Genomic DNA, 283,435 nt, shown 5'->3' on the forward strand with positions numbered 1-283,435 from the left:
AGTCGCTCAGTTGTGTCCCACTCTTTGTGACCCCATGGACTGCAGCACACCAGGCTTCCCTGTAAGTTCTAGTAATTAAAATAAAAGCCCAAATACTCTGGAGAGATAAAGCCTTCTTATATGAGGAAGACATTTTTATTATTTGCACAATACAGTATTGCCAGGCTCCCCTGTCCATCACCAACTCCCAGAGCTTGCTTAAACTCACGTCCATCGACTCAGTGATGCCATCCAAACATGTCATCATCTGTCGTCCCCTTCTCCTCCTGCCCTCAATCTTTCCCAGCCTTACGGTCTTTTCAAATGAGTCAGCTCTTCGCATCAGGTGGCCAAAGTACTGGAGTTTCAGCTTCAGCATCAGTCCTTCCAGTGAATATTCAGGACTGATTTCCTTTAGGATTGACTGGCTGGATCTCCTTGCAATCCAAGGGACTCTTCAAGAGTCTTCTCCAACACCAGAGTTGGATTCTTCAGCCCTCAGCTTTCTTTATGGTCCACCTCTCACTTCCATACTTGACTACTGGAAAAACCATGGCTTTGACTAGATGGACCTTTGTCAACAAAATAATGTCTCTGCTTTTTAATATGCTGTGTAGGTTGGTCATAACTTTTCTCCCAAGGAGCAAGCGTCTTTTGATTTTATGGCTGCAGTCACCATCTGCAGTGATTTTGGAGCCCAATATCACCTACCATTCTTTTGTTCAAAATTACACACGTTCAGTTCAGTTCAGTTCAGTCGCTTAGTCATGTCCGACTCTTTGTGACCCCATGAACCGCAGCACGCCAGGCCTCCCTGTCCATCACCAATGCCCAGAGTTCACTCAGACTCAGTCCTTCGAGTCAGTGATGCCATCCAGCCATCTCATCCTCTGTCGTCCCCGCCATCTCTTCCTCTGTCGTCCCCTTTTCCTCCTGCCCCCAATCCCTCCCAGCATCAGAGTCTTTTCCAATGAGTCAACTCTTCGCATGAGGTGGCCAAAGTACTGGAGTTTCAGCTTTAGCATCATTCCTTCCAAAGAAATCCCAGGGCTGATCTCCTTCAGAATGGACTGGTTGGATCTCCTTGCAGTCCAAGGGACTCTCAAGAGTCTTCTCCAACACCACAGTTCAAAAGCATCAATTCTTTGGTGCTCAGCCTTCTTCACAGTCCAACTTTCACATCCATACATGACCACAGGAAAAACCATAGCCTGGACTAGACGGACCTTTGTTGGCAAAGTAATATCTCGGCTTTTGAACATGCTATCTAGGTTGGTCACAACTTTCCTTCCAAGGAGTAAGCGTCTTTTAATTTCATGGCTGCAGTCACCATCTGCAGTGATTTTGGAGCCCAGAAAAATAAAGTCAGACACTGTTTCCACTGTTTACCCATCTATTTCCCATGAAGTGAGGGGACCGGATGCCATGATCTTCGTTTTCTGAATGTCGAGCTTTAAGCCAACTTTTTCACTCTCCACTTTCACCTTCATCAAGAGGCTTTTTAGTTCCTCTTCACTTTCTGCCATAAGGGTGGTGTCATCTGCATATCTGAGGTTATTGTTATTTCTCCCAGCAATCTTGATTCCAGCTTGTGTTTCTTCCAGCCCAGCGTTTCTCATGATGTACTCTCCATATAAGTTAAATAAACAGGGTGACAATATACAGCCTTGATGTACTCCTTTTCCTATTTGGAACCAGTCTGTTGTTCCATGTTCAGTTCTAACTGTTGCTTCCTGACCTGCATACAAATTTCTCAAGAGGCAGATCAGGTGGTCTGGTGTTCCCATAAGCCCCTAGCAAATGCACTAGAGTTAAAGAAATGAAAAAAATGTGTTAAGATACAGAAAAATAAAAAGGATAAGTACATTCTAAAGCCACATAATTGTAGCTGCACAGCTATATTTACCAAAAAGCATTCAAATATATGCTTCAAAGGGGGTAGATTTTATGATATGTAGATCATGCCATCGGAGAAGGCAATGGCACCCCACTCCAGTACTCTTGGCTGGAAAATCCCGTGGATGGAGGAGCCTGGTGGGCTACACAATCCATGGGGTTGCTAAGAGTCGGACACGACTGAGCAACTTCACTTTCATTTTTTACTCTCATGCATTGGAGAAGGAAATGGCAACCCACTCCAGTGTTCTTGCCTGGAGAATCCCAGAGACGGGGGAGCCTGGTGGGCTGCCATCTCTGGGGTCGCACAGAGTCGGACACGACTGAAGTGACTTAGCAGTGACTTAGCAGATCATGCCATAATAAACATTTTTAAAAGAAAAATAAAACTTAGATTATGGTGTCTGGATAAAACACCTGAAAGCATCAACAAATCATTAGATGTAATAAGAATTTAGTTAGGTTGCTAGACACAAAATCAATATACAAAAATCCTATTTCTATCAGCTTAAAATGTTTAAAATTCAATTAAATGCAATAATTATTATAATAGCTTTTAGTTGATTACATATTATAAGTTAAACACATTAGTCTATATTAATTGCATATTAATAATTTTAATAATTACAATAACTTTAAAAATATTGAGTAATTGGGAATAATCTAACACATGTTAGACATACTCTGGAGAAAATCGTAAACTTTTTTGGAGGACATTAAAGAAAAATGAATGAGGACTGCTGCTGCTGCTGCTTCTGCTGCTAAGTCGCTTCAGTCGTGTCCGACTGTGTGACCCCAGAGACGGCAGCCCACCAGGCTCCCCCGTCCCTGGGATTCCCCAGGCAAGAACACTGGAGTGGGTTGCCATTTCCTTCTCCAATGCAGGAAAGTGAAAAGTGAAAGTGAAGTCGCTCAGTCATGTCTGACTCTTAGTGACCCCGTGGACTGCAGCCTACCAAGCTCCTCTGTCCATGGGATTTTCCAGGCAAGAGTACTGGAGTGGGTTGCCATTGCCTTCTCCAGAATGAGGACTACACCATGTTAATAGATAAGAAGTCTCATTTTTAATATAGTCTTACCAAATAGGCCTATAGGGTTAAATGATTACAAAAAAGATCCCAACAGTATTTTTTTATTTTTTTTTATTTTGGGCAAGGTGTTCCTATAATGTGTACAGGGGAACACAGGGCCAAGAATAGCCAGGGCAATTGAAGGTGAAAAAGATGCAGAGACATGCCATAGCAGGTAGAAGAATTCCAAACAGGCAGTCCCAGGACTGAAAAGGCCCAGGCCTTCAGATTCCAGAGTCTAGAAGCCGTTCATGACCCCAGCTCTGGCCCCTGCCAACGGCTGCTTCAGTATTTTGTACTCATCTGCTGAGAACCATATAATTACTGCTTGAAACCACAAAGGAATACATTTGTAATCATAGCGGGACTTCCCTGGTGGTCCAGTGGTTAAGACTCTGACTTCCAATCATAGGGCGTGGATTTGATCCCTGGTTGGGGAATTAAGATCCCACAAGTCACACAGTGCAGCCAAAACATAAATAATAAAAATTAAACTTTCATGGTAAAAAAAATAACATACTTGGTGACAAACTGGGGGAGACATTATAATAAATCATATGACATATAATGTAAAAATATATTTAATAATCAGATGATGAGGCACCCTTTATCAAAGGGTACAGGAGGTGAAGAGACTATCTTAAGGGATTATTGTCCGTAATAATCACAGATTCAAATAATCAAGTGGTTATATCAAATATCAGTTCAGTTCACTCGCTCAGTCATGTCCGACTCTTTGTGACCCCATGGACTGTAGCACGCCAGGCTTCCCTGTCCATCACCAACTCCCAGAGCTTGCTCAAACTCATGTCCATCGACTCAGTGATGCCATCCAAACATCTCACCCTCTGTCGTCCCCTTCTCCTGGCTTCAATCTTTCCCAGCATTAGGGTCTTTTCTAGTGAGTCAGTTCTTCACATCAGGTGGCCAAAGTATTGGAGTTTCAGCTTCAGCATCAGTCCTTCCAGTGAATATTCAGGACTGATTTCCTTTAGGATATACTGGTTGGATCTGCTTGCAGTCCAAGGGACTCTCAAGAGTCTTCTCCAACACCATAGTTCTTCAGCGCTCAGCTTTCTTTATGGTCCAACTCTCACATCCATACTTGACTACTGGAAAAACCATAGCTTTGACTAGACGGACTTTTGTCAGCAAAGTAATGCTTTGCTTTTTAATATGCTGTGTAGGTTGGTCATAGCTTTCCTCTCAAGGAGCAAGCGCCTTTTAATTTTATGGCTGCAATCACCATCTGCAGTCATTTTGGAGCCCCCCAAAATAAAGTCTCATGGTTTCTATTGTTTCCTCATCTTTTGCCATCAAGTGATTGGGCTGGATGTCATGATCTTAGTTTTCTGAATGTTGAGTTTTAAGTCAACTTTTTCACTCTCCTTTCACTTTCATCAGAGCCTGTTTAGTTCTTCTTCTCTTTCTGCCATAAGGGTGGTGACATCTGCATATCTGAGGTTATTGATATTTCTCTCAGCAGTCTTGATTCCAGCTTGTGATTCATGCAGCCCAGCATTTCGCATGATGTACTCTGTATATAAGTTAAATAAGAAGGGTGACAATATGCAGCCTTGATGGATTGCTTTCCCGATTTGGAACCAGTCTGTTGTTCCATGTCCAGTTCTAACTGTTGCTTCCTGACCTGCATACAGATTTCTCAGGAGGCAGGTCAGGTGGTCTGGTATTCCCATCTCTTGCAGAATTTTCCATAGTTCGTTGTGATCCACACAGTTAAAGGCTTTGGTTTAGTCAATAAAGCAAAAGTAGATGTTTTTTTTGGAACTCTCTTCCTTTTTTGATGATCCAACGGATGTTGGCAATTTGATCTCTAGTTCCTCTGCCTTTTCTAAATCCAGCTTGAACATCTGGAAGTTCACGGTTCACGGACTGTTGAAGCCTGGCTTGAAGAATTTTGAGCATTACTTTCCTAGCGTGTGCTATGCTAAGTCACTTCAGTCGTGTCCGACTCTGTGCGACCCCATAGACGGCAGCCCACCAGGCTTCCCCATCCCTGGGATTCTGCAGGCAAGAACACTGGAGTGGGTTGCCATTTCCTTCTCCAATGCATGAAAGTGAAAAGTGAAAGTGAAGTCGCTCAGTCATTTGCGACCCTCAGCAACCCCATGGACTGCAGCCTTCCAGGCTCCTCCATCCATGGGATTTTCCAGGCAGGAGTACTGGAGTGGGGTGCCATTGCCTTCTCCGTTCCTAGCATGTGAGATGAGTGCAATTGTGTGGTAGTTTGAACATTCTTTGGAATTGCCTTTCCTTGGGATTGGAATGAAAACCAACCTTTGCCAGTCCTGTAGCCACTGCTGAGTTTTCCAGATTTGCTGGCATATTGAGTGCAGCACTTTCACAGCATCATCTTTTAGGATTTGAAATAGCTCAACTGGAATTCCATTACCTCTACTAGCTTTGTTTGTAGTGATGTTTCCTAAGGCCCACTTGACTTCACATTCCAGAATGTCTGACTCTAGGTTAGTGACCACACCATTGTGGTTATATGGGTCATGAAGATCTTTTTTGTAGTTCTGTGTGTTCTTGCCACCTTTTCTTAATATCTTCTGCTTCTGTTAGGTCCATACCATTTCTGTCCTTTATTGAGCCCATCTTTGCATGAAATGTTCCTTTGGTATCTAATTTTCTTGAAGAGATCTCTAGTCTTTCCCATTCTATTGTTTTCCTCTATTTCTTTGCATTGATCACTGAGGAAGGCTTTCTGATCTCTCCTTGCTATTCTTTGGAACTCTGCATTCAAATGGATATATCTTTCCTTTTCTCCTTTGCCTTTCACTTCTCTTCTTTTCTCAGCTATTTGTAAGGCCTCCTCAAACAACCATTTTGCCCTTTTGCATTTCTTTTTCTTGGGGATGGTCTTGATCACTGCCTCCTGTACAATGTCATGAACCTCCATCCATAGTTCTTCAGGCAGTCTGTCTATCAAATCTAATCCCTTGAATCTATTTGTCACTTCCACTGTATAATCGTAAGGGATTTGATTTAGGTCATACCTGAATGGTCTAGTGGTTTTCCCTACTTTCTTTAAGTTTGAATTTGGCAATAAGGAGTGTATGATCTGAGCCACAGTCAGCTCCCAGTCTTGTTTTTGCTGACTCTATAGAGCTTCACCATCTTTGGCTGCAAAGACCATCTGGTGATGTCCATGTGTAGAGTCTTCTCTTGTGTGTTGGAAGAGGGTGTTTGCTATGACCAGTGCGTTCTCTTGGCAAAACTCTATTAGCCTTTGCCCTGCTTCATTTTGTACTCCAAGGCTAAATTTACCTGTTACTCCAGGTATCTCTTGACTTCCTACTTTTGCATTCCAATCCCCTATAATGAAAAGGACATCTCTTTTTGGTTATTAGTTCTAGAAGGTCTTGTAGATCTTCATAGAACCATTGAATTTCAGCTTCTTAGCATTACCGGTCGGGCATAGACTTGGATTACTGTGATATTGAATGGTTTGCCTTGGGAACGAAAGAGATCATTCTGTCATTTTTGAGATTACATCCAAGTACTGAATTTTGGACTCTTTTGTTGACTGTGATGGCTACTCCATTTCTTCTAAGGGATTCTTGCCCACAGTAGTAGACATAATGGTCATCTGAGTTAAATTCACCCATTCCAGTCCATTTTAGTTTGCTGATTCCTAAAACGTCAATGTTCACTCTTGCCATCTCCTGTTTGACCACTTCCAATTTGCCTTGATTAATGGACCTAACATTCCAGGTTCCTATGCAATATTGCTCTTTACAGCATTGAACTTTACTTCCATCACCCATCACATCCACAACTGGGTGTTGTTTTTGCTTTGGCTCCATCCCTTCATTCTTTCTGGAGTTATTTCTCCACTCTTCTCCAGTAGCATATCGGGCTCCTACTGACCTGGGGAGTTCATCTTTCAATGTCCTATGATTTTGCCTTTTCATACTGTTCATGGGGTTCTCAAGGCAAGAATACTGAAGTGGTTTGCCATTCTCTTCTCCAGTGGACCACGTTTTGTCGGAACTTTGCACCATGACCTGTCCTTCTTGGGTGGCCCTACATGGCATGGCTCATAGTTTCATTGAGTTAGACAAGGCTATGGTCCATGTCATCAGTTTGGTCATACATATCAAATATATATACATTTAAATAATGGAATACCATTTTATATTATAAAGTGGGTACAAATATTTATTTGAACAGGTTGCTCAATATTTGTTTGAAGAGATTATTGCCCCAAATAATCACTTATAGATTTAATCAAATAATCTAATAGTAAAAAATACATGTAAACAATTAAATGCTAGAAAGGCAATGCCAAAGAATGCTCAAACTACCGCACAGTTGCACTCATCTCACACGCTAGTAAAGTAATGCTCAAAATTCTCCAAGCCAGGCTTCAGGAATATGTGAACCATGAACTTCCAGATGTTCAAGCTGGTTTTAGAAAAGGCAGAGGAACCAGAGATCAAATTGCCAACATCCGCTGGGTCATTGAAAAAGCAAGAGAGTTCAGAAAAACATCTATTTTTGCTTTATTGACTATGCCAAAGCCTTTGACTGTGTGGATCACAGTAAACTGTGGAAAATTCTGAAAGAGATGGGAATACCAGACCACCTGACCTGCCTCTTGAGAAACCTGTATACAGGTCAGGAAGCAACAGTTAGAACTGGACATGGAACAATAGACTGGTTCCAAATCAGGAAAGCAATCCATCAAGGCTGCATATTGTCACCCTTCTTATTTAACTTCTATGCAGAGCACATCATGAGAAACGCTGGGCTGGAGGAAGCACAAGCTGGAATCAAGATTGCCAGGAGAAATATCAATAACCTCAGATATGCCAATGACACCACCCTTATGGCAGAAAGTGAAGAAGAACTAAAGAGCCTCTTGATGAAAGTGAAAGAAGAGAGTGAAAAAGTTGGCTTAAAGCTCAACATTCAGAAAACTAAGATCATGGCATCCAGTCCCATCACTTCATGGCAAATGGGGAAACAGTGGCTGACTTTATTTTTCTGGGCTCCAAAATCACTGCAGATGTTGATTGCAGCCATGAAATTAAAAGACCCTTGCTCCTTGGGAGAAAAGCTATGACCAACCTAGACAGCATATTAAAAAGCAGAGACATTGCTTTGCCAACAAAGATCCATCTAGTTAAGTCTATGGTTTTTCCAGTGGTCACGTATGGATGTGAGAGTTGGACTATAAAGAAAGCTGAGCACCAAAGAATTGATGCTTTTGAACTGTGGTGTTGGAGAAGACACTTGATAGTCCCTTGGACTGTAAGGAGATCCAACCAGTCCATCCTAAAGGAGATCAGTCCTGGGTGTTCATTGTAAGGACTGATGTTGAGGCTGAAACGCCAATACTTTGGCCACCTGATGTGGAGAGTTGACTCATTTGAAAAGACCCTAATTCTGAGAAAGACTGAGGGCTGGAGGAGAAGGGGACAACAGAGGATGAGATGGTTGGATAGCAGCACCAACACAATGGACATGGGTTTGGGTGGACTCTGGGAGTTGATGATGGACAGGGAGGCCTGGTGTGCTGTGGTTCATGGGGTTGCAAAGAGTCGGGCACAACTGAATGAACTGAACTGAACTGAAAATTAGAAGGTGCTATAAATATGTGAATTATAATACCCCTTCGTGACAAAGGTTTGGATAAATAAGACACTTTAAATTTTTACTGCTTGGAAAAGGATATGGCAGCCTACTCCAGTATTCTTGTCTGGAAAAGTCCATGGACAGAGGAGCCTGGTGGGCTGCAGTCCATGGGGTTACATGACTGTGCCACACATAATAAGGAGGGTAGAGGGAGATGGGTTGGTAGCAATAAACTGGTAGAAGTAAAAAAAATTTTTTTTACTGCTAATTTTATGCACAAAATTGATTCAAATGTTCTAAAGTAAGTGTATGTGTATATGTGGAAGTCGCTCAGTTATGTTTGACTCTTTGCAACCCCATGGACTGTAGTCCTTCAGGCTCCTCTGTCCTGAGACTTCCCAGATAAGAATACTGGGGTGGGTTGCCGTGCCCTTCTCTTAGCAGTCTTCCCAACCCAGGGATTGAACTGGAGTCTTTTACATCTGTGTGGGCAGGTGAGTTCTTTACCACTGTGCCACCTAAGGAGCCTCACCCTATTCCTTCCCAGCCAGAGGAAAATATATATAACATAAAGTTCACCATCTTAACCAATTTGGGGTGCACAAGCTCAGTAGCATCAAGTGCATTCTTATTGTTGCGCAGCCTCACTACCATCTACCCCAGAAGTCTTTTCACCTTTCTAAACTGAAACTGTGTCTCCATGAAATACTAACTCCTCATTTCCCCTCCCCCAACCCCTGCAAATCCCCCTCTGCTTTCTGTCTCTATGAATTTGGCTACTCTAAGGCTACTCTAAGGACCTCCTGGAAGTGGAGTCGCACAGTATTTGTCCTTTTGTGACTGGCTTATTTCACTTAATAGAATGTTGTCAAGGTTCATTTGTATCATAACATTCCATTCCCTTCCTTTTAAGCCTGAATAATTTTCTATTGTATGTGTATACCACATTTTGTTTATCCATTCATCCATTGATGGGTATTTGGGTTGTTTCCACCTTTTGACTATTATGAATAGTGCTGCTATGAATATATACCCATATTCATATATATCATACTCATATATGTATATCGGAGACCCTGCTTTCAATTCTTCTGGGTGGAGTTTCTGGATTGTATGGTAATTCTATTTTAACTTTTTGGAGAAAACACCAAAACTGTAACTCTTGATTTGCAATCTTTTTTTTTAATTGGAGTATAATTGCTTTGCAACATCATGTTTCTGCTGTACACCAATGTGAATCAGCTATGTGTATACATGTATCCCTTCCCTCTTGAGCCTCCTTCCCACCCCCACCCCCCCATCCCACCCCTCTAGGTCATCACGGAGCATTGATTTGCAGTTCTCAACAAGAGTCTTGGGGTTCATGGCCCCTTGGAGATGTCTGTGGGCATTGTTCTGGGGAGAAGTTGCATAGTTTCAGCAGATTCTCAAAGATATCAGTGATTCTTGAAGGACTAACGTCACTGAACTAGAGAGTCATGTCTACAAGTTCTTTTAAAGCCAATATTTTTTAATCTCTGAAACTGTGAATGCAGGTTTTGGAGAGGTTACTAAGGAGCTTGAATGTATTCTGCAGGCAAGTCCAGGCAAGGAAAGGCATGGGCTGGCCAGGGCCCTCTGCACAAGGAGGGCATCTCTGGGTGTGCGAGAGTCGAGTGCAGGAGCATTTACACACCCAGAAGGGGCTGAGACCATTGGAAGAATCTTGGAGACAGCAGGCCTGGCTGTGAGTTTTTGTGCCATGGTAACCATGTGATCTTGAACAACTCTCTCTCTCTCTTTTTTCTTAAGGATTTTATTTTAAACATTTTAAAATTTGTTTATTCTATTTATTTTGACTGTGCTGAGTTTCTCTAGTAGCAGAGAACAGGGGCTACTCTCTAGCTGTGGTATGTGGTCTTCTCATGGCTTCTCTCATTGTGGAGCACAGACTAACTGCAGTACATGGTCTCAGTAGTTGTGGCTCAGGAGTTTAGTTGCTCTGACACGTGACAATCCCTTCCCAGACCAGGGATTAAACTCATGTCCCCTGTATTGGCAGGTTGGTTCTTACTGTGCCACCAGTAAAGTGAAAGTCACTCAGTAGTGTCCGACTCTTTGCGACCCCATGGACTGTACAGTATATGGAGTTCTCTAGGCCAGAATACTGAGTAGGTAACCTTTCCCTTCTCCAGGGGATCTTCCCAACCCAGGAATCGAACCCAGGTCTCCTGCTTTACAGGTGGATTCTTTACCAGCTGAGCCACAAGGGAAGCCCATGCCACCAGGAAGTCCTTGGGTAATTCTCTTAACTGCCCTGAGCCTGTTTCTTCATCTCTAAAATGGTAGTAATCCCCACTGCAATCATGGGAGGATTAGATGAGATTCTGTAGGTAGAAATGCTTTGTAAGAGGTAATGGTGTCTTGGACCCACTCATTAACTAGATGGCTGAGTTTGGGTTTAGAACAAACCAGAAAGCATTTTGAAAACTCTAGTTTAAGACAGTCTGCCCTGTCGTAGCTTAATCATTATTCTGCTGCTAAATGATTTACCATTTGGCTGGTCCCGGCTTGTTGACACCTGGCCCTGTCTGGCTTTGTCTGTGTGAAGGTGGGAAGGGCCCAGGCCTTCCAGACACACACAGATACTGCCTCCTGTTTTAATGCCCTTTAGAGTTCCCTTCCCGGGACTCCCAGATGCCCCTTAGATGGGCCTTCGAGGCATGTGTAAGTCCTGAGCCCATCCAGAACTTTCTAAGATGGGACATGGAGTGAACCAGGATCTCTGGGGTGGAAAAGATCCAGGTGGGCAGAGCAGTGGGTCCATTTGCTCGGCTCTGACATCTCAGCAAACGTGGAGAGAACCAGCTCAGAGCAGAGCAGCAGAGGAGGTCTGGGGAAGGGTGAGGTGCTTTGAAGAAGGCAACTCAGAAGAAGGGATGGTAAAAGATACCCTCTTAAAACATTTTTTAGACTTTAAAATTTTATCCAAAGGAGTGCATAAACCCTATTTTTATAGTTGAAGAGGAAGAAAGGAACACCAGTATTCCCCACTACTGAACATAAGAAATAGAATATTAGCAGGGAGACTTCCCTAGTGGTTCAGTGATTAAGACTCCACGCTTTCAACGCAGGGGGTGTGGGTTCAATCCCTGGTCAGGGAATTAAGATCCCTCCCACATGCTGCGTGGCATGGCTGGAGAAAAAAAAAAAAAGAATATTACCAGGGCTTTAAAAATTCTCTTTCTCCCCCATTCTCCTCCAATCACATGCCTTTTCCTTCCACACCCCACAGAGTAACCACTATCCTGAATTTCCTATTAGTCACTCACTGCTTTTCTTTATAGTAAGAATGTGTGGGGTGTGTGTGTGTGTGCATGTGCGTGCATGCATGCATGTGTAAAATCTGCTATTGGTAGACATTTTGGTTATCTTCCAAATTTTGGCTATTAAAGATACTTTTGTGTTTCTCATAATATGAGAGACATCTGTTTGCTGCTTCTTAACCCCAGTTATAGGTTGAAATGAGAAGCTTTTTAAAATGCTAATGCCCATGTCCCAACCTGAGATTACAGTTTAGCCGGTCTGGGTACCACCTAGGCGTCTGGGCTTTTTAAAGATCCCCAGGGGCCTCCAGTGGGCATCTCAAGGCAGATCTTGACTCCATAGGTCCATAATGGGGACCTGAATTCTGCATTTCCAGGAGGCTTCCAGGCGATGCTGATCACAGGGCTCCATTTTGAGTACTGAGGAGTTGTACGGTATCTGTCTGTTCAGCTTCACTAAGTAATGTCAAGTCATTTCCAGGGGAAGAGCGCCGATTTCCCTCCCATCAGCTGGATAGAAGTTCCTGTCATTCACACAGTTTTTTTGGTCATGCCACTGGGCATGTGGGATCTTAGTTCCCCCACCAGGGATCAAATCCATACTCTCTGCACTGGAAGGACAAAGTCTTAATCACTGGACTGCCAGGGAAGTTCCAAGTCATTCACACTTGACATCCTCTGACTGTGAATTTTTGCTTTAAACAGTGGATGTGAAATATTACTTCCCTGATTATGTGTGAGAATAAGCAACCTTTTAAAAACACATGGGCCTTTTGTAAGTTCTTTCATGTAAAATGTCTGGGCATGACTCTGGTCCACTTTTCTGAGAGAGTTCTCTCTTTTCTAGGTGATTATATATTCCTGTACTAATCCTTTACTTTCACATGCTGCAAATATATCCTCCCAGTTTGTTCCTCACCTTTTTATTGTCTGGGCTTTCTAGGTGGCGCAGTTGGTAAACAGTCCGCCTGCTCAGTGTGGATACACAAGAGACATGGCTTCAACTCCTGGGTGGGAAAGATCCCTGGAAGAAGAAATGGCAACCCACTCCAGTATTCCTGCCTAGAGAACCTCATGGACAGAGGAGCCTGGCGGGCTACAATCCATGGGGTCACAAAGAGTCAGACATGACTGAGCATGCAGGCATACTTCTTTATTGTCTTCATGACATATTTTGCTAAACAGATATTCTCACTTTTACTTGGAGAAACCGTAATGGGCTTTTGCTTCATTATTACTTTAATAAGTAGACTCAAAATACATTAAACTTTTTTTTTCAAAACCACAAGAAGAAATCAATAAATATAATCAATGCCAATAACCCCAAATATTTAGGTGGCCTAAATATCAAGCTCCTTATAAATAAATCATGCTTCCTACATCCCTAATGTAGTAAAACTTACATTCTGGTAACAGTGGGAAAAGAGGCAATAATCAGATAAATATATTATAGGCTAAGTATTACCGGGTGCTTGAAGGAAAAGTCAAGTACTGTGGTCAATCAGCTTACTTGTGCCTGACCCTCAGCTTACTTAAGTCTTTTCAGATATACAGACAGATATTTGTATTCCTAGAAATGCTAAGAAAGGTTTTTTTTTCGGCTGAGAGTCACAAACAGTCAGACACGACTGAGCAACTAGCACACGCTACCTTCCTAGTAGGAAGAAAGAATCCAGTTCTGTTAACTCGTTTCTCTGTGTCTCGTTTCTATGGGGCGGGGTTGGGGGGGCAGTTGGGGGGGACTATAAGGAATTTAAAAGAAACTATTTTAGATCAAGGGTCAGAAAATGTTTCCTATAGAATGTTGGAGAGTAAATCTTTTTGGTTTCGAGGGCCATAGGGTCTCCACCCTTGAACCCTACCATAGTTGCACTAAAGCAACCATAGCCAGTATGTAAATGAAGGGGTAGGCCTGTATTCCAAGAAAACCTGATTTACAAAGCAGGTGGTGGGCCAGATTTGGCTCATGGGCTGTAGTTTGCCAATTCCTGACTTACAAATTCTTCTTTTGATATTGTTTATTGCTTGTGTTTCAGTCTAGAAATAACAGATACTCATGGGCGGGGGTGGGATTCGAGCAATACAGGCGTATTTAAAGTAGAAAAATGAGAGGCTCTTGTCTCCTCTCTCCTGCTTTACTAATCCCACTCATCAGAGATGACCCACCTGACATACTGGAAGGAAGCCTGGGACAGCCCCCCAACACACACACACAGCCACGTGAGCATGGCTCACGTGGGTCTCAGGGTGACCTAAGGGAAGTTGCACACAAAGGGCCGGTGGATGTAGCCGGGTGGTGCTGCACCCTCTGGACTGCCTGCTGTCACCTTAAAGGTGAGCTCTGTTCTTTTCAGTGCAAGAAACTGATGGGGCTTTTTCTTTAAAAACAAGACCAGGACTTCCTGGGCGGTTCAGTGGTTGAGACTTCACCTCCCAATGTGTTGGTTCGATCCTGGTTGGGGAACTAAGATCCCATACACCTCGTGTTTAAAAAGCCAGAAACATAAAACAGAAGCTATATTGTAACAAATTCAATAAAGACTTTAGAAATGGTCCACATCTTTAATAAAAATTAAAAAACAAGATCATTCTGGACAACTAGCCGTCAATAGAAGAAAACAGAATATAACAGGCATTCTTTTGTCAAGTCTCATTTACCAAGCAGACTCATACACAGAATTCATTCTGTCCCTCCTCCCATCCCTCCCTGCCCTTCTCCCTCCCTCCCTTCCTCCTTTCCTCCTTTCCTTCCTTTCACAAATGTTTTTGGTTCTAAGGATGCAGCAGTGAGCAGACAAAGCCCTTGTCCTCTTGCAGCTTCTCTGCTAGGAGGGGAAACAGACAGTAGTAGGTGAGCACATGAAAAAGTCAGATCACAATGCGTTCTAAAGAAAACGAGACAACCGAGAAGGTAATTAAAGGGATGGAGTCTCTAGGCCTTTGAGATGTTGATGACCTCGGGGTTCAGCTTGCACGTGTGGAGTCCCTCTGCCTGAGCCTGCATCTCGCTGTGTGTCACAGGGACGCCGTGTGCCCTCTCTGTGCCTCAGTTTCCTTGCTTGTAAAATGAGAGTGACTCAGGATTTACATCATAACACTGAGGTGAGGACTGTATAAAGAACGTACTGAGCTCTCAATAAAATTACCAGCTCTTATCAGCTGTAGAAATAGAACACTGTGGTCTCTCCTCAAAGAATTTCGCACGTGAACACATTAGTAAAATCCTCCCGGGAAGATGTGGGTACAGGGCAGCGTTATTCAGTATGTGCCGAGTCTCTATTCACTCTCCATATCACACAGAGCACTGGCTTTTGTGTAGAATAGAATCCCTGGGGGCTTTTTTTTCCTTAATAAGAATTTTCTTGGTAAAAATATTCCTCTCCAGAAACACAAAGTGTTTTGAATTCTCTCTTGTACACTTACATTGAACAACCACCCCCGCCCCCACCAACCCCCACCAGAAGGTAAAAGTGTAAACTCAGGAGAGTGCCAGGCTCTCCTTCTGAGGACAGTGTGTGTCCTGCCGGCAGCATGGTTTATCTTCAAAGACACAGAACAACCTGATATCACCCGGCACTTACACTGAAACAAACGGGCCATTCTCCTTGAGGACATGAAAGAGTTTCGAAAGTCAGCCAGCCTCCCCCCACTGTCTTGTAAGCTTCCTTGCCCCCTGTATTTTTGATGTACATCAGTTTACTAATATGGCATGGTAACCCACCCCAGTATTCTTGCCTGAAGAATCCCTTGGACAACATTCTATAAGAAACAGAGCCTGGTAGGCTACGATCCAGAGGGTCACAAAGAGTCAGAGTGACTGTAGCAACTTAGCAGCACTAATGTGACTCATACCTTGACCAGAAGTTCATGTGTTAAACTGCCATCTGCTGCCTGGAGCTCCCCTGGGAAGTTATCAGGTCTAGGATCCCCCAGGACAGGATGGACCACACCTTTAGAGTGGGGAAGAGAGGGAAGGGAGAGGAGGGAAAGGATGAGACAGAGTTTCTACAATATGTCCTGGAATTCATATTTTCTAGTCATTAATTTTAGCAGGAGTAAGTATTATCTTTCTCCTATATATTTACCATTAGTTTTCAAAGGTATGTAGATATGGCTGTGATTAAAAACCATTTTACAAAATCATTTACAGAATTCTTAGACTCACTAGTATCATATTGTGTTAAGTATATATATATTGTTACTGTTGTTGTTGATTAGTTGCTAAGTCATGTCCAACTCTTTGCAACCTTTATATATATTTTTTTTTTTTCAGTTAAAAAATTTTTTGAAAAAAAAAAAAAAAAAAAAAATTTTTTTGGCCATGCCATGCAGCTTGTGGGAACTTAGTTTCTTAACCAGAGATTGAACCATGGCGCCCAGCAATGGAAGCATGGAGCCCTAACCACTGGACCACCAGGGTAGTCTCCAAATATTCTGTCGTTTAGTCGCTAAGTCATGTCTGACTCTTTGAGACCTCATGGAAGGTAGCCCTCCAGGCTCCTCTGTCCATGGGATTTTCCAGGCAAGAATACTGGAGTGGGCTGCTATTTTCTTCTCCAGGGGATCTTCCTGATCAGGGATCGAAGCTGAGGCTCCTGCATTGGCAGGTGGGTTATTTACCACTGAGCTGCGGAGGAAACCCTCTAAACACTTTCTTTGATTACCTTCAAATCCAACACTGCTGGACCAATAGTTCTCAAGGTGTGGTCCCTGGACCAGCAGTGTCACCATCACCTGCGAACTCATCAGAAGTGTGGATTCTTAACACCATCCCATACCCGCAGAATCAAAAACTCTGCAGGGGAGGGACCCAACAGCCTGTTTAACAAGTCCTCCAGGGGATCTGATTTGCTTCATTTCAGTTTGAAAGGCTTCCCAGGTGGCTCAGTGGTAAAGAAACTGCCTGCCAATGTAGGAAACGCAGGTTCCGTCCACGGGTCAGGAAGATCCCCTGGAGGAGGAAATGGCAACCCACTCCAGTATTCTTGCCTGCAGAATTCCACGGACAGACGAGCCTGGAGGGCTACAGTCCATGGGGTTGCAAAGACTCAGACACGACTGAGCGACTAAGCACGCACACACAAATTTTGCAAATCTCTGAGCTGGATTATTTGATGTTTAAATCCAAAAAGGGTCCTACTGAGAGGAGTTCAGGAAAAGACTCCTTGTTCTTTGGCCCCTGGAACAAGTACCAGGGGAACAGGTTTTAAAGCTGTCCCAATTCATCACTGACAGCCTCCTCCGGTCAGTACACATGCTTCTGAGTGCCAGCCAATCAGCAAGAGCCTTGTTGCAGTGACCTGGCTTCTTTGCTAAAGGTCACTTAGTGCCTGAATACTCCCACTGTTAAGAGTCCACTAATCCCCAGCCACACGCTTCCCAAACGCTCACTAAGAAATCCATAGTTTACTGTGTTTTGTCGTTGTTCAGTTGCTCAGTCATGTCTGACTCTTTGAGACTACATGAACTACAGCACACCAGGATTCCCTGTCCTTCATCATCTCCCAGAGTTTGCTCAGACTCACGTCCATTGAGTCAGTGATGCCATCCAACTATCTAATTATCTGTCCTCCTGCCCTCACAAACAACAAATCCAGCTTTTTGCCTCAGATATAGCATAGACACCTCTTTCTTCAGCATCCCATGGAAAACATTGTGTTTAGTCCAGAGATGACAGTTGCTGACACTTACAGGGGCAGAGAGCATCGTGAATGCATACAGTGGGCCAGGTGTGAGGCAGTACTGAGTAGAGAAGTGGGGATGTGAAGAGACAGTTGTTATTATGACAAATATACACTTGCAGGGCCAAATGAGGCACCCCTGCAGCCCTGGGCTCTGCAGGGTGTCAGTCTGTAACGTCCAGATTAGCCTGCTTACCTGCATTTTTATTGGGTTTTCCAGGTGGCTCAGTGGTAAAGAACCTGCCTGCCAATGCAGGAGATGCAAGAGATGTGGGTTCAATCCCTGGGTTGGGAAGAGGCCCTGGAGGAGAGCATGGCAACCCACTCCAGTATTCTTGCCTGGAGAATTCCACAGACGGAGGAGCCTGGTGGGCAACAGTCCATGGGGTTGCTAAGAATCAGATACAACTGAGCGAATGAGCACACACACACATTGCATTTTTATATAAGAGGTGATCTAGGTAGAGAATTGCCCGAGAACAGCTGATTTAGTGGCAGTTTACCTGTAGTCCATTTCCACACCACTGTCCTTTCTTTTTTTTCCTGCACAAAGTGTAAAGGTGTGTAACATAAACAAAATCATCAATAACTTTTTAAGGACTTTCATGTCCCAGTTCTTTCCACTGTCAGTCACCTTAGTTCCACCAAAGTCATAATCATCGAGCTAAGCTGCCCTCTCAAAAAGAAGCTTGGCCCAGTCCACGGCTGTCATGTCGGTCAGGTCACAGTTCTTTTGGTTCAGCGTCTTTGATCTCCAGTGGAATACGGACACACTTCAAAATTCCAAATTCAAATTTGTAATCTCCGGGATCCAGTTTTCTCAAGCAATTTACTTTAGGACCCTAGAAGTTAAATATAGCAAGTACATTGCTATTTATTCCTTCGTCTTTTCTAATATTGAAGAGGCTTGTGATACGTTAACAGGTCTCATTATCACCACTGCAATAAAATTACAGTAAAAGAAGCAGAACCTGTATGCTCAATATAGCTACATTAACAGTTTATGGACACCATGAACAACAGTGTCCATTTTCAGTAGAATGAGGCTTTGCTGTACTTTCTATACTTTTGGAAAGAAGGCAAAAGATTGCATGGCATCATACAAAAACATACCAAATGTGTTTATTATGTTGCCATTGAAACCATGAGGTATACATGTTGTAGCTAAGGGTATTAGCAGTAAAAGCAAAACCAAACCCTTTGTCTTGGCTGTCTAGGAATTTCATGGAGTATTCAAATACCATTTTATCTATACATATTTGTTTCCCAGGCCAGGAGTTTATCTTTGGGAGTATTCTGTGAATCTCATTGGAGAAATGCTATTTATTTATTACTGAATCTGCTGAGCATCTACTCAGTCTGTCACTGTGTTAGTCTGGGGACGGAGGGAAGAGTAAGATGCATGTCTGGTCCTCAGAGCTCACAGCTGAGGAAGGAAGGAAGAGGAAGGGGAGGAAAAGGACGAGAGGGAAGCAAACACGCATGGTACTGTGATTCCACAACAGAATTCTCTACAAGCTTCCAGGAGAACCCAGGATCGGGGAGAGCTGACAGGGTACCCAATGGCAGCACCATTTGAGTCATGAGGAGTGGCTTCACGTCTGCCCTGCAGAAAAGAGATGAAGAGATCTCTTTGAGCAGTGTCCTATTGATCCTGAAATGTAAACATGGAGCTGTCAACTAAACACACTCTGCTCCCAATGGCATTACGAGAATTAAAAATGAATTCATTGATCATTGGAGAAAGGTCCCAAACATCTCAAGATCCATGACAAATCAATCATGTTTGCCGTCCCTATGCTTTGTGCTCAGTCATTCAGTCGTGTCCTACTCTGTGTGACCCAATGGACTGTGGCTCGCCAGGCTCCTCTGTCCATGGGATTCTCTAGGCAAGAATACTAGAGTGGGGTGCCATTTCCTTCTCCAGGGGATCTTCCTGACCAGGGATTGAACCTGTGTCTCCCGCATTGGCAGGTGGATTCTTTACTGCAAGTGCCACCTGGGAAGCCCAACTGATGTTATAGTGAAGTAATTAATATGTATTCAGGCAGTGATGGAGAAGGAAATGGCAACCCACTCCAGTATTCTTACCTGGAGAATCCCATGGACAGAAGAGCCTGGAGAGCTACAGTCCATGGGGTCACAAAGAGTCGGACATGACTGAGTAACTGAGCACAGGAAGAAAACAAATGTTTGTGAAGTGCCTCTTAGTTTATGGAGGAACTGCTCTGGTCACCGGGAATACAGCAGATAATAAAATGACTATCTCTCTTTTTTGGCTACATCTTAGTTCCCCCACCAGACATTGATCTCCTGCCCCTGCAGTGGAAGTACAGGATCCCAACCACTGGACCACCAGGGAAGTCCCTGGTAGTTCTAGTTTTAGTTTTTTTGAAAAAGCCATGTTATTTTCCATAGTGTCTGCCTCATTTTACATTCTCACCAATAGTGTACAATCTCTCCACATCCTTGCCAACACTTGTGATCGTCTATATTTTGTTTTTGTTTATAGTGGCTAATGTAATGGGTGTGAAGGAGTATTTCACTGAGGTTTTGATTTCCCTAATGATTAGTGATGTTGGGTATCTGCATGTGCTTGTTGGCTATCTGTATACCGCTGGAGAAATATGGAAGCACGGAGCGGTGCTTCCGTGACCTGCCAAGAAACTGTCTAATGTCAAAACGGTTTAGAGTCCTCACTGCAGCAATTCTTCCATAGCATCTACTAAGCTCACAAAGGTTTGGTGTGATTGGTCCGTGACATGTTCTCTTCCGGAGCAGGCAACTTCCAAAGGAAGAACTACAAATGCTCAGACATCAAAGTGTTCCACTAGAAACAATGAAAACTAATACTACAATGAAATATATTTTTATACTATGTTGGCAATGGGTTAAAAAACAAGAATACCAGGTATTAAAGTGAATTCAGGGAAAGAGGCCCACTGGCATAGACTGTTAGAATGGAGACTGATCCAACTTTTCTAAAGGGTAAGCTGGGTTTAAGTTGATGCAACCTGACATTGATCCCAAGGAAATAATGATAGAGAGGTGCAAAGGTGTTTGAAATCATAGTCTTATTTAGAATACTGAAACCAATATTAGGGGATTGATAGTATAAATTATATCCTTATTAGGGAACAGTATACCATTCAAACATACTGTTGATGGAGACTTAAGATTTAGGAAGGGACTTCCCTTGTGGTACAGTGCATAGGAGTCCACCTCCCAAAGCAGGGGACCTAGTAGGTTTGATCCTCGATCTGGGAGGATTCCACAGGCCACAGAGAAACTAAGCCCACGAGCCACAGCTGCTAAGCCTACATGCTGCAACCACTGAAGCCCATGCACCTAGAGCTTGTGCTCCACAAGAGAAGTCCTCACAAGAAGGCCATGCACCATAATGAAGAGTAGCTCCTGATCGCTGCAACTAGAGAAAGCCCACTCACAGCAGTGAAGACCTAGCACAACCAAAAACAAAAAAAGACTTGGGGAAATGTGTATACAGTATACTATTAAATAACAAAGGCTTATTATTACATATGAACATAATCTTTTGCCATTTAAAAATTATTCACTTTTTCCTCAGGTAGTTCATTTACTTGGTTCAAAAATGAAAAAGCATAAAACCCTACACAACAAAAATGTCTATTTTTTTATTTGTATCTTTCATCATCCTTTCGCCCCACCAAAACCATCACCAGTAAGATAGGAAACCATGTTACTGGTGTCTTATATAGCATCCTAGATGATTTCTTATGCATCTGTAAGTAAATGCAAATAACCCTTTTTCCTTTCCCCTTTTGGACAAATAGTAGCTTGTTATATACATTGATTTACACTTTGATTTTTCATTTTAATACATAAAACTGATCCTTATTCTTTTTTAAAAAAATAGCTGCATAGTATTCTTTTATATGGACTTTCCTGGTGGCTCATTGGTAAAGAATCCACCTGTCAATGCAGGAGACACAGGTTTGATCCCTGGGTTGGGAAAATCCCCTGGAGTAGGGAATGGCAACCCACTCCAGTATTCCTGCTTGAGAAATCCCATGGACAGAGGAGCTTGGTAGGTTGTAGTCCATGGGGACAGTTGGACACAGTTGGACACAACTCAGTGACTACACAACTTTCTATTATATGAATGTAACATGTTAGGTAGCCCTACCACTAAGCGATGAGGCTGTTTCTAATTTTTTGTGATTACAAATAGGGCTGCAATGTATAACTCTGGACATGTCATTTCACACATGGTGCAACTCTAGCTATAGGATAAATTCCTGTAAGTGGAACTGCTGAGTCAAATATTATGTACATTCTCAAAAATCTTGGCCAACTGCCCTCAGAGGTTGTACTAAATGGAGCTTTCATCAGCCAGGTATGAGGCAAGGCTCTGTTTCCCAACCTCACCCCAACCCCAGCAAAAGTGGTATCATCAAACACTTGAATTTTTGCCAATCTGATAGGGATTTCAACATAGCATTACTTTGCATTTCTTTGTTTATGGGCAAACATGAGTCTCTTTGCAAATGTTTGTTTTTTTTTTTCTTTGCAAATGTTTACAAACTATTTGGGTCTCTTTTTCTATCAACTGCGTGTATACCATTTTAATTAAAAATGTTCATCTGGAGAAATCCCTGGTGGTCCAGTGGTTAGAACTCGGGGCTTTGACTGCAGGGTTCAATCCTTGGTTGGGGTACTAAGACCCTGCAAGCTGCATGGCACAGCCAACAAAACAATACAAATAAAAAAGTTCCATCTGTGTATTCATTCATTTACAGTGTAAACACTTCTTACATACCAACTCTCTGTTGGACATTATAGGAGCAAGTAAAGGGCTTCCCAGGTGGCAGTACTGGTAAAGAATCCGCCTGCCAGTGCAGGAGACACAGAGATATGGGTTCAGTCCCTGGGTCAGAAAGATCCCCTGAAGTAGGAAATGGCAACCCACTCCAGTATTCTTGCCTGGGAAAATTCCATGGACAGAGAAGCCTTGTGGACTACAGTCCATGGGGCTGAAAAAGTAGTACATGGTTGAGCAATTAAATGCCCACACACACTGTAGGTCCATGAATGAATGAAGCAGGACAAAGGCTAATAGAGTTTTGCCAAGAAAATGCACTGGTCATAACAAACACCCTCTTCCAAAAACACAAGAGAAGACTCTATACATGGACATCACCAGATGGTCAACACCAAAATCAGATTGATTATATTCTTTGCAGCCAAAGATGGAGAAGCTCTATACGGTCAGCAAAAACAAGACCAGGAGCTGACTGTGGCTCAGACCATGAACTCCTTATTGCCAAATTCAGACTTAAATTGAAGAAAGTAGGGGAAACCAATAGACCATTCAAGTATGACCTAAATCAAATCCCTTATTATTATACAGTGGAAGTGAGAAATAGATTTAAGGGCCTAGATCTGATAGAGTGCCTGATGAGCTATGGAATGAGGTTCGTGACATTGTACAAGAGACAGGGATCAAGACCATCCCCATGGAAAAGAAATGCAAAAAAGCAAAATGGCTGTCTGGGGAGGCCTTACAAATAGCTGTGAAAAGAAGAGAAGCGAAAAGCAAAGAAGAAAAGGAAAGATATACACATCTGAATGCAGAGTTCCAAAGAATAGCAAGAAGAGATAAGAAAGCCTTCTTCAGCGATCAATGCAAAGAAACAGAGGAAAACAACAGAATGGGAAAGACTAGAGATCTCTTCAAGAAAATTAGAGATACCAAAGGAACATTTCATGCAAAGATGGGCTCGATAAAGGACAGAAATGGTATGGACCTAACAGAAGCAGAAGATATTAAGAAGAGATGGCAAGAATACACAGAAGAACTGTACAAAAAAGATCTTCACGACCCAGATAATCACGATGGTGTGATCACTGACCTAGAGCCAGACATCCTGGAATGTGAAGTCAAGTGGGCCTTAGAAAGCATCACTACGAACAAAGCTAGTGGAGGTGATAGAATTCCAGTTGAGCTATTCCAAATCCTGAAAGATGATGCTGTGAAAGTGCTGCATTCAATATGCCAGCAAGTTTGGAAAACTCAGTAGCGGCCACAGGACTGGAAAAGGTCAGTTTTCATTCCAATCCCAAAGAAAGGCAATGCCAAAGAATGCTCAAACTACCACACAATTGCACTCATCTCACACACTAGTAAAGTAATGCTCAAAATTCTCCAAGCCAGGCTTCAGCAATATGTGAACCGTGATCTTCCAGATGTGCAAGCTGGTTTTAGAAAAGGCAGAGGAACCAGAGATCAAATTGCCAACATCCGCTGAATCATCGAAAAAGCAAGAGAGTTCCAGAAAAACATCTATTTCTGCTTTATGGACTACGCCAAAGCCTTTGTGTGGATCACAATAAACTGTGGAAAATTCTTAAAGAGATGGGAATACCAGACCACCTGATCTGCCTCTTGAGAAATTTGTATGCAGGTCAGGAAGCAACAGTTAGAACTGGCCATGAAACAACAGACTGGTTCCAAATAGGAAAAGGAGTACGTCAAGGCTGTATATTGTCACCCTGTTTATTTAACTTATATGCAGAGTACATCATGAGAAACGCTGGGCTGGAAGAAACACAAGCTGGAATCAAGATTGCCGGGAGAAATATCAATAACCTCAGATATGCAGATGACACCACCCTTATGGCAGAAATTGAAGAGGAACTAAAAAGCCTCTTGATGAAGATGAAAGTGAAGAGTGAAAAAGTTGGCTTAAAGCTCAACATTCAGAAAACGAAGATCATGGCATCCGGTCCCATCACTTCATGGGAAATAGATGGGTAAACAGTGGAAACAGTGTCAGACTTTATTTTTCTGGGCTCCAAAATCACTGCAGATGTTGATTGCAGCCATGAAATTAAAAGACGCTTACTCCTTGGAGGGAAAGTTATGACCAACCTAGATAGCATATTCAAAAGCAGAGACATTACTTTGCCAACAAAGGTCCGTCTAGTCCAGGCTATGGTTTTTCCTGTGGTCATGTATGGATATGAGAGTTGGACTGTGAAGAAGGCTGAGTGCCAAAGAATTGATGCTTTTGAACTGTGGTGTTGGAGAAGACTCTTGAGAGTCCCTTGGACTGCAAGGAGATCCAACCAATCCATTCTAAAGGAGATCAGCCCTGGGATTTCTTTGGAAGGAATGATGCTAAAGCTGAAACGCCAGTACTTTGGCCACCTCATGTGAAGAGTTGACTCATTGGAAAAGACTCTGATGCTGGGAGGGATTGGGGGCAAGAGGAGAAGGGGACGACAGAGGGGCTATTCCAGTGATGCTGGATGGCATCACTGACTCGATGGATGTGAGTCTGGGTGAACTCCAGGTGTTGGTGATGGACAGGGAGGCCTGGCGTGCTGCGATTCATGGGGTCGCAAAGAGTCAGACGCGACTGATCTGATCTGATCTGCTCCTTGTCTCCCGGGATATGTGACCTGGTGGAGAAAGATTTTGAGTTTAACATTGAACTACTTACTGAATATTTATTGGGTTGGCCAGAATGGGTTCCCAAACAAGCTTTATGGCCAACAGAGTACCACATGTACATATTTGCACATCTGTATATGTAACTTATCTATGGAAGAATACTTGGTTATATACTATGAGTTAACAGAGAAGATCTTTGAATAGAAGTGATAGTTTTTCTTTGGGCTTTTCTGTATTTTCTAAGATTTTTGTAATGTCTCAATTACACACATAATATTTACAGTTAGGTGATTTCTCCTTTGTTCAGTTTCTGAATTTTCAAAGTCTTTTTGTTTGCTATTTTACAAAGAATATATATGGTTTTTGCATCTAGGAAAAAGAACTAAGTGATACGAAAACATCATGTATACACATACAAGTTTATATGTATTTTTTAGACAGAGAAAAACACAGGAAAGCATGTTCTTTCTGTATGATAATGATGACATCGAAGAGGAAGACGTAGAAATCTATTTTCAGAGCTCCTAAGTGGTTGGCCAGTGTTCTAGAACTTCCCATCTCAAATTCCAGTGTGGACCTCCACTCACCAGAAAAACTGAGCACTTGTCCCTTCTCAGCTGGGCAACCTCATCCGCATCCAACAAAACAGGAACTGAGCAGTTAGAGTCCTGGAAATCTGGCCGCAGGGCCCAGGGCTGGGAATTTCCCCTTTTCCATAACAGCTTATGGAGAAGGAAATGACAACCCACTCCAGTATTCTTGCCTGGAGAATCCCAGGGACAGAGGAGCCTGGTGGGCTGCCGTCTATGGGGTCACACAGAGTCGGACACGACTGAAGCGAGTTATCAGTAGCAGCATCGTGCCAGCTTCAGGCTCAGTGTCCAAGGGCGACCCCTGTTGGTGGAATTTAAAAATTCCCATTATTTGTGATAGCTGTTAGAGGAAATTCTAAAGTTAGGAAATCAACCCTGAATATTCGTTGGAAGGACTGTTGCTGAAGCTGAAGCTCCAATACTTTGGCCACCTGATGTGAAGAGCCAACTTACTGGAAAAGACCCTGATGCCGGGAAAGATTGAAGGCAATAGGAGAAGGGTGCAGCAGAGAACAAGATGATTGGATGGCATCACTGACTCAATGGATGTTAAGTCTGAGCAAATTCCAGGAGCTAGTGGAGGACAGGGGAGCCTGGCATGTTGCAGTCTGTGGGGTTGCAAAGAGTCAGACAAGACTGAGCGACTGAACAACAACAACAACAATTAGGACTGGTATCCCTGAGTGGGATTTTCTTGTGGGGTTTGCTGGAAGCCTTGAACGGACAGTACTCACTCCTTACCCCAGCTTCTTCCCAACTCTCCATGCCCCCCTGTTGCCCCAGATTTGTCCACTGTTTGCCTGGGAAAACCAGCAGTGGTGCTTGAAGGATGAAGCCACAGCTGTGGCCGGCTTTTAAATGTCACACAGGGAGGCTGCTTTTGCAGCAAGGACTACCTTTGCTGGCCAGAGAGTAGAGTGTGGTTACTCCTGCTCTAAGTGACAGAGTTAGATCCAGCCAGCTGACTGAAAATACCAGACTTGGGCAGCTTATGGGAGCAGCAAGCAGGCAGACCATTCTGCTCTAAGGATGTGGTGGAGGGGGCTTCACCTCCTCTGAGAAAGGTAAGCTGGAGGCAGATGCACATGGAGGCACAGCAGGCTTTCTGGATGGAGTCATACCATTTAAGATTACTTCCTGGGGTTTCCCTGGTGGTCCAGTGGTTAAGACTACATGCTTCCAATGCAGGGGGTATGGGTTCAATCCCTGATCAGGGAACTAAGATCCCACACGCATCAAGGCCAAAAAAAAAATTTTTTTCTTTTTAATAAATAAAAAAGATTATTTTCTTCCCTATCTGGAGATTTTGCTGGGGGATTCTGACACGAACCAGAAAACACAGCATGGCCTTTCTTGACCAGCTCCTGTGCCTGCATTTATAAGAACAAGACCTTGGATTGAGGAAAGTATGGGTAGTAATTATGTCAGAGTCATGCTGCCAACATTCATCCAAAAAAAGAACTGCCCACATACCCCGTCCATCACTGAGTGCTGAGTGGAAGTGCTGAATGGAGCTCTGGCTGGAGAATCTGGTTTAAGACACGCAGAGCCTGTTTGTAATTCATCAGCATCATTCTTTCCCCAGGGGCATCAGTCTGTGATAAAGAAAGCTGGACACCGAGGAATGTGCTGGGCATTTCTGGGCTTTGAGAAAACATGACTAAGCACTTCTCAGATCCCATCAGCAGACAGGAATCCTCCTTTACTGGCTTCATCTCTCAGAGGCCTGTGATACAGGCGTCTCACCAGAGACCTCGTGTCATGCAGGTCTCCAATCTACTCTCTCCTGATAGGGCGGGGTGGGGGAGGGGGCGGGCGGCTGGGAGCCTGCTTATCACTCTCACTGCTTTAAGCAAGGCTGATTCAAGGTTGGTCCAAGGTCTCCATTTGGACTAAATGCTCAGCATTCTCCAAATGCCTGGTGTCTAGGGGATTTTATTAAGAAAGAAAAGAAATCAGGAATTAAGGAAGGGATGCGGGGGCCCTTGGGTACATTCTATCTAAATTTGCTAGAAAGGAAAGGCTGGGTGGGGGAGAGGTGGGGAGGGGAGAACCTGCCATAGCACCCAGCCTGCTACCTGTCAAGAAAGGCTGAGAATCCTGGTAAGGGACCTAGGGGTGGTCAAGATCAGTTTTCGGAGAAAGGTCTGGAGAGGCAAGGCATTGCTTCCCTAGTTTAGTCAGGTAATTAAGGCTTCTGTCCCAGTGCAGAAAACACAGACACAGAGTCCAGCAGCTTCTGTCTGACTTCAAAGTCTAGACATGGATTCACAGTGCGATGTGTGCTGCCTAGAATGAGAACCGTACCTGCAGAGTCAGTTTTCACTTGCGCTGGAAGGGAAGGGAGAAAGGACTAGCTCTTCTAGGAGGATTCCAGTCCACCAGGTGAGTGACTGAGCTGTAAGCTCTAGGAAAGTGGAAGAGGTACAGCAAACAGAGAAGGAGAATGGATGACTCCAAACCACAAAGCAAGTTAGTGGCTGAGTTGGGAGAAGATGCCAGGTGCCCTAGGGCCCTGTTATGGGCTCTTTCCACTAGGACTGTTTCTTCCAGCAGGGAAATATCTAGACCAGTTGTGCCTTTTGATCTGACCCTGGAGGGCCTCAGTGTGTCCAGTCAAAGGTAGAGAGCTCTCCCCCACATACAGGGAGGAGTCTAACTTACTGAAGACCTGCTGTGAACTAGGTACCTGCACTACTGTGCCCTCACATCCTACAAGTTGGTAAGGAAGCAACACCTTTTCCTGATAAGGAAACTGAGGCCCTGGAAGGTTAAGATCCCTGTGAACGTGAAAGTGTTATTCTCTCAGTCGTGTCTGACTCTTTGCAACCTCATGGGCTGTAGCCCACCAGGCTCCTCTTTCCATGGGATTCTTTTGGCAAGAGAACTAGAGTGGGTTGCCATTCCCTTCACCAAGGGATCTTCCTGACCCAGGGATGGAACCCAGGTCTCCCGCATTGCAGGCAGATTCTTTACCGTCTGAGCCACCAGGGAGTGATAAGATCCCCATCCGCAGTCACATACCTAGCGTGTCTGACTCTGGTTTCAAACCAAGATCTCTTTGACAGAAAAGCCCACGGGTCTTCCACTCGGAGCAACTGCTTAATCTTATGCTAGGATCTCTTTCTAAAGCCACCCTCTCCTTACCAAAGGCAAGCTTGTGTGCCCAACACACAGTGAGGCCAAGCAAACCGAAATGTCGGAATTTGGTGCAAAAAAAGTCTATTGCAGGACCTCAAAACCTGGAACTCCGGGAAGAGTTTCAGCAAAGCATTTTTAAAGGCAAGGTGAGGGACAGGACAAGGTTGGTGGTTGCAAATGTCTTGGTGCAGTAATCTTTGTCCACTGAAATCGGGTCACAGTGTTCCTATAAACCTCCAACAAGACAAATGTTACTCTCTGTTCTGAAACTTTTTCTCTCTCTATGCAAGAACAAGTGTTATCCTCAAAGGTCAGAGCCTTGAGAATGGGCTATCCTTTATATTCCAGGCTACAGGCAACACTGTTAAAGTAATAGAATACAAAGGTTAAAGCAAAAGATACACATCTAATACTGATTCAGATTTGTTCTTCCCTATTACACCCTGATAAGATTAGGAAAAAAAAAATATTCTGAGACTTAATAACCCTGAACCTCATCTCTCCGCGATTCTGTGCTAGGTGCTAGGCTTTCTCCGAGAGAGCCTCTCCCCTCGCTGGTTTGGAGCGGGGATTCAGGCTTACGCACCACGACCCCAAGCCCTCCGAGCGCAAAGAGGCTCTCCGCTGCTAGCCGCGGCTGCTCCTCTCGTGTCCTGGGCTCCAGCGCCCTCACCTGGCTGCTTCCGCCGCCGCCGGCGGACTCCGCGCGCCCGGGTTCCCCCAGGCTCCGCGGGCTCGGGTCTGCGTCTCCCAGAGCGGCCGCCAGAGCCCGCCCGGGTCCGGCCGGGGCCCGGGGCCCCCGCCCGACTTGGGCAAGGGGGAGGCGAGCTTCAACGGGGGGCGGGTCGGTGGCGCGCGGGCGTCAGGGGCCCCGGGGAGGAGCCAGCCTGGCGCAGCCGGCTGAAGAGCAGGCAGCACTCTATAAAAGCCGCCGCTCTGGCGGGCGGCCGGGGAGCGCGGGCGAGCGCAGCGCGGTGCACCCCGGCTGATCCTGGAGAGGGCCAGCGGCGCGCGGAGCCGGCGGAGCTGAGCGCGGTCAGGGGCTGAACCCCGCTTTCCCGGACGAACTACCACTCGGCTTGCCCGAGTCCCGGGACATAACCGGGCCGGTCAGTGTGCCACCCGACCGCTCTGACCGCAGCGCTTCTGGCCCGCGAGGCGTGAGAGTGTCTCGGCTACCGACCCAGAGGTAAGCGGGCCGGTTCGGCGCGCCGGGGCTGTGTGGACTGCTCAGCCTCAGAGGGGAGGGGAGATGGGGGGTTCGGCGCCTCCACCGGTGTTAGGGAAAACGCACCGCGTCATGGGCTTGTCTGTCCAGTCTGTGCTGTGCTGTCTGTCTGTCTGTCCACGTGTCTGTTGATGGGCACACGTCTGCTGTGGGATTTCTCTGAGGTCGTGTGAGACTTTGCAAGGGGCAGGTGCCGGGGGGGCGCCAGTGTCCTCCGAGCGCATCCGGCGGGGAGCAGGTCCCCGTTTTCTGTAGAATTCCCCCGTTCTGAATGTCTCCGGGGAGATACTTGCGCCCCGAAGTGTCTCGTCGAGGAGTGACTGCTCCGAGGGTCAGATCGCGGAGTCCAGCTCACAGGGAGCCGGCTCACACCGTGCACTAGCGAGCTCGCACCTGGCAACAGGTCTGCGCCCTGCTGCTCGGCTTTGAGCACCATCTTCCTTCTCGTTTCCCCTCCGCCTCCTGCTGCCTCCCCGCGCGCGCTCTCCCCGACGGCGTGAGGCACCCAGCATCGCTCTGGCACACGACGGGTGGAGGTTAATTGAATGTTAGATGACAGGAGAACCCCTACTGGTGTCTAGACTACGACGCCCAACCTGGCATCGCTACAAGAGGGTTCGGCAGTCCCTGGCGAGGAATGTCAGCTCCAAGAAAGGTCAAATAAGGTTGGGAATAAAGACAGGGACCTGGCGGAGCCCAGGCCAGGGCCGTGGCCAGGTCTCCAGCTCGCCGCTCTGGGAACCAGGGCCAGAGACACTCTGGAGTGAAGCCGGCGGGACGCATGTGCTCTTGAGAAAGGAGCTCAGTGCGCCGAGGTCCTCCGCCGCAGACTCGCTGTCCGCGCTCTCAAGACCGCCGCGGTTCCCCAAGGGTCCAACACTACGGCCGTCCCAGGCGCGCCGCCAGGAGCCGGGTTTGAGGTCCTGAGTCCTGCTTCGTGCAGCCAAGGCTGCCCACAGGTGAGAAAACCCTTTTAAAACTGAACTTTTGATGTGTGAGCCAGTGCCTGGCTGCAGGCTGGGAGCGAGTCTGTCTCTCCATTCCGGCGGTCTGGAGCGTGATCCCGGGCGCGCCCGGGGGCGGGAGCCGGCGGCTCTGCGTGCCCAGGCGCGGCGCCACCATGGACAGCTCCCAGCCGCTTCCTCCACTCCCGATCGGTGGCCCTGGGTCTCCGGGGAAGTGGCGCGGCTTTCCTTCCAGACTCGGAGAGTAGGGGTACAGGGCAGGTGGAGAAGGGCCGATGGTCTGCGGGAGCCCTCGGGATCCCGTCCCGAGGCGACGTGAGCCACTCAGGAGGATAAAGGAAGCCTGGGTGGTTTGTGACCCGCTCCGAGATCGCCCTGAAGCTGAGCTCTTACCCGACTTTCAGTGTGGTGTCGTGGGGGGCTTCTCTGCAGCACCACGGGGCCCTCCGAGGTGTTGTAATTGTGCAACGCACGCTGAGACAGTGAGATGGTGCCAGACCTAATTAGAGACCACCACCCCCCCAAACTGTTTTAGGCGTTTGACATAGGATCATATTCCGCATTATTAAATTCTTTAGTAAATACGGTACCGGAAGGCGATACTAGTTTCACAGTTACAGGGACAGAATGGAGAAAAAGCAGATAGATCACGTTTACAGAGAATGAGTTTGGATGCTTTTGCAAAAGCAGCTGTGCTGTTTTCCGAGCCCAATCTCTTCCTCCCAGGCGCATAACACTCTTAAAGAGACTTCCATTGGCTCCTCTTTAGCCCAGTAGAGCATTTTGCAAGTTGGCTGCCTGGAAACAGGCTGCAGAGAACCTGTAGGAGTTAATCTGGGCAAATTAAACATCTCCGTTCTCTGATAAGAAATGACATTGGCTGAGGCTCTTCTTTTTGTAATTTTTCAGCTATGTAGAAGATGTAGCTTCCTTCATCTTAACATCGCCAGAAACTCAGAAGATCTGCTTCTGTTTGTGTCTGGTAGAAGGCCTATAGAGAGTAAAAACACTCAAGCATCTTTATTCATTTTTGAAGACAGCTTGTGTGACTTTTCAAAAGTTGCTTAAACTCTGTCTATTTCCCCAATATGGAAACCGGGGACAACACAACCAACCTTGCAGAGTTGCCAGTGAGAATTAAGTAGTAAAATGTAAAGCACTTATATCCATGCTAAACACAAAGAAAGCTCTTAAAATGGTAGTGATTATAAGTATATTTTACTTTTTTTTTTTTTGCCATGCCACTCAGCATGCAGGATCCTAGCTCCCTAACCAGGGATCAAACCCATGCCCCTGCATGGGATGCTCAAAGTCTCAACCCCTGGATCACCAGGGAAGTTCCCAGAGGTATATTTTAAAGTCGGTTGTGCACTGCTTTTGGATTACATTCACCAGCCCTCTGCTGTCTCTCCTAACCTAGTGATTGTTTGATAGGGACTCCAGCTCCACTTTATATTCATGTTCGAGAACTTGTCGATAGAAATGATGAAAGTGCTGAAGTTGATTACAGTGTTGGAAAAAAAAACAAAAGCAACAACAACAACAACAACAACCCTAACGTGTTCACCAAAGATCAGTGGAAGAATGTTTGCATGAAACAAATCAGTTGCCTGTTTTCCCCACCTGTGCCACTTGGAGAAAGTAAGTCATTTTCAAAATGTTATCACAGCCCTCTGGTTGAGATGATCTATTCTTCCTGATCCTTCTCTCAGAGGAATTCAGGATCTTCTGAGGGAACTCCTTGTCCTCTTGGAGGTGAGGTTCCCTTGGGTATTGATGGGAAGTGCCCACTGCAGCCCCATTTCTTGATTCCTGGAGGATGAAGTGTGGGGTCGATGTACTAGGGCAGCATATGGTCTAGGAAACCCCTGAATGGTTGCTCCTAGTCAGGAGGCACGTGCCCTTGTGTTTGAACCTTGCTTGACTGTGAGACCTGGACCAAAACACTACCATACTCTGCCTGGAGCATTGCCACTTTGGTGGTCACAGATAGATCTGAAGATTTCCTCCAGCTCTGTCTTTGAGGTTCTGTCTGGTGTGCTCAATCATGTCTAATTCTTTGCAACCCTGTGGACTATAGCCCTCCAGGCTCCTCTGTCCATAGGATTCTTCAGGCAAGAATACTGGAGTGGGTTGCCCTGCCCTCCTCCAGGGGATCTTCCTGACCCAGAGCTCAAACCCTCATCTCCTGCATTGGCAGACGGATTATTTACCACTGAGTCAAGTTGAATATGTGACATCATGCAGAAGTTTGGATAATGGAGTTGTACTGAGTCCAATCTCACAGTTAGATTTTTTTTTCCTACAAAAAGTATGGGTGTACATGTGGGTGTCTGTGTGTGTTTCCACCAGTTTTACATTCTGATGCTCTTAGATTTTCCATATATATATTTTTTTTCCTTAGTAGATCAAAGTCATCTTAGCTCCCTCCATCTGGAAGGAGTGGAACTGATGGATGCAGTCCACGGATTCTGGGCATCTTTCGTCTATCTGGTGATGTGAATGATGACGTGGGCCCTGGCTGAACTTGAAATCATGATTCTCTTCTCTGGACTCCTGTATTGTTCCAGTTTCCAGCACACAAGACTTACTGGTAGGAAAACTATCTAACTACAGAATCCTTTTGGAGTAGAGGGCCAAAGAAGGGGAGGGACTGGTGTGAGAGACAGAAAGAGGCTTTTCCTGGATCCTGTAGTATTCTGTCTGCTGCAGCAGCTTCTGAGTGGCTGGGACAGACAGATGAAATAGCAAGTGTGGCATTAAGTGGGGATGGCTGGCGGGCTGATGGGGGTGACTCTCAGCATCTTTTGAGGCCTGCTGCTTAAGTGACCCCCTTTTAATACCTCATGTGGTATTGATGGAGCAGCACAGTTTGATAAACACATTTTGCATTTATAGTTATAACTCAAAAGATAAATATAAGCATGTTGATTTCTAAAAGAAACAAAGTTATGTTTATGGGTCAAATCCACAAGACCTCATATCCATGATCAGTCTAGGTAACATCTCTCTGTTTTTTAAAGTTTTTAATTAAATAATTTGGCCATACTGGGTCCTATTGAATGGGCGTGAGTTTGAGCAAACTCCAGGAGATAGTAAAGGGCAGGAAAGCCTGGTATGCTTTAGTCCATGGAGTCGCAAAGAATTGGACACGACTGAGCCAGTGAACAACAACAAGCCTGTGTCCTAGTCGAAGCGTGCAAGATCTTTAGTTGTAGCATTTAAACTCTTAGTTTCAGTGTGTGGGATTTAGTTCCCTGGCTAGGGATTGAACCTGGGCTTCCTGCTTTGGAAACTTGGAGTCTTAGCCACTGGACCACCAGAAATCCCTACATCTCTCTTTCCACATGATGGCAAATACCAAAATGGTTCATCTCCTCCAGATATTGCATCAGTTGTCTCCTTTTGCTGCATTTTTGATCATTATATGGAAGCAACTCAGTTCTTTTCAACAGGGAACAGGAAGTGATTACATTCTTACTCTCCTGTGTCTGGTTAGGTTAGTGGGAGATTAGGATGGTAATGGGTCTAGGCAGAGACTGAGTTCCTTTTTACTGTTTTGCCGGCTGATCAGCTGGGCCCAGAGCCTCCTTTCCCAAGAGCATGGCAAATGGACATTTTGGTAAATTGGACAGAATTGTGGTGCCTGTTGGGCTTCTCTGGTGGCTCAGCTGGTAAGAACCCGCCTGCCAATGCAGGAGACCCAAGAGACTGGGGTTCAATCCCTGGGTGGGGAAGATCACCTGGAGAAGGAAATGGCAACACACTCCAGTTTTGTTTATTATTCTTAATTTACTTATTTTTATTTGGAGAATAATTGATTTACAATATTGTGTTGTTGTTTTTTTGCCATACATCAACATAGATCAGCCATAGATATGTATATGTCCCCTCCCTCTTGAACCTCTTTCCCACTTCCCACTCAAGTATTTTTGCCTGGGAAATTGCATGGACAGAGGAGCGTGTTGAGCTAGTGCGTGGGGTCGCAAGTTCAGATACCACTGAGCACGCACGCGCACACCTGGTACATTATCACAGTGAGTCTTATTAACATCTGCACTTCCAGGGGCTCTCCTAGCCTCTCTGGGAGGTTCCCTATCCTCTTTCCGCTCTCTGCTTTGGTACCAGGCTTCATTCAGACTTGGCTCTTTGGAAGAGAGGCTGCCTGCAGAGAAATGTCATCAAATATACATTTGCTTTCTGCTTTGTACCCTCGGTGCCAGGAAACTCACTTCCCCACCCCAAGGGAGAGAAGCTGTGACTCTCCCCTCCTATGTTACCTTCCAGGGCCCCTCTCTAGGCTCAGTTTGGCTCCAAGCGTCTGAGTCCACCTCTCCCTTCCCATCCCTTGCAGGTGAGGGAGCGCGGTTTGTGTGTGGCGGAGCCCAGGCAGCCACCTCCCCCACCGACACTCACTCAGAACAGGTTTCCGCTCTCCAGCTCCGGACAGTCTGGCTCCTCATGTGGGGAAATTGCTGAGGCATTATCTGAATCTTTCACAAGGACAGCCACATGATAGATATAACTTGGGTTTAAAGTGCTTTGACCAGACAACAGCTTTTGCAAACCCTAAGCATTTCTTTCCTTCAGCTGTCTATAGAAGAGCTTAGCCATTAGGCATTTTCTGTCACAGGAAAGGCCCATCTAGAAAAGGGTCCTTCTGGCATGCAAAGTATTTGTGCTAGACTATTGCCTCTCTTGTCTCTATTCATCATGGGGGGGAGGGCGCGGTGTGGGGCAGGGGGCTGCTGACTTCTCCAGGAGCCTACTATAATATGTGGCCTTTTCTGGGATCAGGAGTTCATGCTGGTGGCCTGAGACTTTATGGCTATGAGGACAGACCCAGCCCGTGGGGCTTCCTAGGTAGCACTAGTGGTAAAGAACCTGCCTGCCAGTGCAGGATACTTAAGAGACCTGGGTTCAATCCCTATGTTGGGAAGGTCCCCTGGAGGAGGAAACGACAACCCACTCCAGTATTCTTGCCTGGAGAATCCTCACGGACAGAGGAGCCTGGTGGGCTACAGTCCATAGGATTGTGAAGAATTGGACACGACTGAAGCAACTTAGCTCAACATGTGGGACCAAGGAAGGTACCATGGCAGAGTTTTTTAGACTCGAACGTGCAAGCAAGTCACTGGGGCGCTAGTAAAAATGCAAGTTCTGATCAGACAGATCTGGGGGGTGGGGCCAGCATCTGCATTTCTGACAAGCTCCCAGGTGATGCTGCTGGTCCGCAGAGCTTTCTTTGGGTCACCAGGGCCTACATCATTGCTGGCATTTTGTGACACTAATATGACTTTTTTTTTTTTTTAAGGTCTTCATACTTTAAAAAAAAAGTATTTATTTATTCATTGGCTGTGTTGGGTCTTTGTTGCTGCTCAGGCTTTTCTGTAGTTGTGGTGTATGGCCGTCTCATTGCAGTGGTTTCTCTTGCTGCAGCTCATAGGCTCTAGAGCGCAGGCTCAGTAGTTACGGTACATGGGCTCCAGGCATGTGGGATCTTCCTGGATCAGGGATCGAATGTGCATCTCCTGCAATGACAGGCAGATTCATTACCACTGAGCCACCAGGGAAGCCCTAACTCAACTCGTTTTGGTGTAGTTAGAGTCCATTTCTGATGTCCAAGTAGATGGGGCCCAGCTGGCTGGTGTCCTTCTAATGACCTGCTAACGACCCTTCAAATTCTTGGAGATAATTATTGTCACTCCTAAGCTGTCTTATCAGTAGACTAAATATCTTGAACCCCTTTGAGTTTCCCCTTTTCCCGGTCATAATAAATTTTCCAAAGCTCCCTGGGCCAAGTTACTTTTAAGTGCAAGACCATTGTGAAAATGGCAATTTATCTTTGCCTGGCAGAGGCATTTGAGTGTAATTTTGGTGGTATTAAGAGATCACTTCGGGAATTTCATCTCAGTCCTCTTCCACACACTGAGAATGCGTGTTTACATTTCAACAACTTTATTTGACTCTGAAGATCACAACTGTTTTTTTTTTTTTTGAACCTGAAAATGAAATTTAGGCTCAATGATCTTCCTCAACTGCCCTCCCTATGGCATTACTGTGGGGATGAACTGGCCATTGGAGATGCCCCCTGCAGCCCAAGATGCAGGTATGCAACTGCATTTAGTCGCCACTGATGCATCCGGGAGCAGGGAAGAAATTAACTACTGGTTTGAGCATCTTCTAAGGGGAGACCCTGTGTTAGCCATGAAGGAGGCATAGTTGAATAAGTGATCTCTGTCCTCCAGAGCTAACAGTCCCATGAAGGGGTTGTTGTTGTTTAGTCACTCAATCGTGTCCAGCTCTTTGTGGGCCCATGGACTGTAGCCTGCCAGGCTCCTCTGTCCATGGGATTCTCCAGGCAAGAATACTGGAGTGTGTTGCCATTTCCTTCTCCAGGGGATCTTCCTGGACCAGAAATCAAACTCGTATCTCCTGCATTGGCAGGCAGATTCTTCACCACTGAGCCACCAGGGAAGCCCCCACATGGAGAAGCAAACATCCAAATCAGCGGTTGCCATGCAGTGTGACCAGGGCTAGGACAGATGGGTCAGGAGGTGTGGTGGGCAGAGGGCCTGCTTGGGGGCAGGCAAAGCCAGGGGTCATCCCTTGAGAAGCTCCCCTGAGAAGTGGCATGAGAAGAGGTGCATCTAGAAGGATTAGCAGGAGTTTACAGGGCTTTTCTGGGGCTTCTCAGATGGCTCCGTGGTAAAGAATCCACCTGCCAATGCAGGAGATGCAGGTTTGATCTCTAGGTTGGGAAGATCCCCTGGAGAAGGAAATGGCAACCTGCTCCAGTATTCTTGCCTGGCAAATCCCACAGATAGAGGAGCCTGGTGAGCTACAGTCCATGGGGCCACGAAAGAGTTGGACACAGCTGAGCAACTGAGCACACACAGAGGAATTTTCTGGTAAGGCAAATGTGGAGAGTAGAGTTCAGAAGGCATTCTATGCAGAGAGGAGGCCATGCAGAAAAATCCAGAAGCACAGTCAGTTCAGTTCAGTCACTCAGTTGTGTCTGACTCTTTGCGACTCCATGGACTGCAGCATGCCATGCGGGAAAATGCGGAGGCCATGCAGAAAAATCCAGAAGCACAGACAGGCCTAAACATTTCATTTCTTGCAACCCTTCAGTTGCATGAAGCTCTGTAGCTGCCTCAGGTGCATGAACTCTCTAAAGCTGAAGAGAGAGAACATCCCTCTGGGCAACTGTAGGTCTCTGGAGCCTTTGTCTCTCAGGCCAGTGGTTTAAAACTACTTTAACCATAAATTTTTTTTTTCTACAAAATCTTACTAAATCCAGTTTACAAACCAGAGAAAACGTGGCTGTGGCTGTGAGGGTTTGGGTTTTGTCTTGTGGCCTCTAAAGAATTCCACAGAACTGTAGGGGTTCCATGGAGCATGGTTTGGAAACCTCTGTCCTGGAGAATTTTTTATTGCTTTTGGCAGCCCTATGAAGAGTGTTATCTTAGTTTTATTGTGATTGGTCTTGCTGTGCTTCTTGACATTCTGGATGCCTTGCTGGTTGTTGTGTCAATAGTTGTCAGTGGAAGGAAACCAGAATTGTCCTGTGTGACACTCTGACAAATGTGGGGCACACGGGCTCCCCGTGAGGAAGGGAGTGTGGCAGGTGCTGGCTCAGAAGTCTCCAGCAGTAGCTGTCCACCGGGGGAAGCAAAGAGAGCAGTGAGCTTCTTGCAGAAATGGGCTTTTTTACTTGCAACCTTGTCTAACTGTCCAAGACTTTTCAGATTCTAAAAAAGTTGGCAAGGGAAAAAAATAAAAGCATATTTCTGGGTATAAGACTCAACAAATTCTACCGAGGCTCTCGCATCTCTTTTCATCGGTGTAAACTAGCCAAATGTAAAATTTAAAGGCAGGATGTTTTTGAGAGTGAATTTTGAAAAGGGACTGTTAAGCTAGAAGCTTAAGAATGGAAAAGTTCCACTGGCCCAGGGTGAGGCGGAAGGTTCCAGTTCAAGCTGGAGCTCCTGTGTGTGTCTTACAAAGCTCTCTCAAAGGAGAAAATTGATGCTCTAAATGGAACAATGCCGGAAGGGAGCCCCACCCCTCACTGATGGAAGGTTCTTGTCCTTAGAAAGGGATCTGAAGAACTCCCTGTATGCACTGTGTGGGCGTGCATGCTAAGTCACTTCAGTCGTGTCCGATTCTTTGTGACCCTGTGGACTGTAGCCCACCAGGCTCCTCTGTCCATGGGATTCTCCAAGCAAGAATACTGGAGTGGGTTGCCATTTCCTTCTCCAGGGGCTCTTCCTGACTTGGGGATCGAACCCCTGTCTCATGTCTCCTGTGTTGGCAGGTGGGTTCTATATTAGTAGCACCACCTAGACACAGAGCAAGCTCTAAAAGCATCATCATGTGACTGATTTAAGGTGACGAATGTGAGGTATGCTCAGTCTAGAGAGCACTACTGGGTACTTGAGAAACCCTGAGGGAGGGAAGGGACAGCGAGGGTTCCTTTCAGGATATACACGTGCTGTTGCCTGGGGCTGGGTCTGCTGCCAGACCAACAACCCACTGAACTAGGCAGTGTCAAGAAAGAGCTGGTGATCAGCAGCCTCTCTATCCAGATGGCCTTGTGTCCAAGGGTCTTGACATCAGTGCCCATTGCTTTGGAAACTGGTCCACCAGGAACTATAGGATTGACTCCCAAACTGTGAGGATTCAGCTTCCTCTTGCTTCCTAGGGCTGGCCTTACACTGGCTCTTAGGTTGCCCTGAGTTGTCAGGCCAGGTGACCAATGACACTGGCTTCCTAGATCCCACAGGACTGTCTGATGGATGGCCACTGATGAGCCTGAGCTGTCTACTTGGTTGCAGTGGCTACTGCCCGGCTCTCACCCCGCTGCGTGCCCTCCTTCTCTCTGCTCCCCGGAGGGGGCAATGGTGCCTGCATGTGAATGATGAGGACACTGATGCCCAAGGGTTTGGAGCTGGTACAGAATGATCTATTTTTTTTTTTTTCCTGCATGGTACGTAGAACTTCCCAGACCAGGGATTGAACCTGTGCCCTTGCAGTAGAAACTAGCAGAGTCTCAACCCCTGGACCATGAGGGAAGTTACAGGAGGACATCTTGGATGTCTGTCTAGCTCTTAGTCCAGTGCATCAGTAACCCGCCTTCTTTCCAGGGCTCTTGTCCTTGCTGTGTAGTAGGGGCCATTATTCCCAGCTTGGTCTCCTTGAACTCCCCTAATTCTTGGGGCTTAGAACCCAGAGCTTCTCAGGCAGACAGTGGCCATGCAGAGCAGTTCCCCATCCTGTAAAGAACAACAAGAATGAACCTCGAAAGGACTGAGCCAAGGGAGCAGATTTAGGCAAACCGTTAACATTTTTTGTTTGAAAAACAAACTGGTGGTTTATGACGAGCCTGTTTCAAAGCCGGCTGTGTTATAACCACTGAGTAATTCACTCGTGTGTCAATTTTCCAAAGGATTGGGTTCAGGAAAACCTCAAACATAGTGGCTAAGTACTTTTCCTTTCCTTTAAAAATTGTGTTTATTTTGGGAGGAATTTAATCCATATGTTTCAGATCTATTTCCATGTTACTCAGCAAAAGGTTGTTTTTTCTGCCCAGCATCGCTAAGCCATGAGTCCACTTGGTTCCTTTCTCTTCCCTTCCCACAGCCATCCCCAAGCTTCACCCAACGGGTACTCACAGCTGAGCCCCAGGCTTGTGGCTGGTCAATTCTATAGCCTTTTGTGTGTACGAAGTGCTGAGTCAGTTCAGTCATGTCCAACTCTGACTCCCATGGACTGTAGCCTGCCAGACTCCTCTGACCATGGGATTCTCCAGGCAAGGATACTGGAGTGGGTTGCCATGCCCTCCTTCAGGGGATCTTCCTGACCCAGGGATCAAACCCATGTCTCTTGTATTTCCTGCATTGGCAGGAGGGTTTTTTGTTTTTGTTTTTGTTTTACCACTAGCGCCACCTGGGAAGCCCATTTTATGAGACACAAGCAACTGTAGGTCCTGGAGGCAAAAAGAAAAACCAGTGATACTATTTCTGTCTTTCTTGAAAATTTTGACATTTGATTCACTACAGATTTCTGGCATTTATTTAGATTTGTTAAATGTTGTGATACAATATTAGTTACATTGATTGACTGAGTTTTTGGTCCTATCTTAAATTTTGCATCTTTGCCTCAACTTTCTTCTGACTAACCTCCTTCAGGGCTCTTTCCTGTTGGGAAGTCAAAGTCCTTATCATCAGTGCTGGTTCTGTTCTGGTATTTTCTGGTGCAGAGCTCTCTGTGAGGACCTAGAGTGGTGGGACTGGGGGTGGGTGCAAAGCTCAGGACGGAGGGGATATAGGTATACATATAGCTGATTCGCTTTGTTGTACAGCAGAAACTAATACAACATTGTGAAGCAATTATACTCTAATAAACCATATATATAAATACATATAAATAGATCATATGGTTGTCTTGTAAGAATGAAAACAGATCAATAGGAGGATAAATACCCTACAGATATTTTGCAATATGTATGAACATTTTATGTATGACATGTGCTGTGCTAAGTCACTTCAGTCGTGTCCAAATCTTTGCAAGCCTGTGGACCATAGCCCTCTAAGCTTCTCTGTCCATGGGATTCTCCAGGCAAGAATACTGGGGTGGGTTGCCATTTCCTCCTTCAGGGGATCTTCCTGAACTAGGGTTTGAACCTGCATCTCCTGCATTGCAAGCAGATTCTCTGAGCCACTCTGAGCCATTCTCTGAGCAATTCTCATTGCTGAGCCACCAGGGAAGCTCCAATGTAAGACATGAAAGTGAAAGTGAAGTCGCTCAGTCGTGTCTGACTCTTTGCGACCCCATGGACTGTTGCCTATCAGGCTCTTCCGTCCATGGGATTTTCCAGGCTAGAGTGCTGGAGTGGATTGCCATTTCCTTCTCCAGGGGACCTTCCCGACCCAGGAATCGAACCCGGGTCTCCCGCATTGCAGGCAGACGCTTTACCATCTGAGCCACCAAGGAAGCCTGAGTCGCTCAGTCGTGTCCGACTCTTTGCGACCCCATGGACTGTGTAGCCTATCAGGCTGCTCTGTCCATGGGATTTTCCAGGCAATAGTACTGGAGTGGATTGCCATTTTCTTCTCCAGAGGATCTTCCCGACCCAGGGATGGAACCCAGGTCTCCCGCATTGTAGACTGACGCTTTACCGTCTGAGCCACCAGGGAAGTCCATAATGTAAGACATGCTGCTGCTGCTGCTGCTGCTGCTGCTAAGTCGCTTCAGTCGTGTCCAACTCTGTGCGACCCCATAGATGGCAGCCCACCAGGCCCCGCCATCCCTGAGATTCTCCAGGCAAGAACACTGGAGTGGGTTGCCATTTCCTCCTCCAATGCATGAAAGTGAAAAGTGAAAGTGAAGGCAGTATCAATTCAGTGAGGGAGAATGTGGTTTGTTCAGTAAACATATCTGGGTATTACTATTTTTTACAGAAAGAGATCAGTATCAGAGACAGGGGAGCAAGCTTTGGGGATGCTAAATGTGCCTCTGGCTCTTAACCTACCTGTTGATTTGAACTGGGGGTGTAGGAGTCTTAGGGAAAGTGGAGGAGAGGCGTGTGGGTCCTCTCTAGACATCCATGTGATCTGAAGCTGATATTTTCCCTTCTCCGTTGCTTGTCTTCCGTTCTGGGGAGAGAGGAATTGTGGTGTTCCATGGTAAGTATTTTGCCAATTATGCTGGACTGATGTTTCACTGTGGCTGTGAGTTCTTAAGAAGGCATTGCGTTCACCAGATTTCTCAATTCAGTTCCTGGGAACAAAAGAGAAAGCAGTTATAGGAGCTGGGCTTCAGAGCTTTCATAGCAAGGATTTCTTCACAGTGAAGTGATTTTGTGGAAATAAAAAGTACGGCCATCTCGGAGGCACCGACTTGGTTCCCAGCATTGAGGAACCTCAGAGTTTCCTTTGATGACCTAACTGTGGGCTGTGTATATACTTGAACTTACTTGGTGGCAGAGCTGAAATCTGTTTTTAATTTTAAAATCATTGGGCAATGTTGTTACAAATGGTAATAGATAAACATGTTCCGGGATTTTCTGAGAAGGACCGGTGCCAGTGAAGTTCATTTTTACTTTAAACATGCCCCACATACAGTTACTTTAAATAAGAAACTATTTTTAACACGGAGAAGAAATGATGTTTCTATTGAATCTTGCCTATTAAGTGTGAGCTTGAGCTTCTGCTCTGCTGGCGTTGTTTGAGGACATCACCTTTCCAAGGTCTGGAGATCAGAGAGGTGTAGAGTCACATTTTGGTTTTATTTTTCTTTTTTGGATGAGCCTCCCAGCTAGGGGTTGCATTCCGCCACCTCACCCCTTCCCCTCTTTTTTTGGCCAGGGCACACGGCAGGTGGGATCTTAGTTCCCCGACCAGGGGTTGAACCCTGGGCCCTCAGAAGTGAGAGCTTGAATCCTGACCACTGATCCACCTGAGGTCACTCGCCTGGGTGTGATGGAGTTGGCAGAGGGACCCAGGTCTGTGTGAATCTGAAAGCCTGTGCTCCAAATAATGACTGAAGTTGCTTGATTCTTAAATTTTGAGGAAGCACGCTTAGGGGACTTCTGTAATTCATAGTAAAGCATTTCGAGAATAACAGGAGTTTTGAGAATAACAGGTAACCCAAACACAGTTGTTGATTCACCAGTTCTTTCGGGACACCTAGGATTCAGAAATGACTTCATGACATTTCCGTGCCATGGAGAAGCTCTCAGTTGAGAAGATGGGTAGGCCTTCAGGTGCCTACAATCTGTGCTGTAAATGGGTGGACAGTATGGAAGCACTGCAGATTGATGAGAAGTAACTTTACTGGGGAAAGAGACAAGGTGTCATGGAGGCAGTGTTTTTTTTGAGTATACAATGTTGTGCTAGTTTCTGCACAATATACTAATGTATAGTGACTCAGCTATACATTTACATATACCCACTCTTTTTCGGATTTCCTTTGCATTTAAGTCATTACAGAGCACTGAGGAGAGTTCCCTGTGCTCTACAGTAGGTTCTTATAAGGCCTCTATTTTATATACAGTAGTGTGTGTATGTCAATCCCAATCTCCCACTTTGTCCTACCCCCCTTCCCCTCGTAGTGTCTGTATGCTTGTTCTCTATGTCTGTGTCTCTATTTCTCCTTTGCAAAAATGGTTAGTCTATACCATTTTTCTAGATTCCACATATATGCATTAATATATGATATTTGTTTTTCTCTTTCTGACTTTACTCTGTATAACAGTTTCTAGGTCCATCCACATCTCTGCAAATGGCACAATTTCATTCCTTTTTATGGCTGGGTAATACTCCATTGTATATATGTACCACATCTTCTTTATCCTTTCCTCTGGTGTTGGACATTTAGGTTGCTTTCATGTCCTGGCTATTGTAAATAGTGCTGCTATGAGCATTTTTGTGCATGTATCTTTTGTAATTATGATTTTCTCAGGGTATATGCCCAGCAATGGGATAGCTGGATCATACAGTAGTTCTGGTTTTTTTTTTTTTTAAGGAATTTCCATGCTGTTCTCCACAGTGGCTATACCAATTTACATTCCCACCAACAGTATAGGAGGGTTCCCTTTTCTTCACACCCTGTCCAGCATTTATTGTTTGTAGATTTTTGATAATATTGTTTGATTGGGCCTTGAAGGAGGATCTGGTTTGCCGGCTGGAGGAGAGAAGGTTAGGAGGGAAGGACTAGCCTGAATTTAGTTTCAAGAATCCAGAAATCAGATATTTGGGGGAAGGTCTAGGAGTTCCCTGGAAATGAGACCATAAAAGTGAGGACAGGTGATGGTGGTCCTTAAAAGCTGAGTCAGGGCATTTTTGCATGTGACTTTGATGAGGGGCAGGGTGTAATCAGTAGGTGGACACTAGACCATTGCTCCTGGTGGCAGGTGGCTTGGGTGTCCCTCACTTCTGAGGGTAGTGTTCTTGGCAGGAAGTCCATTCGAGAATACCAGTTCTCACCTGAGAATGTACTTCCTAGGGTCTGGTGAAGGCATTAAGAACTGCACTGCCTATAACGAAATCCTGGTGCTGGGGCCAGAGGGAGAACATTAAGTTGGAAGTGTTTCAGGGGCCTCATGGCCTCATGTGAGGCCCAGTCCCTCTGCAGCTTGAGCTCTGAGCCTTTGAGGAGAATGTTCTGAGACTCGTGTGTCTTTGGAATTATCCTTCCAGGCCAATGCTTTCTGTATCCACTCTTAGTGTGGGAGCAGAGTGTTTGTGACTTTTGTGCTGATTACTTTTATACTTAAATTTTTTTTAAGTGTATTTATTTATTTATGGCTGTGCTGGGTCTTTGTTGCAGCTCGGGCTCTTCTCGAGTTGTGGTGAGCGGGGAGGCTACTCTCTAGTGGTGCACAGGCTTCTCATTGCAGTGGCTTCTCTTGTGGAGCGTGGGCTTTAGGGCAGGAGAGCTTCAGTAGTTGTGGCGCATGGGCTTAGTTGCCCGGTGGCACATGGGATCTTCCTGATCAGGGATAGAACCCATATCCCTTGAACTGGCAGGCAGACCCCCAACCACTGGACCACCAGTAAAGTCCGATGCTGAATTTTTATAAACACCTTCCTAATTCTTCACAAATTCTTGGGTAGATTCCTGACTGCTTTGTTTGACTGACCTGCAGCAGAGGTGGTGGAAGGAATGTGGTTAAATGGGACAGAGTTTTCATGTACAGCTCACCTTTAGGGAGAACAGAGTCATCACTGTGAAGGGTGCTAGTTCAGTTCAAATAGTCCAGCTCAACTGGATGAGATGGGTACCCTGAGCACTCTCTGCAGAGGTGCCAAGGTGACCTTCCAGCCCTTAGCTCTTCTCTGCCCTGGAGTTGCAATTAGACATTTGGTGGTTTCAGTGAATTGAGCCCATGCAGGGTACCCTGAATATCTGACAGTCCTTTGGACAGCAAGGAGATCAAACCAGTCAGTCCTAAAGGAACTCAACCCTCTTGATGTTGTTCAGTCACTAAGTCTTGTTTGATTCTTTGCAGCCCCATGGGCTGCAGCAGGCCAGGCTTCCCTGTCCTTCACTATCTTCCAGAGTTTGCTCAACTCATGTCCATTGAGCCAATGATGCCATCCAACCATCTCATCCTCTGTCACCCCCTTCTCCTCTTGCCCTCAATCTTTCCCAGCATCGGGGTCTTTTCCAGTGAGTCAGCTCTTCCCATCAGGTGGCCAAAGTATTGGAACTTCAGCTTCAGCATGAGTTTGTACCAGAAAGCATTTCCTTAAAGAGATGCTTTTTTCCCCCTCACAACACTTTAGAAACACCTTTAAACAGACCTTAGCAAAGATTTAAAACAGAGATCTGGGTTAGTTTCTCTTTGCTGATTACACTCAGACCACAGAGTGTTTTGTAAATGGATAGGACTGCAGCAAAATTCAGAGTCAGTAATGTGTACCCTCAGCGGGTCCATTTTTCATCGTGGATGCTCTGCTTGAGAACTTGAAACCCAAGATGTACGCAAGAGGAGACTGCTGGAAAATGAATGAGCAGGCTAAAGGTACTCTGGATGAAATGCTCTTATCACAGGACTTCTGGTGCATGCCCTGTGTCCCACTTACATGGGTGATAAGTCAGCAATGCATTTATTAGTTTGACTTTTATCTCGAAAGATACCAGGGACTTGAAGCTTTGAGTCAGTGCCAGGTGAATCAATAAAACCAGGACATATTGCATTTGCTTAGCCAGTTTATTCAGCAAACACTTATTAATCCACCACTCTACACCAGACATGGAATGTACTAAAACCAATAACTCATGCTCCTACCTTGCAATTCAAGTTGTGGTGGGGTCATGTGAATAAAAGAGAATAGTAAAACATTCTACATCCATTCAAGGCACAGAGTGGGCAGAAAAGTGAGAGGATTCCTTTATTCCTGGAGGATTATTGCTTGATTTGAACATGACAACATAGTGAGAATCTGTCGATCAGAGATAGGACCTTTGGATACTGGGAGGTCAGACGATGTGGTTCATGAAAGGAGCTACTAGCAATTTAACAAGGTAATAATATATGGACAAAGCCAAGTGGGGTGAGAGATGAAGCTGTGGAGTGAGAGATGCCAGGAGATGGATCTCTCTCCCTGTCTTCCTTTTTGGTTATTTTGTAAAATACATGATATATTTTCATGTAGTCCAATCTGTTGACCATTTCCTTCAGATTTCTTCTTCTTGTTATTCTTTAGTCACTCAGTTGTGTCTGACTCTTTGCGACCCCATGGACTGCTGCATGCCAGATTTCCCTGTCCTTCACTATCTCCCGGAGTTTGTTCAAACTCATGTCCATTGAGTCAGTGATGCCATCCAACCATCTCATCCTCTGTCACCCCCTTCTCCTGCCTTCAATCTTCCTCTGTCAGTATATAATTCTAAAGTCTTAGACCACCACTGGTAGTCCCATGGATTGATTTTTAAGCTCCTAGACCTGTGTGGAATTTATTTCAGTTCATGGTACAAAGAGAGACTCTCACTTCATTTTCCCCTGAATCGACCAACCCATTATCCAAGCACAGTTTTCTTGAACAAGCTCTGCTTTATCCATTGGCTCCTGCTGCCAGTGAAAACTTAGCTGATCTGGTTACCAGTGGAGAAGATAGCAGGGATGTGATAAGGCTAGCATGGCAGGAATTCAGCCAGACATTTGATCTGACCATCTGGGCGGGGCTTTAGAGATTCCATCTCAGCAGACTAGACCTGGCTATGTCTGGAAAGCTCTGCAGAGACGCGGCTAGCACTGCTGGCTGTTCTACTCTGAAAATTTAGCCAAATGAGGGTCGGTCCGGTGGCACACTGGGTTGCTAGCCTCCCTGGGAAGTGCTCCCTGGGGGAAGGAGCCCGATCATTCCTCCCTGGGGAGGGTGATCATCTGTGTGTCCCAGTGAGTCAAAGAGTGAGAGAGACCACCCATGGGAACTCCCAGGCATGCCCAGACTATGGTCCAGAGGGATGCCAGCATTCTGAGTGCAGTCTCTTCCACGGAACAGGAGCTTGTATATACACAGTGTAAGGAAATTTGTTCCTGACGTATGTTGAAGAGGCAGCTGAAATAACCTTCCCATCCTCTGGGTTCCCAGATGCCATGATTTATAACACTAGATGTTCAGTCCTGTCTTCTGTCTAGGGGCTCATGTCCTATTTATTTATAGAAACTCAGAGTTTATTGTAGAATGTGATGGAGTCACTGCCTGCTGCCTCTATGGAATGAATGGATGAATAACTAATGATTGACTGTGACTGTTTTTTCCATGTCTTCCCACAGCTGTACTACTTAACATTGGGGGTGGCAACTCATTTTAAACTGCTGCTCCTTCTCTTTAATAAGATCCTTGTAAAACCTTGACTTTAATGTCATGTTACTTCAGGACTTCTTCCTCATTCCAGGCTTTTCTTTTTCATTGAATACATGCGATAGTCACACTCTCCAGGAGTCAACAAACCATGGTTTCAAAAACCTTCCTTTATATCAGAGTTAGAGAAGAAATTCACATTCTAGAAAGACTTGCAAGATAATGGAGGTTCCTACTGTTTCGGATCCTATTTGGAAGATATGTTGGGGCAAAAACGTTGAGTTTACCTATTCTTTTAACTTCTCAGAAGCCTGTTAGAAAGTGGAGCTGTTGACCTGCAGGTGTAGGGATCTATGGGGCACACAGCTCAGCCTGGTGCACCGTTCTGTGGCTGGACTGCACCTGCCAGCCAGCTGGCTCATCTGCATCTCAGTTCAGCTGGCAGAACAGCTGGAGGCTGGCTGGTCTAGGTCGTCCTGACCCATGTGCTTGGTGTTAGCGGGCTGTCTTCCGCGGGGCTGAGGGGACCATGTATACCATGTCCAGTATTCTGGGCCGTGTATCTGGACCTTGTATCTCTCATCATCTAGCAGACTAGCCTGGGTGTGTTCTAAGGTGGCTGATCCGGTTCTGTGAGACAGAGGAAAAGCATGCATTGATCTCAAAGCTCAGTGGCATACCATCACTTCTACTCCCTTTTAAAAAATGTCTTAGTTTGTGTATTTCTTTTTAAAAATATTTTATTAATTTATTTGGCTGCACCGGGTCTTTTTTAAAAAAATAAAGTTTCTCTTTTTTTGGCCCCAAACTTTCTTTTGTTTACTTCTGGCTGTGCTGGGTCTTTGTTGCTATGCTGGGCTTTCTCTTGTAGCAAGCAGGGCTGCACTTTAATTGTGGTGTGTGGGCTTCTCATTGCAGTGGCTTCTCTTGTTGAGGAGCACCGGCTCTAGGGTATGAGGGCTTCAGTAGTTGTAGCTCCCGGGCTCTAGAGCACAGGCTCAGTAGTTGTGGCACACGGGCTGAGTTGCCCTGTGGCATGTGGGATCTCTCTGGACCAGGGATCGAACCTGTGTCCCCTGAGTTAGCAGGTGGATTCTTTCCCACGGAGCCACCAGGGAAGCCCTGTACCAGGTCTTAGTTGTGGCTTGTGGCATCTAGTTCTCTGACCAGGGATCAAACACCAGTCTCCTGCACTGGGCGCTAGGAGTCTTAGCCACTGGATCACTAGGGAAGGCCCACTTCTGCTTCCTTCTTTTGGCTGAAGCAAGGCTGGTTCATGTTCAAGGGGAGGAGATTCTGATTCTTCCTGGTGATGGGAGAAGCTGCAATGCTGTATTGCAAAGGACATGGATCCAAGGAGAAGAGAAATGGGAGTGTGTGTGTGCTCAGTCTTGTCTGACCCTGTGACTCCATCAACTGTAGCCCACCAGCTCCTCTGTCCATGGGATTCTCCAGGCAAGAATACTGGAGTGGGTTGCCATGCCCTCCTCCAGGGAGTCTTCCCAACCCAGGGATCGAACCCACGTCTCTTGTGTCTCCTGTGTTGTCAGGCAGATTCTTTACTGCTAGTGCTACCTGGGAAGCCCACAAAAGGTGGGGGAGTCAGGCCCTGTTTGCGATCAATCCACCACACCTACATTTGATAGAATTCCTTCCTCCATAGTAATCTTGCACTTGGATGTACTTACATGGTGACACCTTGCATGATTTCTCTGAGTCTCAATTGTGCATACATGTCCTGGCATTTGCATTCATCTTATCAGGCAGCTGGGTCATCAGTTCTTCTCTTGGAGACATGTTGGCCAGCCATCCTCCAAGTACAGTCACAAGGACAAGCCAACATCTGAGAGTGGTCGTGTCCAGGAGGGAGGGGACTGTGAGGTGGGAAGGGGACATACCCCACAGGATCTTGGCTGCGTGCCCTGAAGGCTGGCTGAGGCTGTCAGCTGCTGCAGGGCAGGTCTTAGAGCCCCAAGGAAGCCCTGTTCACCCCTCCTGGTTCCCTTGCCTTTAGCTGGGTGTGGGTGGGCAGGTCTTGCCAGCTGAGGTTCCTGCCCTGACCCACCATGTCAGCAATGGAGCTCCCAGGGGACCAGCCAGGTCCTGCCCACACACCCGGATGTTGACAGGGGCACGGTTCCAGCACCAGCCTTCATGGATGGTCTCATGGCTTTTAAGATAATGACCATGGGGTGTGGGCTGGCGGGAGCGGTGACATCACTTTCTTGCAATTCTGGGTCAATTCCTGCTGCTTTTCTCTGCATCTCTGAATGACTGAAATAAATCTATGGGTTGGGTACGTGTCCTGGAAGGTTTCAAGCCTGCCAACACGCCTGTCTTGTGACATGGCCAGGAGAGTGATGACTTTGAGGTCAGAAGTCTTGGGTTCAAGATTCTGTCATTGGCTTGTCGTGTGAACTTGAACCGCAGGTTTCACTTTTCTAGGCCCGAGTTTTCTTATTTGTACCATGATGGATCCCTCCCTGATTTTGTGAAGTAATACTGAGGTTGATCAAACCAATCAATCCTCAAGGAAATCAACCCTGAATATACGTTCGATGAACTGATACTGAAGTTGAAGCTCCAATACTTTGGCTACTTGATGCTAAGAGCTGACTCATTCATTGGAAAAGACCCTGATCTGGAAAAGATTGAGGGCAGGAGAAGGGGGCGACAGAGAATGAGATGTTTGGATGGCATCACCAACTCAATGGACAAATGTACATATGTTTCTTTCCTCTTGAACCTCCCTCCCACTCTTTCCCACCTTAATAGTTTGTTACAGAGCCCTGGTTTGATTTCCCTGAGTCATACAGTAAATTTCCATTGGCTATCTATTTTACATATGATAGTGTATATGCTTCCATACTACTTTCTTCATTCATCTCACCCTCTCCTTCTTCCCCACTGCCCATATCCATAAGTCTGTTCTCTGTGTCTGCATTGCCATTGCTGCCCTGCAATGGTTCATCAGTACTATCTTTCTAGATTCCATATATATGTGTTAATATATGATACCTGTTTTTCTCTTTCTGACTTACTTCACTCTGGACTCATCCACCTCATTAGAACCGACTCAAATGCATTCCTTTTTTATGGCTGAGTAGTATTCCATCACATATATATGTACCACGGCTTCTTTATTCATTCCTCTGTTGATGGGCACCTGGGTTGCTTCCATGTCCTAGCTATTGTAAATAGTGTGATGCAGACCATTTTTAAAGTTTTTATTGAATTTGTTCAATATTACTTCTGTTTTACGTTTTGGTTTTTTGGCCACAAGGCATGTGGGATCTTAGCTCCCTGACAAGGGATAGAACCCACACGCCCTGCGTTGGAAGGTGAAATTTCAACCACTGGACTACCAGGGGAGTCCTCAGTTGGTTACTATCGTAACAGACCTATATATCCTAAATCTATCTGTAGGAAGAAAGGGTCATTCCAGGCTTGCAGATTAGAATCATGGAGATAAGAGTCAGGTATTTCCTTCCTTCCCACCTTGATTTTATCTGGAAGGATCCCTTGTGGGTAAGGAGACATACCTTCACAATGATGAAACTCAATAGAGTTTCTCATGTTTCCACGCATGAGAGCCAGTATTCCAGTTGCCTCTGAGTCCCACGTGGTCTTGGCCGGAAGGACAAAAATTACCCAGGGCTTGCACTGGGCACAGACCTTCTAGGGCAGGATGGCTTCTCCACACCACTGTTCTTCACTGATGTTTCCCAGAGCCCAGAGGAGGTGGGGGGATTGCTGACCCCATTGCAAACCGCCCTGCCTCCAGAGGCCATTCTGTATGTCCTCACATAAGAAGACCAACAGTTACTGCCTCATCCTTCTTGCCCAGCACAGAAGTGGGGTGATCCCAGGAGATGATGGATGAAAGCCAGACTTTGCTCCTTCATGGGTGAATAGTACCCAGTGTGGACTGCCCCTCCCTTAGGGCTGTGGGATGGCTGGACTCCATCCACCCATACAGTGGGCAGGCAGCATTTCTCCCAGGAATGAATGTGTAGTCTTCCAAAGGCTATGGATGACTTCACATGGCTATACGTGACCAGGCAGGAGTGCCATCCTCCCAATAGATGTATGAACAGTATTCAGTTCAGTTTTGATCCATATTTTTAGGTCAACTTGGATTAAGAAATGTCCAACCAAGACGGTTTAGTTTTAGGGTTCTAATTTTTATTAGAGTATAATTGCTTTACAATGTTGTGTTAGTTTCTGCTGTACAATGAGTGAGTCAGCTATACATATACATATGTCCCCTTTCCTCTTGGGCCTCCCTCCCACCCCCCATCCCACCCCTCTAGGTCCTCACAGAGCACTGAGCTGAGCTCCCTGTGCTATATAGCAGCTTCCCACTAGCTATCTACTTTACACATGGTAGTGTATTTATGTCAAATCTAATCTCCCAATTCATCTCACCCCTCCCCATGGCCACATGTCCAATCTCTGTGTCTGCATCTCTATTCTTGCCCTGCAAATAGGTTCATCTGTACCATTTTTCTAGATTCCACATATATGTGTTAATATACAATACTTGATTTTCTCTTTCTGACTTACTTCACTCTGTATGTATGACAGACTGTAGGTCCATCCACATCAAAGCAAAACCGAAAAGAATCTTGCAAGAAGCAAGAGAGTCATGGAAAATTCCCTGGGCTGGAGGTAAGGCATGAAGGTGGTGATAATGATGGTTATAGTTTTTTTAATACCTACTATCCTTCAGGCATTATGATCAGTATTTGCATCTCTTGCCTCTTTGAGCTCTCCCTGCTGTTCCACAAGCTTGGGTCTGTGCTATCCAGACAACCTAGATGAGATGAAAAGAGGCCCAGAGAAGTTAAGCAACTGGCCCAAAGATACACAGTAAATCTGGCTGTGTGTGTGGTGGTGGGATGGGGGGAGATCTGCTGTTTGAGCTCAGGTCTCTCTTCTTGGCTTCTCTCTCATCCTCTGTTATGGGAGCTACCAAGATCCTATCTGGAAAGTTAATCTGCTGGACTCTAGGATCCCTTTCCAGCGCTGAATGGCCCTGATCTCTGACTTAATGTCTTGCTGAAGAAAATGGTGCCTTCCGCTTGGCCTGTTTGTAAGTGATGTTGCTGCACCCCCAGAGAGTATATGGGACCAAGTTGAGAGTTGTCAGTAGATGGTAAGAGTTCTGGGAGAAGGAACAGGCACCCTAGGTTTTTTTTTTTTTTTTTTTCGGCAGCACTGCTCAACATGTGGGATCCTAGTTCCCTGACCAGGGATTGAACCCTCGTCCTTCTGCAGTGAAAGTACAGAGTCCTAACCACTGGACCACCAGGAAAGTCCAGGAACCCTGATTTTTATTTTTGGCTTCCACACCAAGTGGCTGTGTGGCCTGAGACAGGTTGACCATTCTGAGCCTGTGTCCCTACCTGGAGCCAAGAAGCTTGGGTGCAGTTGTCCCTAGGACCCTTTGAGCCTTGGAGGAGAATGCCATCTCCTTTCCCCAGCTGCTCCAGACATGCGAGGGCAGATTTTTAGGCAGAATCAGACTTTTGCCTGCACCGTGCTGCATTCAGGATCTTAGTTCCCTGGCCAGAGATGGAACCCTGGCCCCCTTCCTTGGGAGCTCGGAGTCTTAATCATAGGATCACCAGGGAAGTCCCAGGATCAGGCTTTCTTGAAGCATTTTTTTTTTTTCTAATGGATGACTGGAATTTCTTCACATCAGGTGAACATTTCAAAACTTCTGAAAATGACTCTGACATGAGAGCAAATGGATCTTCCTTCTGTAATAAATCTCTTCCCTCCGGTTAGGACAAGCCTTTACAGAGTTCTTATCACAGTGCCTAAACCATGTGGCGAGCAAAAGGTAGAGAGACTTTCGCTGTTGCCTTTGTCATTGTTGTTGTTGTTTAGTTGCTAAGTAATGTCTGACTCTTTGTGACCCCATGGACTGCAGCACGCCAGGCTTCCCTGTCCTTCACTATCTCCCAGAGTTTGCTCAAACTCATGTCCGTTGAGTCAGTGATGCTATCTAACCATCTCTTCCTTTGATACCTTCTTTTCCTTTTGCCTTCAATCTTGCCCAGCATCGCAGTCTTTTCCAATGAGTCGGCTCTTGGCATTAGGTGGCCAAACTATTGGAGCTTTAGCTTCAGCAACAGCTGAATGAATATTAAGGGTTGATTTCAACAATGAATATTCAGGGTTGATTTCCTTTAGGATTGACTCATTTGATCTCCTTATAGGTGTTCAGTTGCTAAATAGTGTCAGACTCTTTGCAACCCCATGGAGTACAGCATGCCAGGCTCCTCTGTCCTTCACCATCTTCCGGAGTCTGCTCAGACTCTTGTCTACTGAGTCAGTTTAGTTCCTCTGTAATGTGGGAGATAGCCCAGGCCTGAGTTTCTCAGGGAACCAGTGCTGGGAGCGGGTCACGTGGCTGAACCGTCATTGCTGCCCTGAGAGTGTACATTTGCCCCTGTGTGCCTTCAGCTAGCATGAAATCCCAGTTTCTGTGTTAATACCTACCCCCATCCCAGCTCCCACAACCACATGAAAGCAAGAGAGAGAGGCAGACTGATACCTCAACAGCCCAAAGAAGAAGCTTGGTGCGCTGATAAAATCAGCTGAGAGATCCTATCACCCTGGGGAGAAACCAGTCGGCTTCAGCCTGACAAAGCTGCTGGAGGCGGTTTGTGTTCTGTGAGTCCAGTCCAGGGCAAAAGGAACACACGGAAGATGATGATTATGGGTGTTTTAAAAAATCTGCTTCTTCCTGCCCAGCCCAGGACAATATTTACAAAGCAGACACGCAAACAAGAAGACCTTCTTTTCAGGTTTAAATGGCCCCGTGAGCCAGGCTCTCCCCATGCTGGAGTCCTTGTCTGGCAATCCCTGAGGTAGGTGTTTAAAGAGAGGCTTTGCCAGCCAGTTGAGCCCGCCTGCGCTGTGGTGGTTACGGTGTGGTTAGTAAGTCTAGGGCGGTGTTGCTCCTACTTGAATAAGACACAGACCCCTTTAAAGGAAGAGCATTCTCAAGGATGTCCCAGTGTTGACTTAAATTACCCTTATTATTATGTTATTTAAATATGTACAAATATCACACCAAGGATACATTCCTTCAGCTTAGAGTTTTTTTTTAATTATTTATTTTATTTATATCTGGGCTTCCTAGGTGGCACTAGTGGCAAAGAGTCCACCTGCCAATTCAGGAGACGTAAGAGACTCAGGTTCGATCCCTGGGTTGGGAAGATCCCCTGGAGCAGGAAATGGCAATTTCACTTTCTTTCATCTGTATTTATTTTATTTTTGGTTGCTTTGGGTCTTCGTTGCTGCCAGCAGACCTTTCTCAAGTTGTGGCGAGTGGGGGCTCCTCTCTAGTTGCAGTGTTCGGGCTTCTCATTGTGGTGGTTTCTCTTGTCACAGAGCACCAGCTCTAGACACTTGAGTTTTGGTAGTTGCAGCAAGTGGGCTCTAGAGAGCAAGCTCAATAGTTGTGTTGCACAAGCTCAGTAGTTGTGTTGCACAAGCTCAGTTGCACGGCAGCATAAGAAATCCTCCCAGACGAGGGAGGATTGGCAGACAGTTTCTTATCCACTGTACCGCCAAGGGAGTTCCAGCTTATAGTTCTTATACAATTAAAAATTTAAAGCAATTTTACAAATGATATGCCAACAGAACTGTAACATGAATGAAATTCAGAGCATCCACATTAGCTCAGTACACTACCTTGCCAATCTCTGATGTTGGGCTTCAAGGAAGAAAGCTTTATTGCTGACATCTCATATTTCACTTGTTAGGGTCTTGATTGATTTGATTTTGTGCATAAAGGACCATTGTTTGAGTTATCCTGTATCATCCCCCTGCTCCACGTGATAACACTGAATTCATTTGGAGTCACAAAGCCATTATTTTATTAAGCCAGTCTCTAAAAGGAAATCAATGTCTAATAGCAAAAAAAAAAAAAAAAAAAAGGAGTCAAATGCTGGTTCATGGGGTGTTCTTCATGGCATGTTTACTGACTGCTAATGAACAGTTGAAAGTTAGTGCAGGTGAAGTCAAGATTTGTCTAGTGCATCTGCTAGCAACCTTCAGAATCTCCTACCATTTGGGGAGATTGGTATGCCTGTACCAACATGCAGTCTGGTGACTCACTTAGGCCATTTACTCTAATTACAGTGAAAACTTTTTTGAGGGCATTTAGATATCGTTCAGTCAGGACTGGATCCCAGATGATGCAAATGTGGGCGCTGAAACTGTACCCAGCACTTCATTAGAAGGTACTCATCTGGATGATCCTGAATATACTTACATTGCAGAGCCCCTGAGACTATGTCCACAGGGGTCTCTGATCTCCCCAGTGGTGGGGCATGGCCCAGGAGAACAGTTTTCTGCCAGAAGCCAGGAAGGAGCACATGACAGTGCATCTACAATGATCATCTTTCACTGTATACTTTACAGAACTCCATCTTTTTTAAAAGATCTTTTCAATGTGGGCCATTTTTTAAAGTCTTCATTGAATTGGTTATGATATTGCTTCTGTTTTATGTTTGGGTTTATTGGCCACGAGGCATGTGGGATCTTAGCTCTCCAACCAGGGATTGAACTCGTGTTTTCTGCATTGGAAGGTGAAGTCTTAACTACTGGATTGCCAGGGAAGTCCCTGGAGCTTCCTCTTTTTCATATACCTGGCATAAGGGATGGGAAAAGAGCAGTGGTAGAATTAAGTATAACGTCTCCCTTAGACGGTAGCTTAGGAGAGTTTGAAAAGCTCTTTGGAACTGCTCTCTAAACTAGACTGTCAGCCCTGGAAGAGAATTAATATCTGAGATTTAGAGTTTGGCACTCACTTTGCACAACAGTATACTGGGTTTTTTAATTTTTTCTTTTATTGATTTATTTGGCTGCACTGGCTCTTAGTTGCAGCATGTGGGATCTAGTTCCCTGACCAGGGCTTGAACCCACACTGTATTGGGAGCATGGAGTCTTAGCTACTGGGCCACAAGGGAAATCCCTAGTGTACTGTATGATCATTTTTACTTTCCAGTTCTTTTTTCAAATGATGTCTGACTATCTCCAGGAATTGAATCCTAAGAATGGTAAAAATTTGCCACCTTTAAGTAATGTCAAGAATTGCTGCAGCCTTTCGGAGGCCACTCCCTGTAGAGAGATGTTAGAATAAGTTCCCGGTCTGGTCAGAGGGTGTGTGGGATAAGATAAGAACCATCTGGATGTCTAAGTTCTGGTGCATTTGTTTAAAATACGAGAGCCTCAGTTTATGACACAGGAAATAGCCTGTGGAAGTGATTTGATGGTCGATGCTAAGTGAGCATCAGAAACACAAATTACCGTGAGTTTTTGTGAGAGGTTTGGATTGTGGGGTGAACTTGCTCAGGGCAGATTTAAAGAAGTGAGCAACTGTTTTGGGGTCTAAACCACATCTGCAAAATCCTTTCCCAGTAGCACCTATGTTAGTGTTTGACCAAATGACTGAGCAGGTGCTGGGAATCTTAGTGAGGGAATCCTGAAACCCTGAAGTTGATACACTGAATTCTTTCTTAATAGTAATATGGATGTACAACATGGTGATGTGGTTGGGACCACCCTGTGTCTTATAATGCAAAATAAGGCTTACAAATATAGCTTGAAGCTATTTTACCTTTTGATTTGGGTAAGATTCATTTTGAATTCTCCTGCAAAATGGTTTACCAATTTTTTGAATCTTGAACTTGTGTGAACTCTGCCCTTTGAACTTGTTCTTAAAATGGTTCAGTGACTTGGCTTCTTGGGAACTTGTCTGTTCCTTGTTGATCCACCTACCTTCCCTACCCATTCATCTACCCGTCTAGTCTCTCCATCTAACAAATTACCCACCAGTCTGTCTTTCCATCCATCCATTCTTCCATTCATCTGGCCATTCACCCATCCATCCAGCCATTCCTTCATCCATCTGTCCTTCCATCTGTCCAACCAACAACCCATACACATACCCATCCATCTAGCGTTCTATCCATCTGGTCACCTGTCGAACAGTACATTCAATTCTGAAGTATCCATCTGCCTACTCAACCTTCCAGCCACTCATTTACCTATCTATCCATCAGCCTACCCATCACCTAGACATCATCTTTGTTATTGATTTGTTAGAACTGTTTGAACACTAATTGCATGCTAGGTCCTGCAGTGGGCACCAGGATGCTAGGATCAAAACATTTACCTTTAATCTGCTTATACCCTACTGGAGAAGGGGACAGAAAAGTAAACAGATCATTACAATTCAACATGAAAAGTCCTTTAATAACAGAATATGTCAGGTAGCTTATAAGCCCAAAGCAGGTGGGAACTAATCAGGTCTGGGGAAATTCAGGCATAGAAGAGACTTATGAATTGGCCTTTGGAGGATGAGTCATCTGGCCCCAGTGAAAGCCTGTTGCTGCTCCCCCAGGGCATGGAGAATGCAACTGCTCTAATTCCTTCTGAATGCGTTGTTTCGCCTGGTGCAACTGATATACTGCAGGAATCCCAGCACACAGCCCTGGAGGGCTAGATCAGTGGCATCAGTTTTAGTCTCTCCTGGACATGGTCAAGGGTAACTGTCATGAACACTTGAGACATGCCAGAGGCAGCCCTGATCAACAGACAGTGATGACTGTCATCTTCCATCACATTTTCTGTGAGCCTCATTTAAACACAGCCCACAGATACCTTGATTTCTCTGGCGTAATTTGTCTAGCTGCTTTGAGTGCCAGAGAATTCATGTCACTGTGCCTGAGGGCTCACTGTCCGCATGGCTTTATTTTGACTCCACATCCTCTGATTCAATGCAGGTTGCCTGTGACCAACTTTGGCAAACCCCTCATGATAGTATGTTGTTCAGCTGTATGTTGTTCAGAGTATGGTCACCTTAGTGGCCAGCTCCAGGAACCACTTCAGTGCTTTTCTCTTCACGTCCATTGGAAGCTTTTTTTTTTTTTTTTTTTTAAAAACAAAGGTACAGAGTCAATTTAATGGATAAAGGATACTCTTTTTAGCAAATAGTAGGGGAAAACAATTGTATATGCAAATGCAAAAAAAAAATCCTTTATCTTAACCTCAACCCCCCCAAACTATAAAACATTTAGAAGAAAACATAGAAGGAAATTTCTGTGACTTTGAGTTAGGCAAATTATTTTTAATTATGATCCCAAAAGTATAATCCATAAAAGAAAAAAATTATAAATAGAACTTCATCAAAACTTCAAAATATTTTTTTTCTGCAAAAGACATTGTTAGGAGAATAAAGCTGCAAATTGTAGAGACTGTTTAGACAATATTTTAAAATCTCCTGACAAAGGACTTGTATGCAGAATTTATAAAGATCTCTCAAAATTTAACAGTAAGAAAAAGCCCAATTTAAAAAATAGGCAAATGATTTGAAAGGACACTTTATCAGAGAAAATATAAAGATGACAAGTAAGCACAGGAATAGATGGTCAACGTCATTAGCTATTAGGGAAATGCAAATAAAAATCATAATAAGGTATCATTTACATACCTAATACAATGGATAAACAAACAATTGACAATAAGTACTGAAAGGATATGAAGCAAGAAAGTATCACTCATTGGTGGGATTATAATATCATGTAGCTACTCTGGAAAACAGTTTTGCAGTTTCTTATAAAGTTAAATAAACACTTATATGACTCAGCAGTCTTGTTCCTAGGTATTTACTCAAGAGAATGGAAAATTTATTCACACTTATTTCACACAAAAAACTGAAAACTTATTTAACACAAAATCCTATATATGAATGGCTATAGCAACATTGGGCTTCCCTAGTAGCTCAAATGATAAAGAATCTGCCTGTAATGCGGGTGACCTGGGTTTGACCCCTGGGTTGGAAAGATCCCCTGGAGGAGGGCATGGCAATCCACTCCAGTATTCTTGCCTGGAGAGTCCCATTGACAGAGGTGCCTGGAGGGCTACTGTCCGTGGGGTCGCAAAGAGTCAGACATGACTGAGCGACTAAACATTGCACATAGCAATGTGCACATAGCAATGTGCACATAGCAACATTATTCATAATTGCCCAAACCTGCAAATGCCCCAAATGTTTTTGAATGGGTACATTGATGCAATGCATGATTCTCGTATATTGCATCCCCAAATATGAATATATCCATATAGTGGGATTATAGGGACCAAGTAGGAGGCATTAGTCATCATCAGGGATTAGAAGGAGAAATTTTGCCTACAAAGAAACAGCATAAGGAAATTTGGGGGGTGATGGAGCTGTTGTGTATTCTGACTATAGTGGTGGTCGTGTAAATTTACGCACGCATGTGTTAAATCTAATAGAATCAGAGACACCTTTTAAAAATAAGTAAATTGTAGTCTGTCTCTCTTATATTATAAATTCAACTTTGTCTTGGAAGTAGATTGTTTTGATGGTATTTTCAGCAAATTGGCATTTGACAAAAATAAAGTACTATGCTACCATTTTTTTTTATTAGGAAAGTACCAGGTATTTGGGAAATAGGCATGTTAACAAGGTTAACATTTCTCCCTCTCAAGTCCTGTGCTAGGAAGGTCACTCACCCAATTAAACAGCCACTCCAGATCTCGATGTTTCTGTTGTCATTTTTCTAGCTCCTCACTACTCCTTTTAAAACATTATTCCCTCACTGACAAAGAAAAAAAAAATCTTCGTGGAGGCTAATTTTTAAAACGTCACTCATTTGCTTTTGTTTGTGCTGGTCCTCATCACTGTGCGTGGGCTTTCTCCGGTTGCAGTGTTTGTGTTTGCATTGCTGCGGCTTCTCTTGTTGTGACACTCAGGTCCAGTTGCTCTGCGGCACGTGGAATCTTCCTGAACCAGTGATCGAATCCATGTCCCCTTCATTGGCAGGACGATTCTTCCCCACTGGACCATGAGGGAAGTCCCATGGAGGCTAATTTTGATCAATATTTCGAGATTATTTTTCCTCTTACTACCCCTGCACGAGAATCCCAAACTGATACAAAAGGTGTGTTCCTCTGGTGGGGGTATTTTTAATGGAGGAGGCTGTGCATATGTGGGGCAGGGAATATATGAGAAATCTCTGTACCTCTGCTCAAGTTTTCTGAGACCCTAAAATGGCTCTAAATAATTAAAGTTTATTATTAGTTGTTTTTTTTTTTTAAAAAAAAACAAGATTAATTTTGAAGACTGGTTCAAATCCTAGCTCTGGCACTAACCAAGTGTATGGGCCTGTGTGAGTTACCTGTTTTCTCACCTGTGTAATGAAGCTAGTGGCATCTGCTTGAGGGCTTGTTCTGAGGATTATTTGGGCTAAGGCAGATGAAGTGAGAAGCCCAGGGCACAGGAAAATACTCAGAGAAGGGGACTTGCTTTTGTCCTCAGCTATTGTGGTTATTTCTAGGGGCATTTGATCTTTTCAAGTTGTAGTGTGAGCATGCTCTTATTTTTCCACAGGCAAACTTGGCTGTCTGATCAGACTAATCAGCTTTATGGTTAACCACGCTCATAAAAAACGTTTGGTCAAGTCTTGCTTAATGCAGTAGAATAGCAAAGTGCTCGGTCTAATTTATTAGGCTAAGAAAACACTGAAATGAATCGTGCAGTTAACAAACACTCAGCTTAGGCCAGGGGATCATCACACACACTTTATCTTGAAAGGTTAACATGCCCTGTCATGGAGAAGGATGGGGCCGAGGCCAGTTATACTCATTCAAGACAGAGCTTGACCAGAAAGCCCTGTACTTTGGAAGTTATTGAGCCTCCATGAATAAACCTAACATTTGGATTCACTTTTTTTTTTAATTTATTTATTTTTAATAGGAGGATTATTTCTTTACAATGTTGTGTTGGTTTCTGCCATACATTAACATGAATCAGGCGTAGGTATACATATCTGCCCTCCCTCTTGAACTTACCTCCCACCTCCTACCCCTGGTGGCTCAGACGGTAAAGAATCTGCCTGCAATGCAGGAGACCTAAGTTTGCTCCGTGGGTCAGGAAGATCCCCTGTAGAAGGGAATGGCTACCCACTCCAGTACTTTTGTCTGGAAAACTCCATGGACAGAGGAGCATGGTGGGCTACAGTCCATTGGGTCACAATGAGTCAGAAACGATTGAGTGACTAACACTTTCACTTTTACCTGGTTAGAACCTCGGAAGAAGGATGACTGAATGATCAAGAAAGAAAATCACCTCACTGCCTACACATTCGAATTGTCCTGTAACTATTATTTTTGGTACTTGCTGGTCTTGAGCATCATTTTGATTAATATTTGCTTGCATAATAAAGTACCTCTTAATGTTAGGATTTTAAAAAGACAGTTGAGCATAGAGAAGCTTACAGCAGTCATGCTGAAATACTAGAGGACAGGCTTCAAAAGAAATTCATTCTTTTACATCACTGTGTGTTTTTCCTTTTACAACACAGGATGAATTGTCATTTTACGAATGCTTTTGTCTCTTGGAAGTAAGGGTGGAATATGAAAAATGAAAATGAGAGCTAATAATACCTATCCCCACTTGACCTTGAACAAGTTAATTACCCTTTTGAAGCCAGAAGCAGGTCACTTCTAGTTCCAGAGGGGTTAGTAAAGTGGGAACATTTTAACACTTCCTTCAGAAAGTTGTCTTCAGGACTGAATGGGTTAACACAGATGTTCTTAAGACAGCGGTTGCCACATCATGAGTGTTCTGTAGCGTTAGCTGCTATCATCACCAACATCATTTGTTGTGTTTATTTATTTATTCATTTTTGACATGAGGGATCTTAATTCCCTGAGCAGGGGTCAAACTCATGCCTCCTGTATTGGAAGCACTTTTTTTTCATTGGAATATAGTTGCTTTACAATGTTATGTTAGTTTCTGCTGTACAACAGTGGGAATCAGATATGTGTATACATATGCCCCCTCCCTCTTGAGCCTCCCTCCCACCCCCTTCATCCCACCCCTCTAGGTCGTCACAGAGCACTGAACTGAGCTCCCTGGAAGCCTGGGGTCTTAACCACTTGACCACCTGGACCACCAGGGAATTCCCATCACCATCACCATCTGTGATAGGAGCAGTGATACTCTTTTAAGAGTAGGCACCAGAGGCACCAGAAAGATGAAGTAACTTGCCCATGGTCAGACAGCAAGGGGCCCCATCTGATTAGAACTTGAGCAGGTAATCTTCCCTGGTGACCTAGATGGTAAAGAATTCGCCTGTGAGGTAAGAGACCCGGGTTCCATCCCTGGGTCAGGAAGATCCCCTGGAGAAGGGAATGGCTACCCAACTCCAGTATTCTTACCTGGGGAATCCCATGGGCAGAGGAGCCTGGCTGGCTATAGTCTATGGCTTGACACTGCTGAGTGACTAACACTTTCATAGGTGATCTCAGAGCTAGCACTCTGAAGTGTCCATTTCAGAATAATTTTGCCATTTGATAAGTACAAATTACAAATATCTTTCTGAAAGGCAAATTTGATCACGCTGTCTCTCATTTAACTTAAAAAAAAATTTGGCCACATCCTGCAAAATGTGGGACTTTAGTTCCCTGACGGGGGATTGAACCCATACCCCTGGCATTAGTAGGTGGAATCTCAACCACTGGACCACCAGGAAAGCCCCTTCCCTCTCATTTAAAACCCACTAGTCTCCTTGCTTCTCAAAGATGGGAGGGCAAGATTGGTTTGCTGGAGTATCTCCAGGACCTGGCTTCTTAACTGGCAGTAGGAGAAACTTACTGATTAAAGTTGAGCCCCTGCCTCCCATCCATAGTACCATCTCTGGCATGCACTCAAAGCAACTCAGAGCTTGGCTACGTCTCCAACCCTGCCGGCTTCCCGCAGCTCCCTCTGTGCTCCAGCCAGGGCGTCATGCTGGCCCTCAGCTCCATCTCTAGCCATTTCGTCCTTTGCCTTTAAAGGTCCTCTTCAAGTTCCATATGTCCCTGACAATCTGTTCGTCCTTTAAGACCAAACTCAATGTCACTGCTTCTTACCGCAATGCAGAACATGCGGGTTCTTAGGATATCCTCATGCACTGAGGCTCTTTGGTTGGACCTTAAAGGACCAATTGACTTTGGGTCTGTGAAAATGGGAAGGGTACCCAAGCCAGAGGGAACAGCACGGCAAAGGCACAGACCTGGAGGTACTTCCCTGGTGGTCCAGTGGTTAAGGCTCTGCCCTTCCACTGCAGAGGACAAGAGTTCGATCCCTAGTCAGGGAACATCTTGCATGCCGCATGACAAAAAAAAAAAAAAGAGGCGCAGACGTAGAGAAATGCATGGTTCTGAGAGAACCATCCAGTACTTACTTCAAATGGTGATTTTTCTCCTGTGTTAATTCTATGATCTTTCCAATGCAGATGTAAATTCTACTGTTGCATCTTCAGTTTCCTTGTAACCTTCCAGCGTCCCCTTTTACTTCTGTTTTCAGTAGCAGCCTTGATTTTGCCAGTGTCTTACCTTATCTTGGATTTTCTTTGTTTGTTTGTTTTCTGGAATCCACATGTTCTTCAAATATGTTGAAATTGTGAATTAGATACATTGTCAAATTTATCCTTGTGTCTGGCCTCCTGTGAGGTATCCATTTTTTATGCTGACAGAGTTTTTCCATAGGATCCTTTCTAAGGTGTCTTGTTTTTCACTCATTTTTAATAATGAGAGGTTTATCTAGACGTGAAAAGCAGGGAGCTGTGTTCTGCCTGCACCTCTCATTGGGTGTGGGGCATGTCCAGTGACTCATAGGCTGTAGGCGATGGGAGGTGGGGAAGTGGGGGGGGGAGGGGCCACCAGGGAAACTTCTCTCTGCAGGGGGCTCCTCCCCTAAGGGACTAGATTTCATTTCTAAAATATTTATCCATTTTTGGCTATGCTGGGTCTTCGTTGCTGCATTTGGACTTTTTTCTAGTTGCGGCGAGCGGGGGCTCGTCTCCAGTTGCTGGGCTTGGTCCTCTCATTGCTGTGGCTTCTCTTGTTGTGGAGCATGGGCTCTAGGCATGTGACCTCAGTAGTTGTGGCTCATGGACTTAGTTGCTCTGCTGCATGTGGGATCCTCCCAAACCAGGAATAGAACCTGTGTCCCCTGCATTGGCAGGTGGATTCTTACACTGGACCACCAGGGAAGCCTGGGACCAGATTTCTATCCTACTTTTGGTTTGGCACAGCCTGCTTAGCAGGTGCAGTCTCTGACTGCCAGCACCTTCCTTTCAGATGCTGACAGCGTGTGTCTGTGTTCTACGGGGTGTGTGCCTTCAGTATCCAGGGCCCCTCAGTCCTGTGGATCCTCAGGGGCAAGTGGAGAACCTGGACTTGTCCCTTGGTAGCATCTCAGCCCCCTCCACATCTACCTGTTGGAGCACGTTGGTGAAGCTTGCCTGGAATGGTCCTCTCTGCCTACCCCATGATACTCTTTCTCAGGAGGGAGAATTTCTAGTGTTTCTTATGAGGCTTCATTTATCCTGGCCCAACTTGTAGCATCCTGGGCAGAAGAAGCTGCTCGATCCATCCAGCCTGTTCCTGGCCTCCTCTCCTCATTATCTGCACCTGTTTTCTTAACCCGTGGTTATTTCTATGAGAATCTTATAGGGTAGCTATCTGGTGATTTTCCTAACAGCATGATCTTGCTCAGACATTATAAAAAGGGTTTTAAGAGAATGACAGGATCATTTGACATTGACAAGAAAATAAAGCAACTCCAGAGGCAAAATTCTGGAATATGGGTTGGGGATGGGCAAGGTCAATGACGTTGATTTTCTGTTTCTTCTCCCAGTGTTCATATTCATGGGTCTGAACCAAGGGACATAGCTCCTGCGCAATGGTGAGGTCTGCTTTATACTCTTTCTTTGAAGACTGGACAGAAGAGCCTGGCAGGCTGCAGTCCATGGGGTCACAAAAAGTAGGACATGGCTGAGCATGCACATACTTCTTGATAACTGACAGGTGCTCAGTGCAAATGGACAGTTCCTCTGCTCCTCTCTCTGAACCCTGAGAGAGTCTTTCCAATGAGATTATAGTAGCTATTCACTCGTTTGGGAAAATGGGGCAGAAAGAGGTTCAAAGATATATGCAGGTAATTCTTCTGCCTCTCTCAAGACTTCTGTGGCTTCAGAACTGAGAAGGCTGCTGACTGAGCCTGGCCTTGAAGAACTCATGCGTATGCCAGACTTTAGGCTGGCAGGGAGGTTACTTCTCCTTGTTCTGCCCTCATCTAGTTGTGTGCCACTGGGAAAGAAACATGGGGAAACACCGTACCTCGGATTCTTTGATCATGAAAATAAGGCCACACATACTTGCCAGATAGTTTGATGATGAGGATGAAATGAGGTACCTGGTGGGAAAGTGCACAGCATGGTGCCTGGAGTGGAGTAGAGACTCAACACGGTCTCTTTCCCTCCTTCCCTCTTTCCTTCCTTCCTCCCCCACCCCGCCCTTCATTCCTTCTTTCCCTCCCCTTTGTTTCTTAGCTATAAAAATGAGGAGTTAAAGATTATTTAAGTAAATAAACTGAATCTGTCCTGTTTTAAAAGTAAAAGACCATGTTTTATTACTGGGCTATAACTTAGAAACATCAAGAAATAAGATTTTTTTTCCCAAAAGGAGGGGGGGAAAGTCCAGATATTTTCTGCTCCAGGAGCTCCAGGAGTTAAAGGAAAAATGATAAACATGTCAGAATGACTTCTTTATTTCTATTTATAATCTTTGCCATGCAGCTCAGTGGAGGGTGAGGTGCTTTTTCCAGCAGAGAAGCTTTCCTTGGCCAAGGAAAGGCAAGAATAAATACTTTTCCTGGGATGAATCCATCAACAGTGCCTTCTTTCCAGTATTCTTCCAGATTGAAATTTATGCATAAAATCCAAGTGAGTTAAGTGCGGCTGTGACTTGCTAAAGCAAGTGTTCTGCAGTGCGATTTTGCCATGCAAAGTCAGTGCTATTATTTTTATTTATTTGGCTGCACTGGGTCTTAGATGCAGCAAGTGAGATCTTTAGTTGCGGCATGCAAACTCTTAGTTGTGGTATGTGGGATCTACCTCCCTGACCAGGGATCAAACCCAGGCCCCCTGCATTGGGAGCATGACGTCTTAGCCACTGGACAACCAGGGAAGTCTCTGAAGCCACAGAAGTCTTGAGGGGCAGAAGAGCTGTCTGGATATTTCCTCAAACCCATTTCTGCCTCATTCTCCAGAGCCTCCTTCAGGCTGAGGTCTGTGCCCATCATCATGGTCTTCCCATCTCCCGCCTGCTAACCTTGCTTCTGCTTCACCTGGATCACCCTCCCACTGCCCCTCAGAGAAGCCAGGTCTCCCAGCCCAGTTCAAGCTGTAGCTCCTCTGGGATGCCTTGCCCGGCCACTCTGCATCTCGAAATGTCCTTTCCTGACGCGTTCCCAGCCTTCACTGCTGCCAACTCTGTGACTTCCTCCAGTGTTCTAACATGGCCCCATCTACTGCATTTACTTTTTTTCTTTTTTAATATTTATTTATTTGGCTGTGCTGGGTCTTATTTGTGGGATCTTAGTGGCAGCGAGCGTGTGGGATCTAGTTCCCTGACCAGGGATTGAACCCTGGCCCCCTGCATCAGGAGCGTAGAGTCCCAGTCACTGAACCACCAGGGAAGTCCCATTTTGCTAGATTTTATTAAATTCTTCTCATCTTGTTTGTGTGAGGAGGGGAGGGCATGGCTCTTGGGATAGAATGTTGGAAGAAGAGACGGGGGTGAGTTGAGGTGGGGAGAATGTTGTATCCTGTATCTTCAGTCCCAAACACAGCACAGGGCATAGCTGCTACTGCTACTTAGCCACTCAGTTGTGTCTGACTCTTTGTGACCCTATGGACTGTAGCCCACCAGGCTCCTCTGTCCATGGGATTCCCCAGGCAAGAATACTGGAGTGGGTTGCCATGCCCTCCTCCAGGGGATCTTTCTGACCCAGGGGACAGAAAAGGGACCAATTCATACTGGTGTTTAGGAACCTACCACATACCCTGACTCCAGGAGAGGAACTACAAACCAAGTGCAAGAGATGGCTTCCCTCCCCATGACTTCAGATCTTATTTATATGCTTGAAGAGAGTAAGGAGAAATCAATGGTTATATTTTTATGTTGGTAATATATACTCTGCCTACTTCCAGAAAAGAATGGAGCTAGCTGACAGTAAAGGGCTTACAATAAGGCTATTTATGTAGAAATATAAATTGAAAGCCAGGCAAAAGGAGGAAGGAGCTAAAATTATGATGCATTAGCTGATATAATTATTAGGATTATATATAGCTCGGAACTGGGGATGTGGAAGGCCAGAGGGCAGGCTGCCCAGGAGTGTGTAGTATCTACCATTGGAGAAGTGGCGGGAGAGTGGTTTAAGGAATTGGAAAATAGGATTTCCATAAATAATATGTGTGCAAAGGCAGAGAGATTATGGGAACATTCAGGAGTCGGGTGTGGCTAGAGAGGAGGATTTGGGTGACAGTTGCAAAGATGAGTGAGGTTTTTAATTTAGGAAGTTGTGGTGGTAGATTCTGACTTTATTCTTTTTAAAAATTAAATTAAAACTTTTTGGCCACATGTGTGGCACGTGGGGATCTTAGTTCCCTGGCCAGGAATAGAACCTGAGCCCCCTGCAGTCGCAGCACAGTCTTAACCACCAGGGAGGTCCACTGACTTTATTCTTAAATGGTTGTGTTGAGTCATTTTGGAGTTGATTTTGGTGTTTCAGAGTCAATGTTCAGATAATGTTTAATTTTTCAGGGAGATCTATGACTTGTTTCCATGCCCCACCCCTTAGAAAAATGTTCTGAGTAGAGTATGTAAGTTTCAGCAAGAAGGGGCTACCCAGGGTAGTCACCCAACTGAGTAGAAGCTCTATCTCAACACAGACTTCTACAATCACCAGGCGGAAGGAAGGGAAAATGGGAACCACGAGCTGGTCCCTAAAACTTCACATGTATGATATGCATCACTTCTGCTCATCTACCATTGGCCAATCGAAGTCACACAACTGTGCCTAAATTCGCAGCAGGCAGGAAAGCCCAAACTTACCCTGGACCCAAAGGAGAGGCAAATGTGAGTGTCTGTGGATGGGTTTCTTTTGTTTGTTTTTTGATTTTTTTGAAGTACAGTTCGTTTACAATGTTGTGTTAGTTTCAGGTCCACAGCAGAGTGAATCGGTTATACGTATATTCATTCTTTTTCAGATTTTTTTCTTGTATAGGTTATCACAGACTATTTTTTGAAGTTTTTAATTGGAGGATAATTGCTTTACAATGTTGTGTTGGTTTCTGCTGTGCAACAAAATAAACCAGCCATGCTGCTGCTGCTGCTACTAAGTCACTTCAGTCGTGTCCAACTGTGTGACCCCATAGACGGCAGCCCACCAGGTTCCCCCGTCCCTGGGATTCTCCAGGCAAGAACACTAGAGTGGGTTGCCATTGCCTTCTCCAATGCATGAAAGGGAAAAGTGAAAGTGAAGTCGCTCAGTCGTGTCCGACTCTTAGCAACCGCATGGACTGCAGCCCACCAGGCTCCTCCGTCCATGGGGTTTTCCAGGCAAGAGTATTGGAGTGGGGTGCCATTGCCTTCTCCACATATTGTCCCTCCTGAGCCTCCCTCCCACTTCCCCCATCCCACCCCTCTAGGTCATCACTGAGCACCAAGCTGAGCTCCCTGTGCTATACAGCAGCTTCCCACTAGCCATCTATTTCACACATGGTGGTGTATCTATGCCAATGCTACTCTCTCAAGTCGTTCCACCCTATTTTTCCCTGCTGTATCACAGGATATGGAGTAGAGTTCTCCTTGCTATACAGTAGGTCCTTGTTGGTTATCTGTCTTACTCTGTGAAAAAGTGAAAGTGTTAGTCGTTCAGTCATGTCTGACTCTGCGACCCTGTGGACTGTAGCCCACCAGCTCCTCTGTCCTTGGGATTTCCCAGGCAAGAATACTGGAGTGGATTGTCATTCCCTTCTCCAGGGATCTTCCCAACCCAGGGATTGAAGCCAGGTCTCCTGCACTGGTTTTAATTTTGGCAAAGTGCTGTATACTTGCCCCCCAATAAATAAGAATGTTTCTATGCTTCAACCTCCTGTGTTTGTATCACAATAGAAACCCTGGAAGCTTCAGGGAGCATCCACCCAATGTCAGAATTTCTCAGCTATGCCCACTGGGGCCCGTACCTACAGCAGGGATCCAGACAGAAGCTACAATGCAGCTCCTGAGCTGTTGCAGACAGAGTGGAGAAGTGTCACCTCATGCCAACTCCTAGTGAGCACTGGTGGGTTCTGAAAGAGTTGTGTCAAAAGATTGGGTCAGGGGCTCAGACAGAAGGAGAGCTAGGATTGAGTTAGTAATGTCTAAGATGGGAACAGAAAGTAGGGCATGGGAGCAATTGCCGGGCCTTTGTCATTCTGGATCAGTTGTACCCCTCCGAGGGCTTCATGGGCCTTCCCAACTGATGCTAGTGGTAAAGAATCCACCTGCAATGCAGGAGATGCAAGGTTGATCCCTGGGTCAGGAAGAGCCCCTGGAGGAGGAAATGGCTACCCACTCCAGTATTCTTGCCTGGAGAATCCCATGGACCAAGGAGCCTGGCAGGTTACAGTCCATAGAGTCACAGAGTTGGACACGTCTTAGTGACTTAACACTCATGCACACACGGGGGCTTCACAGTGGCTGGTGTAGATGTGCATGCAGAGATTTCAGCCAAAGGATGGCTTCCAAACTCCACTGCCTTCTGAGAATTCCAAAACTGGTCCAGAGCTTATAAAGGATCACCCTATGTCCCCCTTGTTGCTGTTGTTGTTCAGTCACTAAGTCGTGTCTGACTCTTTGTGACCCCATGGACTGCAGCATGCCAGGCTCCCCTGTCCTTCACTGACTCCCAGAGTTTGCTCAAACTCATGTCCGTTGAGTTGGTGATGCCACCCCACCATCTCATCCTCTGTCTCCCCCTTCTCCTCTTGCCCTCAGTCTTTCTCAGCAACAGGGTCTTTTCCAATGAGATGGCTTTTCGTGTCAAGTAGGCCAAGTATTGGAGCTTCAGCTTCAGTATCATTCCTTCCAGTGAATATTCAGGGTTGATTTCATTTAGGATTGACTGGTTTGATCTTACAGTCCAAGGGACTCAAGAGTCTTCTCCAGCACCACAATTTAATAGCATCAATTCTACAGTGCCTAGTCCCAACGTAAAGTGCCTTTCTCCAATAGTTCAGCCTCGTGTGGGCATCTTCATTCTTCTTTGGTGACACTGGGTGAACATCTTTCTAGAGACTCAGAGAGAAAGCCATTTTCTGAGTGTCCACGGGCTCTCCAGAAAGGCTACTCAACAACTCACCCAGCCAGTTCTTTTCCAAAAATACCCACTCGTATTTTTTAAAAATGGAGGATTATATAATCCTTAAACCAGCCTCACCCATTTCCCTTCCTGCAAAGATGCCATGGCTGTCACTGTGTGGTTACGACCTCAGGAAGCCGTGGAGCAGCACAGGATTTGAAATCTGCGGCCTTGTGAGCCAAGAAATTGCTCCCACTCCTGGCAGGATTGGGTCCTAATCGGAGTGATGGTCGCTCTTAGTGATGGTCCCAGATTGTCAAGCTGGGTTCAATTCGCCTTATGTTTGCTTACTTCAGGAGGCCAGTGGCTGCGATTTAGAAGGCACTTTTCATCTGGGACTTTTGCCCTACCCATTTATGTCTTGCTTATGGCAGGATATGACCTAGAGTGGGAGCCGAGGTGAGAATCTTCAAATGTATATTCATCGGAACCATTGAAACACTTTGTATGCATTCCCTCCTTCATTCTACAGGGGTCCCCCACTTCAGGGATCTAATGCCTGATGATCTGAGGCAGAGCTGATGTAATAATAATAAAAATAAAGGGCAGTAAATGTAATGCACTTGAATCATCCCAAAACCATCCCCTCGCCCCCGGTCTGTGGAAAAATTGTCTTCCACGAAACTGGTTTCTGGTGCCAGAAAGGTTGGGGACTGCTGCTCTATAGCATTTATGACAAGAAACTGGGGCATGAGTCATTGAGAATGACCATCTAGATTTTTTTGTCAGCCTGTTTTATTATTTTACGGGGGAGAGAAAAGGATCTTACAGAGAGGGTGGGGAGGGGAAGAGAGGAATATTTATTGAGTGCTTACTATGTACTATTAATAGGTCTGTGCAAGGCACGTCTGGTACATTATTCATTGAGCCTCATAACAAGCTCTGAGCTGTGGGTCTCAGTTATCCTGTTTGGCAGATGAGGAAACTGAGGTTCATCAAGTTGAATGACTTGGTCACATTGGAGCAAGGTCAGGATTCAGAGGCAAGTCTAGGACCCTGGGCTGGGAGCCTAAGAACTGGATTGAGGACATCCCAAACTGCAGAGCATGGTGGTGCAGGAAGAGGGAAGCTTCATCAAGCCTGTCTCTTACTGCTATTCATCCTTCCTTCTCTAAAGTCACAGCTCCTACTCTGGACCTTTCCAGAAATCTTTGGAGCTGTGCAAAAACATGCCACTTATTTTTTTCTGTGTGTGTGTGTGTGTGTATGTGTGTGTGTGTGGTGTGTGTGTGTTCCTTGTCCCTGATTGATTTTCCTTTATTTAATCTGGAATTCTCTTGGACAGTGGTATTCCGTGGTAGCGCTGTTCCCCAGACTGGGTTGGAGGAAAGTGGGCAGCCTGTTCCTTATAAATACAGTGAGTCACATGTCTCCCCAGCTGCCAAAAAAACTCATGCAGAACCCAAGGCCTCCTTCCTCTGGCCTGCATAAATTTCTCAAGGGCTGGCAGAACAGTGCAGCCTTTGTGTTCACAGATTCTCACATTCTCCCAGGGTCTTCTTATCTGGGAAACCTGATTTTCCATGGGTCAGTGTTCTTTCCTAGGTCCACCCAAACCTCAGTTCTGATCACTTGACTCAGGAGTAGTGGTGGACCTCAGCAAGGGACGTGGAGTTGGGAGGCCTGGCTAGGCCACTCACCAGCTGTGTGATCCTGAACAACTCCCTAAACTTTCTGAGCCTCAGTTTCCTCATCTGTAAAATGGGGTGATAATTGTTACCAAAGGCATAGGCTATGGAAACTGATAGGTCTGGCTTTGATTTCCAAGGACGTGAGAACGAGGTAACTTTGGGAAAGTCTCTCACTCTTTTACGAACTCAGTTTCCCCATTCATAGAGTGGAGATTGCAGTAGTACTTAACCCATTAGTTTGTTGTACACAGTAAATGAATTAAGACATGGGAACACTTAGGACAGTTGTTGGTGTTGGCAATGCTCAATGAATGTTGGATATTACAATTTTACTGTTATTATTGTCCACTTTACAAGGTTGTAGTGAGATTCAAATAAGCTAATGATGTAAAAGTATCTGGTACAGAATTTGGGGGACTTCACAGGTGATGCTAAGTGGTAAAGAATCTGCCTGCCAGTGCAGGACACCTAAGAGACTCAGGTTCAATCCCTAGGTCAGGAAGATATCCTGGAGGAGGAAATGACAACCCCCTCCAGTATTCTTGCCTGGAGAATTGCACGGGCAGAGGAGCCTGGCAGGCTACAGTCCATGGGGTCGCAAAAAGTCGGACATGACTGCAACGACGTGGCATACATGCACACACAGAGTATGGAATACAAGAGTTCCTTCAAAATAGTCAAATTGGGGACTTCCCTGGTGGTCCAGTGGTTAAGACTTGGCACTTTCGTTGCCACGGCCTGGGTTTAATCCCTGGTGGGGGAACTAAGATCCTGCAAACCACGAGGCTCAGCCAAAAGAAAGAGCTGAATTAGGTCTTCAACATAAAGATGTGAAACCTTTGAGAAAGTTGGAAAGGAGCTGTTCAACCAGAGTTCTGTTCAGCCAGTTGGATGCCTGCTGTGCCCTGAGCTCTGTGCTAGTTGCTCAAAACTTAGTGATGAACCTCGCCCATCTGCTGGCCCCCTGGAGCCCATCCTCTCACAGGGAAACACCCATTGGCCGTGACGGAGAATGGAGGTGGCTAGAGCATGGAAGACCATATCCTTTTGTCCCTGGCTCATTGTGTTCAGGAAGCTCGGTTTCTATCTTATTCCTAGTGGTTTCATACACTACTGCTGTGTTGCGAGTGACCAGAAAGGTGAGCAGATCCCAGATTATAAAGGGTCATGCTAACAAGTTATGACCCATAAGAAACAGAGCCATGGAAAGAGTTGGGGCAGGAGAAGGGCGTGGGCACATTTGCTTCTTTTTTGTTTTTTTGTATTTGGCCGTACGGCCTGAGGGATCTTAGTTCGCCGACCAAGGATTGAACCCATGTCCCCTGCATTGGAAGCATGGCGTCTTAACCACTGGACTGCCAGGGAAGTTCTATCACATCTCTCTTTTAGAAAGACAACTATGGCAGCCACCTGGGTTGGATGGGAGAGGGTCAGTAATGGTAGGGACCCCAAGTTGGAAGTTTTTTTTCCATCAACCAGGTAAAAATAACAAGGACTCAAAATAGACAAATTTGAGGGCTCTATAAGAGATTAAGTTAACAGGTTTTATCCAAGAAGACAGGATGACAGGTCTTAAGGTGTGAGGCAGGGAAGTGAGAAGAGTGAAGATGAAGTCTTGTGGGAAGAAGAAGGGCACTTATATCCCCATGGGTCTCCTTTCTTTCTGTGGAACAGTCCTCTCATGGGCTCCCTTGGACATCACCATGGGTCATGGGACAGAATTGAGGCTGAGGGGAGAGAACTAACCTGAGGTGGAGCTCTGGGGTCCCCTGAGGGGCCTCTGAGGGGAATCCCTGGGTGGGCGTTTCTGCTTTACCATGGGATTGGAAAGGCTACAAGTCAGGAGCTCTTGATCACTCTTGAGCTCGCTAGAGACCACCATGTTGGAAGACCGTCTGTTATTGGGCCCAAGGAGAGTGACTTAGCCAGTTTCCTTTTCCTCCTGGTTATTCTACCTTGAGACTCTGGTCTGGTGACTGGATCGTATTTTGTCCTCAAGTGGAAAACCAATAAAGTGTCCTAACTTATCAACCTGTCTCTGATATGGGATGGGTCTGAGAACCCCTTCAGAAGCATCTGGTTGGTTTTGGCAGATGCTTCTAGACATGGCTGAAACTTGACACTCCTTGTACACAGCTGCCCTGCTCCGAGAGGCCCTTGATCAGTGCATTTCCCTTCAGTCCCAGAGCCAAGCCCAAGGCCTGGCTCCCCGAGTGGTTCCTGGCTGAGTACATGTACTTCCTTGCTGCCTGCTCCTGGGGCCACTACCTCTGAGCCCTCGCAGGAAGTGAGGGTGATTGGTGTTTGTAATGACCTCATGTTGTTTTGATGGTCTTCTCATGTGTGTGGGCACAGCTCTACCCCTTTCCAAACCAAACCCATTCTGAGCCAGGCCTCAGGTCTCTGAAACAGAGGCAAAGTTCCCTTTGATGTGGGTCTCGTGAGCCTCCTTTTAAGCTCCCTCTGACCAGCTCTTGTGGTGACTGTTTGTATGAGCCCCATGTCTCCATCCTCAGTTTTCCACTGGAAGAACGAAAGAGACAGTGGACACACACAGAGCAGAAAGCTCTGACCGACATTAGCAGAGTCAACACCACGTTTAAAAGAGTCACCTGCCCAGCAGTGAAGGCCACTGCAAGGGAGCGCAGTGTTTTTAGAAGCAAGCACAGCTGCTTGGCTAATGGTCTAGTTTACTTCCCTCTGCCTTGTTGTTTGTGGCATAAAGTGAGGACATTTCCAGTTTGAGAGCATCCCTCCACGCCACGTGGTGCCATCTGGTTTCTGTGCCTGTATCCACTTCCATCTGCCACCACACAGGGCACCTCGCTCCTCAGCTTTTCAAACAGATGGTCAGGAAGCAGAGCCAAGTATGGGAAATTGTCAAACCCAGAGAGAACATGGCGCTGAGAGTTGGGAGTGGGGGGTCTGGAATCCAGGCTTGGCTGGGCTACCAACTGATGGTGTGATTGCAGGAAAATTGTGTACCCTCCCTGGGCCTCCACGATCTTACGCATGAGAACAACAACAACAAACCGCGAGTACCCTTCTTGCACATGTTGGAATGGAAGAGAGCAGGATTCTGGGAAGGGAACTGGGGAAAGCAGTTTGTTTGAGTTCCTTGTTGAAGCGAGAGTGTGCCTGTGTTTACGCCCCTGGGGAGTGCCAGCCTGTGTGGTTTTCCAGACGTTTGTATGTGCTAATTCCCGCTGAGTTAAGTACAAGCCGTTCCATTGATGGCAGCCAACTTCAGACATGCTTGGACTCCCCAGAGGATTGACCAGTAGCAAAGCATCTACCTGTATGAGGACATTTGGAGATGGTGCCCTCAGCCAGGGGACTCCAACCTGCCATCGCAGGGCCAGAATTACTCAGGACAGGGAAGGGATCTCAGGATCCCACTGGCAACCACAGAGGCCTCCTGATGGGGACCTTGTTTGACTTCTCAGTCCCAGGCTGACTCTCCAAGAAGCCTCCCTCTTGCCCTGCCCTCTTCTATAATCCACACACACACACACACACACACGCACACACCATCACCTGGGGTCTCCTGTTCTGAGACTAGACTTGAGGACTTGCAGTTTTTCCATCCAAGCCATTGAGATGCCCCCTGCTAAGCCATATGTGGGTTAATCATAACAGGCTTGATAATTATTAAGAGAAGACTTCCCTAGTGGTCCAGTGGTTAAGAATCCACCTTCCAATGCAGGGACTTGGGTTCAATCCCTGGTCAGGGAACTAAGATCTCACATACCATGGAGCAAGTAAGCCCAAGTGTTGCAACTAGAGAAAGCTCACTTGCCACAATGAAGACATAGCACAGCCAAAAATTACAATAACAATAATTATTATTAAGAGAAGGATGGAACAATTGAGAGAGTAGCACTGAAACATATACATAAGTGGCAACCTACTCCAGTATTCTTACCTGGAAAATTCCATGGACAGAGGAGTCTGGTGGGCTACAGTCCATGGGGTCTCAAAGAGATATGACTGACTGACTGAGCACAAGATAGATAGCCAGGGGGAATTTGCTGAATGATGCAGGGAGCTCAAACCCAGTGCTCTGTGACAACCTAGAGGGGTGGGATGGGGTGGGAGGTGGAAGGGAGGTTCAAGAGGGAGGGGACATATGTATTGTCATTGTTGTTCATTTGCTAAATTGTGTCTGACTCTTTGCAACCCCATGGACTACAGCCTGCCAGGCCTTGCGGTCTCTTACTATCTCCCCAAATTTGCCCAAGTTCATGTCCATTGAGTTGATGATGCCATCCAACCATCTCATCCTCTGCCACCCTCATCTCCTTTTGCTTTCAATTTTTCCCAGCATCAGAGTCTTTTCCAATGAGTTAGCTGATCATGGCTGATTCATGTTGATGTATGGCAGAATCCAGCACAATATTGTAAAGCAACTATCCTCCAATTAAAAATAAATAAAACTAAGAAACCCACCAAAAAAAAGAGCAAGAGAGAGAGGGAGATGATAAGGATGCTCGGTGAGTTGTGTATTTGGTCTGAGGTCAGATGGGGGAGCCTCCAGAGGGGAAATGATGAATACAAGAAAAAGACAGCCGACCCGCTTTGAACATCTCATACGTGCACGACCAGCAGGCCAGGTGTGGGAATTCTCACGTACACCTGGGAGGTGTCCTGACCTCACAGAGAAGGAAGGGCCTGGCTGATGAGTGGTAGGGTTGAAATTCAACCCCCAGTGTGCAGACAGCAAGATTCTAGTGTAGATGTGACACAGCTGAGGCTGATGTGAGCATTGACTCAGCACATCCAGAGTGTGGCACGCTCCCTCCTGTTGGTCTTTCCTCTAGGCCTGGGGTAGCAATCAGGTGTCGTCCTTCAATATCAACTCAAGGGAGGATTGTGACAACACCTTCGTGGTCCCTGGGAAAGGGTGTAGTGTTTGATTAGTGATGTCTGCCTGGCACTGGAGAAGGGAAGTGAGTGATGTTTGCTTTACCTCCAGCAGATTCCAGTCAAGTGTCCCGGGCAGGAGTTCATGGCTTGGGCTTGGCCACTCCCTCCTGTTTCTTCCTCCTCTTGCTCCCTTTCACCTATTCTTGGCCTCTGGAGGCACGAAGGCTTTTCTTGTTTGGGCCTCAGGCTCTCATCTTTGAAGTTTCCAGTGGAAACTGCTGGCGGGCAAGACACCCCTGTCCATCCCGGCTGGCTTCCCTGCTGTCTGCCGTCAAGAATCCTGTGGGTTATGCCGGTCGTCTCCTCCTCTCCCTGCTGGCACTTGGAGCCATCTGTGTCCCCAGCCATACATCTGGAATGGCTGCCCTCTGTTTGTGTTGGGGGCTGGGGAGGTGTCCGCACCAGCCTCTGCCTCTATCCTGTTCTGACATAAGCAGCCTGGCCGGCTTCCCTCCCCAGGGCGGCTCTTACCCGGTCTCACTTCACTGATTTATAACTTAATTAATAATGTGAAAGACTATTACTACATAGGAAGGACTCACTGTCTTTTTTTTTTTAATTTTTATTTTTTGGCTTTGGGCCATTCTGGGTCTTGGTTGCTGCATGGGGCCTTTTCTGTTTGTGGCAAGTGGGGGCTAGTCTCTAGTTCTGGTGCTTGGGCTTCCCATTGCAATGGCTTCATTGCTGCAGAGCACAGGCTCTAGGGTGTGTGGACTTCAGCAGTCGCGGCACATGGGCTCAATCGTTGGGTTCCCGGGCTCTAGAGCACAGGCTCAGTAGTTGTGGTGCACAGGCTTGGTTGCCCCGAGGCACGTGGGATCTTCCTGACCATGGGTCCAGCCCAGGTCCCCTGTGTTGGCACACAGGTTCTTAACCACTGGACCACCAAGTGAGTCCTCACTGTCTTTCATCTTTGATTCTTCTGACCTCTTTGAGCTTGCGGGAGCTGAGGGGGCACTTAATGTTCTCAGTTCCTGTGTGGTGAGTAGACCACAAGGGACAGAGTGAATCAGCCCGCCTGCCCCCAGTTCAGAAAGTGACCTCCTCCGAACCTCTGGGAGAAGCAGGCTGGTCCTACCTGTGGGCTCAGCTTTCATCACTTAGGTTGGGACAAGTAGTGTTCTAAAGGATTTTCCAAGGAGCTGATACCAGGGAGTCTGAGTGAAGTGGACACTTGTTTCTCCATCTGGGTTTGACACCATCAGCTGGAGGAGAAGAGAGGACCTATCAGCACCCCAGACTATTCTCCTGGTTTATTTTATGGGCTGACATGATGAACATGCGATGTGGCTTTGAGATGCCTCTGTGTTCCCAGCTGCAGATGAAGGCTGGTCACTGAGTGTCTGCTGTGTACCGTGTGGGCATTGATGGTGTTGCCATGCTGTGTGTGTGTGAGCTCATTAAATGGCTCTCACAACTAACTCATGGTGGCATTCCCTTCCGTTGACAAATGAGGCAACTGAGGCTCTGAGAGTTAAGTGATATCCCTAAGGACACCTGCCCAGGGAACATTCCTGAGCCAGGATGAAAATGCCAAATTCCTAACTAAAAGGCCTAAGCTCTTTCTCTCACCCTCGGTAAAGCAGGCATGATTTTCTTCTCTTATTCTTGGAAATGTTCATAAGAATTTCCAGGAGAGGGCCGGGCTGGGAAGGCCTCTGTCTGACCCTCCGTTTAAACCACTCCAAGTGCTGAGAGTCGGCCAAGCCACTGCATAAATGGCCAGGGTTCAAACAAGTAAGCAAGGCCATCGTGCCTTCTCATTAACATCTAGGAAGAGAACAAAAGTAAGAGAACCCACGTCTCCATCAGCCATTGCATGCTGGAGCCAAGCCACAGGTGTCACTCCAGTCAAGGCAGGACTCATGGCTGACCCTTAGGCTTAAAGGCTCTTCCTCCACTTCAGAGCCTGCAGACAGTCCTCCCACGAGGCCCGGACACATTCTCCCCACCCTGACCCTGTGGGCTGCCTGAGGGTGCTTCCATGCCTGTTGTTGTCTCAGCCACTCAAACATCTATGATAAAGGCAGAGACCTGGCCTTCCTCCCTGCTGCTGTGAAAGGCAGAGACTCACGTCTTAGACATTCCTGCCCCCAGGTGTGTAAGTCGTCACTTGTGAACTCCACAGTTTGCATGTCTTTCTTTTCCCCCAGGAATACCTTCCCATCACTTTCATTCTTCTACGGTGAACCAAACACCTTTTGTGAGTGAGTTCAGGCAGCCTGTCTGTGGTGCGTGCTCATGTACTCAGTTGTGTCTGACTCTTCACCACCCCATGGACTGAAGCCTGCCAGGCTCCTCTATCCATGGGATTTCCCAGGCAGGAATACTGGAGTGGGTTGCCATTCCCTTATCCCAGGGCTCTTCCTCACCCAGGGATAGGCCCCAAGTCTCTTGCCTTGGCAAGCAGATTCTTTACCACTGAGACACCTGGGAAGCCTGCCTATGCATGGTAGGAAAGTTAAAATACATATGATCCCACCTTCAGAGAGGAAATTCTAACTTTATTTCACATAATAGCACACTTTTTCCAGATGCTTCAAATTCTGCATTATTTATAAAACTCATTTGCCATCGTTACCAGTTGGGTGTGTTTGTCATCTCCTTGGACTTGGGGAGAATACACTCTGCCCTCCTAAGGCCATTACTGGGGAGTTGGCAATAAATGAAAGGAAACTGGATATAAACAGAGACCACTGTATAGCCTGACACTTGTTAACCTGAAGACAGTGATCTGAGAACTTTAAAAAACTCTTAAAGTTTGGGATGTACATGTACGCACTGCTATTTTTAAAATGGATAACCAACAAGGACCTACTGTACAGCACAGGAAACTCTGCTCCATGTTATGTAACTAAATGGGAAAAGAATTTGAAAAAGAATACTGTAGATGCATGTTTATGTGTATAAGTGAATCAGTCTGTTGTACAGTTGAAACTAACACATTATTGATCAAATATTCTCCAATATAAAATAAAAAGTTTAAGAAACTCTCGCTAGAAAAATCCCACTGAAACAACCAAACAAATTATAACAGGAAACGTCATTTGCTCCTGAGAATTGGGGAGCATGCATCCTTATACCTGAGACTTAGAGAGGTTTTAACAAGATATAGTGGAGTTCCTCTCTATCCCCTCTACATGGCTGAATCTCTAAGCTGACAAGATTCATTTACTGTCAGTTGACTTCTTGGCATTTCTACAATAAATCTAAATGGTCCCCATCTTTTCTTTCCTGTCTCTGAAAGGTTTGAACAAAGGTCTACACCATCTCTATGAGAATCCCAAATAGATAGGACCAGTTGAGATGTTTGAATAGAAGGCATAAAGGAGAAAGGCATTATTGAAGGGCTTTTTAAAAAAGGATTTTGTGCAAAAAAAAAAAAAAAAAAGCACATTGACTTCCTCTAAGACTTCTTCAGAATACAGAGTACCAGAACCTGGAAGTTAAAGCTCTGGCCCAAGTCTCAAACTGTCCAAAATAAATAAGGCTATGAACAGTGGGAATAATTCCATCACTGAGCTTAATTTGAAAGACATATCTTGAACACTGGACTCTACTCTTTCAAGCAACCCTATAGCTAATCCCTGGTAATATGACTCCCCTTTTTGTATAGGCAAACATTTTTCTGAAAATATACATATATTCTCTCTAGCTTAGTGATGAATTTCACATATGAGGTTTCCTCAAAGCAGGGCATAGAAGAATTGGATCTGCTAGGAAAAGTAGCAGAAGCTTTGAGATGACAGGTGATGGTTTTGCTTTTATTTTTCCCAGACTGTGTTGCAGTTTCTACAATTACAAATACGTTTTCAGGATAGGTGACACCAACAAATGGGTCTCTCTGGGAGTGATCTTGGTAGACTCAAAAGTGGCACCCATGTTTTGGTGCCAGTTGAATCTATATGAGCTGGGAATTGGGTCAACATCTACCAGAAGGCTGAGTGGTAAAGAATCAGCCAGCCAGGGCAGGAGACATGGCTTAGATCTCTTGATCGGGAAGATCCCCTAGAGAAGGAAAGGGTGGCCCACTCCAGTATTCTCATCTGGGAAATCCCATGGACAGAAAAGCTTGGCAGGCTACTGTTCACGGAGTTGCAAAGAGTTGGACACAACTGAGCGACTGAGCATGCACTCATGCATGCACTAGCGACTGCAATTTCAGTCTGGTTCTTGTTTCTTATTTAAACAGAGGGCCATGAGCCAGCCTGCCCTTTCTTCCTCCACAGGAAGTGGTTTATAAAATTAAAGTGGAGAATGGCCACTAGGAGTCCATGCTGGGGCCCCACAGTAGAGCCTACACTTCGAGCTAATGGAGGCATTCTCAAACACAGCTCCTTTTCTGCTCTGCCAGCACCCTGCCTGCCCCGATGGATGCCTAAGCCATAGGCCTGGGAGCCCTCAACCTTCCACCTTGAAATCTCTGGCATGGTCCCACATTCCTGACCTTCCCTTAGGTCTCAGAGGGACCTGTCCTTCCCACCTGGGCCCCTCCCTCTCCCTCCTCCATCTCCTGGATTCCTGGAGTCTGGACACCCTTGTGGAATTCCTCATCCTTCTCCAGCTGCTGCCTTCTTTCCGCCGATACATCGGGGAGTGAGCAGCCAACCTCTGCCACTCTCAACTCCCCTTCAGCTCGTCCCTCGTGACCTCCCGCTGTCCCATTTCTGCCTTTACTGCCATACAGAGATTGTTTCAAAAAGCCCCCAGTGTTTTTCGTTCTTCTGGGCTGCCCTGCCACCTTGGCACACTTTAGACCAGCAGTTCTCAAATGCTGTTCTGTGGAACCCTAGGATCGACATAGATGTCTCAGGTGTTTGGAGGGGAGGCAGTAGCTAGCTGCCCCGAGATCCCACTGCAACCAGTGTACCTCTGTTCTTACTTGTAATTACTGGGATCTTGTGAAGAGCTTATGAGATGGGCCATGCTGCTCATGCTCACAGATAGAGTTTGGAAACCACACTTCTGTCCACTTGAAATGCTCCTGTTTCTTTTCCCCAGGTATACCCACCTGAAAGGCCCACCCTGGGGTACTGCACTGCAGGTGCAGGGGTTTCTGCAGGTTGACCAAACACCTCAATTTGTGTTGGGTTTTTGTACGGAGTTTGGGAAGGCCAGCAGAACAGCATTTCCTTGATGGAATTTCCCCAAGTTCTACTGTTCATGAATCTCCTCTTGCAAATCTCCATCTGTTATCTTGTCTTGAGAGCCTCTTGGGAGTTTAATGCATGTGACAGAGCATAGCAGAGGGGCTATGTGTTTGTGTCTACGTGTGTGTGTGCCCGTGGGTGTGTGTGCGTTCTTCCCATGGGTAGCCAGGCTCCAGAGTTCTGGCCACTTCTGACCTGGTTTTCGTGTTCTTAGGGGATTTAGGACAGTGCAGCACAGAAGCCTGTTTGTCTTACAATCCCATGTGGGCCAGGTTTCCTGGTTTGGGCTGATGGCTGGCCACTTTCACATCCGCCCATAAACTTTCTTTGTTCAATATTTCTATTTGTCATTTGCTCCAGATTTTGTAATTTAGTGCTTTCATCTGTTGGCAGCAAATCACGATTCAGTTTCCTGCAGTAATTACTGTAATCAGCGTGACGCACCAGCCCATAACTAACTCTGATCGTGACGCCCTTAATAGCCTGTACCCACAGCTTTTTGTGTCTTGTTAGTGTTACAGTGTTAGAGCAATGCTGTAGGGAGGAAGAGACTCCTCTTGTTCAAGGACCTCCCTGAAGTGTCGTTCTGGTTCTAGATCTGTGATCCTCTGACCTCCCCATGTATCCATTGCTGAGGCCAGTCTAGGGGGCCCAGAACCTACCAGGATCAATCACTATTCCCTCCCTCCTGCCTAGAGGGCAGTGTGGGCAGGGAAGGGGCCCCCGTGGAGTTGCCTTATGGATGAATGTCTTTAGTTTCTTTTAGGAGATTCCTTACAGTTTTTTTCTGCCATCTGTGAACTCTTTGGAAGGCTGTGTTAACTGGGAACATAATCATCTTAATTTTTTTTTTTTTTTAAGAAACTGATGTCTTTGTATTTGGGGCTTCCCCCAGGGTGGTAAAGAGTCTGCTTGCCAAACAGGGGACGTGGATTCGATCCCTGGGTTGGGAAGATCCCCTGGAGAAGGAAATGGCAACCAACACCAGTATTCTTGCCTGGGCAATCCCATGTATAGAAGAGCCTGGTGGGCTACAGTCCATGGGCTCACAGAAGTCAGATATGACTGAACAGGCCCCACCGCCCCCCACCACACACACAATTTGTATTTATTTATTTTTTGACTGTACCACATGGTTCCCCAACCAACAACTGAACCAATGTCCCCTGCATTGCAAGGCAGATTCTTAACCACTGGACCAGCAGGGAAGTCCCTGAGCTCTCTGGTTCTCGATTATTTCATAGAGACCTGCACTTCTGGATGTCAAGAGGGTTGCATGCTGGGAAAGCTTGGTGGTGAGAGTCAGGTATCCCTGGGTTGACCGCCAGCTCCATCTTGCTATCCCTCCTCCTGGAGGGCCTCTGGGCACAGCTTCTGGCCATAGGGCTCTTCTAAGGGCTGCAGAGCCACATCCCTCCTTCCTGTAGCCTTTCCCATGCCGCTCTGTATACAGAGCTCCCGAGGAAAGGTGGATTTAGAAACAGATTGACCATGAGGGTGAGACAGAGATAGAACCTGTTGCAAGCATTTCCCATCAACTGTCATTCAGATGAGTCCTATTGAGCATCGCTTGCTCTGGCCCAAAGGGATGAGGGTATGTTTTCAAAAGCAGCTCTGGATGCCTAGCATACGCCGAACAGAAGGCCCTCTTCCAAGTTGGGCTGTTTGTTTTGCAAAACCAGGTTCAAAGATTATGCCCTTTCTGCATTTAGAAATATTTCAATGGATGTGAACTGATGGCAGTCATGGTCCTGAGTAATTCCCTCTTTGATCTAAGTTGCCTAAAATTTACCATATCAGACACTACTTCAGGTTTCAAAAGCATTGCTTTAAAGTAAAGCTTGCAGGGGGTTGGAGGGGTGCTTCTTGAGTAGTGAAGCGTTGTTATTTTCCAAAACAAGGATCTATTTGTGTTCAAAGATTCTGGTTCCTGAAAGTGGTCCCGATGAACCTGCTTGCAGGGTAGGAATAGAGATGAGGATATAGAGGACAGCATGAAGACCACAGGGGCGGAAGGGAAGGCGGGATGGATTAGAAGATCAGAATCGACATACACACCACCATGTGTCAGACAGCTGGTGGGAAGCTGCCGTATAGCACAGGGAGCTCAGCTCCATGCTCTGTGATGACCTAGAGGGGTGGGATGAGAGTGGATAGGAAGTTCAAGAGGGAGGGGATATATGCATACATACAGCTGACTCACTTCATTATATAGCAGAAGCAACACAGCATGGTAGAGCAATTATCCTCCAATTTGAAAATGAAGATTAAGTTTCTTGGACTAAAAATTATTCTGGATCTGCAATCCACCTCCACCCTTCTGCCTGCCCCCTCGTATCCCATCTATGGTATATTTATTTTGGGGTCTTATGTAGCTAATCTAAATCCCCCAAGTTCACCATGTCTTTGCTCCTACTGTTCCCTCTGCCTGGAATGTCATTTGTCAAGGTGGCTCCCTGATAAAATCCCGCTTGTATTTCAAGGGCCATCCCCAAGCAGAATGAATCACTTCATCCTCGTGTTCTTGTCACACCATCCATCCTTATATTTGTCACTCTCTGTAGAGGTTGGTTGTGTTCTAGTCTGTCTCCTGCTTAGGGTGTCTGGTGGGATTATGTTGGCAAATATTCATTGATTCACTCACTAATCATATCCTGAGGTCCTTCTTTTTTAATTTATTTATTTTAATTAGAGGATAAATACTTTACAGTGCTATGTTAGTTTCTGCTATACATCAGCATAAACCAACCATAGGTATACATATGTCTCCTCCCTCTTAAACCTCCTTCCCACCTCCCTCCCCATCCTACCCCTTCATGTTGTCACAGAGCACCGGGTTTGAGCTCCCTGTGTCATACAGCAACTTCCCATGGCTATCTATTTTACATATAGTAATGTATATATCTCAGTGTTACTCTCTCAGTTTGTCCCACCTGAGGTCCTTCTGAATGTCAGTCCCTGTGCTGGGCTCCTGGATTATAGAGGAGACCAGACCATTGAGCCCACCCTCAGAGAGTTCACAAACACAGAGAGACAACCTGAGTACACACGGTATTCCTGGTGGTACAGGTGGACACAGACGAGGAGCATCACACCTGGACCCAGGGTTAGGGCTGGAGTGGGCAATACCATGAAAGACTTTAAGAACATCACACCAGTGCTGAGTCTTGAAGGAGGAGCAGTTTTAGGCAGATCGCCTCTCATCAGTGCCTAGCCCAAGCATAGACAGGGTTATAGTGTCCTGGGTCTACATGAAGGCCAGGGCCCTGTGTGGCCACCCTCACCCTACAGGGGTGGCCAGCCTGTGCTGGTCTCCCTCATAGAAGGGCCCAGTTTGTCTCAAGCATGTGGAATCTTCCAGGCTGTCTTTGGGTGGTCTGAACCTACAGTGTGTCCACAAATTCTGGAAACAAATCCTATTTGATTTTCTATAGATGGGAGATACCCATGAAGACATTGTGCATGTTCTCTTGTGTCTCTAGAGTTTGTGGACACCCTGGATTTCTCTAAGGTTGCCTCAGTCCAAGGACTTTGAACGTGACACTATGTCCTTCACTGTCTCCCTTCTCCTCCAGTCCCTTTCTGTCTGTCTTACCCTTGACCACAACCAGTCTAGACAGATCAGAGTCTTGTCCCGACTGGAACATGGCATTTGTGTTTTCAAAAGAACATAATAAAAATCTAGGTGAAAACGGAAATATCTCCATGTTTATTTTTAAGTGTCTTTTTAAAGATGTTAAGTCCCTTTGTTGGGAAACATCAAAGTAGATCCATGTATAACTTGGTTTGCTCATAAAAAGTGGCTCCTACTTGATATATTTAGGGAGAAGTGATTTTTCACATTAAGTTTTTCTCTATTTTTCTTTTCAAACCAAAAAGGGCTTGGAAAATGTCTCCACCCTCTCCACCACTGGTGTATTTTCCTGGCGTCACAATGCTGGTTCGGTCTTTCGTTTCCTGAGCTGAAGAGTTAAAGACGCTCAGCTTTGACCTTCAGTTCTGCTTCTCTCTTTCAAATGGAAAAAGCATCTTTTGGGGGCAGGTGTTAGTCATGGGCAGGGAAAGGCAGGGTTTGGAAGAGCAGAAGAAGGACTTTCTCTGTGAGAAATGAAGGTAGTGGTGAAAAGAGTGCCTTTCTGACATGTAACTGTCTCTGCAAATTATTGTTCAGTCGCTCAGTTGCGTCCAACTCCTTACGACCCCATGAACTGTAGCCCGCCAGGCTCCTCTGTCCATGGAATTTCCCAGGCAAGAATACTGGAGTGAGTTGCCATTTTCTTCTCCAGGGGATCTTCCCAACCCAGGGATTGAATCCACATTGCCTCTGTTGGCAGGTGGATTCTTTACCACTGAGCTACTGGAGAAGCCCTGATTCAGTGCTCCCATCATTCCTGCTTTCTAACCGTGCAAGCGTTCAAGTCCTTTCTCTTCTTTCTTTCCTCCCGGATATTCTGCCAGCCACTCCCCTCTTTTCCTCCCCCATCAAATCCAAAGGTGCCCCATCCTGTACCAAGCAGAAAATTTTGGTCTGCTATCAGATTCCAAGCCCAGATTTTCATTTTCCAACCAATAGGGTTTTTAGCAAAAGGCTGTTACCAGAATCATAGCACTAGGAAGTTTTAGGTAATCTTCTTATAACAAGCCAGACCATTAAGGTAGTGCTGGAAGGACCAAGCAGAGAAGTGCTAGAAGGATTTCAGAGACCCTGGCTGCACTGAGCCCTCTTCTTGTTGTTTTGTCACCAAGTCGTGTCTGACTCTTTTGTGACCCCATGCCCTTAGCCCACCAGGCTCCTCTGTCCATGGGATTCCCCAGGCAAGAATACTGGAGTGGGTTGCTATTTTCTCCTCCAGGGGATCTTTCTGACCCAGGGATGGAATCTGCATCTCCTGCATTGCAGGCGGATTCTTTACCACTAAGCCACCAGGGAAGCCCTGAGCCCTAGCCCACCAGGCTCCTCTGTCCATGGGATTCTTAAGGCAAGAATACTGGAGTGGATTGCCATGCCCTCCTCCATATTCTAGAAAGGTTACTTCCAGTTTCTCCCACCCCAGTTCCCAGCCTGCAGAGCTGGCCGGGGAATCACCCTCCCTTTCTCTCGTGACAGACCCAGCCCAGAGGTCCCTTCCTATCTGCAATCCTCAGCTGAACGTACGCTAAGGGACGGGGTCTAGTCCAAGCTGGGGCACATCCTGGGGTGCAGGTGGTGATGCTATAACCTCAGAGCAGCACCAGACTCTCCTGATAGCCTGGGTCCTCGGGCAATCTGACTGCCCCACAGGATTCACTTTATAGAAACAACAGAACTAAATCAGATACTTTAGGATGCTGCCAACCGAGAGAGAATGTTGCTGCACAGGATTCCAGGCTCGCCAGACTCATAGATAGATGTGTAGATGGAATGGACCAAGAGAGACGGGAGGTGTATAGATGACCAGTGATATTGTCTGGAATCAGGTCAACGGAGGGATTCCCAGGCTCTCGGGAAAGAGGTATTCAAAACAGCAAGACCTGAAAGAATGCTGAGCTTCCCAGGTAGCTCAATGGTAAAGAATCCGCCTGCCAGTGCAGGAGGTACAGGAAGAGTCAAGTTTGATCAGTGGGTCAGGAAGAGTCCCTGGAAAAGGAAATGACAACCCACTCCAGTGTTCTTGCCTGGAGAACCCATGGACACAGGAGCCTGGTGGGCTACAGTCCATGGGGTCGCACAGAGTTGGACACGACTGAATACATGTGTGTGAATGTGTGTTGGAACCACATCATCTCTTTGGACATGAGGCAGGAATTCCCATTTTGCAACGGAATACACTGCGGTTAGGATAAATTGGGCAACTTGCTTTAACAGACTCAGCAAGTAATGGTCAGAGTGTTGGGTGCGGCCTGCCTGGCTGCAAGATGCATGCTCCCCACTCCTGCCCTGCTCTCTTGGGGCACCCAGAGTGGCCTGTGCAGCTTTGGTGCCCAGGTATTGGGGCTCTGCTTGAGGGTGTCTGGCACACATGAGCTGAGGCATCTTGACTTACAGCTGAGCCCTTGGAGTGGGGAAGGAGTACCGGCTGCAGCTGGGGCTGTGGGGGTTGTGGGAGGAGTGGGGAGAAGCAGCTGACGGGTAGAGGGGGCAGGGACGCTCACTCATACCCACTCAGGTAAGAGGTGCTCTGCCCAGGGGCCCGAATGCCATTTCTCCTTGGTCAGCAGGAACCGCATTCCATAGCACAGCAGCACTCTGTTCAGAGGAGGCACAGTCAGAAGTCAAGGCTCGTGTGTGTGTGTGTGTGTGTGTATGTTTTCTAGGGAGGCCAGACTTAGTAATGAGTTAAGGAAAATAAAGAATCTGCCTGCAATGCAGGAGACCCAGGTTCGATCCCTGTGTTGGGAAGATCCCCTTTAGAAGGGCATGGCAACCCACTCCAGTATTCTTGCCTGGAGAATCCTATGGACAGAGGAGCCTGGCAGGATTCAGTCCATGGGGTCACAAAGAGTTGGACACGACTGAGCAACAAGCACTTTCAAGGAAAATAAAATAAAAGAGGAAAAAGAAAGAATGAGTTAAGGACACAAAAAAAGGAAAGGGAAGCTTGTCCGTAACTGAGGGTGAGTTGAGTATGGAACCTGAGGAAACGAGCTTCTGAAAAAGTCAAGTGCAACGTCGCTGGTGGCTTTCTGTCCTGCTTTTCATCCCTCATCCCTGCCCCAAACTGGGCCTGTAGTGGTCCCGGCACATTCCTGGGCTGCAGAGCAGGCCAGACAGCCCCTGGCCTCCCCAGGTGGCAGACAGCGTGCAGGGCGCGAGGCCACTGCAGACTGCAGAGTGGGGAGGGCGGCTGGGAGAGAGGCGTTTGTCTTTGTGGCTTCTGCAGAGATCAGAGCTGGCTTGTGAAGTGCTCCCACTGCTCTGGGGCAGAACTGAGCAAAGGGGACGAAGATGAGAGGCCTTGCTGTACCGGCAGTTCTCCAAGCAGGACTCTGAAAGCAGGGAGCACACAGGAGAAAAGCGATTTCCCTTATACACCACCACCCCTGTGGGCTGTGTGCGGCCACAGCACAGAGCCAGATGCGTGTGGAATGCACTCATTCAGCCGTGGTTCACTGGAATTTTTTTAAAAAATGATTGTATTTATATATTTATTTTTGGCTGCGCTGATTTTTCATTGCTGCATGGGTTTTTCTCTACTTGTGGCAAGCTGGAGTCTTCTGTAGTTGCGGTGCGCAGGCTTCTCCACGCGATGGTTTCTCTTGTTGTGGAGAACGGGCTCTGCGGCAGCCAGGCTTCAGTAGCTGCGGCTCCAGGGCTCTAGAGCACAGACTCAGTACTTGTGGCGCACAGGCTTAGTTGCTCGGCGGCACGTGGAATCTTCCTGGATCAAGGATCGAACCCTTGTCTCCTGCTTTGGCAGGCGGATTCTTTACCACTGAGCCGCCATGGAAGCCCCATCCAGGCTTTTCATTTGTCCAGACATCATGCTAGAGACTTCACATGTATTTTCATTGTTTAAAAATTGAAGTATAGTTGATTTACAGCATTGTAATAGTTTCCAGTGTACAGTATAGTTATTCACATTTTTGCAGATTGTCCTTCATTATAGGTCATTAAAAGATAATGAGTATAATCCCTTTTGTTAAACAGTACAGTATATCCTTGTTGGTTGTTTCATTCTTTCTTGCTGTTTTATTTAATTATTGGAGTATAATTGCTTTACAGCATTGAGTTAGTTTCTGCTGAACAGCAAATATCACACGTATTTTCATCCTCCATCCTCACAGCAGCGCTGCCAGGTGGGCACTATGAATCCCACTTGACAGCTAAGGAAACTTAACTGTAAGAAAAGGGGTGGGGCTGGGTCCCAGGTCACATAGCTGGTAAGGATGGGGTCTGGATTTGAAACAGTCTTTTTGAATTTCTTCCTCTCAAGGGTTGCTGAGGCCAGCAATGGAAGAGAAAATCATAAACACACAATTCTGGTAGGAGGCGGAAAGTGGAAAGGCGGGCCGGTTCAAAGTCCAGAGAGACTTCAGAGGGGATCGGAGGCTGGGTCCCAGAGGGCTGGTGCTCCCCAGGGCCCTGGAAGGGAAGCTTGATTTGGAAATGCGATAGAAGGGGGAGGATGCCAAGCAGAGAAAAAGCGGAGATGACCCAGGTTCTCAGGTTCCTCAGGGTGATGCAGGGGCTCTGGAACCGGTGAGCTGGAAGCAGGCAGACCCTCTGGGAGCAGTCGGACCTTTCCTGACCCTCCTCCAGGGCCCAGACCCCACTGCAAGGCCTGTTGTCTTTGCCCTCTGCCTTGGTGCTTCCTCTAGGACTGTGGAAAGATAGTCATCTCTAAATATTTGTTTGGATTTTCTTCTGGAAGCTCCTTGAAGTGGGAATGAAATATCTGGTGATTCTGAAACAGGCTACCCCATCGGCAGGCCTGGTTCTGGCAGGACCCCCTACTGGCCCCGGGAGGGACACAGGCCATACCACTGGGACTGTTGGGGGCCCCAGCCTGGGGCCCTGGGCCCTGAAGCCCCTAAATGTTTGCCCAGGTGCCCTGGACACAGCAGCCTGGGCCATGCAAGGGAACGCTAGGGGGTCCAGGCCAGGAAGCCAGGGGTGGTTTTGGTTACATTAGAAATACCAGCAGGTTTCCTGGAGTGGACAGAGTCCTGTGGTCAAGAAGCAGGCAGGCTCGGAGGCAGGCTGGCTCCCCACGGAGTGGCCGCCTCGCTTCCACTCCATTAGCTGACAAAGCTGCCCTCTGTCCCCACTGGCCACAAGTGGAGGAGGGCACAGCTTGTGGAAACATTCAGGCTGCTAGCCCACACCCCAGCCCAGCGTGGCTGTGAAGCCACTCCCTTCTCTTACAAGACGGGGAGAGACCATGCCCACCGTGAAGGAGCAACTGTAGCTCAGTGCCAGCTGATTGCTGCCATGTGGGAATTTGGCCCCAAGTTGCCAGATTTTCCAGTAAAGCTGAACATCGAGACACTTGTGTGAAATTTCTCAACTTCTGAAATTCTTAATGATGCTATGCAGTCTGAACGACACATCTGCAGGCCAGACTTGGTCCCTCAGCTGCCAACTAGTGTCCTCTGCTCTTGGCCTGGAGAATCCAAGTACTACCTAAGCAAAGGGTCTCCACGCAGGTGATGGGATGAAGGTGGGATGGAAAGAAGGTTTGAAGAGGGGCCTTACAGTCCACAGGCAAGGAGTGCACCATCCTGCCTTCACTCCTCCACAAGGGTAGTGCTTGCATGCTAAGTTGCTTCAGTCATTTCTGACTCTTTATGACCCCATGGACTACAGCCCACCAGGTTCCTCTGTCCATGGGATTTTCTAGACAAGAATAGTGAAGTGGGTTGCCATTTACTTCACCAGGGGATTTTCCGGACCCAGGGATCAAAACTGAGTCTCCTATGTCTCCTGCATTGGCAAGCGTATTCTTTACCACTAGCACTACCTGGGAAGCCCCCAAAAGGGCCGAAACTGCTCCAATTCTTCTGCATCTGCCATCTTGGTGCAGTTATAGGGGTAGGAGAAGAGGGAAATGATTTCCAGAACTCGAACCTTGTTTCTCTTTCAGGCATTTCCAGTGGCACTTGGCCTGACCTTCTGTGGGTTTAGCTGATAAGATCTGCCAACGAGGAGGCTCTTTTCTCCCTCACTGCTCCCTTCTGTCCACAGCTTACATCCCATAGGTCTTTGTGGTCACCAGAGCCCTCCCCCCTAGGAGGATTGGCCAATGAGGAAGCTGCAAGGCTGGTGGCCAACCAATCAGAGCAGCTGACAATGTTGGTGGGAGAGGAGGCAATGGCAACCCACTCCACTACTTTTGCCTGGAAAATCCCATGGACGGAGGAGCCTGGTAGGCTGCAGTCCATGGGGTCGCAAAGAGTCGGATACGACTGAGCGACTTCACTTTCACTTTTCACTTTCATGCATTGGAGACGGAAATGGCAACCGGAAATGGGGGAGCCTGGTGGGCTGCCGTCTATGGGGTCGCACAGAGTCAGACACGACTGAAGCGACTTAGCAGCAGCAGCAGCAGCTTAGGGGAAGAAAGCACAAGATTTAGAAACAGACAGATCTGGAGTCAATTCACAACTCTTCCTTTAATGAGCTACATGATCTTGAGACATTTACCAAATCTTCCTGCAACTCTCTTCCTTTCATCTGTAAAATGGGAATAGGAATTCCTCCCTGGAGGGGGTTAGATACAAAGATTATGGAAGATGCCTGACACAGTACATGGCACATATGTTAACAGCTAATCTATATTTGTCATTGATCTTCTCTCTCTTTTTTAATTTGTTTATTTATGGCTGCTCTAAATCTTCGTTGCTGCATGCAGGCTTTCTCTAGTTGTGGTGAGCAGGGGCAACTCTAGTTGCAGTGAGTAGGCTTCTCATTGTGGTGGCTTCTCTTGTTGCGGAGCATGGGCTTTAGGGCGCATGGGTTCAGTAGTTGTGTCTATGGGTTTAGTTGCCCCGTGGCATGTGGGATCTTCACAGACCAGGGACCGAATCAGTGTTCCCTGCATTGAAAGGCGGATTCTTAACCACTGGAACTCCAGAGAAGTCTGTCATAGATCTTGATTTGAATTTTTAACAGAAGATACAATGCCATGTTCTAAGCAACCAACTTATAAACACACTTTTGGAACAAATAAGTTGGATACCATCTGCTCATGTTTTATAGATGTATTTCCATTTCATCTTTTACCTTCCTCTCTTTTAAATGAAACCATGATGGACTGAAAGGTAATAAATTATGCATAAAATATGCTTCCACTTTTCTCCTCTTCCTGTTTGGCCTCTCTCCACCCACCAAGACCTTTCCTCTGGTCTCCTATGTTCACTGACTCATCAGTCCAGCAAATATTTATTGAGTACACGTCTTGCTCCCTGCTCTCCAGGGGCCCATAGCCAGTGAAGGTGGCAGGTGGGCAGATGGATGACTGCAGCCAGGGTGGGGTAGAGGGAAGTTCATGGTGCTGGAGGAGCCTGGGGCAGGGGGGACGTCTGGCAGTCCCTGGAGTGAGGCTTGAGAGAAGATCGGGGCTGTGGAGGCAGGGATGGAGAAGAGATGGAGGCCAGAGACCTGCAGAGGGAGGATGAGAGGGATGCACTGGATACCACAGTGCCAGGGATGAGCAATGAGAAGAGCCAGGAGGAACCCTGGTTTCTGTTTAGATGCTTGGGTGGATACCACCAACTGGGCTTGAGAGCAGCAGAGGAAAAACGTTGCCCTGAGAAGTGTTAAGTTAGATGGTGCAGGGTGGCCTTTGAAATGTTGGTGTTAGGTAGAGTGATCCTGTTAGTGATAATAGTGAACCTGCTCTGTGCCAGAAAGCAAAGCAACTTCAATGGTCTCTCTTACTTCATCCTCACCATGGTCCCAGAAGAGCCAGATTCACTTTCTTGGTGAATATATAGTGAGATTCAGAAATATTAGATACTTGGGATTGACAGGTGTACACTACTATGTATAAAATAGGTAACTAATGAGAGCCTACTCTCTAGCATAAGGAACTCTACTCGGTGCTCTGTGGTGACCTGAATGGGAAGGAAATCTGAAAAAGAGGGGATATATATATACGTACAGCTGATTCACTTTGCTGTGCAGCAGAAACTAACACAACATTGTAAAGCAAATATGTGTGTGCTCGATCACTCAATTGTGTCACTTTTTGCGACCCCATGGACTGTAGCCCACTCCACTGTAGGCTCCTCTGTCCATGGGATTTCCCAGGCAAGAATACTGGAGTGGGTTGCCATTTCCTTCTTCAGGGAATCTTCTCGGCCTAGGGATTGAACCTGTATCTCTTGAGTCTACTGCACTGGCAGGTGGATCCTTTACCACCACACCATTTGAGAAGAAACTATATTCAATAAAAATTAACTTAAAAAAATGTGTATGGCTAGGTATAAAGTCAGTGATGGTATTCACTTTCTCCTCAAAAATATATATGTTTTAAAAAAAAATCTAAAATTCCTTGTAGTCCCGTATCAGGTATACTGTGGCTTATGTTTTGGTCCCTCAAGTTAAATTACCAAGTTGTAAAGCAATTCTTCCTCATAGAGATCTGTTTTCTTAAGAACAGCTTATAATAAATATTTTTAAAAGAAGAAAAGAAATGTAAGGTAATCAGCTGGTCCAGGGTCACACAGTGAGCCAGCAATGTGAATCTGACTCAAGAGCCCATCTTTGCACTCAATTGTTCTTGGATTTGTTCAACTGCCATTTACTGAGCACCTCCTGTGAGACTTCCCTGGGTGGCTCAGATGACACAGAATCTGCCTGCAATGCAGGAGACCCAGATTCGATCCCTGGGTCAGGAAGTTACCCCTAGAAAAGGAAACGGCAACCCACTCCAGTATTCTTGCCTGGAGAATCCCATGGACAGAGGAGCCTGGCCAGCTACAGCCCATGGGGTTACAAAGAGTTGGGCATGACTGAGCGACTAACGCTTTCACTTTCCTATGAGGCTGGTACATTTTGGTGCTCTGGGTGTATCAGTCAAGGGTATCTGCCCTTCTGTGGGTCCTGCAAGTGCCCCCTGTGCTGGGAGGTGGCTGGGCTGGGTGTGTAGACAATGCTTCTTCCAGGCTGGAGGTACGGTGGGTGTGCCTGCATGGTAGAGACAGCCCATCCTGCAGAAACTTTTATCCTGGGTCCCCTCTACCTGTCTCCTAGCATCTCCTCGGGGGCTCAGGAGAGAGGCCTGCTGCTCACCAGGAAGGAAAGTTACACTGCTGGTGGCATGGCCCTGGGAAGTAAGAGACCTCCCCTTGTTCTGCCCGGACATGGGGAGGAATGAGACATGGCTCGTGGCCTCCCAGTGAACCAGGGACAGAGCCAGTGAGCATGCAGCCTGTGTTTGCCTGCCTTCCCCTGGTTCAGGTCACTGACTCTCCACAGGGGCCTGTCCAGTGGGGAGCCAACCTCACATGCTCCCCTCCGAGGAAGGCAGGGGCCCCCAAGGCTGCCACCAGCAACCACTCGGGCAGGTTGGAGCAACCCAAGCCGACCTCCCTGGTACCCGCAGCCTGCTCACGAGCAGCTGGTCAGTGGGTGTGGACTTCCTGCTCGAGTGACCCCGGCCACTCGTGTGCCACCTCCCTTGCTGGGGCTGTGCCACAGCTGCCTGAGCCCCCCAGGCAGCCTGCACCCCCTCCCTAAGGGCTCAGGGTGTCTCAGGCAGAAGAGCTGGCAGGGCTCCGTCCAGAAGCAGAGGCCGGTAAATAAGCCAAATGCCAGGATGTAGGGGCAGGAGGGGGTGGCAACAGCTGCGGGCCCCTCTTCCAGATTTAGCTAGGCCACTTCTGTGCCCGCTCCTTCCTCTCTGGGCTTTTTGGGTGGCCCTTGCCTCCACAGTGGGGGTGGAATCCTGAGACCCACCCCCAGAATGACTCACGGGCTGGGGCAGCCTGGAGAGGAATGTCTGCTCATTTCAGTGACGGCTTTTTTTTTTTTTAAAGCTAGTTGAACCTGAGCAGCTGCTCCATGGTGGGCTGGGGCCAGATGAGGCTGCCCCTCATTTCCTGGGTCCCCACCTGCCCTTCAGGGCCTGCCAGCACCAGGGAGCTTACCTGGTGACAGCAGAGAGTTTGGGGGTGATGGAGGCTGATCTGGGAGCCTGGTGAGGCTGGGGTGAGGAGCCAGTCAAGGCTGGGCTGGACCAGTCCTGGTGGGAGAGCAGGGGAGACACCAGACCCAGCTTCCCTGGTAGGCAGGGCCCAGGGCCCCAGAACCATCACATACCATGTCCAGTGCCTGTTTGTGCTTGAGAAAGAATGTCCACATCAGCTAGTCCACAATGTCCCAAAGATGAGCGGTTTATGAAATGATTTCAAACATGGACAGACTTTAAAACATTTTTGTAGTAACGAGTGATTTGACACGGATTTATTAGAGGGTGAAGGTATTGTTTGAAGAGGAATAGATTTAAGATATGTATTAAGCAAATATTGTGTTCCAGCTGGTATATGTGCTATGCTAAGTCACCTCAATCATGTCCGACTCTTTGTGACCCCACAGACTGTAGCCCGTCAGGCTCCTCTGTCCATGGAATTCTCCAGACAAAAATACTGGAAGGGGTTGCCGTGCCCTTTTCGAGCAGATCTTCCCAACTCAGGGATCAAGCCCCCGTCTCACATGTCTCTTGCATTGGCAGGCAGGTTCTTTACCACCAGCACCACCTGGGAAGTACCAGCAGGTATATAATTATTTCATAAAGAAAAAAACCTCAGGGATAAATCAGTGAGTAAACACTGGAAATGCTGGTTGCCATCTTCTCTTCTCTCTGGTTATCTGGTCTTCTGGTCTCCATCCAGGGAAGACAGGTGTTTGAGTAATGTTGCTATGAATTTGATTTTGGTTCAGTGGGACCAGGCCAGCATGTATTCCAGCCTTCAAGAGTTCTGTGGTGACTTGAGCTGTCACCTGCAATGGGGCAGGTGAGCCATAATGAGATAGAAAGTCCTGTCCGTGAGGCAGCTCGAGTCACTGGGTGTGACAGGCAGGGCAGGATTAGAGCCAGGAATGTGGGAGAAGGCCGAGGTTGTGGAGGCTCATGCAGCTGCACGCAATGACAGGGGAAGCCAAGAGACGTTCCAGGGCTGGCCCCTCCCGCTTCTGCCATTCAGATCTGGGTGAGCCCTTCCAAAACACCTCATCCCACCCATCCCATCAACAGCTCAGTCTGACCCCATCCTATGTGGGCACGCCCTCCGCTGCACCAACCCCACCCCGAAACCACTCCTGGAAGGTGACAGACAGGTGCCTCCTCTCCCCGCCTGCTCAGTCTGCATCACCACATGATATTCCTGCTTCGGGCCGGAACATGTGGAATGAGGAAGGACAGTTGATGGAGCAGCTTTTGCCTAATCCTTTTGCAGTATCAGTGGGTGCCTCCCCCTCCCACCCACTCACGCACACAGTGGGTGGGGGACCCACAGTCACGTGCTCACATAGTCAGCCCGCCAGGAGCACCCTTCCCCTCACCCTGGTCACCTGCATCTTGCAGGTCTAGGTATCCTGAGGTTCTCCCTGCCCACCTCCTTGCCAGCCTACATTTGTCAGTACTTCTGTGTCCTCCTTCGTAGCATCCCATGTTTTCGCTTCACATAACTATGTTGTTTGTTGTTATGCACTTGATTTTGTGACTATTTGATACACATTGGTCACCCCAAGAGACTGAACTTTAAGAGGATTAGGATCAAGGCTGTTTTGTTGAGTGTTGGTTACCCAGTGCCTGGATCAGAGCTGGACTATTGAATGAATGAGAGAACGGATAAATGGATGATAGACTTGGAGTTAGACAAGTTGAGATTTGAATCTTCATTCAGCTATTTCCTAGGTGAGGACCTGTGAGCATCTCTCTGAGCCTCATCTCCATCTGTGCCTACGAACAGAAGCAAAATTGTTCACAGAGCTGTGCTGTTGAAAGCATTATAGTGATGCATGCAAATCACATATGCTATGCTATGCTAAGTCACTTCAGTCATGTCCGACTCTGTGTGACCCAATAGACGGCAGCCACCAGGCTCCCCCGTCCCTGGGATTCTCCAGGCAAGAACACTGGAGTGGGTTGCCATTTCCTTCTCCAATGCATGAAAGTGAAAAGTGAAAGCGAAGTCGCTCAGTCGTGTCTGACTCTTAGCGACCCAATGGACTGCAGCCTTCCAGGCTCCTCCGTCCATGGGATTTTCCAGGCAAGAGTACTGGAGTGGGGTGCCATTGCCTTCAAGCCGAGTCCAATTTCATATTGTGATTCTTGTGATAATAATGATTGATGGCTCTAGTGTTTAATGAGTACTCATAAGTGTCCCATGATTCACAAGCACTCTCTAGAGCATGCCCATCCCCATTTTATAGATTAGAATACTGAGGCTGACTTGTCCAAAGACATATGGAGAGCAAGTGACAATGCCTAGGATTTTTTCTAACAGCTTTATTGAGATTTTAATTTACATGCCATAAAATTCACCTGGGGCCTCCTGGGTGGTGCTAGTGGTAAAGCATCCACCTGCCAATGCAGGAGACATAAAGAGACTCCGGTTCTATTCCTGGGTTGGGAAGATCCCCTGGAGTAGGAAATGGTAATCCATTTCAGTATTCTTCTTGCCTGGCTAATCCCATGGACAGAGGAGCCTAGCAGGCCACAGTCCATGGGTCCACGGGTTGCAAAAGAGTCAGACAAGACTGAGCAACCATAAAATTCATTTTTTTGAAGTGGCTTGAGATGGCCAAAAAAGTTCATTCAGGTTTTTTGTAACATCTTATGAAAAATAACCCAAATGAACTTTTTGACAACCCCAAAAAAATTCAGTAGTATTTACTATATTGACAGAGCTATGTACCTATCATCACTACCACTATCTATTTTTTGAACATTTGGTCACCCCAGTTAGCAGAGACCCTCCTCATTAGCAGTCGCTCTCCATTGTGCCTCCCCAGCCTGTAGCGACCAGAAGCAGAACCTCCTCTGTCCCTGTGGACTTGCCTGTTCTGCTGCACTGGGTTTTAATGGCTGCACACAGAATCTTCCATCTTCCTTGGCGCATGAGGGATCTTTTAGTTGCGGCAATTGAACTTTCAGTTGTAGCATGTGGGATTTAGTTTCCTGACCAGGGATCAAACCTGGGTCCCCTGCACTGGGAATGTGGAATCTTAGCCACCTGACCATCAGGAAAGTCCAAGAGTTTGTATATTTTTAAATGCCCCGGCTGGTAATTATGTAGCTTTTGTGAACTAGTGATTAGTGAACTTCGGGCTGTGTGATTAAAACTACTACCATAAAGCAAACCTGAGCCAACAGAAGGCTTCCCGGGGTGAGGCAGAGCCTGGGCACTCCAGAATCCCCAGCAGCAACTGAGGACCACTTTGGGAGGATCCAGTGAGCTGAGCGCTGAGGAATTGATGCTTTCAAACTGGGGTGCTGGAGAAGACTCTTGAGAGTCCCTTGGACAGCAAGATCAAACCAGTCAATCCTACAGGATATCAACCCTGAATATTCATCAGAAAGACTGATGTTGAAGCTGAAGCTCCAGTACTTTGGCCACCTGATGCAAAAAGCTGACTCATTGGAAAAGACCCTGATGCTGGGAAAGATTGAGGGCAGGAGGAGAAGGGGGTGACTGAGGATGAGACGGTTGGATGGCATCACCGACTCAGTGGACATGGGTTTGAGTAAACTACGGAGATAGTGAAGGACAGAGAAGCCTGGTGTGCTGCAGTCCATGGGGTTGCAAAGAGTCAGACATGACTGAGTGACTGAACAGCAACAATAAGAGAGCGGAGAAGCCACTCGAGGTAGCAATCAGGTTTGGCAGTATCAGCTAGTTCCTCCCTTTCCTCTCCAGCAAGATGCACATCGTCTGCAGTTGGTGGCTGTGAGGTAATGCTGGTTGCCAGGAGCAGCAGCTGGCAGTGCCACTGAGAAGACAGGTCCTACTCCATGTGCTCAGAAAGACCCATTCAGAGCTCATCTCCCAGCATGTCAAAACCGCGGGCTTGTTCAGAGTGTTACAGAGTGACAGGACGCTGAAGCAGGATGTGAGTGCCAGCTGACCACGTGGCAGGTGCTAATCAGCCAGTCTGCCCAGACCGGAGAGACCAGAAGCAGCAAGTGCGGATAATGAGCTGCAGAGAGGTATGGCTCCTCCTGGGAGGCTCTCCGTGATTTTCCTGAGATGGTGATGTCACCCACGTAGAGCTCTCCAGCCTGTATCCCCACCTCCTGCAGGGACAAAGGGGACTTGAACCCCAAGTAGGGGCTGCAGAGCTCTCCAAACAATGAACAGGGTGATCTTCAGATCATTAAGAGGAAGATGACCCTGATAAAAGAGAAAATGGATTATTTAGCAGAAAGTTTGGAAAAATCCTGTGAGAGAGCCCTGTGTGGTCTGGGAGAGCTGACGGGGAGATCTCTGATTCTGGCCTCCAGTAGCCACGTGGCTTCCTCCTCCGGCCTCATCACCTGGCCTTCACCAGCGTTTTTCCTCCTGAGAATCCTGGAGAAGGGGCTGATGAGAGAGATTCGGTTCCCAGGCGACCACCCCTCAACTGTTCCTGCCCCCGTGCTCTCAGCTCTGACACCTTGGGTTGGCCTCACACAACCTGAGAGACACCTTGTAACACATTTACAGGCCCGTTGGCTCAGGAGCAGCTGGTGGGGAGGCAGAGGCCCCAGCCTGCCAAGACCTAAGCCCCTGGGGCCCGTTTCTCCTTGGCTGGGACTCAAGCAGCAGCTGGCATTTCCAGGGAGGGAGATGAAGTTCTGTTCACATCCCCTGTGTGGGGGAGAATCTCTTCTGGGGTTACTCTTTCAGTGAGTATCTGTAAGAAAGGAAACCACCCCCTTGATATTCCTGGAGAGGATCGGAGACTCTTTGGAGAGTCCCACAAGCCTGGGGCCTGTGGGAGCTGGCAGCTGCAGGTGGAGGGGAGGCAGGCACCTGAGTTAGCAGGTGGTGGGCTTGGCTGGCGGCCAGGTGCTGGCGGGTGGATTGCGGGCCCCACACACAGGCACCAGGTGGGGACTTCAAATGCTCTGATGGCTTTGCTGGCCCAAAGGGCACAGGCTGCCCATGGACGGGAAGGCTTGGGGCGGTGGGGAGCCTGGGCAGGAGGATGGGGTGGAGGAAGCTGCCATGCAGAAACTGGTTTCCCAGACTCTGAAAGTGGGGCCCACCCTGCAGTGTGGGGTGTACTCACCTCAGAGGGGACTCTGCAGGGTCACCCCCGCTGAAGCCTGCTCCCAGGGCTCTCACAGTTCGTGTGGCCCCCGATGAGCTCACACACCCTCTCCCACGGCTTTGGGGACCTTTTAAACTGTATCTACAGCCCACACTGCTCTCCTGATCCCTGGATTTCCCCTCCTCCACACACACACACACAGCTGCCCGGTGCACATTACACTTGGCCGTGACGGCAGCTCCAATCCCACAGGCTCTTCCAGGCAGCTAAGAAATCTGCGCACCCTTCTCTTGGTGGGGGTCCCACCCAGGCCATGAACCCCTGAGTCATCCCAATCTCCTCCCTCTGGCTCACCCCACCTCCACCCCCCTGCACACAACAGGATGTTACCCATTCTGCCGGTGCCTGGCTTCCTTGCAGGCAGGAGCCAGATAATTGTGGCGGAGGAAGGTCACAAAGGATGTGGACTGTGTCTCTTAATTGGAAAGTTGGGTTTGGTTAAGAGGAGTGAGCAAGAGTTTATCAGGAAGCGAGGCATCAATTAGGGTCATTGGGAAGTCCTCAAAGTGAGGCAGAATGGAAATAGGCAGAAATAAGCAAGATAATATGAATGAGTAGGGGTACTTCCCTGAAAGTCCAATGGTTAAGATTCCATGCTGCCACTGCAGGGGGCATGGGCCTGATCCCTCGCTAGGGAACTAAGGCAAATAAAATTCTGTATGCCTTGCTGCTGGGCCAAAAAATAAAAAAGGACAAGGGAAAAAAAAACATCGGGTTTGAGCTTCCTCTGTCATATAGCGATTTCCCACTGTCTATCTATTTTGCATATGATAAAGCATATGTTTCAATGCTACTCTCTCGTTCATCCCACCTTCTCCTTCCCCAATTGTGTCCAGAAGTCTGTTCTCTATGTCTGTGTCTCCACTGCTGCCCTGCAAATAGCTTCATCAGTACCATCTTTCTAGATTCCATATATATGCATTAATATATGATATTTGTTTTTCTCTTTCTGACTTACTTCACTCTCTAGAACAGGCTCTAGAAGGGTCATCCACCTCACTAGAACTGACTCAAATGCATTCCTTTTTATGGCTAAGTAATATTCCATTTATATATGTACCACAACTTAATCTATTCCTCTGTTGATGGACATCTAGGCTGCTTCCATGTCCTAGCTATTATGAATAGTGCTTCAGTGAACACTGGGATACTCTATGATAACCTAGAGGGATGGGATAGGGTGGGAGGTGCGAGGGAGGTTCAAGAGGGAGGAGACATATGTATAACTGTAGCTGATTCATGATGATGCCTGGCAGAAACCAACACACTATTGTAAAGCAATTATGCCCCAATTAAAAATGAAATTATATATATATATATAAGAATAAGTGGAAAAGGCATAGAAAGTATCAAGAGGTGAGGCTGTGAGGGGCAGCTGGGGACCACTTCGTGAGGGGCTTCAGACATCAAAGGCTTTACAAGGGTGTAAAGTACAAGATGCCATAAGACTATTCTGGCAGCAGTGCAGTGGATGGGTCAGAAGCAGGGGGAGGTTGGGGACAGCAGGCTGGTCAGGAGGCCACTGTGAATGCTCAGAAAGGCAACACAGTGGTTCATGCCCATGATTGAAGAGATGATACTGATGTAAGAGGTCACTGCAGAATGTACTGTGGGTGGGATGGGCCCCCGAGCAAGACTGGGAGGAGGCACAGTTTGCTGGGCACGAAAAGGTGCTGGTCTGGGAGTTCCCTGTGGTCCTCCCGAGAAAGCATCAGTTCCTTATGACAGTGGAGCGGGCAGAACAAAGGGCTTTCCTGGTGGTGCTAGTGGTAAAGAATCCACCTGCCAATTCAGGAGACATAACAGACCCAGGTTCAATCCCTAGGTCAGGAAGATACCCTGAAGAAGGAAATGGCATCCTTTTCCTTATGCCACTGGAGTGGCATACAACCCACTCCACTATTCTTGCCTGGAGAATCCCATGGACAGAGGAGCCTGGCAGGCGACAGCCCATGGGGTCGCAGAGTCAGACATGACTGAAGTGACCGCATGCACACACGCAGCCAGAACAAAGACAATGGCTTGAAAACCAGACAATTTGGACCCTAGAAGAGACATATCACTTACCCATTATGTGAATTTGGACAAATCACTCAACCTCTGGGATATGGGAAGGGGTGGGCTAGTTAGTAAGTAAATAAATAGCCCAACGTCTGGCACATAGGAGATACTCAATGTGTCATTTGAATCAGAGTCAGAATCTTTGGGATTCAGTGGCTGTTTTCTATACTAATTTTTGGAAATTGGAGAGGTACAAATAATAACTAATAGCAGTAATGGAATTAGTCAAGTCTTGAGGAAGGCAGTCTATTTTTATGGCACCAGAAATGTTCTAACTGGCTTACGGTCATTTCCTCTGGCACCATCTTCCTTTGTACTGAAACATGTTTTTTAAAAAAAAATCTTTTGTTCCATTCAAAGAAGGGCCTGACTCCTCCACTTTCATGTCATAGCATACTCTGAGGAATATTCTCATTCCCTTCCTTTTACCTTTTTGTGCCAGGGCCCTGGAGAAGAGCCAGGCAAGGTGGTGCTTATCTCATTTGCAGTCCTCAAAGAGAGAGAAGACAAAGCGTGTGCTGTGCTAAGTGTCTGGAAGCTGTTTATTTGATTTTTGGCTTGTCTTTGTTCCAACATGAATTGAACTATAAACAAGTGGGAGCAGCTCCTAGTAGGTGCTGAAATAGCTGAGCAGTGAAATGCCCCCAGTGGCCCTCACTCACATCTGCCATCTCCATGAATCTTGCTAAGCTCACTCCTGTCCAGTCCTGAGATACAGAGACAGACAGAGGGCATTGCATCCTCTATCAATGCAAAGTCTTGGCCACCAGAAGTGGGGTTGTAGCAGCACAAGAGAGTCAATGGGAATAGGGTAGAAATCCATGCAGAAAACTGTGTTGTCTGCAAGATTCAAGGCCCATTTAAGACCTTAGGAGGGCAATGCCAGATCGTTCTTTTATGGGCTGACAAACTAAGACTCTTTTGTTGCAGGAACAGAAATTAAGTTGAGCTAAATTTAGCAAAAATGAAAAAAAAAATCAGAAGGGTTGGATTTCTTGTACGGACACAGAGGGTGTCTGCTAGAATCAAAGGCAGATAAAAAGCCAAACCTCAAGAAGGGACTGGACGAAAAGAAAATGAATCAGCTTAGCTTTGGTCAGTTGTCATCCCCCCGCCCCCTCCCCACCGGTCCAATCAGTCTGGTCTAGGATCTGGGACTTCTCTTTTTATATATATAAATAATTTTATTTATATATTTAGGATGCGCCAGATCTTTATGGGGCTTCCCTGGTGGCTTGGATGGTAAAGAATTCACCTACAATGCAGGAGACACTGGTTTGATCCCTGGGTCGGGAAGATCCCCTGGAGAAGGGAATGGCAACCCACTCCAGTATTCTTGCCTGGAGAATTTCATGGACGGAAAAGCCTGGCAGGCTACAGTCCATGGGGTCACAGAGAGTCAGACATGACTGAGCGACTGACGCTTTCACTGTCAGTTGGATCTCTGCTGCTTGGGCTTTTCTCTAGTTGCAGAGAGTGGGGGCTACTCTCCAGTTGCAGCGCACAGGCTTCTCATTGCCGTGGCTTCTCTTGTTGCAGAGCATGGGCACTGGGGCATGTGGGCTTCAGCAGTTGCAGCAAGAGGGCTCAGTGGTTGTGGCACATAATAGGGACTGGATGCATGGACAGGTTGACTCATAGGAAACTACTATTTCTGAGGTTCAATATGGTTGAATAACACCAGTTTCATATTGTTCAACTGACCAGAGACATGTGTATGTTGAATTGCACTGGTACCTGGCTTTGAATCTTCATGATGGAACTTGGGGCAAATCGTGGGTTCCATGGGTGGGAAGGTCCTTCCTGACTCCAAGGTACTGGAAATACAACTTCCAGGTTGAATCCTAGGGGCAACAGTCAGAGGCAAGAAGAAGCTTAGTCATCAGAGAGCTCTGGGTCAGATGCTAGCCAGGCATAGCCCCCACTTGTGCAGGCCCTGGGTGAGTCAGGTAGACCTGCCCTGAGTTGATAGCACCACCTCCTCTCTGAGCCAACTCCCTCCCATTTAATGGTGAAAAAGCAAGGGGTAACTTTTTCCAACTGAAGCTTCTGGAAGATCTTAGGCAGCACAGCCAAACTGGGCTGAACCCAGGCCAGCATCCTGGGCTGCAGCTCAGCTCAGCAGAGGAAACCAGAGCCTGAGGTGGACACTCTTCCTGGCTGGGAACCAGGTGTGGGCAGCAGCTGAGGGCCCAGGGGACATGGCAGGCTTTGTGCAGTCCCTCCCCTTAAACTCCATCTTCAGTAGCATCCATCTGGCAAGAGGCCCGGGACTGACCTGCACACATGCCCGGGGTCCTGACTTCTCAGGGCAAGACTCTCAGAAGCATTCCTTCTGAAAGAGTGTCCGCTGTTTTCAGCAGATATGAATCAGTCACTGTTCTGCCCTTTCTGAGAGCACAGCTAGGAATGGAGGGTAGATTTTACAGCATGCTAACTGAAGAGCTGGGGCTCGCCTAAGCTCTTTGTGTACATTCTCTCTCTTAATTCTCTCAAAACCTCCTTTAGATGGAAGGGGCTAACAGCCTTGTGTGCTGGAAAGGAATCTTAGCCTAGAGCACTGAGCAGAGAGCATTTGAATGGGAAAGGGGAAAATGGGAAGGGGAAAAAATAATCCACAAGATACTATCATAAAATATTCTTAAGCCACTCCAAGGTTAAAAAGAAACCACAGAAATTTCCCAGAATTTCAGAGCCCTTAGTGGATGGTAAGTCTTCCCTCGTGGCTCAGACAGTAAAGAATCTGCCTGCAATTCAGGAGACCTGGGTTCAATGGTTGGGTTGAGAAGATCCTCTGGAGAAGGGAATGGCAACCCATTCCAGTATTCTTGCCTGGGAAATCTCACAGACAGAGGAACCTGGCAGGGAATAGTCCATGGGGTCGCAGAGACTCAGACACAACTGAGCAACTAATGCTTTCAGCAGTCATAAGAACTATAGATTCATGTAACAGTGTGAATGAACCCCAGAGGTGTTGGAAAAAAAGGTTCACCCAAAAGACTGCTTCTTGGATAATTCCTTTTATATGATCTTCTAGAACAGGCAAAACAAATCTGTGGTTGGGTTCTGATATTTCTCTGCTAGAGCAGTGGTTGCCTCTTGCGAAAGGGAATTAACCTGGACAAGGCACAAGAGAACTTTCTAGGGGAATGGTAACGTTCTGTACCTTAGTAGGTGCTTGGGTGATGCAGGTATATGCATTTGTCAAAACTCAGCAAACCTACACTTAAGGTTTGTGTGCTTCGTTACATATAAACTTTACCTCAAAAGATTAAAAAAATTAGATAAATATTGAGCTTTATTATTAACTAACTGCATGCTGAAGCAGTTGATGGGTAGTGTACCAGTGCTTACAATTTGCTTTGAAATTAAACTATAAAAATAAGGTTGATTTCTTGGAGTATTACTTAGCCATAAAAAGGAATGCATTTAAGTCAGTTGTAATGAGGTGGATGAGCCTAGAACCTATTATACAGAGTGAAGTAAGTCAGACAGAGAAAGATAAATATCGTATTCTAACACGTATATACAGAATCTAGAAAAATTGTACTGAAGAATTTATTTACAGGGCAGCAATGGAGACACAGACATAGAGAATAGACTTTTGAATATGGGGAGAAGGGAGGAGAGGGTGAGATGTATGGAAAGAATAACATGGAAACTTACATTACCACATGTGAAATAGATAGCCAATGGGAATTTGCTATATGGCTCAGAAAAATTAAGCAAGGGCTCTGTATCATTCTAGAGGAGTAGGATGGGGAGGTAGATGGCAGGGAGGTTCAAAAAGGAGGGGATATATGTATACCTATGGCTAATTCATGTTGAGGTTTGACAGAAAACAACAAAATTCTGTAAAGCAATTATCCTTCAATAAAAAAATAAATTAATTTTAAAAAGTAAGGCTGATTTCTAAATGGATAGAGAGATGATGAACAGATAGCTATGTGATAAGGCAAATAGAACAGTGTCTTACTAGCAGCATTTAGGTTGCGGGTATGTTGCTGTTTGCTGTGAAATTCTTTCAACGTGGCTGTGTTTGAAATTTTTCATAGTAGTGTTGGGGACATGCAATGATGTGGAGCCCTGGGGTCCCCTAGTGGTGAAGCAGAGGGGGTCCCCAGAGCTCAGAGCTTGTCCTAGAGCTCCTCCCAGGATCACCATCCACCATTTTTCCATCCTTATTCACCACTGTCACAATTCTCATGTGGGACCCAGTTCTGAATAAGCACAAAAATACACATCTCCCTGGCTCTCCCTGTACAGAAAACAAAACAAAACAAAACAAAACCAGAGGCCCAGAGAAGCCTTGCCCAAGTTCTCCCAGGACTGCTGATCTCTAGTCATTTCTCCACATCAGGTTTATCGGAGCCCATTTCCCCCCAAGATCACAGGCTTTTGTTTCCTAGCCTGGAGCGCTGAATCACACCTGTGCACAGGAATACAGGTAACCGATCCCAGGCGTGAGGAGTCAGTGACACATGGGGCAGTAAAACAAACCTGGGCTGGGACTCCGCCTGGCGTCAGCTCCCTTATGTGTATTTGAAGTCATAGGAAACCAGAGCAGTTTCTACAAATAAATAACCCAGGGAGAGCCAAGCCCTCAGATCAAAGGAGGACTCTGGCCCAAACTTGAACCACAACCAAGCATGCTCCCTCGACTCCAATCTGGCGGGCAGAGAGAGGAGTGGAGAAGGCCTATCGGCTGTGCAAACATTCCCCGTCTCTGCCCTTCCTGGGTTTGTGTGAGCCTGAGAACGGGAGCTGGGAGGAAGGCTGTGCTCTCTGAACTGCGGCCAGGCCCTGCCTCAGGACATTCCAGCCTGGCTTCCAGACACAGCAGGTGCCAGCACATTGGCCTCTTGTTGTGTCCGAACCTAGGGGGCTCCCCTGTGGGCCGCACGCTAGTCTCAGGGCTCTCACATCAGCCCTCTGGGGCCCCTGGCCCTTTGTGGAAACTTTCACAGCCCAACTCCCTTGTCCTAAGTCTGGTGGCCCTGATGGACCACTAAATATTGGGCTTCCCAGGTGGCATGGTGGTGAAGAATCTGCCTGCAAAGCAAGAGATGTGGGTTCCATCCCTGGGTTGGGAAGATCCCCTAGAGGAGGGCATGGCAACCCACTCCAGGATTCTTGCCTGGAAAATCACATAGACGGAGAAGCCTGGCCAGCTATAGTCCATAGGATTACAAAGGGGTGGACACACCTAGGGACTAAACAACAACAATGAGAACCTACTGTACAGTGCAGGCAACTCTTCTCAGTGCTCTGTGGTGATTTAAATGGGAAGGAAATCCAAAAAGAAGGGGATTATGTATACGTATAGCTGATTCACGTTGCTGTACAGCAGAAACTAACACAACACTGTAAAGCAACTATACTCCAATGAAAATTAATTTTAAGAAAAGGGAAGGGGTTTCCATCAATTGTTGTTCTGCAAATAGCTGTGATTCTGGTATGCTCATGAGAGGAGATTAACTCAGGGTCTTTGTAGTCTGCCCTCCTGGCTGACTCCATCTGGGCTTTAACTGAGACCTGACGATTAGTGGAATGGAGGATAACATTCCAAGGACTGCATGCAAAGAAGTCCTGGAGCAGGAAGGAAGCTTGGCATCTTCAGAGGAAATGATGAAGTGGCCATGGGGGCAGGAATGGGGCCTGGTGTGAGAGCATGTTGATGAGGAGGCTAGGCTGTGCAGGGCTGGACGAGGAGTTTGGACTTCATCCTACATTCAATCGGAGCCATAAGAGGGTTTTACACCAAAACATGTCATGCTTTGGCACACTGGCTGGTCTGTGGGTGATGGACTGGGGTGGGGGTGGGGAGCAGGCTGCTAGGTGGTTCTTGTGGAATCCTACAGAAAAGTCCTGGACCACGGTGGTGGCAGTGACTATCTTTTTTCGTAATGTGAGTCACCCTTCCTAGGGACACACAGGTTTGGGGGGAGGGCGTGCACAATTGGAGAAAGGAAATCTCTTTTCCCAGAAAACTCATTTGAGGCCTCATCTATGAACATGGACACTTTATGAGAGCAAAGAGACTTGTAAGAATCAACCTTCATCTTGCCCTCCCCTTTGGGCTCCTTAGGATTGTTTTTCCATAGCAAATGTCAGAGACACAGCTCAAGTTGGCTTAACCAAAAAGGAACTTTATTGGCTCAGGTAGCTGAGAAGTCCGGGGACAGGACTAGCTTCAGGCAGAGTTGGATCTGGGTGCTCAAGTGCTGTCTCTCTCCAGGGCTAGGTTCTGTCTGCTCTGTACAAGCTTCATTGTCAGGCAAGCTCTCCCTGCACTGAAGCCAGGATGGCTCCAGCAGTTCCAAGCTTGTCAGCCACCGTAGGATGAGAACCAACTTTCCTAGTTCTTTGTCTCGGGTCATGTGACCACCCCTGAACCAATCACAACAGCCGGGGAGCTGAGCATGTTCATTTGCCAGGCTGGGTCACATGTCTACCTAGGGAACCAGGGTGACTGAATCGGCCCCACTTGAACCACAGGGACTGAGAGTGAGGGAAGATGTAGTTCCCTATAGGGTGGTGGTGGTTGTTGTCCAGTCACTCAGTCATCTCCAACTCTTTGTGACCCCATGGACTATAGCCCGCAAGACTCCTCTGTCCTCCACTGTCTCCCGGAGTCTGCTCAAATTCATGTCCATTGAGTCAGTGATGCTATTTAACCATCTCATTCTCTGTCACCCCCTTCTCCTCCTGCCGTCAATCTTTACCTTCACTCATGGACCTAACATTCCAGATTCCTATGCAATATTGTTTCTTTACAGCATCAGACTTTACTCTCACCCTGACACATCCACACATGAGCATTGTTTCTGCTTTGGCCCAGCCGCTTCATTCTTTCTGAAGCTATTAGCAATTGCCTTCACTCCTCCCCAGTAGTATATGGGACACCTTCTGACTTGAGGGGAACTCATCTTCTGGTGGCATATCTTTTTGCCTTATCATACTGTCCATGGGTTCTCCAGGCAAGACTGCTGGAGTGGGTTTCCATTTCCTCCTCCCGTGGACCACGTTCTGTCAGAACTCTTCACTGTGATCCGTCCATCTTGGGTGGCTCCACACAGCATGGCTCCTAGCTTCCCTGAGTTACACAAGCCCCTTTGCCACAACAAAGTTGTGATTCATGAAGGGGTCCCTATACAGCAGGCCTTTTTAAGCCAACCCCACCTGACTGGATAATTGATGAAGCGCGGAACCAGGCGGGCCCTGCTGTGACGAGAGGCATTGTCTCTGTCCTGGGTGTGTGGTTTCCTGCCATCCTCTATCTTCCCCCCTGAGCTCCAGCTCCACCTAGCACCATCCCCCTGGTGGGTCCCTCTGCCTGGATTCCTTCCAGAACCCCTGCCCTGTCCCTTTCTTCAGGTGTCACCTTCTCAGTGAGAACTTCCCTAACCATCCACATAATTTAGCAGCTTCTCCCCACCTCATCTGCTTGACATTTCTCTATGGCTCTTGACAGCATCAAACACATACAGGATGCTCTTATTTGTTCTTTATTCCTTCTCTGCTCCCACTCACCCCCAGTAGACTAAGCTCTAACCTAACCCAGGGCAGGGTCTTTTCCTGAGTGGTTTCCTCTGTAGTCCAGCGTCTAGAACCAGCATACAGGAGGCCCTCAATAAATATGTGTTGGATTCATCCAACTCCAACAGAGTCCTCTGGGCGGCACTCTGGTTCTCGCCCATCCCTCCCCTCCGTCCCAGCCAGCAGCATCCTTATAAAATACTTGTGTTCCCCTGGCTCCTCTGTTCTGCCAGTGTCCCCCACCCCCCACCCCAGCTTTCAGGATAAAGTCCAGACTCCTGAATGTCACTCTGAAGGTGCTTCAGGTCTCGTGCTCTGTTTGTTTCTGCCATGCCTTGGTGTGGGCTGCACCCTCCCCCTTATTTAGCATGGATTTTCTGCTCTTTGAAACAAAGGTATTTGTGGGATCGAGCCAACATGTCTCCCTGTGGAGGATGGATAGGAGGGGGCCAGCAGATATCCCAGGAGGTGGTGGTGGTGGTGGTGGGGCTGGGGCATTTTCACAGCAATCTTTCTGGAGTCTCAGACTCAAGTGGGCACATCTATGGGGCAACCGCAGGTCAGGAGAAGTGCCACACCAACTGCTGATGCTAGTATTTTAGGTTAAAAAACACAGCAGATGAAGTGTTTCTGGCTACAATCACTTATCCAGCTAGAACAGTGGCTACCACCCACCGGGAAGGTGTGGAGCCCATGGTCTGACACAGGCAGCTCCATGTTCTGACTCTGTCCTGGGAGAGGATGCCCTTTGAGGGTCACTGGACTCTGATCAGGCTGCTCTGAGCACCACCTGACTTTCCAGCTGCCAGCCTCGGGGGTGCACAGGGTTCTGATGGCTGTACCTCGGGGCATTTGCCCGGGACAGGGTGCAAAGGACAAAAGCCCCACAGCCAGGCAGCATCCCAGGCTCCCTGATGAGCTTTCCTTCCGCAAGGAGAGGAGCGTCAGCTGGTGGGACTACTGTGCCTTCTGTGGTTTGTGACCTGCAAAGCCAGAGTTGGAACCCAGCTCAACTTGTCCTTGATGTGGCAGTTCCTGGCTTCCCAGGTGGCTCTACTGGTAAAGAATCCACCTGCCAATGCAGGAGACAAGGGTTCAATCCTTGGGTCAGGAAGACCCCCTGGAGAAGGAAATGGCAACATATTCCAGTATTCTTGCCTGGGAAATCCCATGGACTGGCAGGCAACAGTCCATGGGGTCTCAAAAGAGTCAGACACGACTTAGCGACTAAGTTACAATGACCTGTCCCCTCAAACCTACTTACATCTACTGATTATCTACTAATGTATAAGGAGATGAAAGAGGCTGAGGAGGCTGGAGTGGGCTGGTGGAATGTACCCTGTCTTTCCAGGTGGGGATTGCTTATCTGTGGCCCCATCTGATGAACTGGTAAGACCAGATAGATGCCCAGTGGCAGGGAAGGGCAATCTTGGGAGGCTTCTGGGAGACCAATCTTGTAATGGCAGAAAGCATCATGCGCCCTGCGGACTCAATGTTGGGGCCAAAGGGACAAGGTAGAGGGGGGCCCAGCTGGCCTAGCAGGGTGCTTTCTCCCCACACCTGTATGCATGGAAAGAACTGGGACACAGGACACTTGGGTTATTTTATTTATTTTTTTAATCTTTTGGCCATGTCACACGGCCTGCGGGATCTTAGTTCCCTGACCAGGGATGAAACCCATGCCCCCTGCATTGGCAGCCTGGAGTCTTAACCGCCAGACCACAAAGGAAGTCCTGGGTTATGTTTAGAGTAGGCACTGCCCTCTCCAGAGAGTTCTGGGTTTGCTGGAAGAAGCCAGCATCCTTGGCTGCAGCCTCTGGGCACCTCAGGCAGTGGCAGAGGCAGGCTGGCCTTGGACTTGGTGAGTCTTGGGAGAAGCACCCATATCAGTAATCTGACTTCCTGTCTTCCTCCATGATCATAGGGCAGAAAACCAGTTTTAACCAACAAGGACCTATTGTCGAGCACAGGGAACTCTGCTCAGTGTCGTATGGCAGCCTGGGTGAGAGGGGAGTTTGGGGGAGAATGGATACATGTATATGTATGGCTGAGTCCCTTTGCTGTCCACCTAAAACTATCACAACATTGTTAATCAGCTATGCATGTCGCTTCAGTCATGTCTGATTCTTTGCAGCCCCATAGACTGTTGCCTACCAGGCTCCTCTGTCCATGGGATTCTTCAGGCAAGAATAATGAAGTGGGTTGCCATGCCCTCCTCCAGAGGATCTTCCTAAACCAGGGACCGAACCTGTGTCTCTCAAGTCTCCTGCATTGGCAGGCGAGTTCTTTCACCACTAGCACCACCTGGGAAGACCTTAATCAGCTATACTCCAATACAAAATTTAAAAGTTTAAAAAAAAGAAAACCAGTTTTAAGAGGGAAGTTACTCTTTTTTTCCTCAATTGAGGGCAAGCCTTAAAAGGATGTTTTGAAAAAGAGTTATAATTTAAAAACATATTGGCTTGTTCAGTGCCTCCAGTTTCTGCTTCAGCACTCCCACCTGTTTTTTCAGAGAGCATTGGACACAGAGCCCAAAGTCACAGAGCAGGCAAACCTCCAAGTGGGTTGTTCCTCCAGCAATCTCTGGGCAAACCCATTTGTTCATTGTCCACATCCAGTGGGCAGCCACTGTGTGCCAGGGTGTAGGAAAGAAAAATGGGTTTATGTAGTGGCCACCTTTCAGGAGCTTGTAGCCCAGTGTGGAAGACATCGAGGTGCTCCAAAGATAGAATGAGAGAATTTGAAGAAAGGTTTGATCAGTAAGCTGTGGATGAAGAGGAAGAAGCAATTGCTGTAGACTTTAGGGCCAGGGGCAAATTCCTCAGGGGAGGTAGACAGGGAATCTTAAAACAAACTGCCAATCTCCAAAGGTCAAGTGTGGCATCTGGAAGCATGGTGGTAGAGAAAAAACATTTTAGTCAAGGAGTTAACAGAGCATGCGCGAGTCCATCCGGGGTCAGCAGGAAGTTGGTGTAACAGTCTGGGACCAAGAACAAGTCTGCTTTCTTCTTTTGTGTGTGTGTTGTTTTAATATTTATTTGGCTGTGCCAGGTCTTAGTTGCAGCATGCAGAATCTTCAGTTGCAGCACGTGAACTCTGAGTTGTGGCATGTGGGATCTAGTTCCCGGACCAGGGATCCAACCCAGGCTCCCTGCATTGGGAGTGGGGAAACTTAGCCACTGGACCGCCAGGGGAGTCCCACACAGATCTGCTTTGAGTACTATTTCCTTCTCCCCATTTGCCACCTTCCCAACAGACCCCCTCACCCCACAGATGTTGTGTCTTGATCCATGGAATCTTTCAGAAGAGTGGTAATTTAATAGTGGGGAGTGTCAATAAGTCATCTTTTATTTATTTATTTTTGTCTCCCTCCTCTTCCCTTTTGGGAGCTCTGTTTTGCTTGAATCTGAGTCATAAGCCAAGCCCTTGTGAAATAAAACATGAACCAAACAACCAACCCAAAGGACTGGGTCTCAGAGGGGGCAGCCATCTCCCCTACCTGGCCAAAAATCTTAAAAAAAAAATTATTTGGCTGCGCTGGGTCTTAGTTGGCACTCAGGGTCTTAAGTTGTGACATGAGAACTCTTAGTTGCATGTGTGGGATCTTAATTCCCCAACCAAGGACTAAACCCGTGCCCCCTGCACTGGAAGGTGGATTCTTAATCACTCTACTAACAGGGAAGTCCCTCGTACTTTTTCTAATAAGAAAGCTATTTCAGGACCCAAGGCCTGCTATGTCTGCCACACTTCACATTGTCCAGGCAGAACTTTTGCCCAGAGCCCAGGGTGGGGTGTCTACTAGGTCATATTTGTACTTTTCCCCCAGCTCCATAAACACGTCACTCCACTGGGCATGAGTTTCCTATGTAAAGTCCTCTGTGTTGAGCTTTTGAGAAAGCATTTTTGTGTAGCGGTACCTCTCAGGGAATGGCATAGCACTACCCATCTGTCAGTGAAAGAGGTAAAAATCCCATTTTAAGTCAGGCCAATGACTGGCTGCATCAGGCATTGAAGGGAAACCAGACAGGGATGATGGTGATAAACTGACATATGGCAGCTTCCAGTCCAGCAGACCACTCACTTTCCCTGTATCTCTTCATCCGTCTAGTACCCTTGAAAGGAAGCTGCAAGGATTCCCCCATTTTACAGCTGAGGAAATGGAGGCTTGACGGTTAAATGAATGGTGAAGTTCACCCACAGCTCCTAAATGGGAGATCTGAGGCTTAAATTTGGATCTTGTCACACAGCCTGCGTGCTTAGCCAAGGCATTCTCAAGCATTCCTGAGGTTGACACTTAACTGGTGGTTGACAAGTGTCTCTGGACTGAGTTGATTCTCTGAACTGGTGGTTCTTGAGCAACATCAGAATCCCTGGAGGGCTTGTTAAAACACAGATGGCTGGCCCACCCCTGGAGTTTGAATCAGTCGGTCAGTAGGTCTGCAGTGGGGCTGAGAATCTGAGGTTCTGAAAGGTGGAGTCAAGAATGCCACCGTAAAAACTGTTGCTCTGAACCGTCTCAAAGCTCACTCTAGTTTGATCTTCTAAACCACTCTGAGTATCGAGGCTCTAAATTGGAAGTTTCTACAATGATGGAAATGTTGTAGATCCATGCGCCCAACATGGTTGCTGTTGTTTGTTTCATAGCTAAGTTGTGTCTGACTCTCTTTGTGACCTCATGGACTGTAGCCTGCCAGGCTCCTCTGTCTATGGGATTCTTCAGGCAAGAATCCTAGAGTGGCATTTGCTCCTCCAGGGGATCTTCCTGACCCAGGGATCAAACCCCCGTATCCTGCCTCTCCTGCAGTAGCTGGCAGACTCTTTACCTCTCGGTAGCCACTAGCTACCAGTGGTGACCAAACTCTTAAAAGTGCCTAGCCTGACCGAGGAACTGAGTCTTAACTGTATCTGATTTTAATTTAAATGTCCATAGCCACACATGACTTGTGGCTAGTGTATTGGACAGCCTAGCTCTAAACCAAAGGGCAAGTTAGATATGTCAATGTGGCTCAGTTGTTTACTCCAGTGTTTAACCTCCAATAAGTCATCGAGGAACTCTTCATTAGGGAACATCTGGTTTGCAGAAGAGTCAGGCTCATCATTTAGACTGTGATGCTTGATGCAGAGGGTAATGGGACCTCAAGATCCCTGTGGGAGCAGGGATCTCACTTCCTTTTCCACCAGGACCAGTGCAGCGCCCACTTGTGGGGTGCATAGACCATGTGTGTTACATGAACAGGAGGGGAGACTGGTTACAGACCTGCCTTCCTACCTGCTGTGATGGTGAAAGGCTTTGACGCTACCAGCCCCGGTGGCCGATTTGGTGATGAGATGAGAGGACCCAACAGGATTTGTTCAGATATTCTTGGGGGTGGGAGTGATCTGTGATAGTGAAGTTCTCTCATCACATGAAACTGTCCTCCTTGGCTCTGCAGGTGGCTCCCCACTGGGGATTTCCCCTCTCAGAGGAGGTATTTTGTTTGGGGAAGATAATTTTAAGACTTTATGGAAGTATAAAGGGTTCCTGATGTTTACTATCCAAACTGTGACTGAAAGCAATGCCCCAGTTGAAACAGGGGCTGAAACAGAAATGGGCCCAGTCTTACCTCTCCCTGTCTACCCAAACAAGCAGGGTGGCCGGGAGGGTGGTGTGTGCCCCATAATTTGGAGTCAGATGGCAATTCTCTGATCCATTTACTGCTCCTGATTATAAGCAACAATCTTCTGCACTGTGGGTCTCAGTTTACTCATCTGTAAAATGGGAGGGTGGGACTGCACAAGATCCTTGCTACTCAAAGCATGGCCCACAGCCCAACAGCAGAGGCAGCCTCACTTGGGAGCTGATTGGAAATGCAGAATCAGATCCCACCCCAGACCCACGGAATGAGAATCGGCATTTTAACAAATTCTCCACATGGTTAGGTGCACGGCCAAGGGCTGACTGGAAAGGGTCTCTAATTCCATCAGCTCCTACATTCTGTGAGCCTGATGCTAACTGGCAAGTCGCTTGGTGGTGGTGGTAGTTTAGATGCTAAGTCATGTATGACTCTTTGCAACCCCCGTGGACTGTAGCCCACCAGGCTTCTCTGTCCATGGGATTCTCCAGGCAAGAATGCTGGAGAGGGTTACCATTTCCTTCTCTAGGGGATCTTCCTAGCCCAGGGATCAAACCCAGTCTCCTGCATTGCAGGCAGATTGTTTACCACCAGGGAAACCCACCTGGTTATGGGTAGTATTATTGTTTCCATTTTAAAAATGAGACAGCTAAGGCCCAGAGAGGTTGAATGACTTGTCTAAGGTCACGTGGCTGTTGAGAGCTGGAATTCAGACCAGGTTCTCAGAGTTCATCTCCCAGGCTTTCTCCCTTGGTAGCAAGCATCCTTCATACCAGCAGTTCCCACAACTTGCGTACTGACCACAGGTCAGGCCCAGAGCTTTATCATCTTCTATAGAGCCTCTCGTTTGATCCTCAAGCGAGGATCAAAAGGACCTTGGAGTTTAAGAGGCATTATTTCAGTTTTATGGGTTAAAAAAGTCAAGGCCTGAGTGGTCAAATGGTTTTCCTAATGTTGAGCTGCATGGCTGGCCTGGAGGAGGCCTCTGGGGCCTGTGCTCCAGGTCCCCACAGTGTCCTGCTGCTCTGAGCTGAGCCTAGGTTTGCGGAAAATGAGACTTGCCTTGGTGCAGGTGTGACAGAGTGACGGCTGTCCCACCGCCCAAAGCAGCTTCCAGGTCCCCCTGCAGCCCTACCGCACCTCCCCACACACACTCTCTCCTGCTCCCTACCCTCCACCCCTCAGCGCTTACACTGAGCCTACCCCACCTCCTTCTCCTCCCTCTCTTCGTGGTAATCCCTGAAGAGAGTTTGGCTTCTGCAGGCTGCAGGCTCTGCAGGCAGCAAGAGCCCGCCTCCCCCTGGGGGCGGGGATGCTGTGGGGCGTGGACCTGCTAATGCTGCTCCTCTCGGGGTTTAGGGGCCTCTGTGGAGGCTCGAATAACCCCGTGCTCCTCTTCTCCTTCAGGTGATGGCTTCTACTACCCCAAGGCAGCTGGAGGAAGAGCAGAGCCCCCGCCCCGGCTGTGTGATGGCAGCGAGGAGAGGCAGAGACAGCCAGGGGCAGGCGACGCCCTGCCCCTCCGCGTTCCTAGGAGGCCTGGCAGACACTCGGAGCTACAGCTGGATAGAGTGGGGGTGCCAAGCTTCTGGAAAACTTTAGCTTGTTATTGTGAAGCCTTGTGAAGCAGAGTGTCCTGGAGTTCCAGTCTTTCCTCCTGCACACTACTCTACCTGAGGGGCTCACCATGCCCTGCAAGGAAGGGGCCAGCTCACGACCAGCAGGAACCAGCCAGGCTCCAGCCAGCAGCTCCCCAAGGAAGCTTCTAGCATTGTTAGCCAACTTGCGTGCTTCCCAGGCCTTCCGCGGCTGGGCACCGTTTCCAGACCATATCTTGCCAGCTGGAGAAGCCGAGTCCAGCTCCCGCTGCCAGAGAGCTTTCAGTGGCCAAGTGGAAAAGCTGTTCTCCTCCCCTGGGGAAGAAGTCCCAAGTGAAATTTGAGAACCTTTGGGATGCATATCAACAGGACCTTTCTCCATGTTTCTGTGCTCAGGGCCCTGGGAGCCACTCGGGGGGCACAAAAGCCTGGAGGACCACCCCACCCCTCCCCAGGCAATGTGGGGTCATGAGCTCTTTGAGGCAGGGGGGTGCAGTTCTCTCTGCCTCCAGTGCCTCAGACACAGCAGATCTGTTTCATGTTAGGAGAAAGATTTTGAGCATTATCCTGCCAGGTGGAATTGTTTTTACATCCATCCTGAAACTGATGATTTTTGTCTCTGAAATGACCTAGGCTGTAATCAGAAGGTGTCAGGGCCACAAGTCCCTGTATCCCAACCTTCCACCCTGCATATGGGGAGTTGAGGCCCAGAGAAGCACATGCCTGGGTGAGGGTCACCCAGCAGTTAAGGTTGGAGGAGTGCCCACACCCAGAGTGCCTCCCATCCCCCAGGCACCGCCCTGCTCAGTGCCGGCCACATTCCTCTCCTAGCTCATGGCCCGAAGTTCAGGTTCGTGAAGCCCCAGGATGGCTTGGGGCTTCTTAGCAGCAAAGAACAAGTCAGTTTTGGTTTTGCTGAAGAGATGGAGGCTCGAGAGCTGGGGCCTGGCTTTCCCTGAGGACCACAAGACACTCCTGTCCCCAGTGTCCCCTTCTTTCTCTTACAAAGAGCGTGAAAACAGACACTCCTCTTCTGGGGACCGTGGGGAGAAAGGCACTGTTCGATGCCCCACTCCAGCGGCTCTGTTGAGGCGACTAGAATGGGTCTTGTTGTTCTCTCCAGGTCAGGCCAGGGCCAGGCAGGGTGCCTGCCAGGAGGACACCGTGGACATTGATGCTGAGAGCATTGTGCCTCCCTCCCCAGCCTCCCCAGCGCACCTGTGCGGGAGGGACCAGGCACAAGGCCAGGGCGTTCTGTTTCAGACCCTCCTGCCTACTCCGACTCACTGAACTCACACAAAGCACTTCACCTGGAGCTGGGAGGTCAGGGATGATCAGATTTATCCCTGAGCTGGTTCAGAGGCAGGAGCCTGCGTGGCATGAGAGACATCTGGCCCATTCCTCCGTGTGGGAGAATATCTGTTTGTTTTCAGGCTCCGGGGAGGATCTGAGGACATGGGCAGGGGAGCTGGAGCAGGCTGCTCTCCCAGCCTCGTTTACATACTCTAGTGTGCAACAGAGTACTTGAGGACAGAGATCTTTCTCCAAGACTGGTACATTCTGAAAGGAACATCAGGCATCTTTTTTTTTTTTTTTTAAGTTCCTCTCTTGAGGATTACCTAGACAAATTCCCATAGTCAGCTTCTGTCTGAGTAAAAGGAAAAAAAAAAAAAAAAAGTGGCTTTCATAAAATAAAAATGAAATAAAATTCATTTAATTCTGTCACACAGAAAAATAAATCCAGAGTCTAGGGCTGTGTCAATTCTCCATGGGGTCAGAGCCTAGTTTCTTACTCTCTGCTTTACCATCTTCAGCACATGGCTCCAACTACCTACGTGGCCAAAGATAGCTGCTAAAGATCCAGCCATCATATCCATATTCCAGCCAGCAGGAATGGGGGGAGGGGCATGGAGAAAGGCTTCCCACCTTCTGTGAGGACATATCCTGGAATTCACACACTGTACTTTTGCCATATTGGCTAAAACAATTCCAGAGACTGAAGAAGGTAGCCTTTATTCCAGGGGGCTGTGTGCCCAGACAAAACACAGGGGTTCTTTTCCAGGGAAAATGGACATTAGGGGACAATTAACTATCTCTGCCCTGCCTTCCTCTTGGATGGGTAATATTAAAAGGGTTTATAATACACAGGCATCCTATTTAAGATCTCAATATTATCATCAAGACTTGTTTTAGAAGCACAGACTAACATTCAGTCAGTTCAGTTCAGTCCCTCAGTCATGTCCAACTCTTTGTGGCCCCATGGACTTCAGCATGCCAGGCTTCCCAGGCATCCTCCATCACCAACTCCCAGAGTTTACTCAAACTCACGTCCCTTGAGTCGGTGATGCCATCCAACCATCTCATCCTCTGCTGTCCCCTTCTCCTCCTGCCTTCAATCTTTCCCAGTGTCAGGGTCTTTTCCATTGAGTCAGTTCTTTACATCAGGTGGCCAAAATATTGGGATTTCAGCTTCAGCATCAGTCCTTCCAATGAATATTTAGGACTGATTACCTTTAGGATGAACTGGTTGGATCTCCTTGCGGTCCAAGGGACTCTCAACATTAGAAATCAGCTAGTCCACAGCCTCATTTTTCAGATTAGGAAACTGAAGCCCAGAGAGGTTGATCAAATCAGCTGCAATCACACAGGAAGTTAATGGCATCTATTTTCTAGCATATGTTCAGTGGGAGTGTTTTTTGGTTTTCTCTGTTTTTTAACTTAAGAAGAAGAAAAACCAAAGCTTTATTCTGGAGGGTAGCGAGCTCAAGCACCAAGGATGAAATTCCATCCGTCACTGGGTCTCTGAGCTGCAGGACACAGGCAGGAAGTTGATAACGGGGCTGGCATGCCCCAATCTGCCCAATCCTGAGTCATGGCAGCTGAGGACTCCGCACTGGCCGGCTGGAGGGTGCCCATGCTGGCATGGCCTCTGTGTGTGCATGTGCCCTGTGTGTCTCTGTGTGTGTCTGCCCCACACACTGACTCCAGCCTGGTAAGCTTGCAGGTCTGACTTGGTGTGCTTCTGTTTCAGGGAGCACTCTGCTAGGATGGGAGCTGCTCACAGGCCGGACATCTCCTTTAGGGTGATGCTGACCATCGGCTGGTTCACCCTGGCCCACTTTCCTGGTACTGCATCCACAGGTAAGCCACTGCACAGTATCTGGGCCTCTGCCTGTCAACAAAGAAGGTGTAGCCACTTCTGGAAGCAAGGGGCCGGGGGCCAGGAGCAGGAGCCTTGGGGCAAGGGCAGGGCCTCAGGGTTCTGGCCTAACCCTGCTAACTCAATGACCCTGGGCAGGTCTTATCCTGTGCTTTGGTTGCATCAGTCAGCCTTTGGGGTTTCAAATTCAGTGTCTACAGGTGCCAGGCATGTGATGCAATGCAGTGAAGCTGGCCAGGTAGAGATGTGGTCACCTGTAGAATGCAGGCCCCTCTTAAGGAACTCACCCTTCTCAGTCCTGGCCAATGGTCCCCACATGGGAAAAGGGGGGCACCTTCTTCAGGATCTATTGAATTTTTAAGAGAAGCCAGAAATATAGACTTTTGTATAAAAGCTCTCTACTTGTTAAAGGATGGCAACCAATTGAAATTTTATCAAACACTCAGGGTGGGGTGGAAGAGACAAAAAACACACAGCTGCCAGCCAGCCTGCCATCTGGGAGCCACCTGACCTTCATGTTCCCTTCCTGATTTGCCATAAGATCTGGTCCATTAAGATACAGTGCATAAGATCATGGGCTTCCCTGGTAGTTCAAACAGTAAAGAATCTGCCTGTGATGCAGGAGACCCAGGTTCGATCCCTGGGTCGGTAAGATCTCCTGGAGAAGGGAATGGCAACCCATTCCAGCATTCTTGCCTGGAGAATCCCATGGACAGAGGAGCCTGGTGAGCCACATTCCATGGGGTGGCAGAGTCTGACGAGACTGAAGTGACTTAGCATGCACACACACCTTCCCGCTCCTCCATCCCCTCCCCAGTTATTTAAAAATCTACTGTTTCAGGCTCACAACTTAATCCCTAGTGAGAGAAAGAGAAGAGTACATTGAGGCTTGTTCACTGAGCAGGCATTCTCATCTTGTTTTGCCCGTGGCCTCTTCTGATCGCTTTCCCTCTGGGCTTTCCCCTGCTGTCCAGGGAGAGTCCCCTGTTTCTGAGACAGTCTTCTCTGTTCACCGTACATGGTACCCCACTGGGGTATAGATCCTTCTGAGCAGTAGAAGGAGGGACTCCTTCCAGTGCTTCTATTTGCAGTGTAACACCCACCACAGGTGCTTTGAGTTCAGTTAAACATTCAGACTCATGAGGCTACCACAGGCCGTGCTTATGCCTGTGTGCTCACTTGCTTCAGTCGAGTCCTACTCTTTGTGACTTTATGGACTGTACCTGCTAGGCTCCTCTGTCCATGGGATTCTTCAAGCAAGAATACTGGAGTGAGTTGCCATGCCCTTCCTCCAGGGGATCTTCTGAACCCAGAGGTTGAATGCATGTCTCCTGCATTGCAAGCAGATTCTTTACTGCTGAGCCACCAGGGAATCCTGCAGGCCATGCTGAGCATCAGGCTAACTTTGAAGGGTTTAGGACAGAAACACTACCTGCCATTGGTGTTTCATCAGGCACTCCTCTTTCATCAGAGTGGTCTTAGTAACATCCCACAAGCCTCCCAGAAGTTATCTTCTTTGGTTTCCCAGGTAACAGCTCCTTAGGTGAGAGGAAACAGGGCCATCATTGGACAGGTATGGAATCGCCCCACCAGAGCCAGTATCTCTTATAGCAACTGCATAGATGTAACTTTCAGGGTTGCCGTGTGGGATGTGCCCAGTCATCAGAGTCCCTGCACTCAGGGAAGCCCATAGTAAGACATCTCCAGCAGGATCGTTATAAATATAACGACTGTGTGTGCACAGTCACTCAGTCATGACTCTTCATAGTCCCCTTGACTAGCCTGCCAGGCTCTTCTGTCCATGGGATTCTCCAGGCAAGAAGACTGAATTGGGTTGTCATTTTCTTCTCCAAGTGATCTTCCCAACCCAGAGACTGAACATGCATTTCTTGTATCTCTTGCATTGGCAGGCAGATTCTTTACCATCGTACCTCATAGTTCCTGGTTTAAATACCACTGACTAATCGGGTCACTTTTGTTATAATTAATGTTGCTTAGTAGCACTGTTTATAGAATACCATCTTTCTCAGGTTTCCAGGGAAACAGGGAGAGAAAATTAACTAAAAGTCAAATTCTCATGCAGAAGGGGAAAGGGCTTTGCCAACTTTTCAAACATTCTTTCCAGGGGAAAGGATGCCTTGGAATACAAGTAATCTAGGTATATCACTGTCTAACATTAGATCCTGTAATATCTTGAGGAGTCATCTGGTCTGCCCTTCATTTGATAAAGGGGAAAACTGAGCCCAGAAGAAGGAAGTTCACAGAAAATGCATGATGAACTAATGAAGAGCATGAGCTAAATCCCAGGGCTCCTATGTCAGGGGTTCTCTTTTCTCTCTAATGCCCTGCTTTTAGCTCTAGTAGGGAGGAGGCCAGAGCCATGAAAGTGCATGATAGCTCCTCCCACCCCATGATCTGTGCCATCCTTGCTGGGGAGGTTGGTGGATGGTGGCAGTGACACCTCTCTGTACTTGGCAGGGTCAGCTGAGTGCCCTGATCAGTGGCCTGAGTTGCAACCCTGGAATCCTGGCCATGATCCAGCCCACTATGTGTATATAGGCCAGGGCAGAGCACTGTTGCTCACCTCTTCTGCCACAGTCTACTCCATCCGCATCTCAGATGGAGGTAAGTCAAAATCTCCTTCCCCCAGTACTTCCCGTCCCATCTCTCTGGTCTGCTGCCTCTGAGCCCAGCAGATAGATGCAGGTTGCCATAACTTTAGATGGACAAAACAAATGTCACATGCTTAGAGCTCAGGTCAGAGCATCTGGTTGTTGGAGATAACCATCAACTCCAAGCACTTAAGGAATGCCTTGTCAGAGTCCAATCTTAATGAAAGAAGCATTTATAGAGGAAACTCCTTACTGGTGTTCTGAGCTGTTCTGCTTATCTGACTTTCAGATGCTTACTCATTGAAGGCAGAGCACACAGTGAAGGCAGCAGACCAAGCAGGCAATATTTACCCATTGCAAGACAGAGGAAAGTTAACATCATAAGCAAAGCAAACACAGAAGTACATGAAGGAGGCCTTCTTGCCTGCCTGGAGGAGATGGGGGCTCAGGAGGTCTGCCCGTCTCTCTGCTAGAACCTCATCACTAACACTTGTGTTCTTCAACCTCACTCCATTCCTACCTCTTCAGGAAAGCTAGTCATTAAAGACCAAGATGAGGCCATTGTTCTGCGTACCCGGCACATCCTGATTGACAGCGGAGGAGAGCTGCATGCTGGGAGTGCCCTCTGCCCTTTCCAGGGCAATTTCAGCATCGTTTTGTATGGAAGGTGGGTAGACATCCCCATGCTACTGTGGGTAACATGCCACCCTTGGATCTGATGCAGGGGAGATTGTCCATAGAAGAGAGGAAGGTGAGACAGCAAGCCTTTAGTGCAAGAAAGGAATTGTCATTACATCTTGCCAGATCACAATCACGAGCAAGACAGACACTAGCAATTTGGGTGAGTTGGAGAGGTACACGAGGTATTTTATTTACTGTGGCTCAGGTCTGGACTTAAGTTACAGAAACCCCTGCCAGCCTTTCAGCTGCTTTCTAATCATGTCATGGCTCAGGGAGTCTCTGTGAATGTTTATTAATAGGCTCTGATGGACAAGATAAAGAAAAATTCCAGGCAGCATTTGCCTCTGGCTGTGCTCCATCACCAAGCAATTGAGAGTTCTCAGAAGTAGTAGCCAAGAATACACAGGGTATGCAGTAGTTGTCCAGGTGATTCCACATCTGATATGGACCAAAATATAATGCACTTAGACCTGGAAAGAAGTGCCAACATGTTGACTGTTGATGAGTATTTCTGCTTGGCCTGTTGGACTCATTTTGTTCTGGCTTGAGACTATCTTGGTTGCTCGTGCTATGTCTACTGATTTTGGGCGGTCACCAGGTGTAATTGGTTCTACGGTGGCCACAGTGGGAGTCAGCAGCAGTGCCATCCCCTCTGGGCTCAGCAGCCACTAAACAGAGATGTTGGCCAACCACAGAGAGCCGTTTTCTCTCATAGGGCTGATGATGGCATTCAGCTAGACCCCTACTTTGGCCTCAAATACATTGGTGTCGACAGAGGAGGTACCCTTGAGTTGCATGGACAGAAGAAGCTCTCTTGGACATTTCTGAACAAGACTCTTCACCCGGGTGGCCTGGAAGAGGGAGGCTATTTTTTTGAAAGGAGCTGGGGTCACCGTGGAGTTATTGTCCATGTCATCGACCCCAAATCAGGAACAGTCATCCATTCTGACAGGTAAGGTTTGCCTTCACATCAACACATTCATTCATTCAACACACACTTACTGGACGTGTGTCCTAGCCAGAGGCCACTCAGGGTGCTGAGCTGTGAGCAAAACAGAAATCCTTGATCTCAAGGAGTTAGGTCTCTCCTTCCCGGGGCATCTTCCTTGTGAAGCTGAGCTGAACAGGAACAGGCACATTCACACACACGTATGCACACGTACACACAGCATAGTTTCAGGCTGGGATCATTGGTAATTAGGGGGAAGACATAGGTGGTGCAGAGTAACTCAGGAAGGTCATCTTACATCACGTGGTCAGGGAGCCAGGTGTAAACAAGAGACATTTGAGCCGAGGACTTTGGGGTGAGGCTGAGTCAGGGAATGATTGTTCAAGACTGAGAGCAGCAAGTGCAAAGGGCCAGGGCTGAGAAAGTGTGTGATGTTCTCATAGGACGGAAGGGCCAGCAGAGAGATGGGAGGGCAGAGAGTGGTGGAAACGACATGCAATGATGTCAGAGTTTCAGGCAGAGGCAGGTGTGCGGCCTGGGAGGCCCAGTGAGGAGGTGGGTTTTATTCTTAGTAGAATGCAAAGCCACCAAAATACTTTAAGAAAAAAGTGATCTGATTTAGCCATAACTATGGAGAAGGAACTCACTCCAGGATTCTTGCCTAGAGAATCCCATGGACAGAGGAGCCTGGCAGGCTATAGTCCATGGGGTTGTAAGAGACGGACACAACTTAGCGACTAAACCACCACATTTACATTATCCCCTTCCTCTTGAGCCTCCCTTCTGCCTCCCCCATCCCACCACTCTAGGTCATCACAGAGCACCACACTGACCCCCTGTGCTATGCAGCAGCTTCCCACTAGCTCTCTGTTTTACATATGGGAGTATATATATGTCAGTGCTACTCTTTCAATTCGTCCCACCCTCTCCTTCCCCATTCTCTACATCTGCATCTCTATTCCTGCCCTGCAAATAAGCTCATCAGTACCATTCTTCTAGATTCCTTATATATACATTAACATAAACTTATGGCTGATTTGCATTTTTGTACAGCAGAAATGAACACAACTTTGTAAAGCAATTATCCACCAATTAAAAATTTGCAAAATTAAATAAATAAAAAAGAAGTAAAAAATAAAGAAGAATACCTTCTAATTGAAAGAATTGGCTGTTCTGTACAGAGTGGATTGTTTGCAGAGAGCTAAAGTAAAGTTCAGGACTTCCGTGGTGTCTCAGGGGTAAAGAATCTGCCTGCCGATGCAGGTGACACGTGTTTGATTCCTAGTCTGGGAAGATTCCACATGCCACAGAGCAACCAAGCCCTTGCACCACAGCTATTGAGTCTTGCTCTAGAGCCCGGGAGCTGCAACAACTGAGCCCATGTGCTGCAACTACTGAAGCCCGAGTGCCCTAGAGCCTGTGCTCAACAACAAGAGAAGCCCCTGCAACGAGAAGCCGTGCACTGCAATGAAGAGTAGCCCCCTGCGACCTGCAACTAGCAAAAAGCACACGCAGTAAGGTAGACCCAGCACAGCCAAAAATAAATACATAAAATTATATTTTTAAAAAGTAAAGCTAGCAGAGGTGGTTCAGAGGCTTCCACATGGTCTGGGCAAAAGATGTCGCTGGCAAGGATTCAGGTAGAAGCAGCGCCGATAGAAGTGGATGGACTGGAGAGATATTCAGGAGGCAGAAACAGCAAGTCTCTTCTCCCTGTCCTCTCTCCGGGCTTGGGTATGAGCTGGTAGACTCTGCAGAGGCTAGACCTGACCAGTAAGCTCCCAGGGCTTCTTGTCCAGACCCTGCAGAGGCCAGTCCAGGCCACTTGGAGAGAAAGAGACATGAAGAAGGGCACAGCTGGAGTGGGCAAGCAGACACAGCTGTTCTGGTGCTGCTGGAGGATGGGGATATTGAATTCCTCAAAAACAGGGCAGGAGCCATGAGCGTCCACAGGAAGGCAGCAAGAGCTGGCTGTGATATGGTGTAGGCTGGCCCATTCACTTTGCCCTCCAGTGAATATCAGTAACAATGATACAATCACTAGACTTTGTGCAAACCCTGTGTTAACCGCTTTCTCCACCATATATAAGTGAATCTTCATAAATGCCCTGGGAGGTGATTCTGTTGTTATACAGATGAGAGCACTGAGGTTGAGTGAGACTAAATTTGCTCAGAGACTTCCCTGGTGGCTCAGATGGTTAAAAAAAAAAAAAAAAAAATCTGCCTGCAATGCAGGAAATATGGGTTTGACCCCTAGGTTGGGAAGATCCTCTGGAGGGGGAAATAGCTACCTACTCCAGTATTTTTGCCTGGAGAATCCCTTGGATAGAGGAGCTCAGCATCACAAGGCTTGGGAGTGTTGGAGCTGGGATTCAAACCCAGATCTGCCCAGACCCTGAGTCACTAAATTGCCCCCATGGGTCCCCTGGTGACAGCCACCTGCTTGGCCTGGGGTGGAGCAATCCTCAGCCCAGGGGTAACGCAACCAGGATGCACTTGGTTGGCACAAAGGCTATCGGAGAGCTCCTCCCTTCAGAGGAGAGAGAGTGGTCTACTCAGTTGTGCTCTGACTCCTGGATGCTGCTTCTTTCTTAAAAATTTTATTATATTTTACTCAATTTATTCTTATTTTAGTTTTTATTATTAACTTTCATAGTCACTTTACAATATTATATTAGTTTCTGCTGTGAAGCAAAGTAAATCAGCTATACGTATACATATATTTCCTCATTTTTGGATTTCTTTCCCATTTAGGTCAACACAGAGCACTGAGTAGAGTTCTCTGTGCTATACAGTAGGTTCTCATTAGTTATCTAGTCTATACATTGTAGTGTATATCTGTCAATCCCAATCTCCCAGTTCATCCCACTCCTTTTCCCCCCTCGGTGTCCATATATTAGTTCTCTACATCTGTGTCTCTATTTCTGTTTTGCAAATAGGTTCATCTGTACCATTTTTCTAGAGTCCACATATCAGTGATATAATACGATATTTGTTTTTCTCTCTCTGACTTACTTCACTCTGAACGACAGTCTCTAGGTCCATCCATGTCTCTGCAACTGGTGTTGTTTTGTTCCTTTTTTATGGCTGAGTAATATTCCATTGTGTATATGTACCACATCTTCTTTATCCGTTCCTTTGTAGATAGACATTTAGGTTGCTTCCATGTCCTGACTATTGTAAGTAGTGTTGCAAAGAACATTGGGGTGCACTCATTCTTTTGAACTCTGGTTTTCTCCAGATATAGCGCTGCTTGTTAAGTAGTACAATATGGATTACTTGTGGCGCAGTAGCAGCAGCAAACACACACGGAAATGAAGGCTATGGTCACTTGAGACCTGGTCACCTGGAGGTTACTTGCATAAGGTTACTTGGAGAAATAAGAACTTAGATCAGCTCTGGGGAGGTAGTAAGCATTTGATTGGCTGAAGAGAAGTTTAGAATGATAGAGCGAAGGCAGGAGTGGGCTTGTGGTATGATTATGAGACCCTGAGATATGCTAGGATTGTAGCAGACGTTTCATGGGAAAGATCAGTGGAGAAGGAAGGGGCCTAGGTGGGGTCAGACCAGGTTATGGAAACAATTAAAAGTAAGTTTGAGGACCCCTGAGCATCCACACATCCCCTCACCCACATCCCCTAACCGCCTTTGTTTTCCTTTTCTCAAATCTTGGCTATTCATGCTGGTTTATTTTTCTAGATTCCCTGTAGAACTATTTTGCTTGTTAAGTTCCAAGACAAATTCTTTTGGAATGTTCATTGCCATTGTACAAAATCTTTATACTTAGTAAGTATGCTTTATATTTAGAGCTGGGATCATAGCAAAATTTTATCTTTCCTTTGTAAACTCTTGTCACCTGCGGTGTAGGTTTTTTGAGAGATCCATTTCATAGCTGCTTTATATGTGTGAGGATGGATTACCTTTGACAAGTCTCAGATGATTTTTTTTTTTTTTTGCTGTAATAAAAGCTCTTCTCTTTAAAAATCATGACTCTTGAGATTTTGGATGGCATGTTAGCTGTCTTACCACAGGTAGGTGCTTAGAGCTCTCTTTTTGCACTGCTGTTAGGACTGTTAATATTCCTTCTCCCTGCCTCTTTCAGATTTGACACCTATAGATCCAAGAAAGAGAGTGAGCGTCTGGCCCAGTATTTAAATGCCGTGCCTGATGGCAGGATCCTTTCTGTTGCTGTGAACGATGAAGGCTCTCGAAACTTGGATGATGTGGCCAGGAAGGCGATGACCAAACTGGGCAGCAAACACTTCCTACACCTTGGATTCAGGTATCGGTCATCACTTCATCACTTCCATCACTTCCCTAGGCTCCAGAACACTAAAGCAACGCTAGCCCAGACAGACTTTACCTAACTTCCTTCCTGGTTTCCCCAGGGCCACGTGACCCTCAAGGGTGACCCTGGAGGATGCAGGCACACACATCCATCTGCATTGGATGTATTATGACTTGTTTTTAAAGGGAACCTAGTTTTTCTTACAAGCATATTCCACTCTTCAAACTTCAAAGCTCTCTGTGTATGTATACTCTTCATTCAGTCACTTACTAAATATTAATTGAGTATCTACTGAAGGTAAGAGCTATGCCTCAGATGTACAATGAATGATCATTTTCCTTTCCTTTGGCGAAGGGATCATAACGTGCCTTGGGGTTGGCAGACATCTGTTTAGAGACTACATGAAGTGCCTCTGCCCTGCCAAGATCCTCCCAGCAGAAGGGGCACTTTGATGTGCTCCAGAACGAGTTTTGTTTGCCTGGGTTTGCAGCGTCATGCCTGATTCTGGCGGTGTGCACGCTTTGGCATGAAGATAAATGCATTATGGTTTATCCGACAGTAGCCACACCTTTGAATCGTGTTGAATCAGATCTTGGTTTAGCGGAAAGTTGAGATCATCTTTCCCGTGGCTGTTGGAGATAGAGACGCCCTGTCCTTCGGCTCTGCAGATGATGGGCAAGATGGGGGCAGGCCAGAGGCTTTCCTGGGCTCTGAGCAAAGCAATTTTACTGATTGGGTGGAGCCCCCCCGGGCAGGAGCAGGGCTCCGGGTTCCAGGGTGCGTTTTCCACCTGCCCATGGGCAACTCCCTCTGGAAGGATTTGGGCAGGAAACTTGAGCAGCCAAAGATGACAATGACACTGTAGTATTGCAAAGCTCCTTTGTTGATAAAAACTGAGGGCATTGCTATTTCATTGTCATATAAGCCAAAAGGCCAGTTTGTTCATCTACACCAAGAGGTAGAACCACAAAGAGACTGGCTACATATGGCCTCAGCAGAAGAAGGGCCAAGATCTGGCATCCAATTTGTCCTGAATCTTCAGTCTGGGCTGGACCTCCTCCTAGGTGATGGCACGCAAGTGACTCACCCTCTCTTTGAACTGTCCCCATCATGTGTAAAATGGGATATTTCAGGAGTCAGCTCAGAGGACTCTGGGGAAGGTGAAGGTGATGATATGAGCAAAGTATTTGCCACTGTGGGTGGCACAGAGTAAAACTCAATGAACACTAGCAACTCTTCTCAAGAGCCATGGAAAGGATTGTTGTTGTTCAGTCGCTCAGTTGTGTCCGATTCTTTGTGACCCTATGGACTGCAGCATGCCAAGCTCCTCTATCCATGGGATTGTCTAGGCAAGAATACTGGAGTGGGTTGCCATTTCCTCCTCTAGGGGATCTTCCTTATCTAGTGATTGAACCTACATCTCCTATATCTCCTGCCTTGCAGGCAGTTCTTTACCTGCTGAGCCACCAGGGAAGCCCCAATGTATGACATAGGTTATATCAATTCAGTGAGGGAGAATGTGGTTTGTTCAGTAAACTTATTTGGGTATTATTACTTTTTAAAAAAGGGATCAGTGTCAGAGATAGGGAAACAAGCTTTGGGGATGCTAAATGTGCCTCCAGCTCTTGACCTATCTGTTGATTTGAATTGGTGGTGTAGGAGTAATAGGAAAAGTGGAGGAGAGGCATGTGGGTCCTCTCTAGACATCCATGTGATCTGAAGTTGATATTTTCCCTTTTCTGTTGCTTATCTTCCTTCCCTGTCTTCCACTATCTCCTGGAGTTTGCTCAGACTCATGCCCATTGAGTTGGTGATGCCATCTAACCATCTCATCCTCTGTTGCCTCCTTCTCTTCCTGCCCTCAATCTTTCCCAGCATCGGGGTCTTTTCCAATGAGTCGGCTCTTTGCATCAGGAGGCCAAAGTATTGGAGTTTCAGCATCAGCCCTCCCAGTGAATATTCAGGGTTGATTTCCTTTAAGATTGACTGGTTTGATCTCCTTGCTGTCCAAAGGACTCTCAAGAGTCTTCTCCAACACCATAGTTTGAAGGCATTAATTCTTCAGTGCTCAGGATGGGTGCTCTTAATATGTTCTATGAATAAAGGAGATACATAGACGGGAATTACATTGTTACCCTTCATTTGTATATAGACCCACTTTGAATGAGAAACTCAGAGCCCTTAAAGTCAGCAGAAGATCTGAAACTTAGACCCAGTTCATCCAGGGAGTGATTATTGAGCAGAAATTGAAATAAAGCACCAGGAAGGGACTAGTCCTACTGAGTTCTTACAGGAAGTCATGAGGTCTTGCGGGAAGTCTTGAGCTCTCAAGGAAAGGCAGACATAAAAGAATTGATGATGATGTGTGAAAGAACAAGAAGGGGAAGGAAGAGAGATGAAGTTGGCAAGGTGGGCACAGGATGGCTTTTTGCTCAGTGCCAAGAAGCTTGCTCTTTATCCAAGAAAGTAGGCATTGAAAGATTTTTAAACAAGTGTGACACAGTCTAATCCCCAACTTCAATGAACCCCAACCTTTGATCTGAAGATGAGATCAAAACAAAAATAATCAAACAAATATGAGCTATTGATAACTCATAGTAAGAGAGAGGCTGGCTTAGGTATTAGAGGTTGGATAAAGATGGATAAGAAAACCTCCCTGCCTTAGAGCAGTGCACATTTCGATGGAAAGAAGAAGAGTGTACAACTTTCCAAAATCAGACCACTTCTTTTTCCTCCTTCGCTCCTCATGAAAAAAAAACATCTCTTTCCTTCCCAAGGCCCAGTGCTGATTGCTGGGGACTCAGACACATCTGCCCAGTTTTCCTCAAGCTTGACTTGGGAGAGAAATAACCTTTCTCCCTTGGAGCATGTCTCCTTATTTTCCTGAAGGACTCAGAGCACTTGCTTCAGGACCTCATTGAGCTTGGCAAGTGGTATGTGGGTCTATGGGCTTGTTTGTTTGTGATTCATGCCCCATCTACTGCCAGAATGGAGTTGCAGAGGCTCAGGATCCACAAACATCAGGCTGGTCAGATGGCCTTTCAAATGGTTAGGAAAGCCAGGGCTTGCTGAGAAAGGCTCTTGTTCTTTTGGAAAAGGGAAGCCCAGCCCGGGAACTCATTTCCCCAAACAGCCTCACTATGACACTATGTTAACTCTGCCTCCAGTACAGGCTCAGACAGGTGAAAACTTTACTTTTTGTTGTTGTCTTTTTTTCAGACACCCTTGGAGTTTCCTAACTGTGAAAGGAAATCCCTCTTCTTCCGTCGAAGACCACATCGAGTATCATGGTAATAAATGGTGAAAGGCCATTCCCCCCTGGGTTTTTCTGACCAATAGGCTCAGGGGCTCTTGGAACCACTCTCCTCCCAGATGGTGCAGTGGTAGAGAATTACAGGAGACATAAGAGACACAGGTTTGATCCCTGGGCTGGGAAGATTCCCTGGAGGAAAGCATGCTAACCCACTCCAGTATTCTTACCTGGAGAATCCCATAGACAGAGGAGGCTGGCGAACTACAGTCCATGGGATCGCAAAAATTGCACATGACCAAACAAACACCCTTCTCCTTCCCCAAAATGTGGCTGATCCATCTCCCAACACACTGTTGAGTGACTAGCTGCTTAATGGCCAGGTTACGTGAGTGGCAAAAGTCCATATTGGTTTAAGGCTGATCACTAAGATAATGTTTACATTTGCAAAGAGATCATCATCCGTTTAATCCCAAGCAAGTGACACAGGAAAGATGAGAACTGGGTCAGAACCAGCAGGAGTAATATTTTGATCTAAAAAGATGCTTTGAGGACTTCCCTGGCAGTCTAGTGGTTAGTGGTCTGTGCTTTCACTGCAGGGGGCATGGGTTCCATCCCTGGTTAGGAAACGAAGATCCCACATGCTATGCCTTGTGGCCAAAAAAAAAAAAACAAAACAGTAAGATGAAGAAGTGGTTCAAGATCTATGTGTGCAGGGGGCTTTCTCTGCCTTAGCATCACATCTTTCTTAATTCGGGGGTCTGTGTGGTTGCTGATTCCTCCCATCTCCTCTTTGATAGGACACCATGGCTCTGCTGCTGCCCGGGTGTTCAAACTCTTCCGGACAGAGCACGGTGAGCTTTTCAACGTCTCCTCATCCAGCGAGTGGGTTCAAGGTGAGGAGCTTGGGACCCCTTGGTAAAATTCCACAGTGGGATAAAAAGTCGGGACTTTGCAGAAGGAGAATTTTTCTTTCCACCAGTAAGACCGCTTGACGGCTTCAGTGTTAACTCAGTTGGCAGCTGAGGGTGGTCTTTAATCTGGGCTCAGTGGGGAATAACCCAGAGGGATGTGCCCTTTCACGGAATGCCTCTTCTGTGCCAGGTGATGGCACTGACAGGGAAACACAGACAGCAGTAGGACCCAGCCTTCAAGGAGCTCACACACAGGGACATGGGGGGTGGCATGGAAAGCAACACTCTTCACGAGCACCCTCAGACAATGGGTTCATGGCTGGATCTCATCTTTCTCCTTTTGGCAATAATGAAGAATACCTGTTGCTTTTATAAAATAAGATATTCAATAAGAGGAACTTGCAATGAAAAGTTGGGGGTGGTGGGGAGGTTGGCAGATGGATTACAAGCCTGGTAAGAGCCTGGACATATGGTATTTGATTCCCACTGAGCCGAGGGTACACGGAGGCTGCACCCAGCATGGCCAGTCTCAGCGCCCTGCTTGCCTGACCCTGATCTTTGCTTTCTGCCCAGATGTGGAGTGGACAGAGTGGTTCGAACATGACCAAGTATCTTACACAAAAGGTGGAGAGAAAATTTCAGACCTCGGGGTCACTCATCCAGGGAAAATCTGCAATCGCCCCATTGATATACAGGTAACCAAGAAGTTATCAAGGCTTTGTCTTGAAGAAGATGCTGTAGATCACAAACTATCTTACTATCTGAGTGGTGTGAGTCTCATGGCCCTCCTGTGATGTCCGTAGTGCCAGAGAATAGCGTTCTCATTTTAAAGACTGACCTGGAAGCTGATTGTCTGCTCCAGGCCTCCCCCCATGACTTTCAAAGCCAGGATTCAGATTCTCTTCTGGGTCCTGCTGAAAAGTTCCTGTTCTGTCTCCTCAACCTGCATCTTCAGCTATGGGTGAGGGTGCCCAGTGAGGGGAGTGTTTGACTTTCTCGGCTTCACGCACCCTTCATTTCTTTTAGGGCTTCAAGTTCACAGGGTGTAGCTGGAATTCAGGTGCAGGCTGAGACCAGCCCAGGTGGAGAACACCTACAGCCTTGTTCTCCACTTAGTGAAAGTCAGCCTTCACAGAATGGACAGTATTTGCTTGGGATCTTCACTTGGAGTTAACTCTGTTCAAAAGGGACCTGGGCTTCCCAGGTGGTGCTAGTAGTAAAGAACCCACCTGCCAAGGCAGGAGATGCAAAAGATGTGGCTTCAATCCCTGAGTCAGAAAGATCACCTAGATTAAGAAATGGCAACCCACTGCAGCATTCTTGCCTGAAGAATCTCATGAACAGAGGAGACTGGCAGGCTACAGTTCAGGAGGTCACAAAGAGTCGGACACAACTGATTGACCGAGCAAAGAGGACCTAGGCTGTCTCAGCTGGCTCCATCATGAAAGTGTGGCACAAATGGGCAGCTCTCACACCTCAGTGGCTCAGCTGGTGAGCTTGAGAGCTCAAGGGAGAATAGGAAAGACAGAGACATAGGCAAGAAAATGGAGTTTATTTCCTTATGCCTGGTCTTCTTCCAAAACAAGATTTGGGGCCACTTAAATGTCTGATAGAGCATTTGGCTTCCCAGATGGCTCAGTGGTGAAGAATCCTCCTGCCAGTGCAGGAAACGCAAGAGATAAGGTTTAGATCCCTGGGTTGGGAAGAACCCTTGGAGGAGGGCATGGCGACCCACTCCCGTATTCTTGCCTGGAGAATCCCACGGACAGAGGAGCCTGACAGGCTACAGTCCACAGGGTTGCAAAGTGTCCAACATAACTGAGCACACACACACACACACACACACACACACACACGAGAATTTAGAGTCATTTCAGGAAGACCGTCTCTGCCCATTTTATCTTCTTTCAGCCAATAAAAATAGCAACATTTGTACACCACCTTTTCTCAGTTTATCTAACCTCAGGTCCCAGATCATCTGACTATTTTCACTCCTCCATATCCCTCCACCCCTAAGGCTTGACTTCCGCCCTCTGCCTTGCAATATAGAGGGACTGCAGGACAAGGGACCACTTTTCCAAGAGAGGACAGTCGGTTCTGCGGTCAGCAAAGGCCAGGGAAACCTTTCTTATTGTTTGGCCAAGGCTGTCTGTTCACATGGCTCCAGTGTGGTTGAGAAGGATTTACCCAGATTCCGTTACACGTTATAGACTCTTCTTGGTCCAAGAGAATCAAAAAGCGCTGACTCCCTCAAAGCACATACTTCTCAGATTTAACTTTAATTTTTTTTCTTGAAACCCTGCACGTTCCAGCTCTAATTCTGAGAGAGCCCCAGTTGGATTCCTCCAGTTCACTTGGCTACAGGAAGTCCAGTCTTATACCAGGGCTGCTCCCTCCCCAAGCATTTCTGGAAATCCTCGAGGAATGTGTCCATGCTCTGCAAATCCCTCCCAGTGTTTGCTCTGCCAGCTGTCTGGCTCCAGACCACTGTTGTTGAGAAGACCACTTCTCCATGCCAGGAAAATAGCTTTCCTTAGGCATTTCTTACTCTCAGGAACTTTGATCCGAGCTGATATGGACTCTTCCCAGAGAGTGTCAAAGCACCACTAATCCCAGGCTCAGTCTGTAAAACTTTACTGAAGGCTTGGAGAGAGCAGAGGAAACCAGTGAAAATATGTATTTTTCCCATATGTCATACATATAATAGTGTGTGACTGCTCATGTCCCAGGTGGCTCAGTGGTAAAGAATCTGCCTGCACTGCAGAAGACTCAGGTTCTATCCCTGGATCAGGAAGATCTCCTGGAGAAGGAAATGGCAACCCACTCCAGTATTCTTGCCTGGAAAATCCCATGGACAGAGGAGCCTGGTGGGCTATAGTCCGAGGGGTTGAAAAGAGTCGAACATGACTTAGTGACTAAACACCAACATGACTGCTCACCAACTCAATAATCCCAGACCTTCCATGGGGACCAACCCCATACTCTGTAACCACTAGGCTGCCACCACACTGCAGGGCCCATTTACTTTGCTGAACAGCAGAAACTAACACAACATAGTAAGACAACTATACTCCAGTACAAATTAAGAAATAAAAGAAACAGGAAGTGCTCTGTCCTGAAAATGTCAGGCTCACCTCCTTTCTCGCCATCAACCCATTTCTTCATAGTCATCAGAGGCAATGAGGTAGAAGATACTCTGAGTTTTTCTGAAGTCAAAAAAGCAAAACCAGGCTTATGCTATGTTTACCACAGGTGAGAGAAGCAAGATTTCATTCTCTTCATCAATAGAGTGTGAGACACATCTGCCACGAGCTAAATGCCCAAGTTAATTGACCCACCAGAGAGACTGAGACAAAACTGAAATGCCCAGGTGCCTATTTTTGCCACCATGGAAAATCACAGGTTACTGGGGTCACTTGCCACCTCTGATCACCCCAAGGGCCCCGTACAAGAGGTCCCTGAGATACCTGCCGTCAAATCCTTTGGAGGGGAGGGGGTGTTAGAACATTTGTCACCTGGGCAGGATGGTGAGTTGTAAAGAAAAATAGTTGGAAATAGTTAAGACTAGCACAGTTGACCTCAACTCAGGGAAAGTTTTTCAACATCTGATCATTTGTGATTCTGCAAAATCAAACCCCAAAACAATAGTCCCCAGTTCCCATGTCCTCACCCTTCTGATGATTCTCCTGGGCTGAAATCTCCTTGCTTCCCACCTTCTTTCTTAAAACTCACCTGCCTTTCAAGGCCTGTGGAATCTAATGGACTCACATGTCCTTTGGGACCTGTGAGGTGCCCAAAACACCAAATTTAAGGTGGCGCTGCCTCCCAGGTGCCAACTCTGCACTCACGTGACCCTGGAGAGAGAGTGCTGCCTTAAATGTTGCACCCTGGGTTCCTCACTAGCAATCTTGGCCATATCTATCAGTCAAGCTGATTTAATTTAGTGTCTCAATTTCCTCCTAAGCAAAATGGAGATAATAATTGTTCCTTCATGGGATTATTTTGTGGATTTAATGCAGCAATACATGAAGCTTCTGACCTACAGCGAGTGCCCATAATTTTCTTTTATTATTTTAAAATTGTTTATATTATTATTTATTATGATATTGCTTGTTTAGTTGCTAACTTGTGCCTGACTCTTTTGTGACCCCAAGGACTGTAGCCTGCCAGACTCCTCTGTCCATGGGATTTCCCAGGCAAGAACACTGGAGTGGGTTACCATTTCCTTCTCTAGGGGATATTCCCAGACCAGGGATCAAACCTGCATCGCCTGCCTGCATTGGCAGGCGGATTCTTTACCACTGAGCCACCAGGGAAGCCTATGATATTGCTAGTTATTTTATAATTATTATCAAGAATAACAATCACATTGTGTCTACTTAAAGTGAAGATCAAGTTCACTGAACAGTGGGAAAGCCCTTTTTACTCTTCTTGTCCAAAACTGAGGTCATTCTTATGATTTATAAGGGAGAAAAATAAAAGCAATAAAATTGAATAGAGGTTTTCTTGAAATTTTTGTTGGATGTTGTACCTTAAAAAATGTCCAGCTCCCCGGCATGATGTTTTTAGGCTCAGTTCTCAATATTCAGGGATATCCTACTGAAAAACATGCTGGCCTCAGGGGGAAAGATCTGGGAGTCAGAGGAGTGGGCTTGACAGTCAGGTGACCTTGAACTTGCACCTAAATCCCTGTGAGCCTTTGTGATTTCCTCTAAGGGTGAGTCGGCAGTGCCTGCCTCTCTGCTGCAGGAACCACCCCAGATAAGGACTGTGAGCATGTGGCCTATGGAAAGGCCTGAATTTTTATTCTGGCTAAACTCAAATTTCCACAGCTCTCCTCCCAAACCACAGACAATGAATATCTGCTGCCCCCCCCCCTTTTTTTAGATGGGCTATACTTCGCTTTCCTATTTGCCTAGCCCTGGTCCCTTTGGTCTTTGTGCCAAAAAGGACAACAGCTGCGGCCCTTGCTCTAAATTGCAAGTCTCTGATGACAGCCACTGTCGTGGTGCAGACACACTCCGGCTCCGGGGTGAGCCCCAGCTGGCAGGGACCGTGCCCTCCTCTGAACCCACTCCTAAGATTCTCTACCTGGCCTTGGAGCTGCCATCAGCTGAGACTCTGCTGCGTGCCTGGCCTTGGATTGGATGCTGAGATCAGGGAAGAAGCAATCCCTGGCCCTTCCAGAGCCCACCACCCCCCTGGTAGGAGACAGACACTGAACGCAGTAAGAACAGCAGCGCGAGGGGCTGCGAGGCACCGCTCTGTCACTGGATGAGTGCAGATTCAGATTCTGGCCCTGCCTCTTACCAGCTGTGTGATGCTGGGCAAGTTACCCAGCCTCTCTGAGTATGTTTCCAGATCCTTAAAACCAGCATCAACCTCATAGACCTCAGAGCCAGGAAGAGGGAATGCAATAATGTATGTTAATAATGTACAGAATTCAGGGACTTCCCTAGTGGCCCCCAGTGGTTAAGATTCTGCATTTCCAAGGCAGGGAGTGAGGGTTCATTCCCTCGTCAGGGAACTAAGATTTCATGTGGTGCACAGTGAGGCCAAAAAATAAAAAACAAATTGAAAAAAAATGTATGGAGCTCCATAACTACAAAAAGGGTTCTCAAACTTAACTTCCCATTGGAATCACCTGGGGCAGTCTTTCAAAGTTCTCTTGTCCAGGTTGTACCCTGGACACAATCAAATCCAAGACTCTGAGGATGGAGCCTGAGTGTGAGCACTTTTTTTTTTTTTTTGGTGGCTGCACTGGGTCTTTGCTGCTGCATCGGCTTTCTCTAGTTGCAGTGAGTGGGAGCTACTCTACTTGTGGTGTGCAGGCTACTCATTTTGGTGGCTTCTCTTGCTGCCAAGCACAGGCTCTAGGCACTCAGGCTTCAGTGGTTGCAGCACATGGGCTCAGTAGTTGCGTCTCACCGCCTCTAGAGCACAGACTCAGTAGTTGTGGTACACAGGCTTAGTTGCTCCGAGGATCTTCCCAGACCAGGGATCAAACCCATGTCCCCTGCATGGGCAGGCGGATTCTTAACCACTGGATCACCAGAGAAGCCCCAGCAAGAGTATTTTTAAAGACTCCCCACAGGATATGGAGTCACATTTGGGCACCAGCAGGTTGATCCAATGAGTCTTCAGTAAATGTTGGCCACTGTGGACCTCTGGATTGGGGAGAGTAGAAAGCAGCCCGCCCAGCTCTTAAAAAAGCATGTGGTGGTGATAAACACTCTGTAAACTGTTCCCCAGTGTAGTCACTCACTGGTTTGGATACCAAATATGGTGGGACCCCAGGCAAGATTTTTATCCACCCTGTGACTTCATGCTGCCCTTCTTATAACAGAATAGAGAAGGGGAAACATTAGAATAATAGTCTAAAGGCCATTGTAAATAAGTTTCGCAGCAGCAATTTTAGACTTGTGAGTATATGTTTGTAACATTAATCATCACCTTCCTTCTTTACAACGAGAAATGACTTTGTAATTTCTGTGCCATTCCCAGGCCACTACACTGGATGGAGTCAACCTCACCACTGAGGTTGTCTATAAAAGAGGCCAGGATTACAGGTTTGTGTGCTACGACCGGGGCCAAGCCTGCCAGAGCTACCGTGTGCGGTTCCTGTGCGGAAAGCCTGGTAAGCAGCCCCTTACTGGGGACACTCTTGCCTCCGTGGCTCGGTTCCTCCAGCTGGCAGCTATCCACTGCGAGTTTGGGCGGCGGGGTCAGCCACCTCCGGGCATCTCAGTGACATGGCGCTCCTGCCAAGTTCTCGATGGAGAGCCCTTCTATGACACAGGAACCGTGGGAGGGTCTTCGGAGTTGGCAGGAGCCAGTGGAGCCCCACCCTGCCCATACGCCTTTCAGGAAGGGGAAGGGCCTATTCAAGGCAACCAGGGTTCCGTGGACGGAGCTGACCTTCCTGCAGCCCGCCCCCACAGAGATACGTAGCCCATGGCCTCTCTGGATGCTATTATTTTAAACCCAGTTCCCGAGGTGCTTGTTAGCAGGGGTTGGAAATGGTCGGTTTCTTCTTGAGGGCACTTGGCCATCTCCAGAAGGCAGTCATTAGGGATGGGAGTTTTTTGGAAGGGGAGGCTGACAGCTACTGTAAATAATAGTTGAGAGAAACTATATTTGTTTTACATCTTTTGCAAAGTGGGTGTGGAGAGACAGCCCCATTTAACTCCAGCTAAGGAGTTAGTGGAAAATTCCCCTGCCCAGAGCTAATGAATGGCTCTGTTCTGGTAGGGTTTTTTGATGACTAAAAAAAAAAAAAAAAACCATACCAAGACTGGTTCGGGGCGAGCCTGGTGATTTGGGTTTTGGATAGGCAAACCTGGCATTTACTGATTTAGGGAGGGTAAGGGAAGAGGTGGAAGTTTGCCAGGAGCAAAGGTTTATCTCTCAGTGTCTCCTATTTTGGGTTATAGTGAGGCCCAAACTCACCGTCACCATCGACACCAACGTGAACAGCACCATCCTGCATCTGGAAGACAATGTACAGTCGTGGAAGCCTGGGGACACCCTGGTTGTTGCCAGTACCGATTACTCCATGTACCAGGCAGAAGAGTTCCAGGTGCTCCCCTGCAGAACCTGTGCCCCCAACCAGGTCAAAGTAGCAGGTAGGACATTTGCTTACCCCTTCCTAGGCTAGATGAAACTGAAAATTGCTAGGCTTAAAGTTGACTGAAATAAAAACAAATTTGTATCAGTCAGCTATAGCCATGATAATGCTGCATAACAACAACAACAAAAATTTCTTAAAATTTCATAGCAAACTTTTATTTCTTACTGATGCATCTATAGGCTATGTAGGGTTCAGCTTTTCTAGACTAAACTTGACTCCAAGGGTTGGGTTTGGGTCAGTTCTCATTCTTCCCAAGGACATATTATTGTTCATGGCGGAGAAGTGAACAGAATCACAGGAGGACTCCTAAGGCCTGCCTGAGCTCCAAACTTGAACCCTCTCACACCTACCTTCCAATAGATAATATGGTCCAGCTCAACATGAACGGGGAACTCTATTTCTCCCATTAAAACAGAGGGGAGGGAGTGTATATTTGTTAGCAATAATTTAACTTACCACAAAAATGTAAATGTCTTCTTTCTCTACCTTTTACATTTCCTTCTTCTTCTCCTAAATCTTGACTTAAATGCCCTGGTTGTTTATGTTATGTGAGGTTACTGGAATTATAGATGGTTAGAGGTAAAAAGGGTGCTACCCAAATGGCTCAGTGGTAAAGAATCCACCTGCCAATGCAGGAGATGAGGGTTTGATTCCTGGGTCAGGAAGATCTCCTGGAGGAGAAAATGGCAACCCATCTAGTATTCTTGCCAGGGAAGTCCCGTGAACAGAGGAGCCTGGTGGGCTACAGTCCATGGGATCACAAAGAGTTGGACACAAGTTAGTGACTAAACAACAACAACAAAGATGTAAAAAGAGACCTTGTTTATAGTCCAGGGCAATTATTCTTTGGGGAGGGGAGTCATGTATTGATTAGAGTCGTTGGTTGTAAGCGACAGAATCCAATTCAACCACCTTAAACAACATAGAAATTAATTGAGAAACTATTCAACTTAGAGAGCTAAATAGAAGCTGGGCAGTCATGCTGCAAACAAAGACCAGAAATAGGGCAGCTTCAGGGGTCTGGGGTGCAGGAATGCATGGGCAGCCTCCTTAAGGCATCACTATTTGCATGTCCTGGGACATGGTGCTTGAAAGTTACCTTCCAGGAGACAGCATTGATTGGGTTGATGGCTCACATGCTTACCCTCTGGCTAGGACACCATCATTAACTGTCCTTCGAAGACTGCATTGCATGGATACAGTCACTCCCCAGAGGAAAACTGAGATGTATTAGCAGAGAAAGGAAAATCAATACTAGGCATTAAAAAATATCAGCTGCTATATGTAGAATCTAAAAAACAGGTACAAATGAACTTATCTACAAAACAGAAATAGAGTCACTGACGTAGAGAACAAGCTTATGGTTACCAGGGAGTAAAGAGCAGGAGGGATTAATTGGGAGATTGAGCTTGACACATACATATTACTGTGTATAAAATAGATGACTGATAGGAGAAGGCAATGGCACCCCACTCCAGTACTCTTGCCTGGAAAATCCCATGGATGGAGGAGCCTTGTAGGCTGCAGTCCATGGGGTCGCTAAGAGTCGGACTCAACTGAGGGACTTCACTTTGACTTTTCACTTTTATGCGTTGGAGAAGGAAATGGCAACCCACTCCAGTGTTCTTGCCTGGAGAATCCCAGGGACAGGGAAGCCTGGTGGGCTGCCATCTCTGGGGTTGCACAGAGTCGGACATGACTGAAGCAACTTAGCAGCAGCAGCAGCATACGGCACAGGGAACTCTACTCAGTCCTCTGTAACGGCCTATATGGAAAGGAGTTTTAAAAAGAGGGCATGTATGTATGTATGTATATATGTATATATATATAACTGATTCACTTTGCTGTACAGCAGAAATTAACACACCACTGTAAATCAACTATAACCCAATAAAAATTTTTTTAAATATATCAGCTGCCACAGGACCATTGTACCTAGAGAAGTATTAGAATCTGGGGGTAGAAGAATACTGTGGATTGAGAAAGTATAACCAACATACTGAAAGTATCTATTATCTTAGAAACAAAACTACAAAAAGTGAAATTTGACACAGTCTTTTTGGCTAGTGGAAGTGTGCTTGAGAAAGAATTTGGGGGCTTTCTTCTAAGTGCAATGACTTTTTAGACTTCCTTGCTCCCCACTTACAGGATGGCACCAAGGGAAGCAGTTCCTAGTGAGTGCCAGACCCTTGGGTCCTCCCTGGATGACTTGTGTCTCCCAAGGACAGTAGAGGCAGACAGGCCTTCTGGGATGCCAGGAGTCCTCTGGGGCGCTTGGCAGGAGTGGCATTCAGACGTGTGAGCTTTGTCACTGCCCTCTGTGAGGTGACCCTGATTCTGGGGCTGCATTTGTGGCTTCTAGGGGGGTGAAAGCCTGCCTTTGAGGCCCAGCCTTCAGGGAGGGAGAAGAAGGAGCACCCCTGGAAGAGTCCTGGTCTGTTCACACAGCCCCCATCTGCACCTCAGTGCTGGGCACCTCTAGGCCTGGAGGGAGATTTCAACACGAACAAGACCTAACAGGACAGCAGGTAGTGCCATGAGTGACCTTGAGAAAGGGAACCATGTGATATGAGGGCACTTCTGCCTCGCCCCACAGCATGGTTCAGGGGTAAATGATCCAGCGTGGCTCCAGGTGGCAGTGTCTGACCAGTGGTTCTAGCAGCTTCTTGAAGACTGTTCAGGGCTGCTCCGGGTCCTGGGAAGACCAAGGAGGAAAGAGTGAGTAGAGAGGAGCGTACCCCCACGTCAGGACCCTCCAAGCTCCTTTGGTTCATGACTGCCCATGTCTGTATCTCCAAGTCCCACAACCCAGCCTCCCCCGTGCCCCCTTAAGCAAGGGTGGGACCATCTTGTTCAGAAGCTTTAGGGCTTTTGTGAAAACAGCACCCCCAGTGAGAAAAGTCCCAGGTAAGGTGTGTGTATGTGTCTGTCTGTCTGTCCTGGGGAGGCCTTCATTTCTCCTCTTCGGTTCCAAGCCCATTCTCTGGCTGTACATTCCCTGGTGACATGGAGCAGGGACTCCAGCTGCTTTGTTCTTTTCCAAAATGGTGCCGCCACCCAGTTACCGATCAGTGTCCTCCTCCCCAGGCTGGCTGCAGAGTGGGGTGCAGCCTTCCTGGCTCCTCTTTCCTCACTGCCCCCAAATTCCAGTAAACAGGACTTTTTGCATTTTAAGGCTTTTCTGATGGGAAACAGATGGGGATAACAAAGTCATGAAAACGTGTGAATCATCTAAAAAAAAATATTTCCAAGTTTTGCCAACCACAGTGCGATTCTCAACACCTCCTGACATGGCAGTGGAAAATGTCTTCAATTTTCTACCCTGTTTTCATTCTCCACTTCCCACTTTGCTTGTACCCACCCAATATCACACACACACACACTTTTAAGTAATACTACTGTTAATTAGTATTAACATTTTTTGAGTTTCCTACAATATGCTAAACACTTTACAGGAACCATCTTTCTCACTCTCGATGATAGCATAAAAAGGTGAAGGCTACTGTTTTCTCCATGACCCAGATGAGGAAACATCTTCTTCATTTCTTCATGGAAATTAAATGTCTAGACTAATGCTTTCCACTATGGTAGCCACCAACCATTTATGGCTATATAAATGTAATTAAAATTAATTTTAAAAAGGAAATTCCATTCCTCAGTCATACTAGCCAGATTTTAAGAGTTCAGTGACCACCAGGGCCAGTAGCTGACACGGAGTAGAGCATGCCCTTCATCTCAGAACTTTCTGGGGATTGCTGCTGTTGTAGACCCAGCAAGTCTTCTTGGAGGATATGAGCCAAGATTCAGAGTCAGAGCTCTCAAGTTCGAAGGCTGTGTGTTCTCTCAGCATCTTCACTCAAAGATGACTAGACAGGAGGCGGAATCTAGGGCACGCTATAGCTTAAATCTGCCTCTCCGGGACCCTCCAGCCCAAGTCCCTCTGGGCTTGTCCCCATGGTCTGAGAAGGGCAGGCCCCACTGCCCCCTCCCCCAGAAGCCCTGGATCATGCTAGGTCGGGAACCACATGCGCAGAGTGGAAGATCCTCGATGTTCGTTTTTCTCTTGAGCCCAGAGTGTCCTGTGCCATGACTGTGCTGCAGAGAAGGGGTATTGTAGAACCAGCCGTAGGGTGAGCACTCAGAAAGGTCAGAGTTTTGTTCCTGTGTGGGTCCCTCTACACCCCACGCCTTTCCCACCCCTCGTCTGTGCTCACAGCCCTTCTGGATTATTTGAGACAAATCCGGCTTGGCCATGCCTGCCTGCTTTACCCCACACCCCAGCCCAACCGCTCCACCCCCGCTCTCAATACCCCCTACCTTTGGCCTTCCTGTATCAGAGCTTAGAGAAGGAAGGGAGGGTGGGTGGAGGCCAGCTGGGAGAATTCTGCAGACAGGACAGGATGCTGAGAAAGCAGAGTGCACAGCTTCCCTGGCATCACGGCCTGGGAGTGGCCTGTGAACACAGCGGCAGGGCAGATAAAGCAGCCATGAGGTCTGTCAGAGCCCTGATAGGGAAGCCCCACTGCAGGCGGGGGAGGAGGCGGTGGGACTGGAGACTTCTCCCAGCTCTCAGTCTGTCTTCCCATCTCTGGTCCCAGGACTCTAATCAACAGAGTGCCTCCATCCACCTGGAAGTCCCCCCTACCCCTGGCTTCTTTCCCTCCTCCACCCCTCCACCCCAGCCCATGGAACCGAGAAAGCTATCAAACCTACTTTCTATGAACTCCCATCATAAGCGTGAAGCCAATGGTGGGAGCACTAGCCCCCTACCATGTGCCCAGGGCTGTTCCGGGCACATTCCCTGGATTAATTCATTTCACAACTATCTCTGCGTTTGGAGATGTGTGCTATGATTGTCTCCATTGTATAGATAAGGAGTCTGAGGTTCAGGAAGCTTAAATGACGTGTTCAGGGATCCACAGCAATGATCTGAGTCAGATTCTGACCCGGACAGCCTGGCTCCTGAGCCACAGTCCTCCCCATCCACTGTCTCTCCCCTCCAGTTGTGTTGAGACTGAATTCCTGAGGAGGGCCCTCTGGCCACCCCCAGGAACAGAAACCTCTTGTTCCCATACTGTCTCCACATCATTTTTTTTTTTTTGGCCACGCCACTCAAGATGTGGGATCTTAGTTCCCTGACTCTAACCTGCTCCCCCTGTATTGGAAGCACAGAGTCTTAACCACTGGACAACCAGGGAAGTCCCTGGACACACCATATTTTAAAGTGGATGCTGACAAATTGAGAGGAGCCCCCTGAACTCTGAAATGCATACACTCTGAGGGGTGGTTGGAAACCTGGGGATGCATGGCCTGGTTTCTTGGCTCTGTCGAGCGCTGTGGGGACCCCAAGATGTGAAGGCTGACGTTGAGGATGGTCAGGGAAGACTTCACTGAAAAGGAGCTAGATCATGAGGAACAAAGTGATTTGCTTCATGGACAAAGGGAGGAGGCTGTCCTGGCCAGAGAGAGCAGCTTAGGTAAAATCTCTAAGATGTAAAAAGCAGAGGCTCGCTGTGGGTAGGATGGGTGGTGAGGTCTGGCTGGAGCAGAAAGGGCTGTGAGGGAGTGATGGTGGATAAGCCCACAAGAGTCTGGGTTTTACTCTGTTCATCCTGCGGGCGGCTGGGCAGGATGCTGTGCTCCTTGGAGCTGTGTGCGAATATTACCTTGGTGGCAGAAGGGACTTGGTTGATGTCCTTAAGTTAAGGCTCATGAGATGGGAGGTAAGCCTGGATTATCTGGGTGGGCTTGGTGAAATCAAAAGGGTCCTTAAAGTATTTAGTTATTAATTTTGGCTGTGCTGGGTCTTCATTGCTGCATGAGCTTTTCTCTAGTTGTGGTGAGCAGGGCAACTCTCTAGTTGCAGTTGCAATGCAGAAGCTTCTTATTGCAGTGGCTTCTTTTGTTGCGGAGCATGGGTTCTCGGGTGTGTGGGCTTCAGTAGTTACAGCACTTGGGCTCAGTAGTTGCAGTTTTCCCGCCTCTGAGAAGGCAATGGCACCCCACTCCAGTACTCCTGCCCAGAGAATCCCATGGACAGAGGAGCCTGGTAGGCTGCAATCCATGGGGTCGCTGAGGGTCGGACACGACTGAGCGACTTCACTTTCACTTTTCACTTTCATGCATTGGAGAAGGAAATGGCAACCCACTCCAGTGTTCTTGCCCGGAGAATCCCAGGGATGGGGGAGCCTGGTGGGCTGCCGTCTATGGGGTCACACAGAGTCGGACACGACTGAAGTGACTTGGCAGCAGCAGTGCCTCTAGAGCCCAGGCTCAGTAGGTGTGAAACACGGGCTTAGTTGGTCCGCAGCATGTGGTATCTTCCCCAGGCCAGAGCCTGAACCCACGTCTCTTGCATTGGAGGTGGATTCTTTACCACCGAGCCACCAGGGAAGCCCAAAATGGTCCTTAAAAGAGAGATATAGGAATGTCAGAATCGGAGGGAAAGATTGAAGGCAGAAGAAGTCGATGAGGATGAGATGATTGAATGACATCACCAACTCAATGGACATGAGCTTGAGCAAATTCCAGGAGATAGTGAAAGGCAGGGAAGCCTGGCGTGTTGCAGTCCAGGGGGTCACAAAGAATCAGACACGACTGAGTGACTGAACAGCAACCCAGGAACATTGACCACTGTCTGGATCTGCAAAAGGCCAGGAGCGAACTCTTCCTGGAGCCTCCCAACAGAACCAGCACTGTCGACTTCTGACTGTAACCTGGTGGAATGGATTTTGAACTTCTGAACTCCAGGACTGTCAGACATTTCTGTTGTCTTTGGATTTCCCTGACAGTCCAGTGGTTAGGACTCCGTGCTTCCACTGCATCGGGCATGAGTTTCATCCCTGGTTGGGGGACTAAGATCTCACATGCCACATGGCATGACCAAAAAAGAATAAGAAATTTCTGTTGTCTTAAACCACTAAATTTGTGGTCAGTTGTTTCTGTAGCCAGAGGAGGCGAATACCAATTCCAAGGGGAATATTTTCTCAGCTTTGCCAGGCACTGGTCTCGCATCTTGAACTGAGATGCTTCAAAGAAACCACCGCCTCCCTGAGTCTGCAGAAATCCAAGGCAATAAACATCCTTTGAAAAAGTATAGACCCACCCACGGGATGTGAGCTAGGTGAAGGACTGGACAGAGGAGCCAGCCCTCCCCCTGGATGAGAGGGCAGGGTGAGGTTACTGTCAAGTGGGTGCAACTCGGGGCTCAGTACAACCACAGCCTTTGCATGTGGGCACCAGTGGTATCGAGGGGCTGAGCTCTGTGCCCTGCTGCTCTAGTCAAGGTCACAGTGAAAGCCAAGCAGTGTCCGTGGTATGGTTCGGGCTGCAAATCAGCACAAGAGACTGTTGCTGTCTATAATTACATCCTCAGAAGAAAGAGACAGCACCTAGGAGCCAGGTCAGCAGTCTCAGGGACGAGCTAAATTTAAAGGCAGCCTATTGTTTTTGTTGTTGTTCAGTCTCTCAGTCTAGTCCGACTCTTTGCAACCCCATGGACTGCAGCATGCTAGGCTTTACCACAGCGGCTTTGAAGAGGGGGTTTGTCTTGTGTCTGTAAGAAACCCAACTGGTAGGCAGTCTAGGGCGTGAGTTCTGAGGGATCATCCACAGCCCAGGTTTCTTCCTTCTGGTTGCTGTGCCATCTCCAGGGTATATTCTCACATAGGCAAGGATGGCCCACCACCAGCGCCCACATCTCAGCCCCAGGGGAGAGCGGGAGCCACCTGCACAGTGCACACATTGCCTCTGACCACGCTAACCTGCAGGGAGGCTAGGGAGTATGGTTGTCCCGGGGAGTCTTGCATCAGCTAAAATAGAAGTTTCTAGTACTGATAAGCAGAAAGAGGGTAGGAATTAGGGGACAAATAGCCATGTCTACCATGGGCTTCAGATGTGAGCATTTATGTCTGGCTCTTCATCCAGGCAAGTAATTTCATCTCCCTGGGCTTCATTCTTCTATAAAATGGGGGTCAGGGTCATGGACAACCCCAGGTACCACAGAAGCAGTGAAAGCACCTGGTGGGTCCTGGGCACAGTAGATTCAGGCAGCACCTCTGATGCTCCCTGCTTCCCTTCTTCTGCCCTAGGCAAGCCGATGTACCTGCACATCGGGGAGGAGATTGACGGTGTGGACATGCGTGCTGAGGTGGGACTCCTGAGCCGGAACATCGTGGTGATGGGGGAGATGGAGGCCGAGTGCTACCCCTACAGCAACCACCTCTGCAACTTCTTTGACTTCGACACCTTTGGGGGCCACATCAAGGTATGACGAATCTACCTGGCAGAGTCTGTCAACCCAACCAGGAGGATTTGCATGATGCCATCCTGGGGGTAGGGGTGCTTAGTAGGGAAGGGATTGGGAGGCAAGGGGTAGGATCAAGAGAGGGGTACTCTCTGGAAGCTGGAGGAGTCTTGTGTATTATCCACTGGTGTGCAATTCCATCTGTCAGTACTTGTGGATGAGAGAGATGACAAGGAACATCTCCTACTCCCCAGGCACGTGGCACCCATCACATTGTGCTTCCTGCTTTCATGGTTTTCAATTTTCAATCATGGCTTTCATTCCCTTTCTTCATTAGTTAACCCTGAGGACTTTATAAAAGAAGGGGCATTTAAGGGGCATTTAACCCTAACCTGTTTTTGGAAGGAATGGTTAGCATGTCCTGAAGTCATCCTTCCCTAGTAGAAGTTAGCAGAGCTCAACCTGGGGCAGGAGTTGTTTTTGAACTGTGCTTTCATGGTGAGTTCCTGGAGTATAGACATTCATTGCAATCAAGTGGGTCCTCTGAAATGTGTAGGAATGGCTCTGAGTGTACTATGACATAAGAGTGTGGAACACCCTACAGCTCACACACACACTACTAGAGTCACGGGCTGATGAAGACCCCAAGCTCAGCTTTCCCTTCCCCCAGCCAGGAGAGGGCCTCAGATGGTGGACCACAACTTGGGCTGTTACTGCTCCAGGGTCCATTCTCTCTTGGACTCCCTAACCCTCCTAGGGCACACTTCTTGCTAGCGTCCCCCAGGTTATCTCAGGGTTACCCTTTTCTCATTATGCTCAGTAGCTTAGGAGGCAGGAAAAGAAGGTTGAGGCAAACCTCAGCCACTGCACATTCCCGCTGCACCTCTTGATCCCACACAATCCGTTGCCCTGCACATCACTATATTATCAGCAGCACCCTGTCTCCAGTGAGGTAGGAAGAGTCAGGCATCTCAATCCATTTGCAGAGAATGTCTTTGATTTACTGAGTCCCTGAGGTGGGGCTCAGTGAAACATTCTGAGGACAACATGTGTATGTGCATTTCTGAAATGTGGGCACCAGCGAGGGGGATCAGGGAGCAACCCCATGGACCCCTTCTGACTCTGGGCTCTGCTCTCTCAGTTTGCACTGGGATTCAAGGCCGCACACCTGGAGGGCGTGGAGCTGAAGCACATGGGCCAGCAGCTGATTGGTCAGTACCCAATCCACTTCCACCTGGCAGGAGACGTGGATGAAAAGGGGGGCTACGACCCGCCCACGTATGTCAAGGATCTCTCCATCCATCACACATTCTCCCGCTGTGTCACTGTCCACGGCTCCAATGGCTTGTTGGTAAGCACTTTCTTCCCAGGGCAGCAAGGGATCCAGAGCCCCTTCATCTCCTTCATTTCCCTCCCTGATGCCAGTCTGCTTACTGCTGGGCCCAGGGATCGTTAGCAATGGTTGGATGTTTTAGATCTAGTCACTTGGTCCCTGGCCATTGGGTGTGGAACCATCCTTGGCTCAGATTTGAGAACAATATCAATTGAGAAGAGGTAACCCACCAAAAAAGGAGAAAATAAGGGTGTATCCTTGCTAAAGGGCACCAAGCTACAGAGATGGGTGAGCACTCAGTGGTCACAGGGAGTCTAGCTCTTCTGCTCCTTGGTTTGCCCAAGGATCATTCCATGACTGTGTGTCATGATGAATCTGTTTAACTGCAAATGAGGCAGGGGTCATGCCAAGCCTGCCTGACAGGCTTGCAGCGGTGGCAGGAGAGGGGCCTTTCCCCTTTTCTTCTGTTGAACCAAGTGTCTTCAGAGCAATAAGCACTGGGGGAAATGCCTTCATTAGTAAGTTGGTGTGTGTGTGTGTGTGTGTGTGTGTGTGTGTGTGTGTGTGTGTGGCTTGTCCTGATTTGCACAGATAATTTTTACACTCAGTTGATCCTTCTTTAAGTGAACTCAGCTTACATCCTCCATAATTTTAAAGCTGGATGTTACAAAATGGCACCTGCATGCTGAATCCAGTTTGTGTTTTGTTTGGCTTGTATCATGTTTAGAGAAATATTTGATAATTTTTCATGAAATGGAACTTTCTTTCAATGGACCAAACTCACATCCTCTGTGAACTTTTAAACCGGATGTCACAAAATGGCACCCAGCAAACTGAACCCAGTGGCCAGATGTGTGTTTTTTGGCTTAAGTGTTTAAAGAAACAGTTGAATGAGTTTTCATCACTTGAAAATGGAGAGATTTCACATAAAATCTTGGATTCTTGGCTTCCTTTGAGAAGTAGGCTGAATTGGCAACGCTAGACCCACATTCCTGCCTGGCCACAATGGACTGGGGCAAAGTCATAGCACCCCTGCCCCAAGGTGGGCTTTACTCTGGTTTACACCATGCCCACCACTTCCTAGTACATTATAGTAAATTCTCCTAGCAGGGCCACTCATCAGTATAAAGGGGACAGCATGGGTTTGGGGGCATAGCCTAAACGGGCTTGGTCCACAGGTGGTGAGCTATGGACCTTGGGCAAGTTGCTCACCCCCTCTAAGCCTCGTGTGGGAAACAGACTCACGTGGAGTAGGGGTGGTCAGAGCACGGAAAGTGCTGTGGGTGGGGCTGGAGGGCCGCTGTCAGGGGCTTCTATCAGGGCAGTGCTGCAAGGGGGCATCTCCATGGAGACGAAAACTGGAGAAGCCAGGGGAAGTGGGATCTCCCTGAATAAGGAATCAAACTCGTGGCTCATGCACTGGCAGGCAGATTCTTAACCACTGGACCACCAGGGAAGTCCCTTACTCATTTCTTGATTCATGAGCTGCTCTCATCTCTCCTTCCCTCCTGAGCCCAAATGAAGAAAACAGACCCTTGGCCCTGTTTTTCCCCAAAGGTTCAGAGGCTAGGGCTTCTCCTGGCAGAGTGGGAAGGAGATGGGCTGAGGTGGGGTGTTGAGGAGTGTGCATCACAGATCAGCACAGACATCAACTGGAAATGGAGAGACTGGTTTTTCTTCTCAAGCCCTCCTTCCCTCTACCTGGTTGTGGAGGTTCTGCAGTGCCCTCCCCCACCTGTCCCGGGCCTCCTTAGAAACTCACTCTTTTCCTCATTAGGCAGAATGACTGAGTTCTCGGTTTCCTTTTCCAACTTATATTTGCATTTTCAAAAGCTCATTAACACAGGCTGCAAAACAAATCACCGCCTACTCCAAAGCTCTTTTCCTTAGCAGCTCAAAAAAAAAAAAAAAGAGGAGGCAGAAATGGCAAAAGCTCAGAAATTACAGTCTTCCTTTTAATAAGGTCATACTTATGGCCAAGTTTCTCTCTAAGACGAATTATATCATACTTACCCTAGAAGGCAGAATCAGGTATACAAAAAATTCTGTTTGAATTTGTTTTATATTTTAAATTAATTTTTATTGGCGTATAGTTGGTTTACAATGTTGTGTTCGTTTCTGCTATACAGCAAAGTGAATCAGCTATACATACACATATGTCCCCTCTGTTTTGAATTTCCTTCTCATTTAGATCACCACAGAGCACTGAGTAGAGTTCCCTGAGCTATGCAGTAGGTTCTCATTAGTTATCTGTTTTTTTAAATTAATTAATTGGTTTTAATTGCAGGATAATTACTGTACAATATTGTGATGGTTTTGCCATATATCAGCATGAATCTGTTTTATACATAGTAGTATTTATTTGTCAATCCCACTCTCCCAGTGCATCCCATCCACTCCCCCTATTTGTATTTGTTTCAGTCATTTCCTTTTCATACTGTATGCAGGTTGCAGGAGGAAGTCTTCATAGTTGGGGTGACCCTATGCCCTGATTTGCATCAAACAGTTCCAATTTACACCTGTTGTCCCTAAATTAATTACTAATAAATAATAGTTAATTAGTAGTTATGTTAATATAATTATTAACTCAATAATTATTAATTATATTTAATAGTTGATAGTTAATTGGTATTAATAGTTCCCACTTTCACTCTCAAAAATGTCCTGGTTGAGACAATAAACTACATGGTCATTCTAACTGAAGCAGTTCCTAAGAGCTGAGGAATTTTACCCCTCAAAATCTCATGCCTAGACTCCACAACAGTTGGAAGACTTAAAATGGCTGTCAGGAATCACTTTCATGATCTTAATCATGAGGGAAGCTATCCAGAAGAACAAAGGGAAAATGCAGTTTGGGCAAGAGAATGGCCAGGAGTGTACACATTTCCTCCGGATAGCAAACATGAGGATTCGGTGGGTACACCACATGTCCATGTGTGTGTGTCTATTTATCCAGCTCCTTGCTGTCTATCTGAGAGCCCCTTGGACTGCAAGGAGATCAAACCAGTCAATCCTACAGGAAATCAACCCTGGATACTCCTTGGAAGGGCTGATGCTGAAGCTGAAGCTCCAGTACTTTAACCACCTGAAGCAAAGAGCCGACTCACTGAAAAAGACCCTGATGCAGGGAAGATTGAGGGCAGGAGGAGAAGGGGGTGACAGAAGATGAGGTGGTTGGATGGCATCACCGACTCGATGAACATGAGTTTGAGTGAAGGACAGGGAAACCTGGCATGCTGCAGCCCATGGGGTCACAGAGTCAGACACGACTGAGAGACGGGACAACAATATCTATCTATCTATCTACCTACATATCTATCTGTCATCTGTCTATATGTACCCATCTCAAGCCATACCACAGTTCAAGTGTCTTAATTCTAGGAACTGTTCTAAGGAAGAACAGTCATCCAGCGTTAGGGCTGGAAGGGATTTCAAAAGTCTCCCTAAGGACACTCACAAATCACACAGCAAGTCTGTGGTGAAGCCAAAGTTGAACCTGTGTCTTCCACTCCCAGCCCAGGGCTTTCTTCTACCTTATCACATTGCTCTCTTAACTCTATATGCTACTTCACCCCACTCCTAAAGAAAAGAAAGAAATGCAACACAAGACAGGAGTGTTTTTTTCTCTGGTGCTGTTGAGAACTGGTTCATACACAAAGTTTAGATCAGACAGATGGAGAAGTGAGTCTCCATCCGTCCTTGCAAGAGAAGGGACTTGGGCAACTTTCTAAGTCTCGGTGTCATTGGTCGAAAGGGAATAGTAGTTTGGATGAGAATTGGATGAGATAATATATACAAAGTATTTCACACCCAGCAAATAGGAGTTATTTTTATTCCTTTCAATAAGGATTTTTCTCTCCAGAGCACAACTCAAGAGGAGGGAATTTCTTTTTCAGGCATTTGTTAGAATAAGAATGTATTCATTATTCACTCGGATTCAAAGGATGACAACCAAAGTATGATCCAGACAACGGGCAACTGGGTGTATGGGACTTAAGAGGAACTGTGGGCGGCAGGCAGGAGGCCCGGGTCTGAACATGGCTCCACCGCCCTCCTCTGGCCTCAGTGTCCTCCTCTGTAAAGTGAAGGCATTAAACTCGCTCTCAGGTGTCCCTGCCAGGATGAGCAGCCCATGCTTTCTCACCTCTTCCTCCCAGGCTTGTCTGCCCAGGCTATTTATAAGAAACTTGCATTGCTCACTAGGAGGAAAGGAAGCAGTCCCATTGCATGACCTTGGTATTGGCTAAAATGAGGGACTCATTATTGAGGGACTGAATAGCATTCAAGACCACGCCCTTGCCTATTATCAAAGATCAAGGAGGTGATACTTGTTTGAGAGAACAGACAGCTTGCCTGGCACAGGGCAGCTGTGCTTGTGACCCACCCTTACAGGTGAATGGACACAGAAAACTGGGGTTTCAGCCCTGGTTTCACACATGTGGGTTGCATGACCTTGGGCAAATCACTCAACCTTTCTCAGTCTCATTTTCCTCATCTCTAAAAGAAAAAATATCATTATTGAATTATGTAAGATTTCAGCAAGATTAAAAGGTATAAGCACCCAGGCCAGTGCTGGGACATGAAGGGTCCTAGTTCTGGATGCTTCTAGAGCAGGGCTGCGTGGGAGTTGGGGGAGTAGGTAAGATTTATCGTAAAAGAGACTTCGGAGGGAAGTGAGGTGTTTACCCTGGATTAGTGCTTCTCAGGCAGGGGCAATTTTGTCACTTCCCTTTCCCAATGGAATTGTTGTTTAGTCGCTAAGTCATGTTCGACTGTTTGACTCCTTGGACTGTGGCCCGTCTGGCTCCTCTGTCCATGGGATTCTCCAGGCATGAATACTGGAGTCAGTTGCCATTTTCTTCTCCAGGGGATCTTCCCAATGCAGGGATCAAACCCATGTCTTCTGCATTGCAGGTGGATTCTGTACCATCTGAATCACTGGGGAAGCCTATCCCAATAGGATACTTGGAAATGAATGTCTGGAGATATTTCTGGTTGTCACAGCTGAGAAGGTTCTGCTGGCATCTAGTGGGTAGGGGCCAGTGATGTTGCTGAACATCCCATAATATACAGGATTACCTCTTGAATGGTAGCAGTGCTGGAGGGGGAGTTGTTTGGGGGTGATAGATGAATTTTTTCCAGGGCCTATTGCAGCATCAGGTTGAAGATGTCATTGAATGATGTCTTAGGGGAGCAAGAGTTTCCCTGGTTGGGTGATGTCATTGGGCAGTCAGGACCCGGGGGCAGGGATGGAGATGGAAGATCTCAGTCAAGGTAGTGAGGTGTTTCCTGCCATCCTCACACCCCACTGTGGACAGGGCACCTTGGGAGATAGCCAGTATCTCGTCTGGGCCATTCAACTGAACCAGGATGCCAATTTGTCAGGGATGCTGGTGAGCAGAGTCAAGATGGTACAGCTCTGCCCAGAGGCCCTCTGAGGACCCTCTAGCTCTCAGAGGTTCATTGAGATTCAGACCCAGAGGGGCCTTGGAGATCCTGGAGCTGGACTCCTTCATTGTGAAGTGGGGAGAGTGTGCTGGAAAGAGCTTGAAAGACTTGTCTGAGAGACTGTACCCTAGGCCTCTCCATGTTTTCAAGTGGTTTCTAGGCTTAGCCCCCTGACTCTGTGATTCCAAGAAGGATATTGAAGAGCTGGAGTTTGCGAACCTTTTTGGCTTTCTGCAAATGAGGCTTGATATGGATTGTGGGCTTCAAAGCTCGCTTGGGTCGATGGATGAGGGCAGAGTGAGGAGCCAGTCTTACTACGATAAGCCCACCTGGCCTGGCTCAGGTGCTGTCCCCAGGTGGCACTCTCCCCACCGCCGTTTCTGGGGGACCTCTTGGTGAAATCCTCTAAGTCCTCGTAAGCACTGTACTCGCTGTGTCCTCACCAGGTTAGGCTCACAGGACCTCGTCCACAGTCTCCTCTTCGGCCAATTCTAACCTCTCGTCCTTTTCCCCACCCCAGGAAAAGCCTCGGTCACAACACCCCAGCTGGAAGGGACTTTAAAGTCCAGCTCTGTTGCCTGACCCACCCTCCCCAAGCCCAACACCCATGTCTGGTCCATCTTCAAATGCCCAGTGCCCCTCTCAGAGCCTGGTGGCACCTGAGGCTGTGCGTGTGTGTGGAATGGATGAATGAGCAAATGAGTGGTGATGCTGGGTGACCTGTCCCCTGTCTTGACCCCGGCAGGTCAAGGATGTTGTAGGCTATAACTCTTTGGGCCACTGCTTCTTCACGGAAGATGGGCCGGAAGAGCGCAACACCTTTGACCACTGTCTCGGCCTCCTCGTCAAGTCTGGAACCCTCCTCCCCTCTGACCGCGACAGCAAGATGTGCAAGACGATCACGGAGGACTCCTACCCGGGGTACATCCCCAAGCCCCGGCAGGACTGCAAGTAAGCATCTCCCTCACGCAACTTCCCACCCAGCCTGTGACTCCTCAGTCCTGGGCTCCTGTGTGGCTCGGACCTTGCAGCCTTAACCACCTGAGGCTCTCAGCTGCTCAGGTACAGTGTGTTTTCTATTCTCCCTTCTCACTGGGCCTCCCAGGCATCAGTCTTGTCCAGAGAGACCACTGTTCTCATCCTTGGGTTTTTCCGGGTGACACACAGGGCTCCTTTGAGGAGAGGAAGCAGGCTGCCACCTCGGCACCCACAGCCTGTACACATGGGTACCAGCTGCCCAGTGTGCTTCTGGACATGAGTCAGAACAAAGTCGGAGACCGAAATAGTCAGAGAGAGAGAGACAGAGAGAGTCAGAGAGAGACAGTCAGAGAGACAGAGAAACAGAGCTTCCTATGCGATCACCCTTCTGAGTCCAGGGTCTCTCCCTTAGAAACAGCCACTTTCCTGGGTTCCCCTTATTTCCATTTATTCTAGGATCCATCTCAGATTTAACCCACAAACTTGCTTCTACCATCAAGAGCCAGACTCCATTCAAATTCTGAGCATGTTAGGGGTGTAAATGCACACCACTTTAACGAGAAAATTAGGCTTCAGATCAACAAATCAAGAGCTTCTCAAATCACTGCTAAGAGGCTCCTCGAAACTTCATTAGAGCCCTTGACCTGGGGCACCCCTCCACCCCGGCGGCAGAAGGGGAGCCAGTGGCCCTCTGTCTGATGCCGCTCCATCTCTGCCCCTGCCCACAGTGCTGTGTCTACCTTCTGGATGGCCAATCCCAACAACAACCTCATAAACTGTGCTGCTGCGGGATCCGAGGTGAGCAGAAACATCCCTGCCTTGGGTGGGGCTGGGGGAGAGGAAATGGCCAGGTCCAGCATATGGAATATGTATGCCTTGAGCCCCAGTCTAGACATCTACACAGACAGGAGCAGAGTGAGGAGGGAAGGGCCAGCTGGGGAAGCAGATGGACTTGGTTTTCTTTTTCTAGTTTTGGCTGCAGTGGGTCTTCATTGCTGTGCATGGGCTTTCTCTAGCTGTGGTGTGAGGGCTTCTCATTGCAGTGACTTCTCTTATTGCAGGACACAGGCTCTAGATAGTTGTGGCACAGAGGTTTAGTTGCCCTGAAGCATGTGGGATCTTAGCTCCCAGACCAGGAATCAAATCTGTGTCTCCTGCATTGGCAGGCGGATTCTTAACCACTGGACCACCAGGGAAGTCCAGGTGGACTCGGTTTTAATGATGCCTCTGGCCCTTTGTCACACTGATAATCATAGCTAATGTGATCAATAACTCATTGTTAGATGCCTGGCGTATCAGTGTTCTAAGCTCCAATAACTTAAAATTGTTTTCACACTTTAATAATAATTTAAAATAATTTAAAATTTTAATAATTAAAAAAATTATTTTGTGTTGCTGTGTGTTCAAATTTATTTATTTTTATTTATTTTTGGCCACATCATGCAGCATGTGGGATCTTAGTTACCCATCCAAGGATTGGATCTGTGCTCCCTGCATTGGGAGGGCAGAGTCTTAACCTCTGAACCACCAGGGAAATCCCATAAACTCCAGTAATTTATCAACCTTGTATCAACCCTATGAGATTTGTGCTATGACCTACCAGCTGTTGGGATGGAAGGTCAAGCGGGGACAGGCAGAGGGTCCAAATATGGCCTTCTGTCTACCCTGCCTGCCTCTGACCCAACCCTCTGTACTGCTTACCTTCCTGGGGGTCCTAAGCAGGTCAGCTGCTGTCTCTGGGCCTCAGCTTCCATGTCTGCAGAATAAAAGGGAAAAGCTAATAAAGAAGCTCAGGCAACCCTCGTGTTCTGTGTTGGGAGAAGGGATGGCGATGGACCCCAAGGTCGCTCTGAAATCCAGCCATTTGTTTCCCATGGCTGATACAGTAGGACCCCACGAAGGGTTTTAACAGTCAGCATGGAACTCCCACCCCACTCCACCCCGCGCGCCCACAAAATATATTTGCCTCATACTTTTCACTGTTTCCTGCAGGTGTGTTTGGGGGTGGGGCCGTTTAGGTGATAGCACTAGGCTCACCCCAAGTCTGGGCCATACAGTTACCCCCACAAGAAGCTCCCTGGTGCTGAATTCTGTGCCTTTCCCCCTGTGTCCTCCTCCACCAGGAAACTGGATTCTGGTTCATTTTTCACCACGTCCCAACAGGCCCCTCGGCCGGCATGTACTCCCCGGGCTATTCAGAGCACATTCCACTGGGGAAATTCCTTAACAACCGAGCACACTCCAACTATCGGGTAAGTGCTTCCAGACTGCGCCTCCCCGCCAGCCCATTGGTCAGTCTTCCTAGGCCCGCACGGGGTTAGAGCCCAAACTGCCTCTGGTGACAGCCGGGAGCAAGTGCACTCCTAGCCTTGGACTTGAAGGACACAAAGAGGCCTTCCATGGCCTTCTGGTCCTGGCTGTCCTTAGCAAGGCTCTCCTGGGGCTCTTCCTGCCTTGGCCTCCACCTGGCAACTGGTCGGAACCAAAAGGAGAGGCAGGAAGCACCACCACTCAGGCTGCTCCTCCTGGCGGCCCCTGCTTGGGGCACCTGAGTTTGACTTTGCAGCACACATGGTGGGGATGGGAGCAGTGATAAGTGTGAAAAGCCAGGTCCTATGAGCTAAAGGAGTTAAGTACCCGGTCCTGGAGAAAAGATTGAGGCAGCATCAGCATCCTTTCCTCTGTTCACTTTGTTTCCATTGGTATACAGCACTAAAGAGGCAAGTGGAAACAGAATTTTCCTGTCATCTTCATTTACTCATCAGTAGTTCCGTGTGTAAGGAAATGGCACCCCACTCCAGTGTTCTTGCCTGGGAAATCCCATGGACAGAGGAGCCTGGCGGGCTGCAGTCCATGGAGCCTCAAAGAGTTTATTTACTTAGCAAATGAACAACAACAGTTCTGTCAGTCCAGCCCCAAGCAAGGTGCTGGGGAAGGGACTGGGGTCTCAAGGGTGCCCAGGACCCCCAACAAGGACAACATCAAGACCAGAGCCATGGTCACTCAGGAATGGAGCCTGGGAGCAGGGCTGGGACCGGAGCTGCTGCAGTGGGGTCAGAGGTGGCCTTGAGGATTCAGGAACAGCGCGTCTACAGAAAGAGTCTGGAATGTCAAGGCTGGTCTTCTGGTCCTCTTCCTAGTGGTGCCGATGGAGGAAACTGAGACCCTTAGCGGGGAATGGATGCATTCAGGGTCAAAAGAAGAGATTCAACTAGAGAGAAGTGTAAAGAAATCATCTCAGAACAGCCCTGTGCTTCTGGGAGGTGGGGTGGGGAAAGGGGTCCTGAGAGGAGGGCAAGGCCATGTGGGCAGAGGGAGGACCCTGGGCAGTGTCATGTCCTAGAAGCCAAGAAAGACGAGCTTCCCTGGATAGAGAGTGGAGGCAGGGAGGGTAACAGTGCCACCTGGACAGAGGTGAGGGAATTAGCACAAGCTCCAGGTGGGTTTTTCTGAGGCTGCTGCAGGCCTAGGAGAGCCATCTCTCTGCAGAACAGGCTTAGGGAGCACATCTCTGTGGGGGAAGAGGAGCTGTGGAGAGACAACTGTTGGCCGCTTGTCACTACTCCTTCCTCGAGAAGCCTCCCCATGAGCAGGGGCTGGGCCACACAGGACCCTGATGTTGGGGGAGGTTGGAAAGGAGAGGAATACTCGAGGGAAGAGGGTAGCCAGGACTCCTGGGCACAGAGGGAGGGACAGGCCCTGAGGAAGGTGGCAGGGAGGGAAGGGGACAAAGAGGACCCTTGAGCTGGATGGATTCTGGGGCCTGAGCCAGGGAGGGGCCCTGCGCATGGTGCTGGCTCCCAGTGAGCTCTGGCCCCATGTCACCGTGTGAGGGCTCTGCCCCGGGCTCTTCACCTGGCCTGTCCTACTTGGTCCTCACAGCAGGACCTCAGTGTCATCAGCCCATCTTACAGAGGCTGCAACTGAAGCCCCAGAGGTGACGGGATTTACCCAAGGTCACACTCATGAGGGAAGTGCTGAGGATGGAGCCCCACTTCTCCTGACTCATTCACCTCCCCACTGCTTAATTACACGCCAGCTGAAGATCACAGTAGCCAGCGTCCTCAGTTATATAAAGAGGAGATGATGCATTCAAACCTTCCTAACAGGCTGAGGGAATCCAGCCCTGAGGGTAGACTGGACAGAGCTACCCTGGACAGCCTTGTTCAGCTGCCCAGACTCACGCTCACCTGTGGCTGACAAACTGGACACCTTGGGGGCCAAATAAGAAAGTGAGATTTTTTTCCTTGAGTCAGACAAAAACTGAGACAAAACTGGGGGAGGATCAAAGATCCCTGCTCCAAGGTAAAGACAAAGCTTAAGGTCAGCATTTTCTTTGCATCACTGCAGACACATTTCCCAAGACAGCATATCTATTATCTTTAATTTGGGACCTGGGCTTATAACTGCCCAAAGCAGTGTGAATTCTGGTAATGGACTTAGCTATATGTCCTTGGACAAAATACTTAACCCCATCTAAACCTTGGCATCCTCATCTATACCTCAGCAACAGCACCTTATTCCAGATTTGACTTGAGCCGTGCAGAGCAATCCATGTTCTTCACCTCCCTCACTGCAGACCCCCCTATCTCTATTAATACAGTCTGAGAACAAAGCTGGTTTTACTGGAGCATTCAAGAGTACACTGTGAGGCTGGGTGTGAGAAGATGCCTGCAGCCTGTGGTCCACAATAATGTGTCCCTAAATGTTCCCTCTCCCCAGGCTGGCATGATCATAGACAACGGGGTCAAAACCACCCAGGCCTCTGCCAAGGACAAGCGGCCCTTCCTCTCCATCATCTCTGCCAGGTAATCAACCCTGGGGAGTCCATGCACTCCACAGGAACTTCTGGACTCAGCCCTACTCCCTTCATCCACTCACTCATTCATCCTTCAAGTATCTTTCGGCACGTTCTGTGTCCATGGAGCTAGCTACTGGAGGTACTTTATGGGAAAAACTGAGTGGGGCCAAATCTGAGTCAGGGTCAAGGCCTTAGCAGTTGTAAGGAAAAAGAAATTTCAAGAGGTTTCTAGAAAAATCAGCAAAATCCAATACCTGCTTTTTAATAAGTTAACAGGGCTGGGATATAAAAGGTGAAGAGAAGAGAAAAGAAGGGAGGAATTTTGCCATCAATTTAATAGGAAGAAACATTGAGGTTGTACCTATACATACATCTGGAGCGCAGCCCAAGGCCAGGAGCTGCTTTTAAAATGGGCTGTCCAAACCTCGGGGTAGTTAGGAAAATCTGTACCCTTTGAACAGACCAAGGTGCTTGCTCTCTGTCGAGAGTAGGCAACACCAGTGACAGGATGCTCCCCGTGGAAGACTTTTGCTGGCCTGGATGTCAGGAACATCCAGGCTCAGCACTCCATCTGGTGGCTAAGATGTAGCAGCCCAGAAAAGGCACGAGGTCAAGGTTACTCCCTGGGGAGTAGAGAGCAGGGCACCTCAGACTCCCCTTCCTGGTCTGCATCAAGTGCCAGGGTTAGGACTGGTTGTCTGAACTTTCTCTGGGGCTTTGACCCCACCTTGGGGCCAGGGTTGAGGGGAGCAGTCCTCAGTGGCGATGATGAACAAGAGAAGCGACATGTCTGTAGGCTGCATGGGGCTGGCGCCCGAAGAGAAGACCTCTGACGTTGGTGTCAGGCTCAGAAAACTCATTGCAGAGCCCATGCTGGGCAGGCTGATTGCTCTTTAGCCCGAGTATTCTGGGCACCGAGAGCAGAGAGAAGCTCACCACCACCCAGAAGGGCAGTCAGTTCAAGAGTACCCCTTCCCCAACAACTCGGTCACCTGTGCCTCCCCATGGTGTGTTCCAGATACAGCCCCCACCAGGACGCCGACCCACTGAAGCCCCGGGAGCCAGCCATCATCAAACACTTCACCGCCTACAAGAACCAAGATCACGGGGCCTGGCTGCGTGGCGGGGACGTGTGGTTGGACAGCTGCAGGTGAGGCATGGGCACAGTATGGAGACCACGTTCCTCCCCACCTCACCCGGGTGGGAGACAGACACGAGCAAGATAGAGGAGTCCAGACAGACCAATGTTTGACCTTCTGGCTGCCCAGCCAGGCAGGGACATGGAAGGGCAGCAGGCAGTGGCCCAGAAAGCCTGCTAGAGGCAGCATGTGGCTTCTGTCCACCATGTCAGCAGCTGTGGGTCATGACTATCCCCAAATAGTCACTGGGCTTGGCTCTAGGTCACAAAATCATTCCTATCACCAGTCAGCAGGAGGAAGGAAGGAAAAGGAAACCAGCACATTCTAGGCACGTCCTATGTGCTGGATCCTTAGTCACATTTATTTCTTACCATGTTTCTCGGAGATATAAATCCTTATCTCCGTCTTAGACATAGTACACTGAGGCTCTGTTGAGTGAATTTCCTGCAAGGTGAGCAGTTGAACTGGAACTTCAAATAGCAATGCATCAAACTCCAAGCCCAGAGAAAGAAGACAGGGAACCCCGAGCTCTGATAGAAGGTCCCTGTGGACAGCTATGGCCACACTGGACAAGAACCAGAGGGACAGGCAGCTGAGTTGGGGTTTCCTCTAAAGGAGAAATGGAAAATGTCCTCCTGGTCTGCCTTTGGTGTTAAAAGTGGGAGACCATGGACTATCCTGGTATTCCAGGGGTTAAGAATCTACCTTGCAATGCATGGGACGTGGGTTTGATCCCCGGTCAGGGAACTAAGATCCCACATGCCACTTGGCAAAATAAAAGGGACACCAGAAACTATACATGGGAAATAGGTGTATTTCCCCATTTTATTGTGATTGATTTAAAGGAGACATGGGCTTCCCAGGTGGCGCTAGTGGTAATGAACCCCCCTGCCAATGCAGGAGACTTGAGAGATGCAAATTTGATCCCTGGGTCAGAAAGGTCCCCTGGAGGAGGGCATGGCTACCCACTCCAGTATTCTTGCCTGGAGAATCCCATGGACAGAGGAGGCCAGCAGGCTGCAGACCATGGGGTCACAAAGAGTCGGATATAGCTGAGCATATGAACACACACACACACCCGGAGGAGAAGGAAGTACAGTGAGGGCTTCACTGAAAATGCGCATGTGGGACATGGAACAGGCTTAGATGCATGATAGCACCTCTCTCTCTTTTATGTGTGTTAAGCCTGAGATGCTCTTGTCTGACTGTCTGCTCTTGTCCCCAGGTTTGCTGACAATGGCATCGGCCTGACCTTGGCCAGGTAAGAGCAGTGGTCCTCGCCCCTGACTCCTATGGGATGCTGTCTCCGGACATCTCATCTCAGACATCTTCTCTCTGCAGTGGTGGAACCTTCCCCTATGATGATGGCTCCAAGCAGGAGATCAAGAACAGCTTGTTTGTCGGCGAGAGTGGCAACGTTGGCACAGAGATGATGGACAACAGGATCTGGGGTCCCGGTGGCTTGGACCACAGTGGAAGGACCCTCCCCATAGGCCAGTAGGTTTGCAAATGAGGCAGCGTCCTTGTTCTGCCTGTTGTTGTTCAGTCATGCAGTTGTGTCCAATTCTTTGTGACCTCATGTACTGCAGCACACCAGGCTCTCTTATCCTTCCCTATCTCCTGGAGTTTGCTCAAACTCACGTCCATTGAGTTGGTGATGCCATCCAACCATCTCATTCTCTGTTGCCCCTTCTCCTTCTGCCTTCAATCTTTCCCAGCATCAGGGTCTTTTTCCAGTGAACTGGCTCTTCATGTCAGGTGGCCAAAGTATTGGAGCTTCAGCTTCAGCATCAGTCCTTCCAATGAATATTCAGGGTTGATTTCCTTTAAGATTGACTGATTTGATCTCCCTGCTGTCCAAGGGACTTGTGGCTTAACTTAAATGACAGCAGTGGAAGGAAAGATGCTAGTATGTGATGTCTACCTGTTGACTGTGAATTCCTCTGTCCTCTACTGGTCAGAGAAATCATGGAAACAATTGCAATTAACCAGAAGAGGGGTAAAATCTAGAATGAGAGACAGAAGTCAAAAAACTGTGTTGAAAGGGAGTCAACAGCAGAGCACAGCTGTCAAAACACATAATGTGGTTCTGAGCCACATCCTTGGGAATTTAGTGTCCAGGATGGGTGACCCTGGCCTCCTTTCTCCTCGGACAGCCCACTCCTGACACCCACCCCTGACAGTGGTGTGAGGATAGTCAGCCCTAAGCACTTGAAGAGGAGTAACTCAGAGGGCAACCCAGCCTACAGTCACATCACATAGAGATAGGGATCTTCAAGCAGAAGATGGGACCAGACTTGGGTGAACAGCATGGGAGATGCTGTCACACAACCTGCCATGCACTTAGAAGATGAAACTCACCCTATGTGTGCCTAAGAGTCAGAATTGGTTTTGTGCGTGAAAGAATTTTCTAGCCATAAGGTCTGTTAAACAGCAGAGTAGCACAGCTGTCCTGGGGAGGGGGTTAGAGGCTCTCTATCACTGGATGATAACCAGGTGGTGGGGGCGGTGGCGGGGGGTGACTTGGAGAGGTGATGAGCTAGCAGAGCAGAGGGACTTGCTTAATTCCTCGGAAAACTGCAGGCTGAGTCAGCGGTGAGGATGGTGTTTCTGCTCAGACGTGAATTCAAGCCAGATAGCGAGCCGCTGAGCCACAAGCAACAGAGGGCTAAGATCGGCCCTTCCTGCCCTGGCCCCAAGCCTTCTCCTTTTTCTCAGGAATTTATCCTTCCTGCTCCTACAGGTGGGACCCAGGCCTAAGCCCCCAGCCCTAGAGGGATGGGCATCTTTGAAAAGACTGTGAGGATAGACCCACAGTCTCCTTGGGCATGAGCGATCTAGAAGCCCTTGTTTCTGTCTAGCCTAAGCGATGTAGCAATCCCTTCAGATCATTTTTACAAGCAACTCTGGGTCTGCATATTTGGGTTTCCACACTGAGGGTTCCCAGCCTCCCAGGGCCAGAATGTCCTGATGACTTCCAGAGGTGAGTTTGTTTATGGAAGCCTGACAGCTTGGTCAGACTCGGGCAGGTTCCTCCAACTGCATTTGAGAGCAGGAGCCCAGACTATGCAGACCGAATCGTGGGGGATCCCTCCTATATAGGACTGGGTTGGGGTCCCAGTGTAAAGTAAGCACATAGTTTAAATATAGAGCTAGTCAGAATGGGCTGCCCCTAAAATACCTTAAATGGAAAGATGCACAGAGCTGCTCCATGAGAACACGATTCAAGGCGATGACATTAATCAATTACAAACAGAAAGATACAGAAATACCAGAAGTCCTTGGCACACGGTGTCCTGAAGGCACGTTGCCAAGACTGGCATGACCAGGCCCTTCCTTGGAGGAACATGTCTGGATGAGGGGACCCCAGCTCTGGAGATGGGGACAGCTGAAATGTGGCCTCTCCCCATGGACAGACCCCCTTTTCTGCTTTGTTTTCCTTTCTCTGCCCTTCCTGCTTTATGTTTACTGTGGAAAGAGAGGGTCCTGGCCCAAAGTAGTTGTTGCTGTTGTTTAGTTGCTCAGTCATGTCCAACTCTTTGCAGCCCCATGGACCGTAGCCCGCCAGCCTCCTCTGTCTGTGGAATTTCTCAGGCAAGAATACTGGAGTGTGTTGCCATTCCCTTCTCCAGGGGATCTTTCCCTCCCAGGGATCGAACCCATGTCTCCTGCTTTGGCATGTGGATTCTTTACCACTGAGCCACCAGGGAAGACCCCCTGAAGTAGAGATACCAGTAAAAGCATAAAAATCAGGCTTGAAGAATGAGCAAGTCTAGATTCGGGGCCAGGCCCAAGATGGATCAGCTCAGCCATCATAGGCCTGTGTTTTCCACACCCTGTTCAGGAGTCTGTGGCAAAGGAGAGCGGCATCTTGTGTCCCCCTGCTGGACCCGAGGCAGAATTTCTGAGTCACTAGTTCTCCCACAGCCCCTCCTACCTCCAGATCCAAGCCTTTTGCCTTTTACTCCATCTTTCCCTGCCTCCTGAGTACCAGGACTTTCTTGAGGTCCTCTGCCAACTCACAGGCTTGCCCTCCCCTGGGTCCTGCCCTCTCTTCTAAGGGTGCTTGAAAAATCACATTGAAGTTACTCTCCTATTTCACTATCACCTTCCGTTCTGTGTCCTCCCTCTCCCTTGTTTCCCAAACCCAGCACCCTGTCCATCAAAAGGCTTACTCACAGAGAGGAAACTCATCTGGGGATTAATCTAATTAAATTGTTATAGCAACTAAAACTAAGGGGATAATGACTAATGGCTGTACTCTCCCGAGGGACATGATATTGATATTGGCACTCTCCAAGAATATTCACCGTATTTATCCAATGACTCTTGATAGGATGGAAAGATTTGGAGAAATGTCTGTCCAGAACATCCCCCAAACCTCAAGCCAGCAATTAGACATCCATCCATCCATCTAATAATTCATCCAGCAATCATTTATTCATGTGTACCAGTGGCTCAACAGTAAAGAATCTGCCTGGCAATGCAGGAGATGTGGGTTCCATGCCTGGGTCAGGAAGATCCCATGGAGAAGGGAATGGCTCCCCATTCCAGTATTCTTGCCTGGAGAATCCCATGGACAGAGGAGCCTGGCAGCCTATATAGTCCATGGGGTCATAAAGAGTCGGATACAACTGAGCACAGATGCATGCATACTGTATCCATAAATGCTTTCTTAGTGAATGAATTAATGAATCAATCATGTTGTGTTATAGGGGCAGTTTGGGGAGGTGGAGTAGGAATGAGGAATGATTTACCCATCATTACCATCCACCTTGGAGGGTGCAACAACATGGCAGCCCGACATGGCCATCAGCCTGACAGCTGACTCCCTTCACTCCACAGGAATTTTCCCATCCGAGGCATTCAGTTCTATGACGGCCCCATCAACATCCAGAACTGCACTTTCCGCAAGTTCGCAGCCCTGGAGGGCCGGCATACCAGCGCCCTGGCCTTCCGTCTGAACAACGCCTGGCAGAGCTGCCCCCACAACAACGTCACCAACATCGCCTTTGAGGATGTCCCGGTGAGTGGGCCTCCCCCCTTACCCGGGGAGGTCTCCCAGCAAACCCAGACTCGGCCAGTGATTCACGAGTCCCCAGGGGCCTGGAGTCTGAGCCGTTGCCACCACCACAGGGGTTGAACATCCTCCTCCAAGCAGGTCAGGCCACGTCTCAGGCCTGTCTGCAGCCAAACTGGAAAAGTACAAGTGGAGGTTGCCCCACAGGTCAAGTCTGGGTGAATGCCCGCCTGCCCTCAGCCTGTGCAAAACCCACCCAAGCCTTGGCAGGAACTTTCCGCTGCCCTCAGGGTTCTGAGGCTCTGTTCCTCCAAGGATCTTGGGTTCAACCTCTACAGTCTGGTGACTGGGCCACTTCAGTTGGCACAATTAATCTAAAAATAAAACCCAGCAGTTTCTGAAGGAATCTTTGCAGAAGAAGCTCTGTTTAATCTCTCCTGGAGACTGAAACATAAACAGGGCCCTCCTGGCCCTGGGCGGCAGCAAATTAGGAGCCGGGGCTGAGGTGGTAAGGATGGAGGGCTGCCCCTGAGACGGGCAGGTCCAGGGCTCCGGGTACATTTTCTCTGGGTTACAGCATTCCCAGACCTCCCCCTCCTCCTCCCCCTGCTCCTGCCCTTTGCCTGTCTGCCCAGTTCCTGGCAGCTGAGGGAAAAGATGTGAAATTCAAGTTACTTAATTTCTTTACTCAGGCCATTGGAGGCCTGAAAGAGTTCAGTCATGGAACTCTCCAAGGGCTCATGTTGAAAGACTGCCTTCCTACAACACAGTGTACACTCACCCACACACACCCCCACACACTCACATACACATCCTCGCTCACACATATCCCCCTGACATGTGTGTGTGTGTGTTATATATATGTAATACTTTCTCAGGCAAACACTCACCACCACCTCAACCTCATTTCCTCTCTGTCTCTGTCACACACACACTCCTCTGCCCACCTCCCCGCCGCCTTCAGTCTTTGAGCCACGTGTCATAGTACTCTCTGGGGTTGCACACAGCAGCCAGCCCTCCAGTGAGTAGAGGCCAAAACCGCATGCTGGCCTGAGGGCCGAAGCACAGCAGACGTTTGGCTGTCTTTCTGGCTCCGTCTGAAGGGTCAGCCATGTGGTTTCCTGCACTACCCCGGAGCCTCTCTGCATTGGCTGGTTGGTAGCATCAGCAGAAATCGGGAACGAAATCGGGAACTTCACCCTGGCCCGCTGATGGCCACTACCCCCAACCCTCCACCTTCTGGTCCAGCCTCACTTTCCTGGTTTCTGTTCAGATTACTTCCAGAGTTTTCTTTGGGGAGCCCGGGCCCTGGTTCAACCAGCTGGACATGGACGGGGATAAGACATCAGTGTTCCACGATGTGGACGGCTCCGTGTCTGAGTACCCCGGCTCCTACCTCACCAAGGACGACAACTGGCTGGTCCGGCACCCAGACTGCATCAACGTTCCGGACTGGAGAGGCGCCATCTGCAGCGGGCGCTACGCACAGGTGGGTGGGGATGCGGGGTGCGCCTCCTCGGGATCACGGTCATCTATTCGTGGGACAAGCATTGAGCCAGGCCAGAAAGAGACATGGGCTTCTTCTTTTTGAACAAATCATTTTATTTATTTGTTTGTTTTTGGCTGTGCTGGGTCTCTGTTGCTGTGCACAGGCTTTTCCTTAGTTGAGGCGAGCAGGGCCTGCTCTCTAGTTGTGGTGCCCAGGCTTCTCCCTGTGGTGGCTTCTCTTGCTGCAGAGCAAGGGCTCTAGAGTGCAGGCTTCAGTAGTTGTGGCGCACGGGCTTAGTTCTTATGGGATATTCCCGGACCAGGGGTCAAACCTGTGTCCCCTGCATTGGCAGGCAGATTCTTTACCACTGAGCCACCAGGAAAGCCCTATAGGCTTCTTTATTCTTTTTTTAAAAAATTTTATTAGAGTATAGTTACTTTACAATGTTGTCTTAGTTTCTGCTGTACAGCAGAGTGAATCAGCTATACGTATACATATATCCCCTCTTTTTTAGATTTTCTTCCCATTTTAGTCACTACAGAGCATCAAATAGAGCTCCCTGTGCTTACAGTCAGAGAAGGCAATGGCACCCCACTCCAGCACTCTTGCCTGGAAAATCCCATGGACGGAGGAGCCTGGTAGGCTGCAGTCCATGAGGTCGCTAAGAGTCGGACACGGCTGAGCGACTTCACTTTGACTTTTCACTTTCATGCATTGGAGAAGGAAATGGCAACCCACTCCAGTGTTCTTGCCTGGAGAATCCCAGGGACGGGGGAGCCTGGTGGGCTGCCGTCTCTGGGGTCGCACAGAGTCAGACATGACTGAAGCGACTTAGCAGCAGCAGCAGTGCTTACAGTAGGTTCTCATTAGTTATCTATTTTATACATAGTGTATATATGTCAATCCCACTCTCCCAATTCATCACCAAAACATCTACAAACAATAAATTCTGAAGAGGGTATGGAGAAAAGGGAACCCTCTTACTCTGTTGGTGGAAATATAAATTGGTACAGCTATTACAGAGAACAGTATGGAGGTTCCTCAAAAAACTAAAAATAGAACTACTGTATGACCCAGAAGTCCCACTCCTGGGTATATAAGTGGAGAAAACCATAATTCAAAAAGATACATGCACCCCAATGTTCATTACAGCACTATTTACAATAGTCAGGACATGGAAGTAATCTAAGTGTCCGTCAACAGAGGAATGGATAAGGAAGATGTGATATATATACACAATAAAATAATACTGTCATAAAAAGGAATGAAATTGTGCCATTCTTTATTCTTTTTATTTTTTCTCCCCACCCAATAGGATTTTCAAAAAGCCCAAGTGAAAACACTTTGTAAATAGAGGTCAGGTCCTGCACTTACTATGTGACCTTGGGCAAGCTACCTAAACTCCTGAAGCCTCTGTTTTCTTATATGTAAAATCAGGATAATAGTTGAACTCTCTTAGTGAGCATGTAAGTGCCTCGCCAATCCTCTCCACCAGAAATATAATACAGGCACATGAGCTCAAATATTCCAGGAGTTACATTAAAAAGGAAAAATAAATGAGTAAAATCTATTTTAATAATAGACTCTATTTAACTCAATATATTCAAAATGCTATCATCTCAACATGTAATCAGCATAAAAATCATTAATGAGGCATTTTACATTCATTTTTTCCCCCTGTCCCAAGTCTTCAAATTTTCTGCATATCTGATGCTTGTAGCCCATTCAGTTTGCTTTCAAATTTTCTACAGTTAAAGTCAAAGCTAGTCCTACCAAAACAATAAAGCTGTGTTTCAGGGAAAACTCTCTTACACCACTTTTGAAATTTAAATTAATTAAAATGAAATTTAAAATCTGGGGTCTCGGCCACACTGCCCACATTTCCAGTGCCCAGTGGCCACGTGGGCAGCAGGCAAGGAAAGTGCCCAGAATGTGAAAATATTGGTGACTATATTAATGTTATGTGGAGGAATAACCAGGACTGGATGAGCAAAAGAAACGTCTCCAAGGAGACAAAGAGCTGTAAGATGAGGAGGGTGGTGAGCCTGGGGGCCCCACTCGGGGTAGGAACATGTAGGGATGAGGAAGTCTTCACCACCACCCCACAGGCAGGCAGTTACCACCACTGTGGAGGCCAGCATCGGGGTGGGCGTTAGGAGAGACCTAAAGGGGGACTTCCTAGAGGTCCGGTGGGGAACACTCTGCACTCTCACTGCCAAAGGCCCGGGTTCATTCCCTGGTCGGGGAACTAAAATCAAAAAAGAAAGAAAAGAGAAGTGCCAAAGGCGGTAAGGTTGTTTGATATCTGGGGAGAGACAGAGCAGGGAGCTAGGGAAAGGGCCATGCTGGCACAAGGTAGGCCCCGGGGGCAGGGCTGTGCTGGGAATAGATTCCAGCAGAGGCAGGAGGGGCTGGCGTTAGCAGGAGAAGGGAACAGAGGAAGAAGGGGCCAGGATCAGGGAGGTCCAGGGTGTTTCTTTCCACAGTAGAAGAGGAGGTGATGCACTGAAGGAGTAGAGAGTGGGCCTGAGCCAGGGGGTCTGCAGAGAGCAATCAGGTTGGAAAGAGTTGCCGCAGAGACTGGGAAATCCTGACAGAGGCGTGTGGAAGGAGTGCCAGGCCATGCTACAAACCCAGTGGAGACGGCTGATGGAGCCTGGAAGGGCACCCCCTTCCCCACTGCGAGACTTCCTCAGGCCTGCCCCGGTGCCCTGCAGGGGAGGCGGACCTGTGCAATGGTCCACGCCAACGGGCTGCCGTGTGTGTGGGCAGGACAAGGGGTCTGATGCTCCGGGAGTGAGCAGATGACATCATGGTCCAGGGCAGCTCAGAAGGGAAGTGTGGTCGGAAGGGAGCTGATAAACGGGAGTCATGACCCACATAATTAAAGGGTGACCAGACCCTTATGCCTTGCAGCCGCACTCTGAAAGTGAGAGCATCCCTGATTCAGGGCCGAGACATTCCGTGTGGAGGGAGCCTTGATCTTGAGCTTCCTTCCCACCCTTTCTTACTGATACATTGCTCATCTTCTGCAGAAAAGGGCTGACCAAGCTTGGAGGTTATCAGAATCCACTACCGGCTAATTATTATTAATATTCTCCTTTCCAGAGAGAGTGGGATGCATTGAGAGAGTAGCATTGAAACATATACACTACCATATGTAAAAGAGATAGCCAGTGGGAATTTGCAGTTTCATGCAGAGTTCAACCCTGTACTCTGTGACAACCTAGAGGGGAGGTATGGGGTGGGACATGGGAGGGAGGTTTAAGAGAGAGGGGACATATGTATACCTATGGCTGATCCATACTGATATATGACGGAAACCATCACAATATCATAAAGCAATTATCCTCCAATTAAAAATAAATTAAAAACATAAAAGGATGGGAAAAGAACATGTAAACACTAAAAAATTATAATGATAATATCCTTCCTTCACTTTACAGGTTACCACAGGCTTTAAGATGCAATACCTTTAAACTCTTAGACTCATGACAACTCCATGTTAGGGCAGGGTTGAAGTTCCTCTTCCCATTTTACATGTGATACAAGCAGAAAGGAAGAGAACTCCTTTCCAAAGGCACAACGTTATTGAATCTTGATGTGATGTTTTCTCTTGGCCACAGCCACAGGGATGTCACCTGATGAATATGGGACAGATCCTAAAACAGGACACGGTGTTTCATTTGATTTCTTTCTTGGCTGTACTGGATCTTTGTTGTGGCATGCAGTCTTTCTCTAGTTGTGGTGCACAGGGGCTTCTCTAGTTGCAGAGCACGGGCTCTAGAGCATGAAGGTTGGGTAGCTGTGGGGCGTTGGCTGAGTTCTGTGTCATGTGGGATTTTATTTCCCCAATAGGTGATCAGACCTGTATCACCTGCATTGGAAGGTAGATTCTTAGCCACTGGGCCACCAGGGGAGTTCTGGGTGCAGTGTTGTTTGGTTTTTAATGGATTTAAAAAATTGAAGTATATAGTTGATTTGGGGGCTTCTCAGGTGGCTCAAGGAGAAGGAAACGGCCACCCACTCCAGTATTCTTGCCTGGGATATCCCATGGACAGAGGAGCCTGGTGGGCTACAGTCCATAGGGTCGTGAGAGTCAGATGCAGCTTAAGGACTAAACCACTACCACCCACCAGATGGCTCAGTGATAAAAAAAAAAAAAAAAATGCCTGCCAGTGCAGGAGACTCGGGTTCAATCCCTGGATTGGTAAGATCCCCTGGAGAAGGAAATAGCAACCTACTCCAGTATTCTTGCTTGGGAAATCCGACAGAGGAGCCTGGTGTGCTACAGTCCATGAGGTCACAAAAGAGTTCGACACAACTTAGCGACTAAACAGCATAGTTGATTTACAAGATTGTGCCATTCTCTGCTGTAAAGTGATTCAATTATACTCATATATACTTTCTTTTTAGGTTCTCTTTTCCGTTATGGTTTATCACAGGCTACTGAATCTAGTTTCCTGGGCTATACATGGGGACCCTCTTGTTTATCCATTTTAAATATCATAGTTTGCATCTACCAACCCCAGACTCCCAATCCATCCTTCTCCCTCCTCCCTCTGCCTTTTGGCAGCCACAAGTCTTTTCTCTATCAGGACGTGGTGTTTTAAACCAAGGGTGGCTCAAAGCATTCAGGCTCTTCTGTCCTTTGGACTCAGTGGCTAACAGTCTTGCTTGCATGTTTGCCTCTGAAATGAGACACCATTGGTCACCCGATGTGTGCCGAGAGCCACAGGGACCGGCCACTCAAGCCATACACCAAGGATGAGAGGGAGAAGTCAGCCACATGCCAGGCTCTTTCTCAAATGCAGACAGGACAGTAGCTGTTACAGGGGAGTTACTTCTGCAGCAGAAGTGTGAAAATCCTCTCTCCCCTCCTCCTCCTTCCTGATCCCCCTGACTTTCCCCCCAATTTGCTCTCTAACAATTAAGCAGACACCCCCCAAGTTCCCACTAGTCTCCCCTCAACAGTGCTTTTTTGAAGATGAATGGAGAGCATTGGCTGGCTTGCACAGAACAACTAGGACCGCATTCACCAGCAGAAAGAGATGCCCCCTTATTTGGCCTCCTTTCATTCAAGCTTTCTAAAAAGGGCTCTGTGAAGAGCAAGTGCTTGTGAAAGTGTACTCTGTGCTCAGATGTTAACCAGATGCTCCCGGGATGACCCCTGGTAATTACCCCGTTGTGTGTTTCCTTTTTGGGCTCTAAAAGATGTACATTCAGGCCTACAAGACCAATAATCTGCGGATGAAGATCATCAAGAATGACTTCCCCAACCACCCTCTCTACCTGGAGGGGGCCCTGACCAGGAGCACGCACTACCAGCAGTACCAGCCAGTCATCACCCTGCAGAAGGGCTACACCATCCACTGGGACCAGACCGCCCCGTCTGAGCTCACCATCTGGCTCATCAACTTCAACAAGTGAGTGGGGGGCGTCATAGGAGCAAGGTGACCTGGGGACAGCTGCCCTGGCCCCGCTCAAAGCTATGGTGATAACAGGGCCTCATTTCAAAGTCCTGGGCTTACTGTTCACAGAACCCCAGGCTAGCCCACATCACCCCTGCACGAGGGTGCACCTAGCGGGCTTGACATCACCTCGTGGTTAAGAGGCAGAAGACGCGGAGTGAGGCCCTGTTCCTGCGCGTGGATGACCTCGCACAGGGTGTCTGACCCTCGGAACCTCTGTTCCTTCTTCATCTAGGAGATGAGCCTACATAGTGTTACTTTGCAGAGTTGTAGTGAGGATGGAGTGTGAGAGTGTACGGCAGGCATTTCACCCAGCACCTGGCTTTACAAAGTGCTCGACCTATGGCAAAAATCCCTGGCGTTCCCATTTTACAGAAAGAGACGAGACTCTGTGAGGTGAAGGGGTGAAGCTGAGGGCATCTGGAGAGGGCTTCATGTATTTGTTTATGTCACGTATCTTCTGTGCATGAACATCATTAACTTGGCACAGTATTCCTGTGAGACAGACATTTATCAGATGCAGAAAAGAAGACCCAGAGAGCTGAGATGGGCCCCACAATCAGGCTGAACCAGGAAGGGGCTGAATCCAGATCTTACAGACCCTGGTTTTTTCACTCTGGCCCTGTTGAAGTGAAAAAGTGAAAGTGTTAGTCTCTGAGTCTTGTCCCGCTCTTTGCAACCCACTGGACTGTGGCCCACCAGGCTTCTCTGTCCATGGAATTCTCCAGGCAAGGATACTGGAGTGGGTGGCTGTTCCCCTCTCCAGGGGATCTTCTTGACCCAGGGATTGAACCCAGGCCTCCTGCATTGCAGACAGATTCTTTACCATCTAAGCCACTAGGGAAGCTCCTAGCCCTGTTGAAAGAAGGTCTTTTTATTTTTCCTAGCCAATATTCCACATGGAACACACACTGCAGACCCTGGGGACACCCCACTGACCCATTGCCATCATCCATTCCAGTCATCATCTCTCCCTCTGTCCTTGAACACCATGTGACCCAATCATGACCAACAGCAAATGTTCTTTCAAAACTCCCCACTGAAAAGTGGACATGCCATTCGGTGGAGGATGCTTGGGTCTTTGTCCAGTGCACACCGAAGAGGCCCCGTGGCTGGGACATCCTTACTCGTCACCTGATGACTGTCCTTCCGGTTCTAGGGGCGACTGGATCCGAGTGGGACTCTGCTACCCCCGGGGCACCACCTTCTCCATCCTCTCGGACGTCCACAATCGCCTGCTGAAGCAGACGTCCAAGACGGGCATCTTCGTGAAGACCTCACAGATGGACAAAGTGGAGCAGAGCCACCCTGGCCGCAGCCACTACTACTGGGACGAGGACTCGGGGTGAGGAGCCCTCTTAGGTTGTCCCCTAGCCTTTCCAGTAATCCCAGACCCACCATGCAATGGGTAACCTAATACCCTTTCCCAGGCACTTCTGATCTCAGGTGGATTGTATCATCCACCAGTGACATTGTTTTTAAAGCTGTGAAGCTTTGGGAGGAAAACAAGCATGCTCTTAATATACACGTGGATTGTAGAGAATCCACCTATTTTAGGAGAAACAATGTGAAAGCAGTGAATCTTAGAACTGAGAAAATGTGGCACATGACCTCAACTCCTTACACCACAGTCAGAGCAGATGATATCATCCTTGATTCAGAAATAAGCAGAGGAGGCACAGGGTGAAGGGTAACGAACAACTTGTTCAGAGAACCTAGCACGAACTCGGCACGGCTGGTCTTGAGCACATACCTCTCTGTACCTCCACATCCTCCCCTTTTTGCTGAACTGCACTAGGTCCTATTCAGTAGGGACATCACAGGGACAGAGTCCCTGTTCCTGGAGACAGGGAGCTAGGAGGTCACCTTCCCTAGAGAGAGAGAGAATTACTCTGACATCTTAAGAATGCTGACATGTCTGCAGAGCCATGAGCCTGTTGTTAGCCAACTCTCCAGAGACTAAGGGTAAAATATTGTTTGATATTCATTTTTTTCCTTTCTTTTTAAAAAATATTTTTATTTATTTATTTGGCTGCTCTGGGTCTTAGTTGTGGCTCATGGCATCTTTAGTTGAGGCATGCGAACTCTCAGTTGCAGCATATGGGATCTAGTTCTCTGACCAGAAGGGATGGAACCCAGGCCCCCTACACTGGGAACCAAGAGTCTTAGTCACTGGACATCAGGGAAACTGCTGTACTTTTTTTTCCACCCTTGAATTGAAATCAACATTTAGGAAATAGAGGATGCTTAGAAATATCTATAAAGATAGGGCTTTATCAATTTGATTAAAGGGAAATTCAGATTTGAAAGTCAGAAGTGTAAGTAAAAATGCTGGGGTCTGGAGAGGCAGCACAGAGCACCCCTTCCCCACATCAGTTCTAAACCACTGGTGGGGCAGACAGGACAGCAGGTGAAGAGGAACCTGTCTCACTGATGACAGAGCTACTGGTGAGCAGAGCTTCCCAATACTGGGTGCCTCTACCCAGCTCTAGGCTACTTATTTCATGAGGGTGGCCATGCAATGACGCTGAAACCAGCGTTGTGATTCATAAGTAGCCCTGAATGAGCCGCCATGCAATGCTGGAGCTGTTTTTCTATAAGCTTTGGAAAGGAAACTAATTTTTTTTTTGCTCATTCTTACTTGAAAACTCTTCATTTGACCATATGATTTTTGAAAAACAAAATAGCACACCAAGATAAAAGACGAAACAAGAGTTCAAATAACTCAGCTATGAAGTTCCTAGTCCAGTGGAGGAGAAAAGCTTGCCTGGGGAACCCTGGCAATGACAGTAGACTCATCTGACGTCCCACAGGAAAGCCTGTTTTTCAAGAAGTCAGCATACTGTCTTTGATATTCCGATGCCTATGCCAAAATATTAAAGGAAAGCATCCCATGTTCATATGACTGTGGTATTTGTGAATAAAACTCATTCCTTTTTGATACCCGTGGAGATTATAGCATGGTCTTTAGGGTTTAGGACCTGGGTAATGTTCATGCCTGCAGTAATATTCATGAAGATAATGAATGCCATAGGAAATAACTTCCAAGTGGCGTGTAAATAGTAAGGAACAGCTTCCCTGATGGCTGAGCGGTTAAGAATCCGCCTACCAATGCAAGAGACTTGGGTTCAATCCCTGGGTCAGGAAGATCCTCTGAAGAAGGAAATGGCAACCCACTCCAGTATTCTTGCCTCGGAAATCCCATGGACAGAGGAGACTGGCGGGCTACAGTCCATGGGGTCACAAAGAGTCAGACACGACTTAGCGACTAAACAACAACGGGGTACATGGGGGGCAGACCAGAGCCTCCCCCCATCCCACCCCGTTGGCTGACCTATATCCCCACACCCAGCAGTCAAATGAGCCACTCCACTTTCCCTGGGAAAACGTCAGTGAGGGGACAGGATGGGCCCAGGAGTGTTTAGAAAACTCCCTCCGTATGAAAACTAGAGAAGGAATTAAATACCCCTCATATAATAGCAGAAACTATTATGACTGAAAAAATGTAAATAAGGTGAAGTCTTCATCGCATCATCTATGCCTAATATCTTCTTTTAGGATCATGAGAATTGCTTTGTTCCAGATGTGTGAATTTTTCAAATGGAAACTGTCACTAAACAAATTGAACCTTTTTTGATCAAAAAAATGTTTAATTTACGATTTTCCCCTTAGAGCAGATTCTGCTGCTTAATTCACCCCTTTTATTGGTTGCTTAGCTCATCATTATACCTATTGATTATCACACTGGGCTTTAATTCAGTGACAGCCTCAGGGACGAGCTGGGTTGTAGGATGCTTGTTTCCTGTGTAGAAAGCCAGACTCAGGCTTTTTTAATTCTTAGGGCTGTTTTCCATGATCTTTCTGCCTGACAAATGTGTTACCCTTTCTTACGTTCTGAGCACCTGCCTTCAATGGCTACCTTCTATTCTGCTATGGCCTAGGACACCTGATAAGATTGTCTGAGGGTTAAATGAGATAGGTCCGTTGATGGCATGTGCCTAGCATAGCAGAGAGTAAGTGCTCAGAAAATGAAAATTGTCAGTATTAGCTTTATCTTCAGTGCATTTTTTTTCATTTCTCCAACCACGTACAACCTTGTGGAGGTGGAGGGGTGCTCCTCCATTCTGTGGGGCCCACTGGGTCTAGTTCTGTGGCCAGCACAGAGTGCGGAGGCAGAGGGAGGAAGAAAGCGGGTGGGGGGAGGAGGAAGATGTGGATACCAAAGGGAACCGCCCGCTCTGCTCCTGTGTGCAGGCTGCTTTTCCTGAAGCTGAAAGCTCAGAACGAGAGAGAGAAGTTTGCCTTCTGTTCTGTGAAGGGCTGCGAGAGGATAAAGATTAAAGCTCTGATCCCAAAGAACGCAGGCATCAGCGACTGCGCGGCCACGGCCTACCCCAAGTTCACGGAGAAGGCCATCGTGGATGTGCCCATGCCCAAGAAGCTCTTTGGTCCTCTGCTGGTGAGTGGCCAACAGCCAGCTGAGCCCCAGGGCCCTCAGGCTCCTCTCCGGACCTCTGCTCCCCTCTTTAAACCCTTTCCCATGGCTGAGGGGTTACAGGGAAGTGAAGAGGCCGACCAGCCCTCGAGCTGGACGCTGGACCCCCCGAACCTGACACCCGCCCTGGGTTTTTGTTTTTTCTCCAGAAGACAAAGGACCACTTCCTGGAGGTGAAGATGGAGAGTGCCAAGCAGCGCTTCTTCCACCTGCTGAACGACCTGGCGTACATCCAAGTAAGCCACCGTCCCCGTGCCCGGGGCATCTCTGGTCACTGAGACCTTGTGTCAGTGCCTAGGGCTGTGGTTGCCAGTGACTGCCAGCCAGGTGGCTGAAGACAACAGAACCTTCCCCACACAGTTCACAAGCTGGATGCCCAACACCATGGGGCTGCCAGGGTTGTCTCCTCCTGCAGGTGTTGAGGGCGAGTCCTTCCCTGGCCTCCTCCAGCTTCTGCAGCCACCAGCAGCCTGGATGCCCCCCTTCCCAGCTCACAGCTGTGTTCCCCCAGCCTCCGCCGCTGTCCTCCTGTGGTCTTCTCCCCCATGTGACTGAGTTTCAGACCTCCCTCTTCCTTGTCCTTATAAGGATATCTAACTTTGGATTTAGGGCCCATCCGAAATCTAGGATGACCTCATCTTGAGATCGTTAACTTAATTACATCTGCAAAGGCCCTTGCTCCAAATACGGTCACTCCCAAAGGTTGCAGTAAACGTGTCTTTTGAGGGGGAGGCCATCCCAGGTGGCTCAGTGGTAAAGAACCTGCCTCCCAACGCAGGAGACACAGGTTCGATCCCTGGGTTGGGAAGATCCCCTGGAGGAGGAAATGACAACCCACTCCAGTATACCCACTCTTGCCTGGGAAATCCCATGGACAGAGGAGCCTGGTGGGCTACAGTCCATGTGGTCATAAAGAGTCAGACATGACTGAGCGACTGAGCATGCACACAAACACACACACACACACATCCTTCAGCCACTAGGCAGGGCTGCAGGAACTGACTGAAGTGGGTTTTATGCTTTGAACAGCTGTACTGACACCCTCTGCCTTCAGAGCCTACAGGGGACCCATGTGGGCAGGAGAGCCTCAGGACTCTGATGCCTTCGGGACCCCTCCCCGCCTCCATGTCACACTCTGTGTTGCCTGTCATCTGCAGGTGGATGGGAAGAAGTACCCCAGCTTGGAAGACGGCATCCAGGTGGTGGTGATTGACGGGAGGCACGGGCAGGTACTGAACCACACCGGCTTCAGGAATGCCATCCTGCAGGGCATCCCCTGGCAGCTCTTCAATTACGTGGCGACCATCCCCGACAAGTGAGTCTGGCCGAGGCCCCCTCCCTGTCCCTGGGGCCTGCATCACAGTCCAGGCTGAGGAAGCTTAGGGAGCCTCCACGCACTGTCCACAGCTTCCCAGGTGGCTCATTGGTAAAGAATCTGCCTGGCAATGCAGGAGACACGAGTTCAGTTCCTAGGTCAGGAAGATCCCCTGGAGAAGAAAATGGCAATCCAGTCCAGTATTCTTGCCTGGAGAATTCCATGGACAGAGGAGCCTGGCGGGCTACAGTCCATGGGGTTGCAAACAGTCAGACAAAACTGAGCGACTGAACAATAACAACAGGGGTCTGCCCATCCATGGTGGGAGCTGGCCAGGAAGCCTCCCTACCTGGTGCCTCTGAGATGGGAGCCGGGGCCACTGTGAATGTAGGTCAGGCCGAGTCTACCAGCTACACATGAGAAGCCTGCCCCGGCCCTCCGCCCCCACCCGGCACACTCTCCCAGCGTGAGCTCATCCCCGCCCGCACTCGCTGCAATCCAAATGTTGGTGGCTGCCAAGCCTCTCCAGCCCCCGTCTCCCTCCTAAATGCCAGATATTTTTATCCAACGGCCACTTGGACTCCGCCACCCAAATGTCCCCTATGGAACTGAATTCTCATCATTTTTTTTTTTTAATCCTCTAAACCAGCCAACCCTCTTGGCCACATTTTGGTGAAATCGTCATCTCCCATCCAGGCAACTAGCTACACCAGAGTCCAGGCATCACATTTGGTTCTGGTCTTTCTTTCGTTTTGACATCACCACACTCAGTAATCACACCTGTCAATTGCCTGCATCGTGGCTGCCCTGCTTTTATCCCAGGACACCCTCTCCATTGCCTCCACTCTGCCACCCACACTGTCAGACAGTGACCCAACAGACTCCCTCGCCCAGCCTCCCCCACTTGAATCCACCCACCATATTGGCGGGGGCGGGGGGCGAGGGGGCAGTGAGCTTCTTAAACACAGGTGTCCCCTGTCCCCTTTCCTAGGGGTAATTTCCCTGCCACCTTCCAAAACTAACTCACACATCACCTGTTTGGTGAGGTCTCTTCTGATTCAACCAAAAGTTTCTACCCATCCCTGCCCCCACAGAGGACCAGTGGATGTATCTGCTCCCTCATCTAGGGTCTAGATTTTTATTTTTTTAAGCCTTTTATTTTATATTAGCGAATAGCCAATTAAGTGTTGTGATAGTTTCAGATGGACAGCAAAGGGACTGAGCTACACACATACATGTATCCATTCTCCCCCAAACTCCCCTCCCATCTGGGCTGCCACATAACCCTGAGCAGAGTTCCATGTGCTGTACAGTAGGTCTCGGCTGGTTATCCATTTTAAATACAGCAGTACGGGGATCATATCCAACTCATATTTTCATTTCTGATATAATGGAGAACTCACTCCAAAGCCACAACCTGGACTAGCGGGCAGTCTAAGTGCTCCATGTGGTACCTGTCATCCAGGAGGTGCTTGGAAAATATTTACTGATGAAAACCAAGTGCTTCCCAGATGCTATATGAGGGCCTGACTTGAACTGGACGCTGTGTGAGATTCCAAAGACAGGGTGGTGCTTGACCACCTTTGGTCATGTGCTTCTTCAGCATCATGTTTTCACATGCAGATTCATACCGAAGCAGGAGATTAGCTGATTTGGGGAAAAAGAGGATCATCTAGAGATTTTTAGTTTCTGTGCCTTTTGGGGCCAGAGGACTTTTCCTGGAAATGAAATAGGATGCAGAAGCCTACAATAAGAAACGGAAATGCAGGAACTTCCCCGGTGGTCTGAATGGTTAAGAATCTGCCTTGCAATGCAGGAGACAAGGGTTTGATCCCTGACCACAACTGAGGTGCTGCAGAGCAACTAAGCTCCAGTGCGTTGCAACTACTGAGCCCAAGCAAACTAAAAAAAAAAAGAAAGAAACCGAAATGCAGAGCTGCTCTGTTGAAAACCAGGGGTGAGAGGCGTAGGGCCTCCCCATCCAGGGCTCCTCTCAGCCCATGCTGCAGCCCCAGTGCACCTTGCTGGGGATAGCCCTCACCAAGTACCTGCTGTGAAGCACGCCCTGGGTTGGCGCTGGGTACCCAGGCAAGATCCGGGTACCCCCCCAACCTCAGGGAGAGCAGCAGGGCTTGAAGGAATAATGCAAGGCAGGTCCCACCCCACTGTCCCCCCAGGTCCCAGCCAGGTGGCCCCACCTTCCCACCCCATCCACGGGGCCACCCCAGCCCCAGGGAAAGGAGGACGCAACTGCTCCCATCAGAGCCTTCCAGGATGGCTTCCGGGGGCTGCCTCTGTCAGCACCCTCGGGAGCCTCATGTTGACAGGTGTGGGGGCTCAGTGGGCATGAGAAGCTCAGGCCAGGCAGAGAGGGGCCCCTGAAGAGTACAGGCAGCTTCCGGTGCTGCCAGGAGGCCAGGACACATGAGTAGCTCTGTCCATCTCCCTCCCCACTCCCAGAGGACATGCTCTTCATTTGAGTCCAGCCCAGCAAGGAGGCTTCACTGAGCCAAAGGGGTGTTAGCTTTATTTCTGAATGGGAGCGACGGGGACAGTCTCCTGGGAACAGACCCCGGATCTAGAATCCAGAGTCAAGGTTGTTGACAACGCACTGCCCTCCTCCTCCCCAGCCCTCTGTGATCCAGAGGAGCTGGGGCAGCCCAGCTCCCCTCCTCTCTCGCTCTTCCCACACACGAGCTCTTTACATTTTGACAGCTGTCTTTCTGCTCCCTATGGGACACATATGGGGGTAACAACGGCTTCCAGAGTCCTATACAGTTTTTCCATGTCTGGACTGTGGTCTGTGGTCACAGGATTCCTCTGAGAGGAAAACTAGAAGCCCCAGTGGGCCTCTGTCCCTGTTTCTGTTCCTGGGGGAGGTGTGCATTTCCTGCCGTCTGGCCCAGCAGCTGTGTGGACCCCCACAATGGCCGTCCTCCAGCACTTTGGCCTGATCGCACCCAGGCCAGGGGACTAGAGATCTCAGCTCCTCAGCAGGACTCTTGCAAGTCGAGCCCTTCAGTCTGGGCAGCCCCAGGCCTGCTCCTCCTCCCACCCCAGGCACGGCTCCCCTTCGGCAGGTCGTCCTAGCTATTGGCTTGGCCAAAGAATTCATTCAGGTTTTTCCATTGTTTTTGTTCAACCCAGCGCTTAGTAACCATGTGCCTTCATCTCCCCATCTGTAGCATGGAACAGTCACACTGTCTTGCCTGAGCGGAGATGGGGAGGCATGATCTTGAGGGGTTAACCCTCCCCTGAGCACAGGGTGACTCAACACTCTGCTTCCTCCATCACCACATTTCCATCGGGTCCTACACAATCCTTGTACCTTCAGGTTAAGAGATGCACACTGAAGTCGTTTGTATGCCGGGCTCTGGCGTCGGTGCTGGTCCCCGATGGTGGGCTCTGTGTGCCAGCTCTGTCCTCTTTGGGGACAGCCATGGAGCTGGGACATGGGACAGTGAGCTGAGAGCAGGCTCAGAGAGAAGATCACGGGCACCAACTGCAGCCAGACGTGTGGGAGGGTGTTCAGGATGTCGGTCATCACATGGAAAGAGCCAGTCAGCCCGGCACACAATCCTGCTCTCCCCCAGTCCCTGGCAGGGCTCTGGGCACTGCTGACTCAAGTCCCACCAGCCACCATGCAGCATCCCTGCCCGGGAATCCCTTACCCCACTTTGTCATCCAGGCCTCTCATTTGTCCTTTCTGGTTCAGTTCCATAGTTCTCATGGCATCAAAGGGAAGATACACCTCCAGAGGGCCATGGACCAGAGTGCTGGAAAAACTCGGGGCACACAAGGGGCTCAAACTAAAAGGTAAGGGTTCTTGCATTGATCCTGAGTCTGGATGCCCGGGCCTCCTGCTGAGGCCAGAGCACTTCCCCTCAAACCTGGTGTGACCTCAGAATCTTCAACACAACCAGCAGTCCACAGCTGTGCAGGGCAAGAGGCTCCCTGGTCAGCGTCCCTGCCCTGCAGCAATGCCATTCTAACATGTGATCAGACACCCCATCAACTCAGCAAATGGCCCTTTTAATCCACAAAAGTATCAGCAGAAAGGGCTTCTTCTTCCCTGGTGGCTCAATGTAAAGAACCCACCTGCCAATGCAAGAGACATGAGGTTCATTCCTGGGTCGGGAAGATCCCCTGGAGGAGGAACTGGCAACCCACTCCAGTATTCTTGCCTGGAAGATTCCCTGGATAGAGGAGCCTGGTGAGATACCATGGGGTCACAGAGAGTCGGACACAACTTAGCGAATGAAAAACAACAATCCACGGGGCTCAGTTTGACCCTCCTGCCTCAGTTCCTGCTGCCTGGATCGGCCAGAGTCACTACCTCTGCCCCAGCTTTCCTGCCAATGGTCAGCGTTTGTACAGTCCTTTGTAGCTGGCAAAGCTCTCATTTGAGAATATATATGGCTTGTCCAACGTCACACAGCTCTTCTGCCATAAAGCCTGGCACAGGCCCCTCGGGGAGGAAGCCAACCAGGACAAAAATGTCAGCATTTCATCACCATCATCAGTGTGATGAGAGAGTCCTTGGGGAGGCTGAGAGAGGAGGCCAAGCAACCTTCCTGATAATAATGTCCACTGTATTGGGTTGGCCAAAATGTTCATTTGGGTTTTCCATATGACGTTATAGAACATCGTATTTGTTTCTGTTTGTTTTTTTTTTTTTTTTTTAACAGAAAAATGTGAATGAACTTTTTGACCAACCCAATAGTTATCATGTAAATGCCCAGCCTTGTGCCTTGCTGAACATCCTATAAAGATCTGTTATTCACTAATAACCTGCAAGACAGGTACTGTGATTTCCATTTAAGGTAGAGCCACTCAAGAATTAGTCATTTAAGATTAGAATTTGGATCCTAATATTCTAACTCAAAGCCAGCCATCCTTAGCAGCCAGGCCATCCTGACTGCAAAACACATCAAAGCTAGCAGCCTGTCATATGGAAAGTTTATCCCAAGCCTCTCGCAGAGAAAATTCAGAAACAATGAAAGTCCTTCCAATGAGCCAAAAGAGAAAACAAGGAAAAGAGAAGCGTCTTCCCCAGCCCAGTACTGAAAGCATCTAGGGGGCCTGTGTGCCTTAAATTAGGACCCTGGGACTTCCCCAGTGGTCTAGTGGTTAAGAATCTGCCTTCCAATACTCGGGGCACAGGTTCAATCCCTCGTCAGGGAACAAAGATCCCACATGCTAGATGACTGGGCAAAAAAAAAAAATCAATTAATGAAGACCCTGTTGCCAAAAACTGATGAACATAAAGGTGACGTTGTTCAGTCAAGGGACACATTCCCGGGGTGATGCATGTGTACAACCTACCAGGCGAGGCCATTCCCCAGTGTCAACGTGGATACCCACATCCCTCGGACGGGGCCGAGCTCTGAGCTATGGGACAGAGGGCCCTGCATGGGGCTTGGGATTCTAGAGCTCTGGCCGGGCCACACCATCTGCTCAGGGCCCCTGGGCAAATTTCTCTGCTGCTCAGAACTTCCTTCTAAAGCCACGGGATATTGGCGCCAGGGCAAAGATCTTGTAGTTGAATGCCATTACTTGACAGATGGGGACACAGGACTTAAGAGAGGAGCAGGCACTTGCTGCTAATTTTAGGGTCAGCTTGATGGCAACTGGTTTCTTGGAGGGGATCCCCTGCATAGAGCAGAGCCAGCACTCCACACTGGTACTGGAGGCTCAGGTGAGACCCTGTGTGCCCTGTACAGACCAACGCCAGGCACCATTGGTAACACGGCACAAAGCTCTTCCCAGGGAGACACAGTCCAGTGCAGCTAGAGGAGAGGGTGCCTGGTGGGGGCCAAGGAACGGCAATGGGGAACCCCAGGAGGCAGTGGGTACACAGCCATTCTCTCGTGAAGTTTATGCTTACGCGACTTTACTGCTTTGCAGAGAAAATGGTGTTCGTTGGCTTCAAAGGCAGCTTCCGGCCCACCTGGGTGACCCTGGACACTGAGGACCACCACGCCAAAATCTTCCAAGTGGTGCCCATCCCGGTGGTGAGGAAGAAGAAGCTGTGAGGACCGCCGCCACCCCGTGCGCCCCCACAGTGGACCCTGACACTGGAGTCTGGGCAGCGGCCCGGGGCAGCGAGGCCGGTTCCCACAGCCCCCGTCTGGCAGCTGCCGGGGAAGGCCATGTGTCAGCCCTGATGGGCCAGGGGGAGGCTTCTGAGCCCCCTGGTGCTGCCGCCCACCCCCCTCAAGTGTCTACCTGCAGCCCCAGGGCCATGTGGGCTGATGCTGCAAACCTTCTCCTCCCTGCAGCCTCCCAGGGGTCTCTCTATCTGTGCCTCTGCAGTGGGGGCTGTGGGGACCACAGGGAGCCATGGGCTCTACTGGCAAAAGGTCCCCTTTGGCAGGAGTTCTGCTCCAGCTGGGAGGCAGCCTGGGGGTGGGAGGGCGGGGTCACTCACAGATCTCCATGCTCTCCAGCACAATGTTAGGGTGGGAGGTGCAGGAAGAATCCTCATTCCTGTAAGCAGGACCCGACCTCCACCGGGTTCAGAGCTCAGGTGTAGACAGCGCACCGAGATGGAACCAGCTGCCCTCGGGGAGGACGAGCCTGCCTCCGGAGGAGGTCAGCCTCTCAGGAGACTTGGCGCCCAGGCCATGAGTCGGACTAGGTGACTTTTAAAGGCCCTTTCAGTTCTGAGAGCCCAGAAGTCTGTGGCTTCTCACGCTGTGTCTGGAGTCCCGCGGTAGGCAAGAACATTCTTCTCAGCCGACATCCATGACGCTGGCGCTCCGGGCAGCCAGGATGGAGGCGTGAGAAGCAAGGCCCAGGGTGAGGGGCTCGGCTGTCTGGCACAACAGACGGTCGGTGTGAGTGCCTTCTGATGCTAGGCAGAGAAAGCTGAGAGGGCTCAAAGGGGGCCGTGCCAGTTCCCAAGAGGGAAAGAAAGGGTTTACGTGCTCAGGTGGGTCTGGAAGCTTCTTGCAGGAGAGGCCCTGGGCTCGTAGGGATGAAGGGCAGGGGGCTTATGGGTGGCAAGGATGGGGCAGCCTCTGCAGCATTCAGAGGCTGAGCCCTTCCTGCTGAAGCTGGATGACTTCAAGGTGGCCCATTGCCCTGGACTCGCTGGACCCCCGTAGCAGAGAAGCATGCATCACAGGGAGGGCTGGTGGGCCCCTGACACCCAAAGTGTGGGCCAGCCGGCCCCACCTATGACTCCAACAGAGGCTGGAGTCAAATTGAAAAAGGTGGGCTCCTCCATGAGAGGCCCATCTGCTCCTCACTGGGGAGCCCCCGAGAAGCGCTCACACCTCAGGGCGCCGGGCTTTCGGAACCAGAAAGGGCCTTAGGAGACACCTAGTCCAAAGCCTTGGTTGTAGAGATGGGACAATGAGACTCCAAGAAAGGGAAGAACCACACGGCCAGAGCAGGGCCAAGATGGGAGCCCCCACTCCCCACACTCACTGCCACACCACGCTGCCTCAACTGCCGGCCGGAGGGGCCAGGCGTTCCTGAAGGACAAGCCCCGCTGAAGGGAGAAAAGATGAGACTAGAAAGAGAGTTGTTGGCCAGGACTGTTTCTGCCCCGGCCCCCTCACCGTGCACACAAGGGCACCCTCCTGTGGGCTCTGGAGGCCCTGCAGCCTCCACTTGGCTCAAACTTACCTGCCCTCTGGAGGGGCGCCCAGCCACCGCAATAACTGCACTGGTGCTATCTGCATCTGCAGGTCTGCAGGCACGCCCAGCAGACAGTGTCAGGCCACCCCGACACATCTTTGGGGGGCTGGCTAGGTGGCTCTCCAGGGTCCATCCACCCCAGGCCCTCTTAAAGAACTGCCCACCTTGGAGAGCCAGGAGAGCTCTGGAAAAGGAAAACTCTGTCTGTGGTTTATACTGTCTCATGAGACCCCAGGGTCACTCTGGGTCTCATGATGACCACGTCTGTCCCCTCTCCTGCCCCAACCACAAACTCCTTCTTGTCCCTGTCTGTTCAGCTGCACCCAGTGAGGCTCAGCCTTAAGTCCACCCCCCGCTCCCAGGGTGAGCCAGTCACCAAAGAGGTTTTTCCCACTAAAGAAGTCTTTCAGCTGCTAGGGGGTGATGGTGGGACTCTGCCTCTAAGGACACGGCAGCTTCAGAGGCCCGAGTCCCTGGAGGGACCTCTTCCAGGAAGATCAGAGGCCGTGGGGAGGAGAGTTCAGATGACCTCATGTTCTTTTCGTCTATAGTCCTGTTGAGTTTTCCTAAACTCTTAACGCAAGGGTCTCACACTGTGAACCACTTAGGGTGCGATCACTTCCGATGGCCAGGAATGTTAACTGTCTTTGGTTCAGTTTATGTAAAGAAAATATCTATTTGAAAATCCTCAGAGTTGTACATTTGTCAAACAGCACAGGATCTGTGCATATAACGTTCCTTCCAAAACCGTTCACCAAGAGCCCGTGTCTGGGCATGTTCTTGGTAGCACAAATTTTCTTACTGCTTAGAAAATTGTTCCTGTTGTTCTTTCTGTTTGGAAGCCTCAAGATGAGTTAGGCCTTTTTAAAAAAACAAAACACTCCTCTGAAATGCTTGTCTTTTTCCTGTTGCCGAAATAGCTGGTCCTTTTTCGGGAATTAGATGTATAGTGTGTTTTGTATGTAAACGTTTCTCGTAGGTGTCACTATGAACAAAGATATATTTTCTATTTATTTATTCTATTATGCACTTCGAGAAATTGTTGTCAGAGAAATGAAGAATCGTCTTAAATGTCTTATTTGGGTATGTTCTTTGGACCGCTTGAAAGGGGTGTACACAGGACCTTCTGCTTGCAGCAGACATTGGCTCTGGTTTGGAAAATCTTGCTGTACTGTAGTAAAAGTAAAAAGGATGTCATCCACCTGACTGCTTGTTTATTTTCCATTAAAGTGGGTCTCACTTTAAGCCAGAAAGCTACGGAAAATAAGACAGGAAATTACCCTTTGCCGCACTGGCCGTTCACTTCGAAGAACCAGTCATGTGTCCTACCTCATCCTGTCCACAAGGGGGCGCTCAGGACAGCAGGTGGAGAAGGTCCTAGGAGAGGAAAGCTGTCATTCATGTGGCTGGCACATCCATGTTGGACTGTGTAGTCCTTACTCCTAAGCATCAGAAAGCTGTCAAGGCAGCACCCTCCCTGGGGAAAAGCCAGAGGTTAGTGCAGTCTGGACTTGAAGCAAGACTGTTTCTTCCTCATGGGTACAGTTTGGGCAGAGGCCAAACATGATGTCTGGGGAGAACATGGAGACTAAGGTGGAGAGATAGGTCCAAATCAAGCTGCCAGACAAGAAGGGTGGCGAAGCAGGTTAGAGGGGAACCCTAGGCAGAGGTGAGAGAGGCTTGGGGGTCTGGGGAGGAGAAAGTGAGCAGCTTAGAATGGGGTGAATGGGAGGGTCATACAACTGTGCTGTGCAGTAAGGCAGCCACTGGCCACATAAAGCCACCTACATTGAGATTAATTACAATGAAATACAATAGAAAATTCAGTTCCTTGGTCACACTGACCTATCTGAAGCACTCAATAGTCCATATGTCTGCATGTGTACATGCTAAGTCACTTCAGTCATGTCCAGCTCTTTGCAGCCCCATGAACTGTTGTCCATCAGGCTCCTCTGTCCATGGGATCCTCCAGGCAAGAATGCTGGAGTGGGTTGCCATTCCCTTCTCCAGGGGGTCCTCCCGACCCAGGGATTCAAGCCATGTCTCTTGATGTCTCCTGCGTTGGCAGGCAGGTTCTTCACCAGTAGCGCCATCTGGGAGGCCCAGTCCATATGTCTAGTGGTTACCATACTGGTCAAGGAATATATAAAACATTTCCATCAACAGAGAAGGTTTTTTTCTTAATGATTTCCAGAAAGCTTTAGGGGCTCGTACACTGGACTTTTAAAAATCTATGCTCCTAATGTGTGTGTGTGTGTTCAGTCCACTTAAAGGGGCTAGCACCAGATTGGTGCTATCAAGCTGTCAATAAACAAATAAAGTCATCCCTTGGTATCCACAGGGGACTGGTTCTAGGATTCCCTTGGATACCAAAATCGGAGGATGCTCAAATCCCTCACAGTCTGCTCTCTATTTCTGTGGGTTGGTTTTTTGTCCAACCCAGCACAGCCAAAAATAATCAATTAATTAATTTTAAAACATAAATAAAAGGGAAGAAATAACACTAAATGGAAAAAAAAGACCCTAGTGGAGACCCTGCAGTCCCCACGCCCAGTGAGTGGTGAGGCAGAGAGCTCTGAGAGAGGAGACGGTTTCAGCTGGAGTGGTCAGGGGTCCTAAGCATGGATGGGACTGGAGGCAGTCTGGGGGTCAAGGTCAGATGAGGAATGGGGCCCTTTCATAAGAGGCACAGCCTGGGTGCTGGGAAAGTAACCAGAGGTGTGAGCTTGAAGATGGCTGGGCGTAAACCAGAGAGCGACCTTGAGAGGGAAGGTGGGCCAGCCAGACACGGGAAGTTTGTAGGGACCACGAGATCTGACGATGGGAGGGGGGTCCCTGGTGACTCCTCAGCCAGCAGTTTGGTTGCTTGAGTAGGTGCACAGTGCACTGCTTTGGTTAGTGAAGTAGAAAAGGCATTTGGGAGGACTGAGAGAGCAGGCTCAAAGGAAGCAATAGGAGACTGCAGCCAGCTCAGTGCAGAGTGCAAGGAGCAGGAGATACGCTAGAGTGCAGACAGAGGGTGGACGTGGGGCCCCTTCACGCTTGTCCTTTCAACAGTCACCAGACGCCCAGAGGGGAGTCACTGCCAGGTGTTAGGTGACAAGGTGAGCACACCTGGCCCCGTCTGCATGGAGAAACCATAAAAACATGGAAGCAAGCTAAGTGTCCACAGGCAGAGGACTGGCTAAAGCAGATGGAGTACATATGCACAAGGCTTCACTGCTGGCTGAAGGGTAAAGAATCTGCCCACAAAGAAGGACACGTGGCTTTGATCCCTGGGGAGGAGAGCTTGGCAACCCACTCCAGTATTTTTTCCTGAAGAATCCCATGGACAGAGGAGCCTGGTGGGCTGCAGTCCATAGGATGGCAAAGAGTCGGACATGACTGAAGTGACTGAGCATGCATGTGTGTACAGTACATATACACACTGGACTACTACTCAGCCATGAAAAAGAATGAAATAATGTCATTTGTAGCAACATGGGTAGATTTAGAGATTGTCATACTAAGTGAAATAAGTCAGAAAAAAAAGACAAATCTTATGTGATATCACTCATATGTGGAATCTAAAAAAATAGTATGAAGGAACTTATTTACAAAACAGACTCTTAGACATAGAAAAGAAATCTATGGTTACCAAGGTGGAAGCAGGGGAGGGATAAATTAGGAGTTTGGGATTAACATATGGACACTACTGTGTATAAAATAAACAACAAGGATTTACTGTATAGCACAGGGAACTATATTCAATATCCTGTAACAAACTATAATGGAAAATATTTTTTAATATATACATATATATGTATAAACACATTACTTTGCTGTACACCTGAAACAGAGTCGTTTCAGTTGTATCCAACTCTTTTTGGCCACATGGATGTAGCCCACCAAGCTCCTCTGTCCATGGGATTCTCCAAGCAAGAATGCTGGAGTGGGTTGCCATGCCTTTCTCCAGGACCTTCCCGACGCAGGGACTGAACCCGCATCGCATAGCTCCTGCACCGGCAGGTAGGCTCTTTACCACTAGCGCCACCTGGGATCAACTATAATTTTGAAAAAAACAAAAGAACGGAGGATAGGAAATTCAGAAGAGTAGAGTGTGCTCTGGGAGTTCCCCTCTCCTAAGGGCTCACCCCTAAGCCAAGTGAGGGGGGCAAGAGAACCTCTCGTGGGGGGACTGGAAGTATCTGGAGGAAGAAAAGATGGACATTTTACTTCTCAGCTGGCGCTTACTGAGACCTTAGGCTCATGGGGCACCGACTGCTGCCGGAGCTGGGGAGGAGAGTTCCCTGGTGTCTCACTGCCCCATCATTTAGGAGAGAAGAGGCCAGAGGTGTCTCTGCTCTTGCCCTGGGTGATATAAGGTGGATACAGGCTGCAGCTGCCCTATGTTCCCAAGAGAACAGCCAGCAGTCTCTGGAGAAATGCCCCTCCACTCACTGGCTGGGCGAGGATGCCTGAGGTTTCCATGCATCAGGAGCACATTGTGGAGGGACTTCCCTGGTAGTCCAGTGGCTAGGACTCCAAGCTCCCAATGCAGGGGGCGCCAGTTCAATCCCTGGTCAGGAAACTAAGACCCATAAGCTGTATGGCCAAAAATATTAATTATTAAAAACTGTAGAGCACAAGTAAGTGAGCTTGAAGGAAGCCTGCCCCACACAGGTGTCTGCCCAGGTGAAGGGATACCTGGCAGAGGCTATAGGCATCCTCAAAGGCAGAGCAGAAAGAGCAAGGGGTGCCACCTGTGTTCAGCTGGGAGATGCACTGCTCAGATCAAAGTGGGCAAGTGAGCATTGGACAAGAATCCAGAAGACCATCCCAGGCCAAAGAGCCATAACACCTGCCACAACAGAGGACACTTAAGGCCAGTTTGCAACGGCACAAGTTATTGAAGACTTTTTACCCCTCTTCCTTGAATCCTCCCCTCTCTGTGCCCCAAACCATGCCGGCAGGGATGGGGAGCCTTGGGAGAAGTGGAGTGGGGAGCAAGGCAGAAAAAAGAAAAAGAAGAGCCCCGTGTCTCCATCCCCATCGCCCTGCACCGGCTCCAAAACAAAGCCCAAATGAGACAGTCTGAGACCCGGGACCCTTCACTGCAGTCTTTGCGCTTGGACACACCTCTCCTCCAACAACTAAACACAAAGAAACTGTACATGAGCAGCTGGGGCAAATTCTGGACCCCAAAGATACAAAGAGACCAAAAAACCCAACTGCCACTTAGCAGTGCCTAGAGCAAAAGCAAGGTACTGCGCATGCCCCTGCACACGCAGTGCCACCTAAGGGCTGGGCAAACCATAGAAGTCACCCTCCAGCCTGACCCCAGACACACCCTACCCTCACCCCACCACGTAAGGAACAAGCTCGCCCCACCTCAGGGAGCAAGGAAAACTTCTGTTTGTTCTCGCTCCCTTTGATACGGCTGCTGCTGCTGCTGCTAAGTCGCTTCAGTTGTGTCCGACTCTGTGCGACCCCATAGATGGCAACCCACCAGGGTCCCCCGTCCCTGGGATTCTCCAGGCAAGAACACTGGAGTGGGTTGCCATGTCCTTCCCCAATGCAGGAAAGTGAAAAGTGCAGCAGGGACCCCAACAAAGCCTCACCTGAATCTCCCGTCTGGTCTCTAGTCAGTTGTTATTGATTAAGGAGGCCAAGAACTCCAGTCCGTAACACAAGTAGGGGGAGACCAGTGTGTGCGAGTAGACTTGCTTTAAGCTGCAGGAAGAGAAGGCGCTGGTTTGTAGCTTTTGCTGGTATCCATTGTGTAAATACACTCATCACAACCAGTTTCCAGGTACAGGGGTTTCATGGCCAGATCCCAAGATTCCTGTCTATTAACCACTGGTTCTGCAAGCTGGTACTAGCTGGCTTCCTTGCAGGCTGCAGGCTGAGTCAACAGAGGGGAATTGAAACAGTGCTGAGAAAAAAGATACAGTTCTGCTAGACTGTATCCTTCCAGATCAGCACCTTCAACAAAACTATTACACAGAGCAGGAAGGGAAGAATATAAGGACCACACTCCCCTGGAAGTATCTTGTCAACTCCCTTAAAAGACAGAAGCTGCTAAAAGAGAATTTTGCTTGTTTGTGTCTTCTGAACATCTTTCCCCTCTTCCCACTACAAAGGGGAAACACTGCATCTGATTGCTATGCTATGAAGTTGGGGATGAAGAATGGTCTTCTAAGAAAAATGCCAAAGGCAAAATCATCAAGTTTGGTTCATAGGATGACATGAAATTATTAAAATGTAAAATTCTAAATCATCTTGAAAACTAATAAATTGAGGAAATGAGTTTAAAATCTATACCCCAGGTAAGAAGTGAGTAACTTTGGATGTGCTGGGTATCCTTGCTTTGCACCCAAGTTCATTTCCATGTCCTGCTTGGTACCCAAGGAGGCTGACATGGACCATTAGCAGTTCTGTGGTCCTTTGCCTTCCTGTTGGTTTAGAGGCTCCTTTGGGAGGGAGGGAAGTGCTGTGTCTGGGAGTTCATTGCAGGGCTCCCTCCTGACCGATGTCTCAGAGTCAGCTGTTCCTTTCTAAGGAAGACAGGGCTTCAGTTGGGGTGCCTCTATAAGTCACTGTCTCCCTGGGTCCCAGAGACTGCTCTGGCTCCTGGTGTCTCTATGCCAGGGGTGGTAACTGCTCCCCATGTTCACAAGCACAAGATTATGGCCCTGCTCCTTTTCAGGGTCCCTAGACTCTATTCACCTAATTTACAAATGTTCCCTTCACTAAACAAATTGGTATTGTGCCATCTGCTGATACTTTCTACACAAGGTACTCTTTTTAATATTTGTTTTTATTTATTTGGCTGCACCAGGTCTTAGTTGCGGTATGCAGGATCTTTGATCTTCACTGCAGCATTCGGGATATTTAGCTGTGGCATGCAAACTCTTAGTTGCAGCACATGGGATCCTGTTCCTTACCAGGGTTTGAACCCAGGCCCCGTGCATTGGGAACATGAAGTCTTAGCCACTGGACCACCAGGGAAGTCCTGTATATGAGACACTCTTAGAAAGCAATAAAAGGAAGTCAGGGAACACCAAAATAAAAATAGGAAGGGGTCAGCTCACAAAAAAATAAATAGGAAATAAATATATGTATTAATATTTTAAAATTTTCAACCTCATTGGTAATTACAAGATGCAAATCAAAACAACAATGAGATAATATTAATCACTTGCCAAACTGAAAATATGTTAAGAATGATACAAGGCAAGAAGAACCAGACATTCTTGAAAGTAAAAGTGAAAGTTGCTCAGTCATGTCCAACTCTTTGCAACCCCACGGACTATACAGTCCATCGAATCCCCCAGGCCAGAATACTGGAATGGGGAGCTGTTCACTTCTCCAGGGGATCTTCCCAACCCAAGGATCAAACCCAGGTTTCCCGCATTGCAGGCAGATTCTTTACCAGATGAGCCACCAGGGAAGGGAAGCACTTAGATATTCTTCAGTTCAGGTCAGTCGCTCAGTCGTGTCCAACTCTGTGATCCCATGGACTGCAGCACGCCAACCTTCCCTGTCCATCACCAACTCCTGGAGCTTGCTCAAACTCATGTCCATCAAGCCGGTGATCCCATTCAACCATCTCATCCTCTTTCTCTTCCCATCTTCAATCTTTCCCAGCATCAGCGTCTTTTCAATTGAGTCAGTTCTTCGCATCAGGTGGCCAAAGTATTAGAGTTTCAGCTTCAGCATCAGTCCTTCCAATGAACACCCAGGACTGATCTCCTTGAGGATGAACTGATTGGATCTCCTTGCAGTCCAAGGGACTCTCAAGAGTCTTCTCCAACACCACAGTTCAAAAGCATCAATTCTTCTGCGCTCAGCTTTCTTTATAGTCCAACTCTCACATCCATACGTGACTACTGGAAAAACCATAGTTTTGACTAGATGGACCTCTGCTTTTTAATATGCTGTCTAGGTTGGTCATAGCTTTTCTTCCAAGGAGCAAGTGTCTTTTAATTTCATTCCTAAGACATTCTTAAATGATGATAGAAAAGTAGGTTGGTGCAAGCTTTCTCTAAAGCAATTTTGTATTATGTAAAAATGATTTGAAAATGTGGGTAGACTTAGGCTCCACAAGTCTGTCCAAGAATTTATCCTTGAGAAAGCGCTTACAGTAGTGCACAGGATTTGTGACAAGGATATTTACTGCAACATTTTATAGGATAATGAAAACTCTGTAAAAATCTAAATCAATCAGACTGGCTACATTGAGATATAGTCCCTTTCCCAAAATGAAGATTAAAAATGACTATTGAAATGTTGGTAAATATGAATACTGAGTGATAAGGAATGGGAATTTTATACCACTCACTCTAATTATGTGTGTGTGTGTGTACATTTAAAATATTTCCAAGATAAAAAAAATCTTCTGGGGCTTCCCTGGTGGCTCAGTGGTAAAGAATCTGCCTGCCAGTGGAGGAGACACAGGTTCGATCCCTCATCTGGGAAGATTCCACATGCTGCAGAGTGACCAAGTCCATACTTCACAACTACTGGGCCTGTGCCCTAGAGCCCAGGAACCGAAACTAATGAAGCCCACATGCCCTACAGTCCATGCTCTACAGTAAGAGAAGCCACCGAAATAAGAGCACCATAACTAGAGAGTTATCCCCACTTTCCACACCTAGGTAGGGAAAGCCCACGCAGCAACAAAGACCCAGCACAGCCAAAAGTAAACAAATAAATAAACTAATAAAAACTTCTGAAAATGGGAAATAACTATTTAGAAAAAATAACTACTTAGCATTACAGATAGAGTCTTAAAAGCACTCCTTTTATTGACCGACTAATTATTTATTTGGGAATGTAACCTAAGGAAACAAAGCTGAGGTATAAAGATGTTCCTTTCAGCATTATTTATAATCATCTGACATGTTCAAAGAACCTACACGTTTGACTTCATAGGAATGACTAAATAAATTAAGGTCTCGTTTGACTAACTGTTATACCTCATCGAAATAATATTTACAAGGAGTTTGTAATAACAAAGTGCTCATTTGCAAATTCTATTACAAAATCCTTGTGGGTTCTGGAAGTCACAGAGTATTATAGGCTAATTGCCCTGGAGCTCTGTTGGCCTGGCATTCTGCACATTAGAGATGTTCACACACACACACATACACACATACCTACCTCTTCAGCCTTGCCAACTCCACTGAGCCCACGGCTGCTGTTTCTTCTTGATGGCTCCACTGCCCTTCAACCTTTGCACCTCCTCCTCCCTCCTGATTCTGCCTCCCAAAATTCCAAGGAACTAGCTTGCAATAGCAAAGTCCTCCTGAGTGGCTGGTTCCCTTGGTTAAACTCCTTTGGCGAGTGCTGTCTGGTCCAATTAAGGTACAGAGAGGTGATCTATTCTAGCCTGGGGCATACACTGACTTAAAATTAGAAGTAGGAGGGATTTCCCTGATGGTCCTCTGGCTAAGACTCTGTGCTCCCAATGCAGAGGGTCCATGTTCAATCCCTGGTCAAGGAACCAGATCTCACAGGATTCAACTAAAAGATTCCATGTGCTGCAATAAGAACTGGCACAGCCAAAATATTAATTAATTAAAAATAAAATAAAATTAGAAGTAGGAGCCCAAGGGCAGAAAACATCATCCTTGTCCGTGAGACTCTGAAAGAGGAGCAAAGGTCTCAGGGAATTTGTAAGGAGGCTTCCATCCTAGGGGTTCAGGGACCTCCCTAGCACCGGAATGAATTCCTCTAGTCCTGTTTCTTCCAGATGTCAGTGTGTGGATTCCAGGCCTGGCAGAACTTGTCACCTCTGTTTACAGAAGAGGTGAGGCCCAGGGACATCAAATTGGACCTCAAGGTCATCCACCGTGGACTTCAGCAGAAGACTGGATCAAAGAGGCCTCAGTATTTCCAGGCCCATCAATGAAGCCTCGCTCCCCACAAGGAAGAATGCCGCTGGCCGATAGGCCAGCAGATGCAAAGCAGGCCAGATGTCCCTGGGATTCCTGACATTCCAGAAGGGCAGCCCTCCTTGCTGCCCGACTCCAGGCCCCAGATTCGTGGTCTCAGAAACCTCACCTTGGAAGCTTAGGCAGACTTCTCGGAAGGGAAAAAAAAAATTGCTCTGAGTGCGCTAGGGCCCAGAGCTGCTGCTGCCGCTGCCTAGTTGTTCAGTTGTATCCAATTCTTTGCGACCCCATGGACTGTAGCCTGCCAGGCTCCTCTGTCCATGGGAATCTCCAGGCAAGAACTCTGGAGTGAGTTGCCATTTCCTCCTCCAGGGGATCTTCCTGCCCCAGGGATTGAACCTGGGTCTCCTGCATTGCAGGGAAATTCTCTACCATCTGAGCCACCAAACAGGAAACAGTCAATTCACATAAAAAATATATAAATGGGGGACATCCCTAGTGGTCCAGTGGCCAAGACTCCATGCTTCCAATGTAGAGGGCCTATATTCAATCCCTGGTCATGGTACTAGATCCCACATGCCACAAATAAGACCCAGTGCAGCTAAATAAATAACTTAAAATGTATATATTGGGGAAAGAAATATGTGTTTAAAAGTTCAGCCTCATTGGTAATTATAAGATGTAAACTGAAACGACAGATCCTATCAATCACTTATCAAACTGAAAATATTGTAAAGAACCCTACAAGGCAAGAAAGAAACAGGCACTCTTAGGTGACGATAGCAAAGTAACTTGGTGCAAGTTTTCTATAAAGCAATTTCGAATTGTGTAAAAGTGATTTGAAAATGTGTGCAGACTTTGGCTCCAAAGTTAACATGTATAGAATGCTATATTAAATGCTTCACATGGATTCGCTCATCTCATCCTCACAACACTTTCGTGAGGTAGGAGCTTTTATCAGTGCCCATAGGCTTAGGTGAGGTGCTTAGACGATGGACCCAAGATGAAACAGCTCATAAAACACAGGACAAGGCCGCCCAGCTCCAGGGCTGTGCTCCAGGGGCCTCGAACTAACTGCTAACTAACTGCAACCTCGAAGGGTTATGGAAAGTAAATGAAATGAAGTATGTACAGAGCCTGTACACAGTGGGTGCTCAATAAATGGAAAGTGACCTTGAACATCTTCTCGTGCCATTTGTAAATACCAGGAGGGCAGGGGCCTTTGCTGCCTTGTTTACCTTCATATCCATCTCCTGCATATAATTACCTAGAATATAGGTACCTACCTATATTTCCTACCTATAATTCCTACCTAACTGCTATGCATGCATGCTAAGTCGCTTCAGTCGTGTCCAACTCTGTGCGACCCCATAGACGGCAGCCCACCAGGTTCCGCCATCCCTGGGATTCTCCAGGCAAGAATACTGGAGTGGGTTGCCATTTCCTTCTCCAATGCATGAAAGAGAAAAGTGAAAGTGAAGTCGTTCAGTCGTGTCCGACTCTTAGCAACCCCATGGACTGCAGCCTACCAGGCTCCTCTGTCCATGGATTTTCCAGGCAAGAGTACTGGAGTGAGGTGCCATTGCCTTCTCCGTCCTACCTATCTATAATTCCTGAAATTTGTAGGTATTCAGCACATACTTGGTGAGCAGGGGAGTGATGAGGCCAGATGGACAGGAGAGGCCTGTGCCCAGGCAGAGCTCCATGATCTGAGTTCAAATCCTGGCTTTGTCACTTCCAAGCGGTGTGACCATGGGGAAAATACTTAACATATCTGTGCTTCCACTTCCTTGTGTGTAAGATGGGGATGCTACTACAGTATCTACTACACAGGGTTGCTAGAAGGATGATGTAAATTTACATCAAACAGTGCACATGGATGGGATAATCCTTTAGGTTTCAAAGAGAAATTCATAGAAGTGTATGAATATTTTCACAAATATATGGCAAGCACAGATAGAGTGGCCTGCTCATTAAAATAATAGCTGGAATGGACTTCCCTGGTGGTCCAGTGTTAAGACCTCACCTTTCAATGCTGGGGATGCAGCTTTGAGCCCTGTTTGGGGAGCTAAAATCCCACACACCTCTAGGCAAAACAAAACAAAACATAAAACATAAGCAATGTTGTAACAATTTCTATAAAGACTTTAAAATGGAAAAAAGAGAAATAAATAAAATAATAGCTGAAAATTTCTGATGGATCCGTGGCAAGTCAGAGCTTTGTTGAGGTGGCCGTCCTGCAGCACACCAGTCTCTGCTGCCCCCTAGTGGCCATATCCCTTAATTTTTGGACTTTTTTCTGTCACAGGAAGACACTACAATAATGCTATGGTCACTTCAGAGGGACCCCTGCTCTCCAGGATTCTGGCCAAACTCCAGCTGTGGCTTGGTTCTCTGGATGCTGAGGTGGAGAAAATACACATTTCTTCTTCACTTGATAGGAGTTTTGTGAAAGAGGCGGAGCACTGGCAGGTTCTGAGATCCCAGGTAAACCCCCTCCCCTTTCCCCGGTCTCACCTGTGAACAGGCACCACCCACACCTCCACGGCAGGGCAGGAGTGAAGCTCCCCCATGGGGATAACAGGAGGCCGTGGAAGCTCTCAAGTCCAAGATGTGTTTCCTGTAGTCATTACCACCACATCCTCCTCTGTTTCCCAGCTGAATTCAGCCACACTGTTCTTCAGACTTTTCCTCCTGGATGTCCACCCTCAAGGAACCCCTAAGTGAAGAGCCCAAAGGCCCCTCAGCTCCAAGCCCTGGCCTCCCCCAGGCTGGTCAACAAGTTACCTCACAACATCATCACAAGAAAGCATTTTTTTTTTCATTAGCTTTCAGTTGAAGGATTAATTTCTATGTTCAATAAGAAGTGTGCACATTACAAAAATTGGAGTTGAAAAGAATTGGAGTTGGAAGAGAACACAAGGGCTTTTAGAATCCTAGAAGGCTAATTTTGGGACTTAGTTTTAAGAATGAAATTCTAGGGGCTTCCCTGGTGGTCCAGCGGTTAAGAATCTGCTCTGCAATGCAGGGGACACGTGTTCCATCCCTGGGAATGGATTCCATCCCTGGGAAGATCCCACATGCTGTGAGGCAACTAAGCCCATACCCCACAACTACTGAGCCTGTGCTCTAGAGCCTGGGAGCTGCAACTTCTGAGTGCTCAGGCCCTAGAGCCTATGCTCCACAAGAGAAGCCCACCCATCAACTAGAGAGTAGCCCCCGATCATCTCAACTAGAGAAAAGCCTGCACAGCAAAAATAGGGTCAGCACAGCCAAAAACAACTATTAATAACTAAATAAATGTTAAAAAGGAATGACTTTGTTATTTTTTAAAACTTAGATTGTAACTTGCTATTGTAACACAGATCCTGAAGCAGCATAAATACTTTTTAAAATAAAGTTTAAAAAAAAACAATATTCATGAAAAAAAAATTGGAGTTGACAAAGACTCCATCCTTAACCAAACTTTATTCAGGCACCTCTGAACCCTCATCTCAACTAGCCCTCAACCTTGGCCTGTTGAGCTTAGTTTTAGCAAAGAATCTTCCCAAGTCAGGTTAATTCCCCACCCTTGAAAACTAAGTCTTGGGTCAGTCTTTAGTAAGACTCCTGTGAAGACGGTTAAGCAAGAATCACCTTACCCTTGCTAGTTAATCTAACTGCATCCACTCACCCTCTCACTCTGTTCTTTGACTAAAAATTCCCAGTTGTCATTACTCTATTCCCTTACCTCTTGGCTGTGCCATGCAGGACACGCAGGATCCGAGTTCCCTGACCAGGGGTCAGACCCGCACCACCGGACCACCAGGGAAGTCCACTGTCATTGTACTCAGACTTGGGTTCAATCCCTTTCCCTTACCACAACAGTCTTAAATAACATCTCCCTTGCCATTTTTAACAAGTGTCAAGTACAAAATGTTTCTTTGAGTACACCAATAGATTAAGAGGCATGCAAATTTAAATCAGTCGCTCAGTCGTGTCTGACTCTTTATGACCCCATGGACTGCAGCACACCAGGCCTCCCTGTCCATCACCAACTCCCGGAGTCCATCCAAACCCATGTCCATCAAGTCAGTGATACCATCCAGCCATCTCATCCTCTGTCATCCCTTTCTCCTCCTGCCCCTAATCTTTCCCAGCATCAGGGTCTTTTCAAATTAGTCAACTCTTCGCATCAGGTGGCCAAAGTATTGGAGTTTCAGCTTCAACATCAGTCCTTCCAATGAACAGCCAGGACTGATCTCCTTTAGGATGGACTGGTTGGATCTCCTTGCAGTCCAAGAGACTCTCAAGAGTCTTCTCCAACATCACAGTTCAAAAGCATCAATTCTTTTGCACTCAGCTTTCTTTATAGTCCAACTCTCACATCCATACATGACTACTGGAAAAACCATAGCCTTGATTAGACAGACCTTTGTTGACAAAGTAATGTCTCTGCTTTTTAATATGCTATCTAGGTTGGTCATAACTTTCCTTCCAAGGAGTAAACGTCTCTTAATTTCATGGCTGCAATCACCATCTGCAGTGATTTTGGAGCCCAGAAAAATAAAGTCAGCCACTGTTTCCCCATCTATTTGCCATGAAGTGATGGGACCAGATGCCATGATCTTCAATTTCTGAATGTTGACCTTTAGCCAATTTTTTCACTCTCCTCTTTCACTTTCATCAAGAGGCTGTTTAGTTCTTCTTCACTTTCTGCCATAAGGGTGGTGTCATCTGCATATCTGAGGTTATTGATATTTCTCCCGGCAATCTGGATTCCAGCTTGTGCTTCTTCCAGCCCAGCGTTTCTCATGATGTACTCTGCATAGAAGTTAAATAAGCAGGGTGACAATATACAGCCTTAACGTACTCCTTTTCCTATTTGGAACCAGTCTGTTCTTCCATGTCCAGTTCTAACTGTTGCTTCCTGACCTGCATATAGATATCTCAGGAGGCAGGTCAGGTGGTCTGGTATTCCCATCTCTTTCAGAATTTTCCAGTTTATTGTGATCCACACAGTCAAAGGCTTTGGCATAGTCAATAAAGCAGAAATAGATGTTTTTCTGGAACTCTCTTGCTTTTTTGATGATCCAGCGGATGTTGGCAATTAAATTAATATTTTATATCTATCGAACTTTGCCTGGGATGTAGGTGATCAATAAATATTTTTGAATGAATATAAGAATGAATTAAAAATAATGCCCATGGGAACCTGCTGTACAGCACAGGGAACTCTACTCAGTGCTCTGTGGTGGAAGGAAATCCAAACAAGAGAGAGTATATGCATGTATATATATAGCTGGTTCACTTTGTTGTACAGCAGAAACTAACAAAACATAGTAAAGCAACTGTATACTCCAATAAAAAAAATAATGCCCAATTCTAGTAAGTTTTTGGCAAAATGGATGTCTGTTCGTATATGGCTGGTAATAGTGCAAATTGATATACGCCTTTTGAAAGTAAAATAACAACATACAATAAAAACATGTCCTTTGTTCCAATAATCTTGAAAACAATACTAAAGGAGTCATCTTAAGAAAGAAGAAAAACTAATTTCAATGAAATTGATGGTTGTAGGTAACTAAAAAGAACCCGAATATTCAACAGTACAGGAATATGTAAATAGTATAGGAAGATGTAAAGACAGTGACGATACAGCACAGAATGAAGGTCCCTATGTCTCTACTTCATTTCCTACCTTCTTTTTTTAAAATTGAGTCGTGATAGTTTCTGCTATACAACAACGTGAATCAGCCATATGTATACATATATATCCCCTCACTCTTGGACCTCCCTCCCACCCCACCGCCCCATCCTACCCCTCTAGGTCATCACAGAGCTGAGCTCCCTGTGCTATATAGCAGCTTCCCCCTAGCTATCTATTTTATGCGTGGTGGTGTAAATGTTAGTCCTCTTTAGACAGATAAATGGAGAATAAAAAAAAGTTTGAGTGAAAGATGAGAGCAATGACAGAACCTTCTTCAAAGTGGCTCTAACTACTTATAGGGATCTAGAGCTCTCAGAATCCAGGAACAAGCAGAATAATCAAGACCCAGGAGGCCAGAACCTCAAGCCAAGTCCAGAAACTTCACCAACAGAAGTTCTGAAACCTTCAGTCTAGCTGTCCATCCACTACTAATGACTCAGCTACCAAGTCATTCAGTCTCTGGCCAAGCAAGAGAGGATCTGATTTGGCAACCAGGTGGGTGGTGCCCTGGGTGAGATGCGCACCTCTAGATCAAATGGCCACGATGCAAAGGAGGCAGAATAGGGGAGCAGGGTCCTTCCTGTTAACAGGGCAGCCTTGGGTTGAAGCAGATGCCTCTAGAAGGGAATGTGGATCGTGAGACAGAGATTTGACACATGACCTTGTAAGAAGTACATGCCTATGTATGTAGTCCCTCAGTCATCTCCAACTTTTTGTGACTCTGTGGACCGTAGCCCACCAGGCTCCTCTGTCCATGGGATTCTCCAGGCAAGAATACTGCAGTGGGTTGCCATTTCCTTCTCCAGGGGATCTTCCTGACCCAGGGATCGAACCCAAGTCTCTTGAATCTCTTGCAATGGTAGGTGGTTTCTTTACCACTGCACCACCTGGGAAGTCCATTATAAGAAGTAGACTCACACCTAACACTGAGATCTGGCCCAGCTTTCTCCGCAGGAAAAGGATGCGACTTTACCCAGCCACTGAAATGTTAAACATGAAGACCACACAGACACAGGAAAACTTCATTATGATATAAGGCTAAGTGGAAAAAGCCAAAAACAAAAGTCTGTTCCTGCTATGATGGCAGCTATGTGATTATACAGTTCAGAGTTAATAACCTTGAAAGGAAGCTTGGTCAGATGAACAAAGCTTGAAGAGCTGGGATGCTGTGCTGGCGTTTCAGTTTCCTTCTTTCTTTTGTTAAAAGTTTTTATTTTATACTGAAGTATAGCCATTAAACCATGCTGTGACAGTTTCAGGTGGAGGGACTCAGTCACACATACACATGTACCCAAACCCCCCTCCATCTAGGCCGCCACACAACACGCAGCAGTCACCTGTGCTGTACACTAGGTCCCTGTTGGTGGTCCATTATTAAGTGAATTTCTTTCTTTCACAGAGATCTTGTGGCACCTCTACAATAAGGGTTTCAAGTTTTACTCTGAGAGCATGAAGCTGGGAAGTTAGGAAATATAAACTCTGAAAATATGAAGAAATACTGAGGCTTCCCTGGTGGTCCAGGGGTTAAGACATCAGGCTTCCACTGGAAGAGGGTGAAGGTTCGATCTCTTCCTGGGAACTAAGATCCGTCATGTCATTTGCACTGCCAAAAAACAGGGGGGAAAAAGAAGAAGAAAAAAATACTGAGGACCGCTGGGTTTAAAAGCCCAGATTGGACCCTACACTTGCACTGCCTCACTGTCTCACCCTCATCCTCACTCTCACTGGTCCTGTCTTTAACATTTTCATCATCAGGTTTTGTTTTCTTAACATTAACTTGATTTTTAAAATACAGCACTGAAATATTATTGCTCTTTAACTGAGTTTTGGAATGCCTCTTACATCATGTGCCTGTATCAAGTGCCCCACTGCTCACGTCAAAAGCAGCTTTTGGCACATCCTTCCTCCTTCTGCAGGGGCAGGATAAACATGGTTATCAGAAAGAGGGGAGTGAGGCCAGGACCACTCCAGCCTGACCCCTCCCCAGAGAGGACAGCCAGGGCTCCCAAGTCTGCTGCTGACCTGAGGAACTCTGAAGACTGGACAGGAAGAGTGGTCGCCTCTCTGATCCCCTCCAAGGTCTGGGACTTTGGGTAAGAATCACAGAAGGGCACAGCCTGCTCACCAAACAAGGCCACCCACAGCCTGAGTCCCTCCGCTTCCTGTTCGGTTACAGAAAAGCTGAGAAAAAGCAGGGCTCAGACCTTGAGCTGCAGCGCCAGGAAGGCAGACAATGCTCTGATAAGGAGGGAAGGGAGTCAGGAGAATTCACCTAAGATAGATGCTTAGGACCAAGGTCTGGGAAAGGCCATGTCTATGAAGCACGAACAGGAGAGGAAAAAACAGAGATGTGGACTGTCTCCAAACAAGCTGCAACTAGAAAACAACCTCCACAAAGGAATATACACACAGCACAGAAAAATATTGTGTTCTGGGGAAACAAACATAACGCATGGTGTAAATCAACTATACTTCTATAAAATTTAAGATAGTAAATAAAAAGCAAACATATGAAAAAAATGAGATGCAAAAATAAAGTTGGAAATGACTTGTATTAAAAAAAAACACAAGTTGTAGAGACTCCATTTGGACTTCTTGAATTCACAGAATATTTTTTAAAGTCTTTTTCTTTTGAATTGCTTTTTAAAGTATTTATTTGGCTGTGCTGGGTCTTAGTTGTGGCATACGGGATCTTAATTCCCTGACTAGCACAAACTCTTAGCTACTGGACCACCAAGGGAGTCCCTTGAATTCACAGAATTTAATAAACACCTGAATTCTAAAAAAACAGCTCAATGAAATTGAAAATAGAATGAATTTTAAAATTTTAGAATTTTAAAATTTATGTCTAAGAAAAAAATTGGTGCCCAAAACACCAATACAAATTGAAAATAAATTAACCATAGAAAATTAATTTTTTTCAAATGATGGGAGAAAAAAAAGTACTTAAATGTGCAATAACACACCATACTCTAGGAGAATAAAAAAAGATTTTGAAAAATCAAGGACTTCCCTGGTGGCCCAATGGTTAAGACTCCGTGTTCCCAATGCAGGGGTCCAGGATCTGATCTGTAGTTAAGGAAGTGGATCCCACATGCCACACTTGAGTTCACATGCCGAAACTAAAAAGTAAAAAAGATCTCACATGCTGTAACTAACATCTGAAGCAATAAATAAATAATTAAAAAAAAAAAAAGAAAATCAACCCTAGGACTTCTTAGCAAAATTATTGAATATCATCAATAGGAATGAGGCAGGATCTCCAGTATTTAATAGAAAGAACAGTCGCTTTCATGAGAAAAGATAACCCTGGCCTCAGAACGCTCCAGTGGAGCCATGCATACGTTATACACCTTGTCAGCACGCAAATAACTCTCTTAAAGAATCCAGAGACGGAAGGAAGTTAGAGAATTCCCCCACCTTGATGAGGACTTAACACATACTGAAAGTGTGAAAGTGTTAGTTGCTCAGTCATGTCCAACTCTTTGCAACTCCATGGACTGTAGGCTGCCAGGTTCCTCTCTCCATGGGATCCTCCAGGCAGGAACATTGGAGTGGGTTACCATTTTCTTCTCCAGGGGATGTTCCTGACCAGGGGATCAAACCCGGGTCTCCTGCACTGCAGGCAGATTCTTTACCATCTTAGCCACCAGGGAAGAGGTTTAACAATGTAAAGGAAACCACCAGAAGTACTAAAAACTACAGTCTGATCATCAGAAACCAGGGAGGTAGAAGGAGGTCTATTAAGTTTCCATGTTTCATGGTTGATAGTCAAAGATGCCACATGACTGTATTAAAGAGACATGACAATGAACATGTTATTATTCCATCACTCAGTCATATCCGACTCTTTGTGACCCCATGGACTGCAGCACGCCAGGCTTCCCTGTCCTTCATTATCTCCAGGAGTTTGCTCAGACTCATGTCCATTGAGCCAGTGATGCCATCCAACCATCTCATCCTCTGTCATCCCCTTCTCCTCCTGCCCTCAATCTTCCCCAGCATCAGGGTCTTTCCAATGAGTTGGCTCTTCACATCAGGTGGCCTAAGTATTGGAACTTCAGCTTCAGCATCAGTCCTTCCAATGAATATTCAGGGTGAAAACAAATATGCAGAAGTAAAACTGAGTTTATATATATGCATGTGTATATGTATCATATATAATCCCACTCCCCACCTTAAATATGGCATTTCTCTTGTTTATGAATCTGCATGGCTTTTCTGGGCAGCTCCTCTCCTCTTCCTGCATCCCTGTGATGTCCTGAGGGCTGGGGCTGGGGACATCTGAAGACTCACTTGCTCACTTGTGTGCACCTGGGCTGTGAAAGCCCCAGGTGGGGCTGGACCAGGTGGGGCTCTCTGGGCATCTCTCTCTCTGCGTGGCCTTTGCAGATGGCCTCTCCAGTCTGGTGGCTTCAGGGGAGCCAACGAAGATGCAGTTTTCACAGTTTCTTAAAAAAAAAAAAAAACTGTTTATATTTTTGGTTGTTTATGTATGTGCTGGATCTTTGCTGCTTGCTGCTGCCCGGGCTTTTCTCTAGTTGCCACAAATGGGGACTCCTCTCGAGTTGCAGCGCATGGGCTTCTCACTGCAGTGGCTTCTCTTGTGGGGAGCACAGACTGTAGGCGCATGGGCTTCAATAGTTGCACCACATGGGCTCAACAATTGTGGCACCTGGGCTTAGGGCTTAGTGCCTCTGAGACACGTGGGATCTTCCTGGACCAAGGATCCAACCCACATCCCCTGCATTGGCAAGCAGATTTTTTTAACCACTGAGCCACCAGGGAAACCCTGGTTTTCACATCTTAATGGCAAGTATAATGGTCAGTGCTGGCTGGATTTTGAGCTCTATTTGCTAGCAAAGGTAAGTTACCAAAACCACTTTGGAGGGCCACTTCACCAATAACATACCAGAAGGTGAAAATTCGGTAGTTCCAGCAATTCCACTGCTAGGAATCTGCCCCTCAGATATAAGCACAAGTTTACCAAAGTATGTGGTAACACTTATTAAAATGTTCAGGGCAGCATTTTTGTACAAACTAGCGAGACCCTAGAAACTCAGTGTCCATTAGCAGGGGCTGTGCAAGTGAATCGTGGGTCACACCTCACCACCACCCAGCTCACTGCACGTTTGACCTAGGCCTAAACCACTGAAATACCCTCCCAAACTGCCCCTCACCCCTGCTCCTGTTGGCTTCCAATCAGTTCACCAGTGCTAACCGGATGACCCCTCGAATCTACCCCACCACAGCTAAAATCCTTTAGGCCTCTCCTATCTCCAGCAGACCCTGCACACCCTACACACATGCTCCAGCCTTCACCCTCATTACTAAGGTATGCAAGGTCTGGGGCTTCCCAGAGAGGGGGTGGGGGGCAGGCTAGCCAAGGTGACAAGCTTTATTGCCTGGTAAAGTAGTTCCACACCTTACCAACCACCTTGCAGAGGTAGATTTTTTTTTTTAAGTATTTATTCAGTTGCTCCACGTCTTAGTTGCAGCATGTGGGATCTGGTTCCCTTATAAGGGATGGAACCCAGACCCCATGTATTGAGAGTGCATGTGTATTAGCCACTGGACCCCTGGGGAAGTCCCCAGAGGCAAATTCTCTAAGTGAATGGACCCCTCCTGCATAGGAATCTTCTAAATAAATCTTTGCTGTCATAATTCTCATTCATAAAAGTATATTGTTTCTGAGAGATCCCACAAACTTGCCTAAGCTCAAAGCCCCCCCCAAACCTTCGGCACTCACCCATCCAGCCTGGTGCTGTGCTGTGCCCCCGACTCTCCATCAGCCTTCCTGCTGTCCTTCCTGTCACTTCTAGCCACAGGGCCTTTGCATGGACTGTTTCCTCTGCCTGGTTACTCCTTCCTCCTGCCTGAGGTCCTTTCTGACTATCCCAAGATCCCTCCACGTCTTGGCACTGTTGTTCTTTCCTGTTTCTAACAGTTGCCATGTCACTTTGTACAGGATTACCATTTGTCTTTCCCACCAAATCACCGTTTCACAAAAGCAGGGGCTGTGGGTACACTGTCTCTGGCACTCAGTGGAGCCCAGCACATAACAGATGCTTGTTTAGTACAGGGTGATGTGGCTGCATGTCCCATGGGAAGCAAAGAGGTGGACAGGCACGTTGTGACAGTTCAAAGGGAACACAAGCTGGGCTGGGTGAAGTGAACGCCCTTCTGTTTAAGAGAGATACACATTGGATCAAGACAGTGGCCCAGGCACAGATGGCAGAAACCTAAGAGGCCCAAGTGAAAACTGAAAACACCTGTGGATGGGGCTGGCTTCAGGCAGGGCTCGATGCAGGCATTCAGCTGACCGCACAGGACTCCGCTCTTTCCCTGCTTCTCCCCATCGCCTGCTTCCTCCTCCAGCCTGAGACGGTTCTCCCCTAGAGAGGGGCAAGGTGGCAAGAGCAGCTGCAGCCTCTCCCCTGGGTGTAAGTTGTGCAAGAAACAAAAAACACCTCGTCCCGGGGTGTGTGTGGTAACTCAATCGTGTCCCCACCCTTTGAGATTCCACAGACTGTGGCCCGCCAGGCTCCTCTGTCCATGGGATTCTCCAGGCAAGAATACTGGAGCGGGTTGCTACTGCCTTCTCCAGGGGATTTTCCTGACCCAAGGACTGAACCCAGGTCTTCTGCATCACAGGCAGATTCTTCTAACGTCTGAGTCACCAGGGATTCCTGAGGTGGCTCATGCAAACTCACCCTAGGATTAATTCCACCCTGGAGTAGGGGGCCTACAGGGCAAACGTCCACCCCCCGCCCCACCAACCCAGCACAGAACAGAAAATGAAGAGTGCATGGATCATTACATGGAAATCGGAAAATAAGTTACCAAAATAAGGGGAACTAGGTACCATGAGGCCAAAAGAAACACATATCATCCTACAGATCACTATAAACTGGTGTGTTTGGGGGTTTGTTTTTTTTATGAGAACAAATTAACAGTAGCTTCTACGGGACGTGGCAGTGGGGGGAAGGGGGAGACGTTTCACGCTACCATTCTTTAATGATGATGTTTTCTAAACTTTTCTGAATTTGCTAAAATCACGATGGAAGCTTTTCTTTTTTTTTTAACAAATAATTTTAGTTCTTAGAAATGACAGCTGGGTATAAATTTTGTAACTGTCACTCAGAGCAGGCTGTGACACAGGAACAGTAATGTCAGACAGTAACAGGTAACACATCGTATTAGTACCATACAAAATCACCACAAGTTTAGGCACTTTAACAAAGGAACGTGTTTAGAAGCTTGGCTGATGCCTGAGTCACACCCTGGAAAATCATCACGTTAGATGGAGCACGTGACTCGTGACACCGGCACGACTTTCCTAAGTAAGGTCCTGTTTGGACAGAACCCCTGGATTCACAGACCACACAAAATCTGACTGATACCAAGAGTGCTCCTAACTGATGAGAGGGGTTTAAATCCAATAAATTTCAAGTGATTACTCGGGATTTTCAAGCTGCATGATTTTCTGTTCTGTGTCTTCTGCAGAGATTTGGGATTCACGTGTCCTGGCGTCCTGACTGTGTATGCAGATGTCGGAGCACTGAGTGGTGCTCCTGTGGCCTGTTTTTAATTTTACAGTTACGGATGTGGTGTCTATAAGAGCCTGATTCAATCCATTTGAGAGTCTTAAGTTCGTCTGATGAGAATGTGGTATCCTTTTGTTTAAGGGAAACAACACAGAAGGCTGCAGGTCAGGCCAAGGGTGCGGTGCCACGGTCCAGCCAGAGATGCCTCCACATTTCAGTGGGAAAAGTCACACCTGCAGGTTTCCACTGAAAGTGATTTTATGATAAAGGTGAATCTGTCAGTGTTCCATGTTAATTACAAACCCTCTGTCCTCTTACTTGAAGCCTTTTAAACAGTAATTCTTTTGCTGACCAGAAACTGGCCACATGGCAGACCTTTCTCAGCAGAGACGGGAAGCCTGTGTGTGTGTGGTCACCCATGCCCTCCTCCTCTGCACAGGGAGAACGCCCCATCACAGCTCTTCCTTCTTACTCCCAGCCCGATTGTCTTCCTTCGAAGCCCGGGGTTTCGGGTCTCTCTCCTTCTTTTTCTTGCCCTTCTCTTGCTTGGTTTGATTCTTCTCTTTGCTTCCTCCCCCTTTGCCGGGGTACACCTGGCCCTCCAGGGTCACATCGGCACACCTGTCCTGACTGACCAGAAAGTCCTTGATCTCCCATGCGTAGCCCCCATCACGGAGCATGAAGATGGCACGGTCTGACCCCACGATGAACCTGGACAGACAGAGGGGACCACGGTCAGCACACAGTTGGTGCAGGGCTAACAGTTCAAAACAGGTCTGCAGCACTTAGCTAAGAAAAAAGAATCCCCTTCAAATTCTACATGAACACAGAACAAACTGTCCTATTTCCCCAGGCCTAGAAGCTGTTGACATTCACTGCTGGAAAGTACTAGCTGGCTCAACTATTTAACAACTTGGCTCAGATCAAAAGAGAAAGAGGACCTGGGTTGTGTGTGTGGTGCAGGGGCTGCTCATGTGAAGGGAGGTGTCAGAAGGGGGCCTTGGGAGGCTGCAGATGGGCGGGGCTCAGGGCCTCTCTCAGGGAATCGAGGGGAGGCTGATGTTTGGGTCTGTTTTACAGTCTTAAGTGCCCAGTTAAGGTTTCATGTGACAAAGGCCTCTGCTGACAGAGACTGACAAACACAAGTTTGGACTGGGTCACAAGAGGCCCACAAAGGGCTCAGGAGGATGCTCGGTGACTGGACAGAACTCAACCCCGGAGGTTAACTGCTAGCAGCCAAGCACGTCCACGCTCCGCAGGTCCCAAGGAGCAGAGAGGAACAGAACAGAGTCCGGGCGTGTATAAAGCACCCCCCCGACCCCCCGCCTCCATATATCAGTGAGAGCTCTGGGCCCATCACCACCACAGCACTCACTCGTTCCCTCAAGTGTCTACTTATGCTCACAAAAGCACTCGCCACCCTAGACACTCTGAGTATTCCTTTTGATTCCTTTTGTACTTCCTGAACTAAAATATTGGAAGACGCTACACTTTAGAAATCGTTATTGACAAAGAAAAAGGAAATTCCTCAAAACTGCATCTCAGGATCATACTGACCCATGATGACCAGACTCCTTCACTTTAAAGTAACAGAGTCTGGTCCAAGCTTCTGTGTGAACACAGCTACACAGAAGAGCTTCTCCCGTGCGCGGGGACTTCTAAAGGAAGAGGCACACTGTCAGACATCAACTAATTTTCCACCCCCCACAGAGGCTAAGCTATATAGCTTCTTACTCAGATAAAAGAGAAGTTCAAGATACATAGATAAATGGCTTTTGGATCAAATGAGATATGAAAACAAACAAATAAATTTACTGGCTTTGACCAAACCTGAGTAGTCTTCTTCAAAGAAAAATAAATAAACTAGGTAAATAAATGTAAAAGCAGACAGACTAGACAGGAAAGGTCCAGGGCCCTGCTAAGTATTGCCAAGAATGACACCCACTGCATCAACAGAGATAAAGCCCAGCAAAGCCCATGTTTCTCAGCAAGGCTGTAGTTTTACCTCTGGACATCATAGTTGGCATTGAAAAGGCTGCCCTGCCACAGGCTGGTGATCTCCTCCGTCTCCTTCTCGGTGGGGTTTCCTGACACGGTGACAAACATCATGAGCGTCTTGCCCTTCTTCGTCATCTTCAGTATGCTCTCGGGCTTGCCCGGGTCTATCTGCGAGAAATCTATGGGTGCAGAGGGTCTTTTGTGCTCTGGGAGGTCTCCTTCTTCTATGTCGTCATCTTTCTGTAAGGATGGGGGGGTGGGGGAGCGGAGCGTCACATAGTGTGTGCAGTACAGTCGGCAAAGGCAAGAACATCCGCATGTGAGGTCAGGTGCAGGTTTATGATCTAAATCATAGCAGAAGGGCTTCTCTGGCGGCCCAGCGGTTAAGAATCTGCCTGCCAATGGAGCAGACATGGGTTTGATCCCTGGTGCAGGAAGATCCCACATGCCACTGAGCAACTGAATCAGGACCTGTGAACTCTACGCTTGAGAAGGGAATACCTTCTGATGTGCTGAGGATGAGAGCTGGGTCCTTCCCTTTGGGCGGGGAGTTATAAATACAAAAGTAGAAGAATGCACCCATGGTATTGGGCTGGAATTGGAGGCAGCAGACAGAACTTATGATTTTTTGATAGACAAGATAAAAATATTTAAAAGAACTAGTGTTCCACGGGGGAAAAGCTAATTCTGGCAAAGGAAACAGAAAATTAGTCTGGAACATCTTCTTGTATCAGAAAGTAAGAAAGTGCTCGGGGAATTATGGGATGTGTCAGGATGACACAGAAGCGAGCATGAAGCAGAGCTTGTGGGCCTAATTGGGAATAATCTGAAAATCAAAATAATGACACAATGGTTTATAACTTCCTAAACAAAGTAAGAACTACTGGATCCAGGCCCACAGAAATAAACAAGACAATTAATTACTAACGGCAGAATGCCAACTAAATAAATGTAAGATAAATGAATTAAAAATACACAAAAGAACCAGTTGTTCCTTGGAGAAAAGACTAATTCCAACAAGGAAAAGAAACCAGTGCTGCTCGATGTTACCATATGTGTGATCCTTGACAACATCACAGTAAGTGAAGGAGAAGACCACATATCCACTGCAGGAGTCTATTTATACTAAACACCCAGAGTAGACAAAGCTATAGACAGGAAGCAGATGAGAGGTTGCCTGGGGCTGGCTGGAGGGCTGGGAGGAACACGGGGAGGGGTGACTGAGACCACAGTTTTTTTCTGGGGGTGAAGTAAATGTTCTCAAATTGACTGTGGTGCTGGTTGCACAACTCTCTGAACAGTCCAGAAACCACTGAAATGTACACTTTAAATGAGTGAACTATAAGGCATGTAAATTATATCACAATGAAGCTATTACTTAAAACAACAAAAAAAGAGCCTAAAATGAAACAAAAAGCCCCTATATATCACTACGTGGGCCTCGACAAATCACTGAAGGGCCGAGGCTTAACACATCAACAATAATGTCCTGTATTAAACATATTTTTAATAAGAGAACAAGATAATTCTAAAGCCATGTCTGAAGGTGATCCATATTTGATCTGGCTTCAGCTCCCTAACTCACCTGCATGGCCTTGGACCAGACTTCATAAACCTCTAGGCCTGTCTCCTCATCTATAAAAGGAAAAGCAGAACTGGGTGATCCCCACGGCCCTAGCAGTGTGGGGCCAACCTTCTCCTCAACTCTGCCACCCTCTCAACTGACCCATTTCTTCTTCATTTGGCTCTGAAAGAGCTGCTGGAGACCCGCAGGAAAGCAAATGAGCTGCACTGTCACGTGGGCCTGGGTGTGGCTCCAGGCACCACTCCTTTAGCTGTGTGGCCTTAGTGGAAAATCATTTCCCTCACCTACAATAGGGAGGGGGGTGATCACAGCATCTCCCTGCTAAGCTTGTCTGGGAATTTAATGACATAAAGGCAAGCAGCACATACTTAATACATGGTGCTGTTACCACTTGTTCAGCCACTATGTCGTGGCAGACTCTTTGTGACCTCATGGACTGCAGCATGCCAGGCTTCCCTGTCCACCATCTCCTGGAGTTTGCTGAGACTCATGGCCCTCTGTAATCCAGCTTCCAAACAACTATTGAAATCACCCTCTTAAAGTACATAGGAACTCCTGGTGGCCAAACTCACAGGCTGTTTCTGACTGTACTCTATTCTATTTCTCCACAATACCTATTTATGGTCTCCTTAGAATACTTCAAGACTTCTAGTTGGGTCAACAACCTAGAATATTTTTATTTTTCAAGCTGATTCCACTAACAGTCATGACATTAACTCCATAGGTTACAAGGACCATTTCTTTTTCATGAAAATACAATTAATCAGAAGTCTAGCACATACAGCAAGAGTAAGGATCTTTTCAAGGACCTTTAACTTCTATTTTATATGTCTGACTGTGAGTTTCAGTTACAAAAAGAAAAGAAGAAAAAACACAGTACCATGGACGTAAAAGAAAAGGTGGCAGCAGAGGTCGAAATGGTTAGATAGCATCACGGACTGAATGGACATGAGTGTGAACAAACTCCAGGAGATAGTATGGACTTCCCTGGAGTCTCAGATAAAGAATCTGCCTGCAATGCAGAAGACCCAGGTTCAATCCCTGGGTTGGGAAGATCCCCTGGAGAAGGGAATGGCTACCCATTCTAGTATTCTTGCCTGGAGAATTCCATGGACAAAGGAGCCTGGTGGGCTACAGACAGGATGAGACAGGCTGGATGGAATCATTGACTCAATGGACATGAATCTGAGCAAACTCCTGGAGATAGTGAAGGAAAGTAGAGCCTGGCAGGCTATAGTCCAGAGTCGCAAATAGCTGGGCCGGACAGAAAAACCACCACCTTAGATGTAGGTGCAATTGTCCAGGTCTTCTCTCAGTTGCACTGCTTCCCTGAGTAATCTTACCCGTTCTATCACTTCCTTTAAACTGAAAGCGATCACACCTTCATCCCCAGGCAGGGCTGGGGGCACAGAATGTGACCAAGTGGCCTTTCCCAAACTCTATGCAGCCCTGCCTTCAGGCCAGTCTTACATTTTTGACTGGCTTCGCCACTTCTCCAATGTTTGTCAAATTTCATAGCTACAGAGCTGAACTCCCTTATTCTGTAAATGCTTTTCTTCCTCCCAGGTCCTTGACAGTAAGAACAGCTACTATCTCCTGAGCAGCTACTATGTCACAGGCATTGTTAATTTAGTATATCCCATCTCAGGACAGGGCTTCCCCAATAGCTGAGCTAGTAAAGAATCTGCCTACCATGCAGGAGTCCCTGGTTCAATTCCTGGATTGGGAAGATCTGCTGGAAAAGGGATAGGCTTCCCACTCCAGTATTCTTGGGCTTCCCTGGTGGCTCAGACAGTAAAGAATCTGCCTGCAATGCGAGAGACCTAGGTTCAATCCTTGGGTTGGGAAGAGCCTCTGGAGAAGGGAATGGCTACCCACTCCAGTATTTCTGGCCTGGAGAATTCCATGGACTATATAGCCCATGGGGTCGCAAAGAGTCAGACGCGACAGCAACTTTCACTCACCTCAAGACAATCCTGTAGGATGCACACTGAACTGAGCTGTGGATGAAGCCCAGAGAAGGTGAATAATTGACTCAAGGTCACAGGCTTGACAGGGTGACACTGAAGTACAAACTTTCTTGTCCGGCTCTGCTCCTATCTCCCCACCTACCCCTTCCCCGGCACCTGCTGGCACCTGGTTACAGTAATGTAAGAATTACTTTCGGTTTTTCTACACCAACTGGGACTCATTACCACAGTGGAAGGAGCACCACCATTCCTGCCCCTCCCCCCCGCTCCCCTACACACATGAGGCAGGCCTTTCCCTGCAGTGATGACTTTCACACTGGCAGAGAATGGGGAAAGACCTTAGGGACCCCCACCAGGGGAGGAGGTTACCACTTTCTTCAAAAAAGCACCCTTAGATTTTCCAGTGGCACAGTGGGTAAGAATCTGCCTGCCAAACCAGGGGACACGAGTTCGATCCCTGGTCCGGGAAGGGCAACTAAGCCCATGTGCCACAACTACTGAAGCCCATTTGCCTAGTGCCCCCGTGCTCTGCAACAAGAGTAGCCCAATATTGAGAAGCCCACAATGAGAAGCCCACATATTGCACCTAGAGAGTAGCCCCTGCTCACCACAACTAGAGAAAAGCCTGTGCGCAGTGACGAAGACCCAGCACAGCCAAAAATAAAATAATTTTTTTTTTTAAATGAGAGATTAAAAATAAAAAAGCACCCAGAGACAGATCTGCTCTCCCACAGAGAGACTGCAATTGCCCGGGCAGGGCTTTCACATTTGCAGTGTCTGCAAAGGGGAGCTAAATTCACCTAAAAGGAACCCTGCAAAGTGGGATGCTACCTAACTTTAAAGATAAGGAAAATGAGGATCACAAAGCTACCAAAGTCAATACATCAGATGGTACTACAACTCACGTCTGAAAATCTCTATTTAATACATATACCACCTGCATGCACGCTCAGTGGCCAAGTTGTATCCAACTCTTTTACAATCCCATGGACTGTAGCTTGCCAGGATTCTCTGTCCAGAGGGTTTCCCAGGCAAGTATACTGGAGTGGGTTGCCAATTCCTCTTCCAGGCAATCTTACTGGACCAGGGATAGAACCTTCATCTCCTGCACTGGCAGGCGGATTCTTTACCATTGAGCCACCTGGGAAGCCCACATACACACATGGAAAACCACAATATAATAAAACATCAGCACTGGAAGAAATCATCCAGTAAAATCTCATTCTACACATAAGGAAGCTGAGGTCTAGGGTGGAAACATGACTCACTCAAGGTCACACATGCAGTGGAACCCAAGTTTCTGACATTACTTCACCAGCAGTACAAATAAACCAGGAAAACACAACCACCTTTGGATGGGCAAGAGGCAGCAACAATGGTTTTGGTTTGTGAACTTCACCTAAAAAGGTTAATAGCCTCTCCCTGCCATTACACATTCCAGCCCATTCAATTAACCCGAAAATTGACTCGCACAATACCAAGTCATTGCTCCCTTGAACGAAAAATCTGAGTTCCACAATAAAAAACCACTAGCCTTTAAAAAGGCCTCCTACCCCATCCAAAAAAGTAAAGGCACGCACAAAACTTACAAAAACTTTCAACAGGCATATATACCAAAATGGGAACTGTGAATCCTTACTTAAAACGCGGCAGAACGACGAAAGCTGAAACGGCGCTCTTGGAAGATAATCCTCTCCATACCCCTCACCCACCCACGCACCCCGTTCTCAGGAGTGGGATGGAAAACGTCTCCCCACGCCCTTCATTAGAAGGGCTCGCTGACCACGGGGAGCAACGCGGAGGCGACCAGGGCACTGATGACAAATAGGGCTGAAGAGTGAGAGGCTGATTCATGACTGGAGTGGCCCGAGGAACGGTGAAAAGAGGACATCGGGATGAACGGCTTGGGGCAGGGGTCGGCAGACTGATGGGGAAGTGGTCAGAGGAGGCACTGAGGGTCAGCGGTAGCTGGAGTGGGTCATAAGGCCCATTGGCATGCAGACAGAGGAGGTTAGGGGGTCAAAAGACACCAAGACGGAGGTGTAAAGGGTCCCAAGACAGAAGAGGTAAGAGGTCACTAGGAAGGGACCCGGGACAAAAGAGCCGGGAGAGTGTGCGCGCGCCGCGGACCTCCCACTGTTCCAGAAGACGGGCCATGTCGGCGTCATTGTAGTCGCGAATATCCTTCTTCTTCTTCCGGGGAGGTGGGGTGGCCTCGCCGGGTGTCTCGGCCGGGCCCTCGGTGGCGAAGGCCCTCGGCGGCAGCAGCAGGAGCAGCAGCAAATCACAGGCACAGAGAAAAATCACGGCGGCGCGGGCCCAGCCGGAGGCCGCCATCTTCGCCGCGCAGCGTCGCCCCGCCGCGTGGACCAGACTTGCGCGAGCCCTGGCCCCACCCCAAGCCGCCTCTTTCCTGGGCCCGCCCCTTGCCGGTGCCTGAGCGGGACACGCCTTCAGCCCCGCCTCCATGGACTCAAGGCCGCCCCCTTGGCCCCGCCTCCCAGGCTTCGGTAACCTACCAGGCTCCGCCCCGTCCTATTTCCTCGGGCCCACCTCCGGAAGCCCCGCCTCCTCCGCCATTTTGGCTCCGCCCCGCAGTCGCCTCCCGTTGGTCCAGCATAGGCGCTCTGCCCAGTGTGGCGCGTTCCTTCATTTTCTGCCAGCGATCGACCTTTTTCCCTCTTAACGAGTCAGTCAGGTCCAAAAGTTCCCTCAGAGCCTCTAGGAATCCTCCAACAGCGCCTCACGAGGCCTCAGGTTTTCGCCTGTGAAATGAAGTGGAGCTGGAAGTTCTGGAAGCTCATTGCTCTAAGAAAGCCCGTTTCACGGTCACACGCTTCCTCTGAGTCTCCTACAGTTTCCTTTAAAAACGCCAGTGGCAGGTTAAGCAGCTTTCTCAGAAGATCACAAATAGATTGGGCCCAGTAATTTGCTGTTCAGTAGAAAGAATTCAGTCCGTCTCTCAATATTATTGTCATCTCTTGAAATTGAAAAAGTTGTTTTTTTAAATCATTACTTTTCATTTGTAAAACAACTTCAGTATTTCTTCTGATTTTAACCTCATATTGGCGGCTCTGTCTATTCCTTTTGAAGGTTGAATTATTCTGTTTTTTTGTTTCTTGCTTTAAAAGATTCAGGCCAGAAATACTTTAAAATTCCACGGATTTTAAATGGTTGATGTGCTGACTTTAAAATTTTTAATTGGATGAGAAAGACACAAATCCCTTACTGTAGCTGTAAAATATTCGACCATTGTACAGTGTGTTCTCTTCCACACCAGCCACAATTCTGTCCCACACAAACCAGTTATCACTCTCTAGAATATTGTATACATTTTTCTGTATATTTACAAACACCAAAGTGTCTCTGGAAATGGTTTTGTTGCATTTATATGTGTGTTTATGTCAGCATGGGCTTCCCTGCTGGCTCAGAGAGGGTAAAGAATCTGCCTGCAATGAAGGAGACCTGCGTTCGATCCCTGGGTCAGGAAGATCCCCTGGGGAAGGGAATGCAACCCACTCCACTCCAATATTCTTGCTTGGAAAATCCATGGACATCAGAGCCGGGTAGGCTACAGCCCATGGGGTTGCAGAGTCAGACATGATTGAATGACTAATATGCGACCACACTACAAGTTGGTATACGTATTAGCATTTTAAGGGTTTTTGACTTAGCAATATGACATGAGTTTGACTATACTGCAGTATAGTATCCATTGATTTTTTAAAATAATTTTTTATATGGACCGTTTTTAAAGTTTTTATTGAGTCTGTTACAACATTGCTTGTTTTATGCTTTGGTTTTTCAGCTGCAAGGCATGTGGGATCTTAGCTGCCTGACCAGGGTTCAAACCCTCATCCTTTGCATTGGAAGGCAAAGTCTTAACCACTGGACTGCCAAGGAAGTATAGTACAGTATTAATAAAATGTTGTATTAATATACCTGTACTTTATCTCCTTATTACTCTGTTCATGGGTGCATGCTAAGTCACTTCAGTCATGTCAGTTGTGTTAGTCTCTCGGTTATGTCCGACTCTCTGCGACCCCATGGACTGTAGCCAGCCAGGTTCCTCTGTCCATGGAATTCTCCAGGCAAGAATACTGGAGTGGCTTGCCATTTCCTCCAGGGGATCTTCCCAACCCAGGGATCGAACCCACTTCCCTTATGTCTCCTGCATTGTCAGGTGGGTTCTTTACCACTAGCACCACCCCAATTTTATGCTATTACCAAAAGAAAAAAGAGCCATAATAAACCTCTTTACTTCTGCCTGGTGTTATGGACTGCATGGTATCCTCCCAAATTCTGTATGCGGAAGCTCTAACTCTGGTACCTCATAATGTGACTGTGTTTGGATCTCTAAAGAGGGAATTAAGTTAAAATGAGTTGTTGGGGGTGGTCCCTAATCTAATATGACCGGTATCCATACAAAAGAAGAGATTTGGACACAGTGATATATAGAGGGATCATGTGAAGACACAGGGAGAACATGGCCATTTACAAGCTAAGGAGGGAAGCATCAGAAGAAACCAACCCAACTTTGATCTGGGACTTGCAGCCTCCAGAACAGTGAGGAAATAAATTTCTGTTGTTTATTCCAGCAGTCCCCAACCTTTTTGGCACTAGGGACAAATTTTGTAGAAGACAATTTTTCCATGGACCAGGGGCAGGGGCAGGAGTTTTGGGATGACTCAAGGGCATTTATTTATTATGCACTTTATTCCTATTAACATCGCATCAGCTCCATCTCAGATCATCAGGCATCAGCTCCCAGAAGTTTGGGACCCCTGGTTTAAGCCACCTGGTCTGTACTTTGTTGTTGTTTTTCGGTTGCTAAGTCATTTCTGACTCCATGACCCCACGGACTGCGGCACGCCAGGCTTCCCTGTCCTCACTGTCTCCTGGAGTTCACTCACACTCATGTTTACTGTGTCAGTGATGCTATCCAACCATCTCATCCTCTGTCGCCCCCTTCTCCTCTTGCTCTCAATGTTTCTCAGCATCAGGGATTTTCCAGTGAGTCAGTTCTTTGTATCAGGTGGCCAAAGTATTGGAGCTTCAGCTTCAGCTTCAGCATCAGTCCTTCCAATGAATACTCAGGGTATTTCCTGAGTATATAATCCTAATTTCCTTTAGGATTTTTTTTTTAAATTATAATGACATTTTATTTAAATAGTCACAACATCTGACACTTCAAAAAAAGATACCACTAATAAATAACAAAAGTGGAAATACTTATCAGAGTTAAAACAGACATAATGTTTAGCTGAGAATCACTTCAACAGAGTAAGGCTCTAAAGATACCAGACAATGATTTCCTTTAGGATTGACTGGTTTGATCTTACTGTCCAAGGGACTCTCAAGAGTCTTATACCCTAGCAAACTAACATATCTTGCTCGGATAGATTATAGGCCACATATAAAACAAAACTGAATTTGTAAAAAAAAAAAAAAATGATTTAAATAAGACAGAGGCCTTTGTGGTTATTGTTTGATTTTTCTCTCACAAAAGCAGCTGGAAACTGAGCATCTAAGGGCTTGTATTTTTGTTCTTTGATCATCTGGCACCCTGTCTCTTCTCTCATCCTGCTCCCTCATACTGGTCTGTGGCTTCCATCTTCAAGGTCACAAGTTCAAGGTCAAGATGACTTTCATCCCGAGGAAGGAGGGAAGGAAAAAAGCCAAAAGGAACACACTTTTTAATGGAGTCATCTTCCTTTAAGCAGCCTATTTGGATGTTCCAGAGCACTTCTATTTACATCACATGGGCTGGAACCTAGCCTTCTAAGGGAGGCTGTCTACATTGTCATCCCAAATAAAACTGGGATTTTGTCACTAAGGGAAAAGAGGAAGTGAAAGTTGAGCAGTAACTAGTTAACAATGTCTGCCTCACCTTCACACTCCTAGGACTATTGATGTTTAAAGGGCTTCCACTGTGGGATGGCTGATACCCTGTATCTATATTTATTGTTGTTTAGCTGCTCAGTTGTGTTGGACTCTTTGGGACCCCATGGGCTGCAGCACGCCAGGCTTCCCTATCCTTCACAATCTCCCAGAGTTTCCCAAACTCATGTCTTTTAAGTCAGTGATGGCATCCAGCCATCTCATCCTCTGTCACCCCCTTCTCCTATGTATACACTATGCCATTTTCTATTGTCATTGAGCAGAAACAACTCCTAAGAAAAAGTTTTTTTCTTTTCTGAAATCATAGGGGAAATGTCATAAGCCTTCTCCCCAGAGTGCACTGCTCCACCCAGTGGCTCAGTGCCTGTCCTGGTGCAGTCATGCTAAAAAACATGCACAGCTGTGGTCGGTCATGTGCTCTGCTGGGAGGGGTCACCTTGCTCATTCATTTTGCCAGCTGCTAAGTTAAGGTGTAAAAGTGCTGGGATTCCTGGTCCATTGTATCTAATGATACAGAAAAAAAAAGTCATTTAATGTTTTACAGAAGTTGTTGGGATTGTGTTAAAAAATAAAAAATCCCAGGACTAGTTTCATCTAAGGAGGAAATGAATTCAGTTTATTATCCAGAGGAATGAAACATGTGGATTGATTGCATTTTCACCCATCTGATGTTTGGAACTTGATTCAGTTCAACCCTGTGATAATGTATTTTAACTAAGGGTGTGTGTGTGTGAGTGTCGCTCAACTGTGTTCAACTCTTTGCCACCCCACGGACTGTAGCCCACCAGGCTCCTCTATCCATGGAATTTTCCAGGCAAGAATACTGGAGTGGGTAGCCATTCCTTTCTCCAGAACTAAGGGTCTACTTTGTTGTTATTTTTTTGCCCCCCCACAAGATAGGTGGAACTTCTGGGACCAGGGACTGAACCAGCATCCTCTGCAGTGGAAGTGCAGAGTCTTAACCACTGGACCAGCAGGAACGTCCAGGGTCTACTGTCAATCAAGAACCAGATGGGCACTGATAGAAAGATGAATATGACAAGGTTCCTACACTGAAGATCCTGCAAACTAGCAGAGGAGATTAACAATCCACAGTAAGTATAATGCAGATTTCAAGAGGTCCTTGTTATCATATGATGATAATAATAGGGGGAAACCCTGATTTTGGAATTGCATCATTTGTCTGAGGTCCCACAGCTAGTGAAGTGGCAGGGAAGAATCTGAACCCTGGTCTATGGATGAAGAGGTTTATCTTTCTCTCAGCATAGCACCATTTGGGTTAATCATTGAGGCACTCAGGATAGTTGAACTGCAGGCCAGATGAAAGACCCATCAAAAAGGAGTCTGGAGGCAGGAATACCCAGATGGGATAAGAATGTGAACCTGTGGACACCCTTGGCAGTCCAGTGGTTGAGACTTCACCTTCAATGCAGGGGATGCAGGTTCAATCCCTAGTCAGGGAACTAAGATCCTACACACCCAAAACATAACACAAAAGCAACATTGTAATATATTCTATAAAGAAAAAAAGTGTGAACCTGGTCTGAGGGCATGTAGTAAGGCAGGAGAGGAGGAGCCAGAACTGAAAGAGACTGCATGGTGGTGGCTTAAATGAGGCCACCATTGCCCTGGGGTTTAGTATTAACCGTGCCTCTAAGAGGTTCAGTGGCTGCAAATGGTAAAATCAAATCTCCCACCAACTTTCCCATCTTAAGGTGGCCTCAGCTGGGCTCCTTCTGGCTAGTGTCACACCACAACATGAGAGGGATGCCTCAACTGGAGGGTCCAGCAAGAGTTTCTAGCAACATATATATATATATATTTTTTTTTTTTTTTTACTGCGCGGGGTCTTCATTGCTGTGTGCAGGCTTTCTCTAGTTGCAACGTGTGGGCACTGCTCTTCATTGTGGTAGGCAGGTTTCTCACTGAGGTGGCTTCTCTTGTGGCAGAACATGGACTCCAGGCACACAGACTTAGTAGTCACAGAGCACGAGCTTAGTTGTTCTGCGGCATGTGGGATCTTTCTGGACCACGGTTGTAACCCATGTCCCCTGCATTGGCAGGCAGATCCTTAACCCCTGAACCACCAGGCAAATCCTCTAGTGATGTCTGTAATCAAGCAAGGGTGATATTCAAAAGACTGAAAAACTGGAATGGCACGGTTACCAGCTCATCAGAACTCAGTCCTGTGACCTGAAGGGTACAGCTCGGTTCCACAGGCTCTGTGGTGCCAAACATTAAGTGGGAAGAAGGTCCTGAGATTGGGTCTGAGGTGGAGACAGGGGAGAACATGGCTGTTCTTTTTCTAAAATTTTAATTATTTATTTGGTTGTGCTGGGTCTTAGTTGTAGCACTCAGGATCTTCCATCTTCCTTGCAGCACATGGGATCTTTAGTTGTGGCATACAAACTCTTAGTTGTGGTGTGCGGTATCGAGTTCCCTGACCAGGGATGCAGCCAAGCCCCTGCATTGGAAACCTGGAGTCTTAGCCACTAGACCATCCAGCAAGTCCCTACTTATTATACTTTACTTTTGTACTTTTTAACCCAATGCAAGAAGAATTACCACATATCTCATATAAATCATATGAGGTTTATATTTACTCACATGTAGCAATGAACTGATGATCTTTTGACAACAATTCCAGATTTCCAGGAGAGAATGTGATTGGCCCAGGCTGAGGTGGATGTCTGTTCCTGATAACCATCATTTCTTGTGAAAAGGAGAGCAGGACTCATATAATTAAATCAAACACTTAAAATTTGTGTTTTACTAAACACCATGCAAAAAAGCTAAAAAGCAGACAGTAAACTGGGAGGAAAACTCCAACATGGTAGAGAGAAGAGTATCATACAGATCAGTATGAAAAAGACAAACTTTCTGATTGAAACATGGGAAGGGAGAGGAATCATATTTTTATTTCTCCAAAATAAATAAACCTATTTGCATATGAAAAAGTATAGCAGTGATTATCTCAGTAGATATCAAAGAAATGCAAATTCAAATAAGACGTAATTTTTTTGCCTATTGGTGGGGCCAGAATAAAAATTAGGATAGTGTACATTGTTGGCAAGACTCAGGAAAAAAGCATTCTCATTCTCTCAAGGGGATGGAGACTTTCTGCATGAAAATTTGGTGAAATGTATCGAAACTCTTAGCTACATAATTCCACTTCCAAGAATGACTCTGAGGAAATAGACAATGAAAATAATAGAAATGGTCATAATCCACAGCACTTACTATGTGGCAGGCACTCCTCTGAACGCTGTACATGTATTTCTTCACTTATCCACTGTTATCAATCCTATGTAACACTCTCTGTAAGATGAGAAAACAGGAGCCACCCTAAATGTTCAACTACAGTAGGGTGAAAAACCCACATTTACAATGCAAAACAATGAAGTCATTAAATGTGATGTCATAGATGTGTATTTATTGACATTGAAGATGTTTATATTATTAAATGACAAAATGTTATGGTGTTAAAATGATATGTATATGTATATATGGGGAAATAACTGCAAATATATCGTGGCTATTTCTAAGCATGGGATTTTAAGTCACATGTATTTTTTATTAGATATTTATTAATTAATTTATTTGGCTGCACCAGGTCTTAGGGGCCATGCAGAATCTTGTACTTGTGGCATGCAGGATCTTTTGTTGTAGCATGTGGTATATTGTTGTGGCGTATGGAATCTAGTTCCCTGACCAGGGATGAACTCGGGCCCTCTGCAGTGGGAGCTCGGACTCTTAGCTACTGGACCACCAGGGAAGTTCTGTAATTAGTTGTATTTTAAAAGGGGTGGGAAAGTGAAAGTGTCAGTTGCTCAGTCATGTCTGACTCTTTGCGACCCTATGGACTGTAGCCCGCCAAGCTCCTTTGTCTGTGAGATTCTCAAGACAAGAATACGGGAGTGGGTTGCCATTCCCTTCTCCAGGGGATCTTCCTGACCCAGCAATTGAACCCAGGTCTCCCACATTGCAGGTAGACTCTTTACCATCTGAGCCACTAGGGAAGCCAAAATGGGTAGGGGATGCACAAAAATGCACTGATGCTTCCCAAATACTGAAAAGTCTAAGCAAAAATTCTCAGAATAATACACTTAATTAAAATTATCTATAATATTGCAATTGCCTTGAAAACTTAGGGAAGTGATTTGAATTCATCTCCTAAGAGGAAAAGGTATGAATTTTATCTGTGTTATCTGAAACATCTCCTATACTTTGCAGCACAGATAGAGGCAATTATGTTTAGAGAACTTACAATCTCTCCAAAGAACTCGTTTCCTGGACTCTCCAAGACAAGTTGTAAGGGAAGTGGGCTGAACACACCTGCTAAGCAAAGGCCTAGCATTCAATCCAAGAGCTGTGAGCTGTAGATGATGATCACACACAGGCCGAGCCCCTCTGTGGGTTTCTAAAGGTCCATAACTTTCTGTCCATTACTCAGTAAGAGCTGTGGGCAACCAGGATGTTGGTTCATGGAATGGAGAACCTTCTTGCAGGGAACTGCAAACGAATTCATTAAATTATTTATTGATGACTACGCAATACACTGGTGGCTGGTGAGAAAAGTATCATCAGTATTTTGGAAGCATCAGTGCATTTATGTGCATCCCCTACCACTTTAAAAATGCAATTGATTATAGGACTTCCCTGGCAGTCCAGTGTCACAGAGATGCACAGATCAAGTCCTGTTTTTAAAAGGATGACAGGGTGGTAGCGAAAGTTAAGCAGACAGTTACAAATACACTATGCTAATGGCCAGGCACAGAGCACCGTAGGTACAAGGGGACAGAAATGCTTGAGTCTGTCTGGGGGTCATGGAGGCTCCATGTAAAGGAGCAATAAAGCTAGTCATTCTGTGCATGCATGCTTAGTCTGTCCGACTCTGCAACCCCATGGACTGTACCCTGCCAGGCTCCATGGAATTCTCCAGGCAAGACTACTGGAGCCCTCCTCCAGGGGATCTTACCCATCCATGGATTAAACCCGAGTCTCCAGCCCTGGCAGGCAGATTCTTTCATTGCTGAACCACCAGGGAAGCCCTATATTACTATAGCCAAGTATTAATATTATAAGAATCCTAATTTTCTAATATCTGTAGCTACTGACTGGACATGGAACAACAGACTGGTTCCAAATAGGAAAAGGAGTATACATCAAGGCTGTAAATTGTCATCCTGCTTATTTAACTTATATGCAGGGTACATCAGGAGAAACGCTGGGCTGGAAGAAGCACAAGCTGGAATCAAGATTGCCGGGAGAAATATCAATAACCTCAGATATGCAGATGACACCACCCTTATGGCAGAAAGTGAAGAGGAACTAAAAAGCCTCTTGATGAAAGTAAAAGAGGAGAGTGAAAAAGTTGGCTTAAAGCTCAACATTCAGAAAACGAAGATCATGGCATCTGGTCCCATCACTTCATGGGAAATAGATGGGGAAACAGTGGAAACAGTGTCAGACTTTATTTTGGGGGGCTCCAAAATCACTGCAGATGGTGACTGCAGCCATGAAATTAAAAGACGCTTACCCCTTGGAAGGAAAGTTATGACCAACCTAGACAGCATATTGAAAAGCAGAGACATTACTTTGCCAACAAAGGTCCGTCTAGTCAAGGCTATGGTTTTTCCAGTGGTCATGTATGTATATGAGAGTTGGACTGTGAAGAAAGCTGAGCACCAAAGAATTGATGCTTTTGAACTATGGTGTTGGAGAAGACTCTTGAGAGTCCCTTGGACTGCAAGGAGATCCAACCAGTCCATTCTAAAGCAGATCAGCCCTGGGATTTCTTTAGAAGGAATGATGCTAAAGCTGAAACTCCAGTATTTTGGCCACCTCATGCAAAGAGTTGACTCATTGGAAAAGACTCTGATGCTGGGAGGGATTGGGGGCAGGAGGAGAAGGGGATGACAGAGGATGAGATGGCTGGATGGCATCACTGACTCGATGGACGTGAGTCTGAGTGAACTCCGGGAGTTGGTGATGGACAGGGAGGCCTGGCGTGCTGCGATTCATGGGGTCGCAAAGAGTTGGACACAACTGAGTGACTGAACTGAACTGAACAGAACTAATTTATGTGCTAGAATATAAATTAGTCAATATAAATAATAAAAGAATAAAAATAAAATTATATATAATAAAAAAAAAAGTAATAAAATAAATTAGAATTATATAACAATAAAATAAGATTAAAAATAAAATGAAATAATAAAACGTAAATCAGAAAATAGTTATGCATGATTGGTGTTAGGTGTCTGGAGAGCCTAGATCTCAGTTTATTTTTTCTCCCCTACAGGATTCTGGGAAGTACATCCAAAGGTCATTAACCAGCAGGGAAATGGGGTAGAGAATTTATCTGTGAAAGCAACCTTCACTTCCATGTAGGGCTTCCTGGTAAATCAGACTACAGAAAATTCCAGATCTTGGAAACTGAAGACACAGGTATAACTGTCATGCTATGACAGGCCCTGCACACAGAGGGAGAGAGGGCAGGTAGGGATGAGGGTGGATATGAGAGTGGATAGGTGAGATCCTGCCCAGGTGGTTTTACTGTATGAGCACAAAGTATACCAGAGAGAAAGAGGACTTGGTGAGTAAGGAGAGTGACCTGTCACCCTGTGACCCTGCTCCGTAATGAACCACGGGCCAATAGATGTCACTCATGCATCACCTGTGGAACTCTGTTTTCCCCTAAATCTGGGGAAAAGAGAGTAGGGGTAAATTTTCCAGATACAAATTTCTCTCCTTTAGAAGAGACATTGAAATGAAGATATTAAGGAAGATGTTTAGCTATATGTTAGAAAGAATGCCTGAGGATGAATTGGCCCACCTATGACTACAGAGCCCCACAGGGGCCTTCCCTGGTGGCTCAGTGGTAAAGAATCTACTTGCCAATGTAGGAGACGCAAGAGATGTGGGTTCAACCCCTGGGTTATGAAGATGCCCTGAAGAAGGAAATGGCAACCCACTCCGGTATTCTTGCCTGGGAAATCTCGTGACAGAGGAGCCTGGTGGGCTACAGTCCAAGGAGCCTGACACAGCTGAGCATGCATGCACGCACAAGGACTATTACGATCACAAAAACAAAACAGGAACACTGCTTCAAAGGTTAAGATACATTAGGGCAGGGAATGCCCCTTACTGACCACCAGGTGGCACCGTAGACCAAACACAGCTTGGTTGTTAGTCTATAAAGTCTGCAGTGTCAGTGTTCGAAGTTTGCAGTGTCAGTGTTAGATATCAAACCTGGTAGGGCTAGATACATACAATGGAAAATTATTCAGTCTTGTAAGGAAAGAAAAGGGACTTTCCTGGTGGTCCAGTGACTAAGACTCCAAGCTCCCAATGCAGGGGCCCAGGTTCAATCCCTGGTCAGGGAAGTAGATCCCTCATGCTGCAACTAAGACCTGATGCAAATAAATAAATATCCTGTAAAGTAATAATAAAAAAGGGGAGAAAATTCTGACACATGTGACAGTATCAGTGAACCATGAAGACATTATTCTAACTGAAATAAGCCAGACAGAAAAGGAAAAATATTACAAGATTCCATTTAAATAAAGTACTTAGAATAGTCACATTTATAAAAATACAAAGTAGAATAGTGACTTCCAGGGGAATGAGAAGTTACTGTGGAGTGGTACAGAATTCAGTCTGAGGAGATGCCAGGTTCTTCTGAAGACAGATGGTGGTGATGGTTATACCGCAAAGTGAATATACTTAACAATGTGGAACTGTGGCTACGTTCACAAAAATGACCGAGATGGTAAATTTTATGTTATAAATATCTTACCAGGATTTAAGAAAATCAGAAGCTCCCACTGTTGTATTTGTGTGTTCAGTCGCTCAGTTGTGTCTGACTCTTTGTGACCTCACGGACTATAGCCTGCCAGGCTCCTCGGTCCATGGAAATTTCCAGGCAAGAATACTGGAGTGGGGTTGCTATTTCCTTCTCCAGTTGTCTTATACCTGCTGAAAGTCCAGGAGAAGGATGTACCTACTAGAACAGGTAAAGAAGGAAGAAAAACATGCTTCCAACAATCTTGCCCCTCCTGACCTTGGCTTCCTCCCCAAATCCTGAGTCAGCTTTCTATTTGCATCTTGTTCGCTCACTTATTTATTAAATGCCTACTAAGTGTTGGCCTTGAGCCAGTCACTGAGAAGACATTATGCTGGGGCTAAGCCATTTTCTGCACAGCTCTAGCTTCCTCTTGTCTATTCCAGTTGCTTTCCCTTAGCCACTCCTTCAGCCCAAATCTTTACAGCTTTCTTCTCTCAGTTTTCATTTTAATGAAAAATACTTTGGTTCACATCATATTTTAATTAAAAAAAATTTTTTTTTAATTTTGGCTACACCATGCAGTATGTGAAATCTTAGTTTTCCAGACAGGGATTGAACCCACACCCCCTACATTGGAAGCACAGAGTCTTAACCACTGGACCACCAGGGAAGTCACTTGTTAAAAAAAATTTTTTAATTGTTTTGGCATATTTTAATTTTAAAAGAAGGCCTTCCCTGATGGTGTAGTGGTAAGGAATCCATCCACTTGCCAATGCAGGAGACATGGGTTCGATCCCTGGGTTGGGAAGATCACCTGGAGAATGAAATGGCAACTTGCTCCAGTATTCTTGCCTGGGAAATCCCATGGAGAACCTGGCGGGCTATATATAGTCCATGGGGTCACAAAGAGTGTGACAGGACTTAGCCCTAAACAACAATAAAAATTTTTTAATGAGGATTAGAAATAATGGGTGGAGTTTTCTAAAGAAAATGCCCTTACTGCAGAGAATCCAGGGGCAGTCCCAGCCTTCCTCTGTTAATCAAGTTAGATGAAAACATGCTACAGCAACAGACAACCCTTGGATCTCAGTGGCTCCACAATGAGTTTACTTTTTGCTTATGTGACCTGTTCAACACAGTAGAGGGGGTCTGCTCCATGGTCACCGAGGCTTATGGTAGTTGCACCACCTAGGACACAGTTTTCTGAACAGTTACAGCAGGGGAAGAGAGTGGAGAATTAGATTGGCTTTCCCCAGCCTCCATCTGAGACAGCCCACATCCCTACCATTGACATCTCAAGGCTCAGGACTGATCACATGGTCCCATAGAATGCAACTGGACTGTTTGGTAAACAGTACTCTATTCTAGTTTCTTTCTAAATCTCCCTATTTGTTTATTTTGACCACACCATGTGGCATGTGGGATCTTAGTTCCCCAACCTGGGATGGAACCCATGCCTCCTGCATTGGCAGTGGGGCGTCTTAACCCCTGGACCACCAGGGAAGTCCCTCTAGTTTCTTGACTCTGCTTGCACTATACGAATAGTGTAGTCGTGATGACCTGTTTTCCTTGTTGCCCTTTTTGGACTCCACTCTTCAGAAGAGGTCAAGCCCTCACATTATTTTGTAACTGTGCCTGCCACGGGGCCTGGCATATGCTAGGTGCCCTTTGTTTGTAGAGTGGATAAAAGATGACAGAAAGTAAAGGGGACCCAGAGGAAGGTAGTCAGTACTGGGAAGGATTTGTTTAGGAAGGGGTGCCATATGTGATAAATGAAGCCAGGAGGGCCAAGAAACCAATTCCATCAGATTTTAAGAGCTAAACCAAATGTCACTGAATATAGTGGGATGTTTTATGTATCACAGATCATTGTTGGCATTCAGAAATTCCAACAACGACAACCAAAGAGAGTGCACATGTAGAAGCAAAGTAGGACCCTAGGCAGCACCAAGTGGCTTTGGAAAAAAATCCTCTGACCCCAGAGCAGTTTTATGAATTAAAAAAAAACTGTGATGTGAAGGGAAGGGTCTGACTTTCTCAGAAGTTTTCAGAACTAACTAAAACCAGGGTGCTATTCCTAGGTTACCTGGAAAGTCCTTGATTTATCCAGTTGTTTTTCTCTGATAGAGAAATAAAAAGGATCAACCCTACAGAATCACTGCTAGTTTAGAAAATGAGCAGTTTTATAGGCCTCAGTTTGCAAAGTAAGTAGGTTCATATAGAATGCAGAAGATATACAAGGACCCTTTAAGTTATAAGCAGGGTGACCATTCAAGTTTGTCTCTGTTGTTACTGGTTAATTTATTATTAACAGGTCTCACAGTTAGTCTCAAAACTGTTTGGACAATAAATTTCAAGGTCATCCATCCCAGTTAAAAGTGACAACTGGCTGGAAAAAGGTGACACTACGTTCTAGAAAAGGGCAGAAGAACAAACATTTCCACTGGCTGAAAACACCCAGCTTGTGCTGGGCTGGGCACCTAGACAGCCTGTTTCAGGGCTAAGAAGTGGGGGGACCCTGGGACCCTGGTGGGTTTGGGGGATGAGGGAAGCCTGGATGCTTCTAGCACTTCCTGAAGAGCAAGGGCTGGGTCAAATGAGGAGGTCGGCTGTTGGCTCCTTGCCCACGCATTTGCTATCTTCCTGACCTTGGGAAGGCGCATAAGGCATCTGACCATCACTTTCCTAATCTGTAAAATGGGGGTGTTTACCTCCGAAGGCTGCTTCTCTTATTTAACTGTTGGTCACTATTCTTCCATTATGCTGCTGACGACATATAAGTTATGGGAGGGCAGACTGTGCCAGTATAGGCTCATAATTCTCAGAGCTACATTCATGAGCCAAGTACTCAGGCAGTCAGTGCACAGTATCTGATTTCCAAAGGAGAAAACGGAGACTTGGAGAGAGAACTTGTATAAGGTCACACAACTCATACATGGCTGGGGAAGACTGACCCCAGGAAAAAAAAAAAGCTGGTTCAAAGCTCACGCTCTTACTATATAAGGGCTATTGAGCTGAAGGGAGGAAGCCGCCAGCGGCCAGCTCTGCTCTTCTCAGACACCTATCTCTAGGGCTCTTTGCTCACCCGCACAGTCCCTCCAGGATCGCACGCTGGAAGAGGAGCAAACACAACAAAGGGCGGAGGAGAGCCTGGCCGACCGATCGACATCCCACAAAACGCGATGACAGGACCCCAGCACACCACTCGGCGATGGTGCCAAGCGTCCTCCCTTCGGTCCAGAAAACAGGCCACCTTTGAGACTTGCTCCCTGGGCGGGGAGGAAGCGCGGAGCCCCCGGGTCGGGCTGAGAGCTTACGTAAGCCCAACCGGCGGCTGCGCCCGGGTCTCCCAAGGGTGGGCGCTGAGCCCCCGGCCCGGACGGGCCTCCCTCCGGCCCTCTCCCCTGCGTCTCAGCCGGGGACCACCGGCCCGGCGCCCGCGGCGTCCGCGCTGGGCGGGGGCGTCCTCCCGCAGCCACCCAGCTTCCCGGGGGAGGAGCAGCGCATCGCGCAAGCATCCGGGAGCGGCGGAGGGGGCGGGAGGAAGGGCGAGAGGAGGAAGCGGGATTTAAACGAAAGGCGGTGACGCCACACAAAAGATTTCTATAGGCTCCAGGGAGGTTACGGCCGAGGCGGCGGTGGCGAGCCCGGGGGCGAGGCGCGGACGGGAAGAGGAAAAGCTTCCAGCGGCCCCGGCGGGCGAGCGGGTGGCGGCGCACCCACGGCCGTGCTCCGAGGTGAAGCCGCGCGGGGAGAGGAAGCGGGTGTTTTCCCCTCTGCCTTTCGGCCCCCGCCCTTCCTTTCAGTTTCTCCCGGCTCGCTCGGAAGTTGGAGGTTGACAAAAATGGCAGGAGCCGGGGCCCGGGCGGGTCTCTGCAGCGCCGCGGGGACCTTCTGAGTTGACCGGGCCGCCGGGGAGACGCGCGCGGCGGCGTCCGATGCTCAGGGCCCGTGGTCCCGGGAGAGCTCAGCCGCTGCGGGCCCGAGGCGAGGAGGAGGCGACGGGGATGGACTCGCGCCGACAGCCTGCGGCGGGCCGTGGGGCGCGCGGTCCGGGAGGGCGTGCCGCCTCGGCTCCGGGCCGCGCTCTGTGAACCGGCGAGGCGGGAAGGGGCCGCCGCGGCGCCCGGCACGCCCGGGCGTGGCGGGCGGGCGAGAGCGCGAGCGGGGCGGCCGCTGTGCGCAATCAGTGCAGGCTCCCGCCCGACTGACTCGGCCGCGCCAGCACCGGCCACACCCTCGGCTCTGCTGCCGCCGCTTCCCGAGAGCGGGAGGCAGGAGATGCCCACGGGGCGGCCGTGCGTCCCCGAGGGCCAGCCCCGGCCGCCGTCGCGGGGAAGTGCCGCCCGGCGGGGTCTGGCCGCCTGAAGCCCACGTGCGCCGCCGAGCCCGAGGTGGCTGACAGCAGAGCCTGCTGGAGCCGCCGCCGGCGCTCCTCCCCGAGGAAAGGATTTTTATTTCAAAGAAAGGAAGGAAGGACAACTCCCAGCTTCCCTCTCCCGCCCGCCCCTGCCCCGGCAGTCGGACCGGGCCATGCCCAGGAAGGCGGCGGCGGCGGCGGCGGCAGCAGCAGCCCAGCAGAAGGGACTTTCCTGGCACTCCGGCGACGAGGAGCGCAGACTGTGAGTTTGCTCTGCCCTTGTTCATGGTTCCTGCAAGCCCTCCAAGAGGCCGAAAGCTGCAGCCCCTCGCCGCGCCTCGAAGAGTCTCCTGCGTTCTGTGGCCCCCGGGCCCGCTCCGCGCCGCCGGGGCTCCGGCCGCCGCAGCCCAGTGCCCTCTGCCCGCGGCGGTGGATGGCATGATGGTGCGGGGAAGGCACCGCGGCCTTGGCCAGCTGAGTCGCGACGGCCGCGGGGGCGGCGGCATCGGCAGCGGCGGTGGTAGCGGGCTCCCCAGCGGCATGCCAGTGCCCCCCGGGCGCGATGGCTAGCGGCAGCGCTGGGAAGCCCAGTGTCGAGGCGGCTTCTCCGGCTCCAGCGAGCGCCGTCGGTGGGGCCTCGTCGCAGCCGCGGAAGAGGCTGGTGTCCGTCTGTGACCACTGCAAAGGCAAGATGCAGCTGGTGGCCGACTTGCTGCTGCTGTCGAGTGAGGCGCGGCCCGTGCTCTTCGAGGGCCCCGCATCCTCTTGCGCCGGCGCCGAGTCCTTTGAGCAGTGCCGGGACACCATCATCGCGCGCACCAAGGGGCTCTCCATCCTCACCCACGACGTGCAGAGCCAGCTCAACATGGGCCGCTTCGGGGAGGCAGGGGACAGCCTGGTGGAGCTGGGAGACTTGGTGGTTTCCCTGACCGAGTGCTCCGCCCACGCGGCCTATCTGGCGGCCGTGGCCACGCCGGGCGCGCAGCCCGCGCAGCCGGGCCTGGTGGACCGCTACCGCGTGACACGCTGCCGCCACGAGGTGGAGCAAGGCTGCGCCGTGCTGCGCGCCACCCCGCTGGCCGACATGACCCCGCAGCTTCTGCTCGAGGTGTCGCAGGGCCTGTCGCGCAACCTCAAGTTCCTGACGGACGCGTGCGCCCTGGCTAGCGACAAGTCCCGGGACCGCTTCTCGCGTGAGCAGTTCAAGCTAGGCGTCAAGTGCATGAGCACCAGCGCGTCGGCGCTGCTGGCCTGCGTGCGCGAGGTGAAGGCGGCGCCGAGCGAGCTGGCGCGGAGCCGCTGCGCGCTCTTCAGCGGGCCGCTGGTGCAGGCGGTTGGCGCCCTGGTGGGCTTCGCCACCGAGCCGCAGTTCCTGGGTCGCGCGGCGGCCGTGAGCGCCGAGGGCAAGGCGGTGCAGACCGCCATCCTGGGAGGCGCCATGAGCGTGGTGTCGGCCTGCGTGCTCCTGACCCAGTGCCTCAGGGATCTGGCGCAGCACCCCGACGGGGGCGCCAAGATGTCGGACCACAGGGAGAGGCTGAGGAACTCGGCCTGCGCCGTGTCTGAAGGCTGCACCCTGCTATCTCAGGCTTTAAGGGAGAGGTCTTCGCCCAGGACTTTACCGCCAGTGAATTCCAATTCTGTGAATTAGCACCCCCCGCCCCCCAATCCTCACCCTCATCCCCTCCCTGTTCCATCCCCCCAACCCACTCCCAGGCTAAAGGAAGATAACATATTCTCTGCCCTTTTCCATTTATACCAAAGAAATCAACGGTGAAGCTTCCCCCCTACCCCCCGCTCCGTTAAATGCTCGTGAGGAATCTTCCAGAAGGCAGGGCCATGCATACATGCCATTTATGCACGCATTCTGAGGGCCCCTGTGCCCCACCAGCCCAAGCACAGTAGGGACCAGCAGGTGGAAGATGTGACATCTGCTAGTTACGGGGTTAACCCCCGCCCCTTACCCCAGCTCCCCTTCCGGGACTCCTCAACTAAATTTTATTATTAATTGGGCAGGAAGGAGGTCATGGGTTCATTTCTTTTTTGGTCTTTTATTTTCTTCCCTAATTAAAAGGTTACCTCAGTTTTCACTCCTTAGACATGGATGTAGCTACCTTTTGTTTGTATGTTGTTATTTTTTTAAGCAGTCGTGATGGATTAGGCGTATACTTGGTGTGGAAAGAGTATGACTTTGCCATGTGATTTGCAAATGGGGGGAGAAAGCTACTGTGAGTGTGTGTTTTATTTTTTAATTTACACTATAGAGTGATCCCCCCCGCCCCATGTCAAGTTTTTACCTTGCATGTACTGGAGTATTTATTTCATCTATTAAAATGTTATGTTTCTCAGATTACTTTCTGCAATGATTGTTGATTTTTCAATAAGTGTAATGTTGCAGGCTGCCTGTCATTCCTGGAAAGGCACCCTAGAAAGGTTTCGCTTCAGTTAATAGTGAGGTGGGTCCCCTTTATGCTTTTTCCTGAAGAGTTAACTTATTTGAACAGCCTAGAATTCAAGAGAGAACTGTTTGTAAAAAAGAAAATTGTCCCCTTGTAAAGGCAGGGGACACATACAATGGTTAGATTACCTATAGTGCTAGGTTGGCTGTTTGGGTTTTCTTTGTTTTTTTTTTCTGTCTTCTAGTTTCTCCTGGAAAGTAATTTTGCATCCATTGTTCCCGTCTCATCTTTCTGTCCTAATGAACAGGGTTCAGGCTAACTGCAGTCTGATTTGTATTCCGCCTGTCTTTTTCAGATTAAGGCTCTTGCTAGTCCCATGTGGAATGCATGTACGGGAATCCGTGTGTGGACCTGCAAAAGTACTGTATATCAAATGAGAGTATGTAGACAGGTCTGTTCAGACAAGAACCAACTGCTCTTGATTTTAGAAAACCAAACAAATGTAGACTGTTCTAGAGTGTTCAGTGGAGGGGGAAGAATTCTGAAAAGAGTGGTAATAACTTTCTAGACCCAGGGCATGAAGGCAGGCAAAGGGGTTATCTTTGTGACCTTGGTTTAAGATACGCCCCGGTTGCGTGTATGTTGTATGCTTTGTTCAGTGAAATCTGGAATTACTTTAAGGTAGCGGGTCCTTTCTGCAGACAGTTTTAAGAAAAAAATATTGGGGGAGAGGTGTATGGTTTTACTGAACCTAGCTAACTTTTGAACATTTTCCCACTGAAAAAAACAACACATGTATTTGCTGTGCCTATCCTCAGAGAGCTATGTGGATAAAACTAGTACATGCTTTAAATTTGCTCAGTTTATTTATTTATTTTTTTCTTGGGATTTGTTGTGCCTAAACCTTTGCAGTTGCCACAGAGCTGAAAAGAAAAAGATTTTTCTACTGTGATGTGTTAGAGAGGAAAGTTATAGTGGTTGTTTTTACTTGAATGACTGTATTTATTACAAGAACATTGTATTCAGCATGTAGAACCTCTTTAAATCTATGTTGGGTTATTTCACTCCTTGAGCTTCTCTGAAGTAAAGTGGTTGAGTGTATACATTTTTAAAAGCGGTCAAGGGAGCTGTTCTTTTTCTCTCTTAGATCCTGGTAGATTTAAATTTCTGAAGTCTATAAAAGATGAAAATGACCTTGAATGCTTATTCCTCTCCCCCGGCCCTTTAAGTCTGGATTGGTCAGGTTTAGGAAGCTTTTAAGGGGAGAAAACCTACCAAACCTATGTGCCAGTGACAGTCCTGCTTACATATAGGAATTTTTACTTACTTTTATTCATTGGATTTCCACAAGTAATGCTGACATTTATAATTGCATGTTTCCTTTAGCCTGTGCAGATCACAAAGAGTCAACTGAATGGAACATAGTAAAATAAAACCAGAGCCAGAAATCTGCAAATTTGGTATCTGATTAGGAAAAAAAGAATTGCCAATTGTTCCTTGGACTCATTCCTTGCAGAAGCAATTTTCAGGACAGTGCAAGCCAAAAAAAAAAAAAACACTTTCCCTATCTACTTGGATGCAGTTAACTAGCTAGTCACCAAATTAATTTTGAAACTTCTTTTCCTCTTAGCCAAGTGACCATTGCTTTTAACGTTTCTGTGTATTAAAGATTTTTGGACTTGTAGTTGAAATCTCTGTCGACTGAAATTGATCAAAGATTCCGTTGTGTGTTGACCTCTTTTTTTCTCCCTCTATCTCTAAGATAAAGTTTAGGATTTTTCATCCAGCAGGTGGCTTAAAGTGAATTCCACTTGTATTTTTTCAACAGGCTTCAGGAAAGTAGAGTGAGGAATGCACAGTATCTCTGTGTGTCTGTATCACTTGGTTAGCTGGGCACAAATCTTTGATATTTTAACTTTCTCCTGATATATTGCTGCTGTTCTTTAGTCGTTAAGTTGTGTCCAACTCTCTTCCAACCCTGTGGACTGTAAGCCTGCTGAGCTTCTCTGCCCGTGGGATTTCCCAGGCAAGAATACTGGAGTGGGTTGCCATTTCCTTCTCTAGGAGATCATCCTGACCCAGGGATCAAACCTGAATCTCCCGCTTGGCAAGCAGATTCTTTATCACTGAGCCACTTGAGAAGCCCACTTCTCCCAATGTACCAAGCAGCTAAACTTGTTTTTTAAATAGCCCTGATTTTGTGAAAGCATCTCAGACCTATTTCATTGGGTTTAATAAGGGCAGCAGAGATACTGGTTTCAGGAATAAAATCACAGTGGCCTGATTTTTTTTTTTTTTCCCCCCATATTAAACCACCCTAAAGTTAATTTAGACAGCTATCCTTGAGCTCTTCTGACTTCTGAGGGCAAGTTTTCTTAAACACGGGCTTAATGGGCACCATCCTGACTGAGAATGTTGGAAACCTTCCTTTGAATGGTCCTAAGAGAAGGAAATGATTATGGCACTGTTCTTGGAACAGAAGCCATTATTTATGACAGTCAACCGAAGTAAATGGGACAAAAGGCTTTCAAACACAAGACTTCACTAGAAAAAAAGCATAGCTCTGTCTTTCCATGGTTGTTTAAGCTTGGCCTTTTTCTGTTACTCTTTCTGGGTTGATGTTAGGAAATGCAAAAATTACGTGTTTATGTGTTTCGAACTCCAACCTCATCTCCACCCCAGTTTTTTTTTTTTTAGTCACGTTTCTAAAAAATATCTAGAGTTCATAGTTCTGGAAGCATCATCTAAACCTGATTGGTTATTTTGCAGATACTTTTTTTTTAAAGCTGGCATAGGGATCTAAAATATTTGACAGTTTGAAGCAGCTAATTTTAACAGAAACACCTGTTTGTTTTTTTTTCCCCAGAATGAATGTGACTATGGTAACATGCAGATCAGGCAGAGGATTTGAAAAATGCCTGCCAAAGCCTCTTCTGAGCTTTGCTCAGTAAACAGAGAGGAGTTAGAGAAGAAATCTTTGAAGCCCTAAGTGGTACTTTCACCATCAGGCCATCCCCTGGCCCGTGGGTGCTTAGAATTCTAACTCCTGGAAGAGCCATGAAGGAACCCACCTCGCGTTCCAGGGTGGACACAGGTACCTGTGTTCCCTACAGGCAAATTCTTGTCTTGATTGAAAAAAAAATTTTTTTTTCTTTTTTTGCATGAGTATGTGTGAAATAAATTGGCTTCTTTTATTGAAAGCAGGGTTTTTATTTGGGATCATTTGTGTCAGTGAGTTGTCTGGTTCCACTCAGTGGCAGAGGTTTAAAGATTGGATTGATCTGATGCTGCAGGGAGAAAAGTGTTACTTGTATCTGTGATTGGGGTTGATTTAATTGAGCTGTAAAGCCCCTTCAGGTCAGGGATTGTCATACTTGGCATATGTGCATTTGTTTTTTTTAAGTAAATGTGTGTCAATACCTGTCTCAAGTATAGCCAAGTGTGAAAGTGTTAGTCACTCAGTTGTGTCTGACTCTTTGCAACCCCTGTGGACTGGGGCCCGCCAGGCTCCTCTGTCCATGGGATTTCCCAGGCACGAATACTGGAGTAGGTTGCCATTTCCTCCTTCAGGGGATCTTCCTGACCAAGCGATGGTACTCCGGTCTACCTGCATTGCAGGCAGACTCTTTACCATCAGGCCACTAGGGAAGCCCACTTTTTTTTCTGGAAATGAAAGTTACAATGGGCCTTTGTTCAGCAACTGTAGAGCAGGGGACCAGCAGTATGTGCCAGCCACTGTCACAGGCCCTGGGGTCCAGCTCTAAGGGGGTCATGGTTCCTCCTTTTGTAGAAAGTCGGGTGCTGCTCCAGACTTGATCAAGGGACTGGCAGTAACATCCCCATCATAATCCTGGGCCCTACCTCTGGCCTATTCTGTCAGCAACATGGGGTGTGGAGCAATCTGAGTCTCCCCCAGCCTTCCCAGGTGTTTCTGACCCAGGCCCAGTCTGCAAGGCCTGCCGGTTCTTTTTTATTCCCTGTGGACCCTGTAAGATCTCAGTGCTTCTGTATCAGGAGGTAGCCGCATTTCTACAAGTTTCTTGTTTGCTCAGGTGGTTTTTTTTTTTTTTCCTCCTGGATATTTCGAGCCCTTTTCTTCACTTAAGATAATTTAGGCTCTCCTGCCAATTTGGAATTGGCAGGTTTTTCTTTTGGGGGTTTGTGTGTGTATATGTGTGTACAAGTACAGAGTCCTTGTTCTCTTAACTCCCTTTGGAGATGAACTGAAGTCATGTAATAGTAAACTGGCAACTTGGCTTTCTGTGTTTTTGCATGCTGTTGACTCTTGTCCTAGAAAACTGGAACTAGCAGACAACCTAATTAAAAATCAACCCTTCAGCTCTTTGGCTGCCCAAGAAAGAACACTTTGCTCTTGAGTTTGTAAAGTACTTTATTCAGAACCAAATGAAGCATACAGACTTATTCCAAAGCTCATTTTAGGGAAAAGCCAAAGTTTGCAATATACTCAGGAAATATGTTCTTGAAGCCCAGTCATGCACCAGGAATTAGGAAGATCTTTTAGATCCTTCATATTCACAAGGGTGGTCCCGGGAGCTGGCTTCAGCACCAGCAGATAGCAGAATCTTGGCCCCACCCTTGACCTACCCAGTAATATCTGCTTTGTCAAGATCTCCATGGATTTCTGGGCACACTCACTTTGAGAAGCACTGCTTGGGGAGATAATATGTAGCCACCATGGCCAAATCCTTGCTCTGCTCTTGACTGTGGGAACCTAGGCATTTACTATGTTTATTTCAATCTTTTCTGTTTATCATGTGTGTTCATGTATGTGATGTAACTGGCTCCTTCCAGCAGTCTTGTGAAGTAGGCAGGTATTACTCACTGTACGTGTCATCTAAACATTTGTACTTCGGTTTTCCTGTTGTGAAAAATATTTATGATGAATTCCCATGAAGTGCAAGACCTCCAGAGTAGTCCTATCCACTTACAAGATGATCGAAAATATTATCTGAAACACTTTATGTTACAGTCGGTTTCCCCTAAGGATCTTCTTTTTTACCCTTCCGGTAACTTGACACAGCAAATACATTGTGATGTCCTTGAGGAGGGCGCAAATAAAGAGCATAGCCCTGTCTTCTAAGTCTTCTGTTATTCTCTGGGGCAAACCTATCCAGATTCTCGGAAATGTTGGATGTCTAAAGTTCTTCAAAATGTCAAACTTCCAGGAAGTGTTTAAATGCTATTTAGGTTTGTTAGTACAGTTTCATTAATAGCAAATATATTTACTGATTTCAAGCTTTATTCTAAGTATTCACTAATAACTTACTTTATTTATTTTTTTTGCTGAAGTAGGACATAGAAGACTTTTTAAAAAGTCCTCTTTTAGGAAAAGAAAAAATGTAAGTAGCTCAGTTGTATCTGACTCTTTGTAATCCCATGGACTGTAGTCCACCAGGCTCCTCTGTCCATAGAATTTTCTGGGCAAAAAATTGGAGTGGGTAGGCATTCCCTTCGCTAGGGGATCTTCCCAAGCCAGGGATGGAACCTGGGTCTCTTGCACTGCAGGTGGATTCTTTATCACTGAGCCACCAGGGAAGCCTCTATGCATTCAAGGTTAATGAGCATATTGCCCTGAAAATTTTTCTGCCAAAATTGCAGTATATCACCTAATGTGGTTTCTGACTTCCTTCTAATTTGCCCATTTTTTTTTTTTTCCACCTGTGCCCCCTGCAGTTCAAGTGTGGAGCCCCAAGCACTGGACTGCCAGGGAATTCCAAATTTGCCTGTTTTAGATGGCAAAGATACTGATCCAGTAAAAAATCACACATTGGTTGCCTTAGGTATAGGAGACCTGCCTTCATGTCAGACCCCTAGAAGTTAGATATTACAGGAAACATAGGTCAGTTTAGTGCTTACTGAGGCCCTTTCCATTTCAACTTTGGCCATCTGCTTCCTGTTCTAAAATGAATGGGTAAGTCATTCCAGTACCTTCCTTGAGATAGAATTCTGATATAAAAGTTTTTCTAAAAGTTTGCTTGGAGGCTAGGTTTTACTTAAATGTTCTTTCGGTAAGTTCCATGATAAAAATATTTTTAAAAACATACGTATGATTCTAGTTTTATCACTTGGAACTTCATTTTAAGGTATGTAGGCATTTTAGTAATGCTGTGAGAAGTTGTCCATAGAACTGACAGAAATAGATCATCTGATATTTCACCTGTCTTGATGGAGTCATGTTGTTCATATTGTTTAGTCACTAAGTCATGTCCAACTCTTGTGTGACCCCATGAGTTGTAGCCTGCCAGGCTCCTCTGTCCAGGCAAGAATACTGGAGTGGGTTGCCGTTTTCTTCTAGAGGAAACTTTCCCAACCTAGGGATCAAACCCATGTCTCCTGCACTACACGCAGATTCTTTACCAGTGAGCCACCGGGAAGCCCACCTTATATAAGAGGAATGACAAAGCCACACAGCATTCCCAACAGACCCAGAAGCCCCATCCTTTGTCATCCTCAATAAAATCAGTTTGTGATGTGGTTTGTTTTCCAGCAGAGATGTTTTCCAAGTATACCTTCCTTTTGTGTTACATCTATGTGGCTACAGAAAACAGACCTGAAAAAGTGTGGCTCCCAAAGGACTCATTGAATGAAGAGTAGGATGTAGGTGTTGCTGTGATGCACCAGAGCATCTTCCCTTTTCGACAAAGTAGATGGATTCAGTATCATGGGGGTTGATTCCTTTCTGGGCATCTGAGGATTATTCACTTTAAACGCTCCAGGGAAAAGTTTTAACTATATATATATATATGAAAAATAAAAGTCCTTTTCTGGAGCAGCCAAGGATTTGGTGTCCACAGCAGGTTCTGGAACCAGTCTTCCACAGATGCAAGAGATTACTGTGTTTGCAAATCTTTGACCTCCAGAGTACCTCATTTAATTTAAATAAAATATTCTCCATGTAAGCTAAAGTCCTTCCATTAAAACCCATCATCCATGTCAGCAAGATAAGCAAGCAGGTATTTAGGTAGATGGGGCTTTCCAGGTGGTGCTAGTAATAAAGAACCTCCCTGCCAATGCAGGGGACAAGGGACTCGGGTTCGGTCCCTGGGTCAGGAAGACCCCTGGAGGAAGGCACGGCAACCCACTCCAGTATTCTTGCCTATAAAATCCCCTGGACAGAGGAGCCTGGTGGGTTATGGTCCATAGAGTCACAAAGAGTTGGGCATGACTCCTGTGACTTAGCACAGCATAACACATTTAGGTGGATGTGTAGGTAGACGGGTAATAATCAGAAGGTGGGTTACAAAATAGAGCCTTGTTAAGTCTCAGGGCTGAGAAACTAGATGTGTTTCTACCTTCTTAACACTTTGAGAAGTGAATTCTGCAGTGTCCAGTGGAAATTCATTTCAGTTTTTTGAAGCATTTCCTAATTGCCTAACCTAAATTGTTCCTCCTCCACTGTTCTGGCCCATTTTTTTTCCAGCTGAAAAGAGAACAGCTCCCATACTGCTTAGAGAAGATAGGACATTAATTAATGCCTCAGGGGATGTTGATTACTGGGACTCTTCACACATCTCCAGTGGCCATTTCTTAAGACTGATTCTGTCCTGGGAGCTGGGAATATGGAGATAAGCTTAAAATACAGAACAAGTGATAGAAAGGGAGTACAGATTACAGGAGTTCGAGATAAGCACCATAAATACTGTCAATGAGAATCCTCTAGTTTAGGTCTTTGGCTATTTGTGATCTTTGTAGTTTCTTGTTATTGTTCAGTAAGTTGTGTCCAGCTCTTTGTGACCCCATGGACTGTAGCATATCAGGCTTCCCTGTCCATCACTATCTCCTAGAGTTTGCTCAAACTCATGTCCACTGAGTTGATGCCATCACATTCTGTCGTCCCCTTCTCCTCCTGCCCTCAGTCTTTCCCAACATCAGGCAGGGTCTTTTCAAATGAGTCAACTCAGGTAGCCAAAGTACTGGAGCTTCAGCATCAGTTCTTCCAATAAATATTCAGAGTTGATTTCCTTTAGGGTTGACTGGTTTGATCTCCTTGCTGTCCAAGGGACTCTCAAGTGTCTCCTCCAGCACCACAGTTTGAAAGCATCGATTGTTCTGCGCTTAGCCATGCTTATGGTCCAACTCTTTATTGTTCCTGGAGTTGAACAAATTCGTGACCAGGGAAGGAGGTTGGCATCAGAACTGGTCTTTCCTACTCTCAGTGCCAGGTGACTGCATATAATTTAAGTGGGGACTTCATGAAATTTATTTTTGGTGCTGCTGGAGGGTAGTTTTCAGTTAGAGACTGCAGGTGCCTTGAAGAGTGGGCTTTATTCCAAGGCTTAAGGGTCATTTTCTTTTCTGCTTGTTAATTCTGAGTAGTGTTGATGTAGGGTGTAAGGCTGTTCTGGACCATCTTTGCTCTACTGAAAGTAGAACAGCTTTTCCCCCCTTCATTCACTGCTGGCCTGGCCTTGGATCAGGAGCCCTAGGTGGGGCTGCTGAAATCACCTTACCTGCAGAGAAGTCCTGGGCCTGGCTGCCCACCACCTTTGGAGATCACCTAGCTCTGAGCTTACCTGGTGGGTTAGACAGTAAAGAACTCACCTGCCAATGCAGGAGACCTGAGTTTGATCCTTGGGTTAGGAAGATCCCCTGGAGAAGAACACCCACTCTAGTGTTCTTGCCTGAAAAATTCCATAAACAGGGGAGCCTTGTAGGCTACAGTCCATGGGGTTGTGAAGAGTCAGACAGGACTGAAGCAACTAACACCACTTTCACTTTTGAGCTAGGCTGGGGTACTTGAAGATGCATGTGGCTGGGAATGGAGCTGGCTAACAGATTGGAAGCCTTCCAGGCAAGAACTGGGACTTTTTCATTTCTGTCATCCTTAGCAGGTAGCCAGCATACTCAATAAACGTTTGTTCAATGAAAGAAGCAAGAGCCAACATCTTTTGAGCCCCTGTGTATGCGAGGAACCTTACATTGCATCTCTCAGTCCTTAACACTTTGAAGTGTGAAGAGTTGTTCTCCTTTACAGATGAGGATGTTGAAGTGAAACCGCTTGCCCAGGGACACAAACTAGAAAAGAGTGGAATAAGGGTAACAATCAAGTTCTGTCTGGTGGAGCCTAGCATTCTCAGCCACTTGGCTACAGAAAATGAATGAATTTCTAGGATGGAGTCCCTCTGCCTATTGAGGTTGAAATGCTCACCAACTCCATTAGAAAAGGAAAAACACTGTATTAAGACTCCCAATGCAGTGGGCACAGGTCCCATCCCTGGTCAAGGACCTAAGATCCTGCATGCCTCGTGGCATGACCAAAAATTTAAAAAGCGCCAAACCCCTAAACTCTACCAATGACAATTTTTGTAGGTTTCCTCCTGAGCCTTTGGTCTGAGCCCTTTTGCAGAGGGCCCTGGTTGCCCATGGCTCCCTTATAAAGTCTCAGCCTTTCTACCAGCTGCTCAATCCTGGTGTCCTGGAGGATGCTCGGAGATCAACCTCTGCTTTGCCTTGTAACCTCCACTTGGATTTCTCAAATACAAATATCTTAAGTTATTGACCACTTGCAACACTCCATGGTTTCTCCATTGACTTTAGGATAAAAGCCAGACTCCTAATTGAGAGAGTTCTAGATGATCTGGTTCCTTGCTCCCTGCAGACTGCATTCCACCCATGATAGCACCTGCAGAGTCCCTCTCGTGTCATTCTCTTTTTACCTGAGCTCTTGCACAGCTGTGTCTTCTTGGACAGTTCATCCTGCACCCTGCCTTTCTCCCCCAGCCTCTGACTCTTCTAGCCTGGGTGGCACCCCACCAATGAGTCCTTGTGGTACCTTTGACTTCCCTTCTATTGGTTTACCAAGTTCTTGTAATCCTCTGTTTACTTATCCATGTTCCCAGTCTGTATCGTCGGATGGTAGAGTCATCTTTCTGTCTCCAGTGACTAATGGAGTTGCCTAACACAAAGTGCTCAGCCGACTCTGCAACCCCATGGACTGCAGCACGCCAGGCTTCTCTTTCCATGAGATTGCTGGAACAAATTTAGCATTTCCTACTCCAGGGGATCTTCCCGACCCAGGGATCAAACCTGCATCTCCTGCATTGGCAGGCAGATTCTTTACTACTGAGCCATCTGGGAAGCCCAACACACAGTAGGCCCCAATAAACATTTTTGCATGAACAGATGTATTGGTGAGTCATATCAAGCTTTTAGAGAAGAAGAGCCCAGAAGTAAAAGACTTCATTAGCTTTTCTCTTTGTCTAGGTCCCTTTTCGTCAGTTACCAAGTTCATCCAAAATTTCCTTCCTAGAACCCTGAAGATCTGTTTCTTCCCTCACCTGCAGTGCCAGGACCCTAGTCCAGGGCCTCACTGACCTGCATATAGACGATGCTGCAGAATGTATCTCCCTGGAGATCGGCTGCAGCCTGGACCTCTCAGCCAAGGTTGACCTGCTTTCCTCATTTCCCTGCCCATCACTCATGCCTTTCTGCAGCAAGTTGGAACCCTAAAGTGCACCTTCAAGTAGCCAATACATGTATGCGCGTGTGCTCAGTCATGTTCGACTCTTTCTGACCCCATGGACTATAGTCCACCAGGCTCCTCTGTCCATGGAATTTTCTAGGCAAGAATACTGGAAATGAGTTGCCATTTCCTCCACCAGGGGATCTTCCTGACCCAGGGACTGAACCCACGTCCCTTATGTCTCTTGCATTGGCAGGCAGGTTCTTTATTGGTAGCTCAGCACATTTCTTGAGTACCATCAGTGTGCCGCAGGACTGATCCACTGTGGATAGGACTGGGCTCCACTCAGGCTGTGGCCACCATCGCCTGCCACCTCCAACTCAAGCCACTGTTATAGTATAACAACTCAGACAATCCAGTGCCCTCTTATCCCTAACTCTGTGCTTTTGCTTTCGTTGGCCTCTACATGAACTGTCTCTCCCATCCTTCTGAATCATTACTAACCCCTTGAGTGCACACTGCTTCCAGGGTCCTAGGATCAGGACTCTTGGCTGCCATATAAGGGTGGCCCAGGCACTCAGGACCATTGAAGACCCTCCAGGGATTTGGGTGGATTCTAAGGGGACATTTGAGGGGCCCTGGGTGGACCACAGTCTCTTCTCTGTCTTAACCTCAGAGCCTAAATTTGGGCTTTGGTTTGTGAGCTGCAGGAGTGGTGCCGACCTGGTGAGGATTCACTTTGCAGGGTGGTACTTGGCCCAGTGGGGATGTGGAAATGAGGCACCACTTGACGAAATGAGGTGGTGTTTTTTTTCTTCCTTCCCACAAACGGACTTAGAACTGTATTCCCCAGGGAGCCCTTGAAACCAGCGTGAGAATTGACCGAGGGAGTGAGTTCTGGCTTTCAATCCCATAATTGTTATGATACAGAAATTACTCACGGCTTGCCATAATCAGGTTTGGGCTATAATAGTGTACTTAAGCAGAGCTCTGGGGTGGGCGGATGCTCACCAGCATCCTCTGCCTATGTCTTTCCTGCCCAGGCTCTTATGAGTGGAGGCAAAAAGCTAAAGCTTTAGGGAAGAAAAATGGGGTGCTGCCCCAAAACGCTGCTGGGAATGGGGGCCACCAAAAACCTCAGGGGCCGCAATGTCAGCAGCAAACACATGGTCCTCAGGGTTGAATTGCCTTTTGATACCTAACCCTTTGAGTTGCTCAGTCACGAAATCATGTCTGACTCTTTGCGACCCCATGGACTGTAACACGCTAGGCTCCTCTGTCATGGGATTTCCCAGGCAAGAATACTGGAGTGAGTTGCCATTTCCTCCTCCTGGGGATCTTCCTGACCCAGGGATTGAACCCACATCTGCATTGGCAGGCAGTAGCTTCATTAATTTTGTTTCTTTTTGCACTTGATTGTTGACACTGTCTAAAAATATAAAATGATGGCTGTCTTATCAAAATTAAAGGAATGGTTTAAAACAAAGGCATTCTATCTATTTACTTAACTTTTCCCTTCCAGCAAGGACATTCCAGTTTCAGTGGAGTAATAAGCAGATAGGGTTACCATGACCACGGTGAATTGCCATGACAATTTCGACAAACACTGAACTGAGTTGATCGTGTCCCCTTTCTGGTGACGTGACATGGATCATAAGAGCACTGGGTGTGACTGAACACGGGTGTGGCCAGAAGCCTTTTGTCACAAACTGAGCAGCTGTGGTGTGGGGCCTTGGTGTGATGGTCTCCAAGTGACGTGGCTTCTCTCAGACTGTGGGGTCAATTTTGAAAACTGCAGAGAAGACTAAGTGAAAAGAATAATGTTGTCAATGGTCTCACTTTAAGCATGTAAAAAACTCACCACAGGGCTCAGACATGATGTAGGGTCTGGTTCCCCAGGCAAAGGAGGAATCACCATTTCAGTCTGAAAGGGTGACTGTGAGCAGTTGAAGTCTGTGCTTTCATTTTTATATTATTTGTGTGTGTGTGTGGTTAGTTCATTTGCTAGAGTTATATCACATACATGAGGACTTCCCCAGTGGGTCAGTGGTAAAGAATCCGCCTGCCAACTGCAGGACACCTGGGTTTGATCCCTGGGTCTGGCAACCCACTCCAGTATGGTTGCCTGGAGAATTCCATGGACAGAGGGACCTGCTGGGCTACAGTCCATGGGGTCCCAAAAGAGTTGGACATGACTGAGCACACACACACTCACACACACAAACATCACATCATACCACATACACAGACAACAGAACAGCTTTGTTAAGATTGGATTCTGAAAATGAATAAAAAAGAAAGACTGGATTCTGGACAGATGTCATACTCATTCACCATTCTGTACTGGTGGAAGGCTGTGCTTTCTGTCTTTGCGCTGCCCTGCCCTCTCCCCAGACACTCCAACTCTTTCCTATCCCAGGATGCCTGCATCCTGATACTCAGAGATTAGCCCCTAGCAGCAGAGGCAGGCTTGCTGACCTTCTCAGAACAACTTCCTTGATTTCTCAGAGGGAAGTTCTTCTCTGCTCACTGCCTGACCGCCTGACCCATGGCTGCCTCTCTTCCTATCCAGTGGGCCCTGCTAGTATACCAGGCTCCTCTCCACTGCCAGCCTGGATCTGCTTGAGCCATTTCAGCCAGCAGCTCCCTCCCAAAGCCCCACCCTGGGGTCAGGCATCAGTGATACAAAAGACCCACTCCCTAGGCTCAAAGAAGATTGATGCTTGTAGAACATAACTTGCACTTGGGTAGTGATCCCTGAAACCCTCAAATCCTGGAAGGCTGAGGAGTAAACCTGAGGTGGTGTTTGGGGGCAAAACATATTGGAACAGAAATCTGGACTCAAAAGACTTTCCTGATGGTCCAGTGGTTCAGACTCTACACTTTCATTGCAGGGGCAAGTGTTTGATCCCTGATTGGGAAACTAAAATGCTGTATGCTGTGTGGCTTGGCCAAAAGAGAATAAAAAAACAAATCTGGACTCAGCAGCCCTTGAATTACTCAACAAGCATCTCTCTGCCTCCCTTTATACTTATAAGCTCATCTATTAGCATCAGTTTCAGGCCTTACCCCCTGCTACCCCCACCAGAAGGGAGGATCTCATACTCAGTTCCCTGACAATCCACCAACTCATAACTGAAGGTGATTTTAAAACTGTATTAAGATTGTACTTGGTGACTTGTCTTCTAGAAGACATATACTGTGTCCCTTGAAAGTCGTGGTGGCTTCTTCTGGAGTTGGGGTGGGGAGTCAGACTGAACATAACTCTGTCTTTATAAATAGGCCTTCCTTATGGACATTTTTTTTTTAATTTAAATTTATTTATTTTAATTAGAGGCTAATTACTTTACAATATTGTATTGGTTTTGCCATACATCAACATGAATCCACCACGGGTATACGGACATTCTTATAAACATGCTCTGACCTTCACTATTGAAGATTGGGGAAATATGTGAATTATACTATAGATGAAATAACTAAGCCTTGCGGCCTAGATAAAATTGGGCCATGGGAAGAAGTAGAAGAACATGAGAATTGTAGTAATTTGATGCTAACGGTTACATCAAAACCTTTGGTTCTGATGCTAAAGTCAGAACCACTGACCTTGACCACTCATGCAATATTTTGAGTTCTAGGGTTTTTCTTTAGGAACGTGTTTGAGTTAGGACAATCATTTTTGAAAAAGTATATGTAAAAATTCTTTCAAAGGTAAATCCAAGCAAAGAAGCACTTCTAAAGAGCCATGACATACCTTGTTATAACAAAACCACTGCTTAGTTTTATTAATAAATTCATTGTTGGGGTTTCCCTGGTGGTTCGGTGATAAAGAACCCACCTGCTGATGCAGATGGGAACCCACTCCAGTATTCTTGCATGGAGAATCTCATGGACAGAGGAGCCTGGCAGACTGCAGTTCATGGGGTCACAGAGTCAGACATGACTGAGGGGACTTGGCATGCTTGCACACAGGAGTTCCACAGTGATGCTGATGCTGTGCTGGGGTCCACACTTTTGAGAACCTCTGGAGCAGGCCCCCATTCTCAACTTTGGCTGCACATTGGATTCACTTGAGGAATTAAAAATATCTGTACATTGATGCCTGGGTTCTACCAGTGGAGATTCTGATTGGATTGTTTGAGATACCTCGGGTATTGGCATTCATAAGAGGGGCCAAGTGATGGGGCAGTGTTTGAGAAATACTGGACTAGGTCACAATTTAAAACTGAAAATCATTATGTCTTAACCACTAAAGTTTATTTCCTGGGACTTCCCTGGTGGTCCAGTGGTTAGAACTTCCCCTTCCAGTGCAGGGGGTAGGTGTTCGATCCCTGGCCAGCGAGCTAAGATCCCACAGGCCTCTCAGCCAAAACTAAAGCAATGCTGTAACAAGTGCAGTAAAAACTTTAAAAATGGTCCATAGCAAAATTAATAAATTAGATGTGAATCTTTAAAAAAAAAAAGTTAATTCCTCATCCTAGACGCAGGTTTGATCCCTGGGTCCAGAATATCTCCTGGAGGAGGGCATGCCAATCTACTCCAGCATTCTTGTGTGGAGAATCCCATGGACAGAGAAGCCTGGCGGGCTACAGTCCATGGGGTCACAAAGAGTTGGACATGACTGAGCACACATGCATTCAAATAGGATGTGGAGAAGAGGGAAGTGTTGCGGTCCACATAGTCCCTCAAGCACCCAGGCTGGTGTAGTCTCCACCATCAAGTACTAATGATCTCTGTTCCTGCAGCAGAGAAAGAAGTAGGCAGCTAGTTCTTCAGTGATTCAGCCAGAAGTGACTCAAAGTGGCTGAGCAGAAGTAGTCATGTGCCCTAACTGTGAGAAGCCTAGGAATACAGAGGAGCACGTGTCATTTGGGGAGCAGTTAAGTTTCTCTGGCGTGTTGATCGTTCCCTGGTGCAGTGAGATCTGGTCCACATATTCTAAAAAGTAGCTTCTCCATTGTTCCTTTTACAGTGACTTTTTTCTGTCATAAAATGCTTACTGTAGACTATTTTTATTTATGTATCACCATGCTGGGTCTTTGTCACTGCTTGGGCTTCCTCTGGTTGCAGAGAGGTGGGGCTACTCTTCCTTGCAGTTCGTAGTCGCATGGGCTCTAGAGCACAAGCTCAATAGCTGTGGACCTGGGCTTAGATGCCCCAAGGCATGTGGAATTCTCTTGGACCAGGGATTGAACCAGGTGTTCCTGTATTGCCAGGCGCATTCTGAACCACTGAACCACCAGGAAAGTCCCACCGTAGACAGTGTAGAAGACACCAAAAAGTCTAAGGAAAAGAAATCCCTATAGCCCACTACCTAGAAACAAACTACTCTTTGTTTCTGGTGTGTATCTTTCCAAGAATTTTTTATACACGTTCTTTAACATGGTTACTTGTTTTAAAAACATTATTTTGTAACCTGTTCTCTTAATATTTTCTCATTTTGTTAAAATTAAGTTAAATAAAATTATTTAAATACACTTTCTGTAGCATGAGTATACTAACATAATTGGTCATTCCCTCCTAGTTAGATATTTTGGTTATTTAAAAATTTTTTTAATTTAATTTTATTTTTTGGCCATGCCACTCAGCATGCAGGATTTTAGCTCCCCAACCAGAGAGGGAACTCTGTCTCCTGCAGGGAGTGCAGAGCCATAACCACTGGACCACCAGGGAATTCCCCTCTTGGTTATTTCTTGTCAATAATGTAGTCCTTGCACGGACATCTTTATGAGTGACTTTCCTTCATCATTCTGGTCATTGGATAGATTTCTAGAAATAAGTGAACAGCTTTATTTTAACTATCTGTTGTACAGAAACTGTCTCTACACTTTGAAACACATACTTAGTCAGTACAAGGCATTGGTGGAGAAATAATTGAACTTGGCTCCCGCCTTCAAGTAGCTGAGTCTAGGTAGAGAGGCAACCAGCTCTAATTTCAAGAGAGAGATTACTCCAGTTATCTCCAAAAGTGGTTTCCCAAAAATCTTCCTTCTTAGGACCCACCAACACTTAAAAGATGAACTCAGTGCTCTCTGGGAGTCAAAGACAAGGGTTCTAATCAGGGCTTGCCCTCACAAGATGACATGATCTTAGGTAAGTTCTAGGCTTCGGTTTTCTCATCTTTAAATGAGGTCATTGGATTAGGTTCCTTCTAATGGTGCTGTTCTATGCCCCTTAAATAGTTGAAGGGTGTGGGTGAGCATGAGTGTATACTTTCCTTTTTTAGGTGTCTAATTATGTCTAGCAATCTGGGACAGTTTCTATGGGACATACTGGAAGGCATTGTGGTTGCCCAGGGTCCATTTCTGACCTTGGACTCTAGGATGATAGCTTTGTACAAAACAAATTACTGATGAAGGAGCAGGGTCCAGGCTTCTTCCTCTTTTTCTTTTCTTTCTTTTTTTTTTTTGCTGCACTGCTTAGCTTTTTCAGGGCCTTAGTTCCCCAACCAGGGATTGAATCTATGCCCCCTGCAATGGAAGTACAGAGTCCTAACCACTGAACCCCTGGGAATTCCGGAATCCACGCTTCTTGCAAAGAAGGATTGAGAAATGAAGAGCTTTTAAAAGGAGGAGCTTTTTAATGAGGAGCCATTTGGTTGACATTGGAAATGGCTATTAATAGAAACAATATAGCTCCCACCAGCTGTGTGTAAGGAATCTCCAAACTCATTACCTACATCATTTCATTTAAACCTTTTAAAGCTCTGGGAGGTCAGTGTTTTTAAGCCCTATTTCACAGATAAGGAACTTGAAGCTCAAAGAGGAGACATGAACTGCTTTAGGGTGTTGCCCAAGGAAAAGTGAGGTCATGGTCAAATGCAAAGAAAAGCAAAATAAGCTAATTTTGGTTTTTTGAGTCTGAAGGCTTAGGTCAAGTTCTAATAAGGGGGTTTTATCAAATTTCTTTAGAAGGATACTTGTGAGAATGAGAACTTTAACCTTCAGTTCAGTTCAGTTCAGTTCAGTCACTCAGTCATGTCCAACTCTTTGCAACCCCATGGACTGCAGCACACCAGGCTTCCCTGTCCATCACCAGCTCCCAGATCTTGCTCAGACTCATGTCCATTGAGTTGGTGATGCCATCCAACTGTCTCATCCTCTGTCCTCCCCTCCTCCTCCTGCTTTCAACCTTTCCCAGCATCAGGGTCTTTTCAAATGAGTCAGTTCTTCAAATCAGTTGGCCAAAGTATTGGAATTTCAGCTTCAGCATCAGTCCTTCCAATGAATATTCAGAACTGGTTTCCTCCAGGATTGACTGTTTGGATCTCCTTGCAGTCCAAGGGACTCTCAAGAGTCTTCTCCAACACCACAGTTCAAAAGCATCAATTCTTTGGCGCTCAGCTTTCTTTATGGTCCAAGTCTCATATCTGTACATGACAACTGGAAAAACCATAGCTTTGACTAGATGGACCTTTGTTGGCAAAGTAATGTCTCTGCTTTTTAATATGCTGTCTAGGTTGGTCATAGCTTTTCTGACAAGGAGCAAGCATCTTTATATTTCATGGCTGCAATCACCATCTGCAGTGATTTTGGAGCACCCCCCCCCCAATCAAAAAAAAATAAAGGCTTTCACTGTTCCCTTTATTTCCCCATCTATTTGCCATGAAGTGATGGGACCAGATGCCATGATCTTAGTTTTCTGAATTCTGAGTTTTAAGCCAACTTTTTCACTCTCCTCTTTGACTTTCATCAAGAGGCTCTTTAGTTCTTTGCTTTCTGCCATAAGGATGGTGTCATCTGCATAGAGGTTATTGATATTTCTTCCAGCAATCTTGATTCCAGCTTGTGCTTCATCCAGCCTGGCATTTTGCATGATGTACTCTGCATATAAGTTAAATAAGCAGGGTGACAATATACAACCTTGATGTACTCCTTTTCCTATTTGGAACCAGTCTGTTGTTCCATGTCCAGTTCTAACTGTTGCTTCTTGACCTGCACACAGATTTCTCAAGAGGCAGGTCAGGTGGTCTGGTATTCCCATCTCTTTAAGAATTTTCCATAGTTTGTTGTGATCTGCACAGTCAAAGGCTTTGGCATAGTCAATAAAGCAGAAATAGATGATTTTCTGGAACTCTTGTGCTTTTTCAATGATCCAGCGGATGTTGGCAGTTTGATCTCTGGTTCCTCTGCCTTTTCTAAATCCATCTTTAACATCTGGAAGTTCATGGCTCACATACTGTTGAAGCCTGGCTTGGAGAATTTTGAGCATTACTTTCCTAAGTGTGTGAGATGAGTGCAATTGTGCAGTAGTTTGAACATTCTTTGGCATTGCCTTTCTTTGGGATTGGAATGAAAAAGATAGGACACTCACTGAAAGATGAACTCCCCAGGTCGGTAAGTGCCCATTATGCTACTGGAGATCAGTGGAGAAATAACTCCAGAAAGAATGAAGAGATGGAGGCAAAGCAAAAACAACACCCAGTTGTGGATGTGACTGGTGATGGAAGTAAAGTCCGATGCTGTAAAGAACAATATGCATAGGAACCTGGAATGTTAGGTCCATGAATCAAGGTAAATTGGAAGTGGTCAAACAGGAGATGGCAAGAGTGAACATCGACATTTTAGGAATCAGTGAACTAAAATGGACTGGAATGGGTGAATTTAACTCAGATGACCATTATATCTATACTGTGGGCAAGAATCCCTTTGAAGAGATGGAGTAGCCATCATAATCAACAAAAGAGTTCAAAATGCAGTGCTGCTGCTCCTAAGTCACTTCAGTCGTGTCTGACTCTGTGTGACCCCATAGACGGCAGCCCACCAGGTTCCGCCATCCCTGGGATTCTCCAGGCAAGAACACTGGAGTGGGTTGCCATTTCCTTCTCCAATGCATGAAAAGTGAAAAGTGAAAGTGAAGTCGCTCAGTCGTGCCCGACTCTTATCGACCCTGTGGACTGCAGCCTACCAGGCTCCTCCGTCCATGGGATTTTCCAGGCAAGAGCACTGGAGCAGGGTGCCATTGTACTTGGATGCAATCTCAAAAAAGACAGAATGATCTCTTTGTTTCCAAGAGTTTAACCTTTGGTGTTGTGTTTATAAAGTAACTACTTCCCCCAACCACACCCTTCCACCCCGCAACCTTCTCTTAACTCCCATTTTTTTAAAGATTTTTTTTATATTTACCATTTTTAAAGTCTTTCTTGAATTTGTTAAGTATTTCTGTTGTTCATATTCTGATTTTTTGGCATCATCGCATGTGGGATCTTAGCTCCCGACCAGGGATAGAACCTGCACTCCCTGCATTGGAAGGCGGAGTCTTAACCTCTGGACCACCAGGGAAGTCCCTCCACTACATTTTTTTTTTTTTTCTGTCACAAGTGTGTATCTTTCCCCTCCTGCAATTTTATGTTTTCATGGGGATACTCCAGGATGAGCCACATAAGGTCTTGACCACAAAATCCTTGGAAAAAGTGCAGTTTCAAGTGCATTTTGCCTGTGGAAAATGTAGACAAACTACTGCTCAGGATCCCTGGGCTGCCCACCATTCTTTTTGTTGTTAAATTGCTTTTTAATAGGAGGATTGTTGTTTTATAATGTATTGATTTCTGCCATACATCAACATGAATCCTCTGTAGGGTATACACATGTCCCCTCCCTCCTGAGTCTCCCTCCCATCTCTCACCCCTATCCCACCCCTCTAGGTTGTCACAGAGCACCGAGTGCCAAAACTAAGACACAGAGCAGACAAATAATAAAAAAAGTTAAAAGGATACCCAATAAATGGGTAGATTTTCAGATAATGTGACAATGTAAAGGGAGAGATATTTAGAAATAGAATAATCCGTCTTAGGGCTTTCCTGCCTGCAATGCAGGAGACCCAGGTACCATCCCTGGGTCAGGAAGATCCCCTGAAGGAGGAAATGGCAACCCACTCCAGTATTCTTGCCTGGGAAATCCCACGGAGTTGAAAAGAGTCGAAGGCGACTGAGTGACTAACACTCTCACGGTCAGTTCCATCCAGGAGTCTGCCCCTTAGGGCCAACTCTGCTGAAAGAGTCTTGCTTGTGCTACCCTCTTCACTTTCACCTCCCAAATTTTCTCAAAGGCTTCATGGTTTGCAAGGATGTAGGATAAAGGAAGCAAAAGTATGAGAGAGGTTTTGTACTATACAAGTTCTTGCCTTATGTAGGGCTCTTTATATACATTCTCATTTTATACAACACCTCTATGAATAGGCACGTTGTCATCACCATCTTTCAGAAGAGCAATCAGAGACTTGAGGCAACTTGTCCAAGATCACACAGCAAACGAACAGGAGAGTCAGAATTATCTGGACTCCAGTGTTTACCTACTTAAGGACCCCCTTCTGGTCCAGAAAAAAAAGGGCCTTTTTCTGGTTTGTGGATGTTAATTACATTCTGTGGAGGAGCATCCAGGCAGGTTCAGAAATTCCGTTCTGCCCCCGATTGTTTGCATGCAAATTAGTGCTTAACTAGCTTCCTTTCGAGCTCAGGGCTGTGACTGCTAGTGGGACGGTTTTCCGGTTTTCCTTCAGCTTCCTTGGCTGCTACTCTGCCAGCATTGCCTCATTCTGTCTCAAGTACTGCTGCCTCCTGACCCCAGAAGAAGGGGTGAGAAGTGCTCAGCCCTGCCTGGCAGGCCAGGAACTTCCCAGGGCAGTGACTCCAGCTTCGGTTCTCTGAAAAAGCGAGGGGGGTTTTCTCAGAGAGGCTTTACCCAAGAGGAAGGAAAAATATGGCAACCGAGCTTCAGCTGACCTTATAGCCCTGTGATCTTAGTCCCTGTCATTTAGTGAATTCTGAATATTACTCAGCTTCTCCATTGTGTAGCTGGAGGAAACGCTCGTGCTGTGTCATCTTCAGTCGTCAGTGCGCAGTTTTCTCTCTGCTGAGTTTACTCTTTGTGTATTTTGAAGTTTCAGAATCCGATTGGGTGTCTGGGTGAAAAAAAGGTCAAAAGTTTTTTTTTTTTCCTCTCCAGCCCCTTTCCAGGAGCTCCCCTCTGAATGGTTTGGGCGAGTAAGTACAGATGATTGATGCTCAGGGGAGAGAGGGACAGGATGAGGCTAAGGTCAAATTCACACCAGAAAGGTTAAAGAGATCTGACTTGGTGCTTCTGGAAAGAATGAACAAGATTGAGGGGACCTGGGCTCTCTCGCTTGCTTGGAATGTAGGCAGCAAACATGGCAGGCACAGTGACAACCAGGAGATTGGCTGGTGAACTGGGTCATTAGGGAGCAAGGGATGGGTGAAGTTGGAAGGGACCTTGTGATCTGATTGTATAAAGAGGGGTACTTGAGTGCCTTACAGAGGGACTGGGTTTTATCCTGGACTTGATGGCCATGATGGTGGGGGTGTGGGCATTGCAGATTTGCAAAGGAAGGGTCGTGATGAAAGCAGGGATGTAGAACAATCACTTTGGAAGTTGCAGGAGGGAGAGACAGGAAGCGGGGAGGCTAGTGATTTCATTCATAACAAGTCCGAGGAGCTGAGGCCCCCACTGGGGAAGTGGCTGGGAGGCAGGAAGAGGAGGAGACAGAGGCCAGTCCCATGGAAGAGTCTGCCTGTAGGCCAGGCAGGGGAAGCTGGACTCAGATACCTTCTAGGGGCTGCTTTGTGATCATTCAAGGAAAGGAGGTTTTGATTTAGAGGGGTGTGTGCAGCGTTTTCTTTTCCGAAGTAAACTTTCAATGCAAATATAACATCTCTGCATGAAAAGTACACACCTCCAGAGTCTACACCTGGATGAATCCACACAGCGAACACACTTGTGCAACCAGCATCCAGAACAGGTCACTGACTATGGCCAGCACCCAGCACCCTTCCCTCTGTGCCCCCAGCCTTTCCCTCTCTTTGTTTGCTGAGGAGACCACCATCCTGACTTCCCAAACCTTCAATTACATTTGCCTATCACTCCATGGTTGTGAAATCCATTTATAGGGTTGCATATAATTACAGTTTGCTCAGTCCCAAAATTCCACTCTATAAATTTAGCAGCTAGGGGAAGGTTCTGTATAGCACAGGGAAGTCAGCTGGGTGCTCTGTGATGACCCAGAGGGGTAGGATGGGGGGAGTAGTGGAGGGAGGTCCAGAAGGGAGGGGATATATGTTTATACGTATAGTTGATTCACAAAGTTGTACAGCAGAAACTAACACAACATTGTAAAAACAATTATCCTCCAACTAAAAGAAATTTTAGATGTAGAAATAGATGGACATAGAAAGATGTTCATAACCTGCTGTGAAAAATTTTAGCCTAATCCATTTAGTTAATCTGCTGTTGCCATGTAGACATTTGAGTCACTCCTCATTCGGAGCCTTCAGAACTATGGCTTCTAGGAGCAGCCTCATTTGTGTCTTTTCGTGCACACGAACACATGACGAGCAGTGGACTTGCTGGGTCATGGGGCGTGTACGCATTCAGTTTACACAGATGCTGCCAAACGTGCTTGGGTTCTGACAGGTTGAATTTTAAGTGGCAGCTATGAATCAAGTTGGGAGATGGGGTTAAAACTGTAGATGAGAGATGAGTTTACATTTCGTGTCATGAAAGAAAGCCATAGAAACATGGTATTTTTTAAGATGCAAGTCAAAGCCACTTTTGTCCTTGAGCAGCATATTGGAGCTGTCAGGAGAGGGACCACACCCATCACAGCAAAGAGCTGCCAACAGTCTTTTTAGGTTCCTAGACTCTAAGCTAGGGGTATCCCCGGGTCACATTTCTTTGCCTACTCCTTAGTCCCCTTCTGGAATATGTGGCTCCCCCCAGTTTAAAAAAAATTTTTTTTTCTGAAAAGTTGGACTATTCCCTGGGTTTATGACATGTGCTCCATTGTACTAATCCATCCCTCACAATTCCATCTCTCCATTTGCATAACTGCTATAATTTTTAACATTTCAAAAATCGTGCTGTGGGGGAGGGATGTGACGAGGTCAAACAGTTTCTGCCACAGCTCGCTGCTAGCTGGGTGCCCACAGACCACGGAGAGCCGGGGAGTCCAAACAAGCTCCAAAAGACTCAGGGTTGGGCAGGAGATGTCTTCTCTCTCCAGGGAAACTCTAGCTTGTAGCAAAAAAAAAAAAAAAAAGGAATTTTCAAACTCCTTTGCATCTTAGGAAATTTAAAAAAAAAAGAGTTGTGTTCTGTACAACTAAATACTTATGTAGCCCAGATGTTAGCTGGAGGCCTCCCTACCCCACAAGAGCTCTGCAAAATCAGCTCCAACCTCTACCAACGGATTCCACTATCCACGAAAGTCAAAGTCCCTCCCTAGGATTGCTCCTAATGCTAGGGGACCTGCAGTTCTCAGGGCCAGGTTGTCCTCTAAAGTTTTGTCATCCAAGGTGGATCTGGAGATGGGCAGCATCGACATCCCCAGACAGCTTGTTGGAAATGTGGACTCATCCTCCAATTAAAACAAATAATAAAATACCTTTTTAAGAAAAGAGAAGAAATGTGGACTCAGTCCCAGCCCTAAGGCTTCGATCTGCTGGGTCAGAAGGTACGTTTGCACAAGGTCCCCAGGTGCTCTGTATGCATGGTACAGTTTAAGGAGCACTGCTGTATGGGAAGAGAAGGGGCCTGGAGTCTCACTGCACATCCATGTGCATGCTCAGTCGCTTCAGTCATGTCCTATTTTTTGTGACCCCAGGGACCACAGCCTGCCAGGCTCCTCTGTCCATGGGATTCTCCAGATGAGAACACTGGAGTGGGTTGCCATGCCCTCCTCCAGGGAATCTTCCTGACCCAGGGATCGAATCCATATCTGTATCTCTTAAGTCTCCTGCATTGGCAGGCAGGTTCTTTACCACTAGCACCACCTGGGAAGCCCAGGAGTCTAACAGATCTGGGTTCAAATTCTACCTCTGCCATTTACTGCTAGGTGACCTTGACCATGTCACCAAGTTTGCATTTCCTCCTGAAGGAAAAGAAGGAACACAGTGATTCGACCCTCAACACCACGACGTATGCAAGCCACAAGATTGCCAGTTGAGACAATGCACAAAGGCTGGCACATGGAGATCCTCCAGAAACATTCTCTCCACTTCCCAGACTGACCCAGCCCCAGAAGCAAAGGCATGCCTCCCTCTCCCACATCACAAGGCTTCCAGTGGAAATGTTTTAGAGTGTGACCCAGAGATGCCCTCTTGCCTGACTTTAGCAGGGCATGTATCTAAGTTGTTCTGCAGATGGTGACAGACAAGCAGAGCTGCTCACATGTTCCAGCCCCCACCCCTCCAACTCCCACTGGCTAGCTTGTTTTGGTCTGTAAGATTGGTGGAGGGACAAAGCTTTTCTTTCCTTAATCTATGTATGGGTTAATTCCAAGACTGGCATCAGAATATGAATGCAAGTTGTCATGCTTCTATTTCCACTCTGTTTAAAATCTTCCAGGGACTTCCCTCACGGTCCAGTGGCAAAGACTCCACCCTCCCAATGCAGGGGGCCCATGTTCAATCCCTGGTCAGGGAGCTAGATCCCACATGCCACAACTGAAGATCATCCTTAATGCCACAGCAAAGATCAAAGATCCCTTGTGCTACAGCTAAGTCCTGGCACAGCCAAATAATTAAAAAAATAAAAATGCTCCAGTGACATCACATGTTATACAGGCTAGGAGCCTATCCAGAGAGAAGGGAGAAGTGGGGCCTCAGAGAATGGCTTTGGTCTCTTGGTTCCAGGCAACAGAAACCAAGCTTCAATGAGTTCATACAAAACAGGGTTGGCCCATGGTCTCTAAGAAAGGCTGAGTCCCAAACCAGATGGTGTGACTAGGCCTCAGGAATGCCCCAGTCTTGGAGCCTTGAATGCTGAAGGAATTTTCTCTCCACTGTTCTGCTCCACATCTTTAGGTACGTTGGTGTTATTTTCATTTTTTATTTTTTGGCCACACCACATGGCTTGCAGGATCTTAGTTCCACAACCATGATTGAACCTAGGGCCATAGGAGTGAGAGTGTGAAGTTCTAACCACTGGACCTCCAGGGAAGTCCTGGTGTCATTTTCACTGAGCCCTGGATTTTCCCATACGGTGAGAAACATGTCCTGTATCCATGTTATTCAGTCTCTCAGTAGTGTCTGACTCTGCAACTCCATGGACTGCAGCGTGCCAGGCTTCCCTGTCCTTTACTGTCTCCCAGAGCTTGCTCCAACTCATGTCCATTGAGTTGGTGATGCCACCCAACCGTCTTACCCTCTGTCGTCCCCTTCTCCTCCTGCCCTCAATCTTTCCCATATATGAATCTTCCCCATTCATATATCCACATATGAATAAATGTGTACATCTACATCTATATTTATATCTCTATGACAATGTAAAGTGGTTCTTCAAACCAAAGACTGAAATGAGCCTGGCAATTAGGAGTGCAGAGAGCAGCCTTTGAGAGAAATTGGTTTGCCTTTCATCTGTTCGTGTGGGCTGTTCTCAAGTTGCCCACGACTTAGACGTAACCAACCAAATGAAAAAGTGAAGACTATTTTGTCAATTTGGGGTTGTGATCTCTTAAAATGGAGAAGTGTAATGGTATAGAGTCAAGGGCCACCCGTGCTTGCAGTCTGGAGAAAGGAAACCTGGGGAGTTGGCAAAAAGAAAGTTGGGGGTTTGAAAGGGACAAAACCGAATGCTGTAACCTCTTCTTCTTCAATCAGTGGGGGCGGGAGGAATAATTTGACCCTGGCACCTCCAATGGGAGCTTATACTTAAGGAAAAAGAGGACAACATAAGGGCTAAAGATGCAAGTGGACCTTGGGAAGTCATGACAACACTTACACTCTTGTGCTTGCTGTTCAGTTGCTCAGTCATGTCCAATTCTTTGTGATCCCATGGACTGTATGTAGCACACCAGGCTTCTCTGTGCTTCACCATCTCTTGGAGTCTGCTCAAACTCATGTCCATTGAGTCGGTGATGTCATCCAACCATCTCATCCTCTGCGCTTTTACTCCAACACAGTGCTAAATCAGGAGGATGTCAGTAACATGAGATGGCATGTCATAATCAGCAATGTTAAGTGTTACATATGTAATTCCAGTTCATCTCTGCATACTTGGTAAAAGTGGAGAAGGAAATGGCATCCTGGAGAAGGAAATGGCAACCCACTCCAGTATTCTTGCCTGGAAAATCCCAAGAACAGAGGAGCCTGACATGCTGCAGTCCATGGGGTCGCAAAGAGTCTGATATGACTGAGAGACTAACTCTTCGTAAAAACTTTTCAGAATTTCTTTCCTCCTTGGATTTAACAGGATGCTGGTAATTTCATTGTGTTTTGCTGCTGAAAATATGTATATGATGCCACCACCACTGGCAGTCTCCATACCCTCTGTTTAATGCTTCTTTGTTTTTGAGATATGGGGTGGCTGAATTCTGTCTGCCAGTTCACACTGAGTTTCAAAGGTCTTTTTCAGAGACTTCCCTGATGGCTCAGTGGTGAGGAGTCCACCTCTCAATGCAGGAGACACAGGTTCTACCCTTGATCTGGGAGGATCCCACATGTCACTGAGCAACTAAGACCATGCACCGTGACTGCTGAGCCTGTGCTTTAGAGCCTGTGCTCTGCGACAAGAGAAGCCTCTGCAATGAGAAGCCCCGGGCACTGCAACTGGATCAAAGCCTGCACAACAACAAAGACCCAACATAGCCAAAAATAAATTAAAAAAATTAGTTTTTTTAAAAAACCACCCCCAAACAAAGATCTTTTCCAGGGAATACCCTGATGGTTCAGCAGTTAGGACTTTGTTCTTTCACTGTGGAGGGCATGGGTTCAATCCCTGGTTGGGGAATTCAGTTCTCACAAGCTGATGGCAGGGCCAGAAAGAAAAAAGAAAAAGATTTTTCCCAGGTCTTCCCTCCCAGCACCTGTTCTGAAGTGTTCTGATTCTGATACAGGGCTTCTCAAATTGTTCTGTGCACATGGAGCTCCTGGAAGATCTTGTTGAAAATGCAGATTCTGACTCAGCAGTGGAACAGGGTGGGGCTGAGATCTTGGTGATGCAGGCAAAGCTGGTGCAAGGACCACTCTTGGAACATCTCGGCAAGGCCCCAGCATGACACTTCCCTCTCCTTAGTCTGCTTTCTGTCTCCACCATCCTTCAAGCTTCTGCTTCTTGGCCATCTGCTTCACTTTTTTCCTAGACCCTACCTTCTTGTCTTCTAAATTGTCCCCAACAGGGCCATCTTGCTCAAATCAAATTTCACTCAGGTTGCCCAAAAGGATGTTCAGGAATGAAGTCAAAACAACTGGAGTTTCTCCCCAAGGAGGTCGAGGTGAGAAGAGAAAATCTGGGGGTAACTGGACATAGAACACAGCTTGTAGGAAAGGAGAGTCAGCAAGACGTAGGTGTGGTCCTGAGGTCAGGGGATCTCAAGTGACCCAACTGCTTGAGGACTGGGAGGGCCCGAACAGTGAAATTCTAATCGTGTGATTGTGACTCAGCCTGCGCCGGTATGCACTTCTTGCTCTCACCCGTAACTGCTCTCATCTTGGAACGTGGTTCCCCACCTCCCAGTCCCTAGGTGGTTCCATGGAGACATGTGGCAAGTTCTGGCCACTGGTTTGTGAATGGAAGTGATTGCGTGTACCATACCCTGCTGCTGCATTTACCTGCTGGCGTGAGACCCTGAAACCTTCTCCTCCCCTGCTTCCTTAACAAGAAGGCCACGTTGTCCAGTCCTGCAGAACAGGACAATAAGTCTTTGTCAGCCTGTTTTCTTTATTTAAGTTTTTTTTTTTTTTTCCTCCGATGTTGACCATTTTGAAAGGAAATGACTACCCCAATCTAGTATTCTTTCCTGGGAAATCCCATGGTCAGAGGAGCCTGGCAGGTTATACTACAGTCCATGAGGTTGCAAAGAGTTGGATGTGACTGAGTGCCTAAGCGCACACAGAAATGGAATCTAAAAGCCCTTTGGTGCTCAGAGAGAGAAAAATGGGTGAAAAGGTGAAATGTAAGCATCCTCCCCATGCCCCTACCTGCCTCCCCATTCAATAATACAACCAGGATCTAATCCTTGAATGGGGTGATAGAGAGGGGGCGGTAGACACAGGTTTGAGTGGATCCCAGAGCTGATTGCATCTTCCCAGGCTATGACCTAGGAAAATCTCAGGCCCTTTAAGACCTGGCCCCATTTCCCCAAAGCTAGTGACATATTAACATCCAGTCATAGGTAAGATGGGCTTCCCAGGTGGCGCTAGCATTAAAGAATTCACCTGCCAATGCAGGAGACAAAAAAGATGCAGGTTCCATCCCTGGGTCAGGAAGATCCCATGGAGGAGGGCAGGGCAACCCACTCCAGTATTCTTGCCTGGAGAATTCCATGGGCAGAGGAGCCTAGAGGTCTAGATCTAAGGGGTTGAAAAGAATCGGGACATGACTGAGCAACTTAGCATGCATGCATATGTAAGATATATGGTAACTGTTCCAGAAGCCTCAGTGTAGTTTTAAGCTTTCATAACTTCAGAAATATAAATTCAACAGACGTATCGAAGAGGTCTTTTAAAGATGTAATGTTTTAAGTTTCGTTTACTCATAAGGAATTTTTGAATTTTGAACAATAGTTTTAAAGTTAGAAATTAGGGGGACAAAAAAAGATTGGTCCCTTCCGTAGATGGTAAGCACTGACTGAAACAAAAAGGTTTAAATGTGTTGTTCCAAGTTCACAAAACTAAAAAGGTTTAAGGACTTCACTCTGGACTCAGACATTAAGAATCTGCCTTCAGTGAGGGAGATCAGGGTTCAATCTCTGGGTTGGGAAAATCCCCTGGAGAAGGGAAATGACTACCCACTCCAGTTTTCTTTCCTGGTGAGTCCCACGGACAGAGGAGCCTGGTGGGCTACAATCCAGGTTGCAAAGAATTTACACTTGTGATGCGACACAAGCTTAACAGTACACTAAAGTTTGGGGAACACTGTGTCAGAAGGCGGTTTCTCATCTTTGGTCCTGGAGTTATGTTGCAACCTGTGTCTGGAGGCAGCTGCAGAACTAGTTGCTATGAGTTGCTTATCAATGACCACCAGGACTTTGACTTTAAAATTGTATAATTAATGCCAAAGTCTCAAACATATTTGGGCTTTTTGTTTCTCTGGGTTTTTTGTTTTATAAATTTTGGGTTCTTTTGTAACCTTTTATAAGAGCTCTGAATACTAGGTAAGCCTCTTCCCATAGTGAGGGGAAGGTACTTTTGGTTTTGATTATCATGGAACCTTTTAAAAATACAAAAATACAATGAAGTCTTCTCACCCAACTTCTATTTCCATGATCACTTTTCCTTTTTTTGTTTGTTTTTTGCTAAAGTGTTCAAAGTGAATCCTAAATGTGAGATAAGTGAAGTTTTTTGTTTTTGTTTTTTTTTAAATTGGAGAGTAATTGCTTTATAATGTTGTGTTTCTGCTGCACAAGGAAGTGAATCAGCCATCTGTATACATATGACCTCTCTTGGACCTCCCTCCTGCCCACTCCATACCATCCCTCTAAGTCATCACAGAGCACTGAGATGCGCTCCCTGCGTTATTCAGCAGCTTCCCACTAGCTATCTATTTTACACATGGGAGTGTATATATCCCTGGCTCAAGAAGATCCCCCAGAGAAGAGAAAGGCTATCCACTCCAGTATTCTTGCCTGGAGAACCCCTTAAACAGAGAAACCTGGTGGGCTATAGTCCATGTGATCGCAAAGAGTCAGACACGACTGAAGTGACTTAACATGTGCGCAGTATATATATGTCAATGCTACTCTCCCAATTCATCCCACCCTCCCTAGATAAGTGCAGTTTTGTTGGGCTTAAGAAGACAATGTCAACTGGGGAAATAGAATCAAATAGCATTAGGGTAATTGGCAGAGAGAGAGGGAGAGTGGGAGAGACACTGGGACTGAAAGAGCAAGGGAGGGAGAGAGGAAGGGAAGAGAGACTGAAATAGAAGAGCGTCTAGAATGAGATCACTATATATATCCCTGTGCTCCTCTCCTGCCCCATTTCCAGTTTTCTCGACTTCCCACCTACTTTGTTCTTGACTTTGAGACATTAGCAACCTGGGAGTCTAGAGGCATCTCTAAGCAGAGGGTTTTCTATCACAGTAAAACAAAAGGGAGACCACACCCTTTTCTACCTCCTCTGCCTCCCCCCTGCAAGTTCACAGTCTCACTGCCAACCGTTCAAAGGACTGGGTGGCTTCCTTCTCCTTTTTTTCACAGAAGGAGCTTGACTCTTAATCCTGGAACACGGCCATCTTTCCTTCACCAGCCAGGCTTTGGGAATACAACAGGGAAAGGAAGGGAAACAGAGAAAGAAATCTGTGACTCCTTGGGGACCCCTCACCCCGGAGCAGTATTTCTCCCCAAACTCTCCTATAAATGTCTAGAATTCGGAGTCATGAAACTAGGATTTCCACAAACACAGACCCTCAAATTAGTTCAGAGTATAATATTTACAATAAATATTAACCTAAGAAAAACCCTGAGATGATTTGCAATGATAAGAACTCAGTTTAACTCTGCCTTCTCTGGTTTAGCAGTGGAGCTTATTTTAGATCACCTATTAATATCTCATGGGATACTCAGACTTTATAAAATGCAGTTCGGGGGAACTGTCCTGAAATGGCTTTCCTGCAATCTGAAATCCCTGGATGGGATAAGTCACTTCTCCCAATTTGTTGAAGGGAAGCTCATTCCATGTGGAGGGTCAGGGGTGATGGAAGATCAGAAAGAGGGTCAGAGCAATTAAGAGGATGGGGGGGTGAGGTTAGCAGAAGATTTGGTTCCAGAGGGCCAGTGTGTCTACTGGTTAAACCAGCAAAGTTGCCAGACAAAGCAGAAAGGAGGGCTTACTTGGGTCCTGAATGAATCTGAGGCAAACTCCGGGAGATGATGAAGGACAGGGAAGCCTGGCGCACTGCAGTTCATGGGGTGGCAAAGAGTTGGACACGACTTAGCAACTGAACAACAACAAAGGCACAGGCTTCTCAGTCAGGGTGACCTCGGACCTGCTCCTAGAGCAAAGAGAAGTTCATTCCTAAAAAGGAGTGCAAAGACCACCAGCCCAAGGGAGCCTACGCTGGCCCAGGAGTTAGAGTAAGAAGAGCAATAGAAAAAATAGTCCAACATTTATGTATGTATGTATGCATGTATGTATGTATATAAATAATGATTATTTTTACAACATGCATCGTCATTAAAGAATTATCTCTTTACCCTTGCAAAATGTTTTAAAATTAAATGGAGGACTTCCCTGATGGTCCAGTGGCTAAGACTCTGTGGTCCCAATGCAGAGGACCCAGGTTCAATCCTTGGTCAGGGAACTGGATTCCACATGCTGCAAATAAGACCTGGGGCAGTCAAATAAAAAATATATGAAAAAAAAAGTAAATTGCAGGCTATCTCGGAAGACAACTCCATGTTTAAATGATTTCATTGCTCACATCTAATTATTTCAAACTTCTGTCTTAGTTTTTTCAAACTACGTCTTTCCCTTAGATCTGAACTTTGATTCATCCTCAGAATTGTGTAAGCACCACTCCATGGTGTGCTTGACATTTAGCTTTGTGGAGACCAGCTTTACTTCTCTTCATCTTTATATAACTGATCGTAAAAGATCTTCACGACCCAGATCCCAGATAATCACAATGGTGTGATCACCAACCTAGAGCCAGACATCCTGGAATGCAAAGTCAAGTGGGCCTTAGGAAGCATCACTACAAACAAAGCTAGTGGAGGTGATGGAATTCCAGTTGAGCTATTTCAAATCCTAAAAGATTATACTGTCAAAGTGCTGCACTCAATATGCCAGCAAATCTGGAAAACTCAGCAGTGGCCACAGGACTGGAAAAGGTCAGTTTTCATTCCAATCCCAAAGAAAGGCAATGCCAAAGAATGCTCAAACTACCACACAATTGACTCATCTCACATGCCTGGAAAGTAATGCTCAAAATTCTCCAAGCCAGGCTTCAACAGTACATGAGCCATGAACTTCCAGATGTTCAAGGTGGATTTAGAAAAAGGAGAGGAACCAGAGATCAAATTGTCAACATCTGTTGGATCATCAAAAAAGCAAGAGAGTTTCAGAAAAGCATCTGCTTCTGCTTTATTGACTATGCCAAAGCCTTTGGCTGTGTGGACCACAACAAACTATGGAAAATTCTTAAAGAGATGGGAATACCAGACCACCTGACCTGCCTCTTGAGAAATCTGTATGCAGGTCAGGAAGCAACAGTTAGAACTGGACATGGAACAACAGACTGGTTCCAAATCAGGAAAGGAGTATGTCAAGGCTGTACATTGTCACCCTGCTTATTTAACTTATATGCAGAGTACATCATGCAAAATGCCAGGCTGGATAAAGCACAAGCTGGAATCCAGATTTCCAGGAGAAATACCAATAACCTCAGATATGCAGATGACACCACCCTTATGGCAGAAAGCGAAGAAGAACTAAAGAGCCTCTTGATAAAAGTGAAAGAGGAGAGTGAAAAAGTTGGCTTGAGGCTCAACATTCAGAAAATGAAGATCATGGCATATGGTCCCATCACTTCATGGCAAATAGATGGAGAGACAGTGAAAACAGTGAGAAACTTTATTTTTGGGGGCTCCAAAATCACTCCAGATGGTGACTTGCAGCCATGAAATTAAAAGACGCTTGCTCCTTGGGAGGAAAATTATGACCAACCTAGACAGCATATTAAAAAGCAGAGACATTACTTTGCCAACAAAGGTCAGTCTAGTCAAAGCTATGGTTTTTCCAGTAGTCATGTATGGATGTGAGAGTTAGACTATAAAGAAAGCTGAGCGCCAAAGTATTGATGCTTTTGAACTGTGGTGTTGGAGAAGACTCTTGAGAGTCCCTGGGACTGCAAGGAGATCCAACTAGTCCATCCTAAAGGAAATCAGTCCTGAATATTCATTGGAAGGACTGATGCTGAAGCTGAAACTCCAATACTTTGGCCACCTGATGTGAAGAACTGACTCATTTGAAAAGACCCTGATGCTGGGAAGGATTGAAGGCAGGAGGAGAAGGGGACAACAGAGGATGAGATGGTTGGATGGCATCACTGACTTAAAGGACATGATTTTGGGTAAACTCCAGGAGTTGGTGATGGACAGGGAGGCCTGGCGTGCTGCAGTCCACGGGGTTGCAGAGAGTGGGACATGACTAACTCAGCCATACATATACATGTATCCATTCTCCCCCAAACTCTCCTCCCATCCAGGCTGCCACATAACACTGAGCAGAGTTCTATGTGCTATACAGGAGGTCTGTGTTGGTTTGATGTTGTTTAGTCACCAAGTCATGTCTGACTCTTTTGGGACTCCACGGACTGTAGCCTTCCAGACTCCTCTGTCCATAGATATTCCCAGCCAAGAATACTGCAGTAGGTTGCCATTTCCTTCTCCAGGGGCTCTTCCCATCCCAGGGACTAAACCCATTTCTTCTGCATTGGCAGACAGATTCTTTACCACTGAGCCACCAGTTGGTTATCATTTTAAATATAGCAGTGTGTACAGGCAACCATAAGTTCATTCTCTAAGTCTGTGAGTCTGTTTCTGTTCACTCAGCAGGAACAAGTTGTCATGAATAAGACTTGTCATTTTTTTTTTAGTCAGACAAAGAATGTTGTTTCCTGTCCAGCCATCTAATGTAGCACACAGGTATAGAAGCACAAAGAAGCAAGGATTTGTGCTGTAAGGGTGAGAACCAGCAGCAGTCAGGGCATAAAAGCTCAGGTCCATTCTCTGCCTTTCTCTGCAGGTTACTAGTGTCTTACTAGTGGGAGCAAAATGGATGGCAGGTTCTAGGATAAAGCCAGCAACACTTTGGGGGTATCCAGTGAGACTTAGAAGCAGGGAGGAGAAAAGAGAAGGGTAAGCTCAGAAACAGGAAGCAAGCCTAGGAGCTGGCATCACCCCCTGGTGGTTTTTTACTTCCTGGGTGAGAGGGTTTTTTTTTAAGATGGTAGAACATTTCATTGGAAATTTCTTTCCCTCATTTTAATTCCCTTTAGTTATCCAAGCTCTTCAGTAAAATAAACCTCACATATACAGTCCTGTGAGGTATTGTTTTAGGGGCCTCTGGGAGAATCTCTAAGTGAAGTTTGGGGTTCCCACATCACCCTTCAGAAACCAGTGCAGTAGTAGTAACACTGCAGTGATTTGACTTAGTCTTTAAGTCATGTCCAGTTCTTTGTGACTCCATGGACTGTAGCCTGCCAGGCTCCTCTGTCCACAGAATTTTCCAGGCAAGAATACTAGAGTGACTTGCCATTTCCTCCTCAAGGGAAACTGCCCAACCCAGGGATCGACCCCAAGTCTCTTGCATTGTCAGGTGTATTTTTTACCATTGAGTCACCAAGGATTCCCTAGTAACACTGCTTGAACGTAGATATTCCTAGACTTGTGGGGCTGGACCAACCATGAAGATAGTGATGGCCAACAGAAGCAGAATAGTGCACCCTGTCAAAATGATGACTCAGGACCATACTTGGGACTTACGGCAAATCCTATCATCCCAAATATGCTGAAGGAGGAAGTCTCTAGAATGGAGAGTAGAGAGGATGCTGGAATTCAGCTGTGCCACTTATTAATTGTGACCTGCAGTACATTTTCATCCTTTCTAAACCTCACCCTTTCTAAACCTCAGTATAGGCTTGTTGTAAGGATTCAATGAGAAAGTGCACCAGAAACACTTAGAATATATTTGTGCTCAATAGTTAAAACTGCTATCTTAGAAATTTCCTAAAAAGTTGTATTCCTACCCCTACCCTCATTACAGACAAGGGGAAACCAAGTGAAAATGGTGTAAAGAGAAAGCTGTAAAGGTACGAAAATATATTGCCATAGTACTGTGGAATAGCTCTGTATTTTTTTTTTTAAGATTTTAGTTTTTATTTTATTTGTCTGTAGTGGGTCTTAATTGCTGCATTTGGGATCTAGTTTCCTTACCAGGGATGTGGAACTTGGGCCGTCTCCATTGGGACCATGAAATCTTAACCACTGGACCACCAGGGAAGTTCCTTGGATAGCTCTGTATTTGTGTTTATCATATTATTCAAAAGTTATTTTTGTATCAGTTTCCACCAGTAAGACTGTCATATGGAGGGAGAGGTCTGGCTGAGCTTTCTGGTATACCCAACACACGCAGCACAGCATAAGGCACACAGAATTGTTCAACAAACGTCAGTGGAACTGAACTGTCCTACAGCTAACTTGTTCCCCTTCACACTGCCTCTCCTACTAATGTGACCTATCCCCAACCTCCAGCCTTCCTTCTGGCCTTTTGGAGTATCCTGGGAAGCCTGGAGCTGGCGTTTTCATTAAATAAGGGCTTCCCAGGGACAACCACCCTTTCCCTTCCTGTCCATTCTTGGGCTGGCCAGAAAGTCACAGTTCACAACAGGAAACCAATTGCTTTGTGCTATCAGAAGACATTTCCTTCGCAGCACAAAAACGTCTGAGTAATAATTTCGAGCCGGGCTTCACCCATTTCCTGTGAGAGGAGGCAAGTTCGCCCACCCCTGTCCTGTAGAGCCTCACTTGCCAGCCCTGCAGTGATGCAATGCCTTCTGTGCTGGGAGGATGGCCCACTAGGTCCAGCATCCTGTGTACCAGACTCACTTGGGACGGTTTTCCAACATTGATGCAGAACAGAGTCACTGTGACTAATTTGTACTGCTGTCTGAATACACAGGCAGCTTTGGAAGTAAAAACTCCTTGTGTAATAAAGTCATAGCTTTCTCTAAAAGTCAAGACCCAATTTGGCAACCAGGAGTTCACAGATGTCAGGGACCATGAAAAGTCAATGGAACTGATTCTTGGTAGCTCCCTTATTACTTCTTCGGTCTGTAGGGGAAAGTGACCATGTTGAGTAGAAATGAGCTTTGTTTGTTCCCCTGTCTCAGGACAGGGAACAGAGCACCTGGGACAGGTGATATTGTATAGTCTAAGACACCTAAAAAGGAAGATTCTAGTCCTCCTTAATGATCACATTAGATATATATATATATTTTTAATATTGCCTTACAATTTTCTTTCTCTTTAAATTGTTATTAGGGTATAGCTGATGTACAAAGTTGTGTTACTTTCTGCTGGACAGAAAAGTGAATCAGTTATACATGCATCCACTCTGTTTTTTTTTAGATTCTTTTCCCATGTAGGTCTTTACAGAGTATTGAGTAGAGTTCACTGTGCTATACATGGGTGAATGCTAAGTTGCTTCAGTGTGTCCAACTCTTTGCAACCCTATGGACTGTAGCCTGCCAGGCTCCTCTGTCCATGGGATTCTCCACGCAAGAATACTGAAGTGGGGAGGAGCCATGCCCTCCTCCAGAGGATCTTCCCAACCCAAGGATTGAACCCGTGTCTCCAGATCCTGCATTGCAGGTGGGTTCTTTACCATTGAGCCACTAGGGAAGCCCTTGTGCTACATAATAGGATTTTGTTTATTTATTTACTTTTTTGGCTGCACCGTGCATCATGTGGGATCTTAGTTCCCCAAACAGGGATCGAACCCACACACCCTGCAGTGAAAGTGCGGAGTCTTAACTGCTGGATCACCAGGGAAATCCCCACATTAAATCTTTTAACAGTAACTCTGAAAGAGTTTAGACATTCTTGTTCAATTGCTCCCATTTTGCAAAAGGGAACATGGAGGCCTGAAAAGGAAAATAACTTCTCAAAATTTACAGAGCAAATCAGTGGCTGAATCAGGTTAGATTTCAGGCTTCTTCATTTACAGGACCATGGCATCCCCAGAGATGAATATTTGAATCCCTTTCTTCTTATACTGTCTTACAGACCTTCTTATGTGGACTCCAGGTCTCACCTACCAGGTAGCAGAACTCTGCGTATTTCTAAAAGAAAAAGGCTGCAGGAACTTCCAGCTTCTAGAGAATTTGGACCAACTTCTTTCTCCCTACATCATTGTAGACAGGAAGCAAAGGACAGTGGTATGGCCCTGGGCTTCTTTTCACCATCCCTAGCTGGAGATATTTAATGTTTCCAGGGAGACAGTGAAAGAGAGTAGCCTAGCATGCTACAGTCCATGGGATCATGAAGAATCAGACAGGACTTAGCAATTGAGCAACAACAGGAAGTGCTAATGAGGAGGGTGGTTATCTGTGAGCTTACCTATAGGAGACCCTGTCTCCTATACAGGTCAGCCTGTCAGAAGGCACGAAGGCTTCTTTACTCTTCTGAGAGCAGTGGCCACACCACAGTGATGGACCCTCAAGTTGGAAAGACAGAGCAGAAGCATCAAGCAGTCCATTTCTTTGTGGTAAAACCAGCATTGGAAACACTCAGCACCAGTGGCAAGGATGCAAAACCTGCAGAAATCAAGTGACTTCAAGATGCACATTGGACAGTGCAAAAGCCAAGGCTATAAGAAGTTCCCTGAAGCTAAAGGGGGATGTCCTACACCTGGACAGACAGGGACGGTGTAGGACGCACAGGCGATCATGTGGACTGGATGAGAACCAGTCTTCTCACACTGATTATGGGTTCTTTCCAGTCCCCTAAGAGGAAGGAGCTTGTGGATGGTTGGATATGGGCATGTACATACATTTTCTATAGTTTTCAATTCATGGAGTGGTCTTTACCACTTTCTTTCTTTCCTTCTTTCTTTCCTTCCTCTCTCCCTCTTTTCTTCCTTTCTTTGTTCCTTCTTTCTTTTCTTTCTTCCTTCCTCCTTTCCTCCCCTCCCTCCCTCCCTCACTCCCTCTCTCCCTCACTTCTTCCCTCTCTGCCTCCCTCCCTTTTTTCTTTCACCACATGGCATGCAAGATCTTAGTTCCCCAACCAGGAATCAACCTGTTCCCCCTGCAGTGGGCTTCACCATTTTCAACCCGTGCTTTTGCCTTTACATGACTTCCAGAGGTAAACTCCCACCCGGGTATTTTTATAGATAAATATTTTATCCAGCAGGGTCCCAAAAGAAAATGAATGGCACACTCAAATTTGGATAATTTGAGGAAGATTTGATAAACAGGGTGATTATACAGGAGTGGAGATTAAGGCAGTAGTGCAGTAATCTGGAATTTGTAAGCTCAAAGAGACAAGAGAAGGGACCAGTCACAGGAATCTGAAGGGAGAGAGTCTCTCACAGAAGGTGCTTTGAGAGAGACACAATCAACAAACTTCCCTGGTGGTCCAGTGGTTAGGACTCTGTGCTTCCACTGCAGGGGGCACAGGTTTGATCCCAGGTCGGGGAACTAAGATCCCACGTGCCACATAGTGGGACGAGAAAAAAGAAAAAATCTTTAATCTTAAAAAAGAGAGAGAGAGACAGTTAATTGCAGGTAAGTTCAAAGGGAGAAAAGCTTCCCTGGTGGCTCAGATGGTAAAGAATCCACCTGCAATGCAGGAGACCTGGGTTCGATGCCTGGGTTGGGAAGATCCCCTGGAGGAGGGCATGGCAACCCATTCCAGTATTCTTGCCTGGAAAATCCAAACCTAGAATACAAATACCCTGAGCTCATTCTCCTTCTTCCCTTGTTCTGGGATCTCCATTGGCCAGACCCAACAGGAAACCAGAGGGCTGTGTGTGTGGGGGGGGAGGGGGGTGGTGCATATTGACACAGTGCATACTGTCAGCTTCCTAGGTGGGGAAGGGTTGTCTGGGTGGTGGCGGTGGGGAAGATCAGAAGGGCTGGCAAGAGGCATCTGGCAGAGTCATTTGGACTGGACACTCTGTAGCTGACACTGGCTGTTAGCTATGACATCAACCATGCCTACATGTTTTGTATGGAAATTTGTGCAAAATGAATCAGGCCAGACGTGTTTCCCTTATTTGCAGTGAGGTCCTTGGGCCCAAATTCCTCTGTGGACCCAGTGGCCCTGGCGAGCTACCCAGGCCCACATGTGAGCCACAGAACTCTCCTGGCTCCTCTGGTCAAAGCCAGAATTAAAGGCTAAGCGGCCTCCTTGGCCCCTTCCCTGAAGTCCACACCCTTGTCTTGGCCCTTGACCTTCAATGGTGAGAAGAGGCAAGGTGGGACAAGGAGGAGAGTCTCCTTAAGGGGAAGAGCATGTTTCATTTCTTCCTAAAGTTTGGCACATGGCAACCCACTGCAGTATTATTGCCTGGAAAAGTCCATGGACAGAGGAGCCTGCAGTATTATTGCCTGCAAAAGTCCATGGGGTTACATGACTGAGCATGTGTGCATGAGGGTGGAGGGAGATGGGTTGGTGGCAATAAACTGGTAGAACTAAAAAAAAAAGAAAAATAAAGAAAATAAAGTTTGACACAGCTGGCCCAAGCCGCCCACTGCTGTCCTTTCCTGGGTGGGGCTCTCCCAGGTGGGAGGCAGCCCCAGGCCTGTCATACTCCAGATATACCAGAGCCAAGTTCTGCAGCATGGAAAGTACAAGAGAAAGACCATGTCATTACAGAAAGTTTAAAAGAGAAGATTGAGCTAATTGTATAAATTTTAAAAATCATACATGCTTATAGTAAAAATTTCAACGTTAAAAATACACAATGGAAAAAAAAATACACAATGGAACAAAACAAAAAATAAAATACTCTTGCTGCCCCATCCTCCTACCCCAAGCTCACCATTCTCATTTCTTAAAGTTTAAAACTGTCCTAGGTTTTTGCAGCTTCCAGGATGGCTCAGTGGTAAAGAATCCACCTACCAATGCAAGAGATGTGGGTTTGATCCCTGGGTCAGGAAGATCCCCTGACAGAGGGCATGACAATCCACTCCTGTATTCTTACCTGAAGAATTCCATGGACAGAGGAGACTGGTCTACAGTCTATGGTGTCGCAAAGAGTTGAGCAGGACTGAGCACACATGCACTAGGTTCTTGTATCTTCTTCTGTAACTTTATAGATGATTAAAAAAGTTTTTAAACATGGGTAAAATCGTGTTATGCATGCTCTATTGCATGTTGTTTTTTTTTTCTTTTTAGCATTTTTGTTTTAGTAAATTTTTAAAGTTTGCTTTTGAAATGTATTAGTTATGACTTTTCTTTTCTCATATTTTGTCTGAGCCATGTGGCTTGTGAGACATTAGTTCCCTCACCAGGGATTGAACCTGTGCCCCCTGCATTGGCAGCACCGAGACTTAGCTGCCAGGGCGATCCTCTGTCTTTCCCTATGAATCCAGCCCCTGACTCATAGATTCCCAGATGCCTTATTTTCCATTTCAACAGGTATTGGAATTTGATGACTGGTTATGATTTTTCTTTAAATAGATGATTTTTAAAAGATGGGCCAAATTATTCAATAGGATTTTTTAAATTAGAAGCTTCCCTCATAGCTCAGTCAGTGAAGAATCCACTTGCAATGCAAGAATGTACCTACAATACAGGAGACCTGGACTTGATCCCTGGGTTGGGAAGATCCCCTGGAGAAGGAAATGGCAACCCACTCCAATATTCTTGTCTGGAGAATCCCATGGACAGAAGGGCCTGGCACAAAGAGTCAGACATGACTGAAGTGACTAAGCACACGTGCACACAAGCAAATAACAGGAATGATGTTGTTGCTTTAATACTGTTTATAACATTTCTTAGTTTTTTAAAAATTTAATTAATTAATTTATTTTTGGCTGCGCTGTGTCTTCATTGCTGTGCACAGGCTTTCTGTAGTCATGGTTCTCAGGCTCTTCTTTTTGCAGAGCACTGGCTCCAGAGCATGCAGGCTCAGTAGTTGTGGCTCATGGGCTTAGCTGGACCAGGGATTGAACCCATGTCCCTGCATTGGCAGGTGGATTCTCAACCACTGGATCACCAGTAAAGTCCTTAGTTTTTTGTTTTAATTACAGGAAGGTATAAAATAAAAGGGCTTCCCCAGTGGCTCAGAGGTAAAGAATCCACCAGCAATGCAGGAGCTGCAGGAGACGTGGGTTCCATCCCTGGGTTGGGAAGACCCCCTGGAGGAGAAAATGGCAACCCACTCCAGTATTCTTGCCTGGGGAATCCCATGGACAGAGGAGTCTGACAGGCTACAGTCCATGGTGTCGCAAAGAATTAGACATGACTGAAGCAACTTAGACGTGACTGAACAACGAACAAAGCTAGTGGAGGTGATGGAATTACAGTTGAGCTATTTCAAATCCTGAAAGATGATGCTGTGAAAGTGCTGCACTCAATATGCCAGCAAATCTGGAAAACTCAGCAGTGGCCACAGGACTGGAAAAGGTCAGTTTTCATTCCAATCCCAAAGAAAGGCAATGCCAAAGAATGCTCAAACTACCACACAATTGACTCATCTCACATGCCTGGAAAGTAATGCTCAAAATTCTCCAAGCCAGGATTCAACAATACGTGAACTGTGAACTTCCTGATGTTCAAGCTGGTTTTAGAAAAGGCAGAGGAACCAGAGATCAAATTGCCAACATCCGCTGAATCATCAAAAAAGCAAGAGAGTTCCAGAAAAACATCTATTTCTGCTTTATTGACTATGCCAAAGCCTTTGACTGTGTGGATCACAATAAACTATGGAAAGTTCTTCGAGAGATGGGAATACCAGACCACCTGACCTGACTCTTGAGAAACCTATATGCAGGTCAGGAAGCAACAGTTGGAACTGGACATGGAACAACAGACTGGTTCCAAATAGAAAAAGGAGTACATCAAGGCTGTATATTGTCACCCTGCTTATTTAACTTGTATGCAGAGTATGTGAGGAGAAATGCTGGGCTGGAAGAAGCACAAGCTGGAATCCAGATTGCCGGGAGAAATATCAATAACCTCAGATATGCAGATGACACCACCATTATGGAAGAAAGTTAAGAGGAACTAAAAAGCCTCTTGATGAAAGTGAAAGAGGAGAGTGAAAAAGTTGGCTTAAAACTCAGAATTCAGAAAATGAAGATCATGGCATCTGGTCCCATCACTTCATGGGAAATAGGTGGGGAAACAGTGGAAACAGTGTCAGACTTTATTTTGGGGGGCTCCAAAATCACTGCAGATGGTGATTGCAGCCATGAAATTAAAAAACACTTACTTCTTGGAAGGAAAGTTATGACCAACCTAGATAGCATATTCAAAAGCAGAGACATTACTTTGCCAACAAAGGTCCGTCTAGTCAAGGCTATGGTTTTTCCTGTGGTCATGTATGGATGTGAGAGTTGGACTGTGAAGAAAGCTGAGCGCTAAAGAATTGATGCTTTTGAACTGTGGTGTTGGAGAAGACTCTTGAGAGTCCCTTGGACTGCAAGGAGATCCAACCAGTCCATTCTAAAGGAGATCAGCCCTGGGATTTCTTTGGAAGGAATGATGCTAAAGCTGAAACTCCAGTACTTTGGCCACCTCATGTGAAGAGCTGACTCATTTGAAAAGACTCTGATGCTGGGAGGGATTGGGGGCAGGAGGAAAAGATGACGACAGAGGATGAGATGGTTGGATGGCATCACCGACTTGATGGATGTGAGTTTGAGTGAACTCCAGGAGTTGGTGATGGACAGGGAGGCCTGGCGTGCTATGATTCGTGGGGTCGCAAAGAGTCAGACATGACTGAGCGACTGAACTGAACTGAAGCAAGTTAGCACAGCACGTAAAGTAAAAAGTATAATATAGACATACACCCCTACATACAAATAGAAACCTCGGAGCAGATGGAAGAGTGGGTTCAAAGGCCCAGGGGTGAAGGTAGCATTGTAAGTTTGAAGGAGTGAGACTGAGGTTAGACTGTGGCTCAAGATAAGGCTGGGGGAGCAGGCAGACCAGACTGTGGCAGCACTTTATACACTGTGTTGAGAAGCCAGAGTTTTATCTTGGAGCAATGGGAAGCCTTTGAAGCTCTGCCAAGCGGGATGTGTGTGGGTGTAAAATAATCAGAACTTTCACAATTTGCATTTCTAAAAGATGTCTCTGACTGCAGAATGGGGAATGGATTTGAGATTGGAGTGGGGTGGGAAGAAGACACAGGAAGAACCATTTAGAGGGACTCCCCTGGCGGTCCAGGGGTTACAACTCTGTGCTTCCACTGTGGGGTGAAGTGGTGCACTGGTTCAGGCCCTGGTCTGGGAACTAAGATCCCCATATGGCATGCTCCCCCAGCCAACTCTAAAAAGAAGAATCATATAGAGGTTCCTGAAAAATCCTAGACAGAGGTAAGACTGGTCTGACTCAGGAAGACACAGTGCTAATTATTTAATCTGTTCTTTGCAGGTGGATTCCTTCATTGTTTCCATTGATTTTTGTCCTGCTTTTGCCTTATTTTCTGTTATGACTGGCAGCACTGCAATGGGCATACTTACACACAGAGCTTGGTAATCTTTGGTCTGTGTAATTGTAGAGCAAATACCTGGCCATGGGACGTGCATGTATTTCACAAAGAAGTAAAATGTGGTAGCTATTGCAATAGTGCCATTCCAAAATGTTGCATCCGTTCATGCACTCATGATAAGAATGCCAAGGTGCTCACACCCCCGCTAGCATTTGTATTTTCACCAATCTGAAGGATGAGAAATAGCATCTCTTTAAAAAATTTTTCCTTTTTTAAAAAATCATAAATGAGGTTGAACACTTGTTTGTGCTAATTTCATCATTTGTGTCTATTTTTCTGTGACATCTCTTCACATCTTTTGCCTTTTCAATCAGATTGATGAGCTTTCAAAAAGTTTGCATTCATGCTTCATAAATGAAAACAATTATCTCTATTTCATATGTGCTCCAAATATTTCACCCAACTTGTCATGTATTTTGTTTTATTGGATAAATTTTTTCTATACAGAAGGCACACATTTTTGCATAATGATACAAACCAATTTTTTTGTTTTTATTGTTTTTTGTGGCTCTGGACTTCATGGGTGTTCATCACTTTGAGAATATAAGAATACATTGTATGCTCAGTCACTCAGTTGTGTCCGACTCCTTTCGACCCCATGGACTATACAGCCCACCAGGCTTCTCTGTCCATGGGTTTTCCAATACTTAATTTTAAGTCTTATGGTTTACTTTTTGTTTAAAGCTTTGATCTGTTCTATTATTTATTTTGGTAGAAAGAGTAAAACAGGGATTGAACTTAATTTTCTCTAAAGACTTAGTTATCTCTAAATCATTTTTGAATAATTTCTAATTTCCACATTAATTTGAAATGCCATTTTTATTGTAAATTAAATTATATATGTAATTAAGTGTATTTATGAATCCTTTGGGCTTCTCTGATAGCTCAGTTGGTAAAGAATCAGCCTATAATGCAGGAGACCCCAGTTTGACTCATGGGTTGGGAAGATCCACTGTAGAAGGGATAGATTACCCATTCCAGTATTCTTAGGGTTCCCTGATGGCTCAGGTGGTAAAGAATCCGATGGCAATGTGGGGACCTGGGTTTGATCCCTAGGTTGGGAAGATTCCCTGGAGAAGGGAAAGGCTACCCACT

General features: G+C 47.0%; 3 protein-coding genes, 1 long non-coding RNA gene and 1 other non-coding gene across 5 annotated transcripts; 2 read left to right on the forward strand and 3 right to left on the reverse strand.

Annotated features, from left to right (window-relative positions):
- Positions 1-14,600: 14,600 nt before the first annotated feature.
- LOC138984403 (uncharacterized) lies at positions 14,601-29,521 on the reverse strand. The gene is made up of 4 exons (XR_011461668.1): positions 29,378-29,521; positions 17,732-17,900; positions 15,707-15,804; positions 14,601-14,679 (listed from the first exon to the last, which is right to left on the reverse strand). It is a non-coding gene; the product is annotated as an uncharacterized lncRNA (long non-coding RNA).
- Positions 18,448-18,583, reverse strand: LOC138984515 (small nucleolar RNA SNORA1). Its single transcript, XR_011461804.1, has one exon. It is a non-coding gene; the product is annotated as a small nucleolar RNA SNORA1 (small nucleolar RNA).
- A 168-nt stretch (positions 29,522-29,689) lies between the features above and the next one.
- CEMIP (cell migration inducing hyaluronidase 1) lies at positions 29,690-190,824 on the forward strand. Its single transcript, XM_070358438.1, has 29 exons — positions 29,690-29,893; positions 121,790-121,899; positions 124,397-124,543; positions 125,059-125,197; positions 125,927-126,163; positions 130,263-130,442; positions 133,668-133,738; positions 134,499-134,594; positions 135,186-135,307; positions 141,117-141,249; positions 142,046-142,237; positions 150,333-150,508; positions 151,629-151,838; positions 158,014-158,219; positions 158,975-159,044; positions 160,370-160,498; positions 162,969-163,054; positions 164,066-164,197; positions 165,412-165,447; positions 165,528-165,683; positions 169,032-169,212; positions 170,480-170,695; positions 175,910-176,121; positions 177,326-177,511; positions 180,421-180,625; positions 180,811-180,897; positions 181,819-181,976; positions 185,692-185,792; positions 187,884-190,824. The coding sequence occupies exons 2-29, from the start codon at positions 121,806-121,808 to the stop codon at positions 188,009-188,011; spliced, it is 4,086 nt and encodes a 1,361-aa protein (XP_070214539.1). The 5' UTR covers positions 29,690-29,893; positions 121,790-121,805; the 3' UTR covers positions 188,012-190,824.
- Positions 190,825-212,415: 21,591 nt separating this feature from the next.
- On the reverse strand, positions 212,416-220,679 carry MESD (mesoderm development LRP chaperone). The gene is made up of 3 exons (XM_005889744.3): positions 220,421-220,679; positions 214,743-214,975; positions 212,416-213,448 (listed from the first exon to the last, which is right to left on the reverse strand). Exons 1-3 carry the CDS (start codon positions 220,625-220,627, stop codon positions 213,190-213,192), a joined length of 699 nt encoding a protein of 232 aa, XP_005889806.1. The 5' UTR covers positions 220,628-220,679; the 3' UTR covers positions 212,416-213,189.
- Positions 220,680-235,050: 14,371 nt separating this feature from the next.
- Positions 235,051-238,693, forward strand: TLNRD1 (talin rod domain containing 1). Its single transcript, XM_070358439.1, has one exon. It carries the CDS (start codon positions 236,903-236,905, stop codon positions 237,989-237,991), a length of 1,089 nt encoding a protein of 362 aa, XP_070214540.1. The 5' UTR covers positions 235,051-236,902; the 3' UTR covers positions 237,992-238,693.
- The last annotated feature ends 44,742 nt before the right edge of the window (positions 238,694-283,435 follow it).

This window comes from Bos mutus, chromosome 21 (genome assembly GCF_027580195.1).
Source record: "Bos mutus isolate GX-2022 chromosome 21, NWIPB_WYAK_1.1, whole genome shotgun sequence".
In the NCBI taxonomy this organism is placed as follows: Eukaryota; Metazoa; Chordata; class Mammalia; order Artiodactyla; family Bovidae; genus Bos; species Bos mutus.

Coding starts and splice junctions, on each gene's coding strand:
- CEMIP (XM_070358438.1), top strand. CDS start 121,806: ATGGGAGCTGCTCACAGGCCGGACATCTCCTTTAGGGTGATGCTGACC. Junction 125,198..125,926: donor AGCATCGTTTTGTATGGAAG/GTGGGTAGACAT, acceptor TTTCTCTCATAG/GGCTGATGATGGCATTCAGC. Junction 126,164..130,262: donor ACAGTCATCCATTCTGACAG/GTAAGGTTTGCC, acceptor TGCCTCTTTCAG/ATTTGACACCTATAGATCCA.
- MESD (XM_005889744.3), bottom strand. CDS start 220,627: ATGGCGGCCTCCGGCTGGGCCCGCGCCGCCGTGATTTTTCTCTGTGCC. Junction 214,976..220,420: donor GTCTTCTGGAACAGTGGGAG/GTCCGCGGCGCG, acceptor CCATCCTTACAG/AAAGATGACGACATAGAAGA. Junction 213,449..214,742: donor GCCAACTATGATGTCCAGAG/GTAAAACTACAG, acceptor CTGTCTGTCCAG/GTTCATCGTGGGGTCAGACC.
- TLNRD1 (XM_070358439.1), top strand. CDS start 236,903: ATGGCTAGCGGCAGCGCTGGGAAGCCCAGTGTCGAGGCGGCTTCTCCG.